Source organism: Pelobates fuscus, chromosome 2, assembly GCF_036172605.1.
Source record: "Pelobates fuscus isolate aPelFus1 chromosome 2, aPelFus1.pri, whole genome shotgun sequence".
Classification (NCBI taxonomy): domain Eukaryota; kingdom Metazoa; phylum Chordata; class Amphibia; order Anura; family Pelobatidae; genus Pelobates; species Pelobates fuscus.
In genome coordinates, this window is record NC_086318.1 from 389728816 (window position 1) to 390017173 (window position 288358).

At 40.3% G+C, this 288358-nt stretch overlaps 2 protein-coding genes across 2 annotated transcripts; both read right to left on the reverse strand.

Annotated features, from left to right (window-relative positions):
- Positions 1–10761: 10761 nt before the first annotated feature.
- Positions 10762–130090, reverse strand: TGFB2 (transforming growth factor beta 2). Its single transcript, XM_063443821.1, has 7 exons — positions 128951–130090; positions 34710–34873; positions 19596–19728; positions 18792–18902; positions 17943–18096; positions 16345–16498; positions 10762–14458 (listed from the first exon to the last, which is right to left on the reverse strand). Exons 1-7 carry the CDS (start codon positions 129291–129293, stop codon positions 14300–14302), a joined length of 1218 nt encoding a protein of 405 aa, XP_063299891.1. The 5' UTR covers positions 129294–130090; the 3' UTR covers positions 10762–14299.
- A 70319-nt stretch (positions 130091–200409) lies between these two features.
- Positions 200410–252047, reverse strand: RRP15 (ribosomal RNA processing 15 homolog). Its single transcript, XM_063441436.1, has 5 exons — positions 251973–252047; positions 234552–234802; positions 228459–228556; positions 225037–225235; positions 200410–202019 (listed from the first exon to the last, which is right to left on the reverse strand). Exons 1-5 carry the CDS (start codon positions 252010–252012, stop codon positions 201855–201857), a joined length of 753 nt encoding a protein of 250 aa, XP_063297506.1. The 5' UTR covers positions 252013–252047; the 3' UTR covers positions 200410–201854.
- Between the last annotated feature and the right edge of the window lie 36311 nt (positions 252048–288358).

A 288358-nucleotide genomic window follows, 5' to 3' on the forward strand; every position in this document is an offset into this window, starting at 1 on the left:
GCAAGAGCATGTGAAGAGTAGTTTAAAAAATAAAATAAAAAACTATTTTTTTTAACCCTTTAAGGACCGAGGATGTACTAGGTATGTCCGCCAAAAAATGGTCCTTAACGACCATGGACGTACCTTGTACGTCCTCACAGTCCTTACTTACGCGATCGCCGACTTTCCCCCGCCAGCGATCGGTGATCATCCCGGTCTGTGGGGACTTTCTGACAGCCCAGACTGTCCCCCCTCGGCAATTAAAAGAGCGGTCACATGGCTGCAATAAGCGTATACATAATTACATAAATAATTTCATAAATATAAATGTAGACTTCAAATAAATAAATACGTATATATATTTAAATTCTACGTGTATATTTATGTCATATTTTTACATACGTAATTTTATTGATTGCAATTTGAGGGACCTGCCTAACAACCCAGGCCGAAAGATTAGAGAATATAATTTGCTAGCACTGTATTCAGCCCTGTAACTTTCCATGGCACCCTACAACCTGTACATGGGGGTTACTGTTTTACTCGGGAGACTTCGCTGAACACAAATATTAGTGTTTGAAAACAGTAAAACATATGACAGCAAAGATATTGTCAGTGAAAGTTGTTATTTTTTGCACACTTACATTGATGATATCATTTTTGTGATACATTTTACTGCTTTGAAACACTAATATTTGTGTTCAGCTAAGTCTCCCGACTATAACAGTACCCCCCATGTACAGTTTTTATAGTGTTTTTGAAAGTTACATGGTCAAATATAAGGCTTGATTTTTCCGTTTTTTTCAATTTGCCAGATTGGTTATGTTGCCTTTGAGAGCGTATGGTAGCCTAGTAATGAGAATTAGCCCCATGATGGCATACCATTTGCAAAAGAAGACAACCCAAGGTATTGCCAATGGGGTATGTTCAGTCTTTTTTAGTAGCCACTTAGTCACAAACACTGGCCAAAGTTAGCGTTCATTATTGTTTTTTTGCATTTTTAATACACAAATAAATATTAACTTTGGCCAGTGTTGGTGACTAAGTGGCTACTAAAAAAGACTGGACATACCCCATATTGAATACCCTGGGTTGTCTACTTTAAACAAATATGTACATGTGAGGTGTGATTCAGAGATTTATGACAGATAACAGTGTTACAATGTCACTATTGATTAATTTTAAAAAATATATATTTTGAAACAGCAATGTCCTACTTGTAATTATAGCCCTACAATTTCCAAAAGAAAGCAAAGAACATGTTTACATTGGGTACTTGTAAACTAATGACTACATTATTAAACTATTTAACACGGGTGAGTTTTGGCGGTTGTAGATGCGTAAAAGATTTTGGGCGTCAAAGTTAGAAACATTTTCATCATATTTTATAAAAAAAATTATAGTAAATTATATGATATGATAAAATAATGGTATCTTTAGAAAGACCATTTAACCCCTTAAGGACGGCGGGCATGCTATGCCATCCTTGGGGACTCAACTCTAAATGTCGGCGGATGGCATAGCAATATATATATATATTAATTCTACATATATATTTATGTAATATTTTTACATAATTAGGTCATTTTATTAATTGCAATTTGCGGGACCTGCCTCATAACCCAGGCAGAAAGTCCAGATAATTTAATTTGTTAGCACTATATTTAACCCTGTAACTTTCCAAGACACCATAAAACCTGTACATGGGGGGTACTGTTTTATATCATTTCTTAATTTCTCAATTTTTTAAATATTATATTCATATTCATATTAAATTATTTTGATGTTAAATGAAAGCCCTATTTCACCTGAATAAAATTATACATAATAAATGTGGGTGCACTTAATATGAAAGAGGTGAATTACCTCTTTCATATTAGACATATAGTCAAATTCCACATTTTATTTTGATCAAAATGTGTACATTTGGCTCAGTCCTTAAGGGGTTAATGGTGAGGAAAAACAGTATATAATATGTGTGGGCACTGTAAATGAGTAAGAGTAAAATTATAGCTAAACACAAGCCCTGCAGAAATGTAAAAACAGCTTTGGTCCTTAACGGTAAGAAAATTGAAAAAGAGTCTGGTCACTAAGGGGTTAAATCAATGGGCCTATTCCATAAGAGCTGCAGCTCCATCAGCCCGTATCATAATCCGTCCCTGCAGCCAACTTATTTAAAAACGATCAGTATGATAGTGCTCTACCAGACAACTTAGCGAGATGGTGATGCCCCTCATTTGACTTTTAAGAAGGCTACCTGGAAAACCGAGCCTCTAAATACCTGATTTGACTACAGTGACTTACAACCCGCCTTGTCACAGGTGCCTTTTTCAAGGGCCCTATAAAAAATTGCACTAGAGATCGCCCCTAGTGGATTTCCTAAATAAGTGAGTGAATCTGATAAGAGCAGGCATTAGTTTGTTTAAATAGGACCTGCCAAAGATTGGTGTTCTGGCAGGCTTATACAATGTGTGATCATATACTGCAACTAAATCCCCATGATTTTTGCCTAAGACTTTTAGAAAACTATAACGTTTTCTGAGCTTTGAAGCTGGTGTTTAGTGAGAGAGTGGTGGATCTTGTATGCTGAATACCTGGCTGTGCAGTATGTGCTTGTTTCCGACCATTGATATCCTAAAGAGCATAAGCAACAGGCTGTTCATGGATAGAGAGCATACGTATGGGTAGAGAAGAGATTACACATTAAAGCACTTATTTAAGTGGAGATGTAAATAAGTTGTAGAAATGCAGAGATAAGTCATGACATATCTCTACCTCTTGGTTAGAGTAGAGGTCATCAAGTTTTCCTTTGGGCTGGAGCTTCAGGTGTTTCTGGAACCTAGCCATGTATCTGCTAGACAGAAGCATGTTTTCGAGACAATGCACTTGCAGTCACTTCCAGGTTAGTATATCTGCTCACTATGACTTGGGCATGAGGAGCGTTGATGATAAACAGCTTCACAAGATACAGGCATTAATCTCTGCTACATCAAACACAGAGGCTGAAGCCCCCAAGCCTACATGGAGAATCTCAATATCATGCTCATGTCAACGTGTTTATAACCATGATTGTTGAAAAATGTCAGTTTTAGTTTGGGGCTAGATTGTAGGAGTACTAACAGTATCAAACCCTTAAACATGTTGACTCCAGAAGTGTACTATATAGATCTATTATTTAAAGTGAAATACACATTAAAAACTCTGCTAACCAACCTCAGAGTCTCTAGAGTTTACTGGAATTAGCCTAGTGATTTAGTCATTGCCATTATTACAAAGAAAATGTTTCATTTAAAAAAGCACTTGTAACTGACTCATATTCTTCTTCAGCAATGGTCCATCAACTTTGCAATGCCATATAGATGCGTTTTATGATGTTTGAAATATTTTATAAATGAAGGAAATATTTTGTCACCTGTGAGCTCATTTGCTATTCAGACTGCCTCCAGACATACCTAGATATACATTTTGGAGAATGGAAAAAAGACGTAAAGAGTATCCCACAAAGATGAGTTTACAGTGCAGAGGAACTAGTTATAATTATACTAAAGTATTTAATATAATGTGTCCAGAATAGAATGGAAGGGATAGATTGCTAGCTGAAAAATCTATATGTAACTTCACATCATATATGTGTTTTCAATATAATCCCTGATAGACCCTTGTGTAATAACTCAGGACTCTAACATGGATGCTCTCCTGATACAAACCTACTTAGACATCTCCCAATACATATCTCTCTGTTTGCTAGGAAAGCCCACATATTATAGAGGGAAATAATCTCTCCCTCCCTTACCCACAGTTTTTTCCTCTTACTAGTATGCGTGGAGGTATGCCTTCCTTGGGGTAGGCATGGAATACACTGGATACGTCCCACTTTACTGTTCTAATTCAACTAATAACTAAAACCCTCCTTCCCTAGCTGCCTATGCAAGAGGTTTACATATTTGTGGTGTCATTATTGTGTAATGTGTTTGACTTTGTTAATTGTGTTTTCATTCTCGCAAGACTGCAGATGTTGTGGACTACATCCCCCATAATGCTCTTACACCCATAATGCTGGCAAAGCACCGTGGGAGGTGTAGTTCAAACATCTGGAGTGCCGAAGGTTGCCTGTGCCTGCACAAGAGGAATGAGTTACAAGCAAAGAATTAGAAAACAAAAATGAGCCCTGATATACTGAACATTTTTAACGAAAAGCGCTTTGTGCTGTCAATGGATTACAGTGTATGTGGAGCTTGAACCACTGTGCCTGTCACAATGCAAAAAAGAAAAAAGAAACTTAAATAGAGCCCTTAATCAGGAATACTACATAGAAGCACTATTTATGTAGGAGTCCTGACCATAAAGTTCTAAATGAAACCTAATCAGTCTTCAAGCCATTATAACATGAGTTCATGTAGGGATCCTTTATTCAGAATACCAGAAAGCACTGCTTAAACATGTTTAGTCAACTGAAAAGCAAGCTTGGAAGTTTAAGAGTCTGTTTTATTGTCCACATTTTATCTTCTTCTTGTCCAAAGTTGGAAGGAATGTTGAAATAACAGGACCCCTGGGAGAATCCCAAGAGCTTGCCAGGCAGTTTAGGGAATGGCCATTATTGTTACCATTCCTCCTTTGCCAGTCATAAAATATTTGCTATGCATATTGTTAATAGTCATAAATAAAATGTGCTTTAATGATTTTGGTTCCATTCTGTCTGTAGAGGTCAAAAGAAAAATGTACGCTTTTGCAGCCAACATCAGAAAGTTTTTATATACTATAATATTTTTTTACCATTTTACTCTGGACTATACTCTATAACAGGGGTGCCCAAAAGGAAGATCCCCAGATGTTGTAGAACTTCAACTCCCATGATGCTTTGCATGTCTTTAAAAATGACAAAGTGTCATGGAAGCTGTAGTTTTAAAACATCTGGGGATCTACTTTTTGGGCCCCACTGGTCTATAACATTGTATTCATGGACTTTTTATTGTGAGAACATTACTGCACTTATAGTACATAAATACTGCAAACTAAATATACACATGGACAATGAACAAATACATTATCATATGGAATTGCAACCTGTATATAAAATCCCATGCTACTCAGCTCACCTCATTAGCAGGAGCTGAAATAATGGCCACAGCTATGAATAATGGGTAAACCTTCTGTGCCATTTAATTGTGCTTCCTACCAATCTGGAATTAATGGTGGTAATTGCTATGGCAACCAACAGGAACAGGACTAATTTTAGACAGCAATAGGAAATATATGTCCCAATGCTGCCACTAAATGTAAAGACCTCCCCTTAATCTGTACACACAGCTCTACACTTCTGTTAACCATAAACCCCTACACCCCTACTTATCAATGACCTTTTACCTCTATTCTGCATACCCTAATAACCCCCCCCCCCCCGAAACCCGACACTACCCTAACACTTGAGCCCTACAGTATCCTAATGCTAACCATAACTCTAATACTAAACTTCAACCTTATCCCTAACATCAACCCTAATACATGGACATTGTATTTCTATAATACACTATTCACAGCTATGGGTCCTATATATATTTACAAAAACCATGCCCAGAGAAAAGCAAATGGTGAAGATATTGGTGTTCTCCGTTACATTATAATTATGATGAGTCCAGTGAGGGAGAGATACAGATAGGGACTTCAATATGATACTTGGGCAAAAAGACACAGGGACAATAAGTAGTGACATGCCTAGAAGGCATTACAGAGTATTGAAAATCCATGTTTAGCTAAAAAAGAATGATGTCCTTTTTGCTTTAACAGTAAAGAAAATTCCAGACTTAAAATGGACAAAACAGTCAAAACAAATTGATAGACTGGCAAATCCCATTGCACATATGAAATTAGTCACTCTATCTATCTATCTATCTATCTATCTAACCTATATGTCTATCTGTCTGTCTAATTATTAACCTGTCTGCCAGTTTGTACTTCTGTCTGTCTATCTGTCTACTGGTCTGACTACTCGTTCACTGTCTATCTCTCTCTATATATGTATCTAAATTGTAGATATATTACCTTTATTAGCAAGATATAAATAAGCTAATTATATCATATTGATAAGTACAAGAACCCTTTGGTGTTCCCCTGTGACACTATCATTGTCTTTGTTAATCAACCCTGCAAAATGCATCTCTCTTTAGTTGTGATTCCTCTGTAATTAAGTTATTTCCCCAGACAATGCCCTTCAGTTAGCTTTCATTACATGCTCAGCCTGAACCCACTTTCTCTTACTAATAACACAAAACAGAGAACTTCCTGCTATATGGATTTTACGGTTTCTGTTTCCAGATGTTTAATAAAGATTACAGATATTACATGGGTTTCTATCCTCTAAAGAGCAAGATAGTTTAGATTGCTGACTATAGTTACTCATATTGAGTTTCCGTCTATTCGGGATTTACAAAGATGCAACAAACGCTTAGAGGGGGAAAAAAAATCAAACATTTTAGAGAGTTAAACCAGTTATACCAGAGATATAAATATGGGACATTGCTACAAAGTCTAAGAAAGAGGCATGTGATTTGCGTGGGAATGTTGTTATTCCCAATCATCTAATATTGTGAGTCAAAGGGAGCCATGAGAGTTACCCAACTGTATTCATTCCACCGTCATAAGGTCCATGTAAATTAGAAGATGGCTAGTTAATCTTTTGTCTTTCTAGATGTGGATCTATAAAATAAAAAATATATATTATATATTTATATAAAGAGTGATGCATATGTTAAAAGAGCTTAATATATCAAACTTCTGTGCAATTTGCCTTGTAGCAACCTCCCATTCCATATTTTACGAGTTTATTTTCTGCCATTGTTATAGGTTTTGAATTTATTTTACATAGATTCTACTTGAACAAATCACAGGAAGTTGCACCATTAGTAGTTGAGAAGTTGTGTCCAAATGGTGGCTTGCGACACGGAGTGTAACCTCGGAGTGTTCTGCACACACGTGTGTATAATTTCCTGGAAGCAAGTAGCCTCTTTATGCATTATGCTTGCACTGTTATAGAAATGTTTTGATTTAGGTTCTATTTGTATTAAAGAGGACATTTAGAGAACTTTAAAAACCAAGGTGAAAGGCATGAAACGTGCCCATTTTGTAATTTATTTGCCCCATAATGTCTGCACTTTTCAGCAAACTGGAATATGGGATTAATTTGTCTTAATCTTAGGACGTTCCAATCACACACCATGAACTGAATTCTTACTGTATCCTGAAACCACAAAGTAGAAATTAGAATGCTACTTTATTATTTAAGTGAGACGGCATCCTCATTGTCCAATACTACTTTGTAATCTTTTTCTGAAACGCTGTCCGTCTTGAAACAGTAAAATTAATAACAGGCAAATTCCCCAACTTTTACATACCCCGGAGTGCTATTTCATATATTAAAAAAATGAACTAAAAAATAACCTTTTTATGAAGGTATCATAGATTCTATAAAGTGGCAAAATTGTGGTCAAGTAAAGCTGTGGCTGTTAGTCATCCCCAAATGACATATGTAAATAATTATTCGGGTGCAGTGTGTCTGAACTAGGCATGAGTAAACCACCCATTATACACTCTTTATACAATGTAATGAATTAGCACCTTATAAAGTATAGAACATGCTTCCCTCAATGTACAGCATTTTATTTTATTATTTTTGCTTCTAGATGTTTAGTAATACATAAATACTATACTACTGTGGTTTATTTTCAAATTAGACAGAAGAACAGCATGAGTAAAATAATTTTGTAAATATAATTCCGCCCATTGTGGCATCATCATTTGTCATCTCATCTTAACAACAGTCATTTCAGACATTTTCAGATTTCAGATATTGTGACATCATTGGTTTGACATCGGAGGCAAATCATTTATTGCATCATGGAATCAATATGAAAAGTAAATAATATACTGTTACAAAGTATGTAGTCCTTTAAAAAGCAGGATCCCAGTTAAACAGATATTGCACTCCCTAAGTTCAAATATATTTAAATCTCAGCAAATTCTCTGTTCCTAAAAATCTCAGTAGTGTCTCCTATAGATCATCCATTCCACCACTTTAGTCCCTTCTTGGTAGCTCTGCCGAGTCACAACGAGCCTTCGCAAAGATGTTCTTGACTACATACCTGGCCAGTTATTGTTCCTGTATCAGCAAAAGTCACGCAAGCTATGAAGATAGCCTAACAATGAGATATTGCAACTAAAATCATCAAGAACCATGATTGAGGAGGTTCCTGGGTCATGCATGATTCACTAAACCATTGAAGAGTGGAACTGACACCTATTTCAAACTATAGACTGAGTAGAAGCATATCCTCTCCACAACAGACTCCCAAATCTGATGAACCTACCATCATCTGTTTGTAACATACACTCTTACAGACCACACCATTATACTTGTGTGATCTATGGGAAATGTTTATTAAAGGGTTGAACACAGCTGTGTGCCTTTTTTTTTTTGCTGTTTTTCTTTTTGTTTTGTTTTATAAACTTTTTTTGGAACACTTTATGGTTTGAATTTTTTTTATTATTTTTTTGTTGTAACCTACCTGTCATTTTTGAATACCCAGCGTTTTTTTTTCTGTTACACAACAGATTTATCAGTCTTTCTTTCACTTTTTTTACATCAGAAATTATTTTCTGTTCAAGGCACCACAAATGCAATGCCCTGAGATTCTCAGTAGATGCTCGATTCACCTAAATAATAATACAATATTTTTTGTGTGTGTGGATAAGGTTATTTCCAATTAAAAAAAAAAATAAGTTCACTAAAGCACTAGCAAATATTTTTTTCCAAGTTTTTTTTCATGTTCTATGAATATATTTTTTATTTTCAATTTTTTTTTTTTTTTTTATTAAAATACAGTTTAGAATACTAACTAAAATGTTTGTGCAAATATAGTGCATTTTGCACCTGGTGTGGGCATCTTAGTACTGTACTGTAATTATTAGAGCTATACATAACTTTAATTTTCTAAAGCCTAGAAAATTAAAGCCTGTAAATTACTTCTAACAATATATTTTAATGAGTAGATAATTATAAGCAAATATAACAGGATATCTCTATAAGCCATCATTAACCAGATAAATGTATGAAAACACAAAAGAAAATGTGTTTGTACAACTGAAATAATTTATTTACCACTACAGCACCACGAAAAAAACAAACGTACATTGTGTTAAAATACATAGTAATCAGTCACAGAAATACAACTGAACTAGTTTTATATTTAATTTTTTTTTCTATGCCGTCCATAAAATGTACAGCTGAAAAAGCCAAATATGATTTTATTTAAATTTTATTGAATCAAAATTCCTGTAACAATACATGCTACAATAACAAAATAATCCCCTTTTAACACACACTTAATCAAAGGTGTTTGAGATAGAATGTAGGTGACGATGTAGTTATAAAGATGTCTGCCTATTAACAGAAAGTAATAATTGATGTTGATGTCATGTTTTACCATTAAAATATCAACAGTAACCATTTGACCATTACTTATTTGATTCTCTCTTTGATCATATCTGAACTTTTAATTAGCTCACTGAATACTGTTTCCTGGAAAGCAGAAGCTAAATAAAGGTTCTATGACTTGTAAAGTCAATTATGTCCTTAAATCACTCCATTGTTGATGTTTTAAAGCACAATCTGCAGCAATTAATAGCCATTTACTTTTTGTTAAAAAAAATTCAAAATGTGACGTGTGCGCGCCTGCCCCCAGATCAGTTTATAAAATACTTAAATTTCCTGTAGTTTTTTTATGTTTATTTCTTTTGACTAATTACTGCACTCCTCTAACACAAATATACAAATGAAAGCAATATAAAATCACTCTAAAAGTTATTCCTACTCATATTTATAATTATTTACATTAGTACAAAAACACAGACACGTTGGAAAGTCTTCTACTTTTTGTTCTATGTATACAGTGAAAAAGTCTGGTTAGTGGATTACCAACATCCCCATGTAATTCCATATATATACATACATACATATATATATATATAATTTCCATGGATTTACATATATATATATATATAATTTCCATGGATTTACATATATATATAATTTCCATGGATTTACATATATATAATTTCCATGGATTTACATATATATATATATAATTTCCATGGATTTACATATATATATATATATATATATATATATATATATATATATCATGTTTTTCTGTTTTCTTTTGTGGGCTATGAAAAACAATAAAAATGTTTAAATAACACTGAATAAAATTTTCTTTTAAATGTATACTAACATTTCTCCTATAATTACTTTTCTTCTTGGAAGTGAAAAAAAAAATTGACTAGCCAATCTCCACCAAAAAAAAAAAAAAAATTCTATTTATTTAATTATTTAACTAATTGGAAGGCTAATTTGGGGATTTTTAAACAGTCAAAGTCATGAAATCACAACCTCTCAAACACAGTTTTTTTTTTTTGGGGGGGGGGGGAGGGGGGGCATCATGGGAAATTTATGCCCAGCACATATTTGCTAGCTGGTATATATTCATTCTATATTACCAGACATATTTCAAGGTGTAAAAAGCCTTTTTTACTGTAACTCCTAGAACTAGTGGGACTAGACAAATGGTACCATTAGATGCCAAAGACAGTCAGGCTACCTTCTGTAGCCTAACTGGGTGTGCATTTGTGCCAAAGTATAAAATAACAATTTCATTGTCACAGTAGAGAATTATGAGAACCCAATATGTCACAAAGCAGTAGATTCGCCTCCTTTTTTTTTTTTACATAAAATTTAAAAAACAGAGTTGCTTAGACCCCATTATTAGCCTGGAGAGGCCAAAGGAATGCATCCCTTCTTTCTCAACCCATGCGAGAGAGTAGTTGAGCAGTTAGATGCCTAACATGTTTCTACGTCTTCCTTTACCTTGTGTATAGTAGTTTAGAGAGTAACATTAAACTGGGTAGGGGCCTGGCTGGTGGAGTATACAAGTATGTTAGCAAAGGGGTGAAAGACGGAAGGCCATTTATCAGGCCTCCCTGGTCAAATGTTATGTCTATAATAGCTCACACCGTTTTGTTGTTAAATAATAAAGGCTGGGGATCCCGATTGCTTGTCTCCCTCTCTTTCTCTTAGGTTAAAATATGTGATCATCTCCATCTTGGATCCCAGGCCTAACATTTCTACCATAGTCAGAAGTGTTATGGCTGCAAGCCCCATGGTAGCTGTTCTCTCTACCTTTACCTTGTAAACTCTGCAGTTACACCAAAAGGAACCATTTGCCAAAAGTATTGAGTAACATTCAAAAGTCATCTCGTGAGCCAAAAACATAAATATCATTGATCTTTTTTTCTGACATTTGAGAAGAACTAATTATTTCTGATAAAATGGCTTTTCCAGTAAATAGTAAAATGACCTGACAATGTTTAGAATGTAAATTTTCAAATATCCAGTAAGTGGATTACAACGAACGGAAGAAAATGTCCCAAATCTATTATTTTAGTATTCTTGGTACAGGTGGTAAATTATGTAAATGACAACAATTTGTATTTGCAACGTCCAATTGATACTGATAATATCTCTTGGTTTACAAATGTTTTAAGAAAATGTCAATTTGCAAATTTAAGTTGTATATACTGCGGAGAGGTTGTATGACAACACATAGAATTGCATAACAACAAATAGCTTTTAAATACCACTGTAATACTGTAGACTATATTGTTGAGTTGATACAGTATTTGCGTTAATTTGCTATGACATGGTTGCAGAGTACAGACAGCCAAAAGTAAATTGGTATTAAAAAAAAAAAAGAGTCTTAACTTATAGAACGATTTATGATTAAGCCAAATTAATAATTTATCTGAACTTTACAAAGAATATATAAAACTGAATATCCTACAAAAAGTGAAACTTCAAAAGCACTAAAATGTACACAGTTAATTTTTTTTTTCATTAGTAAAGGCATAATTCATGCAATTAATTGTTTATTCCTTACATAATCAGTTGAGGTGTGTTGAAAACGGTCTTTCAAATTTAGGATTAAGTTGGAAAATTTAGACCAAATTAACTAACGAAAAAAATATTTTGAGCTCAAAGTAAGCGCTTTTTTTATCTTAGTATTCTGGTCTTGATTTTGCAACTTAGTTGTCAGCTCACCTTAATGTACTCTTTAGTAAATAACTTGATTAAATCAACTGAGTGCCACATTGAAGCACGATATAGTGCTTAAGCTTTCGACAGATAAAAAGGTTAAACCTTGACTGCAAAAATTTAAAATGTATTCGAAAGTCAGATTTGCGGAACTATGTTAGAAGCATGCTTGTAGATTATCAATTAAATCAACCTAGTGAAAAACACATAGTCAGGTAGCTTATGGTATATGTATGAACACGATCTGAATAATATAAAACATGTATTTGTAGTGCAAGTCATTGTATAGGACTCAACTCATACTGGCCAGCTAGAGGGAAACATGTAATTCTGAGTGATCGAAAAGAGCCCTATATTCAAATAAAAATAAAATTATCATAGCAGATAATTTTACAGAATATATAAAAATAAGGTGAAATTGTACATATTACATAATGATTTTATGTTTAACATATAGACCTACAGAACTGTTTCCAAATAAAGCTGGCTTTTCTACCCATCTATTTGAAATACTATTGGTATAATTACATATACTTAAGACAAACATAGTACGGCTATACAGAATCGTGGTTAGGTCCATTGATAAGACCAGTAGATATTAAATAATTAACTGGTTTATTAAATGAGATTTGCAGTTAAAAAAAAAAATCCAAATAAATGCCTCGGATTATCAGACATTTTTTTTTTATTTTTGTGGGTTTTTTTGTATGAAAGATATTAAAAAAATATTCTGGCAGCTGAATTCGCATTTATTTTATTTTTATTTACAAGAGAACTATAGATGTTCTGAGTATTAATCAGTTAACATTACACACACAATATCAGTCAAAATGCATCCAAAAATGTGTTCGATTGTTGTTTAGAAAATGAGGCACCGGAAGACAATCACAAACAGCAGCTCTTTTTAGGGAAAGGATACAATAATTGTTTTTAGTGATATATAAAATGCCATATCATATTTTGGGGGAAAGGGAGTGCATGCACCTCCCAATCTAACTGTATGTAATGCCATAATTAATTAAAAAAAAACAGTGCCTCACCAACAAAATTGTATTCATTAATAAAATACCATGACAACCTTGACCCTATCATTATATGAGTATTCAGGATAATTCTTTTCTCCATGGTACATAAAAATGCTATGCTTCTGTGGAACTTTTTATTTAACGATGGAACCTCTCTTTTTGCCAATAGCTATGTTACGGTACCAGAAGTAATTTTTAATCTTTCTGCAAAAATACTCTTGAATACGGTACTATTTGTTGTTTAAATTATCACTCTACATCATTTAATATTAAATTTACTTTGAGCTGTTTATTTGGTCTTTGTTTTTCTACATAGCCCATGGTAAAAAAAAAATATATATATTGTTTCTTAATACCACACAAATAAATAATGTCTGTCAACACTAAGATTAGAGGAATGGGTAGAATGCCCAATGGCAGAACTAGAGCAAGAGAGAGAGAGAAAGAAAAAAAAAAAAAGAAATCGGACAGATACAGCAACTCCAATAAAGAGGGATATTCCTGTTTTTTTCCTTTCACATAATAACACTAACAAATTCTTCCAGTGTTTATTTCTATTTTTTAAATAAATGTCTCTACACTGTGGAAAAAAAAGATTCTTACAGAAATTAGAGGCATTGTATTCTATAAATGTGTCTGCATTTCTACATGAGGCAAAATGTCCTGTCTATATCTACAGTTATTATTTTATCTATTTGTTCATCTGTTTGTATTTTTGCCTCCATCTTTCAAATAAAGAAAAAAAAAATTAAAAAAGTGGGAAATGTATATTTAGATTTTACTGCAGATAAAGATGACTAAAATGTCTCACTTTATGTCCAGATAAGTACCAGAACAGGGCAGGTCAGATGATATCGTAATTAAATTCTTGACATGGGCTTGTCCTGGCAGAAGTTCAGAAAACAAATTTTGACCCAAACATCTCACTTTAACACAGGAATATATAGCAGTGTGGAGAAGACAGTCTCCCCTCCAAATCTCTCTCAATGACTAAAGTCAGTGGAAAATCCATCTTTAGCCTTCGATATTTTGCATTTGTTGCCAGTTTTGTAAAAAAATCTTTCAAACAATTCACACTAGTACCGCATTTTTAACATTTTAACACTGATCAAAAATAAGGCCTATTTATTTATTTTTTTTCCCATCATGCCCATTTCTAGCTGCATTTGCATGATTTTACAATCATGTTTGAAAGCTGTTCAATTTTTGGTGTCTTTCCAACGTAGTACAAGATTGTCAGAGATTCCAGATCCTTCGATACGCAGCACGGAGAGGCTGATGCTTCTGGGTTGATTGTGTTGTATAAACCAAGCACCTAGCGGGGGAAAAAAATTGATACATTTATATAATTTTTTTTAAAGTGTTTTATGAGACAGGTACTTTACATTTAAATTCATTGAATTAACTTTATAACCACAGACCCAGTATGTTCCTATAGCCCTATTTTATTTATATCTCTTAGTAGTCAAAAGGTATAATAAGACATATTAGAGACTCAAGATGACAAAACTTAACAAAAGGCTAACTAGCGACGGCTATGGGAACAAAGTTTTGTTTTGCTCATCATAAGATATGATCTAGTTGTACTCTTGTAGATCGGTGGATGAAGTACCAGGAACTGAAGAAAAAATGATGGTGTCTGCGGGTAACAGCTAACGGAAAGTATTAGTTACTTCTGCTATGATATTGGACCACTGCACCCTAAACAGCAATGTCACCATTTGGGGTCTCTGTAAAATATCTAAACCCTCTTGAAGGTGACAGAATTGCTTTAATAGTTGTTCTGATAACATCAATTTATATAGAACCATATTTAACTTCCTATGAATTATATGAGATTAGTTGAATCCACTTCGCTAAATATTAAGTAAATCCATGTTTATTCTTTTGAAATCAATGATTTTTTTTTTTTACAAATGAGTGTTGCACCAGACATGACTAAGTTGGCTCAACAAGGTCCCAACAAGGTCAACAAGGTCAGAGAACAGACGCAGCCTGGAGGCAGGCGTAGGGCATGCACCAAAGGCATCCCTGCTAGGGTAAATAATGTGTCCTTCACTAACGGAGAGCCATCATTCCCATGGAGAACACCGGCAGTTGTTGAGGGGGATTGTGAGTGGAAGAGGAGGTGGTGATGGCTGTTACTATATGCTACCCACAGCATTATATGTTCCCTTCCCCCACCCCCCTTTTTTCATTCTAGTTCTGTTCCCTTCACCCCCTGCTCTTTTTGTGATTTTTGAGATGCCCTAATGGGCAGTTGATGTTGGTTTTTCCATATTGCTATAGATCTTTGTTATATGTATAATGCCAGATTGCTCGGCACAGCCAACATTTATTTCTGACATGCCAAAGAAATACTCTAAAAAAAAGTCTATTTAAAACAAATGAGTGTTGCAGCTGAGAATGGGTGTATTATTAAAATCTAATGATTCATATAAAAATAATAGGTAAAATAAAATAGTTTTATACCTTTGTTATTCTACAAAGCATCTTGACTATATAACTACACACACTAAATAGAATTTTACAAAAGAGTAATTACTTTATATGGGCCAAATTACGAGCACTTACAAATGGGATTAGATTCTCCATTTTGCAGACAAATAGAAGTGTAACTGTATATGTTTGTAGAGCCTGTGTAAATCTGGAGGTTTTATTACTTTATATACATTGGCCGGTGATTTTACTATCTAACAGGATTATTCACTAAAGCGAAAATGCAAAATGAATTTCAAATTTAAGGTCAAAATAGTCAGCTTGAAATAAATTCTCTCTAAGTCAGCTACGATTCCATTTCAGCCACCTTGGCCTAAAATTAGATTTGCTTTGAATTCACTTTGAATACTCACGTTAGTAAATAACCCCATTAATATGGCCATTGATTTCACTATCATCAAATTCAAATACTGATACTTGTCTGAAGAGTTCATTTTCAGCCAGGCACATAATATAATCCAATTTTACATATCCAGATTTTCATGGTGCAAACTTCAAATAATGTTATTAAAAAAATTATAAAAAAATAAAGTCAATCTAAAGAGAATCCACAAGCCTCATTTCTTAGTACTCTCTCTATATGCGACACTGATTGGTTTGCAAACATTATATCTAAGTAGTAGGACTGTAATTTACAAAGTAATTTCTTTTGAATAATCTGAATGAGAATATTCCTTGAGAGATTAAAGTATGCAGACGTACCTGAGTATGTTGGGTATCTAAACTCCACAAATAAGGGCAGGCTCCAGCACAAAAATTTGCATTATATCCTTTTGGTTCATGTATCCATTTCCATCCGAGGTCCTTCTTAAAGTCAATATATAACTGGCGTAAACAACAATTGTCCTGGATATTCCTGCCAAAATAGTAAATGATATGTAGGGCCCATTGAATACAGGCTTGTAATGAAAAACAGGTCTAATATTCTATACAATATATATAGCTGGTAGAAACGTAAATTTTAAAACCAAGAGCAAATCCGTTGCAGTAGTGTCTCCAAACATTTACAGCAGGAAAATCAAGTAAATCTCTAAGCTTGCATTAAGAATTTTATAGAAGATTACTCCATTTTCAATAGTTTATGTTACATGTAGCTATACTCCACCTACTCCCATTACTTGGTCATTGAAGCATATTGCGTGACTTTCAATGTTTATAGAAAGAACACTTACAGTAGACAGGCATTAAGCTTGCACTGATTGAGAATTAACTTATATGGCTTCTCCAGGGTCCTTTAGGACAAAGTAGTTACATGAATACAGTTCCAAACTGTCCGGGGGATTGACTCATATTGTCCACCTTAGGGGTAGCCCCACATGGTGACTCTCTTTGGCAGAGAGCGATGTTATGGCTTCAATATGTCTCCGAGGATTAACAAATTGCCAATTTAAAACAAGGTTCAAATTTATGTACATAGTATTCCTTAACCCCTTAAGGACACATGACGTGTGTGACATGTCATGATTCCCTTTTATTCCAGAAGTTTGGTCCTTAAGGGGTTAAAGAAAGCCAAACATTACAAAACAGCAATAGTTTAGGATCAATTGTTCCCTGTCTGTTTAATTTAATTATCAACAATAATCAAATAATTATAGCCAACTCAGCAGTAACACACACATGGTTAATGGTAGGATGTGGTTGATGTCAATGTGAATATGAAATACTGTGAATTCTTCAAAGCATAGTAGGTAAGGTATTTGTGTCGCAAAGATCAAATATTTTAGGCATGGCTGCTATATAAATTTTACAGAACAGAAGTGCTTTGAAGTGTTCTTATGTCAGGCATACAAGAAACTGAAACATGAACTGCATAGCTAGGAAAATATGTTGTAAAACTAAAGTTTATCACATGTATTTATATATTTAATCTTCATTAAAACTTTCTATTTAAAGTAAATCTGTCAATCAAAAGTCAGTTAGTGGCACATTATTGTGCTAAATAAATTGTTAGAAAATGCATAAATGTACACATTATTCAATAATTAAGATTTATTAGAATAACATGTATCTGTTATATGAAGATGAGGATCTAAGCTTTACATATGAGTATATGCATGTGTCATTCAGAAAGGTATACAATTTAAATTCTTAAATGATACATTATCCATTGTTTGTGCTAATGTAATGCATTAGTTGGCCTTTATTTTACCTGAAGTACGTCTAACTATCCACAGATTTATGTATGACAGTTCTACAGTAGCGATATGGAAGTCATGAGTCATGGAACCCTTGGAGATACATTTCTCTGTTTGAAAAACACGAAAGTAAATAAAAGTTTGTCCAGGTGCAACTAATTTTACCTAAAGCAATAGGCAGCATCCAGAGCTCGTTTCTTCCGCCGACTCGATTGTTGCGACTCAAGTCTGTAGGAAGGCAGCAACATCAGAAGAAGATGAGGTGTACGACTGCCATGCTTTTTCTTTGTACCAGGGTACGTGTAAGAGTCATCAATGCCTTAAGGACAGTTGAAAAAAATGTTTAGAAAATAAATATGTGTGAATGTGAAATAACTAAAACTCACACAACTGTTTCTCAACTACAAGCTGATGAAGATATCTGTAGAGCAGTTTTAGAAAACGACATGATATTTGTACAAATGAAGGCATCAAAATAATCAGTTTACTTACTTATTATTAAGAAAGCTGGGCTGAATTAGAGACATCCCTAATATCTGCATTGCTTTGCCTTGATAACTTTTGCAAGCACTACTCTCACACTTATTTTGAACCGCTAGGATTGTAATACTCAAGAATTAACGTTATAACCGAATGTTCATCTGTGTTCAGTGACATTATTTTTTAGTCATTTATTTACCTTAACTGAAAAGTCTCAGGAACCCAAGGGGGCATTGCTTAACAATAAAGGTTACCATTACCAAACTCACTGGTACTCAATGCAATGAGTTGGTAAAGGTTAAAAGGCTTAGTTGATCTTACTGCTACAAAAGATGATATGTTATCCATGTCAATGGAACTCATCCCATTGAATTAAAAAAAGAGAGAGACTGGTAGGAACCCTACACTTTGGACAAACTGTACAGGTGGTTTGTTAGTCTATATATTGTTTAATGAACCCCTGTCTTAAAGCTGAATGCCCAAAGCCACAACATCCCAGCAGTAATTGATAGATATGTGAATTACAATATTTACCTGCAAACCGAGTTTCTAATTCTTCAGTCTTGTTTGGAATTATATAGTTATTTGAAGGTACAAAGGTACAGCAAGGACAATGTAAACTTATTTTAAATCCAAGATTTCTGTCTATGGAGAGAATAAGATGGAAAAAAAATTATAATCAGAGTTCACATACTCTAGGAGGCAAATGTAAATTTAAGGATCAACAAATTACATTAAAATATCAGCTCCCCTAAGCCTATAACTTGATTTAAACCATCCCATATTTCTTGTTTGTGTTTTCACATTTGATAGTATATAGGAAATATTGATATTACCTTCATTACATAGTTAAAGAGTTCACAAACTGAAAGAAACTGTCATTCAAACCAGTGGTTCTGACAAAGGTCTTTGCACTGATAATATTTTCTTTAAAGACTGATCTTTGGCATTCTCATAATTATTATTATTTTATTTTTTACATAGCGCCAGCAAAATTCATATTTACTTGTCTATGTACAATCCTCTGGTCCCTAAAGGGTAAACATTTAAAAGACCATCAATCTCTGATGATGAGAAGGTTTGGAATAAATTACTAGTTTCACCTAATTGGTAAATTTGTGCAGCTACAGTACACCTACTGTCCAGAATATGCCATTTATACTGTTATTAGAAAAACACAATTAATACCAGATTTGACACAATTAATACCAGATTTAATGACCTTCTGCAATAAAAAAAATATTACAGATGCTGCCTTGTGATCTCAATATAAGAGATAATATTCCTTTATAATAATCAATGGAAATACTGACTTAAAGATGAACTATAAATCTATACCTTTATGGCGGAGCCAGTCCGTTACTGCCTCTGTGACATCAAAAGATAACCATTCACCCTCAGCTCTGGTTTTTACAACTTTGCTGTCAATGTAGCGTTGTGTCGGTGACGTTAAATCTTTGGATTTGAGGATCTGAAAAGCGGGACAAAGACTATGTCAAACTGTTATCCCAAGGACTCGACAAAATGTAAAATGTAGCAAAATAAAAAACCAAAATGATTAAACAAAAACAGTAACTCCTGAAATGAACTGCAAATCATGCTATGATTCTGTTCTATTGGGAGAGCACTGTACCGCACAGGATAGGATTAGGATTTGACCATCATGTGGTCAATCTTGGTGTCATCATCATAAACAAAAATCCAACAAAAAAAATAACCCATCAAAATGCTAGACTTGCTCACAGCAGGAGAATTAATATCACAAACTGGCCAGGAAAGTTACTGGACTGGTATATGTCTAGGTTGCGTATACAACACTGTCAGGGTGGGCAGTTTGCAATGGTGGACTCCACATGGGCAGATAGGGCCTGATAAATCTTGGGAGTCAAGGTTCAGTTGTGGCAAGGGAATCCACTGGTTTCCACTGCCAGAGTAGGTGATCTTTTGTTAAGAAAAAGATCTGCTAGCAGGAGTAGATTAAGACAGAACATAATGACTGGCAGGGCATAGCTGTAAACGGCAGAGGTTCAGGTCTTTAACAGTACTCAAAGGGAAGAATCCATTGACAGAAGTCCTTGATTAACATAGAAAGTAAGAAAATCTTGCAGCTCTATAAAGTTCAACCATCTCAGTAGGAGGCAGAACGATCTGTTAACTTCTTTTAACCATCACTTCCAAATTCCCCCTACTACCTTTTGTTTCAAATCTCTATTCTATCCTTTAGATTGTAAGCTTGCGGGCTATCTAGCTAAGCACTTTGTATTAAAAGGGCTTTAATGGCTAGATCTCAGCTTATGGGCAGAGCCCTCTCTACCTTTTGTATTTGTTTGTGTATATTGTACGTTTTCCCACAATTGTACAGCGCTGCGGAACATGTTGGCGCTTTATAAATGCCAGTAATAAATGAATAAACTATGAATGAGGAACGTCCTGCAGAAGGACCCAGAAAGAGGAGATTTCTACAAAGTTTTCTCAGACTGGATTTACTTCTTCAGATAGGGGATGAGATATCCCACAAGTAATGGATTCTCATGGACCATAACAAAATCAAGATGAAAAAATGGGTTTCTATAGGATTAATCTAATATTCCACCTCATATTGCTCAGTGAAGCCATTTCCATGCACTGCCATATATTTGAGAGGAACCTCGTTTTATATTATAATATCTCACAAGATAGAATTCAAAATAATGCTAGTGCGCTGCATGTTCTAAAGTATAATTCAATGGAAATAACTGCATTTTAGGCATAACGCAGCACTGAACAGCTATTTTATTTTAATGGCACTAATAGCATTCCATAACATACATCTATTGTCCATATTTCATTGCCCGAGGCTGTTATCTTAGGCTTAGGCTGTTACCATATGCACCCCATAATAGGGTGACATGTTTAGGACTCAGTGCTGTCAAAATGTAATCCTTTCTGTCACTATACAAATAAATGGTGAACTAATCTTAGCGGGTCTACGTTTCCTACAATATCACAATAGATCTCAAAATTATCAAAAGCATGCAGAATTATCACTACAGGACCTTACTTGTGCTGTGCCGTTAGCACCACCCCCCCCTAAAATTTTAGTTATGGCCCCTTTGGTGTTCAATTAAGAAGCACTTTTAAGGGAGATTGAATAATTTAGTGCTGTCCTCTCAAGGGTAGTGTAGAAAACAAGACATGAACTGGTGTCCATGGAAATATTTTATAGCTTCTCAAGATTGAAAAGCCTTAATCTCAACCTCTAGATTTATGAATTTAAGTGAACTCTAACATGCAAGTATGATATCTCAGCTCATGAAAACATTGATGAGCAACAGATGTAGTTTGTGCTACTGTGAGTTATCTATCTATACACCATTGGAAAATGACTGTGAAAAAAGATCATATTGATGCATTTTTGGAGACATCATCAGAATTTATGACGTTTAGCCAATCCAATGCTTTCATGGGACCATTGGATGGCTAAAATCAGCAAGGAGGCAGGGTGGGGTCGGGGCCAAACATTGTTTCAGCCAATCAGCTCCTCCTCATTAAATTAATGCATCTCTATAAGGAAAATTCGGTGTATCCATGCAGAGCATGGAGGCGCTGAATAGCAGTGCTGCACACTGTGCAGCACTGCCCCAGGGAGCACCTCCAGTGGCCATCTGAGGAGTGGCCACTGGAGGTGTCCCTAGGGGGCAATTTAAACAATGTGTTTTCTCTGAAAAGACAGTCTTTACTGCAAAAAGCCTGAAGAGAATGATACTTCTCACCAGAACAAATACAATAAGCTGTAGTTGTTCTGGTGACTATAGTGTCCTTTTAATACATAATCTGTTAATCGTATTATATAATTATCTTAATTTATCATTTATTATCTTTATTTATCAGCACATCACTGTGCTTTACTAAATGTGAGAATTGTTTACAGAAAGTTAGGCAAAATTCCACCTCCTTTAATTTATCCTTTTATTTTTTTCAAAGAGGAAGCCGAAAAGAGCCTTTAAGAATATCAGTGCTCTCATCTGTGCCAATAATTGTACCCAAGACTATTGTACAAGCTTGACTTTTCATACAAAAATAAAATCAGTATTCATCCCATTTTCTAGCAAAATAAATATCCCATAAATGCATCGACTTTATGTACATAAAGTGTTCAATTCTGGCACTCTTGAAGCGTGATTGGAAAATTCTGAAAAGCATTGTTGATTCTACGAGCTGTGAACATCATCATAAAATAAGAATAAATCTTGTTTCAAGATGCTGACTATTGCTGTTCCCATTCTCAGTAAACTGATAGCAGATCTGTGTTTCATCCAATCCTCTAAGGTTTACATGTACTTTCTGAACATAGTTAATCCCAGTAACAATGACTGAGTAACTCACAGCCAGGAACAAAGATCGCGTCTTGATAGAAACAACAAATCGTCTTTAGGACGCTTTATGTATTTTATTAAGCTTTTATCACATAACATTCTTTTTAACATCAGTCATTATACGATATCCCCATGTTGCAATTTTCTTTAAAATTAATCTAGAGGTAGCATTAAAGTGAACTTTAAAATATACCTCTCAGGCCATCGGCAAGTTTCCCTTTAAACAACATTTCAGTTTGATTCTTTTTGATCCTTTTTCAAAGATTCACTTTTTTTTTATGTGAGAACCCAACCAAAACACTTGCAACTTGCAACACTTCTGGATTACCCGAGCTGCAGATGTGGGGCCAAGCCATGGGTTCTTGGAAACCTCCAATTGGAGATCCTAGCCAAACCTTTAAAAAAACGGTAACAGAAAACTGGGAATTGAGTGAGGGGGTGGGGGGAGTACCCAAATAATTTCTGCTCTACAACATTACAGTAAGAGCATCACATTTTTTCTTTTGTCAAAACAAGAATAATCTTTTTTGCCCCGATACATTATAGCCCCAAAGTACATTTCACTTGTGTTCTACACAACAGAATAGTAGCAATTTAAAACAAGTGGGGGCTTTAGAACAAGAGGAGACAGTATCAAAACTCTGATTAGAAAGACATGTTCTAAACATATACAGTTCATTTATAGGGAAATTGATAGGAAACTTACATGTCTAACCTCCTGGAACTGGTATCCAAGCTTCAGAACAGATGTTTAACAGAAATTACCATTTGTGTGACACTTGTTATAATAATTTTTTTATGCTCTACGACATTTAGTACTAGGAAATACAAAACAGATTGAAATGCATGAGACCTAAGAGACCAATAGTGTAAGGTACACAGTGTGGTCAGAAATAAGCTGCTGGTATCCAGATGGACTATTGCTGCTGGCCATTATTAATGATGTGGATATGTTGCAACACTGTGGAACACATACAAACGTGCTGTACGTGATATGCTATGGAATTGTATGTAACGTGATTTGGGTACTTTATGTGATATGGATATCATGTACAGTCACTGGAAAAAGAAAGTACACCCTCTTTGAATTCTATGGTTTTACGTATCAAGACATCTGTTTCTTAGAAGGTCTTAAAATTAGGTAAATACAACCTTAGATGAACAACAACACATGACATATTACACCATGTCATCATTTATTTAACAAAAATAAAGACATAATGGAGACTGTCAGAGGTCCCCAACCCAGTCCTTATGAACCACCAACAGTCCGGGATTTATGTATTTCCCTAATTAATTCAAATGTAGATACTCCTAAAACCTGGGCTGTTGGTGGTCCATGAGGACTGAGTTAGGGACCACTGCTCAGTGTGACATGCATGCTCTAAGTAATGTAATTTGAAAGTTTTCGTTGATGTTACTGCATGTAATATGGATATCAGGGCTCAAAATTCTCACTCTCCATTACCCTTTGGCAAATGGAAATTCTATCTTGGTGAGAACAATTCAGCCCTGGTGAATGTGTTATGGTTTCCCCAGGCTTACAATTTCTAGTAATTTCTTTTAAGATCTGGTTAGTAGGTAGAACCTGAATAATTAATCTCTGTGGATGCCATATATGATATGAGTGACGTGATGCTCTAGGTAATATTGATGCAGATGGAGGTATTTATTGGGCTTTTTGCAATATGAAGAAGGTGCTGGATGTGAGGTAGGTACAGTATGTAATATGGGTGTAATTTGGATGTTGCACGCCTCCAAACAATCCAGAATCAAATTAAGTATACACTTGCACATATACTTGTACATAAACCTGTACATCTGCTTGTCAGTGCGCAGATCTAGTCAGCCAATCATGAGGTAGCAAATCAATGCATGAACGTACGTACACAATGACACATGGTTAGAAGAATCGGTTTCTGTTCAAAGTAAACATCCTTATTGGGACCAGATGATATGGTTTCACACAACAGTCTCTAGCATTCACAGAGAACGGAGCAGCAAAAAAAAAATGTCACCCAGTGAGTGCCAGTTATGGACAAAAAAATGGCAACAATATTTGAATCAATCAATGTTGTTACAACACTGCTATGTAAAAGAGGACAGTCTACAGCAGCGGAATAGCATACAGGGTATCACTCCAGTTAACTAAGAATATGGGCAAGGATTCATCAAAACTGGACAATAGAAGACTGCAAAAATGTTGTTTTATCTGACAAATTGTAACTTGTGCTGTATCACGCAATTCGTGGGGGTCAGTATCTAGCATAAATAACATGAATCCATAGATCTGTCCTGGCCTGAGTCAGCAGTTCAAGCTGCATTGGTGATGTAATGCAGAATGCTTTCTTGGCACCTATTAAGCTTCCTTGACACTTACTGTGCATTGTTTAAATGCCATAGCCAAACTGAGCATTATAGCAAACCACAAGCATCGATTTATGGCCGTAGTCCATAGGAACTGGGGAATTGGAGATTCACATTATCAATGTACAGCAAACAAATATGAAGCGACTGTGTGATGCTATCATATGAAAATGGACCAGCATCTCTTAGGAATGTTTCTAGTAACTGGAACACTCTGGACACCATAACACATAACTTATTCTCAATTAAATTTTTATGGTGCCCGGAGGTACGGATGTCATCTTGCCTCAACTACCCATCCGCTCAGCTCCCTGGCTTCCAGCAATGTCCAAGTAGCTATCCATTCACAGACGTGTGTGAGAAATTGGAGCTGATAATGTAGCAACTGAATGTAGAAGGTGTAGTGCTCTTAATGTTATCCTCTCTGTGCCTAGTGGGTAATCCAGCCATGGCCCCAATACCCACAATTCACCATTCCCAAATGTATGACAAAATTAATAAATCAGTAGCTTCCACGAGTAATGGGATAGAAACGCAATCGCAATGTATCACTGGAAAGTATTTTTATTAATGTTTTATTCCATGTATTAGAATACATTTCTGTAAAGTGTTTGAAGGTTACCATTCTAGTGTCCCAAAACTAAACACAAAATGCAATTTATTTAAAAGAATTCTTCTAAAGTATAGCTTTATCATACCTTATCCATGCTAAGCCGACATTTGGCCAAAGTACTTGAAAAATAAAACATAGGCCCCTTTTGATTTTATCCTTTTTCCTCTCAAGAAAGTAGTTTATTGTTCTATTATTATTATCTAATCTCACTGTATACTTCTGAGCGCATCACTAGGTCATAAATGTTAATACAGTCTATCCTAAGTAAAATCATATGTTGTCCAATTCAATAAATATTAACAGAGGGATTCTTAACCCTTACAGTACCTAAAGGCTTAAATAAAGTAAGTTGTTCAGATGTATTTTCCTTTAATATATCTTGGCTATGTACATTCTACAGAACAAACTGAAGAATAATTTGATCAGTTTCATTATGTACTTTATGGAATTTGAAAATTACAGAACCTACTGAAATTTTAAGACTGGGGAATTCTGGATTATCTAAAACCAATATGGTTGACTATAACTGGGATTGTTGGACCTTTTGAAACAGCTTTAAATGAACTCTAAATGCACCTGGACTTTTCAGTTTTAATGAAGTGGTCTGGATGCAGTTTACTTTTAGTTTTATTCCTGCAAACTAAAACATTGTTTTTTTTTTGTTTTTTTTTGTTTGTTTTTTTTGTTTATAAACTTTTATTGTTTGTATAAAAGGAAATCACAGGAAGTCATAGCAAAACATAGCAGGGGTGATGTACATTTTTCACAGACAAACTGTATGCATCATTGAAGGAGACCCACGCAGGGGTCACAGCACAATTTACAGTATTATATAGCAGATGGAAAACATGGTGGTTAATTGCTAGGTATCTACCGCCATAGAGAGTTGTGTTTTGCATGAAAGGGTATGAGTGTGGACCTGGGGGTTTATGGCCTAAGCGGTAAGTAATGCCCGGGCCTCTAGCGTTGGTGTCCTTTTACCCTATTGTGGTAATAAGCATTCAACCCATTGCAGTACGAGCCCTGATCGTTGTTTCTTCTAGTGTAGTGAAGGTACTCGAGCTAGGTACTCGGGAAATTGTCCTACTATTGTGATGTCTGGGCGGGTTGCATTTACCCCCACTCTGAGTTGTAAAAGCTTGGCGTATCAGGAGCCACTGGTATTGCAGTGGGTTTGTTCATTGCCAGTGGTTTCCTACTGTTTAAGTATGGTGTGTTTAAGTTCAAGTTTGTCTATACGTGTCGGTTGTGAACCATGTTCCCGGATGGATGGTGGCTACTTGTTCAGGATTTGGTCAGCAGAGATCAAGCAGATATGACAGTGAGGGTATCTAGCTTTCGGGCTGGCTGCAGGTCTCTCAGATTGAGAGTTGAGTAGTAGTGTGCGAACAGTAGCGGTTTATTGCGTTAAGAAGCTGGTAGTTACCTGTGTTTGTCTGTGAGTTTAGAGTCAGCGAGTCATGTCGCAAAAAGAGAGAGAAAGGGAGTAGAAGGGGGAAAGGAGGGGGTAAGGAGGGGGTAAAGGGGGAGAAGGGGGGTGAGGGATGAGGGATGAGGGAGGGGAAGCCCGAGAGGAGGTCTAGAGTGGATTTAAGGGAGCATTAGGCAGTTGGCCTATTGGCTATCTTGTGGTCATGTGTGTGGCGGAGGAGGTCTAAGTTGCGGAGTCATGGGGCATCTTTAGAGTGTGATAGGAATCTTGTCCACGGCTCCCACACCTCTTCGAAGAGGGATAATTTGTGGGTAATAGAGGCCTGTATGTTTTCCATTATTCTAAGCGTGTCTACTCTGTGAATCCATTCTCTGATCGTCGGAGTGTTAGGGTTTTTCCATTTTATTGGAATGAGGATGTGGGCTGCTCTGAGGAGACGGGATATAAGTCTCTTCTGTGTGTTGGTGAGGGTGTAGGGTAGCAGCAGGAAGAGCAGAGTATGTGGGGTGTGGGGAAGTTGTATTCCTGTTATTGTCGTAATCATTGTCCCTATGTTTGTCCAGTACCTTTAGGTTTGAGAGCAACACCACCAGATGTGGGCCAAAGACGCACCTGGTTGGGCACATTTCCAGCAAGTATCTGGAGTGTTGGGAAAAAGCGCGTGCAGTTTAGCTGGTGAGTAGTGCCACCTGGAGATTCTCTTATATCCGCTTTCCTGAATTGCAGTGCAAATAGATGTTTTATGTATTTGGTTGAATATAGATGTCCATTGCGCGGTCGTGAGTTGTGTGTTAAGGTCTTCGGTCCACGATACGGTAAACTTGGGCAGGTGGGCAGCGTAATCCGTCTGGATAGTTTTATAGAAGGTCGAGAGCTGCTTAGTTTTAACGTTCTGGGTTTTACAGTTTCAAATTCAGAGAGGGGTCTGGTCCCCCCGAGGAGTCGTGCGTCCGTCTCTAGGAAGTGTCGTAGTTGTGCGTAGTGAAATGTTTGCATTGTCGAAGGGTCAGTTGAGCATATGAGGTCCAATAGCGGGCGAAGTGAGTTGCTATCTAGAATAGATCCTAAGGTAAGGTACGTCTGGTCATAGGTATCTCGGAAGCCTCGGTAGTGTACGGGAGTCAGTCCCGGTTGGAAGTGCGGGTTGTGAGTGATTGGGTACAGTGGGGATGGGTGTGGAGAAATGTCGGGATTTTCACGTAGTCTGTCCCATATCTTAAGTGTGGGCGGTATCGTGGGGTGCGTGTCGCAATCAAGGAGTAGTAGCTTGGGGTGGGTTCTTTGCCAAGGGATCGTATAGATGGGGAGTTTAAACATAGTAGCTTCTATTTTTGTCCATTGGAGGTTTGGCGAGTGTTGGGACCATTCGTAGATTCTCGTTAGCATCGTAGCTTTATAGTATTTTTCCATGTGGGGCAGCCCTAGGCCCTCGCAGGACTTGTGTCTAGTAAGCACTTCGTATGAGAGCCTGGGTTGCTTATGCGCCCAGATGAATGAGGTAAAGAGATTTCTCAACTTGGCAAAGAAGGCTTTGGGAATAGCTATAGGTAGAGTTTGGAAGAAGTACAGTATTTTCGGTAGTGTGTTCATTTTGAGGATGTTTATTTTGCAGAGCCAGGAAAAGTGTGGTTTTTGCCACACCAGTCGTTGATCTAAACTGGAGAGCTATAGTATTAAAAACTGAATAGAATGCAATAGCGTTATGAATACAAATGTGTATTCCTAATGTTATAATGCCATATTAGCAGTTTAAGTGCCAGTCGTTACCATCCAAAAGATAAAAGTTGTTTTACTTACCTTTTCTCGCTCTCAGCTCTGGACTCTGTGTTGCCGTCCAGCCTCCATGGCTGAGATCATCAAGACTGATGATCACAGCCAATCCAATGCTTTCTTAAAGAAGAGCATTGAGAGACTAACGCACATATGATAGAAATAACAGAGTTTAACCCAGGAAGCGTTTCAAGTGGCTGTCAGAGTGACAGCCACTAGAGGTGTTTAAACCCTGCAATGTAAACATTACCATTCCTGCCGAACAGACAGGGACATGACACCAAGACCATTTCACTAAGATGAAGTGGTCTGGGTGCCTATAAACTCACTGTAAGCTACTGGGATAGAGTGTGTTGAATACAAATGTAACCATTATGACAAGCTTGCAACATTGTAAGGTTTCGACAAACACTGTATGAAACACCTAACAGAATATAATAAACTGTGTCAATGTAAAAATTTTAAATCAATGCGGAAGACATCAACTCATAGCTGCAATAAATCATACTAAGGCTACAGCTAAAACTTTAGTCTGTTCACACATCAAGTAGTAAGTACTGTAGGGACAATTCCCCCCCTTTATGAATCGGTCCTGCTATACGAACAGAGCTCTGCCTCAATGTGAAATTACGAAAGATACCTGCATCAGTATATAGCTCCAAGCTATGGAAATCATAGCTATCAACAAGATAACAATTTAAGATTAATAAAGATTAATATAGATTACATTGATGCTTACTTGAAGATAGGTATGTCATTCATATAATTGGTTTATGACAGGCTCATGTTAAAAGTAACTGTACAATTATCCCACTGTGTGATCAAATTTCAATTGCAGATAAAGATAAGACAAATATTCCTTTGGGCTTTGTTTACTAAGCAATGAGCTGTGACAAGCTTCAGAAATTTAGTTTGCAGCGTGGTCCAAATTTTAGAATCGCATGATCAATTCAGCACAATTTGCTGTTTAGCAAGTAAGCCATATGCCGAAAGGTAGCTTTGCAATGCAGAATCAAGTCTACTTTCCTGGATAAATATTTGGTTAAAAGTGAGCCAAACAATGAACCAGCATTCAGTTAGATTTTCTAAATTATGTCACTAACTTTGTTTGTGAGGTTAGGATCCCTTTAAGAAACAGCAGTGGCTTATACCTGTTTTTTTGGGGGGGGGGGGAGGTTGTATCACCGATGTTTTGTCACAGCTTCAAGTTGGTTTTCAATGTATTGCTTTCTAGATTAAGACAATTCATCAAATTTCCTGTGGATCAACAGTGCACTGCAAGGCCAAATCTACAGTCATTCCAGATAGATTTGTTTCATCTTGTTCCCAGGAGACTTTACCCAGAAATTTATTGAAAGGGTTAGTTTTTGGACCTTTTAAAGGTTCTACATGACTTTCTGAGGGAGTAGCTCCCTCTGGCCAAATACCATGCACGCAAAATGAAATTAAGGGATAATCTGTGCATTCTGAAAACGCATCACTAAACAGTGGTCTGTGGTGTATTAAGAATTTATCCTCAACATGGGCCAAAAAATGCCAGTGTGGGCAAAAAATCACCAGTTATGTTGAACTGGAGAATTTTCTCCCATGTAAATATTCTACTTTGTAAACAGTCTGTCAACTGACCACAGGCTAAATTACATATTAGATATGCACTGAACTCCTATCACTTTGTTGTGTGTGTGGTGTGCACACATTGGGCTGGTGCACTTCACATAAGTTCCTATTAAAGGAAAACTATAGTGCACTTTAGCTCCCTGTAGTGAACATTTGCTCCTGGCACTTTAGCTCCCTATAGTGAAAACTTCCTCCCCTTCTCCCCCCCCAAAGCCCCACCCCCCGCCCCCCCATGGTGCAGAAGGGGTTAAAAACTCATACTGCCACGTACCTGGGTCCAGCGCCGATGTCCCTCGGCGTCTGCTCGGGTCTGCATTTGCTCCTCCCCCGTTGATGTCAGCAGGCGGGGGAGACATAATGCACATGGCCGCCCTGGCATTAGGATTTCCCTTAAGGAAAGCATTATTCAGTGCTTTCCTATTGGGATTCTGGTGACACTGGATATCATCATGCACAGCGTGAGGACGTCCTGCGTCGTTTAGATGACCAAAAGTTGCCCCACAAAGCCAATTATTACAGTTTATAAAAAATAAAAAAAAATGCAATAATTCGCTTTGCAAGGTTAAGGGACATGGGACATTGCACCCAGACCATTTCAATGAGCTGAAGTGGTCTGGATGCCTGGAGTGTCCCTTTCACCCAAAATCACAGCTGAGTGCATATACAGTCAGCAAGTCAGGTAACTTCAGCGCAGAAGAATGAACGCAGCTATGAATAGGCTGTCAGCTAAAAAAGTAGTTCTGCACATCATATCAAATGAGTGAAACTGCAGCTATAGGTTGAAATACTTATCAGATTTAAAAAAAAAAGACACACAAAGACCAGAATTAGAGACGCCTGGTGGAAACTCTTCCTGATCTGAGAGGGGTCAGCCTGTTGCTTCTGCTTACAGTGTATTAGCACGCGCAGAAGGAATGCTGAAGGTTTGCCTCTCTTTTTTCTTGAGCTAATCTATTATTTTACTTTGTAATGCTTTAACCCCTTAAGGACACATGACGTGTCTGACACGTCATGATTCCCTTTTATTCCAGAAGTTTGGTCCTTAAGGGGTTAAACAGGGAATAACTTTGATACTTAGAATGTTCCTTCAAACTCTATAACTGGAAAACAGAAAATGTTCTTCCTATAAATTTACTAATTTAATGCAATATTTCATGATAACTCGACAATAAGGACAAAGTTGTTTTTGTTGGGGTTTTTTTTAGGAACTCTCCCGAAGAAGCAATGACGACTATTTTTTATATATATTTACTTGCTTTATTTTTGGGTGCTTTTTCTTTCCAGCTGAAAATATTTGAGCAATGCACCACCCACCCTTCCTGGATTAAAATGATGACATTTGGTGGAGATCTTACTATTAGGTTCTAGTATTCAGCTAAAAGGTCCTCCCATATGTAAACCACCCTCTATAAAGATCTGCTTTCTAATATTTCCTTCAGCCCTTTTGAGTTAAATGTCATGAGTGCCAGAAAACGTCCTACTTCATTCATTTACAATACCTCTTCACATAACATCATAAATCATTTCCTAAACTCATTTCCCATTCACACTGAACTTCTTTGACAAATTCCTCATTTCAACCTCAAAGTAAACATTCTATTTACCTACGGACATCCATCACAAAATACTTAGCACCGAAGTCAACCATGGATTTACTACAAGTAAGCCCTTCTTCGTCCTCTGTAGCAACTACCTCATAGTTGACAAACAAAGACCATTATGGAAACTGGAGTTCTGGTAGGAGATAGTGAGGGATGGTTTTGGCACTGCAGATATTTGTGAACTACATTTCCCATGATGCCTTGCCCAGCTTTTAGACAATTTAGTTCAGAACCATTTTAAATGTCAAGATCATCTATCACCACTGGTATAAGACTTGTGTGGCCTTACAAGCTGCCAGCTGGATTTTGGCTATGATATCTGCAAAAAAAGTTCTCTTCTTCCATATTTCTATATCTTTATTAATGGCAGAATACATTTTAAAAATGCAAAGTTATGCTTCCTTCTTTTGTAAAAAATAAATTAAAATAAATGTATTTTTAGACCACCTGGAATGTTAAAGGGCAATTGTCATCAAAGTTTCATCTCATTATTAAAAACATTTATTACAATTCATGCAACTTTTTATGATTTTTTTTTTAAAACAAAATGCATATTATTTTGAGAATTTTCCCTTTTTTTTGTCTGGCTGAGCAGCCTTATTGGGTCACACTCTACTGTTATCTGACCAACTGCTATTCAACCTAACTTGCCTGTTGCTGCAGTTCACACAGAGCAAATGCAGCATACAAGTTAGGGTGAGCAGCAGCTGGTCAGATAACAGTAGAATCTGACCAAACATGGCTGCTCAGCCAGATTTTAAAAAATGATTTAAAAAAAATCAAAAAAAAATCAATATACATCACTTAAAAAACATCAGTACATTAAATTAAATGTAATAAACGTTTAAAAAACAGAAAGTGAAAATGTGATTACGTTTGTCCTTTAACATATGCATAGTCAAAGCTCTGTTACTTAGAGACAGCAGTGCTGTGGCTACCAAAGGGATGCACAGACAATGGATTGAAATATTTTATTTTCTTGTATTTATATATTTGCTTGTATCATTATTATAACAATATGCATGTGCATGTAGCACTTACAAATGTTTTTTTTTTTGGGATATATGCTCATTTTTGCTGTTGTGCCTGGAGACAATGGTGTATGGTCTGTATAATAATGTATTAAAAGTTTTATGTTTAAATTCATATTGTTATGGTACCGTTTAAATACAGATAATAATAAAATTAATAATAAACAATTAAAATGACTTGGTCTGTTTTGTGGTGTTTGCATTCTTTGTCAATATCCCTCAATGTTGATATGTCCACTTGGTGTGCGACAACCCAAATTAAGCTGATAGGAGATATAGTTACCTTAAACTCTGAACGTGCCATCTTTTAATTGCCTTCTGTTTTCAGCTTCATTATCGAGACCACTAAGGGCACATGCTGGAAAAAGTTCCTCTAGGCCAGGGGTGCCTAATAGTTAGATCCCTAGATGTAGGACTACAGCTTTCATGATGCTTTGTCATTCTCAAGCATCATAAAGGTATGCTATGCATCATGGGAGTTGTAGTTCCTCAACATCCGTGGATCTACTTTTTGGGCACCCCTGCTCTAGGCTGTAAGCTCCTTTTTTTAACATATTGTTATTGTTGGATCTATTGTTAAATGCCCTCCTTTTATAAAATTGTAAAGCGCTGTGGAATATGTTGGCTCTATATGAACGTCAATAATAATAATAATAATATTAAAAAGCTGATCAACATTTGTTGACTTTGCTCATAAAACAAAGCAGTTTTATGTCGTATGATACCATATGATTGCTTTGTAATTTCAATCAAACATCAAAGCAGTCAATATGCGTATTTCATACAGATTTAATGTGACCGAACCACTTTAACACCAAGAGAGACACAGTGGTTTAATCAGCACATAGTGATATGTGTGATGAGCTGATTTACAAAAGGTAAGTCAAAATAAATGTGAAAATTCTCCAACTTGGACAAAATAGAAAATGCAACCATTGCGACCAACATTTTACAAATGTGGAATAACTCACAGTGAATAATTTCCACATACATGTAGCACATTTGAAGTTATTTATTAAACTGGGGAACTGTAAAGAATTGGCAAACGTATTGGCATGTAAGCCAAAGTAGCTGACCTAGAAATATTTTCTAAGCCCACTTTTTTTCCAGCTTACTGGAAAAAAAAAACAGTTTTGGCCTACAAATGTCTTGGTTTAGTGATTAAAATGCATAACATTGTTTCTGCTTCAAAGTCAGTGATTATGTGTTAAATGATTACTCCCAGACTAACGAGGGCCATTTACTATACTTTACTAAAAGTGAGGTAAAAATAGTCGAACTGTAACTTTTTCCAAATCGTTCGGTTTTGCCATTCGTGAATAACCCTGCACCAGTGCCAGTGCTACATCAAAAGTAATGTTTGATCTAACTGAGCATTAAATGAGATGTTGAAATGGATAAAAATCACAGATTTTATATTTTTTTGCCTGCCCTATGTGAAATGTCAATAAAAAAAAAAAAGAAAATGATGAAAAATATAAAATAAATATACTACCATTATCTCCACTTTCTGTTATTTTGCACAAAGCCTTGTCAGATATCCGAACTTATACTTTATAATCCTCAGATTTCAAATCTTTTTTTTTTTTTTGTCCAATGAAAATGAATCATTACAGAAAAACAAATATAAATAAAGTACTTGGAAATAAAATGTGCGGAGAATTACCTGATAAAGTTCTATTCGTTGCTCCGAGACCCGTGCCTTTGAATTTTGTAAACGAAATACTCTAAATTCTGCCTTCATCAAGTTAGAAGCATTTTTCTCCATCGCAGAGACGTCGAACCTTACAATACGGAAGTAAGGACTGTAATAGTTTGGTGGGATGACATCTGCAAAAAGTTAGAATACTATTCTTTAGAATGATAACAAATATGCTGTTCATTTTAAGAGTATTATACAATAACAGCCCGAGGAAACATAGAAGGAGATATCAGCAAGCAAGCTTAAGAAACGTACAACATTTAGTCTTATTAACAATTTAACTATAAAAATAAACATCTGGGTTTGGTTACCAAAACAGATGATTACTACAGATTAGTAAACCATTGCCAGTGATATGTGAGGACATACATTTATCTCAGGGATAGATGGGGAATGAAAAATTAAACCTCTAAAATGTAAAGACGTGAATATAATCTGTGGTCTGGCAACCGCTGACAGAGTTGTGTATATAGAGCACACAAGGTAGATTAAGAGAAAATGAACATTTTGATCTGGGATAGCAGTATTTCTGGATACAGTAGATAAACGTAGCTATTATATTTGTTAATGCATTTTTTTAATTCAATATTTACATTTGTTTTGTATGTTTTCCAATTTATCATTTGGGGTTATAGAGTCCCTAGTATTATTAATTTTGGAGTACTTCTTTTGTGATGGTAGTTAACTATAAAAGGATGTGCAAAACTGTTCATTGAAAGTGTATTTATCTACTAGACAAGCCCCCTAATCCCCATCCCCAGATAAAACAGATTAAAGGGGGAACCATCACTTCTTTGGAAATCATGTCATTAAATAAAGCATTGACACCTATAAAAAAAATGTATGTAATGTTTGGTGTTATGTTTTGTTTTTCTTGTAATGGATGTTAAATATTTAGAAAATTACATCACAGTGGACAGGCAAAGGATGCATTGTTGAAAATGTCGTCTTTATGCCGATTGCCAAGTGCAAAGGGCAGAATTTATAACAGTGACTAACAGGGAGATAAGAAAAAGGAATATACCTGACAAAGACAAATCAGTTAAATATAGAGGGGAAGTGAATATTATTTTTTTTAAATCCAGAAAAGTGAAAGTGACCCAACCTGATTAAAGGGATATAGTAGGCACCTAGACCACTTTATCTCATTGAGGTGGTCTGGGTGAAGTGTCCCTGTCTGTTTAACCCTGATGTGTAAAATATTGCCATTTTTTAGACACTGCAATAATTACATGTCTCCATGTCTCGTGGCTGTATTCCAGAGAGCCGCTATAGGACTTTTCTCGTGTTTAATGGGTTTTAACTCTGTGAAATGACGCTGGACGTCATCACAATTTACATGAGGTCATCCAGCGTCTTGAAAATCCCCATAGGAAAGCATTGATTCAATGTGTTCCTTTGAGGAAGCCCTAATGCATGCGGTACTCACGGAGCATGCGCATTACGTTCTCCTATTGCCGTGATGTTGAGGAGGAGCCAGAGACCGTGCATGTGGACCTCAGCAATAGAATCAGGTAAGTGAAATAAATGACCTGAGGGGGTGTAGGGGAGGGGAGGCAGAGGGGCACTATATTGTTAGGAATATAGATATGAACACTATAGTGTTCTGGACTGGACTCACTATATAATAAAGACTGTTCTAGCTACAGCAAGTATTGTTGACAAACATTCTGGCATGTACAATTAGAGTAATAATAGTTTATTTTTTCAAGCCAGACAAATAGTGCTCACAATTAAATAGTGCTCACTCTAGGCACCCAGACCACTTCAGCTTAATGAAGTGGTTTGGGTGCCAGGTCCCTCTAGGATTAACCCTTTTTTTTATAAACATAGCAGTTTCAGAGAAACTGCTATGTTTATAATAGGGTTAATCCAGCCTCCAAATCCTCTAGTGGCTGTCTCACTGACAGCCGCTAGAGGTGCTTGCGTGATTCTCTGTGAAAATCACAGTGAGAGCACGCAAGCATCCATAGGAAAGCATTGTAAATGCTTTCCTATGAGACCGGCTGAATGCGCGCGCAGGTCTTGCCGCGCATGCGCATTCAGCCAAAAGGGAGGATGGCGCTGGAATAAAGGTAAGTTTTAACCCTTTTCTCATCCCAGAGCTCGGCGGGAGGGGGTCCCTGAGGGTGGGGGCACCCTCAGGGCACTATAGTGCCAGGAAAACGAGTATGTTTATCTGGCACTATAGTGATCCTTTAATATGTTACAGCACAATTTCAAGTTTTATCAAGACATTCATAGGTGCTATTCAATGACTTGTGAAAAGACAAAGGTCTCCAGGTGGAACACGGCGGCTAAAGTTGTTAAAATAACACTGCATTGTGTTTAGTTCTAATGTCTGCAGCTAATTCAAGCCTTCCCCCTTTTTCCCGGTCAATGGTGAATTAGCCAATCACACGCTCTGTATTGAGAAAACCCTGTGGTCTAGCTGCACACTTAGATTTTCATTCAAGCTTGTCAATGGATGGCAGTACAGCTCACTGAGGAATATTAGCAGACATATTCTAGCTAAACACACTTCCACCAGCTTGGTGGAGATAGCAGAGGCATAGGAAACCCTCTGGGGGCAGTGTGCACTGTGTCACAAGTGGGAGGGGGGTGCACAGAGCATCCCCATTCCACCGCTCACTCTTTGTAGCATGGCTGCAAAGGACTCACAAACTAGGTTTCACAAAAAATGAACTGATACACCAATACAGGCAGAAGGTGTGGAGAATAGTAGAAATGGCCAGAACATGTAGGTGCCTAAGAGGTAAGTAAGATTTTATTTTTACCTCTGCTGTATTATTCACCTCCGTACATGCTGCAATAGTGTTGATTGGGATAAAAGAACAAGAAACTGTCATCCTGGATTCAGTGGAAGAAAGAAAATTGGAACTGACATTATGGGATTGATTTACTAATTTGAACAGAAATCATAAAGTGTAAATCAGTCCAATTTGATGACCATGAACATGGGGGAGGGTTTAACCAATACTCTTCGCCTATCACTGCCATCTGAGGTTGGACTGTTTTGCGTGTGAAAAAATGTGGAAGTGTCATTTTCGGCATTTTCAACGTTGGTGAAGAGAATTTGACATGTAATTCGGTGACAGCGTCCCTGGACTCAGAGCCAGTGGTGGAGTTAATGTAAAGAGGTCCCTGGTGCAATAATGTTTTTCTGGGGACCCCTTTAGCACAAGGGTGGCTAAAAGGTACATCCCCAACTGTTGTACAACTCCCACAATGCAATGCCGGCTGGGGATCTACCATCAGTCCTTCATCCTTCCAAGGGAGATAAAATGAGTACCATTAAATTGGGTGATAGTAACAACCCCTGCATGTTGGGCCAAGATAACATCCCCAGGATGTACTTGAAAACCAGAGTAATCTGAATGTACCTTTCCTGGTTAAATAATTTGTTATTATTATTTGCCAATTCTTGCAGGGTTGTATGTGTATTCAGTGTCCATGTGTTTGAATGTAAGCACATTTTTGTATGGAGTATGTGTGTGTGTGAATGTAGGTGCGTGTTTGTGTTAAGTGTTGGTCTTTAAATGCAGGCGTGTATTTGTATGGAGTGTTTGCATTTGAATGCAGGAGTCTGTTTGAATGAAGTATCAGCATTTCAAAGCATGTGTGCATTTGTGTGTAGTATTGGTGTTTGTGTGCTGGTGTATATTTGTATATAGTGCATGTGTTTGAATGCAGGGGTGTATTTGTATGTAGTGTTAGCAGCCATGTGTTTGTGAGTAGTGTTGACGTTCGGATACTAGGATGTATGGACATAGAACATTCCTACACACTGACACACACAGAGAAACACACATACACACAAGTAATAATTTCCATATTTTTATGGGATCCAGTGGAATCTTGCTGTAGCAGGTGATGGCTGAGCCTGTTCGGAGTACGAGGTTTGCTCTTCAGGCTCTCTCAATTCGTGCTCCCCCCTCCTTTTTCAGCCTTCTCAACTCTCTTCTCCCTCCATGTCCAGCTGTGTGACAGATGGGAGGAGGTGATCTAAACTTCACTTCCTCCATGCACCGCTGACAAAACAGCCTATCTGACAAAGGCCTGGTCGAATTGTTAAAGGGCTGCGGCAAACGACCGGGCCCCTGTTAAGAGATGTCCTAGCAAATGGGCTCCAGTGCAGCTGCACCACAGGTAGCTCCACATATGGTGCTTAGGATGTCCTTTTAAGGATCCCAACTGATTTCAATTTGTATATTTGTGAAAGATCAATATGTTGGGTATGTAACACATTTTTCGGTGCTAAACATCATCGCACGTTTAAATCTAAATTCTCCTTCACTGCTATAAGTGCCAAGGCCACAATTATCTGTGACACATTGGTATTAGGTAATGCTTATGCTATGCCAACCCCTTCCGAAATCACAAGGCTGCTAGCGAACACACCACTGGCAATTATGCTATGAAAGATAAGCGCAAAATAAGCAAAAGCTAAATTAGCCTATTTCCTTTCTCCAAGATAAAGAATTCTTTGAATTAAAAATAGTTAGCCTTGACAATGCAGATGTTTGAGAAATACATTTCCTATAATGCTCAGCCAGCCTTAAAAATCCAACTCTGGCAACAAAATCTGTTCACAGCAAACAGCACAATATCTGATATATCCATTATACCAGCGGGAAATAATAAATTCTCCAGACCCCGAGTAATTACCTTTTTTGGGTCTCTGTCTTGTGAATATTAACAAGGGCTTTCATCTTTCCTTGTAATTCTTTGAAGTAGCTGAGCATCATGGTAAAAGTAGTTCAGAAAGATCTGGTGTGCCAAAGTCACCCTTTTTCTATATTCGTCAATATTCTCTCAAGAGCATACAGTGAATCTGGATTGCCTTAGCTGTGAAAAGATCAGTAGCTTCCCCGTGAAAAAGTCATTTTCTTCAAATTGTGACTTGTAAACAATTGCTACCAAGATTTATATTACGGCCTTTTGTGTTTATGAAGCATTACATTCATTGGTTAAGTGCCAATCCTTCACGAAGGCTCCTGTCCTTAAATTCCAAACTCTGTTTCCAACCTGCAGACGTACAGAGAGGATTTGCAAATATGTACTGATTGTTATTAAACACAGTTGTTATCCTTCTTAGTTTGAAGCCAATTCCTTGGCTGGCGACAATTAAAATAATTAAGCTTTTTTTTCTTATTTCAATCACCAAACTACAATAAAGTTAACACATATTCTGCAAGTGTCTCTGTTCCATTTTAACGCTTACGAAGCCATGCAGTGGGAGGTAGTAGTATTTATCCACAGAATACATTGCTCAGCAAATTATACCGTAGTTATCAAATATAGACGGGTTCGGAAAAATATATGAGCTCAGCGGTCTAAATTTTGCAACTTGGGTATCGCGTTCCTTGGAGACACTGAATGACTGTTCGTCATTAATGCCCACACATCTTTTATTTTAGCTGGGAATTCTCTGGGTTTTGGAATCTTGAACAAGGTCTCTGCAAACTGATACCAACTGATACCACATAAATAAGTTGTGTAATTTTCCCGTTTATGCATCATGCTTACCATTGGTCTACATGACACAGATTCGAGGCAAAAATAATTAGAACCTATGTAATTTTCAGGCAGACAGGAGACAAACAAAAGATCTTAAGACGTCAGCTAGATATTTTTTTTTCTGTCATACAAACTTATTGTCCAATTAAATTGCATATTTCTAGAAGAACTCTAAGCATGATAGTAAGTAAGAAGCCAAAATTACAATTATTATTATTATTATAGCAAACAGTGGGGGTAGAATGAGGTATATCTGGATGCTGTTTTTTCCAGCTTCTCACACAGCCTTGCGTTACCATCGTCCTGTTATGAAACATGCTGGCAAATGTATTTCTTAAATAAATGACCAATAAAAGTATGAGAATTTGGGAAAAAGGACTAATAATTTTGGCTAGCATTCCATCATCTCTTCTCGGGGGAATTCCGAATAACAGTAGAACCCCTGTTTTTTTTTTTTTTTCTTCCGTCCAAAATGAGAAGTACACAAGTCCAAAGCACGCTGTGTTGCCAAAGTAGCTCGTTGTCACAGCAGCAGTGGATATTGCCAAAATAACATGCAAATTCTGTCAAATGCTTGTGCTTAGATTATCTGTGCTACCAAGACACCAAGCAACGTTTCAGCAAATTTTACTGTAAACTGCTGTAATCCAAAAATTACCACTCCTATTTATTGTAACCCACACCCAATGCTACAAGAAAGGATTTGAGAAACAAATAAAACACAGCTTATACTAGCAACAAGTTACATAATAAAGTGCAAAAAGCTAATATTAAAGGAACACTCTAAGTACCATAACCCCTACAGCCAGGGCTGCCCAGTGTACAGTAAGTAGTAGATGTTTTACCTTGGATCCGTCAGGTGCTGTTGCCAACCTCACAACCTCAGCCAGAGAGTCTGAAGTTCCTGCTTTGGAGCGTCCATTGGATTTTTCCCAGCCAATAATTGAACCAATGAACAACCACGTAGATCACTAAGAAGTCAAACCATACTTACAATGGGGGGTGGCAGAACACTCATGAATCCATAACCACTACATCATGTTGCAGTTGTTATGGTGCTTGAAGCATTCATTTAAGCAATAGCAGATGTGACCAAATTGCAAAGGATTTAAATCCCAGCACAAATAAAAGCTCAAATTGGCCTCAACCATCCAGCTGTCAGATAAGTAAGTAACGCCTAAAGATGGCTTGACCAGTCATACAAAGAAATTAAATGAGAGCCTTCAACTTAGCAGTAGATAGAAAGTGATCACACTGTATACTGCATTGAACATATCCTACAATTGGCAGTGTAGTCCAAAAATATGAAGAATTGTCCCAAAGCAAGATTGCTGTCATTCTACCCCTGTTATCCTCAGGATCAGACAAATACAGACCTGTACATTAATGCACGGATATTTTCATCCAACAAAACAGTACAGAATTAGAATTTGAAGATTGGTTACATTATCTATATCCTTTGTAAACTGTGCATATATATTATGAATGGCATAGCAGTAAAACATTGTAGACACAAGAATATCAAAGTAGATCCAGAGATGCGCAGCCACATGCATAAACTCTTTTATTGGATGATGGACAGACGGATATTTGGCAGACTGAGGGACAGACAGGTAAACAGACAGATGTGTCCTCCAATACCTTCTTTTCCCCACTAAACTAATTTCCATATAAACACTTGCATTTTTTTGTGACCATTCAGTATTTATCTATGTTTAGTTTATTTCTGAAGTGTTTTACTAGAAATATATTATTCACTGATTCAAACAGTCACATGCACAACAAACATTTCAGAGCACACTCCTCAACTTTGACTTTGATTAGTGAGATGGCACACTGACATCCATTGAACTCTACATTATTTTACAGACATGCACTACCTGCAACATGTCTGTAAGCATTAATTGTGACTGTGCAGCCTATGTCTTACTTAACATAACAGCACCATTCATTATGCAGTCATGCAGTTTGGTTCCAGACAGATTTCATTGTATCCTTTTCTGCTTAATTGCTTTCACGCTGGTGATTTAGCTTTATAGCTGCAGTGGCAACTGATTCTCTATTTTCTATCGGAGTTCCACTATGGATGCCAAAGTAACTACTAACTACTAAGATCATCAATATTATCATCATGGCAGCTCTCTCAATCCTACACATGACAAACAAGAGATCGGCATTCTAATCAACTGACGATATTCTTAAAAGTTGTGAAAAGTTGGCATGTAAAAATTTGTGAGATGAGATACAAGATTAGTATTTATATAAATGCAAGAGTCTCCTAGTTTAGAAACTTCCAATTACCCCGACAATCCTAGTCATGCAGATATCTACCTCCCTGGTGTGTTTCTATTTAGGAGAGACAATAACTTTTTGCGCTCCAATCCCTCTTTGCTATAGGGTGCCCATGTGTCCTGGATTGACCGGGACAGTACAGCTTTTTGAGAGTCTTTTCCGTGTCCTGGACACCCTCATGCTGGGTAAATGTAGTCGAGGCCGAGGAGGGGGGAGGTGCAAACATCACTAAACATAGATTAGAGGGATACCCTGCTCTGGTGCGCTTGTCTATGTTTGGGGAATTTTCCCCAAACGTAGACATTCGCACCAGAGCAGGGAATCCCTTCTAATCTATGTTCGGGGAAAATTCCCACGCCCACTCTAGAGAGCAGGTCGAAATTGCGAGCCGTCGCAAATAGGTAGGTTGCAAAGTGTGGAGTACCTGTATATGTGTTTAGAAATCAGCCTGTGTAAATACATACATTGTTCTTGTTCTAAATGATATTTTAGTTGCATACATTTTTGCTAGTAAGTCACCTAAAATTGGGAGTACAGGTTAGAACAGCAGAAGCAGTAATGCATATCTCCCAACTGTCCCGGACCTGTTCCAGCAACCCTACTTTGTGTCCTGTCCCAGCAACTCTGGAGTCTCATTATGGGGATACCAGGGAGCTGTCTCCAACAAGGATACTGCAAATGCTTCCATAGACATGATCATACCATAATCAGGGCCTTAGGACCCTGCACAGAGCACTGAAGCAGTATCTCTGTGCACCTGTGAAGAATGAAGATCTGGAGATGCAGATTTTGCATCACGATAACTTGTCCATTCAAAGCAGAAAATGAAGTGCCCACAGAGGATGAAAAACCTGTTGCCTAATCCTGAGATAGTGTGTCTGCTTGTCTTATTGACAATCAGAAGTTTAATGGTCTTATCTTTGCTGCTATTGTAAACAATCCATTCAAGTAAAGTCCAGCTCACTTTGTATAAAGTAGAAAAAGAAAAAGCATTTGCTCTGACAAGTAGCGAAGCTATGCTAGAAATTCAATACTTTTCTGTCCCAATAAAAGTGGGCATCAAAATGGTAAGAGGGACAAAAAAATATGCAATCAGAAGAGATAATCAACTTTATACATACCATATGGGACATTAAATGTTCCAAAGCCAATTATTGAAAGAGCTTACGTTTCCTGAAAAATCCTGTTATTCCATTATATTCAAAACAGAAAATGCCTATTTTCTCCCACAAATGTTTACCATCTGTCTACAAATTGCTCATTCAAATCTCCAATAAAGTAAAGATGTTTTTCTCCTCTACTTTTTCTAGAGTTAAAACACCATATCTGCTTTTCCTACTTTTCTAATAACATTTTCCTGTAGTTTTTCGAAAACAAGAACAAATAATTGTAATTTTACTAGGTTATAATTGGATATGCATGATGAAATCCAAGATGGTCAAAGCGCAATGCCATAGGACACAGGGTATTTGGAGCGCATGTTTGCAAACTGCACGCTGATGTCAGTCTGTAAGGAAAATTTCTGTTTGTGAATGGACTTTAATGTGTAATACCTGATCACATCTTTTCAGTATCCCTGAGAGCAAAGTGGGCACGATGAAATCATGCAATTAAGATGCTAAATTATGACCGAATTGCTTAAAGGTACACAACAGACCCCTAAAACACTTTAGCTTGCTAAAAAGCTTTATGTGGAAAGAGTGTGTCTCCTTTTTTTCATTTTTCAAAAAGTACAGATTTCAATAGAAATTAAAACTTTTATAATTTAACATGGTTACACCCCCTTGGCTCTCAATCAGAGAACAGCTCCTGTTACTTCCTAGTTTGGTTAGCTCAGTGGAGCTAAACTCAAGAGGCAGCAATTGCCCAAGGCACCTGCCTTCCAAAGTCTTCTCATTGAGCTGCATCGGGAAGTCTGTGATTGGACAGCCACAGAAAATCTGGGCAGGATAAGAAGGGGAGTGTTCGCAAAGGCAGCAGACATGATAACTGCAGGTTTTGCAAGCTGGTTTTAGATAAACTCCAATGAAAATATATAATTAAATGAATACATGTTTTCATTGCTGGTATATTTGCTAAACAGTGATTATTATTTATTTTGTATTTGGGCAGTGGAATGTCCCTTTAAAGCAAGACAGTTTAGTAATATTGCAACCTTGGGACATACTAGGAACTTCCTAAATTCCTAGAGAGTGCTCCCACATAAAGGCATTGCCATGTAAGAGTAGGTTTAGGGTGGCATAAAAGTCGGTGGCTGTATGTCTTAAAGAGGTAAACATAAAAGGATAAAACATTGCTAAATCCAGCCATGGATTAATACTATGCTACAGAAGTTTCTCGGTGACCCGTCAAACTCTTGGCATGCGGGACAAAAGTTCAAGGGAATGCCCCAATGAAGTCCTTGTGAGTGGACTTCTTACTGAAGTTTTTGAAATTCTGTAAGTAAAATATAAATAGTCTAGTAACATTGTATACATCAAACAAAATATACAAAAAGTTGTGTAGGCGCTTCCAATCTTAAATATAGCAGTAAGCGTGAGTGTGAAAAAAAGGTGTAATCTCTTAACACCTAAAGACAGAGTAAAATAGTATAAATAAATTCACACACACTAGAAGGTACAATATATAAATAAATATACCACCTATTGTAGATATGGATACTGTGGTTACATCTGAAAAACAAATGGAATATACATAGTGCTTTCCATACAGTAAAATATAAGTGGTCTATAATATATGAGGAATGAACTCACAAAGATGGAGCCTCATAGGCTCTATGTACACGTGACTACCATGTGACCACGCCAAACCGGAAGTCACGTGTATTTTGCCGAAACCGGAAGTGATGTGATCGGCGGCATTTCTGAACCACAGCCGGACCAATTTGGATACATCAAGAGGGTTATTTAAACCCTGAAGTTTATCCAGTAATACAGCACTGAGGAAGGCCCTATCTAGGGCTGAAACGTGTTTGCCTACTACTGGACTTTTATTGAGACTTTCCTGTTGGCGGTATTTTTTATTGTTTATATGCTTTGGTATTCTCACTGCTCTTACTTTTTGGCCATAATTGCGGTGCAATACTATGCAATATCCTACTTTAATATCTGCCTTATCTTTGTCCCTATATATAATATTTTTATTATTATATTGAATACATTTGCATTTATATTCTAATTCGTGGACCTCGAGTTCTTCATAAGAAGCTTACCGAGAGCCTGGACAGGCACCCAAGGGTGATGTACATATAGCCTATGAGGCTCCATCTTTGTGAGTTCATTCCTCATATATTATAGACCACTTATATTTTACTGTATGGAAAGCACTATGTATATCCCATTTGTTTTTCAGATGTAACCACAGTATCCATATCTACAATAGGTGGTATATTTATTTATTTATATATTGTACCTTCTAGTGTGTGTGAATTTATTTATACATTGTATATATAACTGAGCTATATTTTAAGCATTATTCTAAAACAATTGATGTACTGACTGTACATGTATGTCTTGAGGCATGAATTCGACAACCTTGGAGAAACTCCTTGACATATGGAACCCTGCCAAACTTAATGCAAAATCCATTGTTCTTGTACTCATAGAAGCTTATAGCTACTGTGTTTTTTTTTGGTTTTTTTTGCTCAGTATACAGCCAATTCTCCAATGTGGTCTTTCAGGAATCAGCCTTATCTAACAAAGAGTTCATCCAAGTCAACTAAAAATAAAAAAAACAAATGATAATGAATTGAATAGAAAATGAAATATTACAAAACCCTAAATTTCATCTGCCATTTGAGTGCCCAGTCCCCCAGTCCATCTAAATCCCTCTGCAGCAAAGTAATATCTTGCTTACATTGTATTATTTTACAGAGTTTTGTGTCATCTGCAAACACTGAAACATGACTTTCAATGCTGTCTTCAAGATCATTTATACACATGTTAAATAGAAGGGGTCCCAGAACAGACCCCATGAGGGACACCACTTGCCACCTCTGTCCAGCTAGAAAATGTACCATTAACGACAACTCTTTGTATTCTGTTTTTAAGCCAATGTTCTACCCAAGAACAAGCATTTTCATCTAGACCGATTTCCTTGAGTTTGAACACTCATCTATTAAGTGGAACTGTATCAAATGCCTTGGCAAAATCCAAATAGATCACATCCACTGCAACACCCTGATCTATACATCTACTATATACTAGTGTGACCTATATTAAAGTGACTTGTAAATCTATTTACACACAAGTTTTTACTTTTACAATGCATTGCTATTTTTTGTAATTGACAATGTTATATTCCCAGGACACAAGAGGAATCAACAATGTCCTCTGAAATACAGAAACATGGTTTTATCCATACAACTGTATTATCTGTTTGCAGTCTTTTTGTTTAACCTATCAGAACAAAGCAAGACAAGGGATACACTATGATCTCCCTTATATTATATCTTCATCTATACATAAATCTGTAAAATACAAATAAAATCAATCTTAAAATAGACTTTGTTAAAAATTTTACAGTACATGAAAATCAATATATACCCGGGATTGCTATTACGTACTAATGTTTGATGCCAGCATAGGATCACTTTTTCAAATAAAGTAGTAAAAATGACATTAGATTGCTTTGAGTAAATAAATTGTTTTCACTTCTGCTGTGTGTAAAGATTACAAGAGAGTTTGCAAAGTGTACTCTTTCTTAACCAGACCCAGTTATAGAAAGATAAACATAAATATGTCCCTGAACAAGTAAAAAAAAAAAAAGTAGTTATAAAACAAATATAAATCGGTTCAACATACTATTTAAAATGCCTTTCTTAACCTATTCATAAGTTTGGTCTTATTGGTTATCTTCTATTTATAGAGAACTTTTTCATAGAGCCCAAAAGTTAAGAGTAGATTATATTTTTTTTCCATTCACTAACGATAACCTTACAAAACACACTGTAGACTAGTCTTATTTTGGCTCGTTTGAGAAAACAGGTCATCAATAACGCGGCAAAATAAATAATGTAGACTAACAATCTGCCGTCAGCCCATTACATATCCTACATTTGTAAGGTTTGTTTGCAAAAGCCGTAGGAGACCAGACAATCCTTTGACTTTACAAACTAGGCTCTGGGGCAGACTAAGAGAAAACCGTCTCCGTATTTACACCAGTGCTATGCTGGGCTGTCCAAAAAGACCACAAAAAACACTACACAAACAGTTTGGACTTTGAAAAATAAGTGCAAATAAACATCCCTTGAATTCGGTTCGTTCACATATTGTCACGAGCGTCTGGAAGGTCTCAAATTGTATGGGATAAACACTATTTTGTTGATGAGTTCAAGGAAATGGCAGAGAAGACATTCCCAGGCTATTGCACAACTCACATGCAAATTTTTCAGGATGGTATTATGTATCCCTACCTTCAGGCAAGGAAATCAAAATGTAATTATTTTTGCCGTGCTTCTGCATAATGTCAGCGCAATAAACAGAGTTTCAGGGGAGTTTTTTTAAATTTGCCCAATTAACTATCTCAAACAAAGAAACGTGTGTGATAATGTGAGATGACAATCTGTCTGGCTTTTACAACTAGAGGCATTCAAACCACTATAAGTGGTTATTTACATACTTACAAGGTTTACTTTGTGTTTGTACTAGTCATTTATGCTTTAATACAGACACTAATGCAGGATCCAAAAAATAAAAATAAAACAAACATATAAAGAAACAGAATTGTGACTTCATGTACAATATAAGCTATATTATGACTATAAGCTATTACTATTCATTATATATTACTAGAACTCTGTGCACTTATTTTATTAAATACCATGGAATGAAAATACAATAGGACTAAGACCTCCAGTTTAAGTGTCCATTAAACACGCACACTTCATTGAAGTTCACAGAAACAAATTTGACATTTGCAACATTTCAATAATCTCTGATTAATATAGCGAAATCGCAATATGGAAATTGTTAGTGGGTTATTCAAGCTAACTTCATTGAGTACCCTCTCTAAGTTACCCATTTTCCTCTGCACTTAGCATACCTTAAAAGCCCACTAAAGGCGCTCAGACTACTTTATCTCAATAAAGTGGTCAGGGCACAGTGACCTTTAAGTATTACCCCTGCAATGTAAAATAAATGCAGTTTTGTTAAAGCTGCAGTGTTCCCTTTCCAGTGTTAAACATACATCTAATGGTAGCCTTCCTTCGAGTCAAAGTCGGTTTTCAGTCAAATGCTGTTCCTTATAAGGGAAGCATTGAATTGGCTGAGATCATCAATGTTGATGATCTCAGCAAGGGAGGTGGAGCAGCCATGGCAAGACCAGTGCGACAAGGCAAGAGAGATAAGTCAAACTTACCTTTCACACTCTCACGGGCCAGGGGAGGTACACATACATTGGTAGGTGAACACTATAGGAAATCATAATACATGTTTGTACTCCTAATGCAATATTGTTCCTTTAATCAGGCTGGGGTTTGTCAACACTTTTTAAGTAATGTCATAGAACAAACAAGCCTCAGGAAAGGGGCAGTTATTTATTTAAGAGAAGCTTACTTAAACAAATGATTGTTGTCCTGCATGATGCATCATAGTTAGCTTTGACCGCCGGTAAAGAGTAATTCTGAGCAACCTGGTTATACAATTAATACAAATGTTTCGCTTAACATGCTTTCAGCTATTGTACAAAGAAGGAAGTCGGGAAGTGAAAATAGAAAGAAATCAGATAAAGATTTTCTGCATCACTCATCACTTAATTGTTATCATAGTCACTCTAATGTTTGAAGGAAACTTAGAGAGATTGTTTGCCCTCGTATTTCAGTGGTTAAAGTCTTCCATTTATGTATGGTTAGCCAGCTTCCCATGTAGCATGATAATTTCAAAATATTCATGAATAACAAACCTATAAAAACAAGACTTGTTGAGAAATAATGTCCCCAATAAGCGAGTAAGATCATAGAACTACATTAATAAGCTATATATATTTTATATAAAACCATGAAGCATTGGTTTTGTAAGGTCATAAGTCTCAGCCCATGGAGGCATAACTTCCAACATTTGAAGAAATATGAATAAGGAAAACATAGAAACATAGAATGTGACGGCAGATAAGAACCATTCGGCCCATCTAGTCTGCCCAGTTTTCTAAATACTTTCATTAGTCCCTGGCATTATCTTATAGTTAGGATAGCCTTATGCCTATCCCACGCATGCTTAAACTCCTTTACTGTGTTAACCTCTACCACTTCAGCTGGAAGGCTATTCCATGCATCCACTACCCTCTCAGTAAAGTAATACTTCCTGATATTATTTTTAAACCTTTGTCCCTCTAATTTTAGACTATGTCCTCTGGTTGTGGTAGTTTTTCTTCTTTTAAATATAGTCTCCTCCTTTACTGTGTTGATTCCCTTTATGTATTTAAATGTTTCTATCATATCCCCCCTGTCTCGTCTTTCCTCCAAGCTATACATGTTAAGATCCTTTAACCTTTCCTGGTAAGTTTTATCCTGCAATCCATGAACCAGTTTAGTAGCCCTTCTTTGAACTCTCTCTAAGGTATCAATATCCTTCTGAAGATATGGTCTCCAGTACTGTGTACAGTACTCCAAGTGAGGTCTCACCAGTGTTCTGTACAATGGCATGAGCACTTCCCTCTTTCTACTGCTAATACCTCTCCCTATACAACCAAGCATTCTGCTAGCATTTCCTGCTGCTCTATTACATTGTCTGCCTACCTTTAAGTCCTCAGAAATAATCACCCCTAAATCCCTTTCCTCAGATGTTGAGGTTAGGACTCTATCAAATATTCTGTACTCTGCCCTTGGGTTTTTACGTCCAAGATGCATTATCTTGCACTTATCCACATTAAATGTCAGTTGCCACAACTCTGACCATTTTTCTAGTTTACCTAAATCATTTGCCATTTGGCTTATCTCTCCTGGAACATCAACCCTGTTACATATCTTAGTATCATCCGCAAAAAGACACACCTTACCATCAAGACCTTCTGCAATATCACTAATAAAAATATTAAAGAGAATGGGTCCAAGTACAGATCCCTGAGGTACCCCACTGGTGACAAGCCCAAGCTTCGAATATACTCCATTGACTACACCCCTCTGTTGCCTGTCACTCAGCCACTGCCTTATCCATTCAACAATATTGGAATCCAAACTCAAAGATTGCAGTTTATTGATAAGCCTTCTATGTGCAACAGTGTCAAAAGCCTTACTGAAATCTAGGTAAGCAATGTCTACTGCACCACCCTGATCTATAATTTTAGTTACCCAATCAAAAAAATCAATAAGATTAGTTTGGCATGATCTCCCTGAAGTAAACCCATGTTGTCTCTGATCTTGAAATCCATGTGTTTTTAGATGTTCAACAATCCTATCCTTTAACATGGTTTCCATCACTTTCCCCACTACTGAAGTAAGGCTTACTGGCCTATAGTTGCCCGACTCCTCCCTATTACCTTTCTTGTGAATGGGCACAACATTCGCTAACTTCCAATCTTCTGGGACTACTCCTGTTAACAATGATTGGTTAAATAAATCTGTTAATGGTTTTGCTAGTACACCACTAAGCTCTTTTAATAGCTTTGGGTGTATTCCATCAGGTCCCATTGACTTATTTGTCTTTACTTTTGACAGTTGAAATAGAACCTCTTCCTCTGTAAACTCACGTGTAATAAATGACTAATTTATCCTTTTTTTTGAACAGAGGTCCCTTTCCTTCATTTTCAGCTGTAAATACCGAACAAAAATATTCATTGAGGCAGTCAGCTAGACCTTTATCCTCATCTACATACCTTCCTTCTTTTGTTTTTAATCTAACTAATCCTTGTTTTACTTTTCTTTTCTCATTTATGTATCTAAAAAAAGTTTTGTCCCCCTTTTTTACTGACTGTGCTATTTTCTCTTCAGTGTGTGATTTGGAAGCTCCTATAACTTGCTTAGCCTCTTTCTGCCTAATCTTATAGGTCATTCTGTCTTCCTCACTCTGGGTTTTTTTATAATTACTAATTGCTAACTTTTTGTTTTTTACTATTTTGGCCACATCTGCGGAGTACCACAGTGGTTTTTTGAATTTTTTGCTTTTACTGACAAGCCTAATGCAATTTTCTGTTGCCTTCAGTAGTGCAGCTTTTAAATAATCCCATTTCTTTTGGACTCCAGAGGGCCTATCTGAAAAGTGAGTATGGTAGTCTGCCTTACATGCACACCAGCCTCACCTGGAACCATTCTGGCCAGACTCCTTAAGAGCAGTCCATGTACAAAGCACTGTTGTAGCACTCGATGCACTCAAGATGGAACTATTAGGGACATTTCACTGATGCAGGATACACGGGGACAGACCAAGGACAGCAGGACAGGAGGACAGGAACCTCAAATTGAGACTGTCCCACAGGATCTGGAACTTTGTAGAGGCTGGTAAGGGCTAAAAAATCCAATTGGACACATATCTCATATTAATGGGTATATGAAAAGTCTGGCCTTGTAATACATGCAAAGTTATTCACTAAAGTGTGAACTCAAAGTGAATTCAAGGTAAATTTCAAATTTAAGTTCAGGATAGCCACACTGGATAAAATTCTCTAACTCAGCTATGCTTCCAGTCAGGGGCGGACTGAGAACCCTCAGGGCCCCCGGGCAAAATAAATCAAGAGCCCCCTTACAGGCCCCACCCATACTCCGCAGCAAGCGCCACCCATGTCCCGCCTCCATGCACTGCCTCCAGCCACACCCTACACAATCTTTAGACACAAGGAACAAAAGTGCAATAATCCCTTCAAGGCCCCAGTAGAGACTACAATTGAGGGCTAATGGGCCATGGAGGGGGATCTTTCTAGCAGAGGCTATATCAGTGTCCTTTAGAGAGTGTGTTAGAAAGAATACCCTCCAGGCCCTATTAGAGACTACAATGGAGTCTAATAGGCTTGGAAGGGGGTCTTTCTAACAGAGGCCATCTCAGTGTCCCTGCTGGAAACAGTCGCCTCCAGGCCTCCAGGCCCCAGTAGAGACTACAATTGAGGGCTAATGGGCCATGGAGGGGGGGAGCATTCTAGCAGAGGCTATCTCAGTGTCCTTTAGAGAGTGTGTTAGAAAGAATTTCCTCCAGGTCCCATTAGAGACTACAATGGAGTCTAATGGGGCCTGGAGGGGGTCTCTCCAACACTCTGGTTCCTATTCACAACATAGCAACACAACATAGCTCGCTGATACCTAGGCCAAGTTGGCTCCTCTTACCTCAATTACTGTTGCTGGCTGGCAGTCTGTGGGCTTGCTGGAAGGCTGTGGGCTTACTGGCTGCGGCTGGTAGGCTGTGGGCTTTCTGGCAGGCTGTGGGCTTGCTGGCAGGCTGTGGGCTTGCTTGCTGGCTGCGGCTGGCAGGCTGTGGCTTGCTGGCTGGCAGGCTGTGGCTTGCTAGCTTTAAGCCTAACTGGTGGCCTGTGGGCTGGCTGGCTGGCTATTGGCCAGCCTGTGGGCTGGCTGGCTGGCCGGCCTGTGGGCTGGCAGGCTTGCTGGCTACTGGGGCACTCGTGGATTATTTAAAGAAATAATCCATGCACAATAACCACTACTGCTCTGTGTAGTCGTTATGGTGCCAGGAGGGCCGGGCCCCCCTCCTAGAGTAAGTAGTCAAACCGTTTAAGAACAGTTTAACAACTTACCTGGGGTCTGCTGGGATATGAGGCTGTAGTAGGGTATAGGAGCAGTGGTGCAATGTGTAAGGGGTGCAGTGTGTGTGTGAAAGGTTCAGTGTGTGTGAAAGGTTCAGTGTGTGTGAGGGGGTGTAGTGTGTGAATGTATAGGGTGTGTGGGGCAATGTGTGTACGAGGGGGCTGTGTATGTGTGTGGCAATGTTAGTATGGGGGGCTGTGTGTGTATGGGTGGGCAGTGTATGTGTGTGTGTGAGGCAATGTGTGTAAATGTGTATGGTCTGTGTGGGGGCAGTGTGTGTGTATGGGGGGCAGTGTGTGAATGTGTATGGCGTGTGGGGGCAGTGTGTTTATTGGGCTAGAGTTCACTCTCACCACTGCGACCACCAGGAATACCTGGTGGTCACAGTGTTGAGAGTGAACTCTAGCCCGTAGCTCCAGGGCTAGAGTTTACTCTCGCAAGAGCCGTAACGTTGCCGTGGTAACCGCGGCAACGATCTGTGCTCGCGCAAGAAGGACCCAGACGAGCTGCAGGCTGAGCTCCCGGGTCCTCTCTTCCTCCCTCCCCTGCCGGCTGCCCGCACGGTGCCTGCGGACAGGGAAGGGGGCAATTGCCCTCCTCTTACTCCCCCCTCCCCCTCTTCTTACCCCCCCCCTTCTTACCACCTTCTTACTCCCCCCTCCCTTCTTACTCCCCCCTCTCTTCTTACTCCCCTCCCCCTCTTTTTACCCCCCTCCCTCTCTTCTTACCCCCTCCCTCTCTTCTTAACCCCTCCCTCTCTTCTTAACCCCCCTCCCTCCTCTTACCCCCCTCCCTCCTCTTACCCCCCTCCCTCTCTTCTTACCCCCTCCCTCTCTCTTCTTACCCCCTCCCTCTCTCTTCTTACCCCCTCCCTCTCTTCTTACCCCCTCCCTCTCTCTTTTTTACCCCCTCCCTCTCTTTTTACCCCCTCTCTCTTTTAACCCCCTCTCTCTTTTAACCCCCTCTCTCTTTTAACCCCCTCTCTCTTTTAACCCCCCCTCCCTCTCTCTTTTAACCCCCCCTCCCTCTCTCTTTTACCCCCCTCCCTCTCTCTTTTAACCCCCCCTCCCTCTCTCTTTTAACCCCCCTCCCTCTCTCTTTTAACCCCCCCTCCCTTTCTCTTTTAACCCCCCCTCCCTTTCTCTTTTAACCCCCCCTCCCTTTCAACCCCCCTCCCTTTCTCTTTTAACCCCCCCTCCCTTTCAACCCCCCTCCCTTTCTCTTTTAACCCCCCTCCCTCTCTCTTTTAACCCCCCCTCTCTCTTTTACCCCCTCTCTTTTAACCCCCCCCCTCCCTCTCTCTTTTAACCCCCCCCCTCCCTCCCTCTCTCTTTTAACCCCCCCCTCCCTCTTTTAACCCCCCCCCTCCCTCTTTTAACCCCCCCCCTCCCTCTCTCTTTTAACCCCCCCCCCCTCCCTCTTTTAACCCCCCCCCTCCCTCCCTCTTTTAACCCCCCCCCCTCCCTCTTTTAACCCCCCCCTCCCTCCCTCTTTTAACCCCCCTCCCTCTTTTAACCCCCCTCCCTCTCTCTTAACCCCCCCTCCCTCGTAGCGTGGCCGAACGGCTTTCCGGTCCGCGGTGCCCGGCCGGAGTGATAGGAAGGTGCACACTGTGCACCTTCCTGTCAGTCCGGCCGGGTACAGGAAACAGAAACTTCTGTTCCGCGCGGAACAGAAGTTTCTGTTTCCTGTACCCGGCCGGACTGACAGGAAGGTGCACAGTGTGCACCTTCCTATCACTCCGGCCGGGCACAACGGACCGGAAAGCCGCTCGGCCACGCTACAGGGGAGGGGAGGTGAGAAGCTGCAGCCGCCTGAGCGCTCTTAGGAGAGCGCTCAGGCGGCTGCAGCATTTAAAGGGGCGGCCGGGCCCCCTGATGGCGGGCCCCCCTCCCGGCCGGGCCCTCGGACCACGTCCGAAGTGCCCGACCGGTCAGTCCGCCCCTGCTTCCAGTCCAGCTACTTTGGCTTTGAATTTGAAATTCACTTTGAATTCTCACGTTAGTGAAACATCCTGGTGCACTTCAAATGCTCCTGGTAGGACATCAAATGATTAGTAAATCAGAAATCCTGCAGCAAATGATGTCTACACCAGGGGCCCCCAAAAGGTAGATAGAGCTCCAGATTCTGGAGAACTACAACTTCCATGATGCTTTGCATGCCTTTAGAATGCTTTAGAATGTCAACGCATCATGGAAGCTGTGGTTTAAAAATATCTGGGGATCTACCTTTTGGGCACCCAGGTCTGCACAGTACAAGGCAGCAATTTTCATGTGTTGCCCACCAACATAAAGAGGTAATGAGAGACCAGCAAAACACGGTGGGTATGTCAATCCTAGTTGGGGTAAATTGGACTATTTAAAAAATAAAAATCCAAGGAAAACAAAATTAATTGCAGGAGTAAACTCCTTGTACCAGCAAGAGATTACTTGGTAATGTGGCAGCAGTAACAACAAATTACTAGAAAATTGGAACGCTCCCAAATTATTGGCTTTGTTTTTCTTTCTGTGCCTCTAAATTATGACATTAACCATCTGGCATTAAGCGTGCACAACCATATTTTTTCTTTGTGCCTTCATTTACATTTGCAGCACTATAATTATTACTACATGTATCAACTTAAATATATTTCATTTTAATCCACTTAATACATAACTGAACTTAAAAAACAGACTAGTAATCCTGTTCAGGTGTTGCAGCTGTGCTCCGTAATGACAGGCAAGATTATTAACCCTTCAGAAAGCAGAATAGTTCAGCAGTGCGTTTAGCTTCACTCGTACCTCAAAACAGTTTAAATGGCCTTAAAGGGAGGCTTGCATTTTAGGATGGGGGTCTGGAAGTATGGTCAGAGGACAGGGCTATTATGGTTCATTTTAAGTGACTACTCATGACCTGCTCATTAAAAAAAAAACTGACAACATAATTTAGAAGAAGACTTCAGTATGATAATTGCACAGACTAAACTATTTATTTCAGTTAAAAGACACATTACTGTGAGTTCTATTGCACCCTGGCATGCATTTATAAACCACATTTTTTTAAATTCTATGAAGGAGGATTATTAGGATAGTAACAAGGTATTTGGGTCCACAATAGCGACTGTATTTCCGAAACAGGAACACTTGGGAGGAATGAATATTAGTGGCCTCAAAGAACTACATTTACAGGAGCACTTGAAGCACCATATCCACTACGTATGCCTCGCAAGCATTTTGATTTCAGCAGGACAGTCACGATTTTTAGGTCCCAACTTTGCTCCCTTGTGTCCGGCTTTTGGTGAGCACACCATTAGACGGGCTTGCTCTGCAATCAGGCACTAGGACCCTCCGGAGAGCTCTGAAACTGACCCCTGGCCCACCCTCTGTAACCCCTCACCCACTCGTGCCCCGCTTCTCGGGATGCCAGTTTTGGGGAATATGACTACACCTTGATGTGTGTGCACAAAATAAGCATAAACGTGAAAGCGAATGCAACAATTTTTTGATATACAGCCCCCATAATGTCGATATACCACAATGCTAGTAGTATTTAAAAGCATATACAATCTATAAAAAAGACAAATGTGAAATAAGGGGATATATTCAATGGTGCACTGATTTTCAAACTGATGTGAAAACTATTGTATTCAAATTAATAGGCATGGTACATGAAAAGTTACGGTGAGACAATTACTTGGCAATAGCTTCATAGAACAGAACGTGATTCCTTGACGGTCTCCTAAACTGTTCCATTGCTGGGGAAGCTTATAAAAGTTGCCTCTCACAACAGGGCAGCAATGAACTTACGGGAACTACTCATAATAAATTTTTCATAAGAATCCCTAGGAAGTGATACGTGATTGCCCTATACATAACACTAAAATCTTTAAAGGGATACTCTAGGCACCAAAAGTATCTACTTTTTTTGTTTTCTTTAATATCCTAAAGATACATAGTTTTCCAGGAACAGTCCCCTGGTTTGGGATCGTTTTCCAGGAATCCTGCTTCATCTTTTTTTTTTTTTTTACTTCTTCAAACTGTGTTTTTTTTAACCCGTATTCTACCGAGACAGCTTCCTAATCAACATTGCGTCTTTTAACATTTTGGGTGCCACAAATTGCTTGTTCCCATGTGGAATGCACAGGATTAATGACCTTGAATTTGGTCTCATCCCAACACGTGTTCAGTATTACTTATTTATCGTGTTGTTGTATGATTCATGCAGTTTTATGGAGCAATAATAGCTGTTCATCTGCAGATGTGCAGCTGTATATATGTTCTGTTAGGTCTGCTCTTGGCGCCACGTTATATGTTAGTATAGACACCTATTGACCAATGCAGAGTGACAGGCCAGCTGTAACCGTCCATGGAAGCAGATTTGTTTTGTTTGGTTTCATATATTTATTTTTTCTTCTTTATGCAATAAACTGTACTTTTGCTCACCAATTATATCATATTTTTGAAACGCTGTTCTACATTGTGTCAGATCTACTGGGATTAAAAAAAATACTATCAAATGCTTTCTGTATATTTTTAACAAAACCATTTTGTGACTAAATCTGAGGATAAACTATATTGTTGTTAAAAGAATAATTTGTTACTCCGTTCCAGAAATGGAGTAGGGCACTGGTTTTGAGCAGGAAGTTGCCACCAGAAAAGGAGTCCCCAGCTTTGGATGGTAGCATTGCAAGGCCTAATGAACATGTGCAAGGGGGCAGAGGCAAACAGTATGGCAACAGTGTAACAGTCAATACAGCATGAACACAGTAAGGCTGGATACAAAAATCAGTATTGGAAACATAAGGTTCACACCCTGGAAATTCAACACAAAACCAGAGCGTCCAGGCAACACTGGAAAAAGATAACAAACAGGTCAATGGTGTCGTCATTACAAAGACCATCAGGGCTATCCACAAAACCAAAGTGAGAACTGTCCAGATTTCAAAGTGTATTCCAAGGGAATTCCAAGGGAATTTCACATTTAAAGCCAACGTAGAAGAACTGTCAAAATCCTCTAATTCAGCTGCGTTTCCAGTTCATCTACTTTGGCCTTAAATGTGAAATTTACTTAGATTTTTAAATAATTCTTATTTTATTGAATAAACGTTAGGTCCTGGATACAAAACAGAAAAACAGCATAGCAATACGTAGACTACATGCAGGAAGCATAGATATGACCACAAGACAACAACATCCAGGAATGAGGGGGCAACATGGTAATGAAGTTAAAGGGACACTGAAGGCACCCAGACCACTTCAGCTCATTGAAGTAGTCTGGGTGCTGTGTCCCTATTGCACTTTGTGCTGCAATGTAAAACATTGCAGTTCCAGAGAACTTGTTTACATTTCAGCTCTAAGTCTGCCCTCAGTGGCTGTCAACCAGACCTCCATTTTCCTCATATGAAATCATTGACTAATGCTTTACTATAAGGAGTTCTAATGCGCGTGAGGCCATTGCCGACGTTATTGCCGGCGGGGAAGGAGCGTGGACGGAGCCTGACCCAGCGCTGAGGGACATAGGTGTTGGATTCAGGTAACCCCTTCAGCCATGCAACGGATTTGTTTTCCTGGCACTATAGGATCCCTGTAATTGCAAACATAATGACAAAGATCAGAGGACAAGGCATGTCAGGATTATATGTTCTGCAGAGAGAAAGCAGGTATTACATCATATCATAAAAATGAACAGCACCTGTTCTTCCAGAAAAAAACATTAGCATACAACCTAGACAAAACAAAGACACAAAATCAGAAATGAAGATCAAAATAGGGAACACACAAAACAAGGAATGGTACCATAGAAAAGCAAGAAACAGAAATAAAACGGATGTCATTCTACACCAATTATTCTACGAAACACACATTTCGAAAGATAATTATTTGGGTGCTTTAACTCTAAGGGTTTCTAAAACCACAAAATTAAGTGGTTATGGTGCCTGTAGTTTGTGGGTTCCAGGTCCACATCACTACTAAATGATGAATGATGAATCACCGTTTAGTAGAGATTCTCAGTCCCCAGCAACCTGGAGTCAGGCCTCAGGCGGAGCTAAGCTCACAAGAACGACTATTACTTTTTCAACTCATATACAATATTTTTTAACTTCACTACTTCATTGCCAATTGATAGAAAATGTCACCATATTCCAAGGGATTACATACATTTTAGAAGATCCTGAATTCACAGTGAATTTCAAATGTGTGGCCTAAATAGAGAAGTTGAAAACCTGGTTAACTTGGAGACATTTTACCGATTGGTCCTTATATATGAAATCCAATTTCAATTCCTCACAAGTCAAACTTGAGTACATTGCCCTGTAACATACTTATACGGGAGCTCTATCAATTGAGCTATCTCACTGGATTTTGAAAGGTTATTGTAGTTGTTCTGGTGAGTATATTCATGCCCTGCAGGCTTTTTGCAGTAAACACTGTCTTTTCAGAGAAAATGCAGTGTTTACATTACAGCCTAGAGGTGCTTCTTGGGTCAGGGCTGCACAGTGTGCAGCACTGACGTTCAGTTTCTCCACTCTCTGCATGGAGAAAATGAACTTTCCTCATAGAGATGCATTGATTCAATGCATCTCTATGAGGAGATTCTGATTGGCCAGGGCTGTGTTTGGCTCCACTATGCGGGATGGGTTAGAGTTACAAATTCAGTGTAGAATCTAGTGAGTTCTAAAACAGAACCTCAGAATCCAACAGGGTTATTTACTAAAGCGAGAATTCAAAATAAATGTTAAAACATTTCTGGCAGCTATGCTTTCCATTTGGCTACTCTGTCCTTAAAATGTCAAATTAACTTTGAATCCCCTTTGAATTCCAATGTTAGTAAATAACCCTATACTCCACAGGTCTTTACAATGTTATTGTGAGGATACAACAGCAAACAGACAAACTAGTACAAATGTTAACTGGAACAAGTGGTTAATGAGTATCCTGCTCAAACAAGCTTACAATCTAGAGATTAAATGCAGGATGTGCGATCTCCCTGGCCAGATGTACACTCACTCCTGCAGTCAGATCTGCTTCACTCCCCCTCTCTCAGCAATGAGAAAGGTGTAGGTGGAAGAAAGGTGTAAGTGTTGCGAACCGGGTGGGAAGACAAACAATCTATTCATTGCTTCCGGCCGTATAGAAAATAAATATACAATGTATAGAAAATGGAATGTAATGGCAGATTAAGCTCACCTGGTCTTTTACTTATACTGCCAGTTCAATGGCAACGTTTTAGTTTTATGCTCTGACTTCCCTCTCTTCAGTAAAACCCTTTATTATACATTAGTTGTTACGGTTAAAGAAACACTATAGGGTCAGGAATACAGACATGTATATAGATGTCCTCCCCGTCCCCCCCTTGCACCACTTAAAAAAGGTTACAGTCAGTTATTGAATTTCAGGGGTTTGAAGCAGGAAAAACGGACAAGCTAAAATATCTGTTTGATTTTGACAAGGGCCAAATAGAGCATCTCCATAAAGGCAAGTCTTGTGGGATGTTCCCGCTGTGAAGTGATTAGTACGTAACAAAAGTGGTGCAAGGAAAGATAAACGGTGCCAGGGTCATGGGCACCCAAGGCTCATTGATGTACGTGGGGAGCCAAGGCACATCTGGTCCAATCACACAGAAGAGCTATTGTATCTCAAGTTGCTGGCCATGATAGAAATGTGACAGAACACACAGTGCATCAAAGATAGCTGCATATGGGGCTGTGTTACCGCAGATTGTTCAGAGTGCCCCCCGACCCCCCCCCCCCAGTCCACTGCAGAAAGTGGGGATATGAGAGTCAGAACTGGACCACGGAATGGAATCATGAATTATGTTTATCTGGGGAAGAGATAGCAGCAGGATGCCCTATGGGAAGAAGGCAGGCCGGCAGAGGTAGTGTTATGCTCTGGACAGTGCTCTGCTGGGAAACCTCGGGTCCTGGCATTCATGTGGATGTTACTTGTTACTTTGACACATACCACCTACCTAGAGATTGTTGCAGACCATGTGCACCCCTTCGTGGCAATGATGTTCCTTGATGACAGTGACCTATTGAAGGGTACTGCACTCTACTGATAAAAATGTTAAGGAATGGTATTAGGAACATGACAAAAAGTTCAAGGTGTGGCCTTGGCCTCCAAATTCCCCAGATCTCAATCTGATTGAGCATCTGTGGGATGTGCTGGAAAAACCTTGTTGCAAGGCCCCACCTCACAACTTGCAGGACTTAAAGGATCATCTGCCAGATCCAGGACATGTTCAGAGGTCTTGTTGAGTCAATGCCTCAACGCACCAGGGTGTTTTTGGCAGCACGAGGCAGGTTTTAATCTTGTGGCTGATCAGTGTATAAGTTGTATAAGAATTTAAAATGCTAATTATGCTGTTTCTACATCTTTAATGCAATTCACCAGTTATTTATTTTGTCGAGATCCAACCCCGGTACTCAAGACTAATAATACAAATATGTTTATGTTTGTACTCAAAGAACAGAATAAACATTACTATATGAAGTTGATTATGGCAGTGTCATACAGGGTTATATATTAAACTGGGAACTGTCCTTATCAAAACAACAAAAAAGCGCCAATCTTCACTCATTTACTAATAACCTATAACATGCATTTACACTGATAACAATGAATAATGAATGCATACTATGATACTGTTTTAGGAACGGACTAGAGAGCCAAGTAACCTGCAAATAGAGGCCTCGAACCCCTCCTGGTCATGCAAGAAATTTAACCTTAAAGACTGAACAAACATTCCTTTGTAAAATAAATTGTCTTACTGACCAACAACTCCAAGGGCAGCCAAGGTGTAGGTTCCATTGCAATGTGTGAAACTGTATCAGTGCCAGAAAAGACCTCTCACCAAGTGCTCTAGCAGAAAATAAAGTTTATTTTAATTATCATGTGCAGATTTCTTAGTCAGATAGAGCCAAGCTCGACACATTTCAGACTTCTCTGAGTCCTAACCCATAGTTATTGACAATGACTCACTGACTATGATTATGCACTAAGACCCTGCAGAGAGACCTTCAGCAGTGTTCTCTGCAAAGTCCTGCAGGCCATTTTGGGGGACACCTCTCAAGCCCACCCACCGTCTTGTCAGGTATGCAGTTATTTTTAGGTTTGCCTACCCATCTGAAGACAGTAATTTAAAGAAACCTTTTTTTTTTTTATGTTGACCCTCTTGGTGATAATTTTTCTCTGGCCTTCGTGCAGATTTATACATGTACCGTATATACTCGAGTATAAGCCGACCCGAATATAAGCCGAGGCCCCTAATTTTACCCAAAAAAACTGGGAAAACGTATTGACTCGAGTATAAGACTAGGGTGGGAAATGCAGCAGCTACTGGTACATTTCTAAATAAAATTAGATCCTAAAAAAAATTATATTAACTGAATATTTATTTACAGTGTGTGTGTATATAATGAATGCAGTGTGTATATGAATGCAGTGTGTGTGTATGCAGTGTGTGTATGAGTGCAGTGTGTATATAATGAATGGAGTGCAGTGTGTGTGTATGAGTGCAGTGTGTGTGTGTATGAGTGCAGTGTGTGTGTATGAGTGCAGTGTGTGTATAATGAATGCAGTGCAGTGTGTGTGTATGAGTGCAGTGTGTGTGAGTGCAGTGTGTGTGAGTGCAGTGTGTGTGTGTATGAATGCAGTGTGTATATAATGAATGCAGTGCAGTGTGTGTATGAGTGCAGTGTGTATGCAGTGTGTGTATGAGTGCAGTGTGTGTGTATGAGTGCAGTGTGTGTGTATGAGTGCAGTGTGTGTGTATGAGTGCAGTGTGTATGCAGTGTGTGTACAATGAATGCAGTGCAGTGTGTGTATATGAGTGCAATGTGTATATGAGTGCAGTGTGTATGTATGAGTGCAGTGTGTATGTATGAATGCAGTGTGTTTAGAATGAATGCAGTGCAGTGTGTGTATGAATGCAGTGTGTGTATGTGTGAGTGCAGTGTGTGTGTGCAGTGTGTGTGTGTGTGAGTGCAGAGCATTGGTGGGGGGTGGGCATTTTATTAATTAATTATTATTTTAATTTTTTTTTAATGTTATTCTTTTTTTTAGGTAACTATTTTTTTTCTTTTATTATTAATTGTATTATTTTTTTATGTTATTATTTTAATATTTTTTTCTTATTATTATTTGTTTATTATTAATATTTTTATTTTTTTGTCCCCCCTCCCTGCTTGTTAGCTGGCCAGGGAGGGGGGCTCTCACTCCCTGGTGGTCCAGTGGATGGACTGTAGGAGGGGGCTGTCAGGAAGCTGTAACTTACCTTCACAGCAGCTCCTGTCAGCTCCCTTCTCTCTTCTCCGGTGCGTGCAGCTCCCAGGTCAGCTCCCTCTGCAACTCTCGCGGCCGCGCGGAGCGTTGCCACGGTAACCCGTGGCAACGCTCTGACCCCGCGGCTCTCGCGAGAGTTGCAGAGGGAGCTGACCTGGGAGCTGCACGCACCGGAGAAAAGAGAAGGGAGCTGACAGGAGCTGCTGTGAAGGTAAGTTACAGCTTCCTGACAGCCCCCGGTCCATGTCTGTATTATGGCAATGTAAATTGCCATAATACAGACAACTGACTCGAGTATAAGACGAGTGGGGGTTTTTCAGCACAAAAAATGTGCTGAAAAACTCGTCTTATACTCGAGTATATACGGTAAGTTAAATATGGATTAATTTGAGAAATCCAGATGAAGGGCAAAGCATTATAATGTTTTCTGAAAATAAATGAATACAATCTAACTGTTAAATTCTACATGTTCTCCCAGCCAGAATATGAGCGGATAGTTGTTATTTCACATAGTGAACATTTCAGAAATACACCCTGCGGGGGTTTCTGACATTTGCTAAAAGAAACTTCCATAAGTGGCATACATGAATGATTTCTAGAATTCCTGACGCAATCTCTAGCAGAAGATGATATTGAATAACACTCAAGAGCGAATTCAAGGTGAATTCAAACTGAATTTCACATTTTAAGCCGAAATAGCTGAACTTGAAGCATCACTGACTCGGACAATTTTCCGGTTCAGCTATTTTGTCGTTAAATTTGAAATTCGCCCTGTAAATTTTATTCGCTATACCGTGTGTTTGTCAGCGTAACAACTGACAAAAGAAGGGCATTGGCAGAATTGGAAATAACCTGCTAAACAGAAAAGTTGAAGGACAGTTTGTCTGTTTTAGTTTTCTATCCAGATGTTAACTGACTATAATTCTCTGTTTAGCTGATAAAGCCCCATATATACCCCTCTAGGTACACTTCCAGCATATACATAAATATCAAGCTTAAAGGGATTTTCCAGTGCCAGGAAAACAAACCCGTTTTCCTGGCAATAGAGAATCCTGGAGTGCCCCCCCATCCTCTCGCCCCCCCCCCCCCCTATCCCATGTTAAAACCCCTTCAGACACTTACCTGAATCCAGCGCCAATGTCCCTTGGCACTGGGTCAGACTCCGCCCACGCTCCTAATGCGCATGACCTCCCCGTAGGAAAGCATTATTCAATGCTTTCCTATGGGGATTCCGGCGACGCTGGAGGTCCTCATTCATAGTGAGGACGCCCAGCATCGTTTAGACGACCAAAAGTCATCTAAGAACCCGTAAGTCCCTCTGAGGAGGACTTAACCCTGCAATGTAATTATTGCAGTTTATAAAAAATTCAATAATTACACTTGCAGGGTTAAGGCTGATGGGAGTTAGCACCCAGACCACTTCAATGAGCTGAAGTGGGCTGGGTGCCTACAGTGTCCCTTTAAGTTATATAGCCGTTCAACCATTTCAGTGAAATGGGTAAAACTCAGAGAAGAATAAACTCTAAAAATGCAATCCAAAGACTCAGATCTCAAATCAGGACAGTCTCGTCAAAAGACCAGGAAATAGGAAAGGTCTACCATTGGCCAAGAGTGATTGGAGCTACTGTTCGGTAACAACAGCTGCCAAGACACATTTGAAAGTGTTAAAAGGAGATTAATTTTTATTTATATAGAAACTGGGAATTAGAAATTTGTTTAAATGTGCCCATTCATTATTGGAGCTCTGGCAGTCTAATTTCTGGCAACTTTTCATTGGTATACGGGGAAGAAAATATAATAAATAAAAGCTCTTTTATAAATCATCTGACTGTTGGAAAACCAACAAACAAATGCAATGTCCAATAATCGCAAATAAAGAATACTACATCTCAATAACTGCTGACTGTTTACAATGTCATTGTGTAACAGTAAATCTAAATAGTTAACAGTCTTACTAAATACATTATAGAATGGTGAACATTGCATGAGACTTTGTTTTTTTGTTTTGTTTTTTAAAAGGGGTCCATTGTTTTTTATTTAAGTTGTATTCAGAAAGACCACGCTGACCAAATGAATTAAACTTATTTACAATTCTTCTGCACGTGTTACACATTGTAAAGTTTGTAATATGAAACATTTGTGTACCGGATGTCGACTAATACAATAAATGTAAAAAATTGAACACGTAGGGGGAAATTTATCTATCAGTGCGATTTACTAAAAAAATATTATTGTAATTCTTATTGTAAAGTGCTGCGGAATAAGATGGCGCTGTATAAATAATAAACAATAATAATAATAATAGTAAAGTGAGAATTCAAAGTGAATTTCATATCTAAGGTCAAAATAGCTTAACTGAAAAAAAAATAAAAAATTATTCTCTACGCTTCCATCTCGGCTACTCTGGCCTAAATTTTAAATTCACTTTGAATTCACACTTTGGTAATGACCTTAAAAGTGGCTTATTCTTAAAAGAGGTCTAATGTACTAAAAATCACCATTTAAACCAGTGGAACTAGCAGGCACATTTGAATGGCGAATTTCCCATCTTTCATAAATCATCATAATTTACAAAAACAGATGTTTTTAAATCACGTAAACAGATAACTGTCCACTATAAATGGTTTATTTTAGCACTTCGTTTCCAGTATATTGGAGAATCATTTAATTCTAGCAATAGTCTAACGAAGGTGATTGCTAGAATTTCTTTATTTTATCTTCACTCATTAGTAAACTGGATAATTCAACTTCATTCACCTTCACTGAACTTGTCCCTCATTTTATAATAGCAATATTTATCCTGGAAGGGTGCATCTAGCTTTGGCATTTTTTGAGTATCACCCTGGGTATAGAGGTTAGAATTACCCAAATCGATACTAGAGTATTTGAGGATGAACAGACTTATAACGTTTGCTGAACACACTATTCAGTTATACGTTAGTCAAACCATTTCTCAGATTCTCAAAAAAACAACACAAAACAATCTGAGATTATAGCATACCATAACCACATGCTAAAAAAGAAAGGTTTACACTTCACGAAGGATGTTGGCCTCCCCCAGCCATATTATTCAATGCTTTCCTATGGGGATTCCAAACCCCAAACATCATCTAAGAAGCCGGAATTCCCTCTAATGGCTGTCTGGTAGGCAGCCACTAGAGGAGGACCTAATCCTGCAAGGTATTATTGCAGTTTAAATCTTAAGGGTGATGGGAGTTGGCTTAGCTGAAGTGGTCTGGGTGCCTACAGTGTCCCTTTAAGTGGTGTATTGATCATGCCCCTGAAGTCTCACTGTTCAATTCTCTGCCATTTAGGAGTTAAATCACTTTGTTTATGCAGCCCTAGTCACACCTCCCTGCATGTGACTTTTACAGCCTTCCTAAACACTTCCTGTAAAATTACATCTAATATTTACACTTTTATTGAAAATTCTGTTTAATTAAAGGGACACTCCAGGCACCCAGACCACTTCTGCTCATTGGAGTGGTCTGGGTGCCAACTCCCACTACCCTTAACCCTGCAACTGTAATTATTGCAGTTTTTCATAAACTGCAATAATTACATTGCAGGGTTAACTCCACCTCTAGTGGCTGTCTACTAGACAGCCACTAGAGGTCACTTCCTAGTTTCTAGCACAGGAAACATGTGCTAGAGCGTCGCTGAACGTCCTCACGCTGTGTGAGGACCTCCAGCGTCGCTCAAAACCCCATAGGAAAGCATTGAAATGATTTTTCAATGCTTTCCTATGGGGAGACATATTGCGCATGCATGGCATTTCCACGCATGCGCATTAGGTCTCCCCGGCCAGTGGGCGAGATCAGTCTCGCCCACCGGCCGACACAATCACAAGGAGGAGCGTCGTGGAGGAGGAGGCAGCGGCGAGGGAGATCGCCGCTGCCTCAGGTAAGTGACTGAAGGGGTTTTCACCCCTTCAGTAACCGGGGATTGGTGGGTGGGTGGGAGGGAGAGGGACCCTCCAGTGCCAGAAAAACGGATCGTTTTTCTGGCACTGGAGTTTCCCTTTAAGACCCTCCTCTATGTAATTAAAGTTCAATTCACAGAGCAGGAGATAAAACAGTTTGAAGTAAGTTACATTCAATTGAAAATGAAGCCATTTTGTTTTAATGCAGACTGTGTCAGTCACAGCCGGGGGAGGTGTGGCTAGCGCCACATAAACAGAAATAAACGCGATCTAACTGCTAAATGACTGAGAATTTAGCAGTGAAATTTTACAGGCATGATCTATACACCAAACTGCTTCATTTGGCTAAAGTTATTTTTGGTGCTTGGAGTGTCCCTTTAAACATTTCTTGTTTTCATTGCATATTTACATAGTAATATAGATTGAAATAAAAGACTCAATTCTATCATGTTCAGCCTTTCCCTCAACTCTGTTACTGCTGTTGATCCAAAATAATTTGTTTTTAAAATGCCGAAGGAAAGAATACTAAATTAGAGTAACTCTGCATAATTTTCTTTGCTTAACAAACCAAACTACTCTATTAAGGTTTATTCTATAAGAAGTTAAGTAATTCCACTCCTTGTGTTTATTTAATGTGTTAGTTTTTCTTACAATAATAATATGCACGTTGTGTGTATTAGGCTGTTGCCGTAGAGAGTTTGCAAAATATTCTATTTATATCTAACATTTTATGCATTAAATTTACATGTGAATTACGCACCGCATAAGCATAAAAATAACAGTGTATATATCTTCTGCAGGAGTTTACTAATCTATTTAGGGGTCACTTCAGTTTGGCTGGCTATACTGAACATCTTGCAAAGAAAGGTCTGCCAAAGTAATCAGACAGTGCACATAGGAATAGGAATGGGGACAGGCTGAAAAACAAGCAGGGGTATTGAGAATTGTCAGGAATGCAAAGTGAATTCGAAGTGAATTTCAAATTTAAGGGTAAAGTAGCCAAACTGGATGCAAAGATGACTTGGAGTAAATAACCTTTAGTAAATAACCATATTGGAGTTGTTTTTTTAGAGAAGGTATCAGTCAATAAAGCAAAGTATATTTTTTTAAAAGCACTATGTAATTAAGATTCATTTCATTTTACAAACCTACATTACAAAAGACACGAAATTCCAACTGAGTTTTCAGAATGTATATGTAATATTTATTTTTTCCATTTGAATAGAGCAGGAGATTCCAATACGTTATGGGTTCCTTGTTTCCTACCTTTCCTCTTCCACTTTAGATTGTGAGCTTGCAAGCGAGCTACATGCTACACTAATTTAACTGTTTAAACATTTAGCCTAATGCCAACTATAGCCCTGACAATGGGGGGTAAGTAGGGGGGGAGGGGGGGGAGGAAACAAGAATCTGAAGATATTTTTTAGACTAAATGTAGGTGTCAATAGTGAGGATATACTGAACATACCAAAACCATTTATATATCAGTAGCAGCTCATATTAAAGGGACACCCAACATCAAAACAACTGCAGCTTAGCACAGTGGGTTTTGGTGTACAGAAGTACGTAGGGAAGCTTCAGGTCATCTATTATTCCTGCTTTCAGGATCCTGTCTTGCTGTCCTGCTTCAGTTCCTCGAAGTCCAACATCTGGAGCACCAGGGCAATGTTCCTAGGATGCACAGTGTGAGTGCATCATTAGATGTGCTCATGCTGTGCAGTGGAAACTAGGACCATCTTGGGCAATGCTCCCTGCATGGTCCTGGAGGTTCGGGGCGGGCCAGGCAGTTGCAGAATGAGCGTCACCTATGATGCATGTTGTCACTGGGGACTCCCCACCATGACCCGATTCCATACCTCCTGTTGTTGGGAAGTATGAGGCTGTGTCAGTCACAGTCAGGGGAGGCGTGGCTTGCGCTGCATAACCAGATAAAAAAAATGACTCGACTCCTAAATGGTTAAGAATTGAGCAGTGAGACTGCAAGGGCATGGTCTTTGCACTAAAACTGTTTTATTAGGCTAAAGTTATTTTGGTACATAGCATATTCCTTTAACCCCTTAAGGACCAAAGTTCTGGAATAAAAGGGAATCATGACATGTGACACATGTCATGTGTCCTTAAGGGGTTAATTATGCCTCACCCCAAGCACCTGATGTAAAATATGCATGCTGCTAGTAAACAGCAGAGAGCATACACAGAGTGCTCAGGACTGCGTACACTAGGTAAATCCCTCTATTTCTGTCAGTTATAGCAGTAGAGGTAGGGTAATGTTGTGTGCCTCCCGACTATACCGCTTTCGGGACTGTCGCACAGTGCGAGAGCATCATTAGATTTGCTCACTCTGTGCGGTTGGCACTAGGACTCTGGAGAGAGATTTAAGCACTCTGCATAGTCCTCTATGTAAAACGGCTGTCCTCAGGCTGTCCATAAGCCTGGCTTGCATGATGCCAGGCTAATGGGCCCCTTCAGTGGGTAGATGTGCCCACCTTTTGGGTGGGTCCACCCATTTAGGAGCATCACCAGTGACACAATTTGTGTCAAAAGAGGGTTTCCTTATAAAATGTAGAAAATAATCCAGGCACTCCAGCGAATTCCAAAAAATAGGCAATTTATTAGAACCAGCAGCTCCACAGCAACGTTTCAACCCCTCAGGGTCTTTATCAAGCTAAGACCATGAGGGGTTGAAACGTCGCTGTGTAGCTGCTGGTTCTAATAAATTGCCTATTTTTCGGAATTCGCTGGAGTGCCTGGATTATTTTCTACATTTTATAAGTTTATCCATTCTGGTACTGGGACTTGTCCAGTGAAAGCACCCTGGATTCCTGGACGAAGGGTTGAGTGCACTTCCACAATTTCTCTATATCTAAAAGAGGTACTCCTGTCCTAATTTCAGCAAGGTCAACGTTAGCAGGTATGTGTTTGGCTAGGGCAGTGTATTTGCTTTCAAGACGCAGTCCAATGTAACTCCTATAACTCTCAGTTAGGCAAAATCTGATCATGGGTGGTTGGAGTTGCGTTCCACAGCATTTTTCATGGTCCCTCTAGTCTTAAACTTTCCCTGACCCTAAACCCTGAATCATGGTGAAATAATAACTGCACTTTGGTGGTACTCCATGTCATTGCAAGGAAAGCTATCTTACATAGGGCTCAAATTATATCCAATTCAAATATAAAAAATTGTGAACGAAATAGATGAAAAAATCATGGCTCAAAATAAACCGTGTGATATATCTATGGCTAAGGTGTACATGAGAGGAGTATTATTGCTCCCAGGAGATGAAACTGAGTACAATTTGTTCATCTTTTTGTAACTGAAGTAGAACACGTAAAAATCATGATGAAAAAAAAATCACAAACTTTGAAAACAGTTCTTGATAAATAATGCGATCAGAAACTCAAGAACTTTAATTTAGATAATGCATTAAAAATAAAGCCAACAATAAAAAAAACGTAAAAACCTTCAAAGTTTCCCGTGCGTCTGCTTTTTTCCATTCTCTACTGTACACTAACAAGATTGTAAGAAGAGAAATTTATAAGGAGAATTTTGATGGAAAGTGAAGGAGGTTCAGAAGTGACATGAATACAAATATCAGCACATTATGTAACCAGCTGTGTTTCTGAAAACCACTAAACTAAAAGCCGTTTAGGATTGCACTTTGTGTTTTTTGGATGATGGAAAACCCTTGAATATTTTAATCCATCTGTCTTCATTCCTCATATTTTGATACATTTTATACTTCCTGGCATTCTAACCTGGCTTAGTTGAAACTTGTCAAAGAAGCCGACTGCAAAACGATGACACGTATGTATTTCCAACTTGCTAGATTTTCCCCTTCTTAGCTAGAGGGGCCCTATGAGTGTGAATGTTGTTAAAGGGAAAGTCCCATCATTTTTATTTTTTTCATTACTGATTCCTAAACAAACGTTACGAATGTTGCGTATTGTGGAGTATCACTAAAGAGTTTTCATGAACTGCATTAAAGCTATTGTATTATCAGTTATTTTATAGGTAACCAATCAGATTGTAAGCAATTCAGAGCAGAAACCTGACATCCTAATGTATCCATATAAATCCATATAAATTACAGTTTTATACTAAAAGACTCTCTTCCCCTAACTCCATGTGCACTGTATAGCAGGCACACAACATACAGAAGAACTACATTCTAGTGTAGCCTATTTAATGCACAATATTTCGCTCTAATATGTATCACAAAAATTGGTCACAGCTGCTCAATTACACGAATAACCAGAAATAATTAAAGGCTCATGTTCCAGAAAGATAATGCTCACTGAGTCCCCAATATAACCAGCAACCAGAGACACTATGACGATTAACATTCCCTCACTTCTAGATAAATACACAATGTTCATGGTCCTTGTCTTTATTTACTGATGCAATGGGTTGAAGAGATTATAATATTTGTAGTCAGACATGGATTAATCTTAGGTGGCCAGGTAATGCCCAGGTGTTAGGCAGGAGTCCTGGAAGAATGAAGGGGCCCTCAAACTATTAACCGGCCTAGGGTCCTGTGGAATCTTAATCCTGCTCTGTTTGCAGTAGGATTCCCAAATGTATTGACCCATATACAGTGCTGCACTCCTGTCAGAAAGAATTAGGGGTGCTCAATGCTCAGGCCCCCTGAGTTTTAGAAAATTCCTTGGACCCCCCCAAAAAAAAAAAAATTTGTGTTAGATATATTTGACAGTGTTGTAACAAACCAGTGTTTTTTGTTTGCTGGTGATGACATCTAAAAAAGATACTGACAAGTAGATAGGTTGCATTTAGAACAGATTTGAGACATGCAAGAAATGTACATTTGTTTTGAAACAGGTCTGTGTAGCACTGATGCTTAGCATTTTCTATTGATGTGTCTGGGAACACAAAAACATTGATCTTGTGATGTGTGGAATAATAAAACACTCCGTTTAGGGTGACAGTCATTGATGGACAGATGGAAAGACAGATCGGAAATCTAGGCAGGGAGACAGACAGAAACTAAAGTTAAAACATTTAACAGGAAAACATAAGAAAACAATTTGGAATTTATACGCCCACAGCCAGGTGGACATGAGACATGAAAATGCTCAGGTTAAAATTCAGGAATTAACACCATATTCACTAAACATAAAATAATTTAAAAGGACATTCCATTGCCCAAATACACATACACAAGCGCGCGCGAACACTCACACATACACAATAAAGAAATCACTTTAGTAGATATAACCCCAAATGAAAACATGCATGTATGTAATTATGCACGTTCGGGTGTATATCTTTATTCATTGGGGCATATCTAAAACAAGCTACAGTTCGATTGGCTTCTGCCTTTGCAAGCCTTCACATATTCACCAGCCCAGGCTTTCTGTGGCTGTCCAATCACAGACTTTCCATTGCAGCTCAATAAGAATTCTATGCAAGGAAAGGTGCTCTGAGCGATTGCCTGTCTACCTGGAAGCAACAGCAACAGTTGTAACCAGGTTAATTTATAAGAGATTATATGATGAGTCCTAAAAAGCACAAAACACAGACTATGGGGCAATACCCCCTTTTTTTTTTTGCAAGTATAAAACATACATACAAAGATTCCCCCAACGCAGTGTACTCACAGACAGACAGACACAGACTATGGGGTAATAGTGTCATATAGCTGAAACAAGTCCTAAATCATTTATAAAAGAGACAATACTATTGATATCTCCACTTATTGTAAAATGAAAAAGAGGACACACTCTTCACACAAAGAGCATTTCAACAAACTAAAGTGCTATAGGGGTCCAGAGTGTCCATTTAAATCCTATATGCTAAAGTCCTGTTTAGGTATACCTGCTACAATTATAGAATTATACATACATAAAACAATTCTATGTTTTAAGTGGTGTAGGGGATACCACTTTACAGGTGTTTTTGAGCTAGTACACTATACCTACTTCCACGTTGTGCATATTTTCTGTTGTATATTCTGCTACAATTATACATTGCCTGTTTGGTCTTTGGTTTGTTAAGTTCCCAATCTCAGAATGATAAAAAAGATACTTAATGATCATTTTTGGCCCATCAATTTAAATGTATTAGATACAGTGTTCCTTTAGTTCGTTTGAGTCAGTTGTTGTGGAAAGAGGTTTTGGTAAATTCACCACTAACCAAAGTTTTAGGTATTTAATATTTGTACCCCCTTAGCCAGGATTTTTAAAAACACTTCATTAGTATAATCCTCCCTTACATGGCTCTACTGCCACCAAATAAGTACCAAATACATTAAAAACATATTGTGTGAGTAAATGCTTACACACTTAGTAACAACATATTTTAAAAAGATGACACATAACAATAAAGATATTTGTTGTCACTATGTCCTATTGACAGGATTATTCCGAATGATTGGTTGGCCTAGGTTGGAAATCTGACTGAGGACTTGAAAAAGCCCTGGGCCTGTGTTTTGAAACAATATAATTGTTGGCCCAAATTCCCCTATAATACTGAGAGAGCAGGTAAAGCTTTTGCTGTGGGCACAAGTTTTAACTACAGTTGGTGCAAATACTACCGATGGTGACATCTTCGCCTGGTGCCTGGTGGCCCAGGGGTGCAGTAATTTGACTCTTTTGGTGAAAGCAGTGTTGCTTAAGCGTATAATGATTAATAGAATGAGCAATGTAAGTGTGATGTAAAACACAAAATTTGTATGATGCATTCCCCAATGTGAGCCTACAACAATGATCTTCAACTCCTGGAGCTTCATTTACTGGGAGCTCACGCCAGTGATGTAATCTCGTATTGTACAAGACTACAACTTGGTGTAATAATATGGGTCATTGTACATGTTGGGGTTTAGGGTTTATATGTGGGAGGAGCCATACAATTTACTCAATATATATGGGAGGGGCCGTACAATGTACTAAATATATGTGGGAGGGGCTATACAATTTACTCAACCTATGTAGGAGGGGACATACAAAATACTCACACTCAATTTACTCAGTGTGCACACTTCCTTTCAGTCCCGCTGGAAACCGGAACCTGAAATTGAAGTTCCAGTACCGCGGTGCGCACTGTGCTGCCGGCCCACGCTACAAGACAGGTAAGTAATTATGGGACAAGGGGAGGGGAGAGGGGGTGCACTATGGGACAAGGGGAGGAGAGAGGGGAACACTATGGGAGGGGGGGACACTATGGGAGGAGGGGAGAGGGAGAACACTATGGTAGGAGGGGAGGGGGAGAACACTATGGGAGGAGGGGAGGGGGAGAACACTATGGGAGGAGGGGAGGGGGAGAACACTATGGGACAAGGGGAGGGGAGAGGGGAAGACTATGGGAGGAGGGGAGGGGGAGAACACTATAGGAGGAGGGGAGGGGGAGAACACCATGGGAGGAGGGGGAGAACACTATGGGAGGAGGGGAGAACACTATGGGAGGAGGGGAGGGGGAGAACACTATAGGAGGAGGGGAGGGGGGAACACTATGGGAAGAGGGGAGGGGGGAACACTATGGGATGAGGGGGAGAACACTATGGGAGGATGGGAGGGGAGGGGGAAAACACTATGGGGGAGGGGAGGGGAGGGGGAAAACACTATGGGAGGAGGGGAGGGGAGGGGAGGGGGAGAACACTATGGGAGGAGGGGAGGGGAGGGGGGAACACTATGGGATGAGAACACTATTGGACAAGGGGAGGGGGGTTAAAGAACACTATGGGACACGGGAGGAGGGGTTAAAAATCACTATGGGACAGAGAAAGGGGGGTTAAAAATCACTATGGGATAGGGGAGGGGGGTTAAAGATCATTATGGGACAGAGAAAGGGGGGTTAAAAATCACTATGGGATAGGGGAGGGGGGTTAAAGATCATTATGGGACAGGAGAGGGGAGTGGGTGGTAAGGAACACTATGGGACAGGGGAGAAAAAAAATATTCTGAACAACTTTTCTGGGTTTCCTCCTCTAAAAACTAGGTGTGTCTTATGGTGTGGTGCATCTTATGGAGCAGAAAATACGGTATGTTGAAGGGGCCATACAATATACTAAATATATGTGGGAGGGGCCATGCAATTTACTTAATATATGTGGGAGGGGACATAAAATGTACTCAATATATGTGGGAGGGGCCATACAGTTTACCCAATTGTATGTGGGAGGGGCTATATAGACCGAAAATAATTATAAAGTCCCACTTAACCATAATATTATAAATATTAATATTTTAACACTGCCACCACCAAGACAATTTATAAATGGGGTGCCTTGGTCCCCCAGGTAACCTAATAATAAAAACCCACCAAATACAACTTAGCCCAATATCTCTGTAATTGAACAACACTAATTCGACTTTTAAGGTAATGTGATTATTTACCAGACAAAGGCAGAACTTAATAAATATAAATAAATATTTATTATGAGCAAAAAATTGTCACACTGCATACAAAAATTATAAATGACAATCAAATTAGTTACACCAACAACAGATAAAAACAAAGGGATAAAATATCAGAAGTCCTAATCACTTACCCCGTTTTTTCAAAATAAAACTTCTGCCCAGGGGGTCTCTGGTAAGAAAGGTGGTGACTCACTCAGAATTAGATTCTGGCCCCCAAGCAAGTCCAATACACACTTAAGTATCATTAGATATATACCCTGTGGATTAGGAAGCTATGCCCAGAGGTGGAGATAAGGCGTACCTACAGTAACTATAAGTGGCCACCCCCTTGTGTACCAGACCAACATAATTCCAAATGGAAACATTTGGTTCTATCTTCTGTTATGTACTTGCCACAGAAAGAATAATTGCATCTATGAATTTGTTACCATTTTTCCATTCCATAGCTATGTCACACTCCTTACTTGTGACCCAATTTAGCAGACATCACAATCCCTTCCCCTATGGTTGAGTTACGCAAGTCATGTTTGGGCTTGATTAGAAGACTGTGCTTGTCCCATTCTAAATATAATAAAAATGCTTAATTATAAATATGTGGGTAAATATTAACGTTTCTTTTGGATATGATACTGGAACACAAGGCTAATGGCATTAACAAATCAAAGGACCCCCTATCTAAGAGGGAATCTAGACATATGGCAATTTAGAGAGTTAGTTTATATTTAAACCAGACTTTCAGGCCACTTATGTGTGACTTCTCACACCTCGCCGAGCCTTTGATTAATCAAAGGATCAATCCATATTGTAAACCTACTGACCCTTTCACATTCCTATACCATTTACATTACCCATGTAATCATCTGACCTTGCAACTGTGGCCAATTCATATATGCACTACACAAATTACATTAAATTGCAATATTCTATTGTGCAACAATAAATTATGCACCCTTGGTCTGATACCATCTGCAACTGTAATATATAATGTACAACAAAATAAACTCAAGAAAACACAATCATTTTACTCTTTTGGTGTTGTTTAAGTATATAATGATTAATATAATGTGCAATGTAAGTCTGATGTAACGCACAGTACAGTATTTAAGGAGGAAAGAGATTTGTCAGGTGTGCAATCTATACATGACTGAAGAAATGTGTAACATTTAGAAGCAGGCTCCTATAACATTCTATTGTTGATTAGAATGAATTGCCTTAATGCAAGCTTGTTATTAAGCTTAGATTAACCCTTTAATTACCACAATGTCTATCATCCTTCACCATGCTGATGTCTATTATGACTTTAAATGCTAGCAATTTAAACAGATTGCCCAGAAAGACGGGACTTGTCACAGAATCAATGGACTAACAAGCTAGAACCTGTATTTCGATCCTATAATTGTAAAAATATTAATAATAGTGGAGTGAACTACGCAATAATATGAAAAACAGAAAGTCACACTAGCTATCTCCATCTAACAAGGGATATTATATGCTATTTTGAGCACAAATTGAATACCGAATGAACCAAGTCTTGAAATTACTTACTTACAAAGCCCTTGATTTAAGATTTTTGGATAAGCTTTTAAGATGATTTTTCGAATATATTAAAATATATATCTGAAAATATAAAAAATGTTTTTCAAAAAATTACATTATTTGAAAAACTCATCCACAATATTAAATCAAGGCCAAAGTCTATGTTATTATGTAGAGTGACTCTACCAGTGGCCCTGAACTGGAGCCTCCACTCTTGGTTCCTCTTTTGGGTAATAAATGTAGTCCATGGGTCCAACTGAATTTAAATCGCCTTTATTTATGCCACTTGTGAATGTCTGTGACCTAAGCTTGACAAAAGACCTTAAAGGGTTGAAAGATTGCCAAGGTTTCTCTGCGGTGACTGAAATAAAAGCAATTTAAATTTACTTTAACACACAGAATACATTTGAATACTTTTCTACCTTACATCAGAGGCTGTGAAACATGGCAATAACACAAGAGCTTTTTAAAGACATGTTTAGCATTTAACATGCTTTTTTAAATGTGTCAAGTTCTTTATCAAAAACACTCTAACATATAGGTACAAAGTGTCTCTTTGGATACAACTGAAGTCAACAAAAACTTCGATATCTATTTATCGTGTCTGTACTATTTATGCATTTTGTATGGCTGTTGAGCTATAGATAATTTATTCATTATAATGAATTTGATATAAAAATATTCAGTTTTAGCTTCCTCCCCCCACAATAGTTATATAGTTGCATATGTTTTCTGCGATATTTTAGAAAAAGCTTTACACAAAGTGCTGTAAACACATACATACACCCATGTACACACACATACACACATACGGTAGGCATTCACAGCATAAATAGCAATACCAAAAAAAAAAAAAAAAAAAAGGATTTGGATAGGAATGGTACCTAGGGGGAAATGAAAAGTATAATGCGCTCTTGAATAAATAAATCCATAAAGTCATATGAAAGGGAATGAAAATTGGAACCATTATGCTACAACAACATTTCATGACTTTGTCTCAGGCAGACATAGACATTGAAACTGCCAGAGGGACAAAGAACTGCAAAGCTAGAAATATCTATAAAAATCATATTACCGGGCAGCCACTCCGCACTTTGCCAGATTGTCTACGTGGATACTTTTTATTTCTTCCTGTCTTTTTTATCAACACGTTGCTGAAGTGAAGAGTCAGGAGTGGTTGATGCTGCTTTATTCCAAGATATTCAGCAAGCAGATCTACCAATTCCAAACGTGCACCCCGGATAATGAAAAATAGTATGTACTATCTGGGGTATTAATTGAGGTTAAAACATGGGACCTGTTTATCTAACTCTGATGAGCTCAGTTGGCGTGGAGGTCTAAGATTTCCTGCATCACGAGTTGAACCATAGACTTTAATCACCTAGGCTGAACTCATCCGACATTTGTAAAACATGTATTTTCACAATATTCACAGTAAAATTTTACCCATCTACCTCTTTATGTGTAACTCTTGAATAAATTCTTACGAGTGCTATAGATGTCTTGATACCTGGGTTTTCTTTAAGAGTAAAAAAACCCGCAACAAAACTCTTGCTCACACTGGTCTCTTACCTCGATATTTAAGAACCTAATTGGCTAGAACCGTCACTCCTAATAAACCTGCCACAGTTGTCCAGAGACAGTCCCCAGTTGTTACTCTTTGTCCAACTTTCCAAAATCTCAATGAAGCCAGAATGTTGGCAAGGATGCAAGAATAATCACAACTTTTTAAACAATTTACAAACACAGGCTGTAATCTCACTTCAACAAGAAACTAAGCACGCAATGGAAGCCAAGTCCCACTGACAATTATGCTGATCAGTACTCTAACAAAATGTCTCATTAGTACACAATATACAGTCCACAATGTGTTTATTGTGTGCAATGCATGTTGGGAAAAATTCTGCACCTCGAGGTAGAACTAATGTGGATATCTACCTGCAGCTCTACCTGTTATTAGGCAGCCATGTTATGATTATGAGTCCTTTAATCTCAAAAGCTCTACAAAAATGGCTGCTACTAGCTAGTTTCTACTGTTAATTTAAATCACATACGACATGGAAACATAGATTGATAGCAATAGGAACTATTTATTATTCAAGTACTTGTCTATTAAATCCCACACCTGTGTTCTTTCATGTAAAATAAGAAGCAGGGTAGAATATATTGGTGAGGTTTAATTGACAAGTACCTGAATTAAAGTGGACAGAGGAATAGACATGTACATTCCCTTGTTTTACTTATTCATTGTTCTAGACAGTTTTATACATTCATGTTGTTCATAAATTTATTACCCATTATAATTCCCGCTGGAAGGTTAGTCCAGATAACTACCACCGTTTTTTTGTATTGCATAGCAGGATTAGTTACATGATTAATAATTAACTGCATAGCCGGAGATAGAAAAATAACAGAGTGAAACACCACCAAGCAAAGAACTCCAACCTGGCATGTAATCTAATACATCCCAGGTGCAGGGCAACTGGAAACTGTTTGGCTACAGTACAAAACTCAAAGAGGTGCCCCCCTAGTTGATGCTCTCACCACCCCCCAAGCAATAGATCTGAGCTGGATGTATGTGTGATAGTGTGGTGGTTGGAATAATTGTGGTGATTGGCTGAGTGTCATATGTATTTGTAGATTGGCTAAGTGTGATCGTGTTTCGGGGTTGTGTGTGTAATATTAATAATATAAATACAGAATTCTAATTCTAAAATAGACACAGGAGCACACACACATAAACATAGGCAAACACAATGACAGATACAGTGACAGGTAAAGGAACATGCATGCCCACACACAGGCACAGGCATATATAGGCAAACACATACAGGAAGACACACACTCCAAGGCAGGTACACACAAACACCCACACATACATATACAGTTGCACAGGCCGGCACAGACAGACAGGATATACAGGCATACACAGTCAGGTACACAGAGACACAACTGACACAGGAACAGACAGATATACACAGAAACATGCACACACACCGATACAGGTTACATAGACACAAGCACAGGTTTACACACAGACACTGGCATACACAAACAGGAACATAACGAAATACACATACACACTATACAAATAATATATATATTTTTGGTTCCCCTAACTGAAAGCAACTTGGATGCAACTTGACCCTCTGGTCAGTTTGGTACTCCAGGGCCTAATTGCAATAGGGACCCTGTGTGTGTCTGACATATGAGTTTAAGATAAGCTTTGTGTCTATAAAGTTAAGTTAATTTGAAACAAACAAACAAGATATCCTGCATTGCTCGTTAAATCATCCAACCATGGAGAATTTTCCTTTTGTTGACCTCCTGTAAGTGGAGAAAATGCAAAATCTATAGACAACCTCCCTTTGCCCAAATCTCAAGTGAGATATGGGTATGTGAGTGAATCGGTACCTGACGTATGGCATTAGTCAATGTTATATATTCATAAAGTATATTGTTTTTACTGTACACAACATTCTAAATTAAAGCGGCACTGTCATGGCTGAACCCCATTTTTTTTAACCCCCCTCCCTACTCCACTACATCTAAATGTCCCCCTAGTCACCCCCAAATGCCTCTAAGCCCCCCATATTACCTATTTTTGCATCTTTATTTTGTGCCCGAACCTAGGGCCTGGGGCTGCCATTTTTGTGTGGGTAGATGAAGGCCCTGTGGGATACATCACCTGCCCACACTAGATAGCGCTGTGAAACACAGCATAGGGAAATTCCAAAGAACTTTCCCACGCTGTGTAAAATGACACAGAGCACTATGATTGGTTGGATTTTAAGTCAACCAATCAGAGTGCTGTGACAGGTAAATGTAGAGACTTACCTGTCAGTCTCTTCATTTACCTGTCAGAGCACTCTTATTGGTTGTCTTAAACTAACTAATCAGAGCACTCTGAGCTTAATTACAGGGTGTGGGCAGGCTTTATAAGCCTTTCCCCACCCTACAGAGCTTAGTCTGCGCGGTGCCCTCAATGGATTACTTTAATGCCGAGGGTGGGGGCCGGGGGCAGGACAATAGGTCCCCCCATTGTCATTTAGGGCCAGGGGGTTAATAGGTCCCCCATTCAGTTTAAGAGCCCCCACTCGCGCGGCATGGGTAGGGGCTCGGAAGGGGAATACTATGTTTTGTTTTTTGTTTTTTGGGGGCTCAGAAGGGGAATACTATGTTTTGTTTTTTGTTTTCCCTGTTTACTAGACATGTCCCTACTCTCGATATAGCAAGTAGGGGAAGGATTAATCAATACTAAGTAATCTTTACTTAGTGTTAGTAAATTTGGCTAAAAGACCAATTTAGGTCTTTCAGTCATTTGGTAGATAGCTCCCTGATCCCGTAGGAATTAGGGAGTTATCTACTAAGCGACTGCAAGATGCAGCCGCGGCACGAATAGGATCAGGGATTCATTCATTAAAAAGAAATTCCGATCAGAACAAAGTCCCGAATTGTGCCCTAACACGAATGAACAAACTGTTCTAAATCTGTTATTACGAAATTCGGTAGTTTCACCAGCGTTCTGTCTAAATGACATAACGTTCGGGAATACTGACAGGAAGCATCGCGAGATCACTGAGGAAAGGTAAAAATTGTGGTCAAGCTGGTCAAGCGTAGAAAACCTCCATAAGACAAAGTAGTCCCTATTTTGTCTTATGTTTTAAAGAGAACTAGAGCAGATAAGAAGAAATGAAGAACAGATCCTGACAGAGGGAGAGAAGAGTAATAAATTAAAGAAAGGTAAGTTCGGCGTGACAGTGCCGCTTTAAGTCTTATTGTAACTGATAAACTATGCACACCACAACTCATGCTGACAAAACAAACTTTCAACTTAGGTTTGTATTGTGTCTTTTATAGGAAAACGCTTAAAAGAAAAATCTCTCAGTAAGGGTAACATTGTATCGGATATCGTAGGCAGGATAGGCATGTTTTTGAAGTATGTATTTGTGAATATTGAAGAAATGCTTGTTTTAAAGCTGGCTTTCATTTTTTATTTTTTTTTAAGAAAATCTTGCAATGACTGCCATGCTGGCAAAAACTTTATTTGCAATGGAATGTGAGAGCAAAATCAGCAAAAAAATGTTAAGGCGTGCACTAGAATCTTGAAAATATATAGCGTGTTTGAGCGCTTGGGCATTGCGGCTGACCAGTATGCAGGGAAACCTATAGTTCTCATGACTAAACATATAACAGGATATGTTGCCAAATGTATTCCTCCGAGTCCAGGAACATTACTTTTTTATGGTATATTTGACATTCTGTAAGTGAAACTTGTTCACATCTCAGGGTCAGTTCACACATCATTATATAGCAAACTAAATTTAGAAACACAGCATTCATTCTAGAAGAACTGATATCCACTTCACACTACTCATTTTCATTTCTAGATATTTTCTGAGCATTCTGAGCATTATGAATTAAATGCATGGCTATAAATGTAATTTTGGATCTCCTTTAGCTAATTTTTACATTTTTTTTTTACATTTTAAAAATGTGTAGGTAAATGTGTTTATAAGGGCCCTACAGATAACCAAGCAAGGAAGCTCTAAGTGCAGGCAAGAAACTAATTATGTGTCATTGAAGGAGCTCCCAATGTCAAGGAAATGCCCATGTGCTGGCAAGGAGCTAGAATGCCCTGATTGGCTTGAATGATACAAATAATCTATTCCTGTGCAAACAAGGAATCTACTGAAGTCATCAGTCCAGTCTCTCAGAATGTTTCCTATACATCATTGGCAGATCACCTGCTGATGTGTAACAAGGAAGCAGCTGTTGTTGCTGCTGTGCAGAGCCGGATTATCCATTAGGAGGCATAGGCGGTCACCTAGGACCCTGGCTCAGAGCCCTGTGCACCCCTGTATGGGTCTGGAGATTTGACTCTGGCTGTGATGAGGCCATCCTTGAGCTGGCAGGAAGATTAACAGATCTCTGTGCATGAGGGAACCTTGTGGTCTACATATCTATCAGGTGCATATTACTTTAAGAGCTTCTCTGCAGTCCCCAGTGCTGCTCAATGACTCATCGCACCACAGAAAGTGCTTTGAGCCATTGACAGAGTGCCGGACTGTGAAGGAACCCTTAAAGTAATCTGCACCTAATATTGGTGCAGTCCCAAATGCTGCCCAGCATGCCTCCATTTAACCACCAATGAAATAATCGCCTCCACAGGACCACCTGCAATCATATCCCCTCCTGTCAAAAGGCAAACAGAGCAGGGCAAATTAAAAGATTCTCCCCACACACTTAAACACTGCACACATAACACTCAGCCACATTCAGATCCTCCCCTCCCCCTCCAACGGTCAGGTATTTCCACACATAAAATGTAGCTACCACACTGAAGCAGCTCACACATGCACACTCAGGCCCACCCATTTAAAATCAACTTTTGCAAAGATGTACAAATATTTACAAATATCAAAAGGCCACAGATTACACACAAAAAAATTTAACACAATTTATGAAGTAAGATGTTTTAGTCCGTATTATCTGAAGTTTCAATGAAAGTAGAATAATCTACTCTACAAGAAAATGGTTCTAGTGCAGACAGTTAATCTTTTTATATTTTCTATTTCCTTTACGTCTACTTTCTCAGGAAGAGTTTAACTGTTTTTTGGGTGGGGGTTGGGGGGGTTAAGTTTATTTCCAGTTGAGGGTACACAGTAATAAAATGCAACTCTTATCTTCACAATTTGTCTCATGATGAATGTTATGTATGGGTCAACAGTGAAATTACACAGTCGGTTTATTTGTAGCTCAATTTAGTAGTAAGGAGGAGTACGATTTTACTGTTTGAGAGTAGATATGATCTCCTGCTCTTGACTGAACTAAACTAATGTAAAACAATCAAGCGATGCAATTTCTAAAGTAAAAGGAAGAAAAGGCAACTGGGAGTGAATTTTAATCTATAAGCATTGGAAAGGGTTTGCAAACATTTAAAAAAACAAAAAAACATTTTCCCCAACGAAAGGCAGGACAGTTGTAAGTAATCATCAGGGGATGTGCTACATTAGTTATTTACATATTTAAAAATTAATAGTCTGTTCAAAGCAAATACAAAATTCAACAAGAAAATATTAAATCTGAGTCAAGGTCAACTTGAACCACTCAAGCTTAAGACATTGCAGAGTTCCTTTCATCTTCCATAAGTTTCTCTGCAGTGGGAAATTTGATGGCTAATAGAGAACATTTTTCAAAAGTAGAATTCTAAACGTAACCTTCTATAGAGGACAATGGGAGCTCACTCTATGGCTGTTCACAAACTGTTGGTCAGGGATCGCTTTCTTTAAAACTACAGATATTTGTAAACTATATTCCCATTATGGAAAATGTAGCTTACAAACATCTTAAGTGCCATTGGTATCTTTAAAAGAATGGGTGTACCCTAATGCTTATGACTGCACTTGTTGTGCTATCATTTTAAATATTAATATTATTAAGTATTCAGTATCTGATTTTAACATAAAATGTATTTCTGTCAATTTTGCCATGCCTCTGATACAAATGATTTAATCAGTTAATTCCTCTCTACATTATCTGGGTGTCATTCCCCAGGCAGCATTTATACTATTATTCTACAATGATACTTTACCATCAAGACAGAACAAGGTAAATGGCTACTCTATTGCAATATCTTGCAGAAAAAAACATCCTCATGGATCTATGCTATCTGCATGACCAAAAGTGGAATGTATATGGACTCAATAGTACGTCTGGTTCCAAGCAACCCTTAAATATAATATACTTAAAGGGACACTATAGTCACAAAACAAGTTTAGCTTAATAAATCAGTTTTGGTGTATAGATTCTGCCCCTGCAGTCTCACTGCTCAATTCTCTGCCATTTAGGAGTTAAATCACTTTGTTTATGCAGCCCTAGTCACACCTCTTTGCATGTGATTTATATGGCCTTCCTAAACACTTCCTGTAAAGAGACATCTAATGTTTACACTTTCTTTATTGAAAATTCTGTTTAATTTAGAATTTCTTATCTTCTTCTCTGTTAAAAGCTTCGTAGACCCTGGAGGTGGAGCCGTCTCTATGTAATTAAAGTTCAATTTACAGAGCAGGAGATAAAAACTTTTAAAGTAATTTACATCTCATTGAAAATTAAACCTTTTTTTTTTCACGCAGGCTGTGTTAATCATAGTCAGTGGAGGTATAGCTAGAGCTGCATGAACAGAAACAAAAGTTATTTAACTCCTAAATGGCAGTAAACTGAATAAACTGAGCAGTGATACTTTCGAGGCATGATACACCAAACTGCTTAATCAAGCTAAAGTTGTTTTGGTGACTATAGTGTCCCTTTAAAATAACTCGTATTGCTATTCAGTAGATTGGGGAATGCACCATCCTGTCTCTACACTCCTCACTTTTTATCCTCTATAGAAGGGAATGCATTTAGCCTGCATACTTCTCAATCTCTACCCTGCCTTATATTAGTTTCTCACTCAGAAAATAATACAAACTCCTTCCCCCAGTAAATTGGCACAAAAAAGTCAAAGTACTTGCAAGTTCAAATACCTTAAGCGAAAAAAATCCAGAAACGAAAGCCTAAACTGCGTGGAAAAGACAAAAGCCGACACAGCACATTGAGCCCAATGTCTACAAAAATATGTCTGAGGACTTCTTTGCCCATCGCTAGTCCAGGCAACCAAGCTCATTTACCATCCATATCCAGAGTAGCAGAATTCTTTGCATTTCTGAATAATCGAGTTTGAAATAACATGATTTATCGTTTGGTGCATGTATTCTCTAGTGCCTCCAAAAGCAGCCCATCTCTACATTTTTTTTCTGAATCGCTCTCGCCAACATAATCCACAAATGGCATTATTCCGAGACACTAAAAACACAGCTGTTGTCTAGAGAAGGCATACAGTGCAGTTGCAAAGGCGCTACAAAGGTTGCCTTCTGATTTTTCTGGATAAGTGTTAGCTAAGAGTAGCCAGTTGGAACTTACTGATGCCTACAACAAATGCCACAAAATACCTTCTTATTTTTCTGTTTCACAGAGAAAATAAGATTTAAGAATATATCTTTGAATTACTTGGAAGATATTTTTTTGATATGATAAGTGTTTACCTTTACTTGGCACTCTGGAAGCAAATGTGTTATGTTATATATATATATATATATGTTTTTTCTACTTTTATTTGTTATGCTTAGCATCAAACACAAACATCGCATTATTTCAGATAAAAGTGTGAAAACAGAAAAATCTTTAATATTTACCCACGGCAATGTAATTATATGTATAATTTAAAATAGGATAGCCAAAACCCAAATTATCATCCAACACCCCGAAATACACTTTGAATTTGGAGGATGGATGGAGTGTTTGATAGAGGGATAGTGTGGGGACCGCCTGGAACCCCGACTGGTTGCCTCCGCCAATTGCTGCTTCCTAGTAATTGCAAGCACCATAAGCACCACACTGGAACACCATAACCACCGTAGACCCTTAGCTGCCACAGCTTGGCTGGGGTCTCGCTGTCCTCCACCCAACCTGGACCCAAGTCAGGTATCCAGCTTCCAGTGGGTAGACCTCTCCTACTCCAGAGATTATAGCAGGATAGCTCTTACAAGAGCTAGTGTTGTAATCCAAGGGAGTATATTGATATAGCAATCCCCAGAGTGAATACAGCTGTTCCCTCCACACATGAGAAGAGGCTCTATGTTGAGGGTGAAGTGGAACTGTTTTAATGGCAGCCACAACTGGCCTTATATGCAGGTCTCCATGCAAGGGATTTACTATAGCATATTCCAGGGGCATTCCCCCACTGGACCTGAGAGGGGACTATGACAAACTACACACTGTAATAACATTGGCTCTCAGGTCCAGGACACTCCCACACAAAACAGGGTAATCCCTCCCCAGTACCTGAGCGATAATTGAGTCAGGAACTGTACTAAACTTAATTATCTCCAGGCACAGAAAACATACATGTTCACAATATCACGAAAGTACTCCCACAACACATGGAAAACCCACAAAAGTTATATCCCCTGATAGCCCCGATCTGGGTGACCAACATATCCAAAAAACACCCAAATTGGTTCAGGGGTTTGAGATTTCCATAGAAGTCATAAGTTGACCGACCGCACACGAGGCTCCTTCCCAAAAGACTTCCATGAAATCAGGCTGTGTGGTCAGTCTCTTTTGGGAGTACAAAACACAGAAAATCAACGAATAAACTGCTCGTGCGCATGCATATCTTATGTCACGTGTTCGGGGGCTTGCTCCTACCGAACACCGTTCATTCTAATCCATTTTCCTGAACATAACTGGAGATGGAAGTCCCAGCGGTGTTCACGCTCGAGTGTCCGATTATAGTTCCATACACTCGACGACCAATCACCGCTGTACGTGTTGGCGGCTAAAGATGGCCGCCCCCACTTGTTCATCCATGCGAACAGCGGCCACCCAGCCAACCACTTAGAACATTGCGGTTTAGGTGTTGATAGGGGTCAAAAGAGTCAACAAGCAGCACACAACTCTCATGGGTGGTCTGGCTGTTCGGTATAAGCATAATGATAATCCATTCGGTAAATCCCATATACCGAACCAGACAAGGGAAAAGGCACGAACAAAACCTTTCCACAGTCCTGAACCAATGTCTAATACATGGGCCATAGTCCTGGGGCAAGAGGCTGGCAAGCAGGCCCCTCCAAGAACCCGTGACAAAGTTCAGGTCATCACAGATAGACAGTCAGACGATAGATAGATAGATAGATAGATAGATAGATAATCAATTTGCAAGTTTCTTGGTTTTTTTTGCTTTGCTCAAGGAACTTCCCGTTCACTTCTCCAACCTCAACTACCCCCCATTTCACGGGTTTTCACGCTTTCAAATAAAACCTAATACTGGTAACTTAAGTTGCATGTATATATATAAATCTAATCTGTATTATATTGTGGCATAAACAATTGTAACAAGTCTGTATGTCACCACATTTAGGTATAATAAGCAAGTATGCAAGTGGCTCAATAGATATTTACCACTAATAAAATTAAAGGACCAGATAGAAAAGAAAAGTTAAAATAAGGTCACCAAAACTTCATAAAACACAATACAGAAGAGTTGTCATATGGGATTATATGACAGTGAGAAGAATTGAGTTAAAGCAAATCTGTCACTTTCAAGGGTCTTGGCATATTTTGCAAAGATCCCCAAAACGGACAGATCCGATATGGGTTTGGTGGCCACAGAGGAGGTGACTTTTACTTACTTCAGGCTGTCCTTCCCCGCTGTCGCCATCTTCATCCAGCTCCTGGAGCTTCGGTTGCTAGGAGCCACGTCAGTTCTGTACTCTCGTACAAAGGCAAGACTAAGTTCTATGGCTGATCCTGTGAGACGCTCAAAAGACAGATCTCGAATTCCACAGTCATCATTTGTGACGGCTGCTAGGATTGGACAAAACTTGATAGCAAAGCTGCACTTTTTGTCAACCTCAAGCTTAACCATAACACAAAGTAGTCCCTACTTTGTCTTATAGTATCTTTGGATTCTATTGGAATTTCAATGAAATACCAACGTAGTCAGCATTGGTATTTTAAAGATTCTATATTTATGAAATACTGAGAAGTAACACAGCTGCTTTAATGAAAAGATAAGATCTTTCTCTAGGCTGTAAATCCCGAACTCTGTGACCTTATTTTTGCCATCATTAAATGGACTCACATTACTCTAATATAACTTATATTATAGTTTTTATATTAACTACAGTGTTTTTATGATACATTTCTATATGTGTTTTCATAAGACATTGAGAGCAGAATACATGGAATATAACTTAATCTTTAATATATATTTTCTCCTAAAGTAACTTCATGACCTGGTTGTTGATGGAACCATATGTTTAATAGCTGGACCCAATATTTTAAAGTTCTCCTATCCGGGAGCTTAATGTTCTATAGCAGAGATAGGCATCCTTTGCCACGCCAGATGTTCTGGTCTACATCTCCTTTAATGCTCTTACAACCATAATGCTGGCAAAGCATCAGGGGAGATGTAGTCCAAAACATCTGGAGTGCCGAAATTTTGCCTACCCCTGTTCTACAGTGATGATGAACTTTATGCGATTGCCATGCTCTAATGTAAGAGGTGCACCTTTTGTGTGCATATACCACTGTTATTGGAAGGTCTTCATCCTTTGCAGTGTGTATTACATTCCTGCTATTTTTCAGATTCCAGTTTTTCACGTGGCATTCCTCAATTTGCAAAGTATTTCCAAATGTCTGCATTTTTAAACAAAATCACATTTTATTTTACACACATTCATACATACATACAGTTTTTCATCTAGTTAAATATATTTGTATATTAACACACACACACACACACACATACACACACACAATGCTTATTCATAATGTTCGATTAAAACTTTGTAAACAGCTGACACCAGTGCAAATTGGGTATTTATTAAATAAACAGTAGATATTTCAGTCCTCATCTACATTTATTTTAAGTCTAGTTGAAAACTGAACTGTGTGACTATTATTTAATAGATGGGCAGCTTGTTAAAAAAGGCCATTAAAAAAGTTGTTTGTTTCTAAAGTGGCATTTACATAATATAAATTCCTTAAAACACAAATATTATATCGTACAACATCAATGATTTTCCCCTAAATTATTATATTAACAAAAATGTCAAACATTTGCAGACTATAAGACCTAGGGCAGAGGGTCCTTCCTACTCAATTCAATATTGACAGTGGTGTCAGCCTAAGGATAAAATGTATGGTCCCTCCCACATATATTGACTTGATCCCCTCCCAAAATCTCACCCAATGTTCAACTCTAAACACTATCATCGTCTATAAATCACCAAATCTTTTCATTAATATACCAAGACTTGAGGTTAATACAGCGAGGTTAAAACTCCACGGTTGTTGTATTAACCTCAAGTCATGGTATATTAATGAAAAGATTTGGTGTCTCAAAGTGATTTATAGACGATGATAGTGCTTAGAGTTGAACATCAATACACCCTATGTTCCTGTATAATTAATTTAAAATATGGTGCATTCAAAGGGTACTGTCACTAATTATGTAATCGGAGGATTAGTTTCTTCGTGATTTCTCTTGAAGCATTACAAGGGACTCCGAGCAAACAATTAAATGGTGCCAAAACTAGGCCAATGACTTTTCAGGACCTCCTCTCTGAGAGGAGATGAGTGAAACAAGACTCTCAATTTCTTGTTACAACTACTTTGCAGCTTTAGTCCATAGACAGGCGATAAAGATATTAGATATTTTTTGGGGGGACCCCTCTATCGCCAACAGGTAGATTGTACAACTCCAGCAATGCTTTGCCAACTGGGGATCTACCATTTGTTCATCCATGTAGGATTATATTTAGCACTGAGCAGTGTATTGTGTTTGAAACTAAGAATGTTTTTGTATGGAGTATGTGATGGTGAATGTAGGGGTTTAAATATATGTAGTGTTGATGTTTTAATGCAGGGATGTATTTTTGTGTAGTGAGATGCTCAGATGTATGTATGTAACACCATAGTGTTTTATTCCAAACGCAAACGTTTCTTTAATCCGGCTCTGTGCATAGCATGTCTTCTGAAAGATTTAGATATATTAACAATTATATATATATTAATTCAGGGCTCGACAAATCCTAGGCGCCTAAGAATTTTCCCTTGGTGCCTGGAATTGGCCGGCCCGTTTCCTCCCTCCTCCCACAGGGGAATTGCAAGCTTGAAGGGCAGCATTTAAACACTGCAAGCTTGCCGCCCGCCTGAGTTCAACAGAGCCCGCCCACCTACATTGCGCAAAGCTGGTCCGCCCACTCCCATTCTACAGAGTCCGCCCGCCCGCTGTCCTCAGAGATGGCGTTATGTCCGTCCGCCACATCCCACAGAGCCGGCCCACCCGCTGACCTCAGAGCCGGCGTTATGTCCGTCCGCCCGCATCCCACAGAGCGAACCCTCCACCCCGCCTCCTTTAAGCAGAGCTGGCTGCCTGCCTTTTCCCCTGCGTGCCAGGAGGAAGTAATTACAGTTCCCTTCACTTCCTCCTGGTGGACAGAGATCTGCACGGGGCTGCCGCAGCCAGCCCCCACTAACCTATTTGCTCCTTCCCAGTCCCACTGGATCCCAGGGAAGCCACCCCCCTGAGCCCAAAAGGTAGGAAACAGGAGGGTGACTAAAAAAATATGTTGTTGTTTTTTTTTACATGTGTGTATATCTGTTAAGCCTGTTTGTCTGTGTGTATCTACAAATCGTTGTGTGTGTGTGTATCCATTTGAGTGTATTAAATAATACTTTGTGTGAGAGTGTGTTTCAGTGTGTATTTGTGACTGTGTGAGAGTGTGTCTGTCTGTTAGTGTGTGTTGGTGTGTGGGTCTGTCTGGGTTTGTTTGTGGGTTGTCTGGGTGTTTGTGTGTCTGTCTGGGGGGGTTGTCTGTCTGGGGGGTGTGTGTGTCTGTCTGGGGGGTGTCTGTCAGGGGGGGGTGTCTGTCAGGGGGGTTGTGTGTGTCTGTCCCGGGGGTGTCTGTCTGAGGGGTGGTTCTGTTGGTTTGTCTGTCAGGGTCTGTTGGTCTGTCTGCCTCTCTGAGGGTGTGTGTGTGCGTTTAGGTCACCAGCCCCCTCTGATTGCATGGGAATGGTGTTCTTACTCACCTTTTTTCCAACGCTATGCTGGTCTTTTGCAGCTGGCCAGCCTCCATAGCTAAGATTACCAATTACCAATCAGCATCTCCTCATAGAGATGCAATAAATCAATGCATCTCTATGGGGAATGTTCAGTGCCTCCATGCAGAGCGTGAAGACGCTGAATGTAGGTAGGAGACCGTTTGAGTGACGCACTGGCGGATCCCCTGAGATTCTCCATTGCCGGCTAATGCAGGGCTGACATTGTCCAAGTGCCAGCCCTGCAATGTGCCTGTGGACCGGGGAGGGAGCTCTGCCTGCAGCTCCTCCGGGTCCTACTCTCGCGAGCATCAAGCATTGCCGCAGTTACCACGGCAACGCTCAGGATCTCGCGAGAGTGAACTCTAGTCCTGGAGCTACAGTAAAGGTAAGAAGGGAGGGGGGACATAAATGTATTACATTTTATAAATAATTTTTTTTTTTATCCAAAAGCCCCCCTACCCTCCTCACCACAAATTCACACATTGCCCCCCCATACACACACATTGCCCCCACATACACTGCCCCCAAACACACACATACACTGCCCCCCATACACACACTGCCCCCACACACATACACTACCATACACTGCCCCCCATACACACACTGCCCCCACACACACATACACTGCCCCCATACACACATACACTACCCCCCCACACACACTGCCCCCCCCACACACACACTGCCTCCACACACACACACACACTGCCCAACACACACACATACACTGCCCCCCACACACATACACTGCCCCCCACACACACATACCTTGACCCCCACACACATACACTGCCCCCACACATACAAACACACTGCCCCACACACACATACACTGTCCCCCCATACACACATCATACATATTCACACATTGCACTACACATATACACTGCCCACCCATACACATTCTGCCCCCCACACACACACACATTGCCCCCCACACACACACACACAGCCCCCCATACACACATTGCCCCACAAACCCTACATATTCACACACTACACCCCCCCCCACACACACACACTGCACCCCTCACATTACACCACTGCTCCTATGCCCTACTACAGCCCCATATCCCAGCAGATCGCAGGTAAGTTGTCAAACTGTTCTTAAGCGGTTTGACTACTTACTCTGAGAGGGGGTCCCGGCACTCCTGGCACCATAACCACTACACAGAGCTGTAGTGGTTATTGTGCATGGATTATTTCTTTAAATAATATAAAAGTGCCCCACCCGAGATCAGTCTCTGGATCCGCCACTGGAGTGACGGCCACTAGAGGTGTTACTAGGCAGCAATGTAAACACTGCCTTTTCTCTGAAAAAGGCAGAGTTTATTTTAAAAAGCCTGCAGGGACAATCTATGGACACCAGACCACTGCATTAAGCTGTAGTAGTTCTGGGGAGTATAGTGTCCCTTTAAGAATTGTATTTTTGTCATTGGAAAAAAAATGGCTCCTAACTTTTTCAGCTGGCTCCTAGATTGAAAGCAAATTTGTCAAGCCCTGTATTAATTTATACATTACAGTAATTATTCAAATAAAAAATTGTAATAAGTGATGAGATTTGTTTGCATGTCTATTAAGTAGCTTGAAAATAAAGATTATTCCATAAGTCTTCTGTTATCCAGCCTTGATGTATTAACTTAACATTTCTTGAACCACGAACATTTAAAAATAATGGTTATTCCTTCTTCACAATGTGAAAAACAAGCCAACGCTAATATTTATGTAATATGCATCACTGTGTTAAGAGTTAAGGTTTCCAGTATTAAATAATTTATTATAATGCCAAAGGAAAACAAAGTACAAAATAGCATAAACCTATTTTACTGAAAAGAATCTAATGCTTGAAATTACCTGAACTATTTTTCTACTTCAAAGCCCTTCAATTCATCACTGTTGCAGCAAGACCAAGCTGAGATTTATAGAGATTTGTGGAGCTTATAAATAAAAACACAGTGATGAATTGTACCTACTATGCCATAAAACAGATGTAAACTACACACTGTAATTTTAGCTTTGCTGGCTGGTGACTCCGAGGAACAAAATGCCACTAAACCATTACTTATAATATGACAAGTAAAATCTGGAATACTAATGAGAAAGCTTTGCTGGGAGTTGAATATGACATCCTTAACGCTTAACCTTTTCAGTGCAACAGGGGTGCACGAAGTTCTGTGGCATTAAGAGACTGGCATTAAAGGAGATACGTGTAATCTAAACATAGACCTATTAAAAATATGTATGCACTTCTTCAGTGTGTTCCCCTTACTTAGTAATAGTTTGGATGTAACTTCAATGTCTGTTTGTTAAATGGATACATTATTCAAAGTCAGCACAAAAAGTGGCAATTTTCTAAACTCTTTATGACTCTCTGAAAGATCTTGACATGTAGAAGAATGAGTGGGCAATGGAATGTGCCTCAAGCAGAGGAACATCACCAACCACCAAGAATCTCATCACCAACTTCATGATCTGCTCTTGAGCTTAGTTATGGAATCAAGTCCCAATTGTGAAGTCAAAGAGGGTCAATACCACCCAGCAGCTACAGCAAGTATCTACTGGGCCCCTGTACTTTTTGAATTGTTATTTTTTTTAACTATCTGTTCTTCATTGCTAACTTGGTTGCAAAATCCCTAAAATGAGTGAAAAAGAGCCCTTAATCACATTAACCGACTAAGTTTGGAAATCCCGTCCAAAAATTGGTGGCTGAACTTTCACAGTATAGCTCATGTCATGAAAAATATTCTCAATCTCTGATGAGGTGCGCTTGGACATGCGACACGCATTAGGGTTGGATTACATGGACATATTCATCATTACGACAAAATTCATAAAAAATGTGTGACACAGTGTAAAAGTTCTAATCATCCAAGCAGGCTGTCCCGTCCAACTCAATGCCATTAATCTTATGTAACTGGTGGAAGGTAATGAAATGCAACAGCAAAGTTGTTGCTATAATCCAGGTCTAAAAAGATTTAAACGTGATTTATTTCAACAGCATATTTATGTATGCCAGCTTTGTATTAGTCTATGTTTTGGAGGAAATGTCTTGAATAAAGCTCTTTTACCAGGTAACCTCATGAGAGCTGCATTTGTTAAGTTCAGCTGTAGATGGGCTCCATGGTAATGTTTGGGTTTTGGGATCTTATAGACTGTCCCATTAGGGTCATTGTAACCTCAGGACAAACCGATACCCATCCTCATAGATACAACGATCAATTACTCATAAATTCCTACTAATGTATTATGATCTTCAATTAAAATCAGTTGGCCTATCTAGTCTGCAGATTGTAAAGCCATAAGCTTATTGTGATTATTTGTTTTTTTAGATAATACTAGAACAGGCCTCTGAACTTTCCTGCTTTCAGCACAACTGTCCCTATTTAGGGTCCTGTCCCACTGCCTCACATTTGCTCCCTGGTGTCTTACAACAAGGGACATCAGGGTACTGTCCCCAGGTATCACAGTGAGAGAGCATCATTAGACATTCTTGCACTGTGCGGTGGACACTATAACAATGCAGACATTGACACAGCAGTAAAAAAAAAAAAAAACACTGTGTGCTACCTATTAACCCTTGGAATTAGCAGCAATTAGATATATATATACCCCTAAAAAAACTGAAAGAAAAAATACAAAACAGTGTAAACTGTTATACATGTGAAATAAAATATAAATTTGAAGGTGTACACTCACACCTTTCAGAGACAATTTGATTTGACTCTAAATACAGCAGCAGTTGGAGTCTTAGAGGTTCCACCATACCTCCCTATGAGAGGGACTCCACTTTGGGGGGGGGGGGGGATCCTCAAATAAATGAGAAATAGGCCAATAGTGCAGATTGTAATGCAACAGCATAAACTCATGTGGGGTGGAGCCTAAGAATCTGGCTCGTGATATATCAGCTCTGTGTTACATAGGAGTACCGTACACTGGAGCAGCAGGCGTAGAGCTATTACAAATATACTTTATATATTTTAGAATAAAGTATATTTTCTACAGCTCTTTGCCTGTGACAGCTCCAGTCTCCTGTTTTAAAGGGCATGTTACCTTTTGTAACAAAGAGCTGATACATCATGAGCCGGTTTATTTGGCTCCACTCCACGTGAGTTTATCATCGAAAGTTGTACTACACTATTGGAATATTTTTCATTTATTTGAGGATCCCCCCCAAAGTGGAGTCCCTAGCATAGAGAGGTGCAGTGGAACCTCTAAGACACCAACTGTTGCTGTATTGAGAGCCAAATCTAATTGGCTCAGAAATGTGTGAGTGTACACCTTCAAATGTACATTTTATTTTACATGTAGAAAAATTTTTTCTGTTTTTTTGGTGGTATATTTAACTTATTGCTGACAATTTAAAGAGTTAATAGGCAACACACAGTGTTTTTTTACACACATCCTTACATTTTGTTTTTCACTATAAACAACCCCATCTTACAGTGCTGAGGAATTTGTTGGCGCTATATTAATAATAATAATAATAATAATAATAATAACCATTTATTCTCATTGAATTGGATATAGTGCCTGCAGTTTCCTGGTACTGTCCCTTCATGCAGCGATAAACCATTTTGTTTAGCATAAAAACATATTAAATATAGAAAATTTTAATTAAAATGCTTTAATGCTATATGGACGGATGGCTCTAGGTAATTCAAGACACTATAACAACTTCAATGAAATAAAGCAGTTACAGTGCTCAAAGTTTCCCTTTAAAATAACATTTTAAACAGACAGAGGGAGTTGAGGATAAAACAGCATGAATGTTTTAAAAAAAAAAAAAAGCATTTTTTTTTTTTTTTTTATATAAAACAAACACTTTCTGCTGTTAGAAAACATATTTAAATTCAGTGTCCCCCGTAATAGAAGTTTATGTCCGCTGTAGATCCCATGTGTGTATGACAAAGATATACTGTAGATAAGCATTGGATTAGCGGTGAGCAACTGACAGATTCTGGATTCAATAATATTATGTACCTTATAAATACCTTTATAAGGGAAGGAGCCAGGAACATACGCTGGCACCAGATTTCTCAGGAATCTGTCCAATGAATACATTTTATCTTAGGAAATCAAAGGAATGCTTCAAATTAAGTGGAACTGTCTCTTTAGCTATTTACCATTGACAGAATGTGAGTGTGAAATGTTAACCTAGTGTTTTAACTGTTCTGAGTGGCAAGTCAGCAGGCTTATATCTAGTACTATTATAACTGAATGGTCAGGCAAAAAAAGTATAGGAGCATTTTAATATTGTGTCTGTATATATCAAAATTATATTAAATGAATACAATTAATTAAAAATTTTAAAATGCTTACAAATAATACCCACCGTAGTAGTTATGGTGCCAAGAGTAATCTGTTATTATAAGCAGACAAACTGTTTTAACTACGTATCTGGGTCTTGTCAGGTAACTGTAGCTGCAGCCCCTATATCCACTTCTAGCCTGCAGGAGAATCCAGTTAACATTAACCAAGGCCAACCAGGTCTGCACTCACTGACTGAGTGCATCAGCTGGATCAGCCATGCATTATTCTATCAAGATATTTGGCTTTTCCGGAATGCGGCATGGGAGCCTAGGCATACCTCCCAGCTTTAGTGTCCAGTGAAACGCGGCCCAGACATATCTACCAGCTTCAATGTCCTGTTGAACAGGTGCGCAGGCATACCTCCCAGCTTCGGGTCCACCGGAATGATTGGGAGGCCAGCCTGGTGTGAATGAGCAACTAGGTTACCTTTCCATTATACAGGATGACTCACTGCGGGCAGACCATGCAGGCAGCAATACTTGCAGAAAAGTAATGCCCTGAGCGTAGCCCAAGCAAGTTTACACTTTGTTAGCTGTGGACAGTTCCCTGGTGTTGAGAAGGTGGGACAGGACCTAAAAATTGGGACTGTTCTGCTGAAATCAGGATGGTTTGGAGGCCTGGCCCAGGAAACCCACATAAATTGTCACACTGTACTAAAATGGTTTCACTACTTACTGTGGAACAAAAACTAATTTCTGTGCACTCTGAATTAAATTGAGCAGACTTTTATTATAACAATGTTTTGGCTCAACAATAGAGTCTTTGTTAACCAACCAAGCAACTGAGAGGTTTTGGGGTGATGGCAACATATGTTAAGGGTTGAAGACATACCTGTACCTCCCAAGCGTCCCTATTTAGAAGGGACAGTCCCTAACTTGGGGCCAAATCCCTCTGTCTCTCTATTGTATCATAATGCCCCTCTTTTCTAGGAGCTCCATATTGTTACTGTGTATGAGTGTATAACAGAGCTACACAGCAATAATACTCCCAGTAATGTGTATTTAAACTACAATAAATGTGTTTAGAAATCAGTCTGTGTATATAAGATACCGTACATTGTTTTTGTTCTAAAATACATTTTAGTTGCATACATGGTTACCAGTATGTCACCTAAAATTTCTCAGAACAACCGCGCCCCTGGCCACACCTCTAACATTAAAGTGTCCCTCTTTTTACATTTGAAATGTTTGAAGGTATCGTCGAAGAGACAGCTATAATTGCAAGAGTAAAGAGCAGTGAGAGATAGAATAAAAGTGAGTTTTAAGACAAAGTTGAGTTGAGAAAGATAGAGACATAAATCATGGAAATAAGAGGGGACTGAGAGACAGACACTGATAAAGGTCAGAGAAAGAGCTGATGGGAGGTGAAAGACACAATGATAAAGTGGTACAACTACAGACAGAAAGTCCAAATAATGGGGTGGAATACACAGAAATACACACATTAAACAGGAAATAGGCTGATTGTGGGGTAGATAATATGGAAATAGACAGAGATAAGGTAGAAAAAAAGACAGTGAAAGCAAGACAAAAAAAAAGACACTCAAACACAAACATGGGAAAAATACACACAAGCATACAAACAGACGGTTTTCATGTTACATCCAGCCTTTAGTAGAAAATTAGTTTGACACCCATAATAAAATTCCATATAAATATAGTGCAACAGAAAAGTTGGGTTGAAATAAAGTTGTTTTTAGGTCTCGATATATGTCATTCTATAACAAAACTGCTCACCTACAAAAATGATAGCATATGCGTATTAATTTTATCTATTCATGCAGTATGTGTTGGAACATTGAAACAATTAAATGCCATTCTTAAAGGGTAAATAATGAAGCACAGTTGAAGACCACTTGTGTTCTAAACAATTTGCTTGAATTCAAAAGTTCATGTGAGGTTATATGATGGTTTTCTGGCTTCTTGGCTTTGGTCATTTTCCCCTCATCCAGTGCTCAGATTCACACTCTGTATGGAGAAATTCGCTTCACTTTTTGGAACCTGGCCTCTTGGCATTTGTTAACTTACATTTTTACTGAACTACAGTTTCTAAAACAGACACTTTCTTCAGAGCCTTTGCGATCACCAATTAGAAAGGCAGATTTGCAAATGGTCAACAATTTAATTTAAAAAGGCATATTTCAACAGCGTGCAAAGTAAGCAAGTAACACAAGCCTCTGTAACTGGGAAAGATTAAGACGTTTTTTCCAATCCATAACCAGAAATTAAATGTCATGTTTGTTTTTAATTGTTCTATAAAACCTTTATGAAGCAAGCCCCAAAAGAAGCAGCTACAATGCAAATATCTCACACAGAAGTGAAATAGTTAAAGTGCTAAAGGTTTTCGACAATTTTGTTTTGCAGCCAATGATGTGTTCATACAAAAGTTGCGATCAGGTTCTATTTTACAAAATAATTACTGTGTACCTGCAACATTTTTTTCCCAAATCACCATATGAAATATATGGATACCAGAAGATTTTTTTTCCAGTATGAGGAAACCTTATTATTATCAACACGTAGCAGGTTTGAGTCATGTTTGAACTGGGACCATGATCTGGGTACATACCCTGGTCAATCTTGATGATCTCAGCCAATACAATGCTTTCCCATAGGAAAGCATTAGGAGGCTATTGCGCATGGGCAGCAAAACGTCGCCCTAGCCAATCAGCATCTCCTCATAGAGATGCATTGAATTAATACATCTCTATGGGGAATGCTCAGCCTCTCCATGCAGAGCGTGGAGACGCTGAACGCCAGTGCTGCATACTGAACTAGAAAGCACATCTAGTGGCTGTCTGAGTGATTGTCACTAGAGGTGTTACTAGGCAGTAATGTAAACACTGCCTTTTGAAAAGCCTGCAGGGACAGGCTATAGACATTAGAGCCACTATATTAAACTGCATACTATTGGGTCCCTTTAAGGCTGGACGAACATCATTGGAGTTGAACCAGTTGCCCTAGTATTGACATATTTTTTTCTTCTACACTGAACACCCATAGAAACACAGATATACACACATAATGACATATCTCCCAACATTAGAAAGTATGAGATCGGGATGGGGTTGGCAAGCCTGGCATCATTGCCAGTGATGGAGCAGACAAACGTTTGGACAGACCTGAGAAGGGGGCATCGCCAGTGATAAGATAGGTAGGTCAACGCACTGATGTACTCAATGGGCCTGTGGGACAACTGGAAACTAAATCAGGATGGCAGGACAGGACCCTGAAATCAGTATTGCAGGGGGGCAAGTGATGACAATGCATACGCACATTATAGCACGAACATACACACATGCACACATACACACATTGCACACATACAGGAATACAAACATTCACACGTAATAACATGTTGGTGTGCACACAAATATCTCAAAAATGAACACATAGTACACAGACGTACATACGATTTTGCACATACAGGAGCACTGACATACAGGACGGGATTTCCCAGTAGGCAGAGTAGGCACCTGCATATAGTCACCTGACCACTAGGGGTCGCCTGTTTTCAGCACTTCTAATGTGCCTTTTTGAGGCAATTGTACAAGTTCTGAACCAAAACAAAGCCTGTAATTTGAGCTATATGCTTGTTCAACCATAATTTACCTCTTTTATATTAAGTGCAGCCACACTTATTATATATCATTTTTTTCCGAATAAATAGGGCTTTCATTTCACATCAATTATTTATTTGTAAAACCCAATTTTAAATGAATATAATCTAGAAAAGACTGGATGCATTTTAACAGCACATACACTCACTATGCTCAAATACATTAAAAACAGCAGAAATAAGCACATACATACATTCATACAACGCAGTTGTCAAATATGAATATTTTTTTTTATGCTTTTAGATCTGCAGTGTCTAGTTAATAAATTATTATATTCTAACTTCCTTATTATGAGTTGGGGAGCAGTGTCGCCTTAGAATGTTGTGCCGACAGACACCTCGCATGTAAATCCGGCCCTGCTGACTTGTATCCAAGGACAGTACTCACACAGAAGCTCTGATACACACGAACACTGGGCACAAACTACACAATCATATTACACACATAGACATTTAAATGCATTTATACACATTTAAATGGTTGTACTCACAGAAACCCCAACATTTTATCAAAACTGCACAAACAATATATTTGTTTGCATTTATTTAAAAAGCCATTTATACAACAATAACACTGAGACAATTTTAAATACATGTGTCTATGACAGGTTATGTAATCAGTTGCAGTATTAGTGGATCATTTGGATTCCGAATGTACTGCATATATGAATACATACATGTCCATAACACGTGTGTTCATTTATGCTTATATGACAGTGAATGTGTATGTATGCATGAAGGAAAATAATTCTTGCAGTGGTATTAATTAGTATTAATGCATACATATACTGAAAAGTAACTTACAAATACCCAGGTCATATAGAAAACCTTTATGGATTTCCCCCCACATAATTCATAACATAAAGTCTGCAGCTCTTTCAATCACAAAATACAGAAAAAACACCAGTAAGTGCTATTTCTAACACCACAAAGCTATATTTAATATGGATGTGTGCAGAAGTTAGAATTCTATGCTGATGTGAAGAACGTCTACAATTTAAATCTTAAATATATAAAGAGATTGTAAAGCCAACAAATACCTTGCTTACATAATAGTTCTGTCTATCCGTCTGTCCTTTCCATCTATCTATCCATCTATCCGTCTACCTGTCCGTCCGTCTGTCTGTCTATCTAAATTGCCTATTTACTAATAGTTTCCATTCCTCTTACTATGTGCTCTTTCTATGCTGACTGGCAAAGTAAATGCTTTTTTTCTAACAGTGATTAGCAAAGTAAAGAGCCAAGATAGAGGCACGCAGTACAATGGCAGAGATAAACTGAGCAGCACAGATTTCTACATTACATTCTGTTTTTCAGACCCAATAAACACATATTTGTTAAACCTCATGGATAAGTGTTAGACACCTAACAATATCTGCGTAGCTCAAATTCTCATAGATTGCAAGTTCCTTTGAGCAGGGCCTCCTTCGCCTATATACACACATCCCTTTCTATAAAGCGCTGCTGAATATGTCAAAGCTATATAAATGCTTATTATAGTGATAATAAGTATATAAAAAACTAAAATTCGGGCAAGTGACAGGGATTTATTCTACTACACCATGGCACCAAATGAATTACCCCTGTAACACTCATGTACATAAATACAGTTAGACTTCTTACATGGGGTCCACTGAACATCACTCCCTGCCTGCTCACTGCCTTCAGGAGAGCCAGAAGGCCCTGCTTGGGAGCTACATTATATCACATGAGCTAAACTCTGCAAGGCTAACTCATTGGCTGAGAATGTCAGCTTATCACTCTCAGCAAAAGACCCAAGCCCTGTAACGCTGGGCTTAACTCGGACATAGGGTTTTCAGCTAGAGAGGAGGCTGTAGTGGAGGTAGTGGAGGTGGTGGGGGGGGGGGAGCAATGCCTGGCACAACACAAAACAGTTTTACTACTTACAATGTCAGGGCAATAATAGCACCATAACCACTACAGTGCGCAATGGTGGGTTTTGGTACTTTGGAGTCTTCCTTTAAGCACTATTTAGGTAACAGATTCCCTTTAACCCTTTGCGTGCCAAAAGCCCAAGTTCTCAAACAAAATGTTATATTCTTTCGTAAGCACATTTTCCAAGAGCATTAACATGATTTTACTATTTCCGCTAACACTTGCAGTAATCTTTCAACAAGTGCGATAAAGATTAGGATTTTAAACCACATAACCGTTGGGCTGTAATGAGAAGCATGAATGCCTTAGCTTAGGAGGATGTTGTACTGATGGGTGTACTTAATAAGCCTAATTATACACAAAGGATTCAAGGGTTTAGTGCACTGTTTACTTTTGAAAGCACTCGGTCCAGACTGTTGTTTGCTATCTTTAGATTATCCCTTGTTAAATTAAAGGTTTTTTTTTTATCTTCGAGGTTTTCAAAGGGGACCTCAGACATCAAGTCCTATCTTTTCAGACTAGCTGCTGAGTGATTAAGAAACCCATTTTGTATCCTCCTGATATATTATGACAAGCATGTTTGCAAAGACCTTTAACAAGCTGACTGTTACAAAGAATTTTCAAATACCCAACCGCCACATTTACAAATGTTAAACAAACCCGGCTCATTTGTCCCGTGTGTTTCCCTTAACTTGCTTAAACATTTATTGCAATAATATAAACTAGGTATTTAGTTCTTCATACATTTTATGCAATTATTACAACTGAGCAGAAGACATTCCTGACTACTGTGTCGACACGCTCGCTTTACTTTGTATGTGTGTTAAGATAACAGATTTAATATGAACGGCTTTTCTATAATGTTGTGTTTTTTTTCTCTTTAAAGTAGACAACTATACGATTAGATATTCCTCATTTATCCAAGGAAGCCATACCTCCAGAATTTTAAAAGGAATGTTTATAGATAAGAAACGCTGTAAAGCTCCATTTTCACATTGTGGGAATTCACTTGGGAGGCAAATGTTTTCTCATTTAGCCATCAAAATATTGTATATTGTAATATGTCCTCCCCACATTTTTTCACATGGCTTTGTTGATTTTCTTTATACAACTGAAATCATAGCTGACTTATTTTAGACGTTTTGTGCATATTCCCATGTGAGATGAAAGTCACCGTGTTTGGCCTGTTTCAATCATTGAGATTACATTCTGACTATCCCAAGTAATATTGTGGAATAAGCACCAATAAGCCTATTTCAACTATGGAGGGAACTCCAGACATTAAGACCTAAATAGGTGAACAAGCATTGTATTCAGTGGATTGGGTCCTTCAACGCTCTTTAGTGATATCTGTAGACAAGCCAACACATACGTATATACTTTACATTGACAAAACCATGGAAGTAGAATGGTTCTTGCTGTAGAAATGAGTAACTTATATTGTGGGACTGTCGTAGGACCCACTTATCATTAATTATTTTAAAGGAACACTGTAGTATACAGCTATATTCCTAACACTACAACTCTGATCCCCCTTATCAATTAGAAAAAAAATAATAACTCACCTATTCTCCAGGGGCAAGTCTCCCTCAGTGCTGATGCAACCTCTGTCTCCTACATGGGGGAATGTGTGTGCATGTCCAGCACTCGCATCGATGCGCCTAAGATTCCTCCATACAGAATCATTGTATTCCATGATTCTCTATGGTCGACGTGATGTCACGGTATGAGAGCCGGAATTAAGAATCCCGGCTATCATACCCAGAGGGCTAAAGGTGTGCCCTAAAGAAACGTGCTTCCAAGCCTTCTAATTAGTAAAATAAAGGGTTTTGGGGTGTTGGACATAGAGGGAAGGAGTGCAGGCACTATAACAACTTCAATAAGATTAATCACTAAAAATCAACATTAGTAATTAATAATGATATATGTTTTTCTAAAGTGCCTACAGTGTTCCTTTAATAAGTTAGTCCTACTACAGCCTCCCTGGTAAGTGCAGGTGTTGTAATTGTAAAGTGGGAATGTTTAATAGCAGCAACATCTCAGTCATAAAGAAATAGTCCAAACAAACTCATAGAAGTATGTGGTCTCAACTAATCTAGGTTTTAAGGAGGCCAGAGTAATGCTACCTCTCGGATTGTAAACTACTAAATATAGATTTGATGGGAAAAGAATAAAAGTATGGGTTCTGCGCGTTAAAAAAAATGTGTTTGAGATAAGTTGAAATGTATCTTAATGTTAAAGCACACAGTGCCATTCAGGACAATTCTCTGCTTCAAACTTTTCGGCGGTAGCTTGGGGAATGTCCATTCTTGTTCCAGGAAAATATCTGCAAATACGAAGCAAGCTCTATACAGAAATGATTTGTTGAGATTAGAGAGGACAAACCTCTAAAGACCTGTTATCACGCCTACTGAAAACATTTGGAATTAATTGCAATGCCCATTAAAATCTATAACACATCCATGAATGATTTTATGGTTCAATGGAAACAAACCCCAGATCAATGATTCCAAATATAATTGAAAGCTTTTCCCAATATAATACCCAATATTTTGGAAAGAGGTGCCCAATGAGCATATGTCTACCTTTTGTCAACTATGAAGTGTATTTTAGATTGACAAGTTAGGGGTAAGGAACTAGTTAAAAACTGTACATTTGCCATTACTTAATTGTCACTCATCTACTCTTGGAAAACACACAATGTTTTGTGTAAAGGTTTAAGAACAGAGTGGTGACCCGGTCATTGTGTCTCTGAAAGGCACAAACAATAGTCTCTCATCGGGGAACATTTACTCTACAACACCGCAGGATGAGATGATCTTGGAGCCCAGAAATAGCTCACAAAAAAAAAATCAACATTAGTGATTAATAATGATATGTGTTTTTCTACACAGTTTGTTAAGTCCATGCTGTTTTTAACATTTCAAGCTAAAAATACAGTTTTGTTTCAACATAAAACTATAAAAATAAATGAAAGGAACTGTTTTTGTTTTTTTAGAGATGGAAACAAACTTCTACTCGAGAGAAACTCTCTACTATGGATAAGTGAAATATTCTCACAGTTTACCGGAAAGGAAAATCTGCCTACTCAAACGACACTTACAGAGCGTTCTTAATTAATTTTTCTTTTTGTAAGATATGGACAGTGTGAGTTGAGAAGGGAGTATAAGTAAAATATTGTCTTTCACAGCTCACCTAGAAATAGTCGAGAAAAGTCCATGGGAAGTATTTTCAAACTGTTCACAAGCTTAGGCTAATACTTTACACTGGACCAGTATGAAAAATAAAAGGGACAGAAACCCAAATATAGTGCAGTATTTAGGGGATCAATATGGCAAATAAACGAAATTACACTTATAGTTTTCTAGAGCTAAAGATCAGCTCCAGATTACTGCACCTGGACAGTACAATGGTACAATAAAACCTGAGGCAGAATGAAGGTGGTTCATGAATTATTGTGGACTTTGTTTGACCAGTAAACCACATTATCAATTTAGTGAGGCCACAAATTACAGTAATACGATGTTGTCCATTTGTGGCTCTACAGCTACTGGTGAACTTGAATTACTGGAATTCAGTAGGTCACATATTTTAGAAAATGTAGTGCAAAAACATCTAGTGGGTCAAGTTACTATTACCATGGTTGAAAATTCCTTGGGTTGCACGAAGATGCTTACACTACCAAGTGGTACTAGTGAAAATGGACAAAATATATACAAAAGCACCAACCAGTAAGTATTTGACGGAAATATGTAGAAATTATACATATCATAAGGAAAACAAACTGATATCAATACTGAATCAAATGAATTGACTGCATAGAAAGTTTGTAACTGCCTGGTAAAAAAAAAAAAAAAATCCAATTTGGCAACTTTGGAAATGTACTCATACCTAGAAAAATAACTGATAAAGAAATCCTAATTGCAACCAACTTTACTCCACTTAAATAATGTGATAAATTACTTTTAACATCTACAAAAGTTAATAACATCTTCTACGTTGTAAGCTGCGAGAATATGAGTACATAGCATGTTTATGTTATTACATTAACATAAATGTGGTTCAAAAATATATCCATAATGATTATTGAATTTATTTTTTTATACTTTTAAGCATTATAAATTCTTCTATACCAATAACATAAACTGTTAACATTCAGGAATGCTAAATTAAATTAGCTAATTTCAAAAGTGTATACTAAAGTACTGAACTGAAGCAACAAGCCAGCTTTTAGATTACAGTCGGACAATATGCACACTTATGTACTAAAAAAGAAAGAATAGGACAATGGGCCTTTCAACCTTTCAGCAAGTTGCTATCATGTACTGCAATGTGGGTGGCAAATTCACCTAGTAAACTGATCTATTTGGTTTTAAGATATGACCAGTCTGGCACTTAAAGCAGACTGAAAGTATTGTTCAAACCCAGGTGTATTCAACATTTTAATGCTTGTTACACAAAGAGCTTGTTATAACCGAGTTAATCTTAAAAATCGATTTCAATAAAATATCACGTTTTGCACACTTCATTCAACCAATTAGCAATATCTGCTCCACTCACTTAAGAAAAAATGTATTGGCCAGATTTAAAATATATGTCTGTCAGTTTGTTTGTTTTTTAGTTTGTTTCAAATAAATACTAAAAAATAAAATGTCTCCAAAAGTTAGAATCTCTACTACATGGACATCAGTGGTAAGGCTCGGAGTACTGGGGTTGGTCAGGTGAACGCTTTCAGTGCTGTCCAAGGTTGGATGGATTCACATTTGATATTGTTAATGTATAATTTCTGTATGTCCAGTGTGGATGCAAAACGGGCAAGCTACGCGTGCAAGGGAGAGTCTTTCTTTTGCAAAGCTGCTTCAAATTCATTTGACAAAAACAAAATAAAATCAGGGAAGGTTCACAAAGACCTACCCTCACTGCATATTGCATACAGAGCGTGCCTCCAAACAAGTGCAGGTATAGAATCAGGACAGGGCGGGCAGGGCACTGAGGGGTCCCATGTCCCATGTCACTGGCAATGCCCATAATGGGCAGGCCCATCTGGAAATGGGGTGGTCTTCCACTGGCAGACTGCTTGAACGGTCCCCAGCCTTCAGGACAATACTCCATGCATGGCTCTAGTGCCCACTGAACTAATTATGTGCTTGTGCTGTGCTGCCTGGGGACAGGACACCAAATCAGGATTTTTACCCACTGAAAGTGGAAATAATTTGAGATTGGATATAGAATGCCCCTTTACAGGCAACTATATTTCAATATTTTGAATTAAAATGCACTCTTGCCCTCTTCCAGAGAAAGTAAGAAAGAGCAAATCGCTCCGAAATTAAGTTATTAAATTATCACCTTAGGAAAGACACAGTGTCAAATCTAAAAAAAATTGCAAAGCCAATTAGCTTAATTCCTGAGGAAAGTTCCCATGTGGAACTGAAACGTTGGCTATTTGTGACACCTTTTTAAGTAACTTATTTTGTGGAAACCCTGGGAGGACTGATTTTTCCTATTATATATATATATATATATATATATATATATATATATATATATATATAATAGGAAAAATCAGTCCTCCCAGGGTTTCCACAAAATAAGTTACTTAAAAAGGTGTCACAAATAGCCAACGTTTCAGTAGACCAGGAATTTGGTCCTGGCGCTTGGGTATTTGTCAGACCGTTTTCAAAGGTGCCAGCACCCACCGCATGCCCGCTGTTCTCCTATTTTTGGCCTGCCGATGCTCTCAGTGAAGGCTTTTGTCGGGGCTTTGAGATGCGGCTCCACATGACGTAACCTGTGTCGCGCATGCGCAATTGCGTCATTGAGAGTCCGCGATCGTCTAGTAACTTGTGTTAAGGAGTGGTAGAACATCGACTTCTGAAGGAGTGTAAAACAGCGATTTTAAAAGCAGTGGTACAAAAGTGATATTTAGGTAAGTCTATTTACATTATACTTTTTTTTTTTTTTTAATGCCCCATTTCCACAATACATTTGTATTGACAGTAACAATTATAATTGCAGTAATAATAATGGCAGTAGTAATAATGGCAGTGACAATTATAATGGCAGTAATAATAATGGCAGTAATAATAATGGCAGTAGTAATAAGGGCAGTAGTAATAAGGGCAGTAATAATAATAATAATAATGGCAGAAATAACGGCAGTAATAATAATAATGGCAGTAATAGTTATAATAATGGCAGTAACAATTATAATAAAATAATGTAATCATTATTAAAAATGTAATAAAGTAATAATTAATAAAATATAATATAGTGATAATGAATAACAAATATAGTAATAATTAATAAATAATAACAATATAGAAATAATTAATAAAAAATGATATATTTGTGTTTTCAAAGTGAATTTAAACTGATATATGAGCTTGTATTGCTATGATAGCAAAGTATTTTTTATTGTATTTATAATGAATTTGTGATGTTATTGTGCTCCTTTTCTCATGGAATCTGACACTGCTTTATGTCCCTATTTACCCACTATTGTTTATCTAGAAAAGGCGCACTTCTTTGACCAGAGTTAAGCCAAAGTGAAAGACAATATTTTAATTTGCTTTTTAATAATTTTTTGTTGTTAACTTGAAATAAAGTGATAATGTTCTTCTTACTAGCCTATTCCCTTTTTAATTCCTTTTATCCATCTTCATAATAATTTCCCCCAAAACAGCCATCCTCAAACTTTTTCCTCAAAGATCATGGATCAGTTTATTTCTCCCAAAATGCACAGTAACATACTGCTGTTGTCCAGAAGTACGAGATATGTGACACATGCAAGTTGATTCACTGATTTTACGGTTTTTAATCTACTTTGGCGTCCTAGAAAGTTCTTTGGCGTCCTAAAAGGTTAATGGGCAAAAGCGGAGAGGCAAACCTGTGTGCAAACGTGTGCATCTGTAAAGATACACATCAGGTTACTAACAAGAAGGGGTGCTGTGCTTTTAAAAAAAAATGGTAAAATAGGACCTCTTGTTTGGAAAGTGAAGTGGAACTTGTTACTGCAGAACCAGCCTGCACAAGAGAAGAACAACCAGCAGAGGAGTCCCCTTCATCAAGTCACTTTCAAAATGCTGGAAAAAAGAAGCTTATGCAAGATTGGTGCAAGGAACGCACGTGGCTAAAATTTGACCATAACATGGGTATAGCCATATGTGAAATCTGGGATTGCTGACCAAGCATCTAAGTGTGTGTAAGGGTTTTCAGGGCCATTTAAACTGGAGACCTTCAAAAAACATGGAAAGTCTCTCCAGCATGAAACATGTGTAAAGGCAAAACATGCTCTGTTGGCTCCAGAAGCTACGCCATTGGCTGCATGCGTTCAGAAATTGGATCAAGAGATGTTCAACCACATGAACGTTCTATTTAATGTGGCTTATTATTTTGCAAAAAACAACAGGCCATATACAGATTTTTGAAGGTTAGCTAGAGCTGACTGGGAAACTAGGGATTGCTGTGAGAGAGGAGTACGCAAATTACAAGAGATGCAAGGAATTCATCTCACATATTGCCAATGTAATAATGAAATAACTCATCTGCGAGCTAAAGAAGGCGGAATATGTCAGTTTGATGCTAGACTGATCAACTGATAAAGGTGGAGTTGAAGAGCTAACATTGTATGTCAGGTACGTCAAGAACAATAAGAAGTATTTCTATTAGTCCTACCTCTTGAAATGGCTACTGCAGATGGGTACTTAGAAACCATCACTAAAGACCTGAAGACACATGGCCTCTTAGACTGGCTTTCTTCAAGCAAGCGGATTGGATTTGCTATAGATGGTGCTGCCAGCATGATTGGAGCTGAAAATGGACTGGTACAGAAAGTACGGCAAAATCTCACACATGTAATTGGCATTCACTGTGTTGCACACAGATTAAACTTAAGTGTATTAAGCTCTGTGAAAGACGGAAAATGCATGGATGACCTCGACTGGGTTTTAAAGAAGCTGTACCAATTTTACCAGTATTAACCCAAGAGAATGCGACAGCTGAAGCAGGTAGCTGATAGTTTTCAGACAAGAATCCTGAAATTTCAGTACTTGCATAACATAAGATCGGTGTCAAGCAAAGTCGGTGCTCTCTTTGCACTTGTCAAAGGCTGGAAATGTGTGACAGTCGACCTTGACAGTGTTTCTGCATGGCTTCTGCAGTTGCACATGGTTTGTTAAAGAAACTAACCGATTTTACATTCGTTCACATGCTCCAATTTATGCTTGAAATACCACATTGAAATTATTAGGAACCTCTCCCTTTTATTTCAAAGGGAAGAGCTTTTCTTAAGCACAATTGAGTTGCATGTGAAAAACACCATTTCATCGTTAAACTCACTCAAAGATGTGCCAAAACAGCATGAGGAGGGATTTATCCATGGAACATCACTTAAAGGACTGTGTCAAAACATACAGTTGCGTAGACTTAGCCATACTGCAACTTCTTGATCCAACATGAAAAAGACAAATTAATTCAGCATGGTGGTAAATATCTGGTGGTAAACATCTGGAAGAGCGATTTCTGACTCGGAGGAATATTGAACGTTCCATAGCAGTGTTTGATAGCTTTGCCTGGCCATCGGGAACAGCATTACAAGACTATGGGGTTGATGACATTAAAGCATTGGCTCGTCATTTCCAGAAACAACGCTCACTGCCTGAAATGCATGACAAATGTATGCATGCAATTCACAATGAGTGGTATGAATTTAAAGTCCTTGGCAAAGGGAAGAAACTGAGTGATCTTCTGGATTTGGCACTCTCTAACGCAGACAGATTTCCAGTTTTGGGAAACTTGTTGTCTATAGTGTCTGTGTTGCCTGTCTCAACCGCATGTTGTGAAAGAGGGTTCGGTTTAATGAACTTTGTAAAAAGCAAGTTCAGATCATCAATGCAGCAAGAAAGTTTAGGTGATTTGTTAATGATCAACATGAATGGACCATCTGTGAAGGAGTTTGATCCTGCAATGGCTGTCGACCATTGGTACTTTAATTCTAAAAATACAAAGAATGTTCATGGCCACAAAAAGCCAAGTGAAAAAAAATTTAATATTTCATAAAACAAAATCACATCATGTCACATCATAATATTTTCATTATCTTGTTAATGCCCATGTTGTTTGATTCTAGTCTTCTTTATATGTTAATTTAAGATGTGTTATTTTTGTTGTTGAAAATAAAGCTTTATAAGTTTTTGTTTTTTTTTAAACCTGGCTCCTAACTTTTTTAGCTGGCTCCTAGATTCCAAGGATATATACATAGTATATATACTGAACAAAATTATAAATGCAACACTTTTGTTTTTGCCGCCATTTTTCATGGGCTGAACTCAAAGATCTAAGACTTTTTCTATGTACACAAAAGGCCTATTTCTCTCAAATATTGTTCCCAAATCTGTCTAAATCTGTGTTACTGAGCACTTCTCACTAACACAGATTTAGACAGATTTGTGAACACTATTTGAGAGAAATAGGCCTTTTGTGTACCTAGAAAAAGTCTTAGATCTTTGAGTTCAGCTCATGAAAAATTGGGCAAAAACAAAAGTGTTGCAATTATAATTTTGTTCAGTGTATATATATAAAAAAAATTCTCTTATTTTATGTTTTATTTATTATTTATTTATTTTTACTACTGCACTTTTATTTTGGGAACAGGGAACAGATTTAGTGCTGACATGCTGTTGGCATACTGTCTGCATCAGCACTATTCCAGAGCCTCTCTGAAACCTCAACTGAAAGGCAAGCTGTCACTGACCTCAATTTTTGGGAGAGTCAAAAGCTACTATTCATAAAACTGTAATTTAAAACAGCAAAATATTTTTTCTGCCAAATTGCCATCCTGGCTTTGCAAAAAAAAAAAAAAAGTGTTGAGGACTATGGCGGTTAATTAGTTTCATGCACAATCGTCAGATTACGGCAAGTCAGGGCTGCGTACAATCTCTTTTTGTTCCTCCTGCAAAATATAGAATTGTAGAACGACAAATAAAATAAATGGAAAAAATGAAACCCCCATCCAAAATAAACCTGGAAATAAAAAAAGAAGAAATATATATTGTATGATGTTATATGCGACATGGACGATGGCAGTGCCAGTGCAATTATCCCCTGTAATAAATGAGAAATAATACAAGTATCCTATCAATGCAGTCTTGGGCACTTCCAGCACATGCTTGCTCGGTCAGCTGGAGGTTAGTGGGAGTTATATTCCGAGCAGCACCTGTTGCCATTTTAATAACGACAACTAATATAGCTGGTGCCTGGGACTGTAACTCCCACTGGTCTCAGGCAGCACCTGGAACATGTACAATCTACCCTTAAATCCTTCACTATCCTAACACACTACACTACAAATTAACACCCAAAACGCACATTTTTTTATAATAGTCTGTATTTCCTCTTTACAATATTTCCTCCTTTTAGACCCTGGCTTGAAATTAAATGTATGCGTCTCTCTGTTTGTACCTTAATCTTTTGAATCTTGCACCAACAGGGTGAAGACTGTGCTACTGTTTTGCAATAGAAAAAGCACGTTAGAAAGAATGTATCCCTAGGGATTTTACTGCATATGTTTATTAAATACAAAGTCAAAGACTGTAAAGGCTCTTACAAAAGGCAAATAACTCATTCCAGTGTGAGAGGTTATTTATGTACAAACCAGCAGCACGAAGGGAAATTGGCAGTCTACGTAGCTCTGTGGGTAGCACAATACAGTACCATAGAGGAGGTGACTTGTATTTTAGAGTATGGGGAGGCACGTTCCCAGAAACATTTTAATACAGACGATTTTTCACCTTAAACTTGGGTGGCAGTAGCTTGGGGTACGAGTGCTAACACATAGAGAAATATTATACATTTTTAAAAGTTAATGTAAATCTACCGAAAAGTATGGGAACCATGGGAACAGTTTGACACATGATTTGGGGGACCTAACTCTCAACTGGTAAAACCAATGGTTTAGATACTAATGCTGAGCCAAACAACCCTGTAATGCGCAACTATGTGACACATGTTAATTAGTTTATGTTATTTGTTACATTATTGTATTATTTAATTACAAAAAAAAAAAAATGGACGGTTACCATGACGGAGACAATGGGCTTCTGCGTAAGCCAAACTAAGCATATGTATTACTATGTAACTGTCAAACCAAAAATAAAGAATTGAAAAAAAAAAAAAAAAAAAAGTTAATGTAAATTGCATACTATTTTTGCTGTCATTACATATAACCAGTATAGAAATATTTTATTACATTTATGTGACAAAGCAGATAGCTAATACTACAAAATGAAAGCCTGATGGTGTTAAACAGGCCACCCAATGAAACCTTGGAGTCTATTTTAGGCAAAATTATGAAAGCTACACCCCATCCCTCGAAAACATTTTTGACTAATTTAGCTTTAATATTATAATATGGTTGCCAAATTTGCTCTTTAGTAAATACACTCTATTAGGTTAGTACATGTACAAAGAAAACTTACCTGTAGCTTCTCGGTAAAATGCTATAACACTACAAGTTTGGGGAAAATTAAAATAACTACATTTGAAACCTATGATTGAAGACAGGTACATCCACAATTATCCAATGATAACAATATATATGTGGGGGACAGGAATTTGACTGTTACCTGCAACCTTCATTAGTTGTAGTTTAATTTTTTTGCTTGTTTGTTTGTTTTTTAAGAAAAAAAGCCAAACCTTTTCCAATAAGACTTCAGTGTACTTCACTACTTATTTTATTTCATTTAAATTGTATTTTATTTTTTTGCACCACTATTCAGATGCTTTAAGTAGGTTAGTAATTAAAATGATGGAACACATAACAAATTACAGTGAAATGGAATCAGAATAAAATTCTTGCTAGATTGCTGGAAGAAGGCATTTGTGAATAGTTGAGATATGTGCTAGTCAAGCCTTGTAAACAGGAAGGGGATACAGTGTTTCATTGTGGAGATGGCCACCGCAAGAGAGGAAGACGAGATGGCTCATGTGACTTCTGGGTCTCCTGAACTGAACATGCTTAGCTGCTCTATCCCGTGCTGGCAAAAAACAGACATGGGGGATCATTGTCCCATTTAAGACCATGCTATTTAACCTGTCAGTGCATATTCCTCAGGGATTATAGAGTCTGGTGTAATACATCAGTTTATCTCTTAGTAGCTGCACCTGCCCCAGGACGCTGCTAGCGCTCTGACCATGTGTTCCTGCGGCTCAAATTCCCAGTGAGCCGGTGGTACTCCCTGTTCCCTCCTATCTACATGGATCTCTCTGCACTCATGGATAGATTTCTGGCAAAGACCTCCACTCCGGTTAACAGGACACTCTGCTTTGTCCTACATTGTCCTTACAGAGATGGGTGTTACATTTCTGTATATTTATATTTGTATGGTAGTTTCGGGTCTGCCCACACTCATCCTGCTCTCTTTATTGATTGCCCTGCCTGGGGACACTTCTTTTGTTAGCAACACTGCTAGCTCAATTTATAGATTAAATTTTATTTTAAAAAAAGAGCAAACGTTTTTTTGTTCCCTTCAAAGTTTCTCCATTTGTGGCACTCAGGCAACAGAAGGAGCTATCAAGAATTTGTCAAAGAAAATCTAGTACACAAAAATGGCTCTGTCTTTTATATTATACACACACACACACACACACACACACACGCAACACACACACCAACACAAACAAAGGAATTATATGAGTGAATACTAGAAGTGGAAAGAATGACAGCTTTACTGCTGCACTTGGGAGAAACACAACAATCAGTGTTAGACTTCCACAGGAAGTGTTGAAATTACAGATACTGAAATATATAACACTTAAAAATGCAATTATCTTTCCCAGAACATTTCAGTTTCATCACTGGCAACAACAGATGTTTGAATGTAGATCTTTAAATCCAGTGTAACTTCTGGCTTGTTGTATGGGGTTATTTTTCTGAACAGAAAATGTTCTGAATTGTTTGGATCAGGGGACCGATAGGGCAGTCTACTATCGCTGCTGTCTTATGAATGAATGCTTTTCTTAAAAGCAGCCTAGGACAGATGCAGTATTTCTCAGTGTGGTGTGGGTTTGATATCGCAAGACGAAGCAAAATAAACATGACCAAGGTCAAAGTAACAGAACGCAGCTTTTTTCCATCGTGGAAGAATGATGCCTCTGTATTAGCTTATTGAGTTAATGTAAAGTAAACACAAAAATACTGTTGGCTTTGTTTTTTTGTTATTGTTTTTAAGCATTTATTTAAATGTTATTTTATTCTCATGAAAACCGGTATTCTTATTTTTCCCACTAAACAGAAAAAGTCCCTAAACAACTTGACGTTGGTGTTTGAAAGCCAGTATATTGTCTTCAATTAAAGGGGAACTATCACTTCCCATGGTTTTTAATATAATGTTTACTTATCCACTGTATTTGGCAAATATGTGTTTGTGAGGTGTAAAAAATGAAATTTAATGTAGAAACCAACATCTCTATCCTGCAACTGGATGTCGCCATCTTAGATGCCTGTGAATCATTGTTATAAGTTCTGTTCTGTGCACCTGGAAGTCAGCAAAGAAAAAGCATACAGAGGATAAATTAAACAATATCTCTGTTTATCCTCTTCCAATGCAATGTTTGCCCTTGCTGTACCCAGACTGAGCTGGAATATGGCGTAATTTGTTAAATCTTCAATATACATTAAAAAACAAAAACACACAAAAAGATTAACATTAGTATCCACAGATTTCTAAGGTTTAATTCCTTTTAAAACACAGTGTTTGCTTTAGTGTACCTGTGTCCAAAATAACAAAGAAAAGTTGGTTTGTCCAAATCCAAAATGAATCTCTGTGTAAATTCAGTTCAGAAGAATTTCGTCCATGCAAAAGTTTCAGGAAAAACGATTCCAAAATGGCACACAAAATTGCAATTTTTGGGTTATAGTGGGCAGCCACTCACCGCAATGAAATTTAGAAAATGGGCAATTATTGCCATCCAATACCTAGCAATATACCAAAGGACCTGCAACACATTGCTCCTACCCATGGGCATAAGGTAGGGGTAGAATTTAAATAAATAGGAGTTGACAAGTCACTGCCCAATCCCCTTCACCCACTCAAGACAAACGGACGAGAGCTCTATTAAAAAAAAAAAAAAAAAATCACAGGAGAAACTTGCTAAAATCCCCTCAGCCCCTACCATTGAGATGGGTGGGAGATAATAAAAGTATAAAGGAGGCCACACCATTGTCCCACCAGCCCCTACCCATAGACAGAATGTGGGGGATATTTTAAAAAAATAAAAATAAAGGGGTGGGCAAGCCTTTGTCCACCTTCACCTTTGGGCTTCTTGTGGGAGTATATTTATAAGATATAGGGGTGGACAGACTATTGTCAACCCTTCCAAAAAAATTCTACAATACTACTACAAAAATCTTCACAACAAAATAGTTCTTAATCTTAACATTTGCCAACACTATACGAGATATAAAAGGCATGTTGATAGATTTGTATGTAGAGTGAGAGTCCACTTTGTGAATATAAATCGTGTGCTCAAATAAATGCACAACCTACAGTATGTTTATTGATACATTTAGAGTATATTTTCATCACTAACACTCATAAAAATAATTATTTATTTAATGTACACTTTGAACAACCTCTTTTAAAAACTTCCTATAGACTGCTTTACGCTTCTATTTAAATCATTTTATTTGCCAGGCTTTTTGCCAAAAAAAAAAGTTCTAATTTCCTCTAACTGAAGTAATGGTTTGCATCTTTTTTGCTCAAGTGTTTATTAACCAAAAAGTGCTAGTCTGAAAAACGCTGTCAAAATGTTTGCTTTACTTTATTTTTCAGAAATCGTCAAAAAATTCTCAATCCAAAACAACATGAGTGATTGAAGGTGTTAAAAAAAGAAACACTGAGAATTTTATTTCAAGAGAAAATTGGCACTTTCCTGGAATTTTAATCTTATCAGGATTATTCGGTAAAGTGAGAATTCAACGTGAATCAAAGGTGAATTTCCAATTTAAGGTAAAAGTAGCTAAAATGGAAAAAATCAACTAAGTCAGTTCAGCTACTCTGGCCTTAAATTTGAAATTCACCTTAGTGAATATCCCTGAATGTTTATGGATCATCTCTGTACAGCAAATGTGTTTGTAAAGTCAGAAAAATGAAATGTAGAAATGCACACCGCTATATCCACCTATGTCCTGGAGGTGGGCTCTGCCATCTTGGTTTCATGTCAATCATCTTTGTAAGCAATGCTCTTTTATGCCACTGAACATAGTAAGTGGAACAGGAGAAACAGAAACATTCTATTCAAAAGGATGCATTATTCTATTTTATTATGGAACATTCAGAACCAGTGGTGAGAACCCTACCATAAGAAGCAGACACACACCCTGGATAATAAAGAATTTTAGGTGTGGGAAACAGTGACAGATGCCTTTAAAACTGCCTGTTAATAGAGTCTGGGCAGAATAAAGAAGTCATTACAGTAGTGCGTATTTAGCACAACAGATACGTCCCTTAGGCTCCAAAGAGTAATCCACACAGAAGGAACCTATTATCTATTGAGTCATATTAGAGAATGTCAAATAAAATGATCCCACTATTTTTGATAGCTGCCTAATAATCCGGCCTGGAATTGCTCAAAGAACAAATTACATGCCTCTTTGTAATGGCTAATTAAAAAAATCTTACAACTTGAATGGATACACACATTTGTGAAGTGGAAGCGTTTGCTTGTTTAAAAAACTGCAGTATTTTTTAGAAGTGTTTTGAATACATTCTATCCAGCACACAAACCGTCATCTGTGGCTACAAACTATTCTGTTGTTTTCAAACTGCTCTGATGTTGCTATGCACATTATGGAGAATATCACAATTGCTAGAAGCAACGCGTGTTAAGGAGTATTAATTTGGAAGGTCCGCATTCTTATCACAGAGTCCCACGACAACTGTATTAGGCTCCTTTGCTAGGTCATTCTTTTCAAACTTAGATACAGTTACATTTCTTCTATTAATAAGCTCTCATTTTGAAATCTAGATCACAGGGAAGTCCTCAATTTATTTATGCAAACATTTAGCTTCCTTGAATTTTTAACTTGGACACTTGTCATTTATCTTCGTAGTCTTCTAATTCTAGAGCTCACTCTGAGGGGCTAAGCGAATGATGACAGGGCTATATAAGTAACCAGTGGAGAGGAACCAATTAAAAAAAAAAAAAAAGAAGAAGAAGTAAAAATAAATAACAAATAGGTCACAGCTTCTCAACTGTTAATGTAATTTTTTAAAAAAATGCTAAAAATCTCACATTTTCGGTCTATATAAATATGATAAAAAAAAAATATTGGAGAATATTTATAATTTGGCCACTGTGTCCTAAACTTTCTCCCATGTCATTCTCTACAAGGTGCTTTCTAGTGGATAACTCAAACTGTGATCATTTATTATGGTTAGAAAATCTCAGTAACCACATTTTTGTTAGTTTGTTAACAAATTCCAATCTATAAAAAAAATAAAAAAAATGAATTACCGATTTTCTTTAGTGTATTCTGTGTTCAAACACATCATCTTTTAGGTAAAATCGTATCAGGAAGTATTACTTTGCTGAGAGGGTAGTGGATGCATGGAATAGCCTTCTAGCTGAAGTGGTAGAGGTTAACACAGTGAGGGAGTTTAAGCATGTGTGAGATAGGCATAAAGCTATCCTAACTATAAGATAAGGCCAGGGACTAATGAAAGTATTTAGAACATTGGGCAGACTAGATGGACCGAATGGTTTTTGTCTGCCATCAACTTCTATGTTTCTGTGTTTCTGTGATGTGTTGCAACTGAATAGAAGAGGGTCTAAATCAGGGGTGCCCAAAATGTAGATCCACAGATGTTTTAAAACTACAGCTCCCATCATGCTTTGTCATTGTAAAGACATTCTAAATGCATGCAAAGCATCAGAAGAGTTGTAGGTCTAGAACATATGGGGATCTATCTTTTGGGCACCCCTGGTCTAAAGGTTAGGCAAGGACATAGAAGGTCACAAAATCGAGACGGAGCATAAAGGAAATGAGAATTAACTAAAGACAACGGAGGAAAAGGAGAAGAGGGAGTTCTGAAATCAGCACAGAGGTGGTATACCATAAAAATAATTTAAATACAGTATTAGAGGATTATAAAAATATTATATGTCTGCTTGATGATGCAATGTGCCTGATTAACAAAATGGTGAAGCTAGAGTCATTGGCATATAAATAATACGAAAAATAGACTAAATAATACGACAAAACAGGCATTAATGAAACATGGTGTGATGGAATCCATAATTGAGCAGTTCACTTTAATTGATATAAATTGTTTAGGAATAAATGATAAGGTCTTGAGGATAGTTATAAAACACCAAGCTAACTAGCTGCTAAGGCTAGTAAGTTATTGTCATGAATAAAAAGGGTTATTAATATACGGGACAAAAAAATATTTTGCCCCTTTAAAGATCAAAGGTAAGACTCCACCTAGACCCCACCTAACTTCTTCTTAATGCTTACAGTACCAGCATACGGTTGTAACATGTTTCAAATTCTTCGAGTACTTGAACAGTTAAAATAAGACTAGTGATGTATTGTTACATTGACCATAAGTATGTTTTTCCTTTAATTGGTTTGCCCTACGTAAAGCCAAACGATTTCTTAAGATTTGGATACCTGCCATCAAATGCCTATCGTTCTTTAGTTTGTAATCAATCATCATTCCTCATTCTTAATCCGTTGCCATTGAAGGTTAGAACACATTTCTGCATGGGGTAATTATAAACTGCATATTTTGGCTGGTCTATGTGCATAAACTTGTGTTTGCTCCATTGTTCATCTAGAAGTCAGATCTGGAGATGTCTTTCAGTAGCTCATTTCGTGCTGTGTACACAATTGTAACAGATGTGAGGTCATCTGTAGTTTGGCAGAAATTCCTCTTTAAAAAAGTCAGCAATTTATACAGATAAAGCCACATTACACTGATGAGTTTTGTTGACATTGAACTGCTCATCTTTATTGATCTCCCTATTACACCTGTTTTCACTAATCCGGCTAAACATTTAGAAAACGATTCAAGGTTTAGAAATCAAATTGTTCCTAAGCATTCGAAGTACATCCCAAATGAAAATTACAAAAGCCTTCCTCAAAGAAGGTCCAAAAAAACACGAAAGGATTTAAAAAACAAAAAAAAACTATTTTCCCACTATATAGTTTTTAGGTGCTAAATAAACATTTTTATTTGTCCACTACTATCTACTCTAACCTATCTCCAGTTCTGTGGAAATCCTTGAGATTTTTTTAAGGTCTTTCTTTCACCCTCAATGAGTTAAAGGAACAAGGACATCTCTCTTCCACCGAGCAATGGTGCCTAATTCCCTTCAAATTCTATGCATATGTTAATTTTTTCTGAAAGCATTAGGTGAGAATTCTTCTCACAGTGGACTATCAGTGAAGTCAAAGGGAATCCGATTTGTCTGGATACTGGTGATTTGGCCACAAAAGGAAGAACCATTCCATGTACAACTTTTATTGGCACACAATACAAAAATGCATCTTCATTAGAACTACAGTAAAACATTTATGCTCTTTACTGCTAATTATGCCAAGAACTCAATGACAGAGGGAACTGGTTTGTTATGTAAGAAATAATCACACTATAAAAATTACGGATGAGCAGAGAAAAAAGGTTTGTACATTGCTCATAATTAATCAACAGTAACCCGAGCCAAACAGAAGAGGTCACTAAATGATTTAATCTTTGCCAATGAATCTTATGTTGTCATGAGTTTACTGGGGAATAGAAAGACTTCCTTTTGTACCTTGTTTTCATGGCATTTCTAAATCTAGCATATTCATGCATCAAAGTGAGATGCAACAAAGACTTTAAATTATTTATACATAATTCATATTATTGTTAGGCTTTCAGAACGAGTGGTACAGATTTAACGCTCTTCTACTGGCTTAACATGTCAGTACAGTGACCAAAAGAAAAAAAGTGAAATCAATATCTTGTAGTGGTCACCTCAACTAAGTCCTGATGTTCAGTGAAAAGCAACAAAAATGTTATTTTTGTTGAATAAGATGCTCAAGTGAATCTCAACGCCAAAATGGAGGAGCTGGAAGGAAACCTGTAATTATGTGCCTACACTTGCTCATAACATAACAGAGGCATATGGTCTGAAATAACAGAATCCCGTCCTTTTATTATGCTATTACACTTCTGCTTCTGGAACAGAGGTCTACTTCTGGTACGATGTGCATACTAGGTTTCACTTCACTGTACTCCATGACCTTTCAAACTATCTTACTCATTAGATTTCTCTAGCGTCCCACTAGTTTGCTTCCTGTTAACATAATTAATTATGTTATAATGTAAGGCTTGTAAAAACAGTTTAATCTAGTCCCACGAGGCAAGCTCACTACGAACAGGAACTGTGGTGATAAACGGAAAACAATTCGAGGTGAGAGAGGCCTTTAACTACACAAATAAAAGTATGTCTGCTGTTGGAATAAAAAAAAATACTAGGGTTAGAGTTAATATAAATTTGATGTACACATCGAAAACTTAACGCTTTCACTACGAGAGAGACGAGCCATGTGTTCATCTTTCAGACACTGACTGGGTTAAAACAAACATAGGCAAAGCAGTTCTAGTTATAAGAGCTGCCTCTTGCACTGGGGACATGAATTAGAAGCCTAAAAATTATCTCTGATTTAGGGGCCTGAAACTGCCCATATGTTCTCTGGGTAGTGCATTCAAGTTGAAGACTTTTTTCAGCTGAGCTGTTTCTGCTTTAATTATGCTAGCCAGTTGTCCGTTTACCAGAGCACCCTGTTTAGTAGGGGGAAAAATAAATGTATGTTTAGAAGTAAAGGAACAAGATTGTTTTTGTTCACTGTGTCAATTTATTTACATTATTCTTAAATTTTTTGTGACCTTTTTTTTTTAATAAAAAAAAAAAATGAATCGTCCTTAAACTTACCTTTTCAGCACCAAGAGAGACTCCTCACTGCATCCCCCTCCTCCTACAGTGAAGTCATCAATCGTGACGTTTATTATTTTATTCCAGTAAAATGGCTCTTTCAGAGATGTATTGTGGACAAACTGCAGATGTCACAAAGATCCACCATAGACAGGTCTTCTCTATGCCCACTTAGCCTTCAGTGACCCCGGACATTATACAGATTTAATCATTTTTTACTCTATCTTAGTCTGAAGCCCCTAATGGCTGTCTGATTGACAGCCACTAGAGGAATGGGTATTGCAACAAGACAACACTGCTAGTGCTGCTTAGGGAGTATAGGAATGGAATAAAATCAGCGTGTTGGCAACACGGAGAAGCTTTACCCTCCTTTGAGAAGTGTCCCCAATCAGGGAAAATCATTGAAGAGAGCAGAAGGAGTATGGGTGGACCTGAGATGGGTGTTATTCTGGCCTGAGAAGTGTAATTCTACAACATCTGGGGATCTACCTTTTGGGCAACCCTGCTCTAAAACATCATTAAAGGAGCACTAAAGTCATTATTGCCATTATTATTATTGCCATTTATATAACGCCAACAGATTTAATGAACTGGTTTGGGTGCTGTGGTCCTTCAGTTTTAAACTTGCAATATCAAACTTGGTTCTTACAGCTAACCTCAAATAGGAGCACATATGTTCCTTTGTGATAAGCATTGGATTGGAGCTTTAGACGTTTCTGTGTGATAGTGCAAGAGGCTGTTTGAGTGGCTGTAGGGATCTCTGTGCCTGCTCTAGTGGTTATGGTGCCAGGAGTGCCCTTTTGCCCTCCCAGAGTCTGGTTTTAAAGGACCGCTATAGTCACCCAGACCACTACAGCTCAATGAAGTGGTCTGGGTGCCAGGTCTCCCAGGTTTTAACCCTTCACATGTAAACATAGAAGTTTCAGAGAAACTGCTCTGTTTACATTGCAGGGTTAATCCAGCCTCTAGTGGCTGTCTTCCTGGCAGCCGCTAGAGGCGCTTCTGAGACGCTGAATGCGAAAATCGCATTCAGTGTGCAGAACGTCCATAGGAAAGCATTGAGAAATGCTTTCCTATGGGCATTTTTAATGCGCATGCAGCTCTTGCCATGCATGCGCATTCCGCTCCACTCGGAAGCTGACATCGGAGTGGGAGGAGAGGTCACCAGCGCTGGATTAAAGTAACCTTAGGGGGGGACCTTAGGGTTATATAGTATCAGGAAAACAAGTTTGTTTTTCTGACACTATAGTGATCCTTTCAGAGTAATCAGTCAAACTAATTTTGCTGCTAAGGATGTCCCTTTTAAGAGGTTGCAGTCTACATTAAAGCGGTACTGTCTCCTTTTGGGGACTTTGTATAATTTGCAAAGACCCCCGATGGTGATGTTGCCGCTGCGGATCTGGTAGCCGGGGGTTGGGGGAAGACAAAGGTGAGTTTAACTTACCCGAATCTGTCCTATCTGAGTGCTGCTATCTTCTACTGGCTTGTCCTCTTCTACTCCTGGCACTACAGTAGCCAGAGCTGATGTCACTGCTGAACTCTCGCACATGCCCCAGAGTACAGCATGGAAGTCTAATGAGGGTCCCGTGAGACAGTGGGATCCTCCATAGACAGAGCCAATTCCCTGCTGCCCTCACTGGTTATGCTTAGGGGATAGACACTTCTAGACTGTGGTAGCTTGGTCCAGTGTCTAGAAGTATAAGGTGTAGGAAAAAAGAGATTGCACTCCGAATGGTTTGGGCCACTGATGCTTCACCAGTAAATAATGCTACACCAATGGGCCTGATTGTTGGATATATTCCTGACTGTATGATTTATACAAGCTGAAAATGAAATACATTTCCAGAGAAATTACAAAATGTATATTTTTTTATCATGAATAAAATGGGTTGACAGCAAGAAATAAGAGGTTTTATTTTATATAAACTATCCATTGAGCCTTGGTAACATGTTGTGAACTTCTTCTAACACAAGCAGGTACAGATTAATGTGTACACAGAAAACAACCAATCAAATCTTTCCCTAGATGTTGACATCATTTATCCATTATATCCCATAAATACTTTTGACTTAACAAAAAATTCATGTCAGAAGCCTGGAACATTGCCCGTAGTCTTCAGAATAACTATGTGTGGCACCCTTGTCCGGGGAGATCAAATACACCTTAAGATAAAGATGTTTTTTATAATTTTATTTTAAGCTCTTTCATGTGGCATAAGGTCAAGCAGTGCATTGTGGGAGTCTAACGGTTAAATATCCACTCCGCTCAAATGTCTCCTAAAATGGCTTAGCGAGAGCTATCCCCCATGCAATATATAGCTATGTATGAGTAAAATTAGAGCATATTTGTAATACTTGAGATGGGTCGGTAATGGGCTTGCTAATAATATTGTGATAAAAATGTACCAAAGGTTTTCCCATGCATCAGCTTCAGCATTTGACCTTGTACTGGAATTAATACTGCTATTTTTACCATGTTTATTATTTTTCATTATGGTTGGAAAATATACATATCGGGGCAGATTTAACAAGGAAAAATGGGTGCTAGAAACATAGAAACATAGAATGTGATGGCAGATAAGAACAATTCGGCCCATCTAGTCAAGTCCCAATTTATTAAAATACTTTCATTAGTCCTTGGCCTTATCTTATAGTTAGCATAGCCTTATGCATATGCCACGCATGCTTAAACTCCCTCACTGTGTTAACCTCTACCACTTCAGCTGGAAGGCTATTCCATGCATCCACTACCCTCTCAGTAAAGTAATACTTCCGGATATTATTTTTAAACCTTTGCCCATCTGGGTACAGTATGCTAAATGATGATGATTATTTTGATTTGCTAATTGCTCTATATTTAGCAATCAGACACAGAAATGCTCCTGCTTTTGCACTTATAAATCTCCCCCTTAGTGTATTTGTGGACCTTTTGGCTGGTGGGGGGGGGGGGGGGGGGGGAGGGGGGAATGGTCTAATTTCCTTCTTCATTATTACTTGAAGGAGCACTCAAAGTGACATTACCATAACCACTGTATCTATAGTGACTGTGGTGATGGGAGTGCTCTGGCACCCTTCATTTTAAAACTTTAAACTTACCTTGGGGACAACCGGTGCTGTTACCTGCCTCCTCTACGGACAACTGAGAAGGAGGAGCATCCATTCTCCTGAGGTCCTCCATTGCTGGACTTTGGCCGTCCGTGTCAGCTGATTGCTCTCAGCCAATAAGCTAAACCCTGCATTCTAAAATGGTCTAAATCCTTGAATTGGGGGAGGGGGACAAGGGCTCTATTGGAACCATAACCACTACAGCATGCTGTAATGGTTATGGTCCTTGGAGTCTTCCTTTAAAATATACAAAGTGAAAATCAGTTTCATAGATATCAGTCTATCAGTTTGGATAGATAGATAGATAGAATCAGCTTTAATTAACATACAGAACATGAAATGTTGTTTCATTTAAAATCAATCTCTACAAAATCATAGCTACTTCTGTTAAACCACTGCGTAATAAACCTGCAGGATTGAAACTACAATAATAAGGATAGTTTTATTAAAATAATTACCCATCCCTACATAATTACACTGTAATGGAAAGTTATCCTCATCTTACACTAAGCACTCGAGTATAAATGTAAGCATTATTCTCAGAGAGCTAACGCCTGATGCCCTCTATTGGTAGATTTGGGGATCTGCATTCCAATTAATCTTTGTAAAATCACATGTATGGGATATATTTACTAAACAGTGAATTGTAGTGAAGTAAAAAAAAAAAAAAAAAAGAAGAAGATTTTTCACAGTTAAGTCCAAACACATCAAGTTGAATAAAATAATAGTTTGAGTTATATGCCAATTGGCTATTTTGCCCTAAATATATCAAATGCAGCTTTAGATAAACCCATAAGTCTGTATTTATTAAGTGTTTAAAACTATTACTTTCTATTTTGTCTAAACTGCCAATCAAACATTTAGCTTATGCATTTCAAGAATAAATGATTTTGTATTTGTTCAATTGCAAAGAATGATTGCTAGCATTGAGACAAAATGCAAAATGCTTTATTCACTAAACAGTGAGTTGCAGTGAAATATACCATACTAGTGGTAAAAAAGAAAAAAACATACACAAAAAAAATGGTTGGTAATAAATCGCAATCTGCATTTTAGTGCATTTTAGTGAGTAACATCAGATTTATGTGATATACAACAGAAAAACAACAAAGGTAAAGCATAGAAAATGCTCAGAAAACATGCTTTTTAAATATATATTTTTGGTTTCCAATAACTAGGAGCATTACACATCATCAATGATAAAAGTAAAAGTTATAGCCTGTTGCTTATGTTTCCTAGGGATTGAAGCATGCTTTCTTATCATCATATTCATCATATACATGAAAAAAATGTAAAAAATTTGCTGTTACTCCCGAGCCTTTTTAGAACGTAATGGTTTATAATACAGATGAAAATTGTACACAGATCACTAGCTATCCCTACTATGTTCAATGGAGATTTGAACTGCCATTTAACTTATCACTGACTCAAGAAACAGGGCAGTGATTTACAGCTGTGTTCCCATAGGTGGCACGGGCCTTCACTGGAAACCCAATAACAGGCTAGGATTGTATGAGAAGCCTGCTTTAGCACAGGTTAGTTGAGCAGTTGTTATGCCATTTTCAAGTAGACACATGTGTAGGTGTATCCTCATAGTCAGGCCTGTTTTGGGTTATTGGTCATATTTAACAACACTGGCCCAACCAATGCACTCAGAATCTTTTTAAAATGTGAAAACCTAAAGTCTGAAGAATAGGTACAAATATGTCTCATTATAAGTCAAAATAACTAGAAACCAGTCCCAATTGAGCACAATAATTATGCAAAATGAGGTGTTGCTTTCTAGATAATAATATCCTGACACTCCAATAGTTAAATCCCCATGAGTGTTATTTAGTGGTAGAAGTAAGGTAAAAACAGCTGTAGTAAATTCTATAGCAACATTCTGCGGTATCCTGTTGAGTGTACTGAATCTCTGGGAGGCTTGCAAAAATGAAACGTCAAAATACACATTTAAATTCTAATTTCTTTCTAAAGACATGCATTGTGTCTCTGGCACAAACCTAATCTAATATGAAAGCCAGAGAAGGGGGATCTGTAAAAAAGCATCTAATCACTGTCTAAGGGTATATCCCTCACACATAACTGCAATGTACACAAGGCATTGTGTTAGTCATAACATGGAATCATCCCCCACAGGGGTAAGCTGATCTATTAGGGGCTGACATGAGGTAGATATATGCCATAAGGCTTGTAAAGCATCAATCTACAATGGATTCTACCCTCAAAACTAATAATTAGGGACATTTAGAGTAATTTGATGACAGTGTAAGTCACTCCAAACAAAATGAATATTATACATCATATGAATATTAGCATAAACCTTATCCAAACTGTTAGAAATGTAATTTTTCATCATTCTTACTATAGCTAAGTCAGTATAGTAAGCTCCTAGCACAAACTGGGGAGTCTCCTAATTACTAACATAACTCTGGGGTGGTTTGAAACTGGTGTAGAATAGTTTGCAGAGGAAACTTGGAGAGAAGTGACAGGTCCCCCAAATCTCAAGTGACCTCAGACCAAGCCAGCTGCAAAAATACTGAATTTTTTTATTATGGTGTCAATCTAGGCCCATCAAGTAACACAATAGTTAAGTATACCCCCCCCCCCCCTTCCCTCCAAGAAACAAAAAACAACAACAAAATAAATAAAGACAGTTCTAGAAAAGGACTGCAAAACTTTAAGTCAGCTCACAGAGCAGTAAGCATTCTATATTTTGGATAATTTTTCACAACCTACCTTCAGCTGGGGAAAAATTATAAGAAAGATAGATAGCTAGATATATAGATAGAGTTCTAAAAGCTGCAGTATTCCAGTGAAACACAGTTATGCCATTTCCACCATATACAAAACAGTGCTTGTTGTCAAAGGACTTTCATAACCAGCTGTTTAGAGGTCTATGTCTCTCCCCAAATAATACTACTACTAATTGCTACCTGAGTATCAGTGTTGGATACGGTGTACTCTGTTATAGAATGGAAGGATAGTGACAGCCATACTGAGAGATAGACTTAACCCTTTAAGGGCCAGTGGTTTGTGTTCCCTATCTAGCACTTACTTTCAGAGGGGTAATAAGGCAGCATGTCTATTTTGTACACCTCCCTGGCATAGTATTCGTCATTCCTCTCCTTCTCGCAGGAGCTGGCTCTCTGGTTGGCTTTGTCCTGTAGCAGGTCCCTGGTGCTGTTATAAATGGCGATGACATCCTGGGAGACCTCCTCGGGTTCAGGGTAATCCTCTGGGGGGCTGTTGAGCTTGAGTTTGCTCAGAATCTGTCCTCTGATCGCCTCGATCCTCTTCCTCATGAACTGATCCATGTCCAGGGCGCTGCAGGTAGACAGGCTGAGAGTCACCGTGGCCAGGTCCAGGATAAAGAACACGCTTAGGAAATAGTAGTGCATTTTCTGATGGGTCCTTTTTTTTTTTTTTTAAATCCTATCAGTTAAAAAAAAAAAATCAAAATAACAGAACACAAAAAACGCCCCCCAAAAATAGCTTTATATGTATATATATATATATATTTCTATATACACACATATACAAATTTCTTTACAAAACTGAAGATGTGCAAAAGATTGTAAAAAAAAAAAATGCAAAGTAGAAAAAAATCAAAATATTAAAAAATATATACTACTTCAAATGTCGAAATAAGAATAAAAAGGTGTACAGGGGTTCAGTATGCTGATGAGTCAAACTCATGAAGGTGATGGGCTGAGGGGTAGTGTCAGTGTGGGTAGGTGCTCAGAGATGAGAAGTATGTGGGGTGGTGGGAGAAAGCCCTCCAGATCTCCTCTAGATCCAAGCTAAGTCGGGGCAAACATAAACGTGTGTTGTGGTTCTGAAGGTAGGTCCTGGGCTCCAGTAGCCAGCAAGGGATCCCTATCCCCCGTGTGCTGAGTGAGAGAGCTGGAAATCCGACGTGTCCTGCAGGCTGCATCCAGCCAGGCTTCCTCACACAGTCTGCATCAACCATCAGCTGGAGGCTGGGCTGTTCAACGTTCCAAACTTCCCCTCCAGCAACCACTAGGAACTGGCAACAAAGTATCAGTCCCCCCACTATACCCAGCGTTCGAGAAGCTCTAGCTTGTCCTGACTGTTTGATGTTCCTTCCATGTGTCAGCTGCTCTCTGACTGCTGTGCTGACTGCTGCTGGTTGAGCTCCCCTTGCTCTGCCTGACAAACTTTGCAAGCAGATAACATCACGGTCTTGCAGGGCAGGGAGGGAGAGATTTATAAGGTCTCACTGAACCACGTGTTTGCCTTCCACAAAGTGACGTGGTTGGGGGACATACTAAAAGGAATGACAGATTGGAATGCCCATAGACTTTAACAAGGCAGTGGAATGCCCTTAGAGAATAATGGAAGTGAAAGGAATGCCCATAGAGAATAATGGAAACAAAATATTTCAATTAGAGATAAAACTATAAGACATATGAAATAAATATTTTGCTACAATACTCTCCAGATTTTTTAAATTGAGATTAGGTGGGATTATTAATGTTTTCTTTGGAATGACAAGGGTGAATGACTAAAGAGAATGCCCATAGACTATAATGGAGGCAACACATAAACTCATTCACAGGTAAATCTGTGTTATGTAGCAAATTCATCTTTACCACAGGTGTTCCCCAACTACAGCAGTAGATTATAAAATTAAAAGTAACTGGGATTATAGCTCTTTTCTATGGAATGACAATTAAATGATACAATGGAATGCCCATAGACTATAATGGGAAGCAATATGTGACTTGGAATCTGAACCGTGAAACATATCAAGTAAATCTTTTGCAGGCATACTCTACGAGTTCAGTGGCAATTTTTGAAATTGAGTTTAAATGGGATTATCATTGTTTTCTATAGAATGACAATGGTGAATGACTAAAGAGAATGCCCATAGACTATAATGGGAGGCAACACACAAACTCATTCACAGGTAAATCTGTGTTATGTAGCAAATTCATCTTTACCACAGGTGTTCCCCAAGTACAGCAGTAGATTATAAAATTAAAAGTAGCTGGGATTATAGCTCTTGTCTATGGAATGACAGGTAAATTATACAATGGAATGCCCATAGACTATAATGGGAAGCAATATGTGACTTGAAATCTGAACCGTGAAACATATCAAGTAAATCTTTTGCAGGCTTATTCTACGAGTTCAGTGGCAATTTTTGAAATTGAGTTTAAATGGGATTATCATTGTTTTCTATAGAATGACAATGGTGAATGACTAAAGAGAATGCCCATAGACTATAATGGGAAGCAATATGTGACTTGGATTCTGAACCGTGAAACATATCAAGTAAATTTTTTGCAGACTTACTCTACGAGTTCAGTGGTAATTTTTGAAATTGAGTTTAAATGGGATTATCATTGTTTTCTATAGAATGACAATGGTGAATGACTAAAGAGAATGCCCATAGACTATAATGGGAGGCAACACAAACTCTTTCACAGGTAAATCTGTGTTATGTAGCAAATTCATCTTTACCACAGGTGTTCCCCAAGTACAGCAGTAGATTATAAGATTAAAAGTAACTGGGATTATAGCTCTTGTCTATGGAATGACAGGTAAATGATACAAGGGAATGCCCATAGACTATAATGGGAAGCAATATGTGAGTTGGAATCTGAACCGTGAAACATATCAAGTAAATCTTTTGCAAGCTTACTCTACGAGTTCAGTGGCAATTTTTGAAATTGAGTTTAAATGGGATTATCATTGTTTTCTATAGAATGACAATGGTGAATGACTAAAGAGAATGCCGATAGACTATAATGGGAGGCAACACATAAACTCATTCACAGGTAAATCTGTGTTATGTAGCAAATTCATCTTTACCACAGGTGTTCCCCAAATACAGCAGTAGATGGTAAAATTAAAAGTAACTGGGATTATAGCTCTTTTCTATGGAATGACTGTTAAATGATACAATGGAATGCCCATAGACTATAATGGGAAGCAATATGTGACTTGGATTCTGAACCGTGAAACATATCAAGTAAATATTTTGCAGGCGGGTGGGGGCCCTAAAGTAAAATAAGACGGTTGGGACCTATTGTCCTCCCCCTGGCCCCCACCCATGAGCGGCGGGTGGGGGCCCTAAGTTACAATGGGGGGGACCTACTGCTCGGTGGGTGGGGGCCCTAAATAAGATTGAGGGGGGACCTACTGTCCTCCCCCCTGGCCCCCACCCTGTGTGGTGGGTGGGGGCTCTAAATAAGATTGAGGGGGGGACCTACTGTCCTCTGGCCCCCACCCCTGAGCGGTGGGTGGGGGCCCTAAATAAGAATGAGGGGGGGGACCTACTGTCCTCCGGTGCCCACCCCTGCACGGTGGGTGGGGGGCCCTAAATAACAATGAGAGGGGGGAACTACTGTCCTCCTGCCCCCCGGCCCCCACCCCTGAGCGGCGGGTGGGGGCCCTAAATTTAGAATAAGGGGTGGGGACCTATTGACTTACCCCCCTTGCCCACACCCCTGCACGGTGGGTGGGGGCCCTAGATAAAAATTTAACCCCCCCCCCGTCACTCCCCTACCCCCAAAAAATAACCTCTACCTACACCCCTCATCCTAAAAATAATAAGGGGGACCATAACCTAGATACCTGTAAAAAATAAAAATAAATAAACTTACCCATTGATGTCTTCTTTCTTCTAAAATCTTCTTTTTTTCAGCCCCAAAAAAGGCCAATTAAAAATCCATAATAACCGACGCACTTTAAAAATAAATAATAATAAAACAAGCGAAAAAAAAAAATCCATCTTCCCCTGGAGAGCTCCGCGCAGACTGAGCTCTGCAGGGCGAGGGAAAGGGTTATAAAGCCTTGCCCCGCCCTGCAATCAGGCTCAGAGCACTCTGATTGGTGGGTTTAAGCCATCCAATCAGAGTGCTCTGACAGGTAAGTCTCTACATTTACCTGTCATGGCACTCTCATTGGTTAGCTTGAAATCCACCTATCAGAGTGCTCTGTGTCATTTTACACAGCGTGGGAAAGTTCTTTGGAATTTTCCCACACTGTGTAATTAAACTTATAACAACACTCTGATTGGTGGATTTAAAGTAACCAATCAGAGAGTTATGAGTCAAATTACACAGCGTGGGAAAATTCCAAAGAACTTTCCCACGTTGTGCAAAATGACACAGAGCACTCTGGCTGGATTTCAAGCTAACCAATCAGAGTGGTCTGTGTCATGTAACACAGCGTGGGAAAATTCCAAAGAACTTTCCCACGCTGTGCAAAATGACACAGAGCACTCTGATTGGTGGATTTTAAGCTAACCAATCAGAGTGCCGTGACAGGTAAATGTAGAGACTTCCCTGTCAGTCTCTTCAAACCTAAAAGAGTAACGGAGAATTTCCTAGGACACCCCATCGGTTTCTACAGATGCAAGATGTGTCTTGCCTGTAGGAATATGGGGAATATTAAAGAGAGCAAAGTGGAAAAATTTAGGTCAGAGAGAACGCAAAGAGAATACAAGATTAAAGAGCACATTTCTTGTCACAGCAATAATGTGATCTATTTGTTGAAATGTCCATGTAGATTGGAGTATGTGGGAAGGACGACCCGTCCACTCCACGTAAGGATAAGAGAACATATTTATAATATTAGAAAAGGATTAGAAAGTCATAGTGTCTCAGAACATTTTAAAAAAGTGCATGGACAGGATCCACGGGGACTAGAGTTCATAGGCATTAAGAAGGTACAGCGGGACTGGAGGGGAGGTGATTTTATTCGTAAGATCGGACAGGAGCAGATGAGATGGATATTTCAAATGGAAACACTAACTCCGTCCGGTCTTAACAAAGATTTTGAACTTTGTAATTTTCTTTAGTATTTATTTAAAAAAAAAAAAAAAATTATGTTTTTATATTTGTGATCTTAATTTTTTTTTGTAGTATATATTTTTTTACTGATTGTTACGTCATGAACATATGTATTTATATTCACGATGCTAATTAAGCAAAAATAGTTTTTTGGAATTTCTTATCACATATATAAATATGTGCAAAATTTGGTTTAGGCAATATACCCCATTTTATCAAGTTTTAAGTATTTTCAAAAGTAGTTGTTTCTTTTTCTCTTTTTTTCTAAACAAATGAGCTGCCATGAAATAAGTTTCAAAGTGCTAAATACCCCCATTTATGTAGGGGTGTATATGTTTTTTGTTCCCTAATCTGGTTTTTAGATGGATTTTTAGTGGTATTATGAGAATGTGTGCTGCCATTTTAAGAAAATAAATTGTCTTTTTTATTTAGAATTTTAAATGTATATATCTACTTAAATTCATAATGCTAATTGAATAAAATAAGTTTTTGTAGAGTTTCTTATTGCCCACAGAAATATGTGAAAAACTCGGTTTAGGCAATATAACCCATTTTTGTTCCAAGTTTAAAAAAATATAAATAAATATATAATAATATTTTTTTTTTTTTCTTTTTAATATCTGAGACCCCATTTCTATCAGTTAGCACTGGGATCAGCAGTGCTACTAATAAGATACTTATTTTGGACTTTGAAATGTTGATGAGAAAGTTTGTATTGATTTTAAAATGGTGGGTAACATGGACTGGTGTATATAAGACACAGGACAGTGGGAGGAAGCATCAGCCGTTTGACAAAGCCCTGTGGGTGGGGCGAAATGCATTACGGACCCGGAACCAGGAAGTGATTTGGAGACAGTCAGCAACAGCAGCCAGGATAGCAGCCGGAAGATTTTTTTACATTACATGAGTATATGGAACTTTCTTTGCGGTTTCCTGAGGCTGGTGAGCGGACTAACTACCTCCACAACAAGTTTTGCTGTTTTTAAATTTAAATTAATAAAGTATACTTACCTGAGATCCGGATTGCAAGCTTCCTTTCCACAGATCCCACGCACTCTAGGGGCTGATCCTCCCTGAGTGCTATAGCAACGAGTGGTGCTTTTACCACTCCAATCTTGTGAGTGTAACACCTAAAAGGCACCTCTGTTTGCTTTATTCTATATATTTATAAGTTAATTACTATGCTGCACTAGGAGGTCTCTTTCTGTTTTTGTCTGCTTAATAGGTGGCAGAGTGATTTCCATGTTTGCAAGTATACCTACAGATTGTGCTTTGTTTCACCACAACCACTGTTTGTTTTTCAATTATTTATAATATTTCCACTCTGTAAACACCTCATTTTATGTACACAGGGTTACTTTCACTCTCTATAAGAGGTCCATAGTGAATACAAATTTTTTGTTGCGCACCATCGCTACTGTAAGTTATCTTCATTTACCTATCAAAGCACTCTGATTGGATGGCTTAAACCCAGCAATCAGAGTGCTCTGAGCCTAATTGCAGGGCGGGGCAAGGCTTTATAAGCCTTGCCCCGCCCTGGAGAGCTCAGTCTGCGCGGAGCCCTCCAGGTGAAGATGGATTTTGTTTTTTTGCACTCGTTTTTTTTTTGTTTTTTTTGAAGTGCGTCGGTTATTATGGATTTTTATTTGGCCTTTTTTTGGGCTGAAAAAAGAAGATTTTAGAAGAAAGAAGACATCAAATGGTACGTTAATTTTTTTTTTTTTTTTTACAGGTTTCAAGCTTATGGCCCCCCTCATTATTTTTAGGATGAGGGGGGTCGGTAGGGGTTATTTTTTGGGGGGGAGAGGGGTGACAGGGGGTAAATTTTTATTTAGGGCCCCCACACACCGCGCAGGGGTGAGGGCCGGGGGGAAAGGACAATAGGTCCCCACACCTTATTCTAAATTTAGGGTCCCCACCCACCGCTCAGGGGTGGGGGCCGGAGGACAGTAGGTCCCCACCCTCAATCTTATTTAGAGCCCCCACCCACCGCACAGGGGAGGGGGCCGAGGGTGGAGGACAGTAGATCCCCTCCCCCCCTCAATCTTGTTTAGGGCCCCCACCAACCACGCAGGGGGGAGGACAGTAGGTCACCCCCATTGTAATTTAGGGCCTACACCCGCCGCTCATGGGTGGGGGACGGGGGGAGGACAATAGGTCCCAACCCCCTTATTTTACTTTGGGGCCCCCACCCGCCTTCAAAAGATTTACTTGATATGTTACACGGTTCAGATTCCCAGTCACATATTGCTTCCCATTATATTCTATGGGCATTCTATTGTATCATTTAACTGTCATTACATAGAAAAGAGCTATAATCCCAGTTACTTTTAGTTTCATAATCTACTGCTGTACTTGGGGAACACCTGTGGTAAAGATGAATTTGCTACATAACACAGATTTACCTGTGAATGAGTTTATGTGTTGCCTCCCATTATAGTCTATCGGCATTCTCTTTAGTCATTCACCATTGTCATTCTATAGAAAACAATGATAATCCCATTTAAACTCAATTTCAAAAATTGCCACTGAACTCGTAGAGTAAGCTTGCAAAAGATTTACTTGATATGTTTCACGGTTCAGATTCCAAGTCACATATTGCTTCCCATTATAGTCTATGGGCATTCCATTGTATCATTTACCTGTCATTCCATAGACAAGAGCTATAATCCCAGTTACTTTTAATTTTATAATCTACTGCTGTACTTGGGGAACACCTGTGGCAAAGCATAATTTGCTATGTAACACAGATTTGCCTGTAATGGAGTTTATATTTTACTTCCCATTTTAGTCTATGGGCATTCTCTTTAGTCATTCACCCTTGTCATTCCATAGAAAACATTAACAATCCCACCTAATCTCAATTTAAAAAAACGACACTGAATCTGGAGCAAAAGATTTATTTCATATGTTTTATAGTTTTATCTCTAATTGAAATATTTAGTTTCCATTATTCTCTATGGGCATTCCTTTTACTTCCATTATTCTCTATGGGCATTCCACTGCCTTGTTAAAGTCTATGGGCATTCCAATTTGTCATTCCTTTTAGTATGTCCCGTGGTTGGTACTGTTTAGCTGAGGATCCCTCAGTCAGGGAAATGCAGGGAGAAAATGAGGATGGATATAGAGGTGGGGGTGGCAGTGGTCTATAAAGTGCCTTGCAGCCCCCCAGGTGTGTGAGTCAGTCACTGGACCAAGTGGAGGTCTGCTGATGAATAGACCATTTATATTTTATGACTAAATAAACTTCATGACAGATTAATTACATACTAAAACTCACTGCTCTCATTAACTATTGCAGGAGAAATGCTAATGGATATTAGATGCTATTTTTTTATATATATATATTTACAATTAAAATAACAAAATGTAATTTCTGTCTGGATGACATTCATACACACACACACACACACACACACACCATCACATTCATTGCAAGTGATTATTTTTATTTATTTTTTATTGGGGAGAGGGTAACATGACCCACAATATCAGTCTGTGTATAATTCACCATATGGGCTTGTGCCTAGGCAAATTTTCTCCAGAATTCTTCTAGATATAGTTTCCAGAAAATATAGAATCACATATGGTAAGGACTGGGAAAATATACAAATATACTAAACTTTATTTTACATCTCAGGCATGTTTTGTATTACAGAAGGAACATTGTAAACAGCAAGCAGCTGGAGGGCGTGGACATGGCTTCCAAATAGACAGGTGTCCGACGTAGTCCACAAATATCTGGAAAATATCGAAGCACTGTTTGTTTTTGTTATGGTGCCAGGAGCCCCACAGTAAGGGGTCAAACTATTTCTAAATCGTGTGGTACTTACCTGGATTCCCATGATGTCTCAATTCTTGTCTCTTCTTCAGATATTATTATTATTGCCATTTATATAGCGCCAACACATTCCGTAGCGCTTGAAAATATTATGAGAGGTGGGGGATGTAACTATAAATAGGACAATTACAAGAAAACTTACAGGAACGATAGGTTGAAGAGGACCCTGCTTAAACGAGTTTACAGTCTATAGGAGGTGGGGTATAAAACACAATAGGACAGGAAATATCAATCAAATAAGGTGGGAGTGAAGCAGAGTTGGAGGAGAGAGTAAAGTGCTGCCCTTTAATAGAGAGCAAGAGACAGGTATGTGAGGTAGAGGTTACTCTGGGAGGCCATAAGCTTTCCTAAAGAGATGGGTTTTAAGGCACTTTTTAAACGATTGAAGACTAGGGGAGAGTCTGATGGCGGTAGGCAGGCTATTCCATAGGAAAGGAGCCGCCCGCGAGAAGTCCTGCAAGTGTGAGTTGGCCATGCGGGTGCGAGCAGCGGACAGGAGAAGGTCACGGGCAGAGCAGAGAAACCGAGAAGGGGCATACCCATGGATCTGTGAAGAGATATAAGAGGGGCTAGAATTGTCCAGTGCTTTATAGGTATAGGTTAGCACTTTGAATTGACTCCTAAAGGATACAGAAAGCCAATGTAAGGACTGGCAGAGGGGTGAGGTGTGAGAGGACCGACTAGAGAGGAAAATCAGTCTGGCGGCAGCATTCATTACAGACTGTACCGAGGCAATACGGCTTTTGGGAAGACCAATTAGGAGAGGGTAACAATAATCCATGCAGGAAATTACTAGAGCATGGACAAGCTCCTTGGTAGCATCTTGCGTAAGAAAGGGGTGGATGCGGGCTATGTTTTTAAGATGGAATCGACTGGATTTGGCAACATAGTGGTTGTGGGGCTCAAAGGTGAGGCCAGAATCAAGCATGATGCAAAGACAGCATGCTTGTAAGGATACCACTAACTTGAAGGGAGAGCGAAAGAGGAGGATCAGTATTAGGAGGAGGAATGACTGAGTTTATGAGAGAGATTGAGTTTCAGAAAGCGAGAGGACTTCCAGTCAGACATGGAAGAAAGGCAAGCAGTAACACGTTGCAGGACGGCAGGGAAGAGGTCTCGGGAGGAGAGATACATATGGGTGTCATCGCGTACAGGTAGTAGTGGAATCCAAATGAGGTAATACGTTTGCAAAGAGAGGCAGTATAAAAAGAAAATAGAAGGACAGAGCCTTGGGGGAATCCAACCGAGACAGGACGAAGGGAGGAGGTATCATTAGAAAAGGATACTCTGAATAAACATTGGGAAAGATTAGAGGAAAACCATGAGAGGACAGAGTCACAGAGACCGAGGGATTAATGAGATTGAAGAAGGAGAGCATGATCAATGGTGTCAGAGGCAGCAGAGAGTTCAAGAAGAATTAGTATGGAGTAGTGGCCTTTGGATTTAGCTGCGATTAGGTTGTTGTTAGTAACTTTGATAAGAGCAGTCTCAGTAGAGTGGAGAGGGCAGACACCAGATTGAAGAGGGTCAAGGAGAGAGTTGGAATTGAGGAAGTGAGACATATGGGTAAAGACAAGTCTTGCCAGAAGCTTTGAGGAAAAAGGGACCAGGGATATGGGGCGATAGTTCGAGGGGGAGGACGGGTCAAGAGATATTTATTTTAGGACAGGTACTAAGGTGGCATGTTTAAGGTCAGCAGGGACAATGCCATAAGAGAGAGAGTGCAGTTGAAGATGTGTGTTAAGGAAGGCACAAGACAGGGGGTAAGAGATCTGATAAGGTGAGATGGGACAGGATTGAGCGGGCAAGTGGTGGGGCAAGAGGAAAGGAGAAGCGCAGCCACCTCTTGTTCAGTAGCAGGGGAGAAAGTCTGAAGGGTAGGAAAGACATGATCAACATGTGGTTGAGAAAGAGAACGGCAAAGTGGGGAGAATTCTTTCCTTAGCTGTTCAATCTTGTCAGTAAAGTAGCATGCAAAGCTATCAGCTGTAAGGTTAGTTTGGGGGTGGCAAAAGCAGGGCGAAGAAGAGAGTTAAAGGTGTCAAAGAGACGCCTGGGATTGCGGGAGCTCGAACTAATGAGAGAGGAAAAGTATGACTGTTTGGCGAGGGCAAGGGCTACGCTGTATGAACACAATATGAATCTATAATGGAGATAGTCTGCCTCATGGAGCGTTCAGCACAACAGGAGCATCTTTGCAGGTAGCGTGTTGATTTAGTATGCCATGGTTGGGGGCGTGTCCTCCTCGAGGTTTATGTTTGGGGCAGGGCTGCAGAGTTCGAGGCAGAGGTGAGGGTAGTGTTATATGTGGAGATGGCCAGTGAGGGACAGGAGAGGGAAGGGATGGATAGCAGTGAATCAATATCAGCTTATAGCTGCTGGAGGTCAATAGAATTAAGGTTCCTCCTGAGTTGAGGGGGATTAGGCTGAGGTTGTTGGGTGAGGGGGTACTTGAGAGCAAACAATAAGAGGTGGTGATAAGAGCGAGGAAATGGAGTGTTGCAGATATTATATACTGTACATGCATAAGAGAAAATGAGGTTATTGCCAGCTACATGGGTGAGAGAATTAGCCAACTGTGATAGCCCGAGGAAGGAAGTAATTGAAAATAGTTTAGAGGCTGCTGAGGTCAAAGGTGGGTTAATGGGAATATTAGGGATGGAATATTAGAAGAGAGGAAGTAGGGTAGTCAGGCAGCAAAGTGGACAAGGAAGAGGAGAGGTGAACCAGGGGTGCGATAAATAACGGCAATGTTAGCAGAGAAAGGTTTGAAGAGGTGAATCAAATGGATTTCAAATGATGGGAAAGAGAGGGAAGGGTGGGTGGGTAGAGGTTTGAAGGAGCAGTAAGGTGCGAGGAGAAACCGTACACCACCACCTTTACATTCATAGTGTCTTGGGTTGTGGGTAAGTTGAAGACCACCAAAGGATAAAGATGCAGGGGTAGCAGTGTCACAGGGTGAGAGCCATGTTTCTGTAAAAGCTAGTAAATCTAAGGAACGAGAGGTGAAGAGGTCGTGGACAGCAGTAGATTTTGTAATATTGCAAACAGAGCGTGCATTCCAGAGGGCAGTATTGAAGGAGGATTTAGAGGAAGAGTAACATGAGATGGGAATGAGATTGGTGTGTTTCCTTGAGTTAGTACGTGGTGGGTTTGCAGAGATGGGATCGGAGCTTGGAGAGACATCACCAGCAACTAGGAGAAGAAGGATAGAAAGGAAGTGAATGTGGGATGTTTTGTAGGAGGGTATGTATATAGAGAATTTGGGAGGAGTTGGAGGAGTTAGGCTGGAAATGTATATGTAGAGTGCATGGGATGTATAGAGAGGGAAGGGGAGTAAAGTGGAAGTAAGGAATATGGTGTTGCCAGGGACAGGTGAGCCTTCCAGAGATGATACCTCTGCTTAGACTTTTCTGCAGGGCTTGGTTGCTTGTGAGTACTGGGTGTTGATAATCAATGCTGTTATTAGGGGCAACCTCTGAAATATAAGGTCTGAGGTTAGAATTGTTTTCTTTTTCTTTTAAACACCATTATGGGTGGGGAGACATAGAGATATTGAGGTAATTAGAGATAAAAACCAGAGGAGATATCATTAGGGATAAAAAGATATGAAGGATCAGATAGGTGAAAGTCATAAACACTGAACATAAATTTACAAGACTATCAGTGAAAGAAGAAACACTAGCAAAACAAACAATTAACAAAAAGTCATAAAGAATGAACATAAAATAACAAGACTATAAATGCACCAACTTTAAAAAAACAGAAGATCAGGATGGAGTAGTGATGTACCGAACTGTTCGCTGGCGAATAGTTCCTGGCGAACATAGCGTGTTCGCGTTCGCCAAGGCGGACGAACACATGCGCGGTTCGATCCGCCCCCTATTCGTCATCATTGAGTAAACTTTGACCCTGTGCATCACGGTCAACAGACACATTCCAGCAAATGAGCAGCAGACCCTCCCTTCCAGACCCTCCCACCTCCTGTACAGCATCCATTTTAGATTCATTCTGAAGCTGCATTCTTAGATAGAGGAGGGAAAGTGTAGCTGCTGCTCCTTTGATAGGGAAATTGATAGCTAGGCTAGGGTATTCAGTGTCCACTACAGTCCTGAAGGACTCATCTGATCTCTGCTGTAAGGACAGCACCCCAAAAAGCCCTTTTTAGGGCTAGAACATCAGTCTGCTTTTTTTTTCTGTGTAATGTAATTGCAGTTGCCTGCCTGCCAGCTTCTGTGTCAGGCTCACAGTGGATACTGTGCCCACTTGCCCAGTGCCACCACTCATATCTGGTGACACAATAGCTTAAGCTTGCATTTTTTCACTGTAATAGATTGAATAGCAGTTAGTTGTCTGCAAGCGTCTGGGTGTCAGGCCTTCAGCGTGTACTCTGCCAACCTCTGCAAGTGCACTTTGCCACTCATATCTGGTGTCACTATAGCGTGCTTTTAAAAAGACAAAAAGTTTTTCACTGTAAGCTAATAGCAGTCAGTGTCCTTAAAGCGGGTGTCAGGCCTTCAGCGTGTACTCTGCCAACCTCTGCAAGTGCACTTTGCCACTCATATCTGGTGTCACTATAGCGTGCATTTAAAACCAAAACACTTTTTCCACTGTTATAGATTGAATAGCAGTTAGTTGTCTTCAAGCGGGTGTCAGGCCTACAGCGTGTACTCTGCCAACCTCTGCCAGTGCACATTGCCACTCATATCTGGTCTCACAGTAGCTTGCACGCATAGTACCACTAAGCCAAAAAAAAATGACAGGCAGAGGCAGGCCACCCCGCAGGGGCCATCGTGGTCGTGGTGCTGTGATTCCCTTTTGCCCTAGATTAATGTCCAGTTTTCAGAGGCCACGTACCCTGAACTTGAAAAGTTCTGAGGACATAGTTGACTGGCTAACACAGGACACCCAATCTTCTACAGCTTCCGCTCGGAACCTTGACGCACCATCCTCCTCCAGCTTAGCTTCAGGGACCTCTCAAGATACCACTCACCCGCCTTCCGCCACCACCAACACTAGCATCACAGCCGCTTCACTTGGTATGTCAGAGGATTTATTTACACATCCGTTTGAAGAAATGAGTGATGCGCAACCATTATTGCCAGAGGATGTAGATAACAGGGATATGTCTCTGTTATGCAGGCAGCATTACACACATGGACGTACGGTGTGATGATGATGATGATGTTGTACCCGCTGCTGCTTCCTTTGCTGAGTTGTCAGATACAAGTGAAGCGGTTGATGATGACGATGCGTCCATGGATGTCACGTGGGTGCCCGCTCGGCAAGAAGAAGAACAGGGCGAAAGTTCAGATGGGGAGACAGAGAGGAGGAGGAGGAGACGAGTTGGAAGCAGGGAGAGGTCGTCGCAAGGAGCTAGTGGCACAGTCAGACAGCATCCAATTAACGCATGCTGTGTCCACCACCAGAATGCCGTCATTGCAGAGCTGAGCAGTGTGTCATTTTTTTTGTGTGTCTGCCTCTGACAACAGCGATGCCATTTGCAACCTGTGCCAAAAGAAACTGAGTCGTGGGAAGTCCAACAGCCACCTAGGTACAACTGCTTTGCGTAGGCACATGATCGCACATCCCAAACGCCTATGGGATCAACACATGAGTACAAGCAGCACACAAACTCAAAGCCGCCATCCTCCTCCTGGTTCAGCATCTTCAGCCACGTCAACCACTGCTGTCCTCCTTGCCCCCTCTCAACCATCCGCCACTCCGTCTCTCGCCTTGAGCAGTTCCCACTCATCTGCCCACAGTCAGGTGTCTGTCAAGGACATGTTTGAGCGTAAGAAGCCAATGTCAGAAAGTCACCCCCTTGCCCAGCGTCTGACAGCTGGCTTGTCTAAACTATTAGCCCGCCAGCTTTTACCATACAAGCTGGTGGAGTCTGAGGAGTTCAAAAAATTTGTGGCTATTGGGATACCGCAGAGAAAGGTACCCGGACAAAATTTCTTTGCACAAAAGGCAATCCCCAACCTGTACTCGATTGTGCAAAAGGAAGTAATGGCATGTCTGGCACACAGTGTTGGGGCAAGGGTCCATCTGACCACTGATACCTAATCTCCAAAGCATGGTCAGAGCAGGTATATCACCTACACTGCGCATTGGGTATACCTGCTGACGGCTGCCAAGCATGGAATGCGTGGCTCTGCAGAGGAGTTGGTGACACCGCCACGACTTGCAGGCAGGCCTGCTGCCACCTCCTCTACTCCTCCTACTCCATCCTCTTCCATAACCTCCTCGGCTGAGTCCTCTTCTGCTGCTGCGTCTTGCTTCACATCAACGGCACCCCCTCAGCTCCCCAGGTACTATTCCACATCCCGGATACAGCAGTGTCACGCCGTCTTGGGTTTGACTTGCTTGAAAGCAGAGAGTCACACGGGACAAGCACTCCTGTCCCCCCTGAACGCACAGGTGGAAAAGTGGCTGACTCCGCAGCAACTGGATATCGGCAAAGTGGTTTGTGACAACGAAAGAAATTTGTTGGCTTCATTGAAGTTGGGCAAGTTGACACATGTGCCGTGCATGGCACATGTGTGTAATCTGATCGTACAACGCTTTGTGCATAAGTACACAGGCTTACAGGACGTCCTGAAGCAGGCCAGGAAGGTGTGTGGCCATTTCAGGCGTTCCTACACGGCCATGGCGCACTTTGCAGATATCCAGCGGCGAAACAACATGCTAGTGAGGCGCTTGATTTGCGACAGCCCGACGCATTGGAATTCAACACTCCTAATGTTCGACCGCCTGCTCCAACAATAAAAAGCAGTTAATGAATATTTGTATGACTGGGGTGCTAAGACAGCCTCTGGGGAGCTGGGAATTTTTTTGCCACGTTACTGGACGCTCATGCACAATGCCTGTAGGCTCATGTGTTCTTTTGAGGAGGTGACAAACCTAGTCAGTCACACCGAAGGCACCATCAGTGACATCATACCATTTGTTTTCTTCCTGGAGCGTGCCCTGCGAAGAGTGCTGGATCAGGCCGTAGATGAGCGTGAAGAGGAAGAGGAAGAGTTGTGGTCACCATCACCACCAGAAACAGCCTTATCAGCATCGCTTGCTGGACCTGCGGCAACGCTGGAAGAGGATTGTGAGGAAGAGGAGTCAGAGGAGGAATGTGGCTTTGAGGAGGAGGAGGAAGACCAACCACAACAGGCATCCCAGGGTGCTCGTTGTCACCTATCTGGTACCCGTGGTGTTGTACGTGGCTGGGGGGAAGAACATGCCTTCATTGACATCACTGAGGAGGAGGAACGGGAAATGAGTAGCTCGGCATCCAACCTTGTGCAAATGGGGTCTTTCATGCTGTCGTGCCTGTTGAGGGACCCTCGTATAAAAAGGCTGAAGGAGAACGACCTGTACTGGGTGTCCACGCTACTAGACCCCCGGTATAAGCAGAAATTGGCGGAAATGTTACCAAATCACAACAAGTCGGAAAGGATGCAGCATTTGCAAAATAAATTAAAAAGTATGCTTTACACAGCACAACGGGAATCAAACAGGGGAAGAGGTGAAAGTCATCCTCCTCCTCCTACGACCACGCCGGCAAGGACAGGACGCTTTAAAGACGTGTTGTTGATGGAGGACATGCAGAGCTTTTTAAGTCCTACGCATCGCCACAGCCCTTGGGGATCCACCCTCAGAGAATGACTCGACCGACAGGTAGCAGACTACCTCGCCTTAACTGCAGATATCGACACTCTGAGGAGCGATGAACCCCTTGACTACTGGGTGTGCAGGCTTGACCTGTGGCCTGAGCTATCCCAATTTGCGATAGAACTTCTGGCCTGCCCTGCTTCAAGTGTCCTGTCAGAAAGGACCTTCAGTGCAGCAGGAGGTATTGTCACTGAGAAGAGAAGTCGCCTAGGTCAAAAGAGTCTAGATTACCTCACCTTTATTAAGATGAATGAGGGATGGATCCTGAAGGGACTGACAGTGGGCGATACATTCGACTAAAAAAGGGCTGATGAGATGAGCTGCCTTGGGCTAAAAATGGTCCACACGCTTTATTTTAGCTCTGAATGCCGGTTGACTTGCGTGACTTATCCGCCACCAACTAGGGTTCAAGCCGCAATGTTTTCTGCCTGGGAAACAAACATCAATTTTTCTGGCCGCTGCTATAGCAGCGGATGCAACAATACCTAATTTTTCAGGCATGTGTACATGCCTAATTTTTCGGGCCTCTGGTGCTGCACTGTGGCTTCAAAAACCAAACAAAAAAAAAAGGCACATAACCGGGATTAAACTAGGAATAGTACTACTTAACACACCACTCCTATCTGGTGGCACATTAGAGTGCACGCGCAGTGCCCCAAATTTGAAGTACCGACCAAGCATCTTTTTCCATCTCCCGCTTCCTAAAATTGATGCCATATACACGTCCCCTGATAGGGCGCCAGCTCGTTATTCTCTTGGGCGCCAGCTCGTTATTCTCTTTTTCACTTCACTAGGGACACTTTACTGCACTATGGGCACTTAGACCCACTCTTTTTCTTGCACAGTGTTATTCCTAGCCAGCATCTGTGATGGGAAATCATGCTGTAATCTAAACGTTTAGATTGAGCTTTAGCTTAGAACACCCTTGAAGGTGTTTAAGGAGATTAGGGCTAGTTTAGAGGATTCTTCTTAGACCTGTCTGAGTCTTTATAGCCCTTCTACCTATCCAGCATTTCTGGAAACTAGCTAAGAGAAAGGGTGATACATTTAACTTTATATCACCTTATTGACACTTTATCACTCCGGTCTCCATACTCTCTGCCTATACCCATCTATTTAGAGGGAATTTCCTTGCCCCTGCCAATATTATACAATAGGTAATAGTATTACCATTATTACACAATTAGCCACTATAGGGGAATGAGTATAGTATCCCTTTGTTATTTATAAATGATACAATAAATACTTTTGTCCATTACTCAATTTACTTTAACAAAGGGTACTAACCACGGTATTAGGAAGCATTACTCTGCTTTCCCTTTCTCCCTCTATTATACACCTATGCTCACTAGGATTTGTAGGTATCACTTTATTATAGTTGTCTAACCTTTTCCTATGCCAGTTTTAGATCTCCTATTTGGGAGATTTTTTTCTTTTTTCAGTTTATTAGCATACTTTCGGGGACCCTTGGTGTTGTACGTGGCTGGGTGGAGGAAGAGACCTTCAATGACATCAGTGAGCAGGGGCGGACTGAGAACCCTCAGGGTCCCCGGGCAAAATAAATCAAGGGCCCCCTTACAGTCCCCACCCATACTCCGCAGCAAGCGCCACTCTTGTTCCGCCTCCATGCACTGCCTCCAGTCACACCCTACACAATCTTTAGACACAAGGAACAAAAGTGCAATAATCCCTTCGAGGCCCCAGTAGAGACTACAATTGAGGGCTAATGGGCCTTGGAAGGGGGTCTTTCTAACAGAGGCCATTTCAGGGTCCCTGCTGGAAACAGTCGCCTCCAGGCCATCGTAGAGACTACAATTGAGGGCTAATGGGCCATGTGTTAGAAAGAATTTCCTCCTGGTCCCACTAGAGACTATAATGGAGTCTAATGGGGCCTGGAGGGGAGTCTCTCCAACACTCTGGTTCCTATTCACAATATAGCAACACAACATAGCTCGCTGATACCTAGGCCAAGTTGGCTCCTCTTACCTTAATTACTGTTGCTGGCTGGCAGTCTGTGGGCTTGCTGGAAGGCTGTGGGCTTACTGGCTGCGGCTGGCAGGCTGTGGGCTTGCTGGCAGGCTGTGGGCTTGCTGGCTACTGCCGGCAGGCTGTGGGCTTGCTGGCTGCGGCTGGCAGGCTGTGGGCTTCCTGGCTGCGGCTGGCAGGCTGTGGGCTTGCTGGCTGCGGCTGGCAGGCTGTGGGCTTGCTGGCTGTAGCTGGCAGGCTGTGGGCTTGCTGGCTGTAGCTGGCAGGCTGTGGCTTGCTGGCTGGCAGGCTGTGGCTTGCTGGCTGGCAGGCTGTAGCTTGCTGGCTGCGGCTGGCAGGCTGTGGGCTTGCTGGCTGTAAGCCTGTGGCTTGCTGTAGGCCTGTGGGCTGGCTACTGGCCTGTGGGCTAACTGGTGGCCTGTGGGCTGGCTGGCTGGCTACTGGCCAGCCTGTGGGCTGGCTGGTCGTCCTCTGGGCTGGCTGGCTGGCTTGTGGGCTGGCTGGCTTGCTGGCTACTAGGGCACTTGTAGATTATTTAAAGAAATAATCCATGCACAATAACCACTACTGCTCTGTGTAGTGGTTATGGTGCCAGGAGGGCCGGGCCCCCTCCCACAGTAAGTAGTCAAACCGTTTAAGAACAGTTTGACAACTTACCTGGGGTCTGCTGGGATATGAGGCTGTAGTAGGGTATAGGAGCAGTGGTGCAATGTGTGAGGGTGCAGTGTGTGTGAAAGGTTCAGTGTGTGTGAGGGGGTGTAGTGTGTGAATGTGTAGGGTGTGTGGGGCAATGTGTGTATGAGGGGGCTGTGTATGTGTGTGGCAATGTTAGTATGGGGGGCTGTGTGTGTATGGGTGGGCAGTGTATGTGTGTGTGTGTGTGTGTGTGTGTGTGAGGCAATGTGTGTAAATGTGTATGGTGTGTGTGGGGGCAGTGTGTGTGTGTGTGTGTGTGTGTATGGGGGCAGTGTGTGTGTGTGTGTGTATGGGGGCAGTGTGTGAATGTGTATGGTGTATGGGGGCAGTGTGTGAATGTGTATGGTGTGTGGGGGCAGTGTGTGAATGTGTATGATGTGTGTGTGGGGGCAGTGTATTTATGGGGCTAGAGTTCACTCTCACCACTGCGACCAGCAGGAATCCCTGGTGGTCACAGTGTTGAGAGTGAACTCTAGCCCATAGCTCCAGGGCTAGAGTTTACTCTCGCAAGAGCCGTAACGTTGCCGTGGTAACTGCGGCAATGATCTGTGCTCGCGCAAGAAGGACCCAGAGAAGCTGCAGGCTGAGCTCCCGGGTCCTCTCTTCCTCCCTCCCCTGCCGGCTGCCCGCACGGTGCCTGCGGAAAGGAGAGGGGGCAATTGCCCTTGTCTTACTCCCCCCTCCCCCATCTTGCCCCCCTTCTTACTCCCCCCTCCCTCTCTTCTTACCCCCCTTCTTACTCCCCCCTCCCCCTCTTCTTACTCCCCCCTCCCCCTCTTCTTACTCCCCCTCACCCCTCTTCTTAGCCCCTCCCCCCTCTTCTTATTCCCCTCCTCTTTTCTTACCCCCCTCCCCCTCTTCTTACTCCCCCCCTCTTCTTACTCCTCCCTCCCTCTCTTCTTACCCCCCTTCTTACTCCCCCTCCCCCTCTTCTTACTCCCACCTCTTCTTACTCCCACCTCTTCTTACTCCCACCTCTTCTTACTCCCCCCTCCCCCCTCTTCTTAATTCCCCCTCCCTCTCTTCTTACTCCCCCCTCTTCTTACCCCATTCTTACTCCCCCCTCCCTCTCTTCTTACCCCCCTTCTTACTCCCCCTCCCCCTCTTCTTACTCCCCCTCACCCCTCTTCTTAGCCCCTCCCCCCTCTTCTTATTCCCCTCCTCTTTTCTTACCCCCTCCCCCTCTTCTTACTCCCCCCTCTTCTTACTCCTCCCTCCCCCTCTTCTTACTCCCCCCTCCCTCTCTTCTTACCCCCCTTCTTACTCCCCCCCTCTTCTTACTCCTCCCTCCCCTTCTTCTTACTCCCCCCTCCCCCTCTTCTTACTCCCCCCTCCCCCTCTTCTTACTCCTACCTCTTCTTACTCCCCCTCCCCCTCTTCTTAATTCCCCCTCCCTCTCTTCTTACTCCCCCTCCCTCTCTTCTTACTTCCCCTCCCTCTCTTCTTACTTCCCCTCCCTCTCTTCTTACTCCCCCTCACCCCTCTTCTTACTCCCCCTCACCCCTCTTCTTACTCCCCCTCACCCCTCTTCTTAGCCCCTCCCCCTCTTCTTATTCCCCTCCTCTTTTCTTACCCCCCTCCCCCTCTTCTTACTCCCCCCTCTTCTTACTACTCCCTCCCTCTCTTCTTACCCCCTTCTTACTCCCCCCTCCCCCTCTTCTTACTTCCCCTCCCTCTCTTCTTACTCCCCCCTCCCTCTCGTCTTACTCCCCCCTCCCTCTCGTCTTACTCCCCTTCTTACTCCCCCCTCCCTCTCTTCTTACCCCCTTCTTACTCCCCCTTCCCCCTCTTCTTACTCCCCCTCACCCCTCTTCTTAGCCCCTCCCCCTCTTCTTATTCCCCTCCTCTTTTCTTACCCCCTCCCCCTCTTCTTACTCCCCCCTCTTCTTACTCCTCCCTCCCTCTCTTCTTACCCCCTTCTTACTCCCCCCTCCCCCTCTTCTTACTCCCCCCTCCCTCTCTTCTTACTCCCCCCTCCCTCTCGTCTTACTCCCCCCACCCCCTTCTTACCCCCCTTCTTACTCCCCCCTCCCTCTCTTCTTACCCCCTTCTTACTCCCCCTTCCCCCTCTTCTTACTCCCCCTCACCCCTCTTCTTACTCCCCCTCACCCCTCTTCTTAGCCCCTCCCCTCTTCTTATTCCCCTCCTCTTTTCTTACCCCCCTCCCCCTCTTCTTACTCCTCCCTCCCTCTCTTCTTACCCCCTTCTTACTCCCCCCCTCTTCTTACTCCTCCCTCCCCCTCTTCTTACTCCCCCCTACCCCTCTTCTTACTCCCACCTCCCCCTCTTCTTACTCCCACCTCTTCTTACTCCTACCTCTTCTTACCCCATTCTTACTCCCCCCTCTTCTTACTCCTCCCTCCCCCTCTTCTTACTCCCACCTCCCCCTCTTCTTACTCCCACCTCTTCTTACTCCTACCTCTTCTTACTCCCCCCTCCCCCCTCTTCTTAATCCCCCCTCCCTCTCTTCTTACTCCCCCCTCTTCTTACCCCATTCTTACTCCCCCCTCCCTCTCTTTTTACTCCCCCCTCCCTCTCTTCTTACTCCCCCCTCTTCTTCTTACCCCCCTCTTCTTACCCCCTTCTTACTCCCCCCTCTCTTCTTAACCCCCCTCTCTTCTTAACCCCCCTCTCTTCTTAACCCCTCCCTCTCTTCTTACTCCCCCCTCTCTTCTTACTCCTCCCTCTCCCTCTTCTTACTCCCCCCTCCCCCTCTTCTTACTCCCACCTCCCCCTCTTCTTACTCCCTCCTCTTCTTACTCCTACCTCTTCTTACTCCCCCCTCCCCCTCTTCTTAATTCCCCCTCCCTCTCTTCTTACTCCCCCCTCTTCTTACCCGATTCTTACTCCCCCTCCCTCTCTTCTTACTCCCCCCTCCCTCTCTTCTTACTCCCCCTCTTCTTCTTACCCCCCTCTTCTTACCCCCCTCTTCTTACCCCCTTCTTACTCCCCCTCCCCCTCTTCTTAACCCCCCTCTCTTCTTAACCCCCCTCTCTTCTTACCCCCCTCCCTCTCTTCTTACCCCCCTCCCTCTCTTCTTACCCCCCTCCCTCTCTTCTTACCCCCTCCCTCTCTTCTTACTCCCCCCCTACACTGTAGCGTGGCCGAGCTGCTCTGCTGTCCGCGGTGCCCGGCCGGAGTGATAGAAAGGTGCACACTGAGTGTGCACTTCCTGTGAGTCCGGCCGGGTACAGGAAACAGAAACTCCGTGCGGAACAGGAGTTTCTGTTTCCTGTACCCGGCCGGACTCACAGGAAGTGCACACTCAATGTGCACCTTCCTATCACTCCGGCCGGGCACCGCAGACAGCAGAGCAGCACGGCCACGCTACAGGGGAGGTGAGAAGCAACTGCAGCCACCTGAGCGTTCTTAACAGAGCGCTCAGGCGGCTGCAGCATTTAAAGGGCCGGCCCTGAACGCGGCCGGCCCCCTCAGAGTGTGCCGCCGGGCCCCCCTCCCGGCCGGGCCCTCGGACCATGCCCGAAGTGCCCGACCGGTCAGTCCGCCCCTGTCAGTGAGGACAAGGAACGGACATGGCTAGCTTGGTATCCAACCTTGTGCAAATGGGGAGTTTGCGGTTGTGCAAATGGACTGTTTGCGGTTGTTTGCGGTGCGTTAAACGGGGAGTTTGGTCTGTCACTGTGAAGCGGGCGTAACCCTTACACTACCTGATCGATAAAACATCATACAGTAGGTCCCCCCCCTCATTATTTTTATGGCCCCCACCCAACGCTCACGGGTGGGGGTGGGCTGGAGGACAGTAGGTTTCCCCCCATTGTGATTTATGGCCCCACCCACCGCGCAGGGGTGGGGGCCAGGGGGGAGGACAGTAGCCCTCCCACCCTTATCCTTATTTACTGAATATTCCCCTGTATAACAATGTTTGGCATTTAGTGAATATTTCCTATTCTGCTCTGTGCCAGTGTGTATCAGGGTCTCTGAGGACAGGTGTCAATCCATATCTGCCAAGTGACCCTATGTAGGGGGAACAGTCCCTATTCTGCTCTGTGTCAGTGTGTATCAGGGATCATTAGGATAGGTGTCAATCCATATCTGCCAAGTGACCCTATGTAGGGGGAACAGTCCCTATTCTGCTCTGGGTCAGTGTGTATCAGGGTCTCTGAGGACAGGTGTCAATCCATATCTGCTAAGTGACCCTATGTAGGGGGAACAGTCCCTATTCTGCTCTGTGTCAGTGTGTATCAGGGATCCTTAGGATAGGTGTCAATCCATATCTGCCAAGTGACCCTATGTAGGGGGAACAGTCCCTATTCTGCTCTGTGTCAGTGTGTATCAGGGTCTCTGAGGACAGGTGTCAATCCATATCTGCCAAGTGACCCTATGTAGGGGGAACAGTCCCTATTCAGCTCTGTGTCAGTGTGTATCAGGGGCTCTGAGGACAGGTGTCAATCCATATGTCAAGGTGTCAATATGTCATATGTCAGGTGTCAATCCATATCCATTGTGATTTAGGAATGTTAGGTGATTTATGCCCTTTATGGATTAAAACCAGACTCTGCAACTGTGTAATTTTCCATGGGAGTTTTGCCATGGATCCCCCTCCGGCATACCACAGTACAGGTGTTAGTCCCCTTGAAACAACTTTTCCATCACTTTTGTGGCCAGAAAGAGTCCCTGTGGGTTTTAAAATTTGCCTACCCATTGAAGTCAATGGCTGTTCGCCCGGTTTGCGAACGTTTGCGGAAGTTCGCGTCCGCCGTTCGCGAACCGAAAATTTTGTGTTCGCGACATCACTAGATGGGAGATATAATAGTTATCAATTAAGTAGCGAGAATATAGGGAGGAAGGTGGAATAGAACACAATTTTAAATTAAGAAATAGAGGGAAACAATAAGCAGTACATGTAATTTTTGAATAGATCTTCCAGAGATAATACCTCTGCTTAGGCTTTTCTGCAGGGCTTGGTTGCTTGTGAGTACTGGGTGTTAATTATCAATGCTGTTATTTGGGGCCCTGTCTCTGCGTAATCTTTTCTGCAGTGCCTGGTTGCTTGTGAGAACTGGGTGTTGATAGTCGATTCTGTTATTAGGGGGGCAGTCTCTGCTTAGGCTTTTCTGCAGGGCTTGGTTGCTTGTGAGTACTGGGACAGAAGTTCCTACACCTGCATTAGTGACATCAAATGTCCCCATTTATGGACAGAATTCATTGGCTCCACACAGGGGCAAACTTGAAATATATATTGCGCAAAGTGGTCAGACAGCGGGTGCACACAGGGCCCCAGGTCTGTGTGAAACCATTCAAAAACAGTTTGACAACTTAACATGGGATGGCACCAGGGATTCTTTTGCACCATTTTTACTGAAGCAAGCTGTAGTGGTTATGATAATGTGACAGGCACTGAGAATCTTGCACACCATTCACATAATTCTCTGTCAGCATCAGAATTCAGCTAAGGAAATGCACGTTGTAGACCATTCATAATTGGGTAAATATTTGGACAACCTAAAGTTACTAGAATGCAGGTCTACTTAGGTGTCATATAAACTAAAAAACAAATGGAAATTTAGTAGTATCTAGAGGAATGGTTCTCAGACTTTTCTATCATTAGCCAACCCAAATCATGTACATGGAAACACATTTTTGTCAGAATATACTATGACCCAAGTAAAATTAAGTAAAATTTAAACTTTAAGAATTATACGTATTACCGAGCCTTAGAGTGACCGGACTTAATGTAAATATAGATTGTCAGGAACAAGCCAAGGTCAGTGATATAGAATGAGACAGGAACGAAGAGACAAGCCAACAGATCAGGGATACCAGATATAAGAATAGTCAAAAACAAGCCAAAGTCAAAATAGCAATAGAATCACAAGAAACACATTCTCTGATAACCAGTAAATGGAAACCATGACAGGGCACTGATAAAAGGCACTTTTGTGTTTTAAATTACCCTAAGAAGATAATGATTGGTTTAAACTGACCTTGTGATCCCAAAACATGCGTGCGCGTCGTTGACACCACAACGCACGCATATTTGCTTCATTATTGTCATGTTTAGGGACGGGGCTATAAACCCTCGTGGATTTGCAGCGGCCAGCGGCCTTTTAAACGCCATTTCGTCCGGGAGTTGCTTTGTAAGCGGACTGGATGCCTATCAGTTTTGGTACATTTTATTTCACTAGCGTGGCCGTGCCGATAGAGTTCGGTCACTTGATCATGCCTACCTGGCACTGTTACAATTCTTCAACTGGAACGTTACCTCATTGCAACATTCTTCAACATTAACCTTAAAATAGATTGTAGAAAACACCTTAATTAGACTCTTCATAATTTCAAGAGATATCCACTATACTAGGGAAATCAATGCCACTAAAGTAAAGCATTAATTGCATATAATTATCTGGGGCCTAGTGAATACGATGTGTCTAGTTTTATAAATGAGGACCTGCTAAAAAGTTATAGGGTTCATGACCAACAGGCTAAGAATGACTGAAACTGAATCTGATTTGCTAAGTTTGGAGAAAATATCTGAAGTTGACCAGCAATTGCTATTTTGAAACACATTGTGTGTAAAATCCCTTTGGAGGAATTCAGTATGGGGGGAGGGGGGAGATAAAAAATATAACTCATAATTTCATAAATAACATAGGGATTTGCATATATATACCAGTCATCAAAAAAAATATCTTGCTCTTTATTGAAAATAAATAATTTGGCCTTCAGGAAAGCATGAAATAAAAATAAAAGTAAACAAAATGGAGGACTCCTAATAATCAGGAGGTAGCCAGAACCAAGTGCTTCTTCTCAACCCACAGAGTTATAGAGTTAAAAATCCATGTTTTGTGGGCTCTCTGAATCAGGGGTAAATTGGCTGTGTGTGTGGCAGATGAAGGATAGTATAAACAACAAACAAGTGAGTATCCACAATAGCTTCACCTAACCACTGAGGCTGGAAAATTAGCCTGTTTTTTTCCAAATGTGTATTGAGGCGTGGGAGTACCCCTGCCTTCCACTTTCCCCTTCATGGATCCCATGTTGGTATGGTAGAGTGCAGGGGATGCAATTTAAAAAAAAAAAAAAAAAATCGAAAAGCTAATTCATGTGAACTGCTTGCTTTGGATTGTCCTGAGTGGTTTTGGACAAATTTGCTACTGCTAATAAATAACTCACAGTGAAGTAAACAGAAAGAGTATTGACATTCTGAAATACGTGTCTCATGTTTAAAACTTGGTTTATTGTACATACTTTTACAATACAAACTTAGTACAGCTCAAAACTAAGTATTCTCCAGTAATTTAGTTCCATAAGTGGCACTACAACTAAGTTTTGAATAGAACACAGGAACCAGATCTATCACTTATGGTAGATATGGCCCATCAAGTCATTTTACAGGGCACCTAAAACCCAGACACTCTCACCCAAGAATTGTAGTCACAAATATAAACATACTCATCACGACATACATGTAAACAGTGTTCCACTCTGTCCACCCCCCTCTGAAATTTTGGTGAAAATTTTAAAAATATATGTTATAGTAATTTGTAACAATCCAGAGGCAACAGTTTGAAGAAAATATACAAAATGTATCGTTCTCCACATCCCACAAGACTATATTTCCTTTACTAAGCGTCAATTTGGAACTTCTCTGAAATGGACCGAAATGACCCTGTATGCCACTGACATAGCATCGAAATGAGTCAGACTTGCTAAGACATTGCTTGGAAATGAAGTTCTGAACATTTCCCAAATTAGTCCTTAAATGTATAAAAAAAAATTGGATCCATAATTACAAATAAATGAATATAAATAAGTATACAAGTAAACCAAATTGATCCTTAGATCTCGTTTAACAAGAACCTGTCGGGAAGGAAGGACATACTGATTTCCTAACAACAAGGATGGTGGGTCCAAGCGGTAATAAAATCATTCCTCTCATTCGTTTTTTTATATATCTGTGTAAAATCGCTCATAGTGTAAGAGAAAAGCATTGCCCCATATTGTAAAAAGGGGGATGCCCACATGTTAGATATAATGTGTAGATTATATTACTATTAATAATGCCAGAAGGTCTCTTTTTAGTCAATATTTATATAACTCACATCTAACTAACTGACGACATGATGCACTTTTATGATAAATATTAGTTTGCTTTGTTCTAAACCCAGGCTTAATAAAGACCACAGAAAGTCAGAATGTTGGAAAGGCCGCTTGCAATGGACTAAAAACAATAACACGAACACCTGTAGTTTCAGAGTTAGTTAATTTGATGCATTAATGCTTGAGCTTATCGGCATTAAAGAAGCAAATTAGTCTTACCTGACCTGCTCATCATGCTGTCCCAAACTCTGAGCAACAGATAGTTTCACGGATAAACCAAGTCAGCGGAAATGAAACACTATTGCAGACATGTAGATTGTTCTGAATTCGAAGTGAACTTTTCACATCAAAATGAGATACATTGGAAAAGATCTCCATTAAAGCTATGGTTTCAGTTTGTCTGTTTTGGCTTCAAAAGTTAAAGGGACACTATAGTCACCAAAACAACTTTAGCTTAATGAAGCACTTTTGGTGTGTAGATCATTCCGCTTCAGTATCACTGCTGAATTCTCTGCCATTTGGGAGTTAAATCACTTTGTTTATGCAGCCCTAGTCACACCTCCCTGCATGTGACGTACACAGCCTTCCAACACTTCCTGCAAAGAGTCATCTAATGTTTACACTTTAACTTGGAATTATTTATCTTCTGCCCTGTTACTACCTTTCTAAAACCTGCATGAGCCTCTTGTATGTAATTAAAGTTCAATTTACAGAGCAGGAAATAAAAACTTTTACAGTAAGTTACATCTGATTGAAAGTGAAACCATTTCTTTTTATGCAGGCTATGTGAGTCACAGTCAGGGGAGGTGTGGCTATGCCTGCATAAACAGAAACAAAAGTGAATTCACTCCTAAATGGTGGAGAATTGAGCAGTCAGACTTCAGGGGCACGATCTATACACCAAAACTACTTCATTAAGCTTAAGTTGTTTTGATGACTGTAGTGTCCCTTTAAAATTAATTTTATGTTCATAACAAATTCCCGGGAATGGGCATAAGTAATTATTCAAATTAGATATTTAGTGATTAGAAGACTTACAGATTGAAGTCCATCTCACAGTGAAACTAAATTTTTACATTGAGTACACCATTTTGTATTTTAACCCCTTAAGAACGACCATTTCTAACACACTCTCTAAAGGACACTGAGATAGCCTCTGCTAGAATGACCCCCCCTCCATGGCCCATTAGCCCTCAATTGTAGTCTCTACTGGGCCTGGAGGCGACTGTTTCCAGCAGGGACGCTGAGATGACCTCTGTTAGAAAGACCCCCTTCCAAGCCTATTAGACTCTATTGTAGTCTCTAATGGGGCCTGGAGGGGATTCTTTCTAACACACTCTCTAAAGGACACTGAGATAGCCTCTGCTAGAAAGACCCCCCCTCCATGGCCCATTATCCCTCAATTGTAGTCTCTACTGGGGCCTCGAAGGGATTATTGCACTTTTGTTCCTTGTGTCTAAAGATTGTGTAGGGTGTGGCTGGAGGCGGTGCATGGAGGCGGGACAAGAGTGGCGCTTGCTGCGGAGTATGAGTGGGGCCTGTAAGGGGGCCCTTGATTTATTTTGCCCAGGGGCCCTGAGGGTTCTCAGTCCGCTCCTGGCTACAATCACACTGTTGACTGCCTGCAATAATGGGACACTGCACTGCACAAATACAATACTCCCCTTCTAACCCAACACAGACAGTATGTGGATGTCTAATCACAGACTTGCCAAGCAGACCAAAGGAACACTATAGGGTAACGTGTTTTCCTGACCCTATGATGTTAAAACCACAATTTAGGTGGCTTGCCCTACCTTACCCTCCTTAGATGGTAAGAAAACCAGCACTGGCCCCACCCTCGATCTGCCTCCTTGGCTTACATCATCAGAATTTTCTTATTTCAACCAATCCAATGCTTTTACATAGGAAAAGCATTGTATTGGCTGAGAACGTCAAGATGGTGGAGAGGGGGCGGGGCCAAACGCCAGCTTGGCCAAGGAGTATCTCCTCAAGGAGATGCATTGAATCAATGCATCTCTATGAGGGTAAAAGGTCAGCGTCCCCATGTAGGGCAGGAAGCACCTCTAGTAGCCATCTATGGAGTGGCCACTGGAGATGTCCCTATGCTGTAATATAAACACTGCCTTTTCTCTGGTGTAACAAGGTTCATTTATAAAAGTACCAATTTCACCTTTTCATTAAATTTTAAAAATTATTTACTCTTCGCAGACAAAGCATGTCTGCATGCTAAAGTGCCTTACGGGTCTGAAGTGTCCCATTAATACTCTGACTTATTTTTACTTCTAATATATTTACTGTTTTATTACTATTTATGTGATATTTGTACATTTATATAGAACTTTCTATTTTTATCTTTAAGTAGGTATGTTTTCATAAACTTAAAATACTTTGATGATAACAATTAGTAAAATATATTTGCATCATCTTTTTATGAGCAGGTGAGGATGTCCAAATTACCCTTTAGTGTGTGTGACAGCTATGAGAAAAGAAATCGAAAAACTGGAAATCTCAGAGCTTCCCTGAAATAACAACTGGGTCGTGGGACATCTCTTTCCTGTGAAGTGCAGTTCTTGGAACGGCTAAGATACTGTGCAGAACCTTTAGACTTTCAGGCCTCTGGTAGAGAACTCTAGAATGCCGAATACACAAAATACCAACTGGAGGAGTAAGAAAAAATAAATAAATAAATTAAAAAATAAATAAATATATATATATATGTATTAAGGCCTTTTGGCCTGTAATTGTGGGAGGGGCGTATGACACACCTCTTCCCTACTTAAGGGACACCCCTTACCTGGCTCCATATCGTTCGAGGTCAGCGCTGCATCATTTCCACTTCCGGGTCATCCAGACGCCATTTTACCTGATTACTCCATGAGGTTTTTTAAGCAGAGCTGTGTCAGGAATCCAGCCACAGGCTTTTCCGGCCTACAACCTTCTTTCTTCAATCCATCGCCGTGGATGGTGTCCAAGTGACTCACAAACTGTAAGTCAACCTACCCGTTATGCCAGGCATCAGTCCCACGGCACCATGCACGGGTCAGGTCCTCACTTTACGGCTGCATTTTGTCTAAGTCTGTTCTAAAACCATTGCATGTTCATGCATATCATTTGTTTAAACCCCCTACCGGTCTTTGGGTGTACTACAGGCTTCTTAGACATTATTGCATTTCATGTACAAACCAACGAACCACTGCATTTTCGCCTACACACTGACCCCTACCGGTTATTCGGTGTACTACAGGCTTCTCAGACATTATTGCATTTCATGTACAAACCATCGAACCACTGCATTTTCGCCTACACACTGACCCCTACCGGTCATTCAGTGTACTACAGGCTTCTCAGACATTATTGCATTTCATGTAAAAAACAACCTTGCTTCATTTAAACGATTGTCATTTCGGTTTGTGTTTTCTGGTCGGCACTTATTCATAGTATATTCTATGCACGATTGCTGTTCGCATTAAAATGCATACGGTTAAGCTATTCATGCTAACTTCTGTTTCCCTTCATACTAAGATTCGGTTATTCTGCTATGTATTCACATAGATCTTTTTTGTGAGTTACATTTCATCATTTCATGTATTTACATTTGGTTAAAAAGTTGCCTGGTTAAATAGACAGACCATTTTCATGCTATTTTTAAGGTATCACTTATTACATCAAGGGTATGAAACCAGCTAACATTTCTGTATAGACATTGGACTCCCACGCTTACTGGAGGTTTTTTTTATAATTATCCAATTCATTACAATTAAATCAGCCTACGTTACAGGCCTCATTTCTTTGTTAACCATGACACAAGGATTTAATTCCTTTTCATGCATACTCGGGTTGAATCACACGTACTGATCCAACCAATCATACGTTTCCTGCACAGTAATCGGTTAAACTTTCAAATACTTATTTTACACGATCTTAGGTTGTCTATTTTGTTTCAGTTTGCTTATTATATATATATGGTTTTAATAATAATAGTTATTTTATTTTACAATGCAGATATTACATGTATATTACAGTTATGGTTAGCCTACATTACGGCTCCTTTTTCTGTCATGCTCGTACGACATACCACGAGTTCAAGGACACGGTCCTATTTTAAAGAGTATAATGGAGATATGATGTTATTACAACCATGTACATTACGATTACATGGCACTAACTATTCAGGCCATTTCTTATCATACTCATACGATATACCACGAGTATATAAGAACACGGTCCTACCTTCCACAGAGGGTTTCGGGTTGAATCACACGCATTGGTTCAACCACTCATGTCACGTTACAACATTTTCTGCATAGATTGTCATTTCACATGGCATTTACAAACTCTGGCCTTTTCTTGACACACTCAGACAACGTAACACGAGTATTCAAGAACACGGCATATACGTCTCACAAGACTTTCGGTTTTTGAATCACACGTTCTGGTTCATACATTCATACGTCACTTTACAGCAACATTTATGATTCTGCATATTGTCACTTCACATTAAAAAGTCCCTTGCATTCCCAGATCAGTTTAGTGACATGCATATCATCTGATCACCTTCCATATATACACATTACACGGCCAATCCCCTGCTGCCAGGTATCGGACTCAGCGTAACGCTTGTCACCAGGCATGGGCAGTCATGTCACTATCATACTCATAGATTTTACACCTCCCACACATACTGCTAGAAGCCCTAATCCCAGCCTATACAGATTACACAGGTCTCACAGGATCCATTCTCACTCTATCCCTTTTTAGGTTTATCCAGGTTTTCATACCTGTCGAATCTCAAAACTTCATACATACTACCAGGTACGTAAGCCTGCTCACGTTGTAGTTCACATACGTTTCATTCTTCTAGGCCATAGAGTACTGGCAAGTTAGGGGCATAGGCCCAAATAGGTACCTCCCTTCTTGGCATTTCTGCCTATCGTTTAGTGGTCCGCGAGGCCAACACCCCGCCTCAACGTTTCGGAGGCAAACGCCATCGGGCCACACGTGAGTTAGCCGCCTCGCAATATTATAGAGAGGGCCTCACCTGTCACTCCCTCCCCCTGTTTTCTTTTACTATCACCGAGAGGCCTACGATTCCTGCCACTACGACGGGTGGCCTCAATAACCCCTCGTGCCAACTCATAGACAGAGCCTCTCATAGCCACTTGGCAACTAGCAGGGCCTCACCTGTCACAAAACAAGATTAATTTTTCGCCTTTCAGGCCTAGTTAGCCTGCCAGTATCACCCCTGGGGAATCGGTCACTACACCCCTTACCATGGCTGGGTCGGCCACTGCGACCCCTCCAGCACTGGTTGAGTTGCAATCACTTTCTCCAGCCATCTGTTTCAGGGCACATGCTAAATCTGTGTCCAAATAAAATGTATCCCAAAACTATACTTAACATCAATAAACATTTCTGTACTTACGACATTACTGCCACATCATCCATCTAGACATTTGGTGGAATTCATTATCTCGGGTCTATCAGAAGGATTCACACAGGCCTCATACACATGCCTTCCGGAATCCTGGAATGTCCTAATTTACAATCCGCACAACAAACCCTACAGCGGTGGAGACACTCATAGCCAGGAAGTGGCAGAGGACTTCCTATGGGGGCCCTTCCAGTCCCCTCCGTTCACCACATGGCGGACAAACCCCATCGGTATTGTCACAGGGAAATCTTCTCACAAACAGACTTATCATTGATCTATCAACACCTCTGCCACTCCTAGTCTGAACTCCCTCATACCCTCTGAGGAATTTTCACTGCAATATTCCACCACAGATCACGCCATTACGGCTATCATGCAGGCAGGGGCCGGAGCATGGCTCAGTAAGACTGATATCACAATGCTTTCAAGTTACTGCCTATCCACCCTACACTGTGTCACCTGCATGGTATCAAGTGGGCAGGGAACTACTATCTTGCTCACGTTTAACATTTGGGTTCCAAAGTAGTCCGGCCATTTTCGACGTATTCGCCGAAACCCTACGCTGGTTTTATTAAATATAGCCAGATGCCCTACAGTTATACATTATCTGGATGATTTCTTACTGGTCGAGGAGAATATTCCCCTCCCAGTAGCCTAAAAGAAACCATCAGTCTATTCGAACAGGTGGGTGTCCCAGTCTCCTCCACCAAGACTGAAGGACCAGATACCTTCATCACATTCCTGGGTATCATACTAGACTCAGCCACCATGCAAGCTAGCCTGCCACGCCCAAGGTAGAAAACATTCTGATCAACATAATCTCTACATACAACTCGGTACTTGCAACCGCAAGAATTACAGTCTCTGCTTGGGTCACTGAATTTTGCCATTCGCATCATACCTCAAGGCCGGGCTTTCATCTCACAACTCCTTTACATGTTTCCCACTTTTAGACATGATGGACACAGGTCACCCCTGGATACCCAAGCCACGGCAGGCGTAATTATGTGGAGAAAAATTTTAACCACATTGAATGGTAAAAGCATGTTCCTTCCAAAATTGTCTGACTCCTCACCTACCATTTGGTCAGACGCGGCGTCTACCACAGGTTTTGCAGCAATTTTTCAGGAACGAATGGCTTTGGGGCAGCTGGCCTTCAGAAGTTCAGGACCTGGAGGGTTTTTCCACTACCTCAGCTCTGTTTGAGATATATCCCATCGTGACGGTTGCCGTGGCATGGGTGCATTTATGGGCAGGTTCGTCTGTACGTTGCTACTCAGACAACCAAGTAACTTGTCACATTATAAACAAGGCCGATCCAAATCACTGACTATTATGAGATTCTTGAGGAAACTCACTTGGCTGGCTGCATGTCATAATTTTCTCTTGTTTTGTATTCATGTTCCAGGTGTATGTAACACTGCTGCTGACAATTTGTCTCGCTTTAATTTCCAGGCTTTTCGTCAAATACTCCCGTCAGCCGCACTCACAGCCACGAACACCCCACTATTCCACCATCTAGTAATGGACTAGATGCTATTATGCAACATAGCAGAACATTGTCCCAATTAGCACTGTCTACTAATACCCGGGAAACTTACGATAGAGCTTTCATTTGATTTAAAGATTCCTTTCTGAACACAGCATCTTACAACCTTTCATCGTGACATCCTGGTTGGGCTTTGCTTCTTTTTGCCACCTCAAACTCAAACTATCATACAACACAATCAAACCATATCTGACAGGCATCCAACATCACATGCTAACTTTACAACCAGACAAATCAAGTGTCCTCCTACCAATTAAGAACATCCTTAGGGGTATTCAGAGATCCGAACCCCCACGTACGGCCCAGAGGCTACCCATAGATTTCCATATTTTTAAAGACTTATACAATTCACTAGATTTAAACCCTTTGCCAACAACACAAACCTCATCGTTAAAACCGCCATATACGTAGCCTTGTTTATGGTTTCTTGAGACCAAGAGAATTTACCGCCATCAGCACAACACAGTCCACTCACATCCTACTTCATTCACACTTAACAAAACACATGGACTATTATATCTTGACTCTGCCTCACTCCAAAACCAGTCAACATGCACTTTCAGTAGAGGTTAAGTACTATCCTACTCACAACAGGTGGAGCCCCGTCAAACTACTGGACTCATATACCCAGCATAACAACGAACCACCATCTCAACCACTTTCAGTCTACAAGGTTCGGTACTCACTACCACCACCTTTACTTACACAGCTGGGCCTCAAATCAGCTAACTATTCGGGCCACTCCTTCCGCATAGGAGCGGCCTCCACAGCATCCAGTGCAAACATTCCAGTTCATGTTATCAAGTCACTAGGGCACTGGAAATCATCTACTTACTCTAGATACATACCTAACCCGGTACAAGAAGTAAGAAATGCCTTTCAAGACATGTCTGGTTAAAGTATGTATATTGCTGGTATGTAATAAATTTGATTTTCTACTTTTGCCCTCTTTATTTACAGGCCTACCTCATCGTCGGTTCCGGCACACCACAACCGACTTGCTCTTTTAATACCATCCTACACTTATCAGTGCTTGTATCTTCTGTACTATCATGAGCCCTTAACACAAGTATTAAGGCCTTTTGGCCTGTAATTGTGGGAGGGGCGTATGACACACCTCTTCCCTACTTAAGGGACACCCCTTACCTGGCTCCATATCGTTCGAGGTCAGCGCTGCATCACCCTCCCACCCACTCCTCATTATTAACTCCTTTTCTCTTTACATTTCTTCTTGGTGGGCCCTCTTTATTTACAGGCCTACCTCATCGTCGGTTCCGGCACACCACAACCGACTTGCTCTTTTAATACCATCCTACACTTATCAGTGTTTGTATCTTCTGTACTATCATGAGCCCTTAACACAAATATATATATATATATATATATATATATATATATATTTGTGTGAAGGGCTCATGATGGTATAGAGTAATAAGACCTTAATAAGTGTAGGATGGTATAAAAGTAGCAAGACGGTTGTGGTGTGCCGGAACCGACGATGAGGTAGGCCTGTAAATAAAGAGGGCCCGCCGAGAAGAGATGTAATAAAAAGGAGTTTGATAAAGAGGAGTGGGTGGGAGGGTGATGCAACGCTGACCTCGAAGGTATGGAGCCAGGTAAGGGGTGTCACTTAAGTAGGGAAGGGGTGTGTCATACGCCCCTCCCACAAACACAGGCCAAAAGGCCTTACTACTTGTGTGAAGGGCTCATGATGGTATAGCGTAATAAGACCTTAATAAGTGTAGGATGGTATAAAAGTAGCAAGTCGTTGTGGTGTGCCGGAACCGACGATGAGGTAGGCCTGTAAATAAAGAGGGCAAAATAGAAGTTTCAATATTTAATACAAACCACCAAGATACATACTTTTAACAAGACATGTTCTGAAAAGCATTTCTTACTTCTTGTACAGGGTTAGGAATGTATCGTGTGTAAGCGGATGATTTCCAGCGCCCCAGTGTCTTGATAACATGAACCGGTATGTTTACACTGGAGGCTGTGGAGGCCGCTCCTATGCGGAAGGAGTGGCCTGAATAGTTAGCTGGCTTGAGTCCCAGCTGTGTTAGTAACGACCTGACGTGGGTCATGAAGGTGGTAGTAGTGAGAACTGAACCGCGTAGAACAAAAAGTGGTTGTGATGGCGGTGCCTTGAGACTCTCTGTATAAGAGTCCAGTATTTGGACGGGGCACCATCTGTTGTGAGTCGGATAGTATTTAACCTCTACTGGTGGTGCATGTTGATTGTTTTTGGAATGCGGTAGTGTCAGGATATAATAGTCCATATGTTTGGTTAAGTGCGAATGGAGCAGTAGGTGAGTGGATTGTGTTGTATTGATGGCGGTAAATTCTCTAGGTCTCAGAAACCCATAAAAAGCCACGTAAATTGCTGTTTTGATGACTAGAGTTGTGTTGATGGAGAAAGGTTTTAGATCTAGTAGTTGTGATAATTCCTTAAAGATATGAAAATCTATGGGAAGCCTCTGTGCTGTATGCAGGGGTTCGGATCTTTGTATACCCCTAAGGATGTTCTTAATTTGGTATGATGACATGAAACTTGAGTTGTTGGGTTGTAATGTCAGCATGTGATGTTGGATGCCTGTAAGATATAGTTTGATTGTGTTGTAAGAAAGTTTGAGTTTGATGTGGCAAAAAGAGGCAAAACCTAAAAAAGATGTCATGATGAACGGTTGTAATATGTTGTGTTCCAAAAGGAATCTTTTAAATAAACTGAAAGCTCTGTTGTAGGTTTTCCGGGTATTTGTAGATAGAGCTAGTTGGGACAATGTTCTGCAATGTTGCATGATAGCGTCTAGTCCATTACTAGCTGATGGAACAGTGGAGTGGCCGTGGCTGTGAGCGCGGCTGATGGGAGAAGTTGATGAAAGGCCTGGAATTTAAAACGAGACAAATTATCAGCTGCCTCGTTACATATACCTGGAATATGAACACAATGCAAGAAGAAATTATGACATGCTGCCAACCAAGTGAGTTTCCTCAGAAATCTCATGATAGTAAGGGATTTGGAGCGACCTTTGTTAATAATGTGACAGGTTGCTTGGTTGTCTGAGTAACACCTTACTGATGAACCTGTCCATAGATGTCCCCATGCCACGGCAGCCGCCACGATGGGATATATCTCAAAAAGAGCTGAGGTAGAGGAAAAACGCTCCAGGTCCTGAACCTCTGAAGGCCAGCTGCCCCAAAGCCATTCGTTCCCAAATATCGCTGCAAAACCTGTGGTAGACGCCGTGTCTGACCAAACAGTAGGAGAGGTGTCAGACAATTGAGGGAGGAACATGCTTTTACCATTCCAGGTGGTTAAAAAGTTTCTCCACATGAGAAGGTCTGCCGTGGCTTGGGTATCTAGGGATAATCTGTGTGCATCATGTAGAAACAGTGGGAACATGCTGAGGAGACGTGAGATGAAAGCACGGCCTTGAGGTATAATACGCATGGCAAAATTGAGTGACCCCAGTAAAGATTGTAATTCTTTGCGGTTACAAGTGCGTAGTTGTATATAGAGGTTGATGTTTGTCAGGATGTTTTCTACCTTAGTGCGTGGTAGGCTAGCTTGCATGTTGGCCGAGTCTAGCATGATGCCCAGGAAAGTGATGATGGTATCTGGGCCTTCGGTCTTGGTAGGGGAGACTGGGACCCCAACTGGTTGAATAGGCTGATGGTTTCTTTGAGGCTACTGGGAGGGGAAGAATTCTCCTCGACCAGTAGGAAATCGTCCAGATAATGTATGACTGTAGGGCATCTGGATATATTGAGTAGTAACCAGTTTCGGCAAATGTGTCAAATATGGCTGGACTACTTTTAGAACCAAAAGTTAGGCGTGAGAAAAAGTAGTAGTTCCCTGCCCATTTGATGTCATGTAGGTGCCACAGTGTGGGGTGGATTGGTAGTAGTTTGAAGGCATTTGTTATGTCGGTCTTGCTGAGCCATGCACCAACTCCTGCCTGTATGATAGCCGTAATGGCGTGATCTATAGTGGAATATTGCAGGGAGAATTCCTCCGATGGTATTAGGGAGTTAAGGCTAGGAGTGGTAGAGGTGTGTGGTGCCGATAAATCGATAATAAGTCTCTGCTTGTTGGAAGATTTCCCTGTGACAACCCCGATAGGGTTTGTCCTCCATGTAGTGAAAGGAGGGGATTGAAAAGGTCCCAATAAGAAACCCTCTGTCACTTCTTTAGCTATGAGTGTGTCAACAGCTTTAGGGTTGTGTTGGGCAGATTGTAGATTTGGACATTCCAGGATTCCTGAAGGCATATGTATGATGCCCTTGTGGAATCCTTCTGATAGACCAGAGATTATGAAATCTACTAAATGTGGAGATGGATGCTGTGACAGAAATGTCGCAAGTAGGGATATGTTTATAGACGTTAGGTACTGTTTAGGATACATTTTATTGGGACACATGATTTTTGCATGTGCCCTGAAACATTTTGAGCATATATGCAATAAACGACAACCGCTGTAATTACATGTTCCAACATTAGTTATTACATATCTGGGATTTGCCCAGAAACTTGATAGGCCTACCCAGTTTGTCTTTAGATATTTTCTCCATAGGACCAGCGGAGCTAGGTCCTTGCAAGTGGGTATGCTCGTTAGCAGTGGTGGGACAAAAATTTGCCGAATGAGACATGGAGGAGCAGTATGCACAAGCCGGCGTCCTTAGACCTGCAAAGTGTCTGCAGAAAATCACTGTGTCTATCTTGCTCCAGTTGGACCTTGTCCCGTACTGTGAGAAGGCGCCTGACACTTTCGCAGAAAAAGATCTATGGTAATCGTAGAATGCCGATCCACCATATTTATTGCCCAGGTCCACCAGCCTGTGCATATACATGTCAAATTCCTCACGCCTGTGTGGGTAAACGGCACATATGACATCCCGATAGTTGCCAAAAGCCAACTCAAATTCCTGGATGGTGAGTTTCCTATTTAGGCGTGCATCCCTGGACTTGACCACCACAGAAATATCCTCATACGCATAAGTTTTATGCTCCACCACATCCTGGGAGGCAATTAGTAGTGAAGCTAAGTTGACATCTTTACCTTCCAGGATGTCTTTCTTAAGGTGCTCAGGTATCATATGGGCAGGGTTAACCTCCTGCTCGTCAGAGGTGGTGGCTGGAGAAACTAGTGGCAACTCGACCAGTGGCGGAGGGGTCACAGTGGCTGACCCAGCCATGGTAAGGGCTGTGGTGACCGATTCCAGTTTCTCCAGCCTGGAGTTGACCTTGCCCATGGATGACATGAGGGATGTTAGCATGCCGTGTATATCTGTCGGGTTAGACTGGCTAGTCCCTTCCCCTGCATCAGAGTTATCAGTTGAGGCGTGCAATAATTTGTATAGTTCCGCTTTCCTGGCAGTAGCGGGGAAAGGAATGTGTCTCCTCCTGAGTTCGCTGGTAATGCGAGGGATTGTCCATGACCTGAACGATGCAGGACTAGCCATGTCTTCTTCCGGTGATGGGGTATTTGGTCTAACCGGAGTGCTCGGGATGGAGAAATCCTCTAACCCTTCTTGAGACATACTAGATGAGAAAATATATCGTTAGTGTGTTGAAACCCCAGGGGATGTACTGGCGGGCTAACTATGCCGGTTAAGGCGAAAAATTAATCTTGTTCTTTGGTGACAGGTGAGGCCCTGCTAGTTGCCAAGTGGCTATGAGAGGCTCTATCTATGCGTTGGCGCGAGGGGATATTGAGGCCACCCATCGTAGTGGCAGGAATACGTAGGCCTCTCGTGACAATAAAAGAAAACAGGGGAAGGGAGTGACAGGTGACGCCCTCTCTATAATGCGAGGCGGCTAACTCACGTGTGGCTCGAGGGGCGTTTGCCTCCGAAACGTTGAGGCGGGGTGTTGGCCTCGCGGACTGCTAAACTATAGGCAGTATGCCAAGAGGGGAGATACCTATTTGGGCCTATACCCCTGATTTGCCAGTACTCTATGTCCTATGTAGGGAGAACGTATGTGATACGTGAGCAGGCTTACGTACCTGCTAGTATGTATACGTATATGATGCGTCAGGTATAGAACAACCTGGATAAACCTAAATGGTAGAAATAGAAATGATAGTATGAGAATTGGATCCTGTGATACTAATGTAGACTAGATATGCTGTAGTTGAATTTGACCGAATGTGTAGGAGGGGAAAAATTTTGAGCATGGTAGTAACCTGCCTGATTTGTTATGGAGTAAAACCGTAACGCAGGGATTTACCCTGGTAGTGGGTGCGTATAATGTGTCTACATGGTGACCAAAAATTATAAATATATATGGCCATGCTACTGTAGTATTCATGGTGCAGGGAGTTTTATGTGATTTATCCGGTATGGATTATATAAGCCTTGATATAAAATGAAAGATGTGGGTGAGGTAGAAAATATGAAACTTGACCATATGCAGAAAAAGTTGACGTATGAGTGGTTGAACCCGACAGTTTGATTCAACCCGACAGTTTGATATCGGGACCGTGTTCTTGTATACTCGATATATCGTTGAGTACATGCAGAAAGGTCAGAAGCGTACGTGCCATGTAATCGTGTGTACATGGTTGTGACAACGTAATATACAGAAATACCTTTAGAGAAAGTTTACCACATTTATGTACTATACCTGCTATATAATTTAATGAGAAACATGAACTATTATATAAAGTCAAAATAACATAACACATAATTAGATTTAAATAACATATCCTATGGATTGTACATAAAACAGGTAAATAACCGACCTATATTTATATATATATATATATATATACGTATACAGGTTTTGTGCTGTATTTCAAGCTATGAAAGGAATAGCGATGTGAATGACATGAGCAAAAACTGCCGAAAGCATATATCACTTGAATGACCAGAACTGTTTGATACAGAAATAGGCGAAAGTTACGTGTATGAGAAATGCAGAAAAACCGAAAGACAGTTAGTTTGAATGAGTACGTATGATATGAGACAACGAATTGAAACGAAGTGGGTACTGGTGAATGAGTACCATTCGTATAGAAACTAACAAAAGGATTATTAGCCGAAAGTGTAGCTGGCCGTAAAGTGTTAGGCCGTAAAGTAAGGCCTGTTTAACAGCGCGACGCCGTGGGAATGATCCAGGTGTCGAACTTACGATTTGGAAGTCACTAGGACGTAGTCTGCGACGAAGACCGGATTTGTGAGGAGCTGGACGGGCGGAAAACCTGTAAGGAATCCTGGACACAGCTACACCAGATGAAAACCGCGGGGTTTTGGAAAAGCAAGATGGCGCCGCACGTGAACCGGAAGTGGATTCTCATGCAACGCTGACCTCGAAGGTATGGAGCCAGGTAAGGGGTGTCCCTTAAGTAGGGAAGGGGTGTGTCATACGCCCCTCCCACAAACACAGGCCAAAAGGCCTTACTACATATATATATGTATATATATATATAAAGGGATAATTGCATACAGACTAATAAAATCACTAAATGGCACTAGAAAACTCAGGAGCCCCATTTAGATAATGGAGTGCAACCTATTTAGAAGCCACCGTTGCTAATAGGGGATTATAACAAACTGGAATAGAGTGTTACAGTTAAAGGTCTTCTAAGCACCATGACCACTACATGCCTATGAAGTGGTTATAGTACTTGAGTTGTAAGCGTAATTTCCCAGTTCTTGGTAAATCCATTTTCAAGCCATTTCACATTAACATTAACAATAAAAATGTATCATATTTGAATAGAGTTAATCACCTGACAAATCAGCCAACCAATCCCATCCTAATGTGACTAAATGATATTGCCTATGCACAGTGGCAGAACTACTGTGGTCGCAGGGGTCGCAGCTGCGACCGGGCCCGTCACTCCAGGCAGCCTGACAGCCTTCAAATGCGGTCCCCGCAGGCTAAGTAAAGTGGCCCAGACGCACGCGGTATAATCACCGGGGCCGCGTTGAAGGGGCCCATCCGGTGGACTATGCTGTTAGGGCCACTCGATGGCAATGAATTACCAGGGGGCCCGGTCAGCGCTGCGGCACTGTGATGATATCAGAGCTGGGAGGAAGTAACTGCCCTGGAAGTGACTGCCTCCCAGCTTACCAGGAGCCGCATGGGAGGAAGGAGAGGACTCCCATCAGCCTGAGCCACCACTGAACCCCAGGGAAAATCACCCTCCTGCATCTAAAAGGTAGGAAACCGGAGGGTGACTAAAACATTCTGTATATGTGTCTGTATATGTGCGTGTTTGTATGTATGTGTTTGTGTATGTGTGTCTGTATGTGTCTGTATGAATGTTTCTCTGTATGTGTGTGTATGTATGTGTGTCTGTATGTATGAGTGTGTGTGTCTGTCTGTGTGTCTGTTTGTATGTATGTGTGAGTGCAAGTCTGTATGTGTGTCTGTATGTGTGTTTTTATGTATGTGACTGTATGTGTGTTTGCATGTGTGTGTGTGTGTGTGTGTGTGTGTGTTTGTATGTATGTGTGTGTGAGTGTGTTTGTATGTGTGTGTCTCTGTGTGTGTCTGCATGTGTATCTGTTTGTCTACATGTGTGGGGGGGAACGTATGGGAGGGGGAGGATAGACGTATGGGGGATTGGTGGGGGGTAGACGTATGGGGGGGGCCCAGGGCAATTTTCGCACCAAGGCTCTGTGGTTTCTAGTTACGCCCTGCCTATGCAGAAGTGTTCCTTTCGAGTCACCAATTCCATCTACAGGGAGGCCTGTCCATAAGTGCCTTTATGATCTAGTTTTGGCCAAATCACTCTAAAATGGCTTGACCAAAAACCAATGGATGGCACCTGCAGCATACAAACACTATAACCACACATCAGCATGTAGTGGCTGTGATGATTAGGATGCTCCTTTAACCCCTTAAGGACCAAACCTCTGGAATAAAAGGGAATCATGACATGAAACACATGGCATGTGTCCTTAAGGGGTTAAGGTAAAGTTAAAGTTTAGGTTTTCTTTATACAGCATGTAACAAAGGATATATGTTGCTGTTTTAAAGAACAGAAAGTCAATTTGATGGATTGATATTTATTTATTTATAAAATATTTTACCAGGATGGATACATTGAGATTTCTCTTGTTTTCAATTATGTCCTGGGTCTTTGTCCACAAAAAAATGGCATTGTTACAATAGGATACAATATTACAAAATTCCAATATACAAATTATATACACACACACACACACACACATATATAAATGTAATACATAACAGGTAATAAATATATTCACCCACGACAGGTGCATTCTGTGCTGAAGTATATTGCCATAGATCTCTTAAAAGATTTTAGATTGAATGAAGATTTGACTGAGTCCCTGAGGGTATTCCATAATTGCGGTGCTCTGTAGGAAAAGGAGGATCGAGCCACTTTATTTTTGTATTGCGGCATGCTAAATATCGTGCTAGTACTGGATCGTAATGGATTTAATTTATTGCCCAGTGTAAGGAGGGGCCAAAAACAAAATATTTTATGAAATGAATGCTGATTGTGATACTAGGTTACAGAGTGCTACACCACAGGAACTGGATTGCCTGTGTAATGTCTTTAATGTGCGTCACTTTCTGAGAGATTTGATGAAGACATAAACGATGAAAGTGCCATTTTGTTACTATGAGCCACTCTATGTGAGACTGAATTGGGGACATTACTTGTGTCAGTGCCATTATTCTACAGTCTTCCATCACACATGGGGACACAATAACGTTGTCTGTGTCATTAATGCTGACTGATTCAGAAAGCTATATAAGCAGTGGATTCATTGTGTTTACACAGTTCTTTAGAGAACATATTGTAATGACATTTTGTTATTAATACAGTCGAATGCACACTATAATAGGATTTATTTGGTAAAACCCCAGGTTGGACTCAAAGCACTCGAGAGGTGATATCATATAGCTTTCTTAAAGAACCCTCCAACCAAACTCAACAAAATGTTAAAAGGAACCAGCCATTTCCTTGGAATTATAATATTATGCTTACTTATATTTAACAAGTATGCGTTTGTGGGTCTTGAACAATACATTTAAATGTATAAACCAAACTGCTCTAGCCTTAAACTTGGCGCCTCCATCTTGGCTCCCTATCAATCAAAGTAATAAGCTTTACCTTTTTCTATCATCGAACATAGTGAGGGTTACATATACAAATTGTCACTTTCAATTTTATGCATGTGCTAGTTTTGTGCATGTGTCATTTTCTTATGTATATAACTGTTACTCCACCCTTTCTACATGCGAGCCTTATTTTCCACATTTTCTGTAGTGCACCAAAGTAATTCATTTTTCTGACAATTTTTTGTTCCCTCTTTAAATTGTTGAACCTTTTGTTTCCTGAAGATTTTACAACTGATTACATTCACAAAATTAGAAGAGAAATGAGAATATTACTAGTAAAAAAAAAACTGTGCTTTTGCAACTTGTACATTAAACAAAAAGGAAGGGCATTAAAACTGTTTAGTTTACATCAAAAACGTGCAAAAAGTGGCAGAAAAGTTGTTGTTTTTTGGGCCAGTTTGTGCTTCTTTAATTTATTTATTTTACCAGGAACAACAAATGCATGAAACAAAAAAAAAAGGAATATTTATGCAGCATAAAAAAATAATGATGGAATAGGCACGGTGGATTATAATTATGAGCAAAGAAGGAGATCAATATGCATGTATTAGAAAACCACTAGAAAAGGCTAACTAAAAGCAAATTAGTCACTATTTATATATAGCCCCGTGATTTTTTTGTTTCTTCTTGACAAATGCATTGTGTGCCTTGGCTGTGCCTTGTCTTAACTGGATTTGAATTATAATTCTTTAATATGGATTTAAATGCACAGAAGCATCAAATAAAAAAAAGAAAAGCATAACACCAGTTATAGATGACTTTTAGTGTTTTGTTCCATGGTTTAATTTCGCTAAAAGTAATAGTTTCCCTTTAAGGCAACACTTGGTGGGATACCTCTCCATCTGGAATCCAGCCAAGCTCAACGTTAAGCTCATTGGCAGACCCCCAAAGCTGCTCTCACCATGTGGCCTAAAGGAAGCCACAGGAAGTCTGAATTCGCACACTTTCATACCCCCTAATGAATCTGTATCCTGGATCCCCTACTCCCTAGGGTTAAAGAGGCAGATACTCCAATTGCAAAATATATATGATTAAGGGAATGGGGAATTATTAACCATATTAAATCACATTCGATATTAGTGTTGCATATAAAATTAGTAAAATAATTTTAACACGTTATTATTTTAACCACGCATTAAACAAACTCTGGTGAATGTATAACATGGGTGTAAAAATTGTGTGAGATATTGCAGAATATAACTCTTACAATCTACATCCCTATACGAATCGCGGTGGAAAACTGGAGAAAGAGGAAAACAACATTTGTGACACATGCCAACTGTTTCAATTTGGTATGGACTGTGTCAGAAACTGTAGTCGTTCTATAAGTGCATTATTCTCTACCCTCGTATCTCAACAGATCCTCTTACACAATAAAAGAGACGGACAAGTTCTTCTGCTCTTGTGAGGTCCAGAAAGCCTCTCTGAAAACTAATGTCTTCAGCAGAATAGGAGAAACTTTGTTCAGGCATAACATTTTTCAGAACAAACGTCACTATAGGACCCAGATATCTTGCGAAACCTGAAGTATAAGGTAGTCCTACAAGCACCAGTTGCGTTTAGCTACTCACTTGGGAACACATACAGTAGGGTTAAAAAGCAGACTTGAACTTTTCAATTGCTCTGGAGAAGGGAAGGCTGTTTCATCAGAAAATTTGTATACTATAAAAGATAATGGGCTCTTGCCAAGCACTATTGAACAACTACTTAATATTTGTGTTGGCACCAGCCTCCACACTAGGGAATTTTGCACCAGAATTGCAGACTAACCAACTCACTGTTGCTGTGGATACAATTAACAAGAAAACTTCCCGAAGGAAAAGATACGAAGTTAGATTTTAATGAAAAGTCTAATTTTTTTTTTCTTTTCTATTCCCCCAAAAGCAGGAATCTTGCTGCATGGTTGTCTGAAAAAAATAACAGAAGTGTCAACATTACAAATTATTTTTTTAAATTAACATTGTGATATATTTTAAATGTGTATGGATTTACACTGTTCAAACTGCAGGAGCCTCTAGCAAAGGTGGTTGAAAAAGTATTTGATGACACATCAGGTCTTTAATGCTGTCTGCTCAAACCTCTTTTTTTTCCCCTGTTTTACTGAAATTTGGCTCTGCAGCTTACAAAAATATTGAAGGAAAACCAGAAATGAATTGGCGGACTTAGCACAGTTTCAGTTATTCCACATTAGAAATTCCTACTGATCGGTTATTAGACGAAGGATATGCTACACAATAGGAAAGCATTGAAAGCTTTTTTTCATCTATTAGATCAATATTTTGCAAGTTTTTAATAATGTAAAATATGTTTCCTATGTTTTCTGAGTTTCCAGTCATGAGTTCCTCTTTATTATGTTACAACTAAAATGGAAAGAATCCATGTTTTTTAATTTCTAGACATTGGATATCTAAAGTTTGGAATATAAATTAGTGACTAGACTACTGTAGACGCAAGCCAGTTAAACTCAGACTGGAGATTAAGAGCTGTGATCATTCACAAACGTTTTTAAAGTGTGGTTTCAGACGTGGGTTTTTATTTAATAATTCTTGGTAATTACTACAGTAATATTTATATATTCCCAGACATCCAAAAATGTCCATGGTTCTAAATTCTTGAAATCAGTGTGTTCTAATATCCTTGTGACCTCCAGATATATCATCAACCTTTATCATGTTCATGGATATATTTGATCGTGATACATCACCTTTGAAGGGACACTATAGTCACCAGAACAACTACAGCTCATTGTATTTGTTCTGGTGAGTAGAATCATTCCCTTCAGACTTTTTGCAGTAAACACTGTCTTTTCAGAGAAAATGCAGTGTTTACATTACAGCCTATTGATAACTGCACTGGCCACTCCTCAGATGGCTGCTAGAGGTGCTTCCTAGGGCAGTGCTGCACACTGTGCAGTACTGCCATTCAGTGTCTCCACCCTCTGCATGCAGACACTGAACTTTCCTCATAGAGATGCATTGATTCAATTAATCTCTATGAGGAAATGATGATTAGCCAGGGCTGTGTTTGACTTGTGCTGGCTCTGACCATGATCTACCTCCTTGACAATCTCAACCAGTCCTTTGGGAAATCATTGTGATTGGCTCAGGCCACCACTTCTGATTATGTCAGCAGACAGAGGCAGCTTAGGGGCAGACAGCAGCTGCAGACTTGAATACAAGTAAGATTTTACTACATTTAGGGAGGCATGGGTGTGGCAGGGGGGCAAGATGATGGTTTTAAGACTATAAGGTCAGGAATACATGTTTGTGTTTCTGACCCTGTAGTGTTCCTTTAACCCCTTAAGGACCAAACTTCTGAAATAAAAGGGAATCATGACATGTCACACATGTCACACATGTCATGTGTCCTTAAGGGGTTAAATAACAGAGTCTTGTGTATACAAATACACACATACACATAATCTTCATGTGATCTACACTGTGACATGCAGGCCCGGACTGGCCATCGGGCATACCGGGCAAATGCCCGGTGGGCCTCGATGGCCGTGGGCCCGAGGCCGGCAGGGGAGATCACAGAATCTCCCCTGCCAGCCCCTGCAGGGCCAGCGCTATCAGTGTGCTGGCCCTGCATAGTGCCTCCATGGGAGGCCGGTGGGGAGATCAAAGATCTCCCTCACCGGCCCAGAGACACTAAGATGCGGCCGCCGGCGTGGGAGGGAGGAGAGGCCGCGGCAACGCTCAGATCTCGCGAGAGTGAACTCTAGCCTAGAGTTCACTCTCACCACTGGACCACCAGGGAAGGAAGCATGGCAGCACGGCACCCCCCCCCATCACAGCACCCCCCCCCCCATGGCAGCACATGACACACACAGCACCCAGACCCACACAGCACCCAGACCCACACAGCACCCAGACCCACACAGCACCCAGACCCACACAGCACCCAGACCCACACAGCACCCAGACCCACACAGCACCCTCAGACACACACAGCACCCTCAGACACACACAGCACCCAGTCCCAGACAGCACCCTCAGACACACACAGCACCCTCAGACACACACAGCACCCTCAGACACACACAGCAACCCCAGACACACACAGCACCCCTAGACACACACAGCACCCCTAGACACACACAGCACCCTCACACACAGCACCCAGACACACAGCATCCAGACACACAGCGCACCCTCACTCACACACAGCACCCTCAGACAGACAGCACCCTCGCTCACACACACAGCACACACACACACACACACACACACATACATACATATATATATACACACATATATATAATATATAAAATAACCCTCAGTGAGTTAAAAGACAAAGAAAATTAGAAACCTAGAATGTGACGGCAGATAAAAACACCCTCACACACAGCACCCCTCTTACATACACACACACTGCGCCCCTCACACATACAATACTTCCATATATATATATATATATATATATATATATATATATACACACACACTACAGCACCCCTCACACAGCACAACTACATACATTACACTCCAGATACACGCTAGATCCCTTACCCTATATGCACTCTTAATCCTCTACACACACACACACAATCTCCTATACACACTCTGGGTCCTTTACACACTAGATCTCCTACACACCCTCCGTCACCTATACACACACACTACAGCCCGTATGCACACACTCGCTACATCCCCTATAACACTATGCCCCATATACACACACTCTGTACAGCCCCTAGCCACACATATTACACCACAAACACAAATGAAATTGACCTATTTACACAATACCACACCACACTCTACACACACGCAATCCCACAAGCAGGCTCCAAACACATGCACCATACACTTTCCTGGCCCTTTTGTCCTCTGGTATCCCACTTGTGGAGACACCAGAGACAATTTAAAAGCCAACTCAGTGCAAGCATGTTATTAAATTTGCTTGCGCTGCGCAGAACAAATTCAGGGCCTTTTTCTAATGCCAGAGCTCTTCAGCGGGGCTCTGCACATTGAACCAACATGCTCAATTTGAGGGGGGCGTGCTTGTCATTAGTGATGACAAAACACACCCTCTCTGGCCCCGCCCCCTTCTTAGGGGGCCGCTCTGATTGAAAAATGTCCGGGCCTAATTTTTTTCCCAGTCCGGCCCTGGTGACATGTATCTTTGTATAAACATGGCAGACACTAAGGGGGTCTAGTAATTATGAATCACAATCTGCAAGGCCCTCACAATTTGCTGGATTGTCTATTCTGTTCATATTGTTAAAAAGATACATGCTAAAATAAACAATAAGCAAACTATAAGCAATATTTTACATTTACTGTAGAGCCGAAAATTATTAAATGGCTCTAGAATGTCCTAAGGGTCAGAAGTTTGGTTCAAAAGACAATTACAATTACAAAATACTTTTCAGATGGAAAATACGTCCTGGTGGGAGAATCCAGTATAACAGTCTCAGTCGAAACCTGTGGGCATCATGAAATAATTTTTAGCATCTCAGCCAAAGATATATACTTCTTTCCCATTTAAGTAAGGTGAATTGTAAATAGACCCTTAGATATTGCAAATGTCACCCAAAGGCACATGAGAACATCTGCCTAGAAGTATGTATTATTCATATGTGGTAGGGTTGTGAATAAGGTAGTGGGTAGATAAGTGGGACGTAGAGTACACAAAACAATATTATATTAAGATATATGTAGTGTGAAATGTAAGTTAATTTATAGATGCAAAGTGGTGATGAAAATTGTGGATATGCATAGTGTGTAGGGTAAAGTAGAAGACATATTTTATAGTGAATATGTTTGATTTATAGTTTAAGGTATTAGATATTTATAGTATGTAAGTGAAAGTAGTGAATGCATGTGGCATGGATTGTACGATGGACAAGCTGGGTAAGATAGTAGATGCGTGTGGTACGGAGGTAGAGATGTAGTATTATCTGAAAACCTCTGGAACCTACGTTTCACCTCTTGAAGCAAATCAATGTTTTACAGCATAGCATTTATATCCAGACTCTGATTAAGGTATACCACTGGCATATCAGCTTTCAGGTGAAATCGGGTGCTTTTGCACAAAAACGGGCAGGGTAAATAAGTTTTCCATTGAAGCTTGAGCACAAGGGTAAAACGTGTTATGTAATGTGGGTGGAGACGCAGAGTAAACTTAGTGGAGTTTACTGCCTTGATATGAGTTGTTGCCAGGCAGATGAAGCATTTCACTAGAGAGAAATATATCTAATGATTTATTCCTTAATAAAAATGCATCCAGCATGTGTTGCTTGTCTTGAACGTTTGCCTCCACTGCTTTGTCATTTACAACAAACACGATCTTGGTCCATGAAAATTAAAGTTAAAACATCTTAGAAGATTAAAGAAAATACAATGTCATTATACTATCATGTAAACTGTTTATGGACTTTAACCATATTCGTTGTGACTTCTTGCAATGTAATTTAGAAACAGATTGCAGATGCAGAACAGAATGGACTGTACAGCTCAATGGCTTAACATTCATGCACATTTCAACCTGTCGAAAGTAGTAACATTCCTCTGAATGATCAAATGGAGAACTGCTGAATACATGAGGCCTCTGTGTTTGGCCTCATGGATTAAAACACGGGTAAGTTTAGATAATGTTAAGCCCCTTCATATTGTCTTTGTTATTTGACCTGACAGATGCTCATCCATAACAAGTGAGTATATAAGTTTCAAAAGAAGTTACTGGTGAAAATGCACAGAAGACATTTTTAAGGACAGTGAACTCCAAGTTTACATTGGGTCAACTTTTGTGTACATATTCAGAAATATCTCTTTGCAGAAGAATGGATATAGAACTGATTTTCTCTTTCAAAATAAAGCAATGTATTATGAGTTATGTGACAATCATTCTATGTCAAATTTGCTCTTAGTTATAAATATAAGCCTTTACTTCTGATAAACTGATCGTGGCACAATCCAGGATGTCTTCACATGGCTGACTTTTTTGGAGAAGCCACAAACTGTGCCTATTTTTTGCATTATCTTATTTAGTGTACATGCCCAGCACCTATTAACTATTTTATAAGCACATGGCTTTACTGCCTCTCAATTCCCGAATCTTAGGTTTCTCTGTTCTCGTCTTTCATTCGTCAGAGCAGAAGTCCAAAAATTTGGGTTGGAGACTCCTTTACCAAAAAAAAACTGGCACCTTCTTAGCATACTTCAAAGAACTCGGTAATGTACACACACACAGATCACTATAAATTAAGGTTGTACGCAACAAGGTTTTACATTGTACACGTGAAGCACGTAAATTTTTTGTTTGTTTGTACTAGATACAATATTAGATTGTTTTCTTCCTTTTTGTGGTGGAGGGGAGGATGAGGTCACATTATAGCAAAGTATTAAGTATTTTTGAAAATGAAAAAACTACGATTTATCAAAACCTATTTATGCAACCTGACATCCTTTGAACATTTATTTTTCAAAACATGTACCGAAGTTATCAAACAAATAGTATGTTATATATTTTATATTTGTTTTGTTGAATCTCTAGTTGAATGGCCATTGTTTTAAAATCTGTGTGACCAAGATTACCAGTTCTTTTAATATTTGCTTTGATCTCTAAAGTTGCTTGAGCACAAATGCATGTGGCCTTAACAGCTACTCCTATCACTCCTAAATTATCTGTATGGAACTGTCTCTCCATGTCCCCCAGTTCTTAACAGCCATGCTAATTCCTCCTTACGTCTAAGTGTTCTTGGTTACTGTAATACAGAACTACACTTCCAGTTTTAGTCCTGAGGGTCATCTGTCAATGCAGGTTTTTAGAATGCTGTAACACATGGACATGTGAGTGTTACTAATACAGATGGACCTCAAAAACCATTATACGAGCATGAGGTAAGTCTGTAAAGAAATTAGACATGACACATTAGACCTAGTTTCCTTAAAAGTAACCTTGATTCACCCTAGTGTGCTTTTAAAGATCCAATAAATTCACATACATCAGAGCAGGCTGTATACATGCTCTGCTCCACTATATGATAGATATACCACAAACAACATTTGAACAATCACAGGGTTATTAACTAAAGTGAGAATTCTTGTGAATTCAGAGTGAATTTAAGATTTAAAGGGACACTATAGTCACCTGAACAACTTTAGCTTAATGAAGCAGTTTTGGTGTATAGAACATGCCCCTGCAGCCTCACTGCTCAATCCTCTGCCATTTAGGAGTTAAATCCCTTTGTTTATGAACCCTAGTCACACCTCCCTGCATGTGACTTGCACAGCCTTCCATAAACACTTCCTGTAAAGAGAGCCCTATTTAGGCTTTCTTTATTGCAAGTTCTGTTTAATTAAGATTTTCTTATCCCCTGCCATGTTAATAGCTTGCTAGACCCTGCAAGAGCCTCCTGTATGTGATTAAAGTTCAATTTAGAGATTGAGATACAATTATTTAAGGTAAACTACATCTGTTTGAAAGTGAAACCATTTTTTTCTCATGCAGGCTCTGTCAATCATAGCCAGGGGAGGTGTGGCTAGGGCTGCATAAACAGAAACAAAGTGATTTAACTCCTAAATGACAGTGAATTGAGCAGTGAAATTGCAGGGGAATGATCTATACACTAAAATTGCTTTATTTTGCTAAAGTAATTTAGGTGACTATAGTGTTCCTTTAAAAGAACACTCTGGGCACTAACAACTTCATGAAAAATAAGTTTCTAACTTTCTAGTACTAGGAGGTACCTGGTGCTTCCTTACTTGTAGGGGTTACTTGCTTCCTTACTTGTAGGGGTTAAACCATTCACGAACAGTTTAACATCAAAGTTGGCTCTCCAGCACCCTTCCTCACTGTTTCCACCAACATCCAGTTTCTGAAATTCAGCCACAGGAAGCACGAACTGTATGTACCATTTTTATGAATGGGGAGCTACTGATTGGCTTAGATCGTTTATGAATGGTTAATATCTATGGGTAAGGAAGTGCCATGGACCTCCTGTCACCATAACCACTTAATTTCGATAAAGTTGTCATCCTGGTACCCCGACAGTCCCTTTAAGGCCAATAGAGCAAAACTAAAACAGAACTGACTTGAGATTTATTTCTTATTCGGCTATAATAGCCTAAATTTTAAGTGATAATAAATTCTTGACAATTCTCACTTTAGTAAATAACTAAGCAGATCATTAATTAAATGGTTTATAAAGGAATCATCTGGTGTTTACATTGAATACATTTTGCAGCTTTGCATTGTGTGAGCATCAGTTAAGTCAGGGTTGTGGCTAGCCGAGTCCATTACATGGTTATTCACTATAGTAAGAATGATCAAGAATTCAAAGTGAATTTCTAATTTAAGCCCAAAATAGCTAGACTGGAACACATAGTTGATTTGGACTAGTTTCCCAGTTTGGGTATTCAGGCCTTAAATTTGAAATTCACTTGAATTCTATAAAATTCTCCCTTTAGTGCATAACGTTATTAATGTATAAGAAGAACTCTGACTACAATAAAATAATCTGCCCTGTAACTGACAGTATTCATCCATCAGGTCTCCTACTCATTTTGCCAAGAAGGGTGAAGGTTTGCCTGGTAATTGTCTGGGGTCATTGTACATATGTGTATATTGCATATAGTAGATCACACAACACTGAGCTTACATCAGTGATGCTGTGTGATGCACATCCCTCCTAAACCACACAATGAGACCATTGTGCAACAGCTAAAAATAAAACCACATGTATGGCAGCAAGAAAGATAACACTAAATTGTGAGTTACAAACAATAGTTACAAGAATAACATGTTTATTTTTCCAGCAAAATTCTACTCCAACTACACCCATCAGACAAGAGCATTGAAATATAATATATCAACACTGTTAACTAAAAACATTCACTAAATTATATGACAACACAATAACAGAATTGTAAGAAACTTTATTATCATGCATTGTATCATTATTGTTAAAGTCCACAGAATCCCCCACCCAAAAAAGAAAAGAAAAACTAACTATTGACTAGAACATTAAAGAAACACTCTAGTATTAGGAATACAAACCTGTATTTCTAACACTAGAGTGCTGGAGTGGCTGTTTAGGTGACCAGCCCCTTCAGATAGAACTGAAAAGGTAGTTTTGCGCGCCTTTTTTCTCTTGCCGCAGCAGGTCCTGCCTTTATGGCTGCGATCACCAATCTTGATGAGCTTCACAATCTAATGCTTTGACATAGGAAAACATTGGGAGGCTATTGCGCATGCACAGCAAAACGCTACATTGCGCCAATCTTCATCTCCTCATGGAGATGCATTGAATCAATGCATTCTATGTCGCCCTGTGTTCTGTGTTCTGTGTCTCCATGCTGAGCGTGTAGATGCTGAATGTAGGTGTTGCACACTGTGCAGCACTGAGATAGGAAGAAACTCTAAAGGCCGTCACTAGACTGCCACTAGAGGTGTTACTAAACAGCAATGTAAACTTTTCTCTGAAAAGGCAGCGTGTAAATTGAAAAGCCTGCAGAGACATTACGCTGTAGTAGTAGTTCTGGTGACTACGGTGTCCTATTAAACACTCTCTGGTTTAGTCACTAATCTGTGATTGTCTTTGTAATGTGATCTCTCAGAAGCAAAGCCATGAGTTAGTAGTCAGTGCTCTCAGTTAAGAATTTCCAAATACCAATCCCACAGTTCTTGCAGAACTGAAATCATCATGAAGCCTCGTCAGCCTTAAAGGATACCTGTCATTGCTATTTTCACTATTTTGAAGAAGCATGATATTGTCTATACATTGTGGAAGCAGATTTGCTGGCAAATGTATAGTCGGTGAGAAAAAAAAAACATTTGACTGACAAGGGATTACAAAAAAGACCAACCACAGGCGGTCTTTCAGCTCTCCCAAGCATAGCAACCACAATGCATGTACTGTAGTTATTATTATTATTTTATTACTTATATAGCGCCAGCAAATTCTGTAGCGCTGTACAATGGGGTAGTTGCTATAGTATTCCCAAGTGTGGCAAATCACAGAAGTCAAAAGCTGGAGAGAGAGGGGACCGTAAGTGCTTGTTACAAGAAGTGTATATCCCAAGAAACTCAGGACATGGTGGCACTGGAATGGCAGTCAGGTGAGTAAACGTCAATATCTCTACGATATACATTGTATTCAGTGTACTTGGGGGGATTTAGCGCTAGTTCATAGTTCAAATTCACACTATAAGTTCACTTGACTGCTGACTCATTTGATCACTAAGTCCCGTTACCTGTCCATTCCCAGTAAGTAAAGCAACACCATGTTAAATGGGTAAGGGCAACGGCCACAGCTTTATTTAAACCAGCATAACCAAATACTGTCAGCGGCTGTTTTTTCCCAGCAGAGAGGAACACTTTAAACTTCTCCCAGAGCCTCTTCAGCCGGTCCTTCGTCGTCAACTAAATTCAGGCTGCGACTTGTCAAGCCAATCTAAGCATTATTCATTTACCAAACTTGCTGGCGCAGGAAACCCGCAGCTGTGACAAAATGGTAAAAAACAAAGAAAACACAACACAAAACAACAATTCCAGAACAGAACAATTGGGGAGGGTGGGTGAGGAAAGACACTGCCAGGCTCCCTCAGTATTGTTCACCAGTAGTCTGGTAATTTTCCCAGAATTCTCTGCTTTCAACAATAAAACCAACTGTATCCATTTGGTAGCAATGCCAACCCCTTGGGGCAGCAGTCATACTCCCCCCCTTCCCTTTCGCTCCGGGGGTTGGCCATTAAGAGCTATGGATTGACCTTTTAGACAGCACTTTTTAGAGTTACCGGTATCTCCAAATACGTGATCATGTTCTAAAGTCAGCACCCTTAGAGCAAAGCGGATTGTGGGTTCTGTTAATAGGTTTTATCTATTACACTGCAAAGGGACCAGAAATAATACTGGTGATTATTTATTGCTGGGGTGCTAGTGTGGAGTGAATTTACGTCCTGAATGCTCCTTATAAGAAAGTATAGTGGCCTATACAAATACACACAACCTAAAATCCATTTATTTTCTACAATAGGAATTGCCCATGTTTGACATAGAGGCCAAGACAGACATTCAGCTGGGTCTAGGGATTTTATCTGCTCTGCTATTTTTGGCCTGAAATTTGCAAATTATTTTCTTAGAGCTGTATTGTCACGACAGTGACCCCTTCACGCAGAGTGCAACCTAACTATAGAACGTATACCGGACCTTAGAATGGCCGGGCTCACGTTAGAGTAGTCAAATGGGATAGCCAGAGGTCAAGGGATAACAGAAGACGGAATAACGATTAACAAGCCAAAGTACAGGGAACCAGAGAGTAGAATAGTCAAAGAGAGTAGCCAAAAGTCAAATACCAGGAGAGAATACCAATATTACATAAAGAGCACTATGGGAACCAGCAAGAACCACACTAGGGCGTCTTACTGCTGTCAAGACAGCCCTTTTATAGTGTGGTGTGTTTTGCTTTAAAACCACGCCCCCAAAAGGTCCGGGTGCGTGGTTGCGTCATGATCTTGTCGGCTTCCAGCCGACGGCAGTGGCGCGCATGCGCCGAACTTAGAAATTCCGCTCTGAGTGAGCGGCCGGCGTCAGAGGTGCCGTGCCGCTCAGTGAAGGAGGATGCTGTACTGCGTGGGTCCGAGGATGACAGGTAAGGTATCGTGACAGTACCCCCCCCACAAGGACCGCCCCCAGGGCGGTTAGAACGCCTCCTTTCAAATAAACGAATCAGGCGGGGGGCGTGCACATCAGAAGCGTCCACCCACGAACGATCCTCAGGACCATAACCCTTCCAGTCTAAAAGGTATTGAAGTTTACCCCTAGAAAAACGAGAATCCAAAATAGACCTCACCTCATATTCGTTTTGTCCCTCCACAACTTCAGGAAGAGGAGGAGGGGTATTACGAGTAAACCGATTACAAATTAATGGTTTGAGAAGTGAGACATGGAACGAATTCGGTATTTTCATATTAGAGGGCAAACGAAGACTGTAACAAACAGGGTTGATACGCTTGAGAACCTGAAATGGACCAATGAATCTGGGAGCGAATTTCATAGATGGGACCTTAAGTCTAATGTTACGGGTACTTAACCACACTTTATCCCCGATCATGAACGTGGGAGCAGGTTTCCGATGCCTATCTGCATTGGCTTTGTACACACTAGCCCTTTGAGTCAATATTTGTTTAACCCCTAACCAAGTCTCCCTCATGTTCCTAACGGTGTCATCTACACTTGGCACTCCGGTAGAATGAATGGAACTCGGTAAAGTTGTAGGATTAAACCCATAATTTATAAAAAACGGGCTGTGTAAAGTGGATTCATGGACATGATGATTGTGAGCAAATTCTGCCCATGGTAACAAGTCCGCCCAGTCATCTTGATGAACCGAAGTGAAACAACGGATGTATTGTTCCAGGCATTGGTTCATCCTTTCTGTAACCCCATTAGATTGGGGATGATAAGAAGAGGAAAGGTTAAGGTTGATACCTAACTGTCCACAAAATGATTTCCAGAAACGAGAAATAAATTGAGGCCCTCTATCAGAGACAATATCATGGGGTACCCCATGTAAACGGATCACTTCTCTTATAAATATATACGCCAGTTCAGATGATGTAGGTAATTTATAAAGAGGAACCAAATGAGACATCTTGGAGAATCTGTCAATTATCGTTAATACGACAGTGTAGTTCTTAGAAGGGGGTAGGTCTACTACGAAATCCATAGCAATACTTGACCATGGAGTCTCTGGAATAGGTAAGGGCATGAGGAGTCCTATAGGACGACCCTTAGGCGATTTTGTAGTGGAACAAATATTACAAGCAAGGACAAACTCACGCACATCCTTCTTGTAGGAAGGCCACCAGAACCGTTCCGCCAGCAATGATGTGGTTTTATGTATCCCTTGATGCCCTGCCATTTTGGAGTCATGCATGAGGGATAGTACTCTATTCCGATAGGTCAATGGCACATATAGTTTTCCTTGTGGAACAGTCAAGGTAGTACGATCTTGGAATGTAGAGATCTCCTCTATTAATCCCGATGAGACTTTTGCATAGACAGTTGCTACAATACGATTATGAGGGATTAAAGAGGACATAACTTCATTGGAGGAAGTAACAGGTTCATATTGGCGGGATAGAGCATCAGCCTTAGTATTTTTTGACCCTGGCCTGTATGTAACAACATAATTGAAACGATTAAGGTATAAAGACCAACGTACTTGTCTGTCAGACATTTTCTTGGCTTCACTGAAGTAAGAGAGGTTTTTATGATCTGTAAAAATGGTAACAGGGATAGGTGACCCTTCAAGCAAGTATCGCCATTCTTTAAGGGCAGAAATAATTGCCAACAACTCTCTCTCCCCTATATCGTATCTCTTCTCAGTTTCCGTTAATTTTTTAGAAAAAAACCCACAGGGATGCAATGGTTGATCATCCGAAGGTCTTTGAGATAGTATTGCTCCTATCCCTGACTCGGATGCATCTACTTCCAGTATGAAAGGACGAGAAGGATCAGGGTGTCTTAATACTGGTGCTGAGGAAAAGGCTTCTTTCAATAAATCAAAAGCTCTTTTAGCTTCAGTACACCATTCCCTGTGATTTCTTCCCTTCTTAGTCATAGCAGTAATAGGGGCTGTTATTGAAGAGAATCCTTTTATGAATTTTCTATAGTAATTGGCAAACCCCAAGAAGCGTTGGATTGCTTTAAGTCCAACTGGTAAGGGCCATTGCTGAATGGCTTCTAACTTTTTCGGCTCCATTTGGAAACCCGTACTAGAAATGATATATCCCAGGAAATGCACTTCTTCCTTGTGGAACAAACATTTCTCCAATTTACAATAGAGACCATTCTCTAATAACCTTGAAAGAACCAATCTGACATGTTCATAGTGTTCGTTCATGTTTTTAGAGTAAATCAGGATATCATCCAAATATACGATTACAAACATTTGTAAAAAGTCTCGCAACACATCATTAATGAAGTCCTGAAAGACTGCTGGGGCGTTGCATAAGCCGAAGGGCATAACTCGATACTCATAATGACCATAACGAGTATTAAAAGCAGTCTTCCATTCATGCCCTTCTTTTATTCTGATTAAATTATATGCTCCCCGCAAATCTAGTTTAGAAAAGACAGTAGCTCCTTTTAACCTGTCAAATAGTTCAGTCACTAAGGGAATAGGATAAGCATTACGGATAGTAATCTTATTCAAACCTCTGTAATCAATACAGGGTCTTAAATCCCCTTCTTTCTTAGATACAAAGAAAAACCCAGCACCCGCGGGCGATGAAGATTTAGTGATAAACCCTTTCTTTAAATTCTCGGCAATGTACTCCTCTAATACTTTATTCTCGGCCATCGACAGGGGATAAACCGTACCTCGTGGAGGCATAGTACCAGGCAACAATTCAATAGGACAATCATAGGGACGATGGGGAGGTAATTTTTCTGCCTCTTTAGGTTCAAAGACATCTTTAAGATCAATATATTGGTTGGGTATTTGGGTGGTCAATGGTTCCATAGTAGGTATATTGATTAAGCCTACTGGTTTAATCGGAGTAATGCATTTACTGTGACAAGAATCTCCCCACTTAATGATCTCCTTCTTTTCCCAGTCAATCGACGGATTATGCTGGACTAACCAAGGAAACCCAAGTATTACAGGAAAAATAGGAGATGTTATCTGTTGCAGAATGATAACCTCCCTATGAAGAAGACCTGTAGATAATACTAGAGGAATGGTCTCCTGGGTAATAAGAGGTATCGATAATGGTCTACCATCTATGGCCTCAACGGCCAAGGGTGCCGATCTTTTTTGGAATGGAAGGGTATTTTTCTGCCCGAATGAGAGATCTACAAAATTCTCAGCAGCCCCAGAATCAATTAAAGCAAGGGTGGATATTTTCTTTCCCTCCCATTCTAAAGTAATAGGTAGAAGAAGCCGGAGATCTTTTTTATCATTGAAGGAGGACATACACATAACACCCAAGGCCTGTCCCCCTTGTGAACTTAGGTGCGAGAGTTTTCCGGCCGGTTAGGACAATTCACTCGTGTATGTCCCTTCCTGCCACAATACAAACATAAACCTTCCCTCCTACGGTATTGTCTCTCTGTCTCAGACAATCTTGTAGCCCCTAATTGCATGGGTTCTGGAGGGGTTTCGGACGAGGGATAGGTTAGAGCAAGACGTTCCGGTACTCTCCTAGGTCTCTCTCTGGTATTCTGCCTATACCTAAGACGTTCATCAATATGAGCTAAATATGTTATTAGCTCCTCTAGAGTATCTGGTAAATCTCTTGTGGCCACTTCATCTAGGATTCTATCAGACACTCCATTCAGGAACACATCTACGAATGCTTGTTCGTTCCATCTGACTTCTGCAGCTAAAGTACGGAATTCCAAGGCATAATCAACTAGAGAACGGGTATTTTGTCTTAGACGCAATAAGGATTTGGCAGCGTTAGTCTTTCTGCCTGGGGTATCAAAAGTTCTCCTGAAAGCTGCAACAAAGTTAGTGTAATTAAAGACTATGGGGTTGTCATTCTCCCACAAGGGATTAGCCCAGGTTAAAGCCTTATCTACTAACAGGGTGATAATATACCCAATCTTAGCTCTATCGGTAGGGTAGGCTCTAGGATGGAGTTCAAAATATATGCTTATCTGATTTAGGAACCCCCTGCATCCGTTAGGATCACCCCCATACCTGAGAGGTGCTGTAGCCTGATTGGAAGTGCCTGTAGGTAGCACTTCCATGGGATGTTCTTGGGGTCTCAGACTAGGAGTCTGCTCCTCCGGCTGGAGATAAGCAGTGCGGTTGATTAATGTCTGTACGGCGAGGGCGATCTGGTCCATACGATGGTCCAGCTCCTCAAACCTATTGTCCGCACCAAGCCCAAGAGGGTTAACACCTGCAGGGTCCATGGCCCTAGTGTAATGTCACGACAGTGACCCCTTCACGCAGAGTGCAACCTAACTATAGAACGTATACCGGACCTTAGAATGGCCGGGCTCACGTTAGAGTAGTCAAATGGGATAGCCAGAGGTCAAGGGATAACAGAAGACGGAATAACGATTAACAAGCCAAAGTACAGGGAACCAGAGAGTAGAATAGTCAAAGAGAGTAGCCAAAAGTCAAATACCAGGAGAGAATACCAATATTACATAAAGAGCACTATGGGAACCAGCAAGAACCACACTAGGGCGTCTTACTGCTGTCAAGACAGCCCTTTTATAGTGTGGTGTGTTTTGCTTTAAAACCACGCCCCTAAAAGGTCCGGGTGCGTGGTTGCGTCATGATCTTGTCGGCTTCCAGCCGACGGCAGTGGCGCGCATGCGCCGAACTTAGAAATTCCGCTCTGAGTGAGCGGCCGGCGTCAGAGGTGCCGTGCCGCTCAGTGAAGGAGGATGCTGTACTGCGTGGGTCCGAGGATGACAGGTAAGGTATCGTGACATGTATCAAAAAAGGGTGTTCTGGGAAAGCATGCATAAAAATCAGAGATGGGATTTCCTGAAGAGTTTTACTAGCTGGGCATAGTGACTGACGTGTTGTTTGTCCTCCTGTGTGGCATCTATAAATTGGTTCTTCAGGCAAATGCCATCTTTGCCGTATAAAACTGACGACACACATATTGCTTGGCTATATTTTCTGCAAAACCAAAAGAACTGTCTACAGGCCAATTTTTCCAATAGGAAAGTGGTCGCCATTTTATCCTCATCTTATACAAACCACAGGAATTGTTCTTTATATGAAAGAAAAAAAAAAGACAACAACAAACCATTGAATTTAGTAGCGGAAAATGATCTCATGTATGGGAAGATGATGAGTAATGTAAAAGCAGAATATAATATCACATTTGGCGAGACAGAAAGAGGGAGAGATGTTACTATATGTTTTAAATTTAACATATTGCTGCATTTGATTTTTAACAATGTATTGATTTGTCTTAATAAATATAAAAATAAATAACCGTTAGCGTATGGTTTTCTTAAACCAGAGACACCTGGAGAGTTACTTCACAAACCCTTAAGGTTTCAGATTTCTTGTTTAACATTACACATTATGTGGTCAGCTTTTTACAATTTGTGGTTGCTTTCTAGATTACATTTCTTTGGTTATACATGGATAAGGTTTGCTTAACACAAAGGAAGCAATCTTTTCTAAAATTGCTGACCGGACCATTAAAAGGAATAGCCAGATTTCACAAGCTGAGCACGGTAAGCAGACGCCCGTATTAAGGCTTGGAGTGGAGACGCAGTACTGCAAACGTGATAATTGCAGACTTAAAAAGAGAGCATGACTCAGGTCTTAAATTCTGTGCAAACACAATTTTTAAAAATAGATTGCTAAAAAATAAAAAGACTTCCTTGCTAAAAAAAAGGATATATAATACAAACATGGTCTATTCATAAACATAATAAAAGATGAGTTCAGAAGTTTTGGATAGAACTGTATTGAGAAGAGCATAATTGCCGATCTTCCGATTTCCCGAGAGTATACAGGGATTCATAATCCCCGAAAGCACATGAAATACCAGGTAGTTCCCAATGTTTTTCCTCACCTGTTTACGGGAAAGTCGTGTTACACACAGTAAGCAGCACATATGCCTTCAGGCTTAAACATGATAATGTGCAGAATAAAAGAAATGGAAAGTACTAATTAGAACATTACACTTGATAAAGCTCCAGAATAGGCAAAACGCTTTGTAGATTATCTCTTTTATATTTATTAATGCAATCAAATATATTTGGCATTTGTCTATATTGGATCTTGGTCATATATATTTTCATTTTCATACTTTATCTGTTCCTGGCACCCTATGAAGTATCCTGCTGAAGACTCCTTAGCATATTATCCTTGGTGGGGATTTTACCACCTACACTGGAATCACTAAACAGTTTATTTATTTATTTATGACTGCTGTTTATAAAGCGCCAACAGATTCCGCAGCGCTGTACAATTATTGGAGAAACGTACAATATACACAGACAAATACAAGAGGTAGAGAGAGCCCTGCCCGTAAGCTGATATCTAGCCATTGGAGCTCTTTTATACAAAGTGCTTGGCTAGATGGCCCGTGAGCTTACAATCTAAAGGATACAATGGGGATTTGAGACAAGAGGTAGCAGGGGAAGTTTGGAGGTGAGGGCTGAAAGAGTTAACAGAGAAGCAGCTATTGGTAAGATGTTAGGGGAATGAAGAGGTTAGTGGGTGAGAATCTCAAACAGCTGGAGGAGCATGCTATATATTAAGCTGCTTTCACAAATGTGAGTGCAGATCTATTTTTTTTTTCTCTTTACCCACCACATCAGAGTGCACTATTGTGTTTTTCTTCTGTTTTTCATTTTTATGCGCATGCTGCTAAAAAAAATCCTTTAGTAGGGATTGTACCATTGCATGCTGCTAAGTACGGAGCTGGTTAGGAGCTCCATTACATGTGAGTGGTTATTCACACATTTTTGTTGTGTGTCCTCCATATACTACAAACATACTGCACCATTGGTTCTCCTCTTTCTGTTTCTTCAAATAAACCCACAAAACATTCAAGTTCCATACGAAACAAGACCATCTAGTGGAAAGTTAAAATTCTGGACTGTGCCCCCTGGACTTTTTAATAATTTTCCAATTTATTTTACTAAATATTTTTAACACTAGGTGCAACTTTTATTTGTTAAATATTGGTTACTAATTAAAATATGCATTTCAACAGTGTTGCTGCTAAAATGACCATAAAAAACATGCAAAATATAGCACACAAAAAACTGTGTTTAAGGTTTTAAGCATAATTAGAAATATCTAGTTTAAACACATTGTATATGCCAATATTATTCTCTGCCTACCACATTCACACTTCACAAACATCTAAGATTATTGACACTCTTAAAAAGATGACATTCCAGTGGAATCCAGTGCAACAATGCACCTTATGTAGAGAATCATGCAAAAATCCTTATGACAAATTGCCAAGTCTATTATCCATTGTGGGGATTTTAGCATTTTCTCCAAAGACACCTTAGGTGGCATCTAATTCTGTGGACCTGTAGGGGGGATATACTTCTTAGTGACTCCATACTTCTTAGGCTCCTGTTGACTTTACCTGCTATGAGCTCATCACTAACGTGCGAGAGTATAAAACACAAACTGTAGATTCTTCCATTGACAGTCTCACGTGTGTGCAATAAGGTGCCTTAGATAAGTGGCCATGGAAACCACATCTATTGCAGATGTTGATAATTGCCAGACAAAGAAGTCCCTACTTATTCTCATGTATATCTTTTCATTGCGTTGGAATATCAGAAAAATTCCAGAACAATCAAAGAGATTTTCCTAAAGAATCCGTTCTTACAAAAAGGTATTAAGAAACAGCCACTTTAACTTTAACTTTTTAAGCCTACGAGTGTCAACAAGCATGAAACCTGTTAAGAGAAGACTATATCTGCCTAATGTGCTCTTTAAGTCCCCTCGGTATAATAACACGGTGTTTGGATGACCTATGTAACATTGTTTTAAGTCATAACAAGGGTTTTTTCCCCCCCATCCATTTATCTGCCCTGATGATTATCTCCCTACTAGTCAAAGTTAGTGTATGGAGTTTGCTCTGAATGCTTACTTCACAGTTCCAACAAAATAAGTCATGACGTTTGACTTATATAGGGTGTTTGTAGAATGTAGGAGGGCCCTTTCATTTGCATTCACTTTGTCTCAAGAAAAATACATCATACAGATCTCGGGTGGAGTAGCATGAATCAAATCATATTTTTATTTTTGTTGTCATTTATAATGAGACAGTAAAATCCAGGTCCTGTCCCTGTCAACCCCCTTTTGCATTGGACAATCCAAAAAAAACAAGTGGAATAAATTCTAGATTCACATTCTGCCCCCATATGCACCAGTTAGCAGCCTGAAAAAAACAAACTAATTTGTTTTTAAAAATGAATGTTGTTAAAACAGGTTTTTTAAACTCAAAAGTTCTTTTAATGACAGCAACTGTAAGGTTGAATGATTCCTGGCAAAATGTAATATTTAGAGCGATTTAGTATGCAGTAAAAAAAAATATTTAAAACAAACACAAATATTCTTTGCCCAAATTCTCTAATGATGCCAAAATACATAGTTTAAAAAATGGATGGATATCATTTTTTTGGAGCTCCTTTCACTGCTTACCGAAACTCACCTGCATTTGTCTGTTCAATCCATCGGCAAGGAATATTTATGTTGGCACCTCTTAAAATACCATTAAAGGGACACTGTAGGCACCCAGACCACTTCAGCTCATTCGGTGCAATGTCTATGTCACTTAACCCTACAGTGGTAATTATTGCAGTTTCCATAATTACCTTTGAGGGTTAACTCATCCTCTAGTGGCTGTCTACCAGACAGCCACTAGAGGGACTTCCTGAATTGGAACGGTCCATTAACTCCAGCGTCCGATTTTTCCCGATAGGAAAGCATTGAATAATGCTTTCATTTGGGGAAATCCTAATGCGAGTGTGGCCACTGCCGCACATGCGCATTAGGTCTCCTGAGAGGACCGTAGATAGTGCTGGATTCAGGTAAGTGACTGAAGGGGTTTGTTTTCCTGGCACTGTAGAACCCATTTAATATCTGATTTATTTTTCTTATCTAGCTTTGATTGACCTCACTTATTAAATCATCTTTCAGTATCAACCAGTAAGAGAAGAGGAAAAACACACACATGTGTCAAATGCTCACTAGATACTACACCTTGAAATTCATATTGATGGCATAATGCCCACGTTACATCAAAAAGTAATTGAAGGGTTATGATAGACCATTGATATCGGCTGATTTCCTGAATATTCTCAGAAGCCCTCTGGAACATTCACATTTAGAGAGAGCAGCAAACAAATGATTTGGTGGCTTAGGAGAAAGAAACATTGTCAATAAGTATGTCAGCACGTGAGTTAACCCCCATCTTGACACCCTGATATCCATGTACCTTTGTGTTTTTTTATTATTATAATTTGGAACTGGCAATAGATAGTACATTTGGATAAGGATAATTGTCCTGTTGCACAGTGAACAGAAACACAGAAGAGGTCTTCCACGGGTCCGTCAAATCAAGTATGGTTACAGTGGTTTTTAGAATCCTTTTATTTATTTTTTTATTGTCTGAAGACGGATTTTACGGTTATGAAAGGAATCCCTAACACGATTCTGGCTAAAGAAAAAATAATTATTGAATTTTAGTTTAAAATTCCACCATAAACCTAAGAAGATCATAGAACTTACTACCGAATAATTACCCTTATTCAAAATTGATTTCACTGAAGCATTCTCAGATGTGGAGTATATCATCCACGGTTTTATCCAAATAGCTGTCCTGGCTACTGTAAACAGGCCCATGTATCTGGCAGTCAGCTTTAATAATTCTTTGCAAAGAACAAAGAAAATAATTTGGTACACATTCCTTAATTAGTTTTGCCTGTACATTTGATTTAGTCCTGGTCCTGATGAATAGCTTATATTAAATAATCCATCCATACCTTCTAGGTTCTTGCTATGGTACTCCTTGCTGCCAAAACCTCAGTGTGGAACGCAGTGATGCAGTGGGGGACAGTGAGGCCAAGTACTCCTTACACAGATGCCAAATTTTATTATAGGTTTGGAGGTTACCATAAATATGAGCCACTGATTAATCTATGTCATACAGAAAAAAAATATTTTCTTCAGCAGTATCCAAAACCTAAGGACATCCCCTCACCATCTACAAGCAATACAAAGCCTTCTGGTGTTACATATTTTGTGGCATAGCCTCAGTGCTACTGAATCAGGTCTGGAGACGATGAAGCACCATTAAGAAGAACCAGCATGAGGTCCAGTCTTAAAGATAGCCCAAGCATACAGGTCAATAACGCATGCTTGGTGCACACCTTGCACAGTGTGCACACCTTGCACACTGTACAGCACTGACATGTAGTGTCTCCACTCTCTGCATGGAGATACTGAACTTTCCTCATAGAGATGAATGGATTCAGTACATCTCTATGAGGAGATGCTGATTGGCCAGTGCAGCGTTTTGCTCCTCCTCCAGATCGCCTCCTTGGCTGAGATAATCAGAATTCATCATCTCAGCCAATCCAATACTTTCCAGAGCCAGCACCTCCCGACTTAAGTAAAGGTTAGATTGTAATATATTTAGGGAGACAAGAGAGTCCAGATGGTGTTTTTAACACCATAGGGTCAGGAATACATGTTTGTGTTCCTGACCCTATACTGTTCCTTTAATGTTGTCCAAAGTAAAACAGGTAATTGTTTGGTGGCAAGTGGCACTTCGATGACCACCCAGGATTTGCACCTTGGGGTGACTTCAATTTTAATGCCTGCTAAAACTTTGGAACAATATCAAGTTGAGAAAACCCCAACACCCATAGCACTATGATGAATATGTATTCATGTGGATCATTGAGCTCTCTTTCTTACCAGCATGAACTTAAAGAGACACTCACCCCCCCCCCGTCATTCCCTCATATGTCTATACTCCCACCCCCAAACATTCCCCCCATACCTCTATTCTCCCGCTCACATACATTCCCTCCCCACACATGCAGACACGCACATAGACACTAACACACACATACAAACACATATACAAAATGTTTTAGTCACCCTCCTGTTTCCTACCTTTTAGATGCAGGAGGGTCTTTCCCTGGGGTCCAGTGGGGGCTCAGCCTGATGGGAGTCAGAGTTCCCACTCTGACTTCCCTCCTCTCGCGCCACTCCCTTTGTAAGCTGGGAGGAGTGACCAGGGCTGTCATCACAGGGGGCCCGGTCGTGCTGTTAAAGCGCCGCAGTGCTGACCGGGTCCCCTGGAAATTCATTGCCACAGGGTAGCCCTTCAATGCCGCACCGGCGGTTATAGCGCGCAGTCTGGGGTTGCGTTACTTAGCCAGCGGGCACCCAGTCACAGGGGTCCGCATGGCGGTCGGGTCCCTTGGAGTCATAGCCCGGTATCAGCTGCAACTTATGCAACAGAGGTAGTTCCGCCAGTGCTCAGACCCCTCGACGAGTGGGGTCTAATGCGCATGCCCGGCAAATGGGGAAAGATTTGATGCTGTAGGTCCTCATGCAGAGTGTGATACCAAAGGTCCGTTTCAATCCAGAAAGCCCTCTAGTGGCTATCTGTAGACAGCCACTGAGGGCAGACAGAGCTGCAATGTAAACATTGCAGTTTCCCTGGAATGGCAATGTTTCACATTGCAGCATTAAGTGCAAAAGGGACTGTGGTTAGTTGAAGTGGTCTGAGTGCCTACAGTGTCCCTTTAAAAGCAAGTGTCAAAAATGGACAAAATGCACATCTTTCAGGAAAATGTTTAGTCCCTTGCATTAAGTTTGATTCAATTTGTATCCCAAAATGAATGTGCTCTTTCAGACTTGCCACATTACTAAAGAATATGTTGTTTTCTGCTGTGCACTTGTGATATTAACTGTTGGAATGGTTTTCAACTCTTTCCCATTCTGTTCCAGCAGGGCATGTATTTTCTTGGAATGAATGTTTTTCGGCCCGGATTTTCGCACTCTCTTGCAGTAGTCTTAGCAATAGGTGGGTTTAATAGGAATAGCGTTAATAGTAATGCTCTGGTACGTTCGACAGATGACCTCATGACGGAAACTACTTCTCTTCACAATTTCTCCCTTATCTGTGGAATATTGTTATCCAATCACAAAATATTTTTTCTAAATTATTTATTTTACAGCTCTGTGGAGACTGCCACTGGAGGTTGAAAAGCAGAGGGCATCTAGTGGATCTGGGGAGCATGGAGTCTAGTTACTGCTTGTATAATGTATGAAGGTAAGGTGCTCAGAAGGAATTTAACATCTTCATTTAAAGCAGCACTGTCTTTTTTATTATTATTATTATTAGTAGGGCTCCACTGTGTCTCTCTGGATAGCCTATTTACTTCAGCTGAAATTATGTTGTTTTATAAAGTTACATATAAAAACCAAGAGGGTTGCAGTCACCTGAACGTGCATACATTATATGGGTGCTGCTGGGGCCAATGCATTCATATACATACACACATTTTAAAAAGCAATTTAAAAGCTCATGAAAATTATTTTCTCTCTCTCGCTTTTGTTTTACACCTCACCGAGGCAAAAATAATAGGCATTTAGTTACAGTATATGATATTTTGCATAAGCCAAGCACACAAAGCTAATGCACACAGTTTTTGGCAAGTCCTATCCTAGCAACCCAATTCAGAATTTGGGAAACATAGGGACTACTTTTCCTTGCATAGAAACTGCAGGTTGAGAAAAGGTGGAGTTTTACTCCTGCTGCACATTATTTATTTGTCAGTCAACTTTGTCATGGGTTGCCATTTCCCACGTCTTTCCTCCATCTTCAAGTCACCTCCTTCAACAGATTACACTCACACAATCAGGACAAACTGACCAAGCATGTGCACACATCTTAGTAAGGGCAAAGACAGACCTCCAGTGTTCAGAAATAGTGTGTAACGGATCGCCTGGCACCCCGACTGGGTACCTCCGTTAATGGATGCTCCTAGCGCTTCCTGAGGACTCCAAGCACTCTGGCAGACACCACAATCACCGAATCCGAGAAACCTTTTAATTCTCCCAAGCATATGAATGCTGTAGACCGTTGAATAGGAACCATACGAATAGGCTTGCACTCCTAGCAGTCAACTGGAACAGCATGCAATAAATCCTTCCCCCAATAATGAGACGACACATCACTTTGAGGGTAAAAACAAGAACTCTCGCCTGGCTCATCCAGCCTGGCTTTTATTACACTTGTACACTCACAGGCCACACCCAGGGGGAGGCATAAAATAACCAATCACATACATGGTTCAGCCCACACATCCCCTCCCCTCAGATAACATTAAACCCAATTATCCGGTACACCTTTTCAGCCAAGTTCTGGATGTACCCCAAAACCCGGGGGTACACCTTTAAATCCAGCATCGCTGGATAGCCCTTATTCAGGGGGACAACATATCCAAAATTCAAGTCATTCGGATGAATGGTTCGGGAGATATGGGGTTCCAAAGATTTGACCGACCGCATGGGTAAAGTATCCGAAAACAGTTCCATGCATTTTGGCCCTGCGGTCGGTCACAAACAAGGGAATGAAAACAGGCGAATTGCGTGTTATAGAGCCTGGAGAGGGTTTGAATGAATTCCCTTGTTTGAGGGGTTCTTTCTACCGAACGGCGGGTCATTCGGTAGTTTCTATACGAATTTCTGGAAGTATGGAGGTCTCAGCGGTGTTTGCCTAGTCAAGTGTCCGATTTTAGTTCCAGACACTCGACGGCAAAACACTGCTGTTCGGTAGTTTAAGATGGCCGCCGCCACGTGTTTGTTTCCCGAATGGCGGCCACCCAGAGGACAAAGCATACATTACACTGATTGCCAATTACCCGTTTGCAACATTGTTGCAAACTGTAATTGGAGGCACACTTATTCCTGGGTGGTCTGGTTGTTCGGTAGTTTCACTCAATATAATGAATGGAGTGATTCTACCGAACAATCAGGTGAATGCTGCATACATATCCCAGGTTAAGCTTAACACACAAATACACATATAATATTACAGGCAGTACACTAGAATATGTAGCACAGTCTTAAAGGGACAGTAGTCCCAAAAGTCCCAATATGTCCATAGATGCTGTTAAAAGGGCCAGTAGCAGCAATATACAGTACAATATGCCCCAAATAACCCAGGGGCCATAGTCAGTAGGTAGGAGGCTAGCAAACAGGCTTCTCCAGGGCCCAGTGGCGAGGTTGGTTTCGCCACATAGTGGTTTTACCAAGATGGCGTGGTTAAACATGAAGACCTGGCGAGACCATCAGGACACAAAAATGGTGATTAGCAGTAGGTCCAGGGATCATCACTGAGTGTTAAGTGGGTTAGAGAGGCCAGGTGGAACTCAAGAAAGGCTGGGGTAGCAGTGGATTAAAAAAGTGACAGAGGGTGACCATTTAGGTTTCTTAATTAAGGTCTGAATCTAAAGTCCTAACACTCTAGCATTAGGAATACATGTTTGCATTCCTAACACTAGAATGTTCCTTTAAAAGCAAAACAGAACTTGGAAGCATGGAAGTCAAAATTACAATATAAAATTCTGTGTAAGATTATACAGAAATGTTTGTATGAGATAAAGTTCTTGAATAAAGGAGTAATAGCATGGTTAACTTGTTCAGTTAACAGACGGTTCTGCTAGATGCATAAATAAAACACACAGAAAAAGGTTTGTTGATTTTTTATTTTTTTTTATTAACAGACCGACAATACAATTTGTATTAAACTTGTCTCTGAAAACAGGATTTAAGATTTTCTTTATTGAGACAACGCAGAATGGAACACTGTCATTTAGCACCTAAGACTCTTTATCATGAACACGGAAGAGGGTTTAAATATTTTAATACAACTTAGTATGTAATTAAAACAGTTTCCAAAATAAGGATCCGACGCACAAGTTGACAGTTATTGCATCTCCACCATTTTGCTTGACTCGGTCACTACACACGAACCCTATTTGAAGATTTTGTCAACACTTGCTTATCGTTACCAAGATTTTTGTCTAAAGATCTGAGCTAAATTCCATTCTTTGTTAAGCCTTAGACTTGGAGCTGTCATTTTGAGTGCAAAAGGTAATCCCACACAAGGACTTTCCTTCCACCCTAATCTTGTAGGAAGCCAACCTCTTCAGTTTACACTCCAACAGTAAATCCCCAGAAGAGGTCCATTTCCAGTGCCAGATAATTTAGACTTGTGGGATCATGTTTTGGTGCCCATCTAAATAAGATGTCTAAACTGCAGCAAGGTTTTCAGAGAAGAATGCATGGGTTTTTTTGTTTTTAAACTATTTACCATATACAAAGCTACACTTCAAAACCACGACACAAGAAGCTCAGAAGACAAAACAAAGGTAGTATGTTCATACACATTTTAAAGTGGGGGCAATTAACCCCTCTACAAATCACATTTCTTTCAAATGGCCACTACCATTATCTGATGGGAAATGAGCACCTTGACCTCAAAATTCAGGTGAAAACCCTAAATCTATAAACATTGGTTAAGATGTGGATATTAAAACACATTTCTACAGATAGTGTGATTGAAGCCCGCAAACTGTGTTTGACTCGTCGATGTACATCTAAATATAAATATATACAGCTACCATCTCAGGCCTACGTGTTCTAAAAAAAAATAAATAAAAAAAAATAAGAAATCTGTGCTGCTGGCCTTGGAAAGACATCAGTGGAATCCTGTGCACTATTTTCTAGCAGAATAATTTGAAGCACACTACTGGAATTTGTTTCAAGGATCTCCAAAGAGTTATTTCACTGCCAAAAACAGTAGACGTTTTTAAACACATCTACCGCACAAGGTGATGCCCATTAACGTATTATCCCGTGCCTTCCACTGAGAATAAGACTTCACAGGGTGAAATACACAGGCAAGGAATATCCATAATCACAACTAGCACACACACTTTTTGTGACCTTGGCAGCATCCTTATATGGCCCCCCAACCTCCCCCCTCTTTTTGGACAGGTGCCACTATTTTGACTATACAAAATGTTTTGGAAAAAGAAAATACTTCAAAATTATTTTGGAAAATAGTTTAGGATTAAAATTCTTATTGTGTCCAGAAGGATGATATTGGATGAGAAAGAATTCTTACAGAATGCGTACATACACATCACACCTAGGGTATGTATTTTCTGCTTCCCTATAAAAAGGTATTTATGAAATCTGGAAAAATGTTATGCATTCACAGAATGAAGAGTTTATTTAAGTAAACAAGATAACGTCTTATCTAAAAACTCTTCCTCCTGCACCGTTATCAGTCAGAATCACTTCCACTATCTTCGTGTTCAGCTCCAAGTTCCGGATCTGCATTGGCCGCTCCGTCATCACTGTTTTTGTCCCAGTCTTTCATAGATGCCCCCATCATGAAGTCATCACGTAAGATGCTCCACTGAGTGTCACTTTCTGACTTTACTGCAATCTGGAAACGTAAAGAAAAACCACACAATTAAAACGTTATGTGTGTTAAAATAAGCAAAATGCATAAATAAAACCAGTGTAAATATTTTAAAAACATTGTTCAGTGTATTAATTGTGTGTCACATATACCGTATATACTCGAGTATAGTATTTTTTGTGCTGAACCCCTCCCTCCCCACCCCCCTCCTCCCCCGTCTTATACTCGAGTCAATTGTCTGTATTATGGCAATTTACATTGCCATAATACAGACAAGGACCGGGGGCTGGCAGGAAGCTGTAACTTACCTTCACAGCAGCTCCTATCAGCTCCCTTCTCTCTCCTCCGGTCCGTGCAGCTCCCAGGTCAGCTCCCTCTGCAAGTCTCGCGAGAGCCGCGGGGTCAGAGTGCTGCCACGGGTTACCGTGGAAACGCTCCGCGCGGCCGCGAGACTTGCAGAGGGAGCTGACCTGGGAGCTGCACCGACCGGAGGAGAGAGAAAGGAGCTGACAGGAGCTGCTGTGAAGGTAAGTAACAGCTCTCTGCCAGCCCCCCTCCTACAGCCCATCCACTGGACCACCAGGGAGTGAGAGCCCCCCCTCCCTGGCCAGCTAACAAGCAGGGAGGGGGGACAAAAAAAAATCATCAAAAAATTAAAAAATAATAAAAGAATAATAATTAAATAATAATAAAAAATGCCCCCCCCCACCAATGCTCTGCATCACACACACACACACACACACTGCACTCATACACACACACACACTGCATTCATAATATACACACTGCATTTATACACACACACTGCATTCATTATATACACACACACTGCAAATACATATTCAATTAATATAACTCTTTTAGGATCTAATTTTATTTAGAAATTTACCAGTAGCTGCTGCATTTCCCACCCTAGTCTTATACTCAAGTCAATAAGTTTTCCCAGTTTTTGGGGGTAAAATTAGGGGCCTCGGCTTATACTCGAGTATATACGGTAAATAGAGTTTGTAAATAAAATGAAGAACTGGGAAAGTCCCACTCAATTCTTTTGGCAATAATGAACCCCTATAGTACCTAGCATGCTGCTACACAATTAAATATGGATTTAAAAACTAAATTTTTCAAAAAAACTTTTTTAGAAAAATCCAACACTTAACAGTTGTACTGACAATGTAAATCAATTTTAGGTCTGATTGTTTAGCATGGCTTTGTCAAAGTTCTGCCATGCTTCTTCTGTGAAATCTCAAAGTCTGCATTACAAACCTCTACTTTTGGTAAATGCATTTTTTAAGGAATACTGGTTAAATAGAAAGGCAGATCTGCAAGCTGAAAGAGTTCATAGATTAAAAAAAAAAAAATAAGTACATGATGCAACAGCACCCTCAAGTGGTCACTTTAATTAATAGTTAAGGAGTCCCATATGTACCTAAATATTCTAAAAAGAATTTAAAAAAATAGGTTTTTGGAAACCTTCTCTAGGATTTGATTTTAAACTGTATAGTAGACAAAATATTTGTCGATAAATGCTGTAAGAGAGTATACACAGTCAATCATTCCTTCCATAATGGCAGGCCTGTCCTCTTGCACTGGCCGTGCAATGTGTATACCGTGTCAACTTTAGAGGCTTCTAAGTGAGTCCCAGTAATAAGACCGCGTTTCATCATCACTGCACTAGCAGTTTCCACAACGTTTAGTTCATTTCCTGACATAAAGTCCTATTTTCTTTCTACCATGTGTTTACATAACATAGAAAATATTGAATATTTATAGCAATATTGACCACATTTCTCATTAGTGCCAGGAGTTCTTTTCTCACGAGGAGCTGGGAATCGTATCAATTGTTGGGTTTGGGTAATTGGCCAGCATTTGTTCCATCACTAAATACCTCTTCCTTTTTTTTTGACTGGGCAACCAGAAGTAAGGAAATACTCCAAAACTGGCTAACGAGGGCTTTCTGCTGTGAAATGTTTGTACGAATTGTAGGGCACTCCAAACTCCTCACCACAATTTAGCATGACTATACAGAACATCCACTCTGTGCTAAGGATGATTAAAGCTCCCAGAATAGACCACAATGGCTCTAACATCGCTCATTACAAAGTTTCAGAAACTCAAATTTAAATATGGCCTTTATGCTGCCAACCTCCTCACTGCCTTCTTTATATACCTAGCTTCTGACCACAATTTCTACACAGAATTTTGGGAAGGAGATCTATTGTAAGAATTCATTTTCCTACTGACAATAGGATTACGGTCAGTTTACTCATCTTAACCCTTTGAGTGAATAACATTTGAACCATTGCAAAATTTGGTATGCTGAGACTACAACTAGCCACATAATCCATTAAAACAAAAATATTTATTTGTAGAAAGAAGATTCTCTGGATGTTTAAAAATATTTTGACGCTTTACATTTAATTATTTTAATATCAACCTTTGCCTAATCGGCTTGTTATTTTTTTATTTTTTTTTTGTGTGTGTGTTTTTCCAACATTTATTTTCATGGGGAATTCCTCAGACTTTGTGCTTTCCACTACCGTCAAATCTCTAGATTTATATTATGCAGCTGCCCCCATGTACAGCAATACCCTACAACATACCAGATTTTTAATACAATATTATAGAATCATACTGCAAACATGCCAATTAGTTTTCAAATGTTCAATATTAATTTATATACTTGACCTATGTCAGTTTTGGGACAAAATAGAAGCATTTTACTCACATCATAGCAAAGAGCACAAGACAACAAACTATTTAATAAGGTGCATTTTGAGTCTTAGTAACTTGATCATTTAATCGCACATTTCTGCCAATTCTTTTTCACATACAATACATATTGAATTTAATGATGAATTTGAAGTAGTAGCACTCACAGGGCCTTTTAAAGACTAGATACATGTTCAGATTTTTCAGAAACTTTTAAAATCAAATAGGAGACATGCCTTTGTGCATGCGTCTCAAAGAAGCCATTTCGCTGAAGTGAGACTATCTATATCACAAAACTGACCATCGTAAACCTATGATTTATTTCTAACCAACATTATTTATCCTTAACACTAGCCAACTCTTACAGATAAGTGTTTATAGACTGAGCCCCGGTGGAGTGATCACCGTGAGAACCAATCACAGGGATCACACGGTTTGACATGACAGGGAATATCATTACTATGACTGGCTCTTAGGGTCATTACTTGGATCAATAGCAAAAACAGATGTGAGAAAGGCATTAATAATATTGGCATTTATATAGCGCCAACGGATTCCATAATTACAAAAAACTTACAGGAACGATAGGTTGAAGAGGACCCTGCTCAAAAGAGCTTACAGTCTATAGGAGGTGGGATATAGCATGTTTCTTTTCAGCTATGCAACTATGTACTCAAACTAGGGGAGGATGGGGGGGCAGGGGGAAGGGATCAAGCAGGCGAGAAATAGCCAGTACATGCTTATCATGGCACAGAAACAAACTACCACTGATGCGATAATAGGCATCATTCTACTGCTGAGGTTCTGTACAGATATTGCTGCATATCTCAAGTTTGAGACAACCAGCCTGGTACATCCAGTGATCCCCATGTCCTAGTGATACCACCTATCACAAAGGGGTTAGGAAGATTTAATACAAAAAAAACATTTGCCTTTTATTGACCTCTTTGCCAAATAAACTGCAGTCAGTAATCTCTAGTTTAAACTTTTTTGAACTGTCAACATATTGCTAGCTCATGGGTCACAAGTGCCTTCAATTTATCAAACTCTCTAAGAAGAAGGTAGTCAGAGTGTTAATGTGAATGTCACGCAGGTCACATCAATTCAAGTTCACAAACTATAAATAGGAAATAAATGTGTACAAACAGAAGTGATCACTGCTTCCTCAAGTAGTGAGGTTAAGTGGTCGAGCCAGCAAGAATACAAATGAACGGGGTCCACTGGTTAAAATTCTAAAAAAACAAAGAAAAAAAAAACAGGACTATATTGGCAGATGTCACATAGAAGATAAGGAGGAAAAAAATTATCCTCAACACTAACCATTTTATTTGTAGGAATGTCTTAGTAGCAAGATGCCCCTTACTCATGAATGGATAAAAATGGTCCAATTGTTACCATTGTTTGCATATGATGTAGAAGGGAACACAGAAATTATATTGGCACATCTTCTGGCCATTCTCCCATCTTTAGTCAACTATGAATATTAATCACGCAGCTAACATTTATAAACAATGTTGTATTGCTAAATACATATACACTGATCAGCCACAACAATAAAGCCACATGCCTAATATCTTGTAAGTATACAGCATGCAATTACCTTTTTCAAATGTTGCACAAATAAGAAACAAGTAACTATTATAGCAAAAAGCACTCCTAACATTTTGTGGAGATGGTATCATAATTGGCATGATTTCTCTCTATATAAATAGAATGAATAAGAAATGCCTATAGAGAATACTATGTACATCTTACGCAGGTATGATAATCATCAAGTATACTGTTTTTATTGATTGATCTCTTGAAATATTAACTTCTTGTATATATGAATCTGCATTTGTATTTTTCTTAACTTATTATGTCGTTTTAGGAAAAATTCTAAATTATATTGACCAACATTTCACTTTACATTGATTTACATATGAAAAAGTTCTTACTGAATACATTATCGTTATCAGACGTTGTTAACATACTGTATAACTTCCTGAGTTGTTCTATTATACCTATGTCTGTATATCTTAATTAATACAAACACTCAGAAAACCATTGCACTATTAATATGCTACGTTGTTGGAGACATGAACAGTTCTGCCATAGAACAATGTATGTGTACCTTTAAGAAATGCCGATAAGCACCACGACCTCAGAGGGTATAAAGACTTTACTACAGGATCCTCCTTTATCTTGAAAAAGCCCGCCAAGTACGGGTGAAACGCGTTGATGAGCAGAGGATCTATTGATATTTCTACGTCCCTCCGGTTTCATTATTCTTTGTACAGCGCCAAGAAATAATTTGCTATCACTAGAGCTGCTTTAACGGAAGGGTAACTCAACGGCTTAACTGTTTGTTACTGGACTATTTTAGTGGTCACATTTTTACCACTTTTTTATTTGTGCTTTTATATTTTTTTATCAAGACTAAGACGTTCTTTTATTTGTATAAATAAACTGTGTTTGATGATATCCCACTTACAACTATTTTTTTTTTTTTTGCTAAATCACAATTGCAATACTAAGCTGTATATTATCAACACCACTTTATAATCTACGAGAACAACAAGTATCCTGTGAATTAATTCAACTACAACATACTCATCACTGTGTAGGTTCATCTGCACTATACCCACAACAACCTGTGGCTTTATTTGATTAATCGTTTATTTTTTTTATTTTTTTATTATTAGGGATTGAATAACTTTTAAAGGGACACTCCAGGCATCCAGACCACTTCTGCCCATTGGAGTGGTCTGGGTGCCAACTTCCACTACCCTTAACCCTGCAAGTGTAATTATTGCAGTTTTTTTTTTAAACTGCAATAATTACCTTGCAGGGTTAAGTCCTCCTCTAGTGGCTGTCTGACAGACAGCCACTAGGGGGCTTCCGTGTTTTTGTAACACGAAAAGTGTTTTAAACAACGCTGGACATCCTCACGCTATGCATGAGGACCTCCAGCGTCACTGAAATCCCCATAGGAAAGCATTGAATAATGCTTTCCTATGGGGAGGTCTAATGAGCGCGTGCGGCCATTGCCACGCATTAGGTCTCCCCCGCCAGCTGATGTTGGCGATGGAGGAGCGTGGGCGGAGCCTGACCCAGCGCCGAGGGAGATCAGTGCTGGATTCAGGTAAGTCACTGAAGGGGTTTTAACCTCTTCAGCAACATGGAATGAGGGGCAGGTGGGAGGGAGAGGGGCACAGCAAGGTTCCTGCAGTGCCAGGAAAACGGATTTGTATTCCTGGCACTGGAGAGTCCCTTTAAGATTTCACCTTCCCTGATGGGGGATGATAGCAAATCTTGCTGGGCAGTAGTCAGTTTAGGCATGGGAATGTAAGTAATCAGTGATCTCTTTGGTTGTGGGTTAATAGGTATTGGGATCGTTTTTGAGCTTATATAACTTGGCATAATACTGGGCAAAGGGTGAACTGATGGCTTTCTGAGCTGAAATTTTATGGCCTTGAGGGGAGATAAGGGAATCTATCTTCTGCTGCGCTTGTCTTTGTCTAAGTCTATGTGCAAGTAGTTTGCTAGCTCTGTTTCCTTGGATGTAGTGTGTGGCTTTCAGCCTTTTGAGGTTGTAGCCTATTTTGTCTAGAATAAGTTGATTAAGTAGTTTGGTAACCCGTGGGATGCGTTCTCTCAGACATGGTTTGGGATCGAGTTGATTTTGCGTTCATAAAGTTCCTTTTCCCAGTCATGTGGTTTTTTTTGCTTGAGCATCTGCAGAGATATGCTGATATATGAATCAATAGGCCTTATGAGCCTGCCACACGGTAAGCAAAGGGGTGGTCTGGTGCAAGTTTTCAATGAAATATTGTTCCAGGGCCACCATCAGCTCCTGTGTGAATTTAGGGTCTTGTAGGAGGGACTCATTTAACCTCTATGGGCTTCTGTGTGTGGCATCATACATGTCGCGAAGTGTCATTGTCACTGGTGCATGATCGGACCAAGTCAACCACCCATGGTTGCATTGAATACAGTGTTTGAGGGCGTGGCCCGATATAAAAACCTGTCAATGCGGGAATAAGAATTGTGTACTGGAGAATAGAAAGTATATCCCCGTTCCCCTGTGTGCTTAGCCCTCCCAACATCATATAAGTGCGGGTGAAGGGGGGTGTAAGAGTTTCAATATAGCTGCACTCTGTCTTTTGAGTGACTGAAAACGGGCGCCTGAGTGGGACAAGCTGGAGTCAACAGTGGGGTCAAGGACATGATTGAAGTTTCCACACATGATAGTGGTGCCTTGCTGCATGGTGGACACCTGGGAAAGAATTTAATGTAATAAATTACGCTGTTGAATATTAGGTGCATATACATTAACAATAGAATATTTGACACCATTAAATTCTAATCAAAATAACATATCTCCCTTCTGTATCTAGGTAGTGTAACCTTAAAATATATTTTAATGTATTTTGTTGCACTTTATAATGCAAGTGCTAAGCACATAGGAAAGCATTAAGAGGCTAGTGTGCATGTTGTGCCAATCAGATGGTCTCTATAAGACGAATTTAACACAGCTATTTCTGAGGAAGCACCTCAATGTTTTTACTTGCAGACTTAAAACGAGGGGGACCACCTCATTGAGATTAAATGGTCTTGGTAGCTATGGTGTCCCTTTAAATCAGGGTTGTCAAGCTACCCTGGCTAATGATAGTCACCCATTCCCATTTGGGAATAGTTGAGGGCGTGGGGACAAAAATAAACCCAAAAAAACTTAATAGTGCTATTACTGGCAACAATATGCTGCCTCATCAGCTACCTTTAAAAAGCGCAAATTACACTTTTAAATTATTAGTCACAAATAAAGAAACATTTTAAATTGTAACAATTCCCCAAATCAGTTTTAGATACACAACCATCTATTCGGACTTAGATTTTGTAATTTCCTTGTCAATTCTTCATAACTTATGGTTTAGTGATTCCAATGCAATAGGCATATGAAAAATTAAGCAATGAACGTCTCTGGATTGCCAACTGATTCATGAAATGTTCATGTTGGTGATGGCTTACGGGCAACACCCCAGCTGCTACGTGAGCTTCAGAGAATAATACTCTATCTTTTTAACATTCAAAAGTTTCATCCCGACCTCTTTACATCCAAAAGTCGAGTTAAAAAAATGTAGATAATCAATCAGGGGAAAAACTGCTTTTATTATTCATCTGACGTTTAACCCCTTAAGGACCAAACTTCTGGAATAAAATGGAATCATGACATGTCACACACGTCATGTGTCCTTAAGGGGTTAATTGCTCTATCATATGAAAATATTTCTGCATCAAGCAGGCCAGTATGTGCCGCTAGACAATTCCATTTGTTCCTTAATGGATCATTTAAATGATATGTGATTAACAAGAGCAAGTCTACGAAGAGTAAATAAATCTTTCAACATCCAAGCCATGCTACAGGTCTGTATCGAGCAAACAATGAACAACGAGGATGAAATATAGAGGAAGAAGAAAAAAAGAAGGGAAAAAAAAGAAAAGAAAAGAAAAAGTGGTTTGGACTCTTTCCCTATTCAATTATGCTGCATGCTTCAGATCTCTGCATGGAACCCCGGAGGTTGCACAATAAGTTGAAAGTTAATGATATTTTAAGTCTTAACTTCAAAAAGGGAGTTTTTGCCAACAAATGGTACAAGGCATAAACTGCACAGTAGATCAACTGCAATTCTTATTACACTAAGCCATCCATCATGTTGAAATGCATCAGCTGTTGAATGTGAATGACCTGGGGGCAGTTCAAATAACCTCTCATTATATTTGATTTGAACCACATCAATGTCCCTGCTGTGGATTGACCAATGGACATAGTCTAGTGATACAGTAATCTGTGCATCTAAGAAAAAAGTTGCAGTGCTGGAGGTAAGCTGTCAGACTAATAGATAAAGTCATCTGTTCCTTAAAACAATCTAGATTTCTATTAAACAATAACAAAGGGAAAAAGTATGGTACCACTATGGTTTCTCTACCTGGCTGATTAACAAGGACCAGGTATGTTTACAACACTATTTGTCAAAGACCACACACCAGATTTAAGTGGGTACCTGTATTTGTTTAGCTGTGTCAATTTGTTATCGCAAAGGAATTGTCTGTAAGGAAAAGGGATAACGCTTATAGGTTATATGTACAAGTTCTGTTTAAACAAGCGGGATAATTAATGTAATCCCATCTATTCAGAGAATCAATTCGCAGAGACTCTTTGTTTACGTGGAATGCCAAGGATCGTCAAACATTGCCAAGAACAATGCAGATAGTTTGGGCTCCGGCTTGGAGACATTTCAGCAGTGATCACAATAAAACAAAAACCCATACTCATGATTTCAACAGGAAGGAAAAAAACAAGCAAAAAAAACAACCCAAAAACAACCCAGAAAATACGCAACTTCTTTGATTTAAAGCTGATAGGACACAGACCACCCAGCATCGCGGTTAAATAATCTCCCTCTTTAAATTAAACCACTTCAGCTAATGATGGTGTTGAATGTGACACAAAAATGCTTTGGACTGTGTGATAACACAAATACCATTCAAATTACCTCCAACAACACTGGATAAGTTTGTAAGCAGGATCTTATATTCAGACTGCATTTGGTTCCAGGGATCAGTGAAGCATCGTATGATCTGCTTTTTGTATTGCTCTACAGAGATTTTGGTTCCCAATGAATATCTATCTAGTGGAAGTGTTGTTAGTAGCAGCACAGTATATATAGAATAAAATACTTGGGTAATATAAAAATAAGGATTTATTATGGACCGACTAGGTAAGACAACCTGTGTGCTGTTGCAATCTTGTCTGCTATTCTGCAGAGAATAGCACAAGACAAGTTAGCAATCACTCTAAAGCAGAGGAGATCCCCAGATGTTGTGGAACTACAACTCCCATGATGCTTTACATGCCTTTAGTATGACATGGCATTATGGAAACTGTAGTTTAAAAACATCTGGGAATCTGTGTTTTGGGCACCGCTGCTCTAAAGGGTCTTTATCATATAGAAAGTACATTATGTAGAATACATATCTATACTTCCCAAAACGCTGAAAACTCCCCCTCCCTCCCCCCCTCAATTTTGCATGATCTGGTGAGGAAGTAGAAGTGCTGACGCGTTTGTGGCATTACCTGGCATAGCGCAATATTCACCATTCCATTAACTTGAACTACATGTCAAACAAGTAACACATTTATATCCATTTGGCCAACAACATTTGTAGAAAAAATAAATAATAAGACTTAAATCTTTGTGGAATGCCACACAAGCTCAAATAATATGATCACTGCTTATAGAACTTACACAACAGTTTCTTGAAACTGGTTCCATGCATTGCACCAAAGTGTAAAGCTTTCCAAAGTAGACTTTGATGTGGGCATACTACTTTATCTGGCATTACCCCCACTACAAAGTGGTGAACTACTCTTTAACACAAACCCATCTGAAGGACGACAGTGTTTGCTGGATTCCAAAATGTTATCTGTCTGACTGCAGAGTGCAAGTGTAATGATTTGTCTTTAGATTTAGAGATGGTTAGACCATATCAGTGTGGAAAAACATACCTGGGGGGGCGGAGCCTGACCAGCACCTAAGCAGGACGTGCATTGCAGGAGCTCCTGCGGCACGGCCGATAAACTCGACGATAAATCGGGTAGGAGAGCCGGAAAGCTTTCTGGAAGGAGCCCGGCAAACTGGGGAAACCGGCACCTACCTGGGGATACCAAAACAGACACCCGGAGCACCCGGGAACCGCTACTGCAGGTTGGGGCCTACCGGAGTTGGCGAAGCGGGAGGACGGCCGCTTTCTGCTTGCTACTCCAAGCGGCACGCAACCAATACTCACCTCTCCCCCCCCCCACCCCCCTGGACCGGTGGGGGATATCCCGGTCCCCGCCACACTGACCAAGCTAAACCTCCTACCTCTCAGTTGATCCTCCGGCCCCCACAAGCTATGCGGGGGTGACAGTCCTCAAGATGGCGGTCCAACCTGACTCACCGACATCCGACCAGCAGCTGCAACAGTCTGATGTGCCAGGCCCCAATGACAAAACAAGAGACACCCTTGAGGACATTTTTGATCGTTTTTGGGCTCAACTGCAGGCTCGCATGCGGCCAGCTATGGCTACTCCTGACCCACCCACAGGGGACCAGGTTCGCAGCAAGAGGGGGCCTGGGAAACCTCTCATGGGCGCAACTACGTCCCACACGTCGAAAACCCGAGCGAGACGCTCACCCGAGCTGAGAGCACTATGGGCCCAGACCCACAAGTACCAGCCACGCACACGGGGGGCCGCCAGACACCCACGACGCAGACGCATACCCGATCCATGCAAAGCCCACCGCACCACCCCGACGGGGACGACCCTGGACCTCAAAGGTACCCAGGCTAGTGGCATGAAGGTACAAGCTCTCCTACAGCACCAGGGCAGGAGGTACATTTTGACTCCACGACACGGCACTGCACCCCCGACGACAGGCACACTGACAGAGAGGAGAGCACCGACACTGACCACAAACGGACCCCCTGCGACCACTCGGCCTCACTGGCACTCAAGTGTGCTCAAAGTCCTGAAGGACTACCTAGCAGATTCCCTGCGCTTCCCGATGTCAGGAGTCGGTTAAACGTGGACTTAACATGCCTTTCCGTGCCGCAGCTATCAGACCAGCTACACACCGATAGCAGCCACAGAACCTGATTGTGCAACTGTTAAATGCCTTACTTTATGGTCTACCCTGTTCTTCTCATTGTTTAAATAACCTAGTTAGTGTTTCATTTCTCCCCAATAGGTTAGAGTACCCAGAGCCTAACACTTGTAGAATCCAGACATAGTTTAACATACCAGCTATTGGTGCTATACCTAAAGATATGCCTAGCTAAACTTAACGTAATAACAGCAACCAATGCGCAGGTTGTAGCGACTCGCAGGACTTAGCCTGTAAACCACTTTAAATCGAAACGTACTAGTCTGTTTAAATTGCTATTAATATATGTAGGCAACCCTGTTGTTCACTGATTGGTTCAAACAATGTTTAAGCATAACCGCAGATTGAATCTACTTCCACCATTGAATATATGTGCAACTAATTTTATATAAAAATGTGCCTGATAATCAAATGCCCCGCATGTTTAGCGGAGTAAATGCTTGAGGACTGCTATCGGGGCACCTCATGCCTGCCTGTAACCCTTTATGTGCACTACAAAAATATTTAAAAAAGAAAAAAAAAGAAAAACATACCTAGCAGAAAAAGAGCCCTGATCTTAACCAATGAAAGAACAGCTTACCCCAAAAATGTGTGCCCAACGTTACAAAAGCTCAGAATGGAAGTAAATCACTGTAAAATATCCCACAATACAGAAGAAGGCTTTACTAGAAGAATGTTCCACTAGAAGAGTCTGTTATTGCCAAGTAGTTACCTGTATATTATTGGTCATGTATTTTTTACACAGAGATTTTGTATATTTTAGTGTAACCCTGTTAACCCTCTAACTTTTGTTTGCTTGACTCCAGCAGACATAGGTTACTCTCCCACCAACTCAAAATTAAAAAACGAAAGAAAGGACGACTTTATCATACCACTTGAATTTTTTTTAAGTTGGTACCATAAGCCATAACACTACCTACACTGCAATAAAAATTCAATCTCCTCATCCAATTCAGATACAGGAATATCATTCATAACATATGAGAGCGAACACACAAATGTACAGTAAAGCCACATCCCGTCTAATAAATAACCTCCACCTTTCGTTACTTAAAGAAGGATTCTGGTGCTCTGATTTACCAGGTGCTTTACATCTGGAAGGTGTTTAAGGAACAGCTCGTGTTAGACACCGCAAGACCGCGGATGCACGTGATTGCATGGCACCTGCACAAGTAATGGGGGTGATGGGTGATAATAAACGGTCAAATGACAAGGCTACCAAAGTTTGATCTCTTTCACGTGTGGAAATAGCACCGTTGGGAGGATAAAGATGTAAGAGACATGTGTTCAATAGAGATTTTTGTTCCGTTACTTTTTATTAAACGTAGCACTGTATATAATTTAAATGTCAGAAGAAAGTGAGAATATCTGCCTTGAACAGGGATTGACAGATATTTGAAAATATTCAGGAGTGCAGTGTATACACCGTTATTACATTAATTCTATGTACTGCAATTAGAGCAATAATAAATTTCTTTGAGCCATGATGATAAACAAAAACCAAAAAACTCCAAGTACATCCCGGCAATAAGACCACCACTCAAACAGAACATAAACTTATAAGATTTAGGCATATATAGTGTAATGTGTTTTCCTTTCCCGCCTCACACAAAGTTAAAAAAATTACCTACGGTAGTTGATTTTTTACATTTTTTTTAACTTCAATTATATTCACATAAACATTCAAGTCTGTTTACAATTTTTTTTACCAACTGTAAGAACAGAGCTCAGGTTGTGGCTCACGGTAGCCGCTTCTTTTATTATTATGTTTTTTATGTATATAACGCTAACAAATTCCGCAGCGCTTTACAGTGGGTGGACGAACAAACATGTAGTTGTAACCAGACAAGTTGGACACACAGGAACAGGGGGGTTGAGGGCCCTGCTCAATGAGCTTACATGCTAGAGGGAGTGGGGTAAAATGACCCAAAAGGTAAGGATCGTATTAGACTAGTGACAGTTGCAGAAGAGGAATCGGTCAAGAGCTATTAACAGTATGATTAATACGCTTTTATGAAGAAGTGGGGTTTTAATTACTTTTTGAAAAAGTGGAGACTGGGTGAGCATCGAACGGAGGAGGGAAGTGAGTTCCACAGGAACAGTGCAGCCCTCGAGAAGTCTTGAAGGTGAGGGAAAATATGTTGGCTACCCAGGTAGTGGCCATGCAGGGATGTTTTGAAAATCAGATAACCAAGAGCCTCAAAGCACATACATCTTTACAATCCCCAAGACTTAAAAGAAACACTATAGTGTCAAGAACACAATCATATATTCCTGACACTACAGTGATAAAACAACAATTTAGGCCCGTGGCCCCTCTTGCATCACTTTGAAAAGGTGTTTTTACTTACCTTTTCTCCAACACGGGTGTTGATGTGGCTGACTCCGCCTCCACAGCTGAGATCACCAAATTTGAGGATTTCAGCCAATCCAATGCTTTCCCATAGGAAAGCATCAGGAGGCTATTGTGCATGCACGGCAAATGTCTCGCTGCACCAATCAGCATCTCCTCATAGATATGCATTGAATAAATACGTTCAGCGTACCCATGCAGATCGTAGAGACGCCGAATGCCTGTGCGGTCCTTCTGATCTGATCTATAACATGATCTGATTTTATCTATATCTACACAAATTTCCCCTTCGTTCATTGTCTAAGAGCATGAACAGACATTCTCAGCTAATGAATGAACGTGAAAAGGTGCACAAAATGTATATAGTTAAAGTTAAAGGGACACTATAGTCACCTGAACAACTTTAGCTTAATGAAGCAGTTTTGGTGTATAGAACATGCCTCTGCAGCCTCACTGCTCAATCCTCTGCCATTTAGGAGATCAATCCCTTTGTTTATGAACCCTAGTCACACCTCCCTGCATGTGACTTGCACAGCCTTCCATAAACACTTCCTGTAAAGAGAGCCCTATTTAGGCTTTCTTTATTGCAAGTTCTGTTTAATTAAGATTTTCTTATCCCCTGCTATGTTAATAGCTTGCTAGACCCTGCAAGAGCCTCCTGTATGTGATTAAAGTTCAATTTAGAGATTGAGATACAATTATTTAAGGTAAATTACATCTGTTTGAAAGTGAAACCAGTTGTTTTTTTTCATGCAGGCTCTGTCAATCATAGCCAAGGGAGGTGTGGCTAGGGCTGCATAAACAGAAACAAAGTGATTTAACTCCTAAATGACAGTGAATTGAGCAGTGAAATTGCAAGGGAATGATCTATACACTAAAACTGCTTTATTTAGCTAAAGTAATTTAGGTGACTATAGTGTTCCTTTAAATGAGAACTTAACCGCTTTAGCCATATCATTCGAGAAGACCGCAAAGTTCCTGCCAAACCATGCAACCCTCTCTCCTCCCTCTCACCTCCAAAAAAGGTTGGACTACTTATCATGGCATAGCTCTGGAATTTAGAGGAATATGACACTCGCTTAACAGATCATAAATAGGAAAAATTGTTTAAAAGTAAATCTCGTAATCCTACATAGATCAGCAGAGAAGAGTGCTTTGATCTATGGACCACCAAGTGCAAGAAGAAAATGGCCAAAGTACAGATGGACTTGTTTGGTACAGACAGATACCAATATGGGTTTGCAGCTGAACTCAAACATGACTGAGTTTGTATTCAGAACGTGTTCACAAGTGTTCCAACATAAATGAACGTGTTCTCTTCTTGTCTGTAGCCTGTGAAGTAGAGTGGTAGAGTACAGGAGAAGCAATAAGTATGCCACTGAGAAGTCAAAATCTCTGCACTAATCATGGATTGCAGGGAATAAAAAAATAAAAATACATTTTTACTGCTTTAAACCCTTAAGGACACATGACATGTGTGACATGTCATGATTCCCTTTTATTCCAGAAGTTTGGTCCTTAAGGGGTTAAAGCAACAAAGGCCTAGAATAGCAATCATTTCTGGAAGGTGAGTTTGCCATAAAGAATGTTGCTTTGTGAATACCATCACCACTGAAAATGTCCATCTCCAAGTTCCTTAAAGAACATCCTCTTACTAGGACAAAAACAAAAAATTAAACGAAGGGTTAACTGGCAGGAAGGATTTACTATGCCTCTGCTTTGTTTGTTTGAGCAGTTGAGAGCAGATGAGCTGCTGTTGAAATATTTTATTCTAAGACAGCAGCAGATAGAAAGGAAAATCTATTACAGATGTCCATGCACCAAGGACCTGGTACCCACAGTTTGTTCAGTACTAACCTGTCAAGAGTAATCTCTCTGCTTGTACCTTATCACATGTCACTGACAGGAAGGACAGCGGTCATCTGGTTTGCAATAAAGGACACAAAGTGGACAAGAGAGGGGGAAGAAAAAAAATGCCTAGTACGATTCCCCCTGGTCAGATACCTTCTTCGAAGCTGGAAAAAAATTCTATAAGTTTTTAGGAGCTCCAGCCAAACCTACTGCTCCTGTACAGATAAAAGACTGCTCAATCCACAGCTAGCTTGAAAACTCCTTATTTTGACCTTTTCACCAATGGCACATACACGGTGCACATTAGGTTCCCTTTTGATAAAAAATAGTTTCACATCTGTCTATTTGTGCACAGACAACAGAAAAGAATATCATGAACTAAAGGGAATGAAGGAAACAAAAATATAGAGAAAAAGCTCTGAATAGTATTAAATTACTGGAAAACAATGAATACATGTAAAAAATAAACTCTACACCCCCCCCCCAAAAAACAGACACATACAAAACTTCTATAAGGCATATTCATGTGCTAGTAAGATCACTCTCCGATTTGTCATTACACATGGGTAAGATGGTGAAATCTTACGAGACACATCAGAGCTTTAGAGTATTCAGGGAACATTAAAATCATATTTTTTGCTCCTAATTGTTAGCATTAATGAAAAGCTCAAAGTCAATTACACGATGGTGTTTTCTATTTTAGATAAAAACACACCTGCTGAAAATTCTCAAAGTTCCAGAAACGTCAGGACATCTTGCGTGGTAGGCCACCAAGAACAAACAAAATATCGTGCCATTTAATTCAGAAGCACCTTTGTATACGTTAAAACATACGGATGTGTTGCAAAAGTATGGGCGTCAAATAAAATACTCAGATCTGTAGATTTTTTTGAAAGATACAACCTACGCTTTGTGTTTGATCTCGTGTAAAAGAAAATGTTCTTTTTTTTACCCCCCAGAGGATCAGAAATAAATGAAACACTTTTACCCAGAAAACTGGAATGGTGTAAAATCCCCAAGAAAGACAAAGAGGAAAACGGTGCATATGTATATACATGCACAATATATACTGGTTTTTATTCAGTAGGTTGAACAAGGATAAACCAGTACTTTGATAAACAGTTGAGAGATATGAAAGGCAGGGTTCTGGCTACATTCCAAAATATAATTAATTCCATTTGGGTTCACAAAACCTTCTACGATTCATTCGGGAATCGGCTTGGGGGGGAGTACATAAAGAATATATTATTCAGAAGCATACGGACTATAGCTAAAAATATAAGCTGCATGTAAACTGCAGTTTTGCTAAAGGGGATGTAAATATTTATTACGGCATAAGAGTTGACGCAATGCGGGGAGGGGGAGACAAAAAAAACAAAAACAAAACATACCAGAAAAGAACCGCATAAAAAATAAGCATATTTCCCTGATGAGTTTTAATATATTTAAAAGAATAAAAATATTTTGGTACATAAACACGTTGATCCATCTTTCCATCTAATTGGGTGACATCTACATATCTATTCTTTATCTAAAATCCATATAACTTACAAGTTGACATCTTCCTAAATAGTGCATCTGTGAATTAAAGCTCCGGACAAAAAAAAAAAAAATAAAAAATAAAAAAAAAAAAAAAAAACTCTGATATTTGGGATTCTGAACAAAGTTTAAAGGAACACTATAGGCACCCAGACCGCTTCATCTCATTCAAGTGGTCTCGGTGCACTGTCCCTGTCCCACTTAGTCCTGCATTGCAAATAATTGCAGTTTTAGAGAAACTGCAATGATTACATTGCATGACTAATACTGCCTCTAGTGGCTGTCAATCAGCAATGCTTTACAATGGGTATGCAGTGATTGTGCGGTCATGTGATGTCAGAGCGCCAAGGGAATTCGGCACAGGAATCTGGTGAGTACAGTAAGGTTTTATTTTTAACGTAGCCGTAGCGTGCCGGAGTGGGGGTCCAGAGAGTGGTATAGTGTAAAGAATATAGCTTGGTATTCCTTACACTATAGAAACCCTTTAAAAATTATGAATTAACTGCTTTCAAAAGAACACATAATGCACATCATTTAAAAAATAGAACTCAGGAAAATACTTCATTTACAAAGGCACGGGGGGCACTGCAGAGATACAGAGCGGCACTTTATAAATTCTGGTAAGTTGCAAACAGATACTGCAATAAATTGTTAATCTGCATATATAACATAACTTGTGATTTCGGAGCCTGCTACCAACTCTGGCAGATCGTATGGACTGACCAGAGCTATGGGGTCTTTATGAATATAACTGCCTGGCTTTTTATAAGACAGGTACAACATAATACAGCACAGCTCAAGATTTCATTTTCTTTTGCTGGACTAAGTTATGGTCTTAATAAAGGTTAAAAACTGTATGCGCCCCCTACTTTCATAGGAATTATATTCACATACACACCATGGCCACAATAAGCAAGCATTAGTTTATCCTCCTAGTAAACTCCTCATACCATTGCTACTTATGTACGTAGTAAACCTCTAATGCAGGGCTTGACAAATTTGCTTTGCATCTAGGAGTCAGTAAAACAAATTAGGAGCCAGGTTTTTCAATGCCAAAAATACAATTCTTAAATGGACACTATAGTGAACAGAACCACTACAGCTTAATGTAGTTGTTCTCGTGTCTTTAACCTGTTCCTCCACACTTTTCAATGTAAACCCTGCCTTTTCAGAGAAAAAGGCAGTATTTAAATTGTTGCCTAGTAACACTTCTAGTCACTCAGATTGCCTCTAGATTGCATCCTGGGTCAGTGCTGCACAGTATGTAGCACCAAGTTTAGTGTCTCCATACTCTGCATGGAGATGCTGAATGTTCCCCATAGAGATGCATTCATTCAATTCATCTCTATGAGGAGACGCTGATTGGCACAGCATGGCGTTTTGCCACTCATATGCAATAGCCTCTCAATGCTTTCTTATGGGAAAGCATTGGATTGGCTGAGATCATCAAGATTGATGATCGCAGTCATTTAAGCAGGGCCAGCTGTGGCAAGACCAGCACAGCGTGGGGTGGAAAAGGTGAGTAAAAACCCCTTAGCCATGTGATTGGAGGGGGACCGGTCACCTAAACACACATACACACGCACTCGCTGACACACAAACATACACAATAAGGTGACCACCCAGCCTCCCTTCCTGGATCTGGAGTGGTTCGGCTTTCCCTGGGGTCCAGTGGGCTTCAGTCATCTCCCTGCTCTGCTCCATAGATCGCTGTTTAGTGATGCCGGGGCCGGAGTGAAGTCATATTCCGGCTCCCGGCATTACTGGAGGACGTGCGAGGGAGGTTACTGCTCCCTCGCGCGCCTGCCCGTCTGCCTCAATCTTCCAGGCAGTCTTCCTCAATCTTGCAGGAGCCTACCGCCCCAGCGCACACCCCACACTCTCAATCAGCTGGCCGGCTCTCCATGGCGACTTGGGATTTGTCGAGCCCTGCTCTAATGTGATATATATTTAACCATCTTTATGAGCCATGAAAGATGGCATAAAGTGGAAGGTGCAAACTTGGCCAACGCATTTTTATGAACATTGTCATAATGACTAGAAGGATTTATTGACTAGTGACAATAAATTAATTTGTAAATAACTATTTGAGTCTTAATTCATAAAAAGAATCCATATAATGGGAATGTTCCATCAGCAGAAAGACTGATTCTCTCTCTCTCTCTCTCTGTATATATACACGCACACCTTTACATAGGTTTTCTGTGTGTTAACTTGAAACCTTTGCAAGAATTGTGTTTAAACAGGTGGGTAATAAAATATTGCCATATTTACCTGACTTATCGAGGGAAAACAAGCTGCAGTAGTCAAGGTTTAATAAAAGGTGTTTATGACACCACTCAAAAGGACCACATAGAAGCTGTGCTGCCACCATCATGTAGACGTTAACGGTTAGTTCAAAGAACAAATGCCTTCATATGTTCTTTCAACCATTTTTTCATTTCATTCTCGGGTATAGGTAACCACTCTCCCAGCAAAAGACATAAAAGCAAGAGTAAAGTTACAGCAAAGTTTGCACAGATCATGTTTGAGTAAGGTGGTTTAAATTCCTGATATGGGTGCTTAAGATAAACTCGAACAGTGCAAAACTCAGCTTGACATTAGATAGATACACCTAGGTAAAGATTAGCAAACGGAAGACTCAGGGTTAGATTATAGAATGTCAGTCAAGCAGACATGATAAGCATACCATAAAAATGGCTGCAGATGTGATCAATATATGAAATCAAGGTAAGATTTTTGATGAAAAGTGCATTTGATTCATCGTAATACTTATGAGTTACATTAGCAGCATGTCTCCAGCTCTCTTTCATCGGCAGATTTACTTTGACAAATACCATTTTCTACAAGCGAAGCGAAGTTTGGAGTTTAGATAACCTCATATTTAATGGTTTTGGACCGTTCTACAAAATATTGTACTTCATGGCAACTCAACATCTACTTCTTAACTAGATACAGATATGCTTGTGGAATTCACAATTAAAGTATTTAACCCCTTAAGGACACATGACATGTGTGACATGTCTTGATTCCCTTTTATTCCAGTTTGGTCCTTAAGGGGTTAAATACAAACTCACAAGTGAATACAACCATCAATTACTTATATACAAAAATCATTTGAGGGCGTTGTCAAGATCTATGCCAATGTGGATGTTTTGTAAAACAGATTTAACACAGCACTATGTACAGAAATTCCACAAGGTTATTTTTCTATATAATAAATGGGTGTATTTATCGAAATATCTAGAATTGTTTGATTGTGTAGTGTCGTCTTTGTATTTTAGCATAGTTTTCAGTCATTTTAGCAACACTATAGCATGTATCCATTTAATCAAGTGCTCCCATGTTTGTATTTTTTTTTCTTTAAACATATACATACATATATTTAAGTTTGCTTACTAGCCCCAATTATATGTCCTCAGGGAAAGTGCAGAGTAGACAGCACTTTCTTTCCTTAAAATGACTTGGCACAAGCTTGCCACTTGCATGAGCTAATGTTCGCAATAATGAAGCAGTTTACATTTTCTCCCTGTTCCATTTAAACTTCGAAAATCTTTGCCCCTGGAAAATGTGCATGTGATTTATCCTCCGTAATAGAGATTTTGAAAACAAATGCTTCCCTCTTTCCTGCAGCAGTAACTCTTTTACACTTTGATGTTTGTGACTGTGGGTGGAATAACTCTCTTGGCCCAAATCTACCTCTGTGGGTTTTATTTTTGGGTGGGGGGGGGGGGGGGGTGGAAGGTTTCCTCAACTAAGCGTTTTTTCGATGCCAGCAATAAGTGCTTGATCCTATTACCACAAACATACTGTCATATGGTTTTTGTTTGTGTGTATTTGGGGCATGTTAAAAACGAACTATGGTGTTCAGCATTTCACATTACTTCAACAGCAGATATGATTCAAATGAAAAGTTTGATATATGAAAATTGCATTAGATCAGTAATTAAAAGCGGACATAAGGAAAAAAACAGTATTTTATTTTATTTATTTTAAAATATTTTCCGTTGCCAATTGCCTTTCAAAAGCCACTAAACTTAAAATAAAGTTAGAATTTTTTCCATTGAATTAATTTTTGTAAGCGCTCATTAGTTAGAAAATTGCCTTTTAGATTACGGCTACTTTTAATCACAGCAGCTGACAGCATTAACACACACATGTTCCTGCATCAGTGAAGAGATTACCATACCGTGTGTGAGCCTTTCTCTCTGCAATGAGTGAAGCCTGATTTCCCTTCTAAATCAATCTAGGACAGTGATGGCATACCTTTGGCACTTTTACTGTTACAAGCTCATTTTCCAAGAGTCAGCACGATACTGGAATATACAGAAATATTAACAGTTCTCCGACAAGTCCTTACTGAAGACACTGTACAAACTTTTGGAGTCGAAAAACAATGAAAAACAAAAATAGCATGCCAGCATTGGCAGCAGTTTGATGTAATTTTGTTTTATTAGAATCCCTGCACTACTATAAAGACAAGGAAGGGCATGATTTTTGGCCTTTAAAGTACACTTTACCAACAACCACGTAAAAGACGCACGGTTGGCACTCTAGAAACTAGGGATGTGGTGATAACAGAGCCTCCCATACAGATTCACGTAAAGTGATCTGTGTGCCTTTAGTGGTCCTTTAAATGAGGAAGAAGGAGGGGGGGAAATGACCCCCCCCCCCCAAAAAAAAACACAACAACATTCTGGATTCTAAGACAAAAAAAAAGAAAAAGTTCCAATAATCTTTCCTTTACAAGTCCTAAAGGAGAGAAGGGACGGAACACATTGAAGGAGTGCAGACCACTTATTGTCCAGAAAGTAAATCTCATGGTCAGCTGTTTTCCTATCGTACACCAAAAGAACAGGAAAAAAATAAACCTCAAACCACAGCAGCTCGTAAGTCAGCACAGGTGCAGAAGAGTTAGCAGAAGGTTCATTCGTATGCAATGTAACTGCAGCTGTTTTGAAGATACTCTTTCTCCTTTTCCACAAATTTAACAGAAACACGACAAAGCAAGTCACACACGCAATACTAGAACTAATTACAGGCACTAAAGAAAAAACACTTTTTACAAAAAAATAAATAAATATATGTATACACATATATAAAAAAAAAAGAATGATCAAGTATTGATAAAGAACCTCCTAAAGTACATAGGAATAATAATCATGTTAAAAGAAAAAAACAACAACAACAAAAAAACTCGATTTCCTATTTTATAAATGCAGATTCATGGTTATTTTCTGATATTGTATTATAAGTATGCTTACTATTCAGCACATATCAAAACAAAAGGAATCAATGTACTCCGGCTAGTAAATGCGAAGCAGTCATTTCAATTTACACACCAACTGTTTCAGTCCAGTCCACTTGTGATTTCTGTCCAAATAAAAGCCTTCATGCATTTTACCTTAATGTCAATGCTATGAAATCATTCTCATTTCGGTTAATACACACGCCTTTTAATATTCTTTCCTGTTCTGGCGAGTAGAACTTCCCTCCTCGTGAGTATGTTATGGCCTGCAGTGGCAAGTCATTTTCAAGGCCTGGCTAGTAGCACAGGACTTAACATGTGAAGCCCTGACGTGTACAGTATTGATGCCAAGGGGACAGTTAGCCATGCACAAGGTTAGAGATTGTTTTCGCAGAGCAAAGCAGATGTGGTGAAAGGCTGCTGATTCTTCCCATCTTGCGTTTGGTTAAATCGACATTCTTAAGAATGTTGGAATCCAGGTGCAGCGGGTTTATTCACTAAATACCTAAATGCTGCAATCCTCCCAGCCTACTTCTAATATTGCAAATTGGGGGTTAAATACACTACAATTTGGCGTTTAGTGAATACAACCCACAGGGGTGAGATCAGATGGAAAAACAATGAGAACTAGCAGATCACAATAAAGCGTACCTTTTGTGTGCCTCGTTTTGTTTCTGTGGAAGCTTGATCCGCTTTACTTTCTTTCCCTCTGAGAACATTGATGAAGTCTTTCTTGGAGACCGATGACATTAGTTTGCTACGTTTTCTTTCAGAGCGTCCTACAGTTTTGATTTTCTCATTGATGTTACCCTGGTGTGTTCGCACAGCATTAAATAATTGCACCACACCTCTGTGGAGGGGGAGGGAAAAAAAAAAACAATATTGTAAAACGTTATATAGGGTTGTGTTAACGATTAAATACAAATGTCCCAAATCATGCTATCTGAACAAATATAAATATACAACAAATACGTGTTTTGTACTTATGTTTGTACACACTTAGTTCTCTATAAAGGCCCATAGCGGTCATGATAATTCTGTCTATTTCCTTCTATTGGGGAAATGTCCAGCTTACACAAATGATTCCGACAAGAACAAAAATCTCCCAAAAATACTACGTGTGCAGATTATTTTGTGCAAATAAATGGATGTGCACTTTTCTGGAATCTAAATATTTAAGGAAAATTCCACACATGCATAACCAAAATAGCTAATGGAAGAAGCCAGTTACTTTCACAAGGTATACAATATACTTTTCCCACTGTTTGTGGTGTAACCTGTGACCACTCTATGCATTTATGAGCTACTGTACAGTGATCTGCTGAGGAGTTTATGGTAAAAGATTAGATGTCCGAGTTCCTAGCTAATCACCCTCACTTCATTTTGTTGGGGTCATCTAGGCTTCTATTATTTTGAGAAAGCCACCCTCGCACCCCCCAACAGAGATACATTTGACTATATTATGTATAATAAACCAGATCATTTATGCCCCTGTGGGTTTTAATATACAAGTTTGCCAGGTTCCTGGCATAATAGAAAACAGACTATATCCTAGAAATTGCACTCACTCATCCAGAAATAAGTTTTTCACAACTCTGTTCAGAATTCTGACACAGGTCAACAAGATATCTCACCTTCATGGAACTTTAAAGTACCGCAGAATGTTTAAAATGTGTAGTTAGCTGGATATGGAGCTTAGTTCTTAAAGGGACACCACACACATGACACATTTAAGTACTTTATGTGTGAGGAGCATTCTCCTCTTAAGTGCAGTTTATAAAATTGCTGAGTGCTATCTGAAATCGGCACTTTTATAATTAATTTCAGAAACATCTCAGTTGGTAAATTCCCTTACTGCAAAGCCTGATCAAAAATGCATGGTCACAGGTTCAAATCCAGGCAGGGTCAACTCAGCCCTTCATCCTTCCGAGGTCGATAATATCAGTACCATCAATAGGGTAATAACATCTATTACTATTCAGCTGCCGATCTGGTTAATTCCGAGAGCGTGCGCTGAAAAGCGCTATGAATCCCACTGGGAGAAAGGCGCTATATAAATACTAGTTATTATTAGGATTAGTTGTCAATAATACAAACTGGGAGGTTTTCATCTAAATGCCGTTCTTTCAAATGAGGTAATGGAAGTGGCAGGCGTGGCTTTTCCCCCCAAACACATGAGTGCTTGCCTAGAGCCCACTTCAGCCCTGTCCACGGACAGCCTGGACAACTTGGGCTGAAAGCCACAAGGTCAACGAGAAGCTTCTAATTGGCGTATTCCCCACCAGACTAAGTCTAAGGGTTTGCAAAGGCTGCAGACTGCACATCTGCAGCTTTTGCACACAGTTTTCAGATATACTCCAATGAAAATGCAGCAATACATTTATGCATGTTTGTTCCTCTGCTCCCACGACAGCTGATGCAGATAGTAACAGCCAATCATTACTTAATGCTATGAGACATATAATCCCAAGAAACTTTCTCACAAAGAAAAACAACGGATAGACAGCTTTTGTAAATAAACTAGGCTATACACAGCTTCCATCATCACATGTTTATCAGTGAGATGGAGCTGGGTGTAAATCTACATGCATCTTAACATGCTGTGCTCCTATTAAAACTTTCTTCCACTTTAACCTAAATACTTAAAAACCTTTATTTCTAAAACCAATCATCCACTTAAAGTGAACCTCTTGTGCACACAGGTCTAAGAAGTATAAAATGTACTTACGAAGCCTACAGACAATTTCTAGCTTTTACTTTGCAATCCATGCAATTATTTGAGGGATATTTTAAACATTGTGCATTTTACCTTTAAGCAAAGCTCAGCGACATTTGTGTTGATTATAGTGACTTTACTTGTGCGATAATGTTCGGAGCATAATGAGTCATGAAATGCATTATGATTATGATCAGAAAAGCATGGGATTATCGGGATTGTAATTCAAAGGTCCGATTATGGGGATTATAATTCCAAGGTCCGATAATGGGGATTGTAATTCAAAGGTTCGATAATGGGGATTGTAATTCAAAGGTTCGATAATGGGGATTGTAATTCAAAGGTTCGATTATGGGGATTGTAATTCAAAGGTTCGATTATGGGAATTGCAATCCAAAGGGTCGATTATGGGAATTGCAATTCAAAGGTTTGATTATGGGAATTGTAATTCAAAGGTTCGATTATGGGAATTGTAATTCAAAGGTTCGATTATGGGAATTGTAATTCCAAGGATCGATTATGGGAATTGTAATTCCAAGGATCGATTATGGGAATTGTAATTCAAAGGTTCGATTATGGGAATTGTAAATCAAAGGTTCGATTATGGGAATTGTAATTCAAAGGTTCGATTATGGGAATTGTAATTCCAAGGATCGATTATGGGGATTGTAATTCAAAGGTTTGATCATGGGGATTGTAATTCAAAGGTTGATTATGGGGATTGTAATATAAAGGTTCGATTATGGGGGATTGTAATTTAAAGGTTCGATTATGGGGGATTGTAATTTAAAGGTTCGATTATGGGGGATTGTAATTTAAAGGTTCGATTATGGGGGATTGTAATTTAAAGGTTCGATTATGGGGGATTGTAATTTAAAGGTTCGATTATGGGGGATTGTAATTTAAAGGTTCGATTATGGGGATTGTAATTCCAAGGTGAGATATCCTTTATACAACAAACTTCTTGGGTCACTCCTCCTCCCCCCAGGCAGAAATTGCCAAAGATTTTCAGGAGGTGTCCATTTGTTTATGTAGTATGAACTCTTACAAGATTTGATTAAATTGTGTAAGATGAATGATACTGTGATCCAGAGAGGATGTTAGTGGAGGCTTTCTAAATAACATATTTCTAAGAAATATACATTAAGCGTTATGATTTTTGCATTATTAAAACCTTTGGTTCAACTTCTCCCCCGTAAGAGAACTAATGCATAAATCATTTGGCTCCTTCTTGTCCGATCTGAAGATGTCTCTTATTAGAAACAGATTATGGATGCTACATAATCTTCTATATTAAAGAGAAAATGTGAAGAGCAAGAAAAATATATATATAGATTTTTTTAAAACATTTTTTTACCTTGTGGCAATTCTCTGCAGATTTTTCTCCGCTTCTTTGTCTTTGACAACATCTGGCTTTACTCGGCACATCATTTCCCACTGGCGTTTTTTATCAATCTGAATTAGAAATGTTACGTGAGGAAACACGGAGTGTTTGAAAAGTGCAACACAATAGTAAGGTACTGTACTCTTTGAAAACACATCAGTAAATAATTTAGTTCTATTCTTGAACCCCTAAAATAAGGCATTGGATTTCCGCCTCCCTCCCAACATACAACAGAAGCAAAACTTATAAATTAAAAATGTCTCTAGAGCAGTGTCAAATCATCGAGCACCTTATTAGACAAATGCCTTTCTAAAAAGCCCCCTTTATACATAGTTTGTCAATGTAAGAGAACTGATCATCAATAGAGTGGAGGTAGTTCAGTTTCGATATAAAAACTTGACAAAAAATAAAGTCTCTCTGTGGAGAAGCAGTGAATGTGTGCTGGTGACCAGAACAGCGTGCCAAGTTTCACATTGAACAAATTAGCTGAAGGTAATAAAATGGCATGTATTTAGATTTTCATCACCCGGCCTTTTTACAACATGAAAGCAGGTTATTAATGTGCATCTGTCATACAAAAATAATGTGACACTTCACCTGTATATATTGGGCTAGCATATAAAATACTATTTATACGCTGGACGACAGTGCATTCTGGGATTTAGCCGACTATTGTAGGAAGAGCAAGGTAACACATCCATCTGACTTTACCGAACCAGGAACATCCTCCGGGAAAATGTATCGTAACTTACATGTTTGCTAAGAGATGGTTAAAATATATTGCTTAAATGAGAGAAGATATGCACATACATGTGGATGGCAAGATTCACTTTAAAGCAAACAAATCAAACAACTTTAATGCTACTGTTTTCATCTTTTAAAGATAAGCATTGGCTAACATCCTCCATGCATTTTATGGTTGTGTGATATGCATGTTTTATAGCATTATGATTTCACACTGACTTTCATATCCCCTCCCATTTAGTTTTGCATCAAATGGTGAGCAGATCTCACTCATTGAACTTAAAGGAGCACTAAAGCGTTAGGGATACAACTTTAGGTGCCCATTGCTATATTCACGTGTGTTCCCTCCCTCCTGTGCAATAAAAAAAAAAAATCATAAAAAGGTTTTAATTTCCTTTTCCCAGCACAGAGACTCCCTCTGAATTGCTCACCTCTCCACCTCCCAAGATATCGAAGAGACATGGTCCAATCCAAAATTCAGGACCTAATATGTGAATGTTGTGAGCGATTTAAATGCTTCTCATAGGAAAGCATTCAATGCTTTCGTACGAGGTTCCGCATCATGTGACCAAGTTTTACTCCATGCTAGGGAAGCACCTCAAATTGAAAGTAAACCACTTGCAATTAAAATTTTTTTACTTAAATCGGCTCCACATGTGTTAAACACATCATGTAACGCCCAAATATATAGAATCTAAGCTGAAGATTTTGACTGACTGGTGGGAGAAAGACCTATCTTACATTTGCTATAAGTTTGGGGAATGACAGGACCCCTTTAAATTTACAATCTACTTGTCATCTATAAACATGCCAAAGATTTTGTTTGCACAATACTTATTATTTACCAACAACAGATCAGATCTACATTTGATCTACATTTGAGAAAGACAAACTTTCATCCTGGTAAAAAGAATGTAGTATTTCAATGTAAGTTGATATATAAACGAAAAACATTTACAGAATTTTTTTTTTTTTACCGGTTTACACAGGTACTGCTGTTTGTTCAATCCTGTATATGCATGATTTGAATTCAGCTGTATTCTGATTGGACAAATTAACCAAGCAACTAACCAATACACCATATACGCATACATTTTTTCTTTTCCTTCTTTATACCTAAAGCTCTCACTTTGCTGCGCTTTAAAAACTAAGGGTTTTAAAGGAACACTATAGTCACCCAGACCACTTCAGCTCAATTAAGTGGTCTAGGTGCAATGTCCATCAGGTTTTAACCCTTCACATGTAAACATAGCAGTTTCAGAGCTTGGAGCTGCTTCAGAGAAACTGCTATGTTTATATAGCAGGGTTAATCCAACCTCTAGTGGCTGTCTTCCTGACAGCCGCTAGAGGCGCATCTGCAATGCTGGATGCGAAATTCGCATCCAGCGCGTAGAACGTCCAAAGGAAACATTGAGAAATGCTTTCCTATGGACTGTTTGAATGCACGTGCATTCCGCTCCACTCGGGAGCTGACATCGGCGGGGGAGGAGAGGTCACCAGCGCAGAGGGAGCCCGGCGCTGGATTAAGGTAAGCTGCTGAAGGTAAGCCCTTCAGCGCCAAGGGAGGGGGACCCTGAGGGTGGGGGCACCCTCGGGGCACTATAGTGTCAGGAAAATGGGTTTGTTTTCCTGACACTATAGTGATCCTTTAATGTGCCATTTCGTATAAAAAAAGATAATTTATTTTCTAACATCACTGATCCTTTAAGTTGAGACACCAATGTTTTTAGACTTTATATGATGCATTTTAAATATGAACCTATTTTTCTAGAACATTAACACCTCCCCCCTCCACCTTACCAACAGAAAGTCTGAAGTAATGTCCCTCTTATCCTATGGCTCAGCAGCAAAATGTTTTCTCTTTAGGAAAAAATTACCAGTTTCATTAAGGCCTTGTTTTTTAATAGCTTTCAACTCATGGTAATCTTATAATGCAGCTGCACAGCATCAAAACACTCTTTCATTAATGTTACCTTTATAATGCCGGGCAGACGTGCCATGAATTAATGACCAAAAGCTGGCTTCGCATCAAGAAAACACTACGTTTTAACCACATAATGTTGACTTCACAATAAAATACTTTTGATTTTCATCCTTAAAATCTTAAAATGGACTGGTCAACTGCAAAATGTTTGCACGACAAGGTCAGCTTCAGGTAAGCATTAACATTTAAAGATACTTTCCTCCCTCAAACCAACATGTCAATGAAGTTGTTCTATGGGCTCATGTCTCTAGGTGCTGTATTACGTTAAGGTGTTAAATGGTTTTTGGACGGTTTAACACCAAAGTTGGGCCTTCGGACACACTTTTGCTCTTCCTTTCTTAACTTTGATGGGCCGCACTGATAAAAATTGTAGCCTTTGGTGCCAGTAACACTCGCAGTACTCTTACTTACAATTGCTACCCACTGACCACTTCAGTTTGGCCCAGATCTCAGTTTTGGGTCATACAGTTTTAGATGTCTGACCAATATCGTAAGTCATGAGGCACCAACAGTAAAGCTCCTATGTGGACATATGCCCAAGGACCCAACATCGGTTCCGCGCCCTAAGGTAAGATTGCGCCCCGGGACAGCAGCCCCTTAAACAATTTCACTGAGGCATGAGAGCTTAATATAGTGGTTCTCAAATCAATAGGCTTATCCCTATCAATGTAAACGAGGGCTTTTCAGAGAATAACATTAGCAATAGCCTCCCAATATAAGGGCAAAGCATTAGTTTGGCTGAAATTACCAAGATTTAGGATTTCAGCCATGGAGGCATGGCCAGACCAGCGCAGCAATGGAGGAAAAGTAAGTTTAAATACCTTTAAATGCACTTGGATAGGGACCGGAGACCTAAACATTGAACAGGTAACTAATGTTAGGAATACATTCATGTTTGTATTCCCAACAATATAGTGTTCCTTTAAGTATAAATAAAATGTTTAAAAAAATTAAGGGAACAAAAACATGTTTTCACAGTTTTGCTTTTAATATGTTTTACACACCAAGTTCAACTAAAGAAAAAGAGGGATTCCCTTTGCCCAAGCCTGTACTGACATCAGAAAGAAATATGCCTGATCACACCATACAGAGCGCTCTGTGAGTGTTCTCTACTTGTAATAGCAGCATGAGAGGGAAATCTCACTCTCATAATGCAGCTCCACAGTGCTTGGAGCTGAGCAGCTGGCAAAAGCCAGCACTGATCACTGTAGGCAGGGGAGGATGCAGGGACCCTGAGGGTCTCCCGCTGTTTAGGAACAAACTGAGAATCACCACAGTGATTTTGCTGATTTAAAGGGATACTCCAGGCACCCAGACCACTTCTGCCCATTGGAGTGGTCTGGGTGCCAACTCCCACTACCCTTAACCCTGCAAGTGTAATTATTGCAGTTTTCATAAACTGCAATATTTACATTGCAGGGTTAAGTCCTCCTCTAGTGGCTGTCTACTAGACAGCCGCTAGAGGGACTTCCGTGTTCACAGAACATGAAAAGTGTTTTCAGCGACGATGGATGTCCTCCTCACGCTACGTGAGGACCTTCAGCGTTGCCGAAATCCCCATAGGAAAGCATTGCTGCGCATGTGCATTAGGTCTCCCCCGTTGGCGGGGGAAGAGAGTAGGTGGAGCCAGACGCAGCGCCGCAGGACAGCAGGGCTGGACTCCGGTAAGTCATTGAAGGAGTTTTAACCTGTTCAGCAACTTGGTATGGGGGGTGGGAGTTAGAGGGGCACTACAGGGTCCTACAGTGCCAGGAAAACGAATATATTTTCCTGGCACTGGAGAATCCCTTTATACAGCAATATGCAGTACTCACTTTAAGTGTTGCATAAAACCTGTCAGTCTGAGGCATGTAATAGGATTCCACCTGACAGAGGGGAATCCTAGGTATCGCTTGACATCTGGGGCTTTGCGATGTGAGCAGGGATTTAAGCCTATTCACACCACAATTGCAGGACATTCCATGCCATCTTAATGGTGTTAAAGCCCACTCATTTTTGGATGGTATAGAACAGGGGTTCCCAATTAATTTTTCCCATGGAACCCCTTGACATAGTGTATCAATATCGTGGACCCACCCCCATGCCGGTGTGTATCTGACACACAGATACACACACTGGCACACCTTGACACACACACTGGCACACCTTGACACACAGATACACACAGTAACACATACACTATTTTGACTCACAAATACACACTCAGATACACACAGTGACATACATATACACACACTTGCACCCACAGATATACACATGGGCACATACACACACATAGGCACATACAAACACATGGATATACACACACTCAGATACACACTGACACGCATACTCTTTGACAGACACACATACACTCTCACTGACAAGCACACATACATACAAACTCCTTAACAGACACACACACAATGTATTTATTTTTTTAAATTTTACTCCACCCAGCCTCCCTACCTTTTGTAGTGCTGGTAATGGAGTCCCTATTTCCCTGGGGTCCAGTGGTGCTGCTGGGCTGAGCGGCTGGCATGCAGTCCCTGGGGATCAGTGGGGCTGCTGGGCTGAGATGCTGGCGTGTGGGCGGTGAGGGAGCAGTGATCTTCCTGCTCAGCTCCCTTGCGTGCCTCTTAGTGATGCCGGGGCCGGAGTGACTTCATATTCCGGCTCCAGCATCACTGCTGTGCGCATGAGAGCTGAGCAGGGGAAAGTGCTCCCTCGCCGCCCGCGGCCATTTTGGATCCCGAAATTACGGTGGAGCCCCAATTGGGAAATGCTGGTATAGAACATCCTAATTTGGTCATGGAGTTAAAATATTGATAATTGCCACACAAAAAAAAAACAAAAAACATGTTTGTATTGATAATTGCCTGTTTACTGCTCTTTACTTGTTTCATTGCATCCTACTGTTTATTAATAATACTCTTTAATAACAAAACAAAACATATATTAAACTATACTGTCCTACATAAATTTACAAGGCAATCAAGCCAAATGTCAGACTAATGGAGATCATCTGCACACAAATCTTTATAAAAAGATGAAATCTTTGGGTAACAAATGTTAGTCCTGTTTCAGCTTTTTACCACCTCAAGGCCAACCTTCTGATTTTATTGGCCACAAATGTGGTTAGACAGGTTTCGTTTGATCTAGTAGATTGCACTTATTGCAGACTACCATCAAATGTATTTTTCCTTTATATCAAAATCACATTTTTGGCTTTGATTAAAAAAAATTCCACTGCTGTGCCATTTCCCAGCAACCCAAGGCTTAAATGAAAGGTTGCTGCTCAGCCTTTTGAAGAGGAAGCCAGCACAGTAACTCTCCCAATAACTGCCAGTGAAACGCACCTGTTTCTTTTTTTCCAGCTTTTCTAGATTTTCTTTTTCCTTCTCCTTCTCTACTGCCTTGCTTTTGACCAATATTGCACTGGACTTATCTCCTGAGACTTTCTTCTTGAGGATTTTGGCCATAGCTTCGGCCCAGCCCTTGTTTGGGTCCTCTTCTGACATTTCTTCACTTTCACCTTTTGCCAACTCAGTCTCATCCTCAGAGTCTGCGTCATCACTGTCCGAGATGGTATTGTCTTCGATATCGGAATCTATAGACAGGACAAAAAACAAAACAAAAAAAAAAAACGAAATATTTATGATATACAATTTCAAACACAATCTTGCACTCAGTATCTCCACACCAGCTTTTCATAGGACAATATTTAAAATATTAAAAAAGATACCAGCATAACAAGTATCCTCATTAGTATCTCTATACCAAATACATGATACTGGGCCAATTACGTACCACTTAGGATGATAGCCAATATATCAAATAAAAGGCTCATATATATCACAAGGATCTCAGCAGGGGGAACACTTGTGATAATCTAAAAGGGGGGGGGGAGAGTCACCAGCGCAGAGGGAGCCCGGAATTGGATTAAGGTAAGTTGCTGAAGGGGTTTGAAAACTTCAGCGCCACAGGAGGGGGACCCTGAGGGTGGGGGCACCCTCAGGGCACTATAGGGTCAGGAAAACCGCTTTTTTTCCCCTGACACTATAGTGGTCCTTTAACCCCTTAAGGACACATGACATGTGTGACATGTCATGATTCCCTTTTATTCCAGAAGTTTGGTCCTTAAGGGGTTAAGATGGACTATCTTGTTCACAGACTATCACTGTTATCCAAGGTAACTGCTTTTGACTAGTAGATATTTTTGCAATGGTGATTTCTTAAAAAATTGGGCAATCACCATAGTACAGCTTGAGATCAACAGGAACATTCCATCATTGCTCCAGTATTAGAACTTTTCTTTTGTGAGCAAGACATTTTTAAATTATTGTTTTTATCTAAAAACCACAAGTACCTAGTACGGCATCTTTAAAGCAAATATATATTTTCACTCCTTTGTCAACTATTTGCAGATCTATTCAAATCACCTTTAACCAAATGTTTAACTTAAAATAACAGTGAAATCGACGATTAATCTCATTATGCAACAAACAACATGCTGCTTTACTGGATGGTTACTTTGCGCTTGTAGTGAGGTGGCTGTGGAATGCAGGGAAAGGGGAGTTTAACTTACCTAAACGTTTCCTTTGCAGTAGCCATCTTTTTCCACAGAATCCATATTATTTAAAACCTAGTCAGTCTATCTCAGTGCCCACTGCGGGGTGGAACTGGTATGCCTAGAAAGAAAAATTTAATTTCTGCCTGGCTGGGGACCCTTATTCAGTGTTAAATCACTTGGGTATGGTTTAACACTGAATGGAGCACCAGAGGACTCCAGGCACTATGATTCAATGAGATGAAACGTTTATGATGTCTGCGTCCCTTTATGGGAGCAGGGAAATGGTTCTAGCACAACAACAGTTTCAACAGACCTAAGTGGTTATGATGCCTAGTGTGTCACTTTATACAGATACTTTAGCAAGCCCTACCACAAGATGATGTTCACGCCATTTATTTCCGAGATTAATTAGGAACTGCACTCAATCCCATTACTCTGAACCAGGGTGCAGCCAAACTAGGACCCATCACCAGGTCCCAAGTACAATTTGCAGGACAGAGAAAAGTTTAGTTTATTAGAACCACATGACAAATAGCAGCAGTGTTTCGACCTATAAGGTCTTTCTCAAGCCTGCATTTCATAGTAAGGTGAAATGTCTTCCAGCAATCCAGATGGGTGCTAACTACAATTCCCAATAATGAACAGCTGGCATTTCATAGCTGGGTAAGCATCAGGAGAGGTTTTTTTTTTTTTTTTTTAAAGGAAATTAATAAAAGATGGGTGGTACCAGTCTTGGTGCAAATACTGGGCAGTGCTAATAAATCACACTGTATAGCAGTATACATTCTACATTGCACAATACTTTGCTTGCCCCCTGCAGAGAGGTTTTTAAAATTGGTCTTGCTCGGAAGGCATTATTTACAAAGAGTTTTAAAGTAGAGCCTAAGGTGTACAAATACATTCATAGCACTGTGGTTGGGATTGTGTTTTGCTGACCTTTCCTACCAGGAAATTCTATACATATGATTTTAAACTTGTCTTCAACAACAGGGAACACATCAATGTTAAAAAAAAATGTTTAATTTTTTTTAAAATGTATCAACAGATGTTTCCTACATTTCTCTGAAAAAAAAATCATCTCAGAAGAACATGGTACACGCACCTTTACTTTATTTCTTTATCTCAACTTGCGAAAGCGATAAAGCAAAAAATATTCCAACAATGAACCTTGTGTGAGCCAGAGGGATGTGCTTGTTGCCACACTCTCCAAGCAATCACTCCAACAGAGTTATTTACTAATGTATGAACCGTTTGGAATCCAAACTGAATAGATCCAAAATGGAAGTCACCTATGGTTTCAGTGTGGCCATACTAGCCTAAAACTATTAAACTGCGTTTGAATATTCACTTCAAAGAATTCCCTTCTTGGAAATTACATCACTAAATGAAACATGATACATTTTCTTTTGCATTTACAGTATTTTAGAAAGTACATCTCACTGAAGTGGTTATGGTGCCTTCAGTCCAGCCTTGGCACTCTCCCACTTTTCAGTGTTAAAATGTTTTCAATCAGTCTGACACAAACAGGATCCTCAGGCGTCTATAGACCAGCCTATATAGAGCTTGGTTGCTTCATCTAAGTGTTGCTTCTAAGTGTGTGTGTGGTTGGAGATATTCTGGAGATAAACTGGAGGTAATCTGAGGTATTCAGGAGGATAAATAAAAAGGTTTGTTTGATTTAAATTATTCACCTCATTGGAATGGCAGACTTAGTTCAGTGTAATAGTTGCTTTGCATTTGTTTCACGTTCCACTTTTTGGAGGTTTGGTTGTTGTCTAATCTGTAGACAGTTCTCTATCTTGCGGCAGGAGATTGTATTTTTGAAGTCTGAGATTTGTAAATTATCTGGTAAACAAACTCAGGCTGGAACTGCTGCAAAGCCACTGCCGCAGAGACATACTAGGAATGGCAGATGGATTACTGTAGGATCTGGTAGACTTGGAGTTGTGGATAAAAGGCATATTGCACAGTCTGTTGCTCTACATAATTCTTTTTCTGCACTTTCAGAGTGTAGTGGTGTCGTGCAGAGAGGCACTGAGGCTAGTGGTGTCGTGCAGAGAGGCACTGAGGCTAGTGGTGTCGTGCAGAGAGGCACTGAGGCTAGTGGTGTCGTGCAGAGAGGCACTGAGGCTAGTGGTGTCGTGCAGAGAGGCACTGAGGCTAGTGGTGTCGTGCAGAGAGGCACTGAGGCTAGTGGTGTCGTGCAGAGAGGCACTGAGGCTAGTGGTGTCGTGCAGAGAGGCACTGAGGCTAGTGGTGTCGTGCAGAGAGGCACTGAGGCTAGTGGTGTCATGCAGAGAGGCACTGAGGCTAGTGGTGTCGTGCAGAGAGGCACTGAGGCTAGTGGTGTCGTGCAGAGAGGCACTGAGGCTAGTGGTGTCGTGCAGAGAGGCACTGAGGCTAGTGGTGTCGTGCAGAGAGGCACTGAGGCTAGTGGTGTCGTGCAGAGAGGCACTGAGGCTAGTGGTGTCGTGCAGAGAGGCACTGAGGCTAGTGGTGTCGTGCAGAGAGGCACTGAGGCTAGTGGTGTTGTGCATAGAGGCACTGAGGCTAGTGGTGTTGTGCAGAGAGGCACTGAGGCTAGTGGTGTTGTGCAGAGAGGCACTGAGGCTAGTGGTGTTGTGCAGAGAGGCACTGAGGCTAGTGGTGTTGTGCAGAGAGGCACTGAGGCTAGTGGTGTTGTGCAGAGAGGCACTGAGGCTAGTGGTGTTGTGCAGAGAGGCACTGAGGCTAGTGGTGTTGGGCAGAGAGGCACCGAGGCTAGTGGTGTTGGGCAGAGAGGCACCGAGGCTAGTGGTGTTGTGCAGAGAGGTTTGAAGACTATGGTGAGGCCTAACAGAAAGCAGTTGTTGTTGGGGGATTCCATCATAAGAGGTGTGGAGATGGACAATGGTGGTCTTGTGAGGTGTCTTCCCGGAGCTACTGCTCACAGAGACAGAAGACGTATCTGTAATATTGTTAAGCGAGCAAAGCAGGAAGGGGAATTGGATGTACTTGTCCATCTAGGGACAAATGACTTGGCTTGCAATGAGGTTTCAGAGGTTAAGGAAGTTTTTAGTGTTTTTGCCAATGATATACGGCAGGTTGCTTCCACACTGTCATTCTCTGAAGTTCTGCCTGTGCATAACACTCAGAACGACAGGCGGATGCGTATTAGGGACTTTAACTTGTGGCTTGGTGAATGGTGTCGGGAGCAAGGATTTGGCTTTATTGCTCATGGTAGCTCTGTTTGGAATGGAAATAAACTGTACAAAAAAGATGGTTTGCATCTTTCTCAAAAGGGAGCAAATGTTCTCAGTGAGCAGTTCAGAGGTTTTGCTAGGATGTATTTAAACTAGGAGGGGGGGGGCAAAAGGGTGATAAAACATCAATCCAATTGTCCCCCAAAACAAGGACAGAAGGTGCCTGTAGCAAGTGTGTTAAAAAATGATAAGCTTAGAGCCATGTCTACAAATGCTCGCAGTTTAGGGAATAAGATCCATGAACTTGTGGCAATAATGGCAACTGATAATGTAGATTTAGTGTAGTTACTGAGACATGGTATAATGAGAAAAATGACTGGGACATAGCAATACCAGGGTACTCTTTATATAGAAAAGACAGGGAAGGCAAGAAAAGGGGAGGGGTGGCCCTGTATGTAAAGGATAGCATAAAATCTAGCCTAATAAAGGTTAGTGAGGCGAACATAGAGTCCGTTTGGGTTACGTTAGAATTTGGTAATCACACAGTAACTCGTGTAGGTGTGATTTATAGGCCCCCAGGACAAATTGAAGAGTTAGATAATCTACTAGTTGAAGAAATAGCTAAAATGACAATGAAGGGGGAAGTTATCATCATGGGTGACTTTAATCTTCCTGATGTGAATTGGAAAACAAAAATAGCTACTTGTGCCAGGAGCACACATATTCTAAACTCCCTACTGGGATTGTCTCTAAAACAAGTCGTTGAGGAGCCAACTCGTAAAGAGGCCATACTAGATTTAGTGTTAACAAATGGAGATTTGGTATCAGATATTACTGTAGGTGAAAGTTTAGGATCCAGTGATCATCAGTCAGTGTGGTTTAATATAAGAACAGTGACTGAGTCACACCACACAAAAACAAAAGTTTTAGACTTTAGAAAAACGGACTTTTCTAAAATTAGAATATGTGTAAAGGAGTCATTATCCGACTGGAGCAATTTAAATGGAGTCCAAAAGAAATGGGATTATTTAAAAGTGTCACTACTGAAGGCAACAGAAAATTGCATTAGGCTTGTCAGTAAAAGCAAAAAATTCAAGAAACCACTGTGGTACTCCACAGATGTGGCCAAAATAGTAAAAAACAAAAAGTTAGCATTTAGTAATTATAAAAAAAACCAGAGTGAGGAAGACAGAATGACCTATAAGATTAGGCAGAAAGAGGCTAAGCAAGTTATAAGAGCTTCCAAATCACACACAGAAGAGAAAATAGCACAGTCTGTAAAAAAGGGGGACAAAACTTTTTTTAGATACCTAAATGAGAAAAGAAAAGTAAAACAAGGATTAGTTAGATTAAAAACAAAAGAAGGAAGGTATGTAGATGACAATAAAGGTCTAGCTGACTGCCTCAATGAATATTTTTGTTCGGTATTTACAGATGAAAATGAAGGAAAGGGACCTCAGTTAAGAAAAAAGATAAATGAGTCATTTATTACACGTGAGTTTACAGAGGAATAGGTTCTATTTCAACTGTCAAAAGTAAAGACAAATAAGTCAATGGGACCAGATAGAATACACCCAAAGCTATTAAAAGAGCTTAGTGGTGTACTAGCAAAACCATTAACAGATTTATTTAACCAATCATTGATAACAGGAGTAGTCCCAGAAGATTGGAAGTTAGCGAATGTTGTGCCCATTCACAAGAAAGGTAATAGGGAGGAGTCGGGCAACTATAGGCCAGTAAGCCTTACTTCAGTAGTGGGGAAAGTGATGGAAACCATGTTAAAGGATAGGATTGTTGAACATCTAAAAACACATGGATTTCAAGATCAGAGACAACATGGGTTTACTTCAGGGAGATCATGCCAAACTAATCTTATTGATTTTTTTGATTGGGTAACTAAAATTATAGATCAGGGTGGTGCAGTAGACATTGCTTACCTAGATTTCAGTAAGGCTTTTGACACTGTTGCACATAGAAGGCTTATCAATAAACTACAATCTTTGAGTTTGGATTCCAATATTGTTGAATGGATAAGGCAGTGGCTGAGTGACAGGCAACAGAGGGTTGTAGTCAATGGAGTATATTCGAAGCTTGGGCTTGTCACCAGTGGGGTACCTCAGGGATCTGTACTTGGACCCATTCTCTTTAATATTTTTATTAGTGATATTGCAGAAGGTCTTGATGGTAAGGTGTGTCTTTTTGCGGATGATACTAAGATATGTAACAGGGTTGATGTTCCAGGAGGGATAAGCCAAATGGCTAATGATTTAGGTAAACTACAGAAATGGTCAGAGTTGTGGCAACTGACATTTAATGTGGATAAGTGCAAGATAATGCATCTTGGACGTAAAAACCCAAGGGCAGAGTACAGAATATTTGATAGAGTCCTAACCTCAACATCTGAGGAAAGGGATTTAGGGGTGATTATTTCTGAGGACTTAAAGGTAGGCAGACAATGTAATAGAGCAGCAGGAAATGCTAGCAGAATGCTTGGTTGTATAGGGAGAGGTATTAGCAGTAGAAAGAGGGAAGTGCTCATGCCATTGTACAGAACACTGGTGAGACCTCACTTGGAGTACTGTACACAGTACTGGAGACCCTATCTTCAGAAGGATATTGATACCTTAGAGAGAGTTCAAAGAAGGGCTACTAAACTGGTTCATGGATTGCAGGATAAAACTTACCAGGAAAGGTTAAAGGATCTTAACATGTATAGCTTGGAGGAAAGACGAGACAGCGGGGATATGATAGAAACATTTAAATACATAAAGGGAATCAACACAGTAAAGGAGGAGACTATATTTAAAAGAAGAAAAACTACCACAACAAGAGGACATAGTCTTAAATTAGAGGGACAAAGGTTTAAACATAATATCAGGAAGTATTACTTTACTGAGAGGGTAGTGGATGCATGGAATAGCCTTCCAGCTGAAGTGGTAGAGGTTAACACAGTAAAGGAGTTTAAGCATGCGTGGGATAGGCATATAAGATAAGGCCAGGGACTAATGAAAGTATTTAGAAAACTGGGCAGACTAGATGGGCCGAATGGTTCTTATCTGCCGTCACATTCTATGTTTCTATGTTTCTATTTCTGCTGCTTGGACTAATGCTTTTGCATTACCCTCAGATGGACTGGGTACTCTCAGTCTGTGACTGCCACCCATTGTTAGCAATAGAACCTCACTCACATTTAAAATATTTGTTACTCCAAGCAAAACAGTGATTTAAAGTGGTCATGGTGCTGTAAATCTTTCTGTCCAAGGTTTTGCTATGAATTGCTGAACATACAGAGTTTAATCACTTTGCTGCCGCAGGTGTAACTCTTCTTGTTAATGTCAATTCTGTGCATATATCTGCATAATCCTAACTCACGGGACCCAGTATGGACCCAGGTAAGAGTTTGTCCATTACTGGGGAATGGAGTCATGGTACTCCTAGTATCATAGACATTAATGTGAGAAGCAGTGATGCTAGGAATAACTCTTTAATGTTTAAAGAAAAAGATACAAACTGTGAATGAGCCTTTTTTTCTTAGTGATGTTGGTAATTTTTTTTATTGCGAAAATGTAAATAAATGGGTAAGTCCATCCACCATGACCACTTCAGTGATTTGAAGTGGTCATGGTAGTAGTAGTATGTATGTGTAGTGTTTCTGATTAAAACACTGCACATACTGAATTAATTTTAACCCCTTAAGGACCGGCCTATTTTTGCGATGTTTGTACGTTAAGGACCAGAGCAGTTTTAACACTTTTGTGGTGTTTGTGTTGAGCTGTAATTTTCCGCTCTCTCATTTACGGTTCCCATACAAGTTATATATTGTTTTTTTCACGACAAGAAGGGCTTTCTTTACATACCAGTATTTATATTATGTCATATATTGTATTTAAAAAAAATAAAATAAAATATGGTGAAAAAAAAAAAAATACATGTTTTTGGACTTTTACTTGAAAAATCTTTTACTTATCTACAAAAGCTAATGAAAAAAACTGCTAAATAGATTCAAAATTTTGTCCAGAGTTTAAAAACACCCAGTGTTTACATGCTTTATTGCTTTTTTTTGCAAGTTATAGGCCTATAAATACAAGTAGGAAATTGCTGTTTCAAAATATATATATTTTTAAATGTATCAATAGTGACATTGTTACATCGTTATCTGTCACACCTAACATGTACATATTTTTTAAAGTAGACAACCCAGGGTATTCAAAATGGGGTATGTCCAGTCTTTTTTAGTAGCCACCTAGTCACAAACACTGGCCAAAGTTAGCATTTATATTTGTTTGTGTGTTAAAAATGCAAAAAACGCTAACTTTGGCCGGTGTTTGTGACTAAGTGGCTACTAAAAAAGGCTGAACATACCCCATTTGCAATACCTTGGGTTGTCTTCTTTTGCAAATGGTATGCCATCATGGGGCTAATTCTCATTCCTTGGCTACCATACGCTCTCAAAGACAACCTAACCAATCTGACAAATTTCAATAAAAAAAAAAAAAGTAAAATCAAGCCTTATATTTGACCCTGTAACTTTCACAAACACTATAAAACCTCTACATGTGGGGTACTGTTATACTCAGGAGACTTCGCTGAACACAAATATTAGTGTATCAGAACAGTAAAATATATCACAGCAATAATATCCTCAGTGAAAGAGCTGTTTGTGTGTGAAAAATGCAAAAAACTTCACTTTCTCTGACAATATCATTGCTGTGATATGTTTTACTGCTTTGAAACACTAATATTTGTGTTCAGCGAAGTCTCCCGAGTAAAACTGTACCCCCGTGTACAGGACTTAGGGTGTCATAGAAAGTTACAGGGTTAAACACAGTGCTAGCAAATTTAATTATCTGGACTTTTGGCCTGGGTTGGCAGGCAGGTCCCTCAAATTGCAATCATTAAAATTACTTAATTAGGTAAAAATATTACATAAATATGCACGTAGAATTTTAATATATATACATATTTATATATTTGACGTCTACGTGTATATTTATGAAATTATTTATGTAATTATGTATGTGGACATATGTATATTTCGTATTATTTTTATTTATTTATACATAGATATACATATTACATTCTAAGTGTATTTTGATATAAATATATATATATCAATATCAAAATACTGTTAGAATAAAATTGAATATATATATATATATAATTTTTTTTTAATTATTAAAAATTATTTTTATTAACATATTATTTGTATTTTATAATAATATATATATACCATATATATATAGTTATTATATATATTGTATATATTCGTGTGTAATTTAAATATAAGTGTATTTTTATATTAATATACGTATATATAAATATAAAAATACACTTAGTGTGACATTATATATATGATATATATACATATATTATATATAGGTATATATAGATATAATACATGTATATATATCATATATATATACACATATTTTTTTTACACTTTATTTTATGATTTTACAGATGCAGGGAGACTGCCTGTCAGCACAGACAGTCCCCCTGCAGGCAGATACACAGACCCCTATTGCGGTCATGTGATCGAGTGATCACATGGCCATGGGGTCCTGATCTGCCGAGGGGGGACTGCCCGGGCAGACAGGCAGTCCCCCTGGACCGGGAGGAGAGCTGATCGCCGCCGTGGGACCGACGGCGATCAGGTAAGTTGCCCAAAACCGTTAGGACGGTTCAGGACCGTCAGCGGTCCAAACGCACGTTTTACCGCTGACGGTCCTGAACCGTCAGCGGTCCTTAAGGGGTTAATGTGTGCCAGGGATCAATCGCAATCACAGCACATGTGACTTAGGAAGCCCAGAGTTCTGGGATGCATAATGTCAATTCTGTGCACATTTTACATCTGTCGTCCGAGAACGTGTGCTGGCACGAGACGTAACAATCTTCTCTCCTGATGGCAGTGCGCCTGCAAGAGGAAGATATCTTTTATGCAGGTTTCACTGCAAACCGAGGGAGGGCAGCCTAATCCATAGTGTCCAATAGGGCATATTACACAGCATAGGTCTTCTTCCTCCAGAGGGTTGGAGTAACCCTTCAACATTAAAATTGTCAAGAAAAAAAGAAGCAAAAAAAACCTCAGTGCTCCGTAGCTCATCTACCAGGAAGTGAAGGACAGAGCTTATAAGAACTGACGTGGAGCCAAGGAGGAGATACCCAGCTGCTGTATACAGAGGTGCTGATTTCTACCTTCAATGCTGTTTTCACACCTCACAAACACATGTTTGTTAAATATAGGGGGTAAGCATAGAGAATATTAATAATCCTGACAATTGCTCCTTTAAGTGAATGACTGTGAATGAAGTAAACCTCACAACCAAACTATCAGGATATCCATGCAACAAGCAAATAGCAAAGCCTGACATCTACTGGCAGAATAAGAAATTTCAGTATCCACAGAAGGAAACGTCAATAAAATAATAATGTTTTGTCAAAAAAAAAAAAAAAAAAAATCACAAGGAGGCAATAAATCTGACAGTCTTAATTTGGAGGAGTTCAAGATTTCACGCCCCTCACCCACCACATTGGGGTATTTTTGTCTAAAATTTGCAAGATACTATTCAAATCAGCATTTAGGACTAGGCATTCCCAAAATGCATATAAGTAAGCAGAGCAAAGGGAGAGATAATGCTCTAAGACAGCATGGACAGATTTCTACCATAATCATTAGCCATGTGTATCAGTCAAGGATAAAAAAAAAAACAGTAAACGGTCAGATATAAAGAAGCACTTGGGTGAAGATTCTCATTTTTCAGAATAGTGTGCTTAAACAAAACATGGAAGTTACCCCACAATATTATTGGATGGCGGAAGAACTACCAGTAAGCAAATATTGCAGCACACGTGTGATCACAGCAGCTAAGTGAGACTAAACTACAAGGAAAGGTTAAAAGATCTTAACATGAATAGTTTCTAGAAAAGACGAGACAGGGGGGATATGATAGAAACATTTAAATACATAAAAGGGAATCAACGCAGCAAACGAGGAGGCTATATTTTAAAAGAAGAAAAACTACCACAAGAAGAGGACATAGTCTTAAATTAGAGGGGAAAAGGTTTAAAAATAATATCAGGAAGTATTACTTTACTGAGAGGGTAGTGGATGCATGGAATAGCCTTCAAGCTGAAGTGGTAGAGGTAAACACAGTGAAGGAGTTTAAGCATGCATGGGATAGGCATAAGGCTACCCTAACTATAAGATAAGGCCAGGGACTAATGAAAGTATTTAGAAAATAGGGCAGACTAGATGGGCCGAATGGTTCTTATCTGCCGTCACATTCTATGTTTCTATCATCTTGTAAATCACATTTTAACAGAACTTCACTAGAAGAGATACACCCTGATTTTGTATCTCTTTAAACATACCTCTGCCACAATATACACAACTAATTAATACACCAAGACAGGGCAAGTCCCTATCAGGCAGGGTGTTGTAACCCGTCTAAAAAGCTTCCATTGAGTAAGCAAGCATTGGTAAGGTTCCTCTGGAGTTCAATAGTGAACCAAAGTCTCCCTTGAAAACAAATTAAAAGGTGATCATTTTGGCTCAGAGTGTGAATATTCTTATTAAGTGATATTGGATATTGCAGCATTCCTGAGTGAAACCTGTCCTAAAACGCAAAATCCCTGGAACGTGGAGAAAATCATGATTTGCATCACTAATCAGATGAGGCAAAAAAAAAAAAAAAGTGTTTTACTGGCCCCTTATTTAATGCAGTGTTTTCTAACAGAAAAAGAGTAGATAAAAAAAAAAAAACCCCAAAAAAACCTTGCCTAAAGAGCTGTTTGGAAATACAATTATAACACGGCAAGTTTACTACAACTTGGTGCCTGTTTGTAATAGAATGAATACGCCATTTAATGGGAACCAGCTTTGTGAAACTGTAACAATATATATCTACGCACTAAACACACAGATGGGAGAAAAAAAATATGTCCAGAGGAGAAGCTGGGGGAAATGGTTACCTTATATTTCAGATATTGTTTTCCAACAGTGCATGTGTTCTCTCTTAGTTTATAATGCGGACCAGAGCTTCATCACGGTGATCTGCCGTGTCCACTGTATGCTCAGCCACACTGAATGCTAAATACTAGGTGGTCCCAAGGCAGCAACGCTTAACCCAAAGTACTTTCAATGGAGAAGCGCATATTTGGACACTCTACAGGGAATGACTTTATTTCATCACAGATTAGGAAAAGCTCATTTTTTTCCCCCTTCCACTATTTAATACCTACCTTTGGGGAATAAATTCAAAGGAAAGTGATCAAAACCAATGTGATTTAAACACTGTGTACAGAAAGAAAGGAGACACCCCTGAGATTATTTGAAGTGAAACTGTCATTTAGCCAGCTGTATCATGTTGGAGAACATGGCGATATTTCAAACATTAAAGGCACCATCTATGCACCAAAATCACAAACGAATGTGAAATTTGTACACCATGCTCCAACTATTTTGGCCTAACATTTTAAATTCTCTTTGAATTCCCAACAATGCACACTTTAATGAAAAAGCGTGTATACGGAATACAGTGCCATGCTATTTAATGCAACAAGAAAACGTATGAGGAATCCGTGTACTCAGAGATGGAAGATTAGGCATTCCTTGACTAATAGGACATTAGCGGAGACATCAAGGATGGCACAGAAATCTCAAACTAAACAATAAACACAGTGCCCTTCAACCCCACTGCCCCTACTACCCCAGTCTCCTTACAACCCCAGTGCCCCTACTACCCCATCTACCATAGTGCCCCTGCTCGCCTATCTACCCCAATGCCCCTACTCCCAGTCTATCATAGTGCCCCTGCTCCTTATCTATCCAGTGCCCCTACCCCATGCCTACCATAGTGCCCCTGCTTGCATATTTACCCCAGTGCCCCTACTCCCTGTCTAAACAAACACACTGCTTCCACTACACACACAAAAACACACACACACTGCATTCACCAATTAAATACTCTCATTGTATCCACTACACACACACACACATTTTCTTGAAAACAAAAAATTCTGACTGGCAGGGACCAAACGCTGGCCTGGCCAGTCAGCATTTACGCATAGAAATGCATTGAATCAATGCATTTCTATGGGGAAAGTTCAACGTCGCAGTGTGGAGACGATGAACATTAGTCTGAGGAGTGGCAACTAGAGGTGTTCCTAGGCTGTAATGTAAACACTGCCTTTTCTCCAAAATGCTGTCTGTACATGAAAATTCCTGCAGGGACTAAATATACTCACTAGAACAACTACAATAAGCTGTAGTTGTTCTGGTGACTATAGTGTCCCATAAAAAAAAAAAAAAACTGTGGCTGCCAAGCAACATTGGGTAGATAGGGAATTTATTGTGTGGGTTCAGGCACCCGCATCTTCGGCCTTCCCTGTTCCCCCACTTTATTAACAGATTGCCTCCATCTCTTATTCTCACGGTGATGGTCCCTGCACTTATATGTGGAACTGCCTGCTTTTGGGGTCATTTGATCCGCACCCTCCGCTCTGTACTTGCAGCATTGCTCGAGATAAACCCCAGAAGCCGATTCTTCGTCTTCCTACTCTTTCTTGCAAACCTATACACTTTTTTTACTGTGTTCACAAACTCATGAGCACAGTATAGTACAAGGTGGCGACATTTATCGTTCTCACTTTTGTGCTCGAAATGTATTGCTGGGCATTTATTCATGAACAACTCTGAAAGGATCTAATATTTGCGCTTCGTCCCGGTTTTAATTCCAGTGTATATAATACCGTGTCTCCTATTTTATTTTTACTTCCATTTTACTATATTTTAAAAATTGCAAAACAAAGAAAACCTAGATGGTCTATTTTATTGCATATTTTTCATTGCTTAAACCATTGTGTGATATATCATGTAATATGACTGTCGTGTTTTCATGGCAAAAAAAAAACAAAAAACAGGGGTGGGAGCAAGGCCTGAATTTTAACACTAATTATAATGTTTACCATTATAATGTTTAATTAAAAATTATTATACTTGCCCTCCTCTCCAGCGTGACCTGATTAGAGGTAGTTGGGTGTTGCAGTAATGCAACATCATCCCTGTTTCCCTGCCTTTCTTCCACCTCTCTCTGGCATAATTAGCCCTGCTCGGAAATACTTCCCTAAGCAAGGTAATATTCCTCTGACTCCATAAAGAATGGCATCGCATTAGTCTGTTCCCATATTCCCCCAGCAAGCACAAGACACACTTGTGAAAAAAACGGAGAACCGTCTGTAGTTACTTACCCTTGTAACTTAGTTGTCTGCTAAGTATTAGTAGGTAGGTGGTCTGCCATCACAGAGTAAAAAGACATGTTTATGCTGTTTAAAGGGACACACATCTCATTGAAGCGGTCTGGGTGCACTGTATCTCCTTAACCCTGCAGCTTGTACACAATCACTTTATTGCTATACTAATATTTGTTTCGAACTTACACTGTTAACCATTCATTTTGCTAAGGTGTCTCGCTACCTTAGAAATGTCATTAAAGGACCACTATAGTGCCAGGAAAACATACTTGTTTTCCTGGCACTATAGTGCCCTGAGGGTGACCCCACCCTCGGGGACCCCCTCCCGCCGGGCTGGATGGAGTGGAAGGGGTTAAACGTACCTCTTTTTCCAACGCCGGGCGGGGAGCTCTCCTCCTGCTCCTGCATTTACAATGCCTTCCTATGGACGCTTGCGTCTTCTCACTGTGATTTTCACAGTGAGAAGCACGCAAGCCCTCTAGCGGCTGTCAATGAGACAGCCACTAGAGGCTGGCTTAACCCTAATATAAACATAGCACTTTCTCTGGGAAAAAAAAGGGGTTAACCCTAGCTGGACCAGGCACCCAGACCACTTAATTAAGCTGAAGTGGTCTGGGTGCCTATAGTGGTCCTTAAAGTGTTCATAATAATATAAATTGTGTATTGCTGCAATACACTGTACATGTGGCCCATCTGCCTATACCACTGAATCTCGAAAAGCCAATTCTACAGGTCACCTGATTATACTATGTTTTTATGCCTTTTGTGGCACACTCAAAAAAATTATTAAAAATTTACCAAAGATTTAGGAGTCAGGCTCTTTCGACTTAGGCACATACATCACACAAAAGACCCATAAGTCACCTCATAAAATTCTGATTAGACTATTAGTTTCGTAGAAGGAAACATGCATGCAATTAATATTACAAATTTTATTTTATTTTTTGGGTTATATGAAGTCTTATCTTGCAATAGCTGCTGATGTACCTGCAGCTACTGCAAGCCATACCCTTCTTTCCATCAGTACTATGGAATAATCAGAAAGGGACTTCTCGTAGAGATGCTTTGAGGAACAGCAGTGATTGCAGCAGGCTTATCACAGACTTAAAGGGACACTGTAGGCACCCAGACCACTTCTGTGGTCTGGGTGCCAACTCCCACTACCCTTAACCCTGCAAGTGTAATTATTTCAGTTTTTTATAAACTGCAATAATTACCTTGCAGGGTTAAGTCCTCCCCTAGTGGCGGTCTACTAGACAGCCACTAGAGGGAACTTCCTGCTCTATAGCACAGGTTTTCTGTGCTCCAGCGTCGCTCAATTCCCCATAGGAAAGCATTGAAAATCGTTTTCAATGCTTTTCTTATGGGGTGCGCTAATGCAATGCCGCGCATGCTCATTAGGTCTCCTCGACCGGTGGGCGGGATCAGTCTCGCCCACCGGCTGACGTAGGCAGAAGGTGGAGCGGCGGGGGAGGAGCAGACAGCAACGTGGGACATGTCGCTGCCTCAGGTACGTCACTGAAGGGGTTTTCACCCCTTCAGCAACTGGGGGTTGGTGGGTGGGAGGGAGAGGAATCCTGCAGTGCCAGGAAAACGGATTGTTTTCCTGGCACTGGAGATTCCCTTTAACATTCTCTACTACAGCTCATTGAAAAGACAGTCAAATAAGCTTAACCCCTTAAGGACCAAATTTCTGGAATAAAAGGGAATCATGACATGTCACACATGAAAAAAAGTACCTCAATGCTTTCTGACAACCAGGGAAGTGCATTTATAACTTGTACATTGAACCAGGTACTTTTATAAAATGAAAGAGGACCCCCAGTTCCTATTCTGAGACAGTGAGAATTGTCAGGAATTCAAAATTAATTTAAAATAATATCAAAAGTAAACTTTAAATTGTTTCAAGATAATTTTGTTAAAGCCTTTTTTATGATGGCTAACACAACTTTATTGCCATTTATATAATTGAAACACGACAAAAAATTAAATAAATCACATTTTTATGGAGATCAGAAGGGGTCCAGTCACCTAAACAGCCAACAGAACTCTAGTGTCAGGAACACAGGTTTATATTCCTGACACTAGAATGTACCTTTAAATTTGAAATGAATTGTTTCCCCAAGAAACCTCATTTACTATATTGGGTGCAAACTGTTAAGTGTTAAAAGGCATCCTATTGGTTTCCATGGGAATAGCTCCTTAGCACTCGGCCCCAGAACAGCACGTGTGTTTACCCTAATAACTCAATTATCCAATGTATCCATCAGAATCTGTTCCCATACCCCATTTACAGAAAAAAAGAAATTACTAAAGAGCAAAGCACATTTCACCCAGCCCACGGGGTGTCCTAGCCATGTGTAATTTATGTATTCTCACAAAAAGTCTAGTTTTGCTGGATACATTTATTAAATCACATGGATGATGGGACCTTCAGCCACACAGTGCCCATCATTAGGGAGTGAGGGCTACTTTATTCTATTTAAGAAGACAGTTCTCCCGGGCAGAGATATAACATGGGGTGTGCAGTCCTTCAGCTATATGTGCCCAGCTCCCGCAGTAACTCTCTCCCAAAGCTTTAATGCAGGGATGACAAGCACCCATTGAACTCCTGTCCCCAAAAGCAGACTGTGTCAAGTTTAACCATCATTGCAGAGATGCTCCCAAAGTGGGCAAGAATCCAAAAAGCAAATATCCCAAGGGATCCTCCCTGACATGTTTCCATTGCCCTGTGTATTCAGCACTTTGCATTATACACTTTATATCACTCTTACCCGCCGACTCAAGCTGCTCAGCACCAGATATTACTTCCATGGCTGCACACACGTGTTTACAGGGCAACTTCCGGGTTGGGCATCACCAGGTGTATGATGCACTTCCGGCATAGATCGGGCACCAGCAAGTAGCCGCCATCTTTAATCCGGGCACCCAGTGCTTGAGTCGATCGCCACCTTGTGTCCGACAAGTTAAATAACAAGTAAGGACTATTTGAGGGAGTTCAGTGGTCACTGCATGCATGCTTGCCTGATGATGGAATTCTATTTAGAGGGTGAAGTGACCCATTTGATTTTATATGAAATATTTACTATTATATAATGCACTGATCATTTATCAAAATCTGTCATAGTTTGTCTTGTTTGTAGTTAAAGTCCCCTGAATAACATTGTATAGCGCTGCAGAATTTGTTGAAAGTATATAAAAGCCATTAATAATAATGTATTTATGTGTTTTTTAATGAATATATCACTTTTACATTTATAAAGTACTCTTTAAACGATAACAATAACACCAACATTTTTTAAATGGACAAAGAGGGGCACTTTCATTTTTGGGGTGTGAGCAGGCCCGGACTGGCCATCGGGTCGGTTGGCCACGATGGCGGTGGGCCACGATGGCCATGGGCCGAGGCTGACAGGGGAGATCAGTGTATCTCCCCTGCCAGCCTATGCAGAGCCAGCGCTAGCAGAGCACCGGCCCTGCTGTGTGCCTTCATGGGCTGGTGGGGAGACAAACTATCTTCCCACCGGCCCACAGGCACTGAGATGTGGCTAGCGTGAGAGGGAGGGAGAGAGGACACGGGGGAGCTCTTACCTGCAGCTCCCCTGGATTCCTCTTGCGAGGTCGGAGCGTTGCCGCGGTAGAGTTCACTCCTCACAGGACCACCAGGGCTACAAGGTCCCCCCTCCCAGGCAAAAGTAAAAAGGGAGGGGGGACATAAATATTACAATAATACATTTTTTTTTTTTTAAACACATACATATTTTTTTATTTTTACCCCACAGCACCCCAAACATCACACTACACCCCTCATACACACACTACACCCCAAACACCCCACTGTACCCCTCACATGCACACACTGCACCCCAAACACACAAAGCACCCTCACACACAGTGCACCCTTCACACACAGTGCACCCTCATACACACACACTGCACCCCAAACACACACACAGTGCAACCTTCAAACACACACCTTGCACGCCTCACACACCCTGCACCCCTCACACACCCTGCATCCCTCACACCGTGCACCCCAACACACACACACAGTGCACCATTCACACACACAAAGTGCACCATTCACACACACTGCACCCTCAAACACACACTCTGCACCCCTCACACACCCTCTGAACCCCTCATACACACCGTGCACCCTTCACACACAGTGCAACCTTCACACACACTCCTCACACACTGCACCCTTTACACACACACACACACACACACACACAGTGCACACCCTGCACCCCAACACACATTACATTCTAGACACACACACTACATCCCTTATACACACACCATAGATTCCACACATAACTATGGATCCTCAGCAGAGCTCTACGCATTGAGCCAACCTGCTCACTTTGAGAGGGGGCGTGCTTGTCATTGGAAATTACAAAACACCCCCTCTCTGGCCCGCCCCCTTCTCAGTGGGCCGCTGTGATTAAAAAATGCGCAGGCCAAATTTTTCCCCAGTCTGGCCCTGTGTGTGAGTGAAGACTTGGCCATAGCAAGGTTGTTCTGAGACAGTTTAGGTGACTTACTAATACAATGTATGCAGCTTAAATGTAATTTAGAACAAGAACACTGCATCTTATTTACACAGACTGATTTCTAAACACATTCATTGTAGTTTAAAGACATTACTGTGGTTTCGTTATTCGTCAGACACATCAACAATATGGAGCTGCTAGAAAAGAGGCACGTTAGATTACACAAAAAGTGGGGCAGAATGATTTTGTCCCAAAAAAGGGACTGTCCCTCTTAAATAGAGATGTGTGGGAGATATGCCAGGGTTGAGTAAAAGAGGTAATTAGTAGAGGTGTGCATGGAAAGAGTTTTCAGTACAGTTCAGTCATTCATTAAGAAAAAAAAAATAATCGGTTCAGCCAAAATTTGGTGAAATTTTAGTTTATTTACAGAATTTTGAGCAACTATTGCTCTCTATGGAAATTAATTAATCCTGTTTATAGAACAGGATTAATACAAATTGAAAGCAATAAATAAGAATTGGGCAAAAAATCCGGTTCGGTTTGGAATTCGGGTAAGTAAAAAAAATTGTCTGCTTCGGCAATTAGGACCACTGGCATTCGGTTTGGTTTCGCATTTCGGAACTGCCGAACGTTGTCGCTTCAGAACTTCGGACATTCGCAAGCATCCGAATGTCTGAATGGCATGAAATTCGTACGAATGTACATTCGGAACGGAATGAATTGCACAAAAGGAATTAGCTTATTGGCCTAGTCCTGTCTTAATTCACGTAATTTTTCCTCCCTCTCTCTTGTTTTGCCACTTTTCAGAAATCCAAATCACTTTGGTGCTTCAGTGCTTCCAAATTTCGGCACTTCAGACATTCGTAAGCATCCGAATGTCCGAATGGCATGAAACTCACACAAATTTACATTCGGAACAAAACGAATTGCACATGTCTACTATGCAATTGCATGCACACACTAACAGCCACATAATATAAGAATTGTATGTGAGCCCATGGAAAAGATGGCAGAAAGGAGTTTGGATGTGAGCTCAGGGAAAGAAGGGGCAGTTACTTTCCTAATATTAGGAATTTCAAAACTGTAAACAAAAAACTGCAGCACTCTAAAGGGCGAAACACTAACCCTGCCCTACTCATAAAAGGGGATATTCACTCAGTACAGCAACAGCAGCCTTTGGTGTAGTTGGAATATGTCGCTTGCTGAAGTGCTCCAGAATGGAACACGGAGCCATCAAAACTATCTATGAAAATTCACACTTAAAAACCTGAACTTGTCACGTCTCTTTTACAGCACTGTAACTTCACAAAATAGTGTCTAGGTCATACATTGGGCATATTGTTTTACTCAGAAGATGTATCTAAGCATTATTTGGGGGATATTATGACAGTGGTACATATCAAGTGTAAGAAATACTCAGCAAAAATGCTACATGTATGTAAAAAAAAATCAATTTTCTTCCTCACCCCAAACATTGACATAAAATAGTGACAAGTTAAGGCACAATATACACCATATAAGACACCATGGGGTGTCTGTTTTCTCAAACGGAAGCCCTTTGTGGCTTTATTACAACATAATAGTGCCAAAGGCATACAATGGGGGTATCGTTGTACTCAGCAGATATAGAACACAATATGGGGTTCTGTACAAGAATAGCACACAACAACTTTGCGAAATACACATTTAAAAAACCTTATTATTTGTGTATATGTCAAAATGGAGAAAAAAACTAAATTTTACGCCAATGTTTAGATTAGCAATGAAATAGCTACATAAAAAGTGTCAAAATAACCTTAGGTAAATAGCCTGTGATGTCTACTTTATATAAATATATACTTTTGTGTGGCAATTTAGTTTTTTGTGATGTCTACTAAACTTACAAGACAACCATATTTTAGTCCTTGTATTTTGTGACCTGTAACTTTCAAAATAAGCTGAAATCCTATACATATTATGTACTCCATAAATCAAGACACATAAATGAATTTATTTTGAATTACTTTTCCTAAGCTGGACATATTATGCAAACATTATTTCCTAAACTGTGAAAAAATTTTTTTTTTCCCAATTTTTTGGCTTTTTTTTTTATAATTAATAAGAATTTATTTATATATATATATATATATATATATATATATATATATATATGTGTGTGTGTGTGTGTGTGTGTGTGTGACTTCAAATTAAAGCCCCTTTTGTCCTCTAAAAACGGTATATAATATGTGTTGGTGCAATAAATGACAGAGATGCAAATTGCAGTTGAACACAAACAGCAAAAAATGAAAAAATTGCTTGTGTCCTTAAGGGTAAGACATGCTTCTGAAGCTGTTTACTTAAGGGGTTAATTCTATAAGAATGCTAATATTCAGAACACTGAAATCCCATAGTTAAAATTTTTACCTAAAGAAACAGTTCAAACACCATATCTGTCATTGGACCCTTACCTTGCTAATAACTTCAGTAATTGCCAAAAATAATGGAATCTATAAGTTTGCTTTTGTTTCTGTACGCCAGATTAAGAAACAATGCATCTTTCTGCTCATACAAGATCTTGTATGGTGTGACCCCTAAGTGAAGGGATGCACGACTCAAGACCTCACCTGTTGGGATGTCTGTGAGCTTTGCAAGATCTAGCATTATTTTTGATTAAACATGATAACGCTACTGTTTAATAAATAATAATGTATAACATAATAAAATATAATATAACAATAAGATAATATTATAATAGATAACAGAAGACATCACATGCCACTCATGCCTTATCAAAAATTCAACTGTTGATGAGTGTTTAACTATTGTCATGAATTATCTCAGCTGTGTTCCTTTAATCTCTCCAGCTGCCTGCGTTTCTTCCTTGTCTGTCTCAGCCATGCCTCCATGTAGTGTGCCACTCTCTCTCTTCATTACTTAAAAGATGAAAGCATTCAGTTACTTTCTTTTCAAGTGCAATACAACGTTGCAACATGAGATCCTGATAGATTCATCCATGATTCAGACCTCTGCTTGCCACTCCATATAAACGGAATTTCCCAAGCTTGATATCTGACCATTACTGCCATTACTGACGTTGCATGCGGCCTGCCAATTCCACTACCGCACCAGTCTACCAAACCACCTGTTCTATTTGGTTGCCTGTAAGATCTTCTGCCACAATACTTACTCCTAAAAGACTTGCTGGATCAATCTATGGGTCCAACAAGGGGTTCATTTTTTTTTTATCAAGTATTCAGGTTTGGATCACTGCAGCCTGTTCTTGAATTACAACAGTTTTTTAAACTTCCACCTCGAGCTGTATCATCCTACCAGGACCTACCGTTGAAGTCTTATGTGTCCTCAGTGGACAAAAAGCAGTCTCCTGGGGGAGAACCCTCACCCCTTTTGCTATCTGAACAGTTATGCACAAAACGCAAACCTCCAAAAAATACTCTCTATATGTTATAATCTCCTGAACAGGGAACTGGAGGACCCTACTAATAAATTTAAGGATTCCTGCAATAGTGAAATATGAAAACACTTTGACAAAACTGACTGGGTGACAGCTTATTCTGTCCACAGAGGCCTCACATCTTGTGCAACTCACCTGGAGACACAACAGAAAATAATGTACAGATGGTACGTTGTACCAATTAAAATACATTACATATGGCCTCAAGCCGCCAATGAGTGTTGGAGACAATAAGGATTATGTTGCATGTTTGGTGGGCCTGTGAGAGAGTGAGACCGTTCTGGAAAAAAATGGAAAAATGCTGAGAAAGCTCCCAAGTCTAGAGATTCAGCTATCCCCACAAATTTGCCTCCTAAATCCATGACAATAACCTTGTTAACTCTCCTTTACTACTTGTTAATATTGGCAAATATAGTAATAGAAAACTACCTACCCAGGCTTCCAGAGTGCTTGACCAAATATCTTGAAATTCGTCATATGAAAATATGTTCAGAGACAAATTTAGCTCAAACAAACAGAAGTTAGATGCACAGAGGATATTGCTAGCTTATATACATTGAACTGAATAAGAGTGCATGAGTTGAATGTAGGTTAAGACACAGGGTATCATGGATCGAGGGAAACAGTAGATAGGAAAGAAAAGAGAAAAAAAGAAAAACATATCTCTCATCCACTTACACCAACACCAATAGTCCTTGCTGTCACAGATTTAGACAGCACCTCCTGCTGCTCTAAAGAATAGAATGTATTACATTATGCATTAGTGAGAAAGTAATTGGGTAAAAAGTAGCTCTATATCCTCTTCACCGCACAGACCTCCATATCATAGCCAATTCTCCCCCCCCCCCCCCCAAATCCCTGTCTTCTCCCTTATTATGCTTTTTCCCTTCTCTTGACCTGTATATTGTTACTTTCCTACTTTTGTTAAAAGTATTTAGGATATCTGTCTTTGTGTGTCTCCCTATCGTTGAGGTATTTCTTTTTTTGTATTGGTGAGACACTGTTGTACATCATATGATCATACTTGCGTTGAATATATTTGACAAATGTACCTCAATAACTTTCAATTGTCAAATAAAAAAAAAAGACTCACTGAAGACTCCCACTTTCATCACTACTAACAATCTTCAAGGGTTACTCCAAACATCATAACTACTACAAACTGTTGTAGTGGTGATGATGCCAGGAACATCATGGTCCCATTTTCCAGTAATTGCTGTACTACCTAGGCCCCCACCACAAACTGACTGTCCTTCAGTGACCATTGACAAAATGCTACTTCAGAAGAGCTTTCTCCAAAGAGCCACTACACACCAGTCTGTTCTATTCTGCCATGGGGCTCAAAAGAAAAAAACAAATGGCAGAAAGGGACAGGGATAGTGGGGAACATTGGTGATTTTTTTTTTCTAAGCTCAGTGAGATGCAAGCCCCAATATGGCGCCCAGCAATGTCTTCTCAGCCTCCTCAGACAAAGTCTCAGATTTCTCTCACAATCTACTGTGTTCAAGTTTATGGACTCAGCTCCTGTTGCTGAGGAAATGCTCAAGAGCCTTCTGGTGACCATTTGCAAAAATATAGCAATGGATATCCTGCAATTTAAAGGAGAAATAGCAGGGACCATGCGTAAGCTTATAGTTGTTTAAGAGGCAAGTGGCCTACGTGACACACAATTAATAACTATTTAATAGAAACTGTAAGTCCTTCCATTAAAGACCATCAAGCAGTCAGCTGTTGCATTGATATTATGGAGGAGCAAAGTAGGAGGAGCAACATCAAGATCAGGGGTATACCAAGCAAAATATATCTACCCAATCCCCTCTGTATGTTAATATGTTAGAGTATATCACAGCTTGATACATACCAACATAAAGGGACACTCTAAGCACAATAACCACTACAGGTTATCGAGTGTAGTTTTTCTTTAGAGTTCAAATTTGTACAGATGATAAAGAAGCACAATTCCTCATAATCTTAAACAGCAGAGGGGATGAGCTTCACTAGGAGACCCCTGCTTTTTTATAAAGCCACTAGAAAACAGTTTGACAAAAATGGGACTGCAGCCAAAGGTTTCTTGAACCATAATCTCTACAATAAGATGCAGTGGTGATGGTGATTAGAGGGAACCTTTAGTATCCCATGATACATTAGATGCACCAGTTTCCATTTGTGTGACAAAACTTAGCATATTTTTATTACATATTTTTGATACATTTTCCATGCTTGTGTTTTATTTCTCAGATTCCATAAAGTAGATTGCCATGAGCACTTAAGTGATATTCTGAATTCTTGTCTCTGCTTCACAGCCATTGAGACACTTATTCACATTTATCATTGACGCATGCAAAGATTTTTGTCTCGTTGACCTTCCAGAAATATTTTAAATTCAAGGCATGATAATTTCACAAAGTTCAAATGGCCTTGAAGCTTTGACTTCACCAATGCAACTGACAACTTGTTGCTTTTACCAGACCATATATCTTCCGTCGGACTAAAAAAAGTTTAGCAAATGCATTTCTGACATGAACTTTGAAAACAAAACACAGTAAATTATACTAATTTAGTCACTTTAGTTCCTCTGAAGAAATAGACATTTTCCTTGTGACTGTAATATAAATGAAATATTTTATCTGGGCTATAGGTCTGGTGGAAAACTGAATTCAATTTTTTTATTTTTTGTATATTAACAGCTAGCTTTGGTAACAAACTGGTTGCTCATTGTTTAGTAGACATGCCCCTACTAGTCTACTACATAAATATCCCTATTACTATTACTAATAGCTGAAAGACCAAAATTAAGAAAAGGGCTTTACTTAATCCTGACCTTTAAGCTGCTTAGTACATAGCTCCCTAAATTTGTGTCCTTATGAGGGATTGTTTTTTGTTAAGCTTATTATTATTATTATTACTAGTAGTATTCAATTACTTTTTACAAATGCATATGAAAACCAAACCGTTTATCAAAAACTCTTAAAAATGTGGGACAATGCTAAAGACCTTTGGTGCTCTGTTTCCTTTCAACGAAAAGGTCAGGGGACGACATAACCTGGCAGCCATCTTGATTTTGGCAACTAGTTTCACACAATATTCTAAAAATCTGCTTCTCTAGAACCATTTATGCTGCAAATTGCTGAGCAAAGTCGTGTTGTTACCTACATTCTGGTTTAGTCAAGGGAACATGATTGGTCACATGGTTCGCTGGCCAAATTGGGTTGCGCAACATTCACTAAACATCCTTTTCTATGAAACAGTTTCTCAAAACAATGTGAAATTTGGGGCACATGTCCACGACAATGTCCTCTACCACGGTTGTTCAAAGTAAGTCGGTATGAAATTCACCATGGCCCCTGCAAACCAATTACATTTACAATGCCCTCAAATTGCATAGATGTGTATTTATTGGAATGTAGCGGACTTTGCTAAACATATAGTTACTCAGTAACATAACTGCAATAGGTCATATGGGTTCCAAGTTCACCATTTTGTGTTTGCTCGTTTTTTTAATTCTTAAAACATTGTCATATTGTTTAAGTCTATATGGTAAACTGCTGTATATAAAATATGGATGGGGGGGCGGGGCCTGACCTGCAAGCCGTTCGGTCGCATGGCGGAGGAGCTCCCGATACACATGCTGCCTATAAGGAGAATACTCACCGCTACTAAGCGTGAAATCATGCCGGGAGTTGCTACCCAGGATGGGGGCACCCTGGCGAACCCGAGGATACCAGATCCGAGTTCCTCCTGCAATCCTGAACCGACGAAGGCGGGCTGCGGCCTACGGCGGACGGAGCTGAGGAGAGACGGCCGCTCTCCTCGCCTGAATGCTGGGGGTACCGAGCTCTTGCATACCCGTTCCCCCCCCCTCAGGACCGGTGGGGGTGATCCCGGTCCAACCACCCCTGGCACCAAGGCTCATCCAAGCACACAAAGTGACACTCAGCGGGTCACCCGCAAAAGCAGGGAAACACTCTATGGCGGACGCCATGTGTGAATACAGCGGCACACTATGGCACTCCACTTGGGCACGTCTTGAAGCCATAATCGACACCTTCTGGGAGAGCCTGGAGAGCGGACAGCAACAGGCCGCAGACCCGGCGAACTCGCCTAACAGAAAACCCAAGGACTCCTGCTACAGCCATTCTGACAACCCCCTGGTACAATCTCAAAGATGGCGCCGCAGACGGAGACCTCACCCGCGCGCACGCAAACCAACACAACAGAGTCACACAGTGAGGCCAGCCCGAAAAGACCCAAGGGCCATCACCGGACCCAAGGCATGGCAGAGAACCACAACGCTACCACCAGCAAGTGGGCTTATCACACCGCATCGAGCACAGCCACGGCCAAAGAGCGCCCCACTCACCCGGCCGAAAACACCGTATACCGGCAACATCAACACAGACCGGCGGGAAGACAGGTGGCCGAGCAATACGATGGCATCCGCACCACCCCACCCTGCTCAACCCCTGCGGGACACTCAGGCATACCCAAAGCTCTCCTATAAACGAGGCATAGGCTGACAGGGCACCCACACCCCAGGAGAGGGGAGAGGCCCTTACACATTGCCTCTGCTGATAAGGACGCTGCCCAGACCCTACCACAGCCTCCACAACTGAGACTGACTTAATACTTAAGTAACTGACAAAGTTTCAATGTGTACCATCTTTCTTGTCTTGTTCACCCAAGTTTAGCAATTGTATGTCACTCTTAGCCTAAATGTACTATGCTTTGCTGTCCACACTGGGCCATGTCACCTGCTACTAACGTCTTGACAGGCCAGCTGCCAGGCACTCTCTTGAGCCCTACTACCATTCTCACACTCCCTGTTTATAAGCGTGTAACATAAGCTATTCAACCTATTTTATTTTCTTCTAGTCAATCGTATTACCTAAGCAATCTCTAAATATAAAAAATTGTGCTTGATTTCGCATGTACCCATATGTTTCACATGTCTTTTAAGCGTTGAAGGAATGCCTTTGGGGTACCTTGCAACAACTTGTTATCAACTTATGCACAACAAAAATAAAGAATTAAAAAAAAAAAAAAAAATATGGATGTCATGTCACATAGTGTCGATGCAATTTTTTTTTTTCTAAGGATTTTATATGTGTATTTATTTTATTATATAAGTTATTAAAGATAAAGATGTAAAACTTTGTGATGGCCTCTATTAAGGTTTGCTCAGAATTGTTAAGATAAGTCAATAAATCATGTGATTTGGCAGCCGTTTAGAAATATTGAAAAACATTACTGTGTGGTTTTCAAATAACTGTACATTTAAAAAAAAAATGCTAAAATAAAATTCCTTGAAAGGTGACAAGTGAAAAAAGTTTTTCAGCCCTGCAAACCAACACTGATCAGCCACAACATTAAAACTACTGACAGGTGCAGTGAATAACACTGATTATATTGTATTAATGGCACCTGTCAAGGGCTGGGATACATTAAGCAGCAAGTGAACAGCCAGTTCTTGAATTTCATGTGGAAGCAGTAAAAATGGGCCAGGGAAAATATCTGAGTGACTATGACAAGGGCCAAATAGTGATGGCTAGACGACTGGGTCAGAGCAAAATGGCAAGTCTTGTTAACCGCCAAAATTGCCTTCAATGGGGATGTGTCAGAACTGGACCGTTAAGCAATGGGAAAAAAGTTGTCTGGTCTGAAGAATTACATTTTCTTTTACATCAGGTTGATGGCCCGGTGCATGTGCATCATTTACCCGGGGAAAAGATGGCAGCAGGAGGCACTATTGAAATTAGGCAAGCTGTTATGGTTGGGCATTGTTCTGCTGGGAAATCTGCAATATTGTGGATGTTACTTTGACATGTACCACCTACCTAGAGATTGTTGCAGATCACAAGCACCCCATCATGACAATGGTGTTCCCTGATTGCATTGGCCTCTTTCAGCAGAACACACTGCAAAAATTGTTCAGCAATGATTTGTGGAGCATGACAAAGAGTTCAAGATGGTGCCTTGGACTCCAAATACCCCACAGCTCAATCCGATTGAGCAGCTGTGGGATGTGCTGGAAAAACAAATCCAATCTATGGAGGCCCAACCGTGCAACTTGTAGGACTTAAAGGATCTGTGGTGGAATCTCGGTAAAAATAAATTTAGTAGGCCGAGATTACCACGTGGCATGTGTACGTGCATATACTGGTGTATCGGTCGGTTGGTTGCACGTGGCAAAGATACGATCAGTAGTGTACAGAGCATGTGCGAGCATACCGGATGTAGTATTCCCCTCCTCCATTGTGCTGGGCAAGCCATGCGGTCAAACAGGAAGTTAGTTCTTATTCGATTGATTGGGTAAGAGAATGTGTGGGTGGAGCTACTTATGGGTGGAGTTACATGCTTATATAAGGAGCCTACACTATTGTCCGGGGCTCAGAACTTGTTGTATTTTGGTGACATTAGTCCCTCTGAGTCCCGATCGGTGAACCGAATAAAGAATCTCTTCCTTCCTGAAGAAACCTGTGTCCATCTCTCTGTGCTTGGCTTCCGTCAGTTTCTCCGGTATCATTTGGTGCATTGGCCGGGAAGCTCATCGTTCAACGGTAGCTGAGAAGCAGAGGAGTGAGACGGTCTATCTTTGCCCACATTCTCTACGGCTGCACCCCTGAACTTCTGCGTGGACCTCCCTTCGTCTCGGCGCCACTGGTTTGTTGTCCAGGAGATCATCGCCCTCTACGTAGTAAGTGCTGGGGTGTCCCCGTCGATGAGTGTGAACTCAGGTTCAGGAACAAGGAGGTAAGACGACCGCTGTTTTAGACGGCGGACCCACTAGGGGTATTGGATACCGATTGTGCGGTAGGCCCATAAGGGGTTATTTGGAATCTGCCCCCTCCAGTGGAGGGAAGGAGCGAAGGCGCATCGCTCAATTAAACGCCCTTTAGTAAGCCTGTTTAATTTTGGTTTGGAGTCAGGCGGGGTTCTGGTGTAAATAGCCCTAGCCGGACACCGGTGTCTTGTCTAGACTAGCGTTCTAGGGTGTATATTTCGTTCGCTAGGTCGGAGGGACCGGGAGACTAAGCGGCGCCTGTGTAAATTCGGTTCGCTAGATCTCAACCTATCTTGGCTAAGTGGGAAGGCGTGTAAATTTGGAACCCACTAGACTATTGATAGAGTAGATAGACTAAGAGGGTACTGTTGTAAATTCCGCCCTCTAGTTCGCTATATGTGGTGCTTGGGCAGTGTGGCTAACCAAAACGTATGTAGATAGTTTTAGGTAGTCCATCAAGGTACTGGCCAATAGATTAGTTGGGAATTGTATATGTGTTAAAGATTGTTGTAGTAGCGTGTATATCTTGCTAGATAGCGTGAGCTCTGCCGTCTAGCGAGAGTGTGAATAGTGTGTAATTGTATTATAGCGCACGGTACCATAACCATGTATAATTACTGACACTGTAAATAAGTACTAATAATTGTCGTCTATGTTGCATGTTTAACACCATAACCACTACTAATTGTACTGTGACTTTAAATTGTACTTTAACCTATGCTAACCGTACTGTAACTACTGTTTGTAAAGACGATGTTACTGGGGTATGTTATAGACGGGTAATTCAAATATAGGAAATTATAGCGTGGGTGACCGTATAGTTTCGCCAAAGGGCACAGTATTAGTTACTTAGTGACTGGTGTAACAGCTGTGTGTGTACGGGAATTCCCTGAGTGTTTTGTTGTGTGCGTTTCACTTAGTAACTGTACCACGTGGTGCTGTTGCCAAGGGAACGGGTGTGACCGTTGGTAGAGTGTTTGTATAGTTTCTGTTGGAAACGACGCTCCATTGTTAAGTATGGGCGCGTCGGATTCGACGATTTTGGATCCCTTAGGATGTATGATAAAGAATTTTAAAAAGGGATACAAAGCATGTGATTTTGGGGTAAAGATGTCTCCAGCACGCCTGATTACATTGTGTAGTAGGGAATGGCCTACTTTGGTTGCCGCATGGCCGCCACGTGGCAGTTTGGATCCTAATCTGGTACAGCGTGTACACGTGGCTGTATCAGGTAGGCCTGAACTTTACGGCCAGTTTCCCTATATTGATTGTTGGAGGCAGGCCGTAAATGACTCGCCAAAATGGATCCGAGTATGCCACGAGGAACAATGTCGCCTCATGGTGGCCAGGACTCGCTTGTCCACTAAGGCCGTAATTACGCCCATTTTGGACACGCCCCCTGAGTCTGAGATCCCTATGCCGCCCCCTTACTCCTCCTCCACCGGAAGAGGAAGAGGAGGTGCTGCTGGAAACGCTCCTCCCCTTGCCCCGTTGTCCCCCCCTACTTCCTCCTCTAGCTCAGAGCCCAGCCCCTTTGTTTCAAACCCTCCCCTTCCGATACCTGCTTCCGTTAATTCCACATACCCAGATTTGGCGCCATATCTAGCTTCCGGTCAGGCTCCCCCTAGCCCGGCCCGGAATATTTTACTCACCAACCTTCCCCATAGTAAAACTTCCCCATCCCCATGCCTTACTACCCCTCGACCGGAACCCCTAACTGACGCATCTCTACGAAGCCCCATATTAACCCGACAACTGACCGGTACTCTCCAACCCCGACATTATCAAATGCCACTTCGATTGACTCCTGGCCCGACACACATTAACGATGACGGCCAGATACAATATGCTGATCCAGTCTACGTCTATGTCCCTTTCACGACCACCGATCTCTTTAATTGGAAGACCCATAACTCCTCCTACACCGAAAAGCCTCAAGCCATGACGGATCTGTTTACCTCAATAGTCCAGACACACAATCCCACTTGGGCTGATTGCCAGCAATTATTAATGACATTGTTTAATAACGAGGAAAGGACTAGGATAAATCAAGCGGCAATTAAAGCGCTGGAAGAAGAGGCCCGTACACAAAATCAGGCCAACCCAGCAGCATGGGCCACAGCACATTACCCAAATGCCGATCCAAATTGGAATGTCAATGGCGCAGACTTGGTTCATTTAAAAGCTTATAGGGACGCTATTATTGCTGTCATGAAAGCTGGAGGAAAGAAGGCGATTAACATGTCTAAGACGGCTGAGGTATTGCAGAAATGTGATGAATCGCCCAGTGTCTTTTATGACCGATTATTGGAGGCATACCGCTTGTATACCCCCTTTAATCCGGAGGCCCCTGAGAATTCCCGGATGGTTAACTCTGCCTTTGTCAGCCAAGCCTACGGGGATATAAAGCGCAAGCTACAAAAGTTAGAAGGGTTCGTAGGGATGTCCATAACCCAACTAATGGAGGTAGCGAATAAAGTGTATATGAACAGGGAAACAGAAACGAAGAAAGAGGAAGAGCGCAAGATGCGTAGAAAGGCAGATATGTTAGCGGTAGCGATCGCAGGCGTAGATAGAAGGGATAAAGAGGTGTATAGGGGAGCAGATAAAGGCGATAGTAAGTGGAATAGGGAACCCCTGAGTAGGAATCAGTGCGCGTACTGTAGGGAAGAAGGGCATTGGAGAAGTGAGTGTCCACAAAGGGAACAGTATGAGAGAGACAGACCTAGGGCAGGATATGGTAATTATAGAGGCATAGCAAGAGGTAGAGGAGGTCCTGGAGGGAATAATGGTAGCAATAGAGGAAGTGTTAGAGAAGACAGGTATTATCCAGCAGCGCAGAGATCCCGCGATAGAGAAGATAGGGACTTTGTAGGATTGGCTGATTGGACACGGTCATGGAGGACTATTGATACCGACCGGGCTCTATCCCCCTTGGCCGAGCGGAGCCTATGGTCGATGTATCAATAGGGGGAAAAAGGAGTGCGTTCATGATCGATACTGGTGCTGAACATTCGGTGGTGACTGACCTAGTTGCTCCTCCATCTGGAAGAACCATCACCGTAATAGGAGCAACTGGAAGGAGTGCTGCTAAACCGGTTCTTAAAAGTCGACTCTGTACATTGGGAGGCCACGTAGTAAAACATCAATTCCTTTATATGCCTGAATGTCCAGTCCAACTGCTAGGACGTGATTTGTTGTCAAAACTACAAGCGCAGATAACGTTTCTACCAAATGGAACAACATCTTTAAAGTTCAAGGGACCTTCAGGTATAATGACAATATCTGTACCAAAGGAAGAAGAGTGGTGACTTTATACAGCGTTGACTAGCCAAAACCCTAAGAGTGATGAATCCTTGTTTAATATACCAGGAGTGTGGGCAGAGAACAACCCACCAGGACTTGCTCGCAATATCCCACCAATTCGAATCGAACTGAAACTTGGGGTCTATCCAGTGAGCTTAAGGCAATATCATATCCCACAAAAGGCCAAGAAGAATATACAATCATACTTGGATAAGTTCATAAGGTATGGTATCCTAAAATTCTGTACTTCCCCCTGGAACACCCCATTGCTGCCTGTTCAAAAGCCCGGTACAGATGAGTATCGCCCTGTGCAGGACTTGAGAGCAGTCAATGATGCGGTCGTAAGTATACACCCAGTTGTGCCCAATCCATATAACCTGCTTGCTTTAATTCCGGGCGGGGCTACCTATTTCACTGTCTTAGATCTCAAAGATGCCTTCTTTTGCCTTCGAATTGCTGCGGAAAGCCAGTGTATCTTTGCATTACAATGGGAAGATGCTGTAACGGGCTCGAAAAGCCAGATGACTTGGACAAGACTGCCCCAAGGGTTTAAAAATTCACCTACCCTATTTGGATCAGCTTTAAGTCAAGACTTACTGGATTTCAAGTCCATCCCAGGAGAGTGTGTACTATTGCAATATGTAGATGATTTGTTGATAGCGGCAGTTACTAGAGAAATATGTCAGCAAGCAACACATGATCTACTACACATTCTCTGGAAGGCAGGATACAAGGTGTCCAGGAAGAAAGCTCAGTTGTGTCAGCCAACTGTCAAGTATCTGGGATTCCATATCTCTGAAGGTCAAAGAATAATGGGGCCAGAGAGAAAAGAAGCTGTATGCCAAATACCAATACCCAAGAATAGAAGACAAGTGCGGGAATTCTTGGGGGCAGCAAGCTTCTGTAGGATATGGATTCCCAGTTATGCGATATTGGCGAAACCTCTTTATGCAGCTATAAAAGGTACAGAACACGATCCCTTCCTGTGGACACCTGAACAGCAAAAGGCATTTGAAGATGTGAAGAAGGCTTTGATGAGTGCCCCAGCATTAGGTCTACCCGATCATACACATCCATTCTACTTATATGTACACGAGCAAAGAAGAATGGCTGTGGGAGTACTGACACAGTACTTGGGATCATGGCAAAGACCTGTTGCATATATGTCAAAACAACTGGATGCAGTGGCCAGTGGTCTTCCACCTTGTCTAAGAGCCGTAGCTGCCGCCGCCCTGCTGGTAGCTGATGCCGATAAACTCACTCTGGGTCAAGAACTCTATGTGCGAGTCCCGCACGCAGTACAGACGTTGCTAGACTATAAAGGCAATCATTGGTTTAGTAACAGCCGCATGACTAAGTATCAAGCTATGTTGTGTGAAAACCCAAGAGTGCATTTAGAGACTGTTAACACTTTAAATCCAGCTACCCTTTTGCCACAACCTACTGAAAGTCAACATGATTGCCTGGAGGTGATGGATGAAGTATTCTCAAGTAGACCAGATCTTCGTGACTTTCCCATCCAGAACCCTGATGTCCAGTACTATACGGACGGCAGTAGTTATGTGAAAGAAGGGATTTGCAGTAACAACCATAGACAAGGTGATAGAAGCACGGCCATCGGCACAGAAGGCAGAACTAATTGCACTAACACGAGCGTTACAATTGGCTGAAGGTTTAAGAGTGAACATCTACACGGACTCCAAGTATGCGTTTTTAACCACTCATGCCCACGGAGCTTTGTATAAAGAAAGAGGACTATTGAATTCAGAGGGTAAAGAAATTAAGTATGCAGCTGAAATATTACAACTACTGGAAGCCGTGTGGGAACCAAAAGAAGTTGGTTGGTGATGTAACCAAAGGAAATCGGATGGCAGATAATAAAGCTAAGTGTGCCGCTGAATCAGGAAGACAGGAATATGTGGAACATATAGCTGCACTTATACCGACTCCACTGTCTCAATGGACTCCAGTTTATACAGCTCAAGAAGAAGAGTGGTTAAAGACTGAAGCTGGGAAGTACCTGGAGAACAAATGGTATCAGTTAGAAGATGGAAGAATAGTCATTCCAGCATCACTAGCTGTAGAAATTGTCCAGAACTATCACAACGGGACACATTCTGGAAGAGATAGTATGGAAGAATCTCTCAGAAAACATTTCTACATACCAAGATTGTCCAACTTGACTCAAGCCATTGTAATAAGATGTGTAATATGTGCTAAGAACAACGCAAGGCAAGGACCAGTGAAACCAACCGGGAGTCCAGTATATGGGGGGACTCCCTATGTCCGATCTTCAAATAGACTATACAGTAATGCCTAAATCCGGTGGACATCGCTACCTACTAGTAGTTGTGTGTACCTATTCAGGCTGGGTAGAAGCATGTCCTACTCGTACAGAGAAAGCAGGAGAAGTTGTACGATTCCTGTTACGAGAAATAATACCCCGATATGGACTACCATGCTCTATAGGATCGGATAATGGTCCAGCCTTTGTTCATCAGTGCCTACAACAACTGACTCATATGCTTGGTATTAAGTGGAAGCTTCATATGGCATATAGACCTCAGAGCTCTGGTAAAGTAGAAAGAATGAATAGAACTACTAAGAACCAGTTGGCAAAGATGTGTCAAGAGACTCAGCTTAAGTGGAATGTTCTTTTGCCTATAGCTCTGTTACGTATTCGTAGTACACCTACCAGAAGGATGGGTCTCTCACCTTTTGAAATCATGTATGGGCGTCCACCTCCCATACTTGGTAACTTAAGGGGGGATTTGAGTCAGTTGGGAGAAGGAATTACCCGGCAGCAGGTTGTAGAGTTGGGTAAAACTATGGAGGAGGTACAGAAATGGGTACAAGATAGATTACCTGTGAATATTTATTTCCCTGTTCATAGCTATCATCCAGGAGATCAAGTGTGGATTAAAGAGTGGAACAGTATACCGTTAGGGCCTAAGTGGAGGGGTCCTTATGTTGTTCTTTTGTCTACCCCTACAGTAATAAAGGTGGCTGAAGTGACTCCGTGGATTCATCACTCCAGGGTTAAACCAGCAGCAGTAGATTCTTGGCAAGCTACACCAGATCCAGAGAATCCCTGCAAGATCCGATTAAAGCGCACGACTCAGTCGGAGTGACGAGGAGATATTGGGATTACAATTGTATTTAAGGAGATCAGTAAGTGAGTGTTTTGACGGCCATAATAAAGCCTGACCACTTACCCACGTGTCATAGCCAGGGTGTCTCGAAGGGACCTCTGTGAAGGGTAGAGCAGAACTCCATTCCTTGCAGCCCTTACATTCTGGAAGCTGAGGTGCCATCGCACGGACGAAGACTGAGGATGAAGACGTCGAAAGAAGTGTTTTTGATAATGTGTATTTTTGTGTTTTTAAATATTCAGGAAGGTAGAGGTACCGACACTCCTAGCTGTGAGGTTTGCATTAAGACTACTATAACAGGTAACCATATTTCCCAGAACCCTAATTTGGCATTCACAATATGAGTGTAAGGGATATGTGTCTAGGTGTAGATACCTAGGTATAGAATATAGTGTATGCCATTTGGGAGTAGGAGAACCTAAGTGCTTCAATCCGGAGTATCAACCCCGTATAATTTGGTTGACCCTCAGGAATGGAGATCCACAGGGGACCCTAATAAATAAAACAGTATTAGAAACCGTACATTCTTCGGGTGTTCTGCTATTTGATGCATGTAAAGCGATATCAAGTGGTAGAAAGCCGTGGAATGTATGTGGGGATCTTAAATGGGAGAGAACGTATGGGTCTAACGATAAGTATATTTGTCCCAGTAGTAAAAATAAGTACGTAAGTCCAAAATGCCCAGATAGGGATTATAATTATTGCCCATATTGGTCTTGTGTGGGGTGGGCAACTTGGGGACAGACAGTAGATAAGGATATGATTGTTACTAAGTTGCCTACCAAACCGTATTGTAAGTCTATGGAGTGTAACCCAGTCCATATACTTATTAATAATCCTGAACAATTTTTAGATAGGTTTGGTAACTTATTTAGGTTCCAGATATATGGGACGGGTTTAGATCCTGGGACAATATTATTTATAGGGATAGAGACCGATACCGTAGCATCCCAAACTCATCAGGTTTTCCATTCTTTTTATGAAGAGATGAGTGTAGAAAATAAGATCCCCCATAATGCTAAACACCTGTTTATAGATTTAGCTGAAAGTATTGCTGGTAGTCTTAATGTGACCAACTGCTATGTATGTGGAGGTACTAACATGGGAGACCAATGGCCCTGGGAAGCAAAGGAGGTAATGTCCGGTTCTGAGACAATTGAACAAATAATATCTTCTCAAGCCGATTATCAAATAAGTGTTAGAGGTAAATCTGAGTGGCGAATAAAGACCTCCATCATAGGTTATGTTTGCATAGCAAGAAAAGGAATAATGTTTAACACATCTGTAGGAGAACTAACTTGTCTAGGGCAAAAAGCTTATGATGATAATACAAAGAATACAACCTGGTGGTCGGCTTCAAATGTCTCAGAACCACCTAACCCGTTTGCAAATTATGCCAATTTAAAGGACGTGTGGTTTGATCTATCACATCTAGTTGGAAAGCCCCAGCAAATTTGTACTGGATCTGTGGTAAGAAGGCCTATTCGGAGTTACCACAGGACTGGGAAGGGGCATGTGTGTTAGGTATGCTCAAACCATCCTTCTTCTTGTTGCCTATTGAAACAGGAGAGACTTTGGGAGTTAAAGTATATGATGTGAATCATAGGAAGAAAAGGGGACCCCTAGAGATAGGTACCTGGGAAGATAATGCATGGCCTCCCCAGCGTATCATAGATTATTATGGGCCAGCCACATGGGCAGAAGATGGTACTTTCGGATATAGAACCCCAATATATATGCTCAACCGCATTATAAGGTTACAGGCAGTGGTTGAGATAATTACCAATGAGACATCACAAGCGCTCAATCTCCTAGCGAAGCATAATACTAGGATGAGGACAGCCGTTTACCAAAATAGATTAGCTTTGGATTATCTATTGGCAGTAGAGGGAGGTGTATGTGGGAAGTTTAACCTAAGCAATTGCTGTCTTCAAATAGATGATGAAGGGCAAGCAATAGCTGAGCTTACTAGCCATATGGTTAAACTAGCGCATGTGCCTACTCAGGTATGGAAAGGGTATAATCCAAGTAGTTGGTTTGGTAATTGGTATGAGCAGTTTGGAGGACTTAAGGCATTGGTAGGTGGAGTCATGCTAATCTTAATGCTGTGTCTTCTCCTACCATGTCTTGTTCCTTTGGTAGTTAGGTCTGTGCAGGGCATTATAGAAAATATAGCAGAGAGAAAGGCTGCTGCACAGATAATGGCCATATATAGATATGAGGCTCTAAATCAGGGAGAACTAGTGCAGGAAGAAGAATGTTGAGGGATTCACGTCATTAGTCGCAAAGTCTGGTCTGGTTCATGGCAACCTGAGGTATATGCAAACTAAGGTTAAGTGATGCCTCCGTAATTGTGAAAATATCAGAGGCATCAAAGGGGGGAATGTGGTGGAATCTCGGTAAAAATAAATTTAGTAGGCCGAGATTACCACGTGGCATGTGTACGTGCATATACTGGTGTATCGGTCGGTTGGCTGCACGTGGCAAAGATACGATCAGTAGTGTACGGAGCATGTGCGAGCATACCGGATGTAGTATTCCCCTCCTCCATTGTGCTGGGCAAGCCATGCGGTCAAACAGGAAGTTAGTTCTTATTCGATTGATTGGGTAAGAGAATGTGTGGGTGGAGCTACTTATGGGTGGAGTTACATGCTTATATAAGGAGCCTACACTATTGTCCGGGGCTCAGAACTTGTTGTATTTTGGTGACATTAGTCCCTCTGAGTCCCGATCGGTGAACCGAATAAAGAATCTCTTCCTTCCTGAAGAAACTTGTGTCCATCTCTCTGTGCTTGGCTTCCGTCAGTTTCTCCGGTATCAGATCTGCTGCTAATATCTTGGTGGAAGATACCACGGCACATGTTCAGAGATCTTTTGGAGTCTGCGCGTCAGTGCAACAGAGCTTTCTGGCAGCACTGGGGATACCTACATGACATTAGGCAGGTGGTTTTAACCCCTTAAGGACCAAACTTCTGGAATAAAAGGGAATCATGACATGTCACACATGTCATGTGTCCTTAAGGGGTTAATGTTGTGGCTGAGCAGTGTATATAAACTCACTAGAGGTGCAATATCTATGCATGTGCTGCGTCGGTGCTCTTATGCTTGGCCACCTCTACTGGTTAATGAGTCATGTGGTTTGACAGCCATTTTGAAATTATTTTTTTTTTAATTGTAACAAATGTGTAAAAAAACTATTAAAATAACCACAATTTCAAAAGAGCTTGATAGCAAGACCTTTAAGATTGGTGCCATGACAGCTATCACCAATGTGCTCTGCCATCTTCAATATGAAGCCCATGTGTTTGACAGCCATATTGGCTACCTACAATAGCTGCTCATGTGCTCTGTGCAAACTTTTGTGCTTGGCCACCTCTACTGCATCTTATTTTTTTATTTTAATGCTTTTTAGTCCCACTCATTCATTTATTTATTTTTAAATGTTGATACACATTCTATTCTGTATCTGCAGTAGTCTTGAAACAGACTCACAATATATATAAAGTGATTTTTTATTATTTTGTCATTAAATAATGCAATAGAAATGTTTGTTTACACCAGTGGTAGTAAACCTTTTTCTACCTACCGCCCACTAATGCATCTTTTTGGTTGAAAAAAATTCCTTACCGCCCACCAGTTTTCGCGCAAGTGTGGAATATTTTTTAGAAAGGAGGGTGTTTAAAAAAAAATTAAATGTACGTACGTTTATTTTTTTATTTCTACTTAATGCATGTTTATAATGTTTTTTACTTTATAAAGTTTAAAGAGAAAACAATAAAGTAAATTGAAATTACCTTAACTAGTGATTAATGAGATCCTTGAGGTTGATGCTGCAAGACTAAATACTTGATATCTGGTTCGATTTTCGTAAGGAACAAACGAAGGTCTCCTCTTCTCAGTTTGCGCATAATATGATTTCTCATCTGTGCGTCAGCTCCCCTACTCTCCCTCCTCAATTCCCCTCCCCACCTTTTTTTTCCTTTTTTTAAATTTTTTAACCTTCCTTATAGCAATGCCCAGTAGGAAGGCAGAGCTAGGTATCCCACTTACTATAACAGACAGGCACACATACACACATACAGACACACACACACAAGACACACGCAAGACACACACACACACACATACAGACACACACAAGACACACACATACAGACAGGCACACATACATACAGACACACACATACAAAGACACACATAAGACATACAAAGACACATACAGACAGACACAAAACACACATACATATGACACACATACATACGACACACATACGACACACATACATACAAAGACATACATACACACATATATATAGACACACACACACACAAGACACATACAAAGACACACACATATATAAAGACACATACGCACATACATACAGACACAAGACACACGTACATATGACACACATACATACAAAGACACATACACACACACAACACATACTTACAAAGACAAGACACATATACACACATATATACAGACAGACACACATACATAAGACACACATACAGACACACACAAGACATACATACAAAGACACATACACAAAGAAACACACATTATATTTAAGTCACCCACCTGTTTCCTACCTTTAAGGTGCAGGAGGGTGACTTTCCCTGGGGTCCAGTGGTGGCTCAGGTGGATGGGAGTCAGAGTTCCCACTCTGACTCCCTCCTCCTTCCTCCCACGCGGTCTGTGTGTTAGCTGGGAGGAGTGACCGGGGAATCACTTCCTCCCAGCTCTGTGATGTAATCACAGGGGGCCCGGTCGCCCAGCGCTGACCTGGACCCCTTACAATCCACATCCATCGGGTGGCCCTGACAGCATGGACCACCCGATGGACCCCTCCATATGCGGCCCCGGCGGTTTGCCGTGCGGGCCAGGCAGGGCCGGTGCAAGAATTTTTAGATACACAGGCGGAGATGCATTTTGCCGCCCCATCACTCCCTTGATGTATACAGAGGTGCCACTTACAAACACTAGGGGGCAGGGAGACAGTGACACAGGGCTAGGGGGGCAGGAAATTAGAGCTACAATGACACAGGGCTAGGGTTACAGAGTGACACAGGGCTACGGGGGGCATGGGATTATGGGGGCAGAGTGACATAGTAATAGGGGGCAGGGATTAGAGGACAGAGTGACATAGTAATTGGAGGCAGGGATTAGGGGGACATAGTGACACAGGGCTAGGGGGCAGGGGGACAGAGTGACACAGGGTTAGGGGATTAGTGGGCCAGTGATACAGGTCTAGGGGGCTGGGGGATATAGTGACAAAGAGCTAGAGTGCAGAGGTTTAGTGGGGCAGTTACACAGACCTAGGGGGCAAGAGGACATAGTGACACAGGGCTAGGGGGGAGGGGGACATAGTTACACAGGCCTAGGGGGCAGGGGGACATAGTGGTACAGGGCAGTGACACAGGCCTAGGGGTACAGTGACACAGGCCTAGGGGGCATAGTGACACAGGACTGGGGGGGGGGGCAGAGTGACACAGGACAGGGGATTAGTGAGGCTGTGACACAGGCCTATGGGGCAGGGGGACATAGTGACACAGGCCTAGGGGGACAGAGTGATACAGGGCTAGGGGGGCAGAGTGACAGGCCTAGGTGGCAGGGGATTAGTGGGCCAGTGACACAGGCCTAGGGGGCAGGGGATTAGTGGACCAGTGACACAGGCCTAGGGGGCAGGGGATTAGTGGGAAGTGACACAGGCCTAGGGGGACAGTGACACAGGCCTAGGGGGCAGGGGATTAGTGGGGCAGTGCCTAGGGGGCAGGGGGACATAGTGACACAGGGCTAGGGGGACAGAGTGATACAGGGCTAGGGGGGCAGTGACACAGGCCTAGGGGGGCAGTGACACAGGCCTAGGGGGGCAGTGACACAGGCCTAGGGGGGCAGTGACACAGGCCTAGGGGGACAGTGACACAGGCCTAGGGGGGCAGTGACACAGGCCTAGGGGGCAGGGGATTAGTGGGGCAGTGCCTAGGGGGCAGGGGGACATAGTAAATCAGGGCTAGGGGGCAGTGACACAGGCCTAGGGTGCAGTGATACAGGCCTAGGGGGCAGGGGATTAGTGGGGCCGTGCCAAGGGGGCAGGGGGGCATAGTGACACAGGACTGGGGGGGCAGAGTGACACAGGGCAGGGGATTAGTGGGGCTGTGACACAGTTCTAATGGGATTAAGGGTACAGTGAGACAGGGCTAGGGGGAGTAGATTAGGGGTACAGTGCTAGGGGTGATGGGATTATTGGGACAGACTGAAACAGGGCTAAGAACAAAGTGACACACAGCTAGAGGGATGGGGTAATGAGGGGGTTAATTTAAACATCTGACATGCCGCTCTCCTTACCTGCTCACTGGTGATGCTGCCGGGCCCATCAATAGCTCTGTGTGTGTCCTGTCCAGGTACAGCAGTGATTCAATGCAGGGAAGCTGCACACTGAGCCTGAGCTCTGTTCAACTGAGACCGCCGGGGAGTTGGAATGCAGGGAGGAGGAAGTGCCCCGCCCATCAGACTCCTCTGACATATCAGAGCAGCACTGGGAACCGGGCAGCAAATCAGGAGCAGGGAATATTTTTAATATGCGAGTCACAGGCAAAGGGCCCAGGATTCGGATTTTTGCGCCCCCCCCTCGTGTTGCGCCCTAAGGCGGCCGCCTGTGCCGCCTTATGGACGCGCTGGCCCTGGGGCCAGGGCCGCAAGTGGTGATGGCGGTACCCGGTCGCAGGGGTACCGCCGGCTTGCAACCGTCCGCAAAATTAGGAAATCCCTACCGCCCACCTGGAATCCTGAAACGCCCACTAGGGACCAGGTTGACGACCCATGGTTTACACAGTTACTTACCGATCTGCACTATATATATGTGTGTGTGTGTGTGTGTATATATGTGTGTATATGTATATATGTGTAAATATGTATATATATATATATACACACACAATCTAGCACACTCGCTTATTCACTGAACAATGATTTCACATCTCAGAGATTGTAATAGATTTATTTAAAAAACCCTTACCTAGGCAAAAAGTTATGGGGGTTTAGTTACAGTATATGATCATATATTGCATAAGCCTGCCACAACATCAATGCACCCCATTCTTGGCAGGTCCTACTCTAGTAGCCTAATGCCTGCCCTTATGAGATCAATCCACTTACTTGGGAACTACTTCCTCCTGGGACTCTCTGCAGGTCAGGCCAAGAATGGGGTACATTGACGTTGTGGCAGGCTTATGCAATATATGATCATATAATGTAACTAAACCCCCATTATTTTTTAAAATTAAACTCCATATAAACTAAATATAATTTATGGAACTATTATATGAAACAAAAATTGCAAAGATAACACTTCCACTTAAAATTTGCTGAACACTTACAATATTTATGGACTGTAGCATTTTTTTTTCTAGCACTTCTGTGTGGTTTTTACAATTTCTGTTTTTATACTACAAATTTTAACAATTTTACTTTGAAGGAAAACAATCCTGAAAATGTGTCTAATTAAGGCAGAACTCTGCAAACCCGATCACTAGATCCACCTTTCAAACTGCATTTTTTTTTTAATGATACAAGAGGTTAATTGCTGATGAGGTGCTGGAAGTGACCCTTGCAAAGAAAATTCAAACTGTAGGAAATGGGTGATTGAGTATAATGAGATAATATGTCAAACCAGAGAAATTGTAGATGAGAAAAATGCAAAAAGTGCAACAGAGCTCAAAATGATATTATAACAGAAACACCCACGCTATGCCTATATATCTGCCTGTGTAAGAAAACAATTGTGGGATTTTATTTATTAAACAGTGCATTGAAAATCACACTTTCGCAAATCACATTTTTTCACCTTTACTATTTAGGAATAAAATCAGCAATTTAGATTTCTATTAGACACAATTTTGTAGTAACCAAACCACTATATAGAATATTTAGTTGCTAAGTGGGTATCAGACTTGGCTGGGCATATTTAGTTTTTGTTATTTTTATTTGCGTTGGAATAGGATGTTTTTGTTTTTTTTTAATTTGGACTTTGTGGGGGCAGAATAAGAGATTTCGGGTAAGAAGGGTAGGTAAGACATTTATCTGGGGTTGGGAATGGTGCTAACTTTTGGGGTGATGGCATTTATGCCTCCCTGGTTATCACATTACCTGCTGCTCATAAGTAGGTGCTGGGAGGACAGTGGGATATTCCCTTTCTCCTAGTTAATACATCAATAGCTCCACTTGCTACCCATGAGTGGAGGACAGGGGGCCGTGGGATGCCCCCCTATTTGCATATTAGTAGCCCCCAATTTGTCTATAACTGGGGACTAGTTGTGACCATTTACTGTACCTCTATCTGCTGCCCATCGGTGGTGTACAGAACCATTCGCACTACAAAATCTGGACATTGTTCATGCAAAATAACAATGTCCGGATTTTGCAATTCAGGCCTCGAACGCCGCCAGATGACTAAAATAAGGACCGAATGCTGCAAATCCAGGACTGGAAAATAATCCAAAGTGTTTGCCTGCTGGCTGCTGCAAATTGTTAAATAACCCTCTGTGGCTCGGAGGTTATTTATGTGGCGACTGGCCAACACTTGCTAAACAGTTGCCATATTAAAAAAGTAATACATGAATACATGAATAAAAAGCCTATCAGAGTCAATAAAAGGCCCATATTACTACAAAGGAGATTTTAAGCCACGTGATAGGTGGGGGCATATCTACTAGCATGTTAAAACTAGCAAGCACTCTGACAACCAGGTCTTGAGAAAAGCGAGATTTCTCTCGAGACTTGACTGTCAGAGCATTCTGCTTGGTTGACTTACTAGCCAACCAATCAGAGAGCTCTTACTTATATTGCAAAGTGTGGAAATGTTGCCATACTTTGCAATAACTGGCATAGTATTTCAATGCCTATATAAGGGCTTTCCCTGCTATCTTATCTGTTAGTCTGTGGCGTGCCCTTGTCCATGGGTGGGGGGGACATTAAGTGGGGGGTGTGGAGGTGATATTAGATCCTCACACTTTAATACTGATATTAGGAAGGTAATAACGTTTATAAAATACATTAATTAATGTTCTACCCAGAAGCGTAACTAGAAATCACTGGGCCCCAGTGCAAAAATTGCCCTTGGTCCCCCGGCCCCTTCATGTGTCTCATATTCCCCCAGCCCCTCCATGCATCTCATCCCCCCAGACCTCCCATGCGTCTCATCCCCCCAGCCCCTCCATGCATCTCATCCCCCCCAGCTTCTACAAGCATCTCACCCCCCAGGCCCTCCAAGTGTTTAATTGCCTCCATCCCAGTCCCCCCATGTGTGTCATTCCCTCTGCCCCAGTCCACCCATGTGTGTCATTCCCTCTGTCCCAGCTTGTCCAAGTGTGTCAATCTCTCCCCACTACTGTAAAGTAAGTTGTGTCTGTTTCTGTGTGTAAGGAATGCATTGTGTGTGTGTGTGTAGGGATGCATTTTGTGTGTGTTTGTGTAGGGATGCATTTTGTGTGTGTAGGGATGCATTTTGTGTGTGTGTAGGGATGCACTGTGTGTGTGTGTGTGTGTGTGTAGGGATGCACTGAGTGTGTGTCTTGTCCCTGAGCAGGTCAGTAAGGAGACGATTGCCAGGGTTATTGGTTGAAACTTTATTGGTTCTTTTAGACATATCAAATAACTTGAGAGAAATAAGAATAAAGGCAATATGCCACAAAATAGGATATCTGAGAGAAATCAAAATAAAGGCAATATGCCATAAACAGAATACTTGAACATTAATGAATAAAGTCTTTTATATTCAAGTAGGATTGAAGTTATTCTAATAGATAGTATTTTGGGGAATGCTACAATGCAGCCAGGTTCAGGATCATTCAGGATTGAAGTAATATACAGGTAAGTTCCTTCAGGTATTATACAATGCAAGTAATTACTGGATGATGAGAGTTGAAGTAGTTGATGCAGGTAAATACCTTTCAGTATAAGGCAAATACAGGTTGCTTACAGGAACATGCAGAGTTAAAGTAGTCCAAGCAGGTAAGTATCTACCAGTATAAGGCAATACAGGATGATTACAGGAACATGCAGAGTTGAAGTAGTCGAAGCAGGTAAGTATCTACCAGTATACAGCAATACAGGTTGATTACAGGAGCCAGGATCAGAAGTACTTCGTTGGAACACTGACTTCAATGTCAAGGCAACTTGTATCTTAGGGTGTGGCCTTTTATAGCTGAGTTGATTGAAGTCTATCCAGGTGAGAGCCTGAGATGGCTAGTGCCTCTTGGGAGGCCACTAGAGGTGAAGATAAGGAAGTGAGATTAAAGGGGCAGTAATAAATTAAAAAGTCTTATATGTCAGTTTTGGAATCTGAGAGTGTTTGCTGGGTAGGATAGGGGCTGTGGTGGCTAAAAAGGGAACATCCTTTTTTTATTTTATTTATTTATTTTGTTAATGTAATAAAAAAAAATAGATTTAGTATATCTCCTCCTCCCTGTGTACTACCAGCATCCAGGGAGGGGGCAGCATATTCCCTGGTGGTCCGGTGGTGTTGCAGAGGCTCTCTGCCTTCACCTCTGCCTGGTGAAGGCTCTTCCCGCGATCCCAGGCACCATGTGGAATCAAGCTTTCCCGTGGTTACTGTGGCAATGTCCGGAAAGCCAGGACTCAGAGCGGAGGTGAAGGCAGAGAGCCTCCTCCCCTTCCTGCTGCGCAAACTCTGTGTGCTTGTAAGGCACTGGCTCGCGGGGCCCTCAGGTGGCCTGGGCTCCTTACAAGTGAAGTGGCTGTACCCCCCACCTGCGGCTGGGCCCTGGAATGACCATCCAGGTCAAGCTGCGACCCCTGCGACCATGGTAGGTACGCCACTGGTTCAACCTACAATAGCTGCTCATGTGCTCTGTGCAGACTTTTGTACTTGGCTACCTCTATTTCAGCTTTTTTTTTTTTATGCTTTTTATTCCCACTCATTAATTTTTTATATGTTAATACACATTCTATTTTGTATCTGCAGTCGTCTTGTAAACACAGACACACAATATACATGAAGTGATTTTTTTTTATTTTTTTGCAATTAAATAATGCAATAGAAATGTTTGTTTACACATAGTTACTTACCGATCTGCACTATATACTGCTCTCCTGAAAAGCATGACCTATTGCAACATGGGAGTCTTATTGATCCCCATAGGATTATTATTTATTTGTTTACTTTTTTATTGTGGTGGCTGTCTAGGAAGAATCCACCACATATTTAAACCTTGCATTGCTGAGGTCCAATTCCTCTGCTTTCTATTAATTAGCATTTGAACATTATTGGATTTTCAGAACAAATGAATTGGCCAAAGTAATCAGAGAAAATCTAGTGTTTGGTGAATAACGCTGTTTATGTATCTGAGTGTGTGTAAATGTAAGAGTGTATATGTGTGAGAGTGTGTATCTGAGTGTGTGTAAATGTAAGAGTGTATATGTGTGAGAGTGTGTATCTGAGTGTGTGTAAATGTAAGAGTGTATATGTGTGAGAGTGTGTATCTGAGTGTGTGTAAATGTAAGAGTGTATATGTGTGAGAGTGCGTATCTGAGTGTGTGTAAATGTAAGAGTGTATATGTGTGAGAGTGCGTATCTGAGTGTGTGTAAATGTAAGAGTGTATATGTGTGAGAGTGCGTATCTGAGTGTGTGTAAATGTAAGAGTGTATATGTGTGAGAGTGCGTATCTGAGTGTGTGTAAATGTAAGAGTGTATATGTGTGAGAGTGCGTATCTGAGTGTGTGTAAATGTAAGAGTGTATATGTGTGAGAGTGCGTATCTGAGTGTGTGTATGGTAAGTGCCAAAGTTTCAGTTGTCTAGAATTGCAAAACCCTTATATTATGCATTATTGCTCTCAACTGTAAAGTATCATGTTGAAAACTGAGGTCAAAATGACTGCTGGACAAGACAGTCATAATAGTGAATTTCTACGAGGTTACATAATAGTGAACTTTTCCTACACATCAGGTGCAGTCAAGAAGTTGGAGCAAACACCTCTCCCACTGGTAGAAGGAATTTAGGTAATTCAGGAAGTGAGGGATAAAATGTCTCGTGGACTATTTGTGCCATCTATTGCCAATAAGAAGGAGACAGGTGGATCAAGTGCTCTGCAAAGAGAAGGTCTAAAAAAAATACTGCCCTGGAATCCTAAGAAAATCACCAACATTATTAGTTTGTGAAATATGGAGTGCAGTTTTTCCACTTTTAGACAGATTTTAACTGAAGACAAAATCGGGTTTGCTCCTGCAAATTGTAATATTTAATTGCCAGTGTCGTGGAAAGAACATAAAACATTGTTTTTGAAGGTCAAATATAGACACAGTGTTTTAAAAAATAGTGGTGCGTTTTTATAAATATTCCATTGTTCAGGACATTGTAAAAAGCATGACATGATGTCAGATTTTATTTTTCTTATTTCGACAAAATTCCTATATCATAATTGTAACATGTGTAAAATCTTAATACGCATGTATGTAAAAAAAAACTAATTTGAGTTTTTTTTTATATTTTAAAAATCCACGACTTGGTTATCGTCATGAAGCCCTCCTAAAAAGCATGACCTGCAATCACAAGGGTTTTCTGATTTATTTTTTTTAATGTTTTTATTTTAATTGTGAAATTCGTAGAACTATTAAATGGCCAGAAGCTTCCTCCACTTGATAAGCAGCCAGTTAAATAATTGTCCTGTTTAACTTGTGCCTGTTAACCTTTAAGGTCAACTAGTTTGAACATACGTTTAATGAAATCCCAGAGACAGAATTTATGGTAACTGCTTCTGAATGTTAAATTGGACAATTTACATAAGCAGGACATTAACCTTCTGAACACTAAGTAACATTTTTAGCACTTAGCCGCTGGGGACAATAAGGGACATGTTCTATATATTTGTGATTAGCTGCCTGGAATCTCTCATGATGACCAATTGTCCCACGAAGTTTAGTGGCATAATTAAATGAATGGACTCAACCTAAGTAAATTATAAGCACTGTGTACAGTACATCATTACAGCCTGAAATGATCTGCATAATTTCACCTCACATTTGTTCCACATTGAGCGACTTAGAATATTCTTTTCATTTGCAATATAATATTTGAAATTTGATTTAGGGGGAGTGCGATTAAAGGCAAACGTTTTTTTTTTTTTAAATGCAAATATATATGGCCCCATTGGCTAAAAGCAGACTTCCTAGCTGCTACAGAATGACGCGTTCCCATGAGAATTGCAATTCGTGTTTTACAAAAGCTAGGGATTAACCTCTTGGCCATCCCTGATATCTGGCACATTGTATAGCAGGGGTTAAGCATAATATATAAGCATAATTTAGCACATTTTGGAAATAAATGTATAGGGATGAGTCACAACCTTATAGAAGTATTAAAGGATTAGTCTAAGGGTCAGATTTACCCTATCTGCTATCCCAAGGCCAGTTTTGTCAATAGCTTACCCCTCCACCAAAGTCAGTCTTTATGTCAACCTTTCTCCATTGTTAACAACCAAAAATACATTACAGTGCAGACTTCTGGTTATATTGTTAGCACTGACTTATGATAAACTGAAAAATTACATGTAAAATTCAGATTCACAGGTTCACAATAAAGTTATTTATCTCTTCAATCAATGAATACGAAGAAAATATTTATATTTCATTGTTTAACCCCTTAAGGACTGAGCCAAATGTACACGTTGTGAACAAAACAAAACGTAAACAAAACCTGGCATTTGCGCTATATGTCTATCCAACCGTAATTCACCTCTTTCATATTAAATGCACCTACCCTCTATAACTGACTACTCTGTGCCCCTCTGAAGCCCACTTTTAACTTTTAAAAACTATTCTAAATACCCATTTACTTACCTTCTTTGCAGCGCTACGTCACTGATCGTCTACCCCTCACGCGCGGTCATCGGGTCTGCTGACTCTCTTCTCCGCCGTCCGCCAATGAATTTCCTCTCATAGGAAATCATTGCGGGCGAAAAGCGCATGCGCGTTCAGCGCAGCGCTCATCCAATGCAAATCTTCTCATTGAGATTCATTGACTACAATGAATCTCAATGGGAAGAAATTGTATGCACACCGCGCATGTGCGCGGTGTGCGCGTTCACGAGCGGCAAACTGAGTGACATCTCAGTTCACCGCCCACTGTCCTCCCTTAGCCCACCTCCCATTCCTCTAGCCCCGGTCTTCTATCAGACTCAGATACCTTGGGAATCTGATAGAACACCGGCACTCCAACTCTCACTACCCAGCGCCAGTCCAGGGAACCAGCAAGAAAAGTAAATCAATATAAATACATATTCCCCCCCCCCCCAAAAAAAAAACCCATATATATATATATATATATATATATATATATATATATATATATAATGTGTATATATATATATATATATATATATATATGTATATATATATATGTATATATATATTTCTCGGCGCGTTCACATCTCAGCATAGTCGCTAATGCAGGCGCGCTCACATCTGAGCTGCCTGCATTAGAGGGATTGACGTTAGACATCCAAGAGAAGTCTGACGTCAGCTCACTGTGATTTTAACAGTGAGGATTGAGGAAGCACCATCTAGTGGCGCTCTCAGAGACAGCCACTGTAGGTGGGAATAGGGAAAAAAAAATACACTGCTTTTTCTCTGAAAAAAAAAACTAGAGGTACCTGGCACCAAGACAACTTCATTGAAATGAAGTTGTCTTGGTGCCTAGAGTGGTCCTTTAACAATGAGTGTAGTTGTTTTTTTGGTTGAAGGTAGATGGATTCAGGTACTTTCAAGGTCTTTGGCGTAGTGTCAAATTTTATATTCTATCTCAAGCTGCTTGTTTGACCCCTTTTTTTGAGGTGAGGAATGGAAAGTACAGAGTGGTGTCACAGACTTACCTGCATCTGGCGCCCACGCCACGCCCATCCTCAATAACTAGTGATTATACCAAACATGGTAATACTCCCCACAATTTGATGCAAATTCAAAAATTACTGTTGTGCACCAACTGCATATTTCAAGTTGGGAAAGTCCACCTTGCATACAGTAACTCAGAGAAACCATGTTTCCACAATTATCCCAGAATTCCAAGCTCGAACATGCAAACATGCGAATGATTACACGCAGGCAACATGTTTCAGACTTTTCTTCATTTCTACAGGCAGGTATTGGAACTGTATAGATATTTAAGGAATTCAAAAAATGGTCTTTTGCTCACTGAAAGAAAAAGCACTGCATTTTGTACCAGTATGAAAAAGTTAACATCGGTTCCTCCATTAATATTGCTGACAGAGACATTTATTGCCAGTGGTCTCTTAGGAAGGTTTGCACTGCCGGTCCAGTAGTTATACGGATCTGAAAACAAATATTAATGGTTAAAGAAAGTATCATTACAGACCTTGACATGTTTAGCACTTTGTAATGTAGAGAGAGCTCACGAAAACTAATCCCAGTCTCTGTCTGGGTAACATTTCATTTTACTCTGTGCTACACGAGAAGTCCTTAGTGGAGAGGCACTGATGGACCAGTCACGGGAGACCACTGAAAACGAACGACTTAGCTTTAGCTTTCAAATTAATAACTTAATTTGTTACCCCTTAGGGTTTTAATTAACTTGAACTATCCTGCTAAATGCATTGAAAATATGCCTTAGGTTGAAGGGCCCTATAAATGTGATTGAGTGTTTCAATAGAGTAACGTTTTGAATATCTCTTGTTCTTACAGCATTAAATGAAAATCTCAATGCTGAAATAAACCGGAGATTTGTTAAGTCTGCACACATCCCTATATTTAATTGTTTTTATCATGACTTGAGGAACAAGATTTTTATATGTACATATATTCTCTCACTCTTTCCACTGGTCTCTATTAATGTTATTGTCAGGCAACATAACGGCAAATCACCTTGTTGATTTAAATAAATTCTCAAATATAATACTGTGCAATATTTATATTTATACATTATGAAGTAAATTTTAATAACATTTTTCCATACCACAGTATCTCTGAAAAACGGTATTTCCGACTCAACCTAGCAGCGTAAAATGTAATTGCCACTGGACTTGCAAGGCAGAACATTATTGCATGGTCAATGACCGAGCAATGCATGATCGAAGGAAGGAGGGAGAATTCAAGTGAATTTCACATTTAAGGCCAAAGTAGCAAAGCTAGAAGCATATCTGACTTAGTGCATTTTTCCAGTTCAACAATTTTGGCTTTCGTTTCAAAATTCACTTTGAATTCTTACTTTAGTGAATCCCTCAATATTTGAAGAGAAGATGCTCAATAGAAATCGTGTCATGTTGTCATAGGTGGTAGCATGTGCACATACTAACTTCTATGTTTATAGTCTTTGCCGCAACCAGAACGGAATACTGATGACACAGCATCAAGGCTTGAGAATGGAGAAAAAAAACATGGTAAAAAAAAAATTCATCTATACACTCACTGGTATTGTGACTGGCACAATTTATACATGCCATTTTATTTTCTATAAAGTTACACAGTCATGTTGGGGTAAAATGCACAAGAATGGTTTATTTAACAAACACAGCTCTTACTCAAGGTTAATCAAAATCCTTGTCAAGTGAAAAATGTAGGGATTTGGTCACTTGGTAATCCTGAGTTACTCCCAACACAACATCTAAGAATCCCTAGTCACGACATTTGTACTTTAACCCCTTAAGGACCAAACTTCTGGAATAAAAGGGAATCATGACATGTCACACATGTCATGTGTCCTTAAGGGGTAAAAATATATTTTAAACAAAAGATAACCTAACTATCAGGGCCGGAAAAATATTTACCAGCCCCATAATCCGTCGCACCAGTGTCTCTCCCTCCTCCACATCTCTCTTCCCCTCTGACTCTTTCTCCCCCCTTTCCCTGTGTCTTCCTCCTCCACATCTCTCTTCCCTTCTGTCTCTTTCTCCCCCCTTTCCCTGTGTCTCTCCCTCCTCCACATCTCTCTTCCCTTCTGTCTCTTTCTCCCCCCTTTCCCTGTGTCTCTCCCTCCTCCACATCTCTCTTCCCTTCTGTCTCTTTCTCCCCCCCTTTCCCTGTGTCTCCCTCCTCCACATCTCTCTTCCCTTCTGTCTCTTTCTCCCCCCTTTCCCTGTGTCTCTGTAGCGTTACTTACCTTATCCAGGGGCCGGACGCGGTCCTCTTTTCGAGCCGCGCGCGGTCCTGCTGCTGCACGAGCCGCGCGTGGCTCATCTGACGGCTGCAACAAGAAGGCGGGCAGTGACCGCGAGAAGTGGTCACGAGTCCCGCCTGTATCTAAGAGCACACCGCGAGTCTCCACATCTCTCTTCCCCTCTGTCTCTTTCTCCCCCCTTTCCCTGTGTCTCTCCCTCCTCCCTCCACCATCTCTCTATTCCTCCTCTCTGTTTTATTCCCCCTCCCCCATTTACCTAGAGAAGTCAGGGGAGCCGGCCGCATTCCAGACAGCCTCGCCAGTCCGGCGAGTAGCAGCCTCGCAGGTCCGGTGGCACTTCTGTCACTGATGATGCTGAGGGCTGAAGGAGGAGGAGCATGTCTATCTTCCATGCTCCCTCGCGGTTCCCACAATCCCCAGCACAGGGAGCATGGTAGATAGACATGCTCCTCCTCCTTCAGCCCTCAACATCATCAGTGACAGAAGTGCCGCCGGACCGGCGAGGCTGCTACCCGGCCCGGCGGCTCCAGCCTGGAACGCGGCCGGCTCCCTCTGAGTGTGCCACCAGACCGGCCACCCAGTGGCACCTATATGCGCAGCCCCCAGGTGCCGCGGCCCACCGGGAAATTTCCCAGTATCCCGGTGGGCCAGTCCGGCCCTGCTAACTATGTATTAATAAGCTCATATGATGAAAGTTATACTGAGGAAGTAGTTAAAGGGATTCTATAGTGGCAGGATAACAAAGACGTTTTCCTGGCACTATAGAATCCTACAGTGCCACCCTCCCTCACACCCCTTCAGTGACTTACCTGAATCCAGCGC

Bases quoted from the DNA above. Each gene is read 5' to 3' on its own strand.
- TGFB2 (XM_063443821.1), bottom strand. From the start codon at position 129,293: ATGCACTACTATTTCCTAAGCGTGTTCTTTATCCTGGACCTGGCCACG. The intron at 34,874-128,950 runs GTAAGTGCTAGA...AACTTTTTGCAG, and splicing joins GCCTTATTACCCCTCTGAAA to ATGTCATCCCACCAAACTAT. The intron at 18,097-18,791 runs GTAAATATTGTA...ACTGTCCTTAAG, and splicing joins ATTAGAAACTCGGTTTGCAG to GCATTGATGACTCTTACACG.
- RRP15 (XM_063441436.1), bottom strand. From the start codon at position 252,012: ATGGAAGTAATATCTGGTGCTGAGCAGCTTGAGTCGGCGG. The intron at 234,803-251,972 runs GTAAGAGTGATA...TCCTGTCTATAG, and splicing joins TGAGCAGCTTGAGTCGGCGG to ATTCCGATATCGAAGACAAT. The intron at 228,557-234,551 runs GTGCGTTTCACT...TTTCTAATTCAG, and splicing joins AGCTGGAAAAAAAGAAACAG to ATTGATAAAAAACGCCAGTG.